Source organism: Phyllostomus discolor, chromosome 3, assembly GCF_004126475.2.
Source record: "Phyllostomus discolor isolate MPI-MPIP mPhyDis1 chromosome 3, mPhyDis1.pri.v3, whole genome shotgun sequence".
Classification (NCBI taxonomy): domain Eukaryota; kingdom Metazoa; phylum Chordata; class Mammalia; order Chiroptera; family Phyllostomidae; genus Phyllostomus; species Phyllostomus discolor.
The window spans coordinates 124,132,603-124,349,016 of NC_040905.2; the positions used below are offsets into that span (position 1 = coordinate 124,132,603).

Genomic DNA, 216,414 nt, shown 5'->3' on the forward strand with positions numbered 1-216,414 from the left:
AAAAAAGGTAACTATATGAGGAGATGGATGTGTTGATTAGCTTGGTTATGGTAGCCATTTCACAATATATTCCTATATCAAATCACCACATTGTACACCTTAAATATAGTGGAACCTCGCTTCTCAAACTTAATTTGTTCCAGAAGACTGTTCAAGAAGCACTTTGTTTGAAAATCAAATCATTTTTTCCTATTAGAAATACAGGTATTAGCATGAAAGGGTTGTTGGATGGAGAACTGAAGTGGTTTTTTCTTTAAGGTTTTATTTATTTATTTATTTCTTAGAGAGGGAAGGGAGGGAGAGAAACATCAATGTGCGGTTGGTGGGGGTCATGGCCTGCAACCCAGGCATGTACCCTGACTGGGAATCGAACCTGTGACACTTTGGTTCACAGCCTGCGCTCAATCCACTGAGCTACGCCAGCCAGGGCTGAGAACTGAAGTTTTATTCAACAGCCAAGACGTTTTTTCCATCAACAACTTGGTCAAGAACCAAATTGTTCGAAGTGAGAGATGTTTGAGAACCAAGGTTTGACTGTATACAATTTTAATTTGTCAGTTATACCTCAATAAAGCTGGTGAAAAACAAAACAAAAGAAACAATGCCCAAGACAGTAACAGAGACTCTGTGCTCTGTCACCACGTGGCTGGGTGGCTGGGTCTAAATTCCTGTCCATGTCTGGTGAACCTGTCCTGAAGAGCAGATGTAGAGAGGCTGGCTGTGACCTCCCCCAGCCACTGGCACTGAGCAGGGATCAACAGGTGCTAATCAAATACATCTCCGGGCTGTATTTTATTTACTTACTGGAGGGGGATGTAACACTGGGAATCACTAAATCAAGCACCAAGCTAGGAGTTCATGTCAGTGTCTTATTTATATCTGTGCTCCAGCATGTGGTGGGTACTCACACATAAAACTTATTTAAGCTATTGTGAGAAATAATAGTTTATATCGCACATAGTTTAAATTAGTTCTCAAATGCCTTGGTTCTCAAACAATTGGTTCTTGAACAAGTTGTTCACAGAAAAAAGGTGCCTTGATTTTTTAATAAAACTTCAGGTCTCGATTCTCTACCCAACAACCCTTTCATGCTGATACCTGTATGATCAGTCACATGTCTCTCAGGTAACAAACCAAGTTTGGTTTTCAAACAAATCACTTCTCAAACAGTTTTCTGGAACAAATTAAGGTCAAGAACCAAGGTTCTACTGTAGTTTATGTCAGAATAAAAGGACTTATTTACAGATGTCCACACCCACCTGCCTTCTCTCTGCTATGTCATCTCCCCCACTTGCCCCAACCAAGAACCAACTGCCATTCACAACCACACTCACCTCCCTTCCCTTACACCCAATAGACCCTCTTCCTAGAATGCCTAACTTACTTGCTGCCAAACCCCTTTGTTCCCTTTTAGATCCAGCTTGAAAATGTATCTCCTCCAGAAAGGCTTCCCTGGGTGGTCTCCTCCTCTGTACGATGGGGGCAGAACCTACACCAGGAGTTGTTTTGAGGAGTCAGTGAGATCAGGCATATGATGTCTGGCAGAGAATTGTTCAAAAGTACCAGCTGCTATTATGCCCTAACCATCCCCATTCTCCCACCCTCTAAGTCACTTGCCTCCTCTCAGGCCCTCCATGAGCATTTCCATTACACCCAAAAACCAACAGTCTATGTGGTAGGCAGCATAATGGCCCCAACCATACCCCAATCCCTAGAACCTGTGAATATGTTCCCTGGTACGGAAAGGCAACTTGGCAGGTGTGATTAAATTACGGGTCTTGAAATGGGGAGATTATCCTGGATTATCTGGTGAGCCCAGTACAATCACAGGGTATAAAGGACCCTTTTATAAGGGTCCTTATAAAAGCAGGCAGGAGGGGTAGAGTTAGAGGAAGAGAAATGGCAACGGAAGCAGGAGTCATATGTTGGTGTTTTGAAGTTGGAGGAAGAGGCCACAAGCCAAGGAATGCACAGCCTCTAAAAGTGGAAAAAGTAAAGAAATCGATCTCCCTGGAGCCTCTAGAGGGAACACAGCTCTGCTGACACCTTGACTTTTGAACTTCTGACCTCCTGAACAATTCAGAGAAGAAATTTGTATTGTTTTAAGCCACTAAGTTTGTGACTTGTCACATTAGCAATAGGAAACAAATACAGCTCAGAACAGTGGTCCTCAACGTGGGGCAATTTTGTCAACAAGAGGACACTTGGCGATGCCTGGAGACATTTTTGGTGTCACAACTTGGGAAGTGAAACTGGCATCTAGTGGATAGAGACCAGGGATGCTGCTAACCATTCTACAGCGCACAGAAAAGCCCCATAGCACAGAATTATGTACCAAACTGTAAACAGTGCCAAGGCCAAGAAACCTGTTCTAGAATGATTCTGGTAGAATTCCAACAAGCCTTCCCCTACCTGCTCTCCTTTCTTTCCTAAAAACAAACCTCCATACATACCAGAAAGAGGAGAAATGTGCTTACTCACTGATGAAATAAGCAATCCAAAACTGAGCCAAGGAGCCAAGTCAATATTTGTGCTGCTAAAGGCTCATAAAATAATCACTGTGCTTTGTTCACAGAAAACTGTTATAGAAGACTTCTGGTCAAGATGGAGGCATAGGTAGATATACTGTGCCTCCTTGCACAACCAAAAGAAGGACAACAACAAGTTTAAAAACAAAAGACAACCACAACTGCCAGAAAATTGAACTGTATGGAAGTCTAGCAACAAAGGAGTTAAAGAAGTAGTCATTCAGACAGGTAGGAGGGGTAGAGATGGGCAGCCAGGGCAGAGAGGACATGCAGCAAGGCAGTGGCTGGAGGACAGGGTGGTCCCATATTTGCATGTGGATAAACTGAGAGGAACAACTGGGGAGTGAGACAGACCATGCAACCCAGGGTACCAGCACAGGGAAATACAGCCTCAAACCTCTGGCTGTAAAAACCTGTGGGAATTGTGGCAGTGGGAGAAACTCACAGTCTCACAGGAGAGTTCACTGGAGAGACCCACAGGGTCCTAAAATGTACACAAGCCCACACACCTGGAAATCAGCACCAGAAGGGCCCAATTTGCTTGTGAGTAGTGGAGGAAGTGACTGAAACTGGCCAAGAGCTAGGCAAGTGGCATTGTTCCTTCTCTGACCCCACCTCCACATACAGTGTCACAACACAGCTAAGGGGGCTGCCCCACTCTGGCAAAAACCTAAGGCTCCACCCTTTAGAATGTAACAGGTATACTGAGTAAAAAAATATATATATAGCCCAAATGAAAGGACAGATCAAAAATCCAGAAAAAAATTGAACTAAGCAATGAAGAGAGAGCCAACCTATCAGATGCAGAGTCCTAACTACTGGTAATCAGGATGCTCACAGAAAAGGTTGAGTATGGTCGCAAAATAGAGGAAGAAGTGAAGGCTATGCAAAGTGAAATAAAGCAAAATATACAGGGAACCAACAGTGAAGGGAAGGAAACTGGGACTCAAATCAATGATTTGGAGCAGAAGGAAGAAATAAACATTCCACCAGAACAGAATGAAGAAACAAGAATTCAGAAAAATGAGGAGAGGCTTAGGAACCTCTGGGACAACTTTAAACATTCTAACATCTGAATCATAGGAGTACCAGAAGAAGAGGAAGAGCAAGAAATGGAAATTTATTCAAAATAATAATGGAGAACTTCCTCAATCTGGTGAAGGAAATAGACCTCCAGGAAGTCCAGGAAGCTCAGACAGTCCCAAAGAAGTTGAATTCAAGGACGCACACACCAAGACACATCATAATTACATTACCCAAGATTAAAATGAAGGAGAGAATCTGAAAAGCAGCAAGAGAAAGGGAGACAGTTACCTACAAAGGAGTTCCCATAAGACTATCAGCTGATTTCTCAAAAGAAACCTTGCTGGCAAGAAGGGACTGGAAAGAAGTATTCAAAGTCATGAAAAGCAAGGACCTACATCCAAAATTGCTCTATCCAGCAAAGCTATCATTTAGAATACAGGGCAGATAAAGTGCTTTCCAGACAAGGTAAAGGTAAAGGAGTTCATCATCACTAAGCCCTTATTATATGAAATGTTGAAGGGACTTATATGAGAAAAAGATGATCAAAAATATGAATAGTAAAATGACAACAAACTCACAACCATCAACAACTGAACCGAACAAAGAAGAAACAAACTAAGCAAACAACTGGAACAGGAACAGAATTACAGAAATGGAGATCACATAAAGGGTTATTAGCAGGGAGGGATGGGGAGAAAATGGGGGGAAAGGTACAGGGAATAAGAAGCAGAAATGGTAGGTACAAAATAGAGAGGGGGAGGTTAAGAACAGTATAGGAAATGGAGAAGTCAAAGAACTTACATGTATGATCCATTTACATAAACTAAAGTAGGGGGAATGCTGGTGGGAGGGGGGTGCAGGGTAGAGGGGAATAAAGGGGAGAAAAAAATGGAACAACTGTAATAGTATAACCAATAAAATATATTTTTAAAAAACTGTTATTGTACAAAGATTATACTATACTTTTAAAAATCAGAAAAACACATTTTATAATACAAAGTACAAATTATTGTCATTATAGCTTCAGTTAACAAAATGCACAGGGGGGCTAGGATTTTAAGTTTTGATGACTTCTTAGGCACCCTTCTCATGTACCAAGGACACCCTGTATTCCAGGGAAAGAGTATGTCTCACTTCTCAGAGGGAGCTCTTGTTTACATGGCCTCTCCGTGGCCGGACCACATGAATGCCTGGATCAAAAGGGGCCATGTCTCATTCCTCTCTATCTCTCAGCCAAGATCATGATGCCTGGCACACATTAGGTCCTTTGTAAATGTATGATGTATGAATTGACAAGTAGCTGGAGAAAAATGGCAATTTTGTGGATATAATGGGACTGCAGCCCTGGACGAATGGAAGGACTATGGGGCAATCATGACAAGTTGTCTGAGGTTGGTTAGCCTGAAAACATGGCTGAGATCTTTAGTGGAAAATCCTGGATCATGGGGAAGTCCTCAAAAAGCACTCCTGACCAGTCTCTGGCCTGATAAGACTTTTGGGACAAACATATTTGGATTCAAGTCCCGACTATGCTACTACTAGCTGAGTGACGCTGGGCAAATTACTTAATCTCACTGAACCTCAGCTTCCTCATCTGTAAAATTCACTCCCTCAAAAAAGTGGAGCACAGTGAGCAAGGTGAAGAAGAATTGAGAGAGGTGGCCAGGGGCGAGAAAAGGCCAGTGTGGCACAGATAGCTGGCTCTTGCCACGAACCTGTGCTCCCCTGCTCAGACAGGGACTACATCTCCTAGCACCTTTTATATCTCGGTGGGGCCATGTGACTGCACAGGAGCAATGGAATATGGGCAGAAATAGTCTGTGCTGCTTCCACACCCCCCCCCAATGGCACATTTTCCCCACCTTGGTCCCCTCCACTATGATCCTGCCCTGAGACATCCTGGAACAGATTTATAGCATTTCGGTACCACTTACAAAGCCCCTGCTTTGTCACTCTGCTCAGCTCCCTAGAGGACATGGGTTCCACCATCCCTGGGCTTTGCTCATCCTGTGCCTTCTGTTTGGCACACATCACTGCCTACCCTCCCTACCCATCCCCTGACGAACTCCTCTACTAACCCTCAAGCCTCAGCTTAGATGTCATCTCTTCCAGGAAGCTTCCCCCAAATCCCAGTGATAGGCATAATAGCTTCATCCTACAGATAAGGAAATGAAGGAACAGAGAGGTTACATAACTTGCTGAAAATCACATGGCTAGAAAATGGAGCCAGGTGGGTTTGAGCCCAGTGGAGGCTGAACCTGGGCTTTCACTCAGTCATCACTGGCTAACCCAGTCCTGAAAACACAGACCTGGGGCCACCAGCAGCAGAAGCAGCTCCACTTGGGCATGCAAATTCTCTGGCCCCAGTCTAGCCCTACTAAACTAAACTCTGGGTGTGCGCCTAGCAATGTGTGTTTAAACAAGCCCCTTAGCTGCTTCTCATGTGCCCTTAATTTCAAGAACCACTGGCCCAGAAAAATTTTCTGCAGTTGAATCACTTGCCTCTCAGTACTTGCTCCCTGTGGACTTCTTGCTAGGTCTAGAAAGTGCCACACTGGAATAACTGAATATTGTCCACCCTCTGACTTTCCAAATATTTAAAATGCTTCTCTGGGGCTTTGGGGACCTGGGGACTGTCATCTTCTCCCTTGTCATTAGTGTATCTGTGACTCGTTCCTTCCTCTGTTTGAAGCTTCTTTCTTGTGCCCATCAGCCTTCGTTAAAAGGGTTTAATCAAGAAACACTTTAAGGCCCAAGTCACTTGCATCTCATGGTGGTCACTATAACCACCTCCTAGAAAATTCTCCTTTTAAAAAAATTATATTTTATTGATTGTGCTATTATAGTTATCCCATTTTTTTCTCCTGTTGCCCCTCTGCACCCAGCACCCCTCACTCCCTCAGACAACCTCCACACTATTGTTCATGTCCATGGTCATGTGTATAAGTTCTTTGGCTACTCTATTTCCTATACTGTATTTTACATCCACATGGCTCTTCTGTACTTCTTAATCCCCTCACCTGTTCACCCATTCCGCCAAACTGCAAAATGGCAACCATCAAGATGTTCTCCGTATCCACGATTCTGTCTCTGTTGTTTTGTTGGCTTAGTTTGTTTTTTAGGTTCAACTGTTGATAGATATGTATTTACTGCCATTTTACTGTTCATAGTTTTGATCACTTTCTTTTTCTTAAGTAAGTCCCTTTAACATGTCATACAATGATTTTTTGGTGATGATGAACTTTAGTTTTTTGTCAGGGAAGCTCTTTATCTGCCACATGATTCTAAATGATATCTTTGCTGGGTAGAGCAATCTTGGCTATAGGTCCCTGTTTTTCATGACTTTGAATATTTCTTGCCAATCCCTTCTAGCCTGCAAAGTTTCTTCTGAGAAATCAGCTTGCAATCTTATGGGAAATCCCCCATAGGTACCTAACTGCTTTTCTCTTTCTGCTTTTAAGATTCCCTCTTTATCTTTAACCTTCGGTATTTTAATTATGATGTGTCTTGGAGTGGACCTCTTTGCATCCATCTTGTTTGGTACTCTCTGTGCTTCCTGAACTTGTATGTCTATGTTCTTCACCAAATTAGGGAAGTTTTCTTTCATTATTTTTTCAAATAGATTTCCAATTCTTGCTCTTTCTCTTCTCCTTCTGGCACCCTTATGAAGTAAATGTTGTACCTCTTGAAGTTGTCCCAGAGGCTGCTTATACTATCCTCACTTTTTGGATTCATTTTTCTTCTTATTGTTCTGATTGATTGTTTTACTTCTGTATGTTCCAGATCATTGATTTGATTCTCAGCTTCATCCACTCTACTGTTGTTCTCCTGTAAATTGTTCTTCATTTCAATTAGTATATCCTTCATTTCTACCAGATCATGTTTATGCTGTTGAGGTCCTCACTAAGTTCCTTGAGCATCCTTTTAACCAGTGTTTTGAGGTTTGCATCTGATAGATTGTTTATTTCCATTTTGTTTAGTTCTTTTTCTGGAGTTTTGACCTATTTTTCATTTGGGCCATGTTTTTTGTTTTGTTTTATCTCCTCATTGTGGCAGCTTCCCTGTGTTTGTTTCTATGTATTAGGTAGAGCTGCTATGACACCCTGTCTTAGTAGCATGGCCTAATGTAGTGGGTGTCCTATAGAATACAGGAACACAGCCAATCCCTATTACCCAAGCTGGGTACTTGAAGTACACCCTTAGTATGAGCTTAGTAGACCCCTCTTTTGTAGTTGAGCCTGGACTGCTGTTGGCAGGACAATGGGAGGGATTTCCCCAGGTCAGTCAGTTGTAAAGACTGGCTGTGACCACTGGATCTGCTCTCTATGGAGGATCAGCTGTGCAGGGGCAGGGTGATGGTGCTCCAACGTGGTCTGTAGTTGTCCACTAGGTGCACAGGCTCTGTGGTTTCCCAGCTGGTACAGACCAAGATCTGTTCCCACCTGTGTTTTGCCTGGGTCCATCCTGCCTGAGCTATAAAGTAACCTGAGATGGCTGCTACTTGTGCTGGCCTTGAAGATTCCCAGGCAAAGCCAAGCTGTGAATCTAGGCTGATTGCTGCTAGTGCCAGGCCTGGGGCCAGTACCTCTTAATAAGAGGTATGAGGGCTGGGGTTCTAACTGAGACTGGCTGTAGCTTGTTTGAGAGGATTTAGGAAGTTGTGAAACCGGAGCCAAGACCAGCCATTCATATGGACAAGCCACTGTTAATAGACTGCATAGGCCCATAAGTTGGGTGGGATGGAGCCTCAGGGGATCTACTGGGTGGGGTAAACAGTGTTGGCCAGGTTGATGGAATCTCAGATATGGCAACCCCTGCTGGCTCTATGGTTCTGTGAGGGGAGAGTTCAGAAAAGGGAAAATTGCCTCTGCCCACCTTTCTGTCTGGGAGAAAGCTGTTCCCCATCTCTTGCCTTGATGCCAGACACTTCAGTTCCTTCCTGTATGCCACTGGTTCCTTCCAAGCTGCAACCCTAGTGCTAGAGCTCAGATGGAGTAAGTCTGAGTAAGTCTGTATGTGGGCTCTTTTAATAGGAATTCTTGAGACTCCAGAAGTTTCTTCCACTGACTCAATCCCTGCTGATTTCTGCAGACAGAAGTTATGGGGACTTATCTTCCTGGCACTGGCACCCTGTGTGGGGGGGAGGGGGGGCGGGGGGCTGGGACTCCTCACTCCCGAGATATCCCTCCTGAATTTTAATCCACCACATGTGGATATGGGACTAGCCTGTTCCGTGTCTTCATGCCCCCACCCCACCAGTTTGGATGGATGTGGTTTCTTCAATTCTATAGTTGTCAGACTTCCACTCAACTCGATTTCTGGCAATTTTGAGTGATGGTTGTTCTATATTTTAGTTGTAACTTTGATATGTTTGTGCAAGGAGGTGAGCTGTGTTTACCTATGATATCATCTTGACTGCTAGAAAATTCTCAGTTCACAGAGGTAACAGTCTGCAGCTTCTTGGTCAGTGTAACTGATCTGCCCAACACAAAAAGTCTTGTTTTTTAATCAGTTCACCAGCTGCTATTACTCTGAATGTAGTCCTGATCATCAATTTTTTCTGCTTCAGCTTCATGATTGAATCAGAAAGAATGAACGCTAGAGAATGAGCTGGAGCAAATCCAAGTTTGCTGTTGACCTTCCGCCTCCTTCCATACTCCTCTGAGTGTCCTGGCAACCAGACACAATCCTACTAAAAATGCAAAACTTCTTTGGGGAATCAATCAGACCAGTGTCAGAAAAAAATAGGCATAACACCCTTTCCCAGTGTAACAGCTCAGCCAGAACATCCCAAGAGGAAGGCCACAGCCAACAAGCCCCACTCACACCTCTAGACGTTGCAAAGAACTTACTGGATCCCTTCCCTTCAGCAGATAGCCCCAAAGCAATGGGATGGGGACAGAAAGGAGATGCTCTGTCCACAGTCACTCAGGGGCCCTGGATCCCCCAGACTGGTGACTCTGTCCTCCTACAGGCCCAGAGAGTCCTCTCAACTCAGCTGGTGAAAGGGGACAGTGGGGCAGGTTTTTAGGATCCAGGTGTGAAAGGGACACACACTATTTCTGCTCACATACCATCAGCCAAACTCAGTAACAATGGCCCACCTAACTGTAAGGGAGCTTGGGAAATTCATCTGAGTGACACCCCAGGAAAAAAACATAGGTGCTGGTGACCAATAGCTGTCTCTGCCAGATAATACACTCAAAATGTTTAAAAATCAAATCAGTGATTTATTCTTAATCAGCCAAAAGGTACTGTCCCAGCACACACAGCACAAAAGAAAAAAATGATAAATCATATAGACTGCATACAATTGATTAGACATATATAGAGATCATTTCGATGATTAGCAGGACTGACTTTCTGCCTCCCCCACTTCCTGAGGATAAGAACTTGGGACCTCAGCCTACTCATCCCCTTTGAGAAGGGGACTGAGAGGAATGGGGGATGGCAATCCTAACCATGTTACACCTGTATTCATATCATCAAGAAATTTTACTGTATATGTTAAATTCATACATGAACACAAGAATGAATGCCAGGTGCCGTGGAGTCTACAGAGAAGGACACCTGCATAACTCTATCTCTAAAGCCCTACCTTCTTCCACTGACAGGCATCCTTTCCAACTCAGTTGATACATCACCTCTTCCAGAAAGCCGTCTCCACCAACCCTACCCTGCAACAGCCCCCCCCCCACACACACACCACATCAGGCATGATCAGGTTCCACTTGCTTGCTCTGTATTCTCTCCTTTACTTTGTCCATCTTGCTAATTAGAGTCTGCTGTTAGACCACCAGGACCTTGGTTTCCTCCTATGTAATATCAGGAGTGCACTGTGTTACTCCACTTCCTGGCTGAGTTGGCCCTAAGGCCATCAGCGCCCAAGGCCCCAGAAGTCAGGCTCCCATCCCAGGCAAGCTCCTGTCACAGTAGGGGCGTAGACCAAACTAGGCCAGGATTTACCAGGGAGGCCCGGCCCCCGTTGCCTCCACTCACATATTTATGCCCGGCCCATTGGCTCACCCGCCAGCCAAGCCTGCCAACACTCGACTCCCGCAGCCAACAATGCAGCAAAGGCAACTCTACACAGTCCTCCAAGCTCCCCGAGTTCTGGCCTCTCGTTCAGGGCTGGGGTGGGGCATGTAGCTCCGGACCCTGCAGGGACAGAACAGCAATGTTGTCCCTGTCCTCTACGGGCCCTGAGGCGCCCCGGGCAAAGGCCCCAAGCTTCTCACAGCTGCTCGCGTGCCAAATGTTTTCCCAATAGACAACGCTGTTAACCTGAGCAACTCGCCCGTTTTACAGAAGCCAACACTGAGCCCGAGATTTTAACTAGGACAGAAACACCTCCAACACTCTTCTTTTGCGACGCCTGGGCCCCACTTCCAAGCCCCAGACCCTGCGGGCTCCGGGTGCCGGCTGCACCGGGGCGCACACTCCTGCAGCGCCCAAACCCGCACCCATCTGCCCAACCGACCGCTGCTGCACCTACCTCCCTCAGGCGGACTGGAGAAGTGGCCGCTAATCAGGGCCGCAAGAATCCAGAGGAGGTGGCAGAGCCTTGTAGCCCGGTGCTCCAGGGTGCAGGGCGGGCAGGCCCCTGAGAGAGCCGGGAAGCAAAGAACCGGGCACAAAGGCCGGCGCTCCGGGGAGGCAGAGAGGGCCGCTCTGAGCGGATGGGGCGATCCAGGGGCACGGGAACCTCTGAAATGATCCTGGGGCACGAGGAGCTCACAGAGATGCTGGAAGAATCCGGGGCATTGGGGAGTGTGTCAGGAGCACGAACGCAGGGGACAATCCACCTAGCTGGAGGAGTTACGGAGCAGGCCTTGGGGGCACTGGTCTGGGAATAGCAGAGCTCTGGCTGGGGCGGGGTTGTAGCGAGGCAGGCGTTGGCGCCGCACAGCGTCGCTGCCGCTCCTCGGCGGTCAGTGCGCCAGCAACTAATGCGCATGTCTCCAAGCTTCAGGAAGAAAACTGTCACTGAGTTCTTCGCTCATCAGCCTACCGAACGTGCCACCTTCAGATCAAACTTGCCACCTTCAGATCAAGCTGAGAGGGGGCAGATGCGGGGGTGGGGGGTAGGGGTGCCCTTCCAGGGGCTAGTTCTAGAAGAGGCAGCCTCGTGACCTTCCCATTCTCTGTTGCCTACCTACTTCCTGTATTCAAGTCCTTCCCAAAATCATTAGTAATCCCATCTTGCAGGGGTGTCCAACCTGCAGCCTAACACCAAATTGTAAATTTACTTAAAACATTATTGGATTTTTTTTTTGCAATGTATTTAATGTGTGGCCCAAGACAACTCTTCTTCCAGTGTCACACACAAACGCCAGAAGGTTGGACACCCCTGCATCTCAGTGTTTGTAGAAATTTCTATACATAACCTTAGAATATTTTTAGTATAAGAAATTGCTTGTTTTTTTTTTTCTGATTTCCACTTTGTGGAAACTTAGTCACTTATAACAGCTGCAATTATTTGTGCCATTATTTGATTAATATCCCCTCTAGGTGTTCCTTACCTGTCTAGGACATTTCCTGTATTCCTAACCTCTTAGCACAGGCCTGGCATAATACAATAAATGCCTGTGGAATGAATGGATAAATATGGAAAGCTATCAAGAAGAAAAGGAAATACAGCTAATGGTAACTACTGTGAGCATTTTGATATTATATCCTTCCAGATAGTTTTCTAGTGAACTTTCACCAATTTCACAAATCTTATAGTAATAATAATGGGGATATTTATTGAGCAATTTATTTCATTTCATTGTCACACCAGCCCCGAGGTAGGTTTTATTAACTCTGTTTTACGTATCATAAAACTGAGCTTATAGAGATAGCTTTGCCCAAAAGATTTCTAAGGTGGCTCCACGTGGCAGAGTGCATGTGCACTTCAGGGCTGTGTTACTCTGTGCTGTAAAAGGCGAGAGGAATTTGAAGGATCACACAGGTGAGAGGGAGGAGGGAGAAAGGCAAAGGCTTCCAGTAGAGCAGCAATTTTCAACCAGTGTGCTGCAAGAATTTTTAAAACAGGCAATATCTGACTATTTAGTCAGGGGCACTGACCTCTTTTCCCTTAGATTGTCAAATAAAAAAATGACAGCAGCCACCACAGCTCTCTGGTGGGAATGCCCTGTCTGGAACCATAAATATATAGGCCATATAATAGATTTGCATTTTACTGGTCACGGACATGATAAGGTTAATTATGTGTCTGGTTAATTCTTGGTACCAGAAACCCTTATATACAAGTATAGGCATCTGATTTTTTGAAAAGTCACTTTGGAGATAAAAGGGTAGGTGATTACTATTATTATTATTATTATTACTTGCAAATCAATCAAATATACACCTTTTTTTGGTCAGATCAGCAAAAAATATTTTTTTTGATGTGCTACAGAATTTTAGTATTATGTGTGCCATGAAAAGAAAAAGGTTGAAAAATCACTGCTGAACAGCAACGTCTAGTGGGGGAAATAGTTTGCCAACCACACTCCCTATGCTCTACAGAGTTTTAGTCAAAGCCTCCTTGGGCTGGAATGCTGTATGACCAAATTCTCCTATAGAACAAGAGGAAGTGCTTTGTGAAGGTAAGCCCCAGGCAAACACAGAGACCACCAGTGCAGCAGACCAGAGACAGAGGGACACAGACATTTGGGTATTGCATGTGGATATACAGTTGACCTTTAACACGGGTTTGAACCTGAACTATTTTTGAGCTGTGGTTGGAAATTTGTGGATGTAGAGAGCCATTTGTATGCACTGAGCCATACCATTTTACATAGGGGACTTGAGCATCTGTGGATTTGGTGTCAGTGGGGGTCTTGGAACTGTAGATACTGAGGAACAACTTAAATTTGGGGGGAAGTCAAAAGCTATTATGTGGCTTTTAAAAAAAATTCTCACCTGATATGTTGTTTATTGATTTTAGAGAGGAAAGGAGAGAGAGAAGGGGAGGGGTGGAGGTGGGGGGCGAGAGAGAGAGAAGAAATATCAATGTGAGAGAGAAACATCTATCAGTTGCCTCCTGTATGCACCCTGACTGGAGATCAAACCCTCAACCATTTTAGTGCATGAGAATGACACTCCAACCAGCTGAGCCACTGGGCCAGGGAAGCTCTACATGGATCTTAACCATGTTGTAGTCAATTGTATTTACATTTTTCTTAACAAGAGTTAAGAAATGTATCTATTGCTCATTGTCCTCTTCACCACTAGGTTGTGAACACATTTCTCTGGTCAAGGGTCGCCTGTCATTTGCAATGCCTGCTCTGACATGCTTTTTGGGGGATGCAGCAAGAGTTGATATTTACAGAGCATTCAGTCTGTGCCAGGCACTGTGGTAATTTATTCATGGTCAATTATCTCTTTTAATTTTCATCACATCCCTCTTATTGTCCCCACTTCATACACAGGGAGACCAAGGCAGGTTAAGTGACTTTCCCAAGGTTACACAGTAAGTGGCAGAGCCAGGATTTGACCCAGGTCTGGGTGTATACTGGCCCCTCCACTGTCCTGTCCTTAAGTGTAGACTCTAGTTGTGAGGCCCCTAAAAATTCAGATTCCTTTGGGAGAGCAAAGTCCTTCAAGTCCTTGCCAGCTGCTATGCTCTTTGTAAGAAGTAGGTTCAAGTTTATGAGGTGTAGCGTACGGGTCAATTATACAGGCATCATCTTAGGAAGTGGTGGGAGGAATGGGAAAAAAAAATGTTCCTGAAAACCATCATTGAGTGTTTTATCCTTTGGTCTCTGTGTTATAAGTTTTGAAAAATGTAAGATCTAGAAGATATTTTTGTTTGACATGTTGACTCCTTCAGTCACCTCAAGAAAACTCCTCTGGTTTTTGGAAAAAGACAGAATTGCACCTGTAATTCTGACCATAGAAAAGTCAGGGAGAAACAAAGAGTATGAGTTAGTCTGTCCAAGCCCAAAGTGAAACCAAACAAAACCCCAAAATGTAAACAGACTGAACAACTTACAGCTCTGTGGCTGTACGCAACTTGTCTGACTGAGCCTCTGTAATTTTTGTCTGCCCAGCAAGTGTCCCCTTCTTTGCACAAGCATCTTCATTTGTCTTCAAGGAACTAGTCCACACCCCTATTCTCAATTTATGGGAATAGCCCTCCCCACTTCCCTGGCTTCAAGGGTGGACCCATGACCAGACCTGGTCGATCAGCATATTTCATCCCTTTACCCCACTGATTGGTTCTGAGATGAGCATGTGACCCAGTCCAGGCCAATGAGACACTAAACTGGGTCTTTTATAGCAGCCATATAAAAAGGAATCTTTTCCAGAGAGTTGCTGAGCTGGTAGGATGGAAGCCCAGGGTTTCTGGGCATTCATTCTTATGGCAAATATTTATTAAGCTCCTACTATGTGCCAAGTATGTGCTAGAAGTTGGGGGAAAGAGAAAATGAAATCTTAGACAGTCATTATTCCATAATATTATAAGCTGAGAAGTGTGCTATGAGTGAAAAGCATAGGCAGTGATGAGGGATCATAAAGCCAAACCTGGTTAGGAAAGCTACTCTGAATAAATGACATTTGAGTTGAGCTCCGAAGGGAGGAATAGGCATCATTTCCAGTAGCTTTAGGAGCACAGGTACCCTGGGTGGCCTCGGCAAGGAGGTGTGGATCAGATCATTCTTGGTTTATGCTTGGTCCTTCCTTAATCACCTCCTTTAACCATCATACAAAGCTGTTTACTGAAGAGTTTGGGGGTAACAAAAGAGAATTAAATACAAGAGAAAAACACACTGTCTCCTCAATGTTACAGTATCCAAGAGGAAAAATAAACCTCTCAAGGGGGACCTTTTTGTTGGCATACTCCAGTTACAAGCCTTGCTTCCCTGTCCTGAAGCCTGCCCTTCCTTCTCTCACATGCACAAACATCGCCTCTTCAAGCTATACTAGAAAAATTCCTCTCCCTGCCCACATGGATTTGGGTTTCCCCCCTTTCCCATCCCCAGAGTAATCCACAGAACTCAACCCATAGGATGCAAAGGATATCATCAAGAAAGTGAAAAGACAACTCAGAGAATGGGAGAAACTATTCAAAAATCATATATCTGATTAGGGAATGTAACCAGAATATATAAAGAGCTCTTACAACTCAATAAATAAAAATGGGCAAACCATTTGGACAGTTCTCCAAAGAAGACATACAAATGACCAATAAGCACATGAAAAGATACTCAACAACACTAGCCATCAGAAAATGAAAACCAAAATCACACCCACTAGAATGGCTATAATAAAAAGTCAGATAATAAGTGTTGACAAGAATGTGAGGAAACTAGGACCCCCATACCCTTCAAGCAGGAGTGGAATATGGGCAATGGTTTGGCAGTTCCTTAAAATATTAAACATAGGTCTGCTACATGCTCCAGCAATTCCAGTCACAGGTATATACCCAAGAGAAATGGAAACATATTTCCACACAAAAACTGAGTGTTTAAAGCAGCATTATTGACAATGGCCAAAAAGTGGACACAACCCAAATGTCCATCAACTGATGAATGGATAATGAAAATGTGGTATATCCATACAATGGAATATTGGTAATAAAAAGGAATGAAATACTGATACATGCTACAACACAGATGTACCTTAAAAACATTATGCTAAATGAAAGAAGCTATATACAAAAGACAACATATTGTATGATTTCATTTATATAAAATGTCCAGAGGTCGATTAGAGAGGCAAGGTCACCACCATCTTGATGGTTTCCCCTTCACAATGGTGGTGGGGTCGTGTGTGTAAGATTTTGTTTTAAGATACCAATAGTTGTTTGGGGAAATGCAAGCCAGAAAACATTCTCTGGAGCACTGGTACCCATGCAACGGCTTTGTTGCCTCTCTTTACTGCCCTGTCCCCTGTGAAGAGGACATGGAAACACAGGAATTCTGGCAAAGACTGAGGTGTAGGTAGAAACCCTTAGCTTCCTTGTATAACCAAAAGGAGGATAACAACCAATCTAAAATCAATAAACAACCAGAAGTGCCTGCATGGAGCTCCAACAACCAAGGAACTAAAGAAACAGTCAACCAGAACAACCAGACCAGCAGCGCTGCAGCACAACAAGGAGGGTTGCTCCACCCAGGTGAACACCTAAGGCGTAACAGGCATGCCAAGACAAAGAAATGTGGCCCGAATGAAAGAACAGGGCATAGCTTCAGAAAGAGAGCTAAGCGATGAGGAGATAACCAACCTATCTGATGGAGAATTTAAAGTCCTGGTAATCAAAATGCTCACAGAACTCAATGAGCTTGGTCGAAAAATGAAAAAACAAATGAAACATACCCAAAATGAAATAAAGCAAAAAATTCAGGGAACCAGCAGTGACAGGAAGGAATTCAGGACTCAAAGCAACAATTTGGAAAAAAGGGGAAAATAAAAATATCCAACTGGAACAGAATGAGGAAACAAGAATTCAAAAAAAGTGAAGAGAGGCTGAGGAATCTCTGGGACAACCTGAAGCGTTCCAATATCTGAATTATAGGGGTGCCAGAAGGAGAACAATAGCAAGAAACGGAAAACTTATTTGAACAAATAATGAAGGAAAACTTGCCCAATCTGGTAAAGGAAATAGATTTCCAGGAAGTCCAGGAAGCCCAGAGAGTCCCAAAGAAGTTGGACCCAAAGAGGAACACACCAAGGCACATCATCAAGTTACCCAAGATTAAAGACAAAGAGAGAATCTTAAAAGCAAGAGGAAAGGAGAGAGTTGCCTACAAAGGAGTGCCCATAAGGCTATCAGCTGATTTCTCAAAAGAAACCTTGCAGGAAAGAAGGGGCTGGAAAGAAGTATTCTAAGTCATGAAAGGCAAGAATCTACATCCAAGATTACTCTATCCAGCAAAGCTTTCATTTAGAATGGAAGGGCAGATAAAGTGCTTCCTGGTTAAGGTCAAGTTAAAGAAGTTGATCATCACCAAGCCATTATTATATGAAATGTTAAAGGGACTTATATGAGAAAAAGAAGATAATCAAACCCATGAACAGTAAAATGACAGCAAACTCACAACTATCAACAAATGACCCTAAAAGAAAAGACAAATAATGAAAACAAAAACTAAGCAAACAACTAGAACAGGAACAGAATCAGAGAAATGGACATCACATGGAGAGATTTCAGTGGGGAGGCAGAAGGGAAGAATAGGGGAGAAAAGGTACAGGGAAGAAGAAGCATAATTAGTAGGCATTAAATATATAGGAAGAGATCAAAAATGGTATAAGAAACAGAGAACTCAAAGAACTTATATGTACAACCCATGGACATGAAGGACACTAAGGAGGGGGAATGCTGGAGGGTTGGGAGGTACAGGGCAGAGGGGGGATAAAGGAGGAAAAATTGGGGAAACTGTAATATTATAATCAATAAAATATACTTAAAAAATAAAAAAATGTCCAGAGGTACAGGAGACACTGTTCACTGTTCACTGTCTGTCCCATGCACTGGACCCATGGCAGAATGGTGATTTCCTCCCACAACTCTCATCTTTGAGGTTTATCTAATGGAAATCAATGTTCATTCTGACATAAATCAGCACCCCTCCCCTGCCTCCTGCTTTCTGGCATAGGCCATTGTCCTGACCTGGTGAAGCACGTAATTTCCCATATGTGTAGCATTTACATACTACTCCTTGGATCCGAAGGTCCTGGGGCTTTCTAGGTATGAGAAATTTTCCTAGGCCAAGAGACTAATGAGGCTGACAACTCCATCATTACATTAAGAGTTTATTAAGAGGACTTACATAGGAGGTGTGTCTTGGGCAACAGCAAAATGATGTGGCTATGCTCTGTACCACGTGGCAGGCGCTAAGGAGTTATATAGGGCAAGGCAGGATAGATGGGGGTACTGGTGTGTGACCCGCCCCAGATAAGGGAGAACACCTTACGTGCCCGCCTGGGTAAAGACAATGGCCTGTTCCAGGAACCAGCATAAGACAGCATGATATGGGGCACAGAGGAAGAGTCTACCAGGCAGCCTCCAAGGGGACCTAGGGGAAGCAGTCTCTATTCTGCCCTGGATCTGGTTGGATCTAACATGAGAGTTGGACAGCAGTCAGGTCTTGGAACAGTCTGTCCTCCATATCTGGGTAGTGTGTTTCTCCCTTTGTGCAAGGCAAACACCGGGATTAGAATGGGACCTGTTGGAGCCTCTAGTTTCATTTGCCCAAATATCTGCATAGGAAAATATTTTTTTCCACAGTAGTTACGTTACAGAACAAACAAGGGGGGCCTGGGACGATATACTATTATTGAAAGAAGGCCCCGGGTCCGTTATGTCCACTGCCTGAGGAAAAACGTCTCTCAATGCCAGAGATTTGTGAAAAGGAAAGGAAATGTTTATTTAATGCTATACAAACTTAAAGTAGTGACCTAATGTCTTCACCAAAATCCCAAAGTCCCTTAAAACACCCACAAACACATACAGTCCTTCCTTCCTTCCCCCTTTGCCCAGTCCAGAGTACCGTATCTCAGGAAAGGAAATAGAACTCAATGGCTCAGGCAGTCCTCTGGTTCTTCCCAGTTAGACCTCCATCTCAACTGGGAGACCTCCCTGGGTTCCCGGCACCCTCCGCTGAGTTACCGGGATCTCTGCTAAAACCAGGTGGTGGTTCCCCCTTCTAAAGCTGCGGGGGGTGGGGGGTGGTCCCCACTCTGGCAAAGGCACGTGGTCCTCTCTCCCAGGGCCACGGGAAGGAAGAGTCCCCACTCTGTCAAGGCCGCGTGGTTCTCCCCCAATGGCTGCCGTGTCTGGGTTTAAATCCCCCACGCCAATCTTCTTCTGCAGCCCCATTTCTGACTCCTCCTACACTTGGGCACACTTGCCCTCAATCTGCTGTCTTCTCCAGCTTTTCTGGTCGCCATTGTGGGTCTGGGCAGGTGTCACCCCATGTCATGGAGCCAATCTTTTCCCAGCTCCCATGCAGGCACTGTAACTCAGGGGACCTGCCTCCCAGGTCCCATCTTGGGGGGGAGGTCCCTTTCCATCCCCCTGGCCTTGAGCATGGCCATAGCTATTTAGCATATCTAAGTGACCAGCCAAAGGCTATAGGTATGTTAAATGACCATGCCATGGATTAGCTGCAAAGCTGCCCTGCATGCTCTTGCTCTGTGTGCCCCTTCCCCCAACTCACACCTGTGGGGGAAGGGGTGAAGACACCTTAAAATCTCCTGGACACCTTGAGTTCTGGACCCCATTTCAAATGCCTATTTGGGATCCTCCCTCTTGGCTGCACCCTGTAACAGTTACTTTGGATTTGGTTATGAAGGAGAGCTGTAGTGAGGAAGAGAATTTGCCTTTAACTTCATAAATATCATTAGACATTTGAAAAATTTCACAATGAGCATGTATTACATTTCAAATTTAAAATGTCAAAAAATGCCTTCCTCTACCAAAGCATTGATTGTTTCACTGCGTGAAGAAAATTAAAGGTAATTTTATTTTCTTATTTGTACTTTTTCTTTGCTCAGATTTCAATAAGGTACATGGATTACTTTTACAAAGTTATTTTTAAATGTCACTTAAAAAAACCCCAAAACTAAACAGAGCCCAGTTGCTTTGTTTCTGTGGCCTCCCCACCCTTTGGTGGCTGAGTAGCCTCACCCTTAAAGGCAAAAACCATGAAAAGCTGAGTCAGCACCAGGGTTGCATGTGGAAACACTGGGGGGGGTGGGGGAACCAGTGAGTTAGCTCATGCCCTTGCTCCACTGGACTTTGGTTCTGTTGCAGAAGCCTCTGCCATGAGGGTTTTGAGAATTCTGAAAATAGTTGTCCTTCTCCCAGAAGACTGTTTTTCTGCCTGCTCAAGCTGAGCAGGGAAAAATCAATGTTCGTTCAAATTCAATTATCAAAGACAGAAAGGGAGAGAGAGAGATGGTAGGGGTAGGGTGATTGCTAGCAAATAGTCTGACTAATGGAGAATGCTTTGAGTCACTGTGGGGGATTACCTGGAGATATGTATCTGAATCCTTCTTGTGGCCACAGTGGGTGATCATCCTGAAGATCAGACCACAGCCTGGCCATGTCCAGATTAAATTTCTGCAACTTTTCCTGCTGGGCAGCTCCACAGAATAAATTTACCTCAGACTTCATCTAAGTCCACATTGTAAGAGTGTGTGATTTTAACCAAGATACAAAACCACTGGTTCAAGGGATAGTCTTGCTGCCAACAGTGTACTAGGTCCTGTGGATATAGCATTGGGTGAACAAGACACCATCACCTACCCTTCTAGTGTTGGCATTGTAGCAGGGCCAAGTATCATCCTGGGAGAGACTCATGCTTGAGGCAAGGGGTAGGGGAGATATATGTGGAATGCCACCCAGTGATCAATGCTCCTGTTCAAATACTTGCACAATGAATGAATTTAATTCTCACAGCAAATTCTGTGAGGTGGGTACTATTATTGCCACCCCATTATAGGGATGAGTGTTTGAGGACCAGAGAGATAGCTTTCCTAAGGCCACACAGCTAGTTAAGGCTCAAGCTGTGTGATTTCAGAGTGGGTAGGTTTACCCACTATATTGGTTTCCTATTGCTGCTGTATCAGATCACCAAAAATTTAGTGGCTTAAAACAACACAATTGCCTTACAGTTCTGGAGGTTAGCAGTCCTAAAATCAAGCTGTCAGGCACCTTGTGTTCCTTTACAGGAGCTCTAGGGAAGGATCATATCCTTTACCTTTTCCAGCTTCTAGAGGCTGCCCACATTCCTTGACTTGTGGCTACACCATTCCGACCTCTGTTTCTGTCTTCCTTCACGCCTCGTTCTCTAATTCCTGCCTCTCTCTCATAAGGACCCTTGTGATTACACTGGGCCTACCTGGAAAATTCAGGATAATCTCCTCATCTCAAGATCCTTAATTTAATCATATCTGCAAAGTCTCTTTTGTCACCTAAAGTAACATAGTCACAGGTTCTGGGGACTTGGATGTGGACATCTTGGAGGGGGGCATTATTCAGCCAGCTACACCCACTTACCTATCTTTACTATACTGGATGTCTGTTTGTGATTTTTCCTTAAATAGGCACAGAAATGGATAAGCCTATGTGTAGGTATAATTAGTAAATAAGTGGACTAAAAGGAATTGCAACTCCTGGGGCAGGAGGAAGGGGCGTAGAACTTGGGGATGTCAAAGGAGACGTGACTCATCTACAGTGTTCATTTGATTTATTAGAAAATATTTGAAGCAAATATACAAAATGTGAACACATCTTGGTGGCGGGAAATAGATGTTTGCTGTGTGTTTATTGTATTTGCTCTGTATTTACGGCATTTAAAAAAACCACACTGAAACAGCCTGCCTAGGAGAGAGCTAGCTCTGCCTGGGCAGCTGAGACGAGTTACTGACTTCTCTGGGCGTGTTTCTCCCTCTGAGATGATGGAGGACCAATAATCTACAACCTTCAGCAATTTTCCTCCCTGGACACGTGGTTCTTACATTGTAGGGGCAGGGGCCAGACCACCTGGCTATGCAGGACCGCAGAGGTGCCAGGAAATAGGGGTTGGGAGCCTGCGGAATGGAGAGCACCCAGGGTCGGCCGGGAAGCGCGGCGACGCTGCACCGCCCCCAGGTGGCCAGAGACAGTATATACCACGTTCAAGGAAGATAAAACACACACATACCTGAGGATTGAACCTTACGTTTAATGTTGAGTAACTCCTCTTTCCTTTGTAACCCTGTGTTGTAATAATAGTAACTCCTGAGGATCTAGAGAGCACTATCACTCCGAGACCCAGGGGGAAGACCAGCGTTTGTCGTAAGAATGGGAAAGGCTGGCGATATCGGACATGCGCACATCCGCAGGGGCGGATCAGTAGACCACATACTGCTGCGTCATTCAACTAATATAGTCTCTATGGGGAACCTGATGAGCGGGAGGTAGCGTGGCCGAGTGGTCTAAGGCGCTGGATTTAGGCTCCAGTCATTTCGATGGCGTGGGTTCGAATCCCACCGCTGCCATACCGTTGTAGGTCTCAATTTTTCCATCCTTCAGAAACCTGTTCATTTACTGATTTCTCTTCCCCGATATTCTAACGTTATCGTATTTTTATTTTTTTGGTTTTAATGGAATTAGCAGCGGGTAGAGGGAAACGAAGAAACTGCAGGACAGGCCACAGGCCCTCTCACTCCGTAACCTAGTACACAAACCCACCAAACCTGCTATCTAAAAAACAAGAAAGAAAACACTATTTCCAGGAGAAAGCATCCGAAATACTTTGGAAAGTTCCCAAGTTATTTAATCCTCCGAGGCCTGAGGCCACAGGGAGTGGGTCTGTTAACTCCACAAGTACAAAAGTTAGGTGGGGGTGATTTTAATCATGACCTAAGTTAAGGAGGGTCCCTTTCTGGCCGGCTCTGTGTACTTTGGAGAGCCCCAGCTGACTCCAGAAACCTCTTTGGCAAAAACCTGTCAGGTGTCCCTGGGGTAGGGCTAAGGTATCAGGGGGTCTGTCCCACATGGGGATTATCAATTTTAAGGTCCCAGCTTCATAGATCCACCTCCTATTTGGTCTTCAGTCTTGATTTAGGGTCCCTCGTTTATTTATTCATTCAACAACTACTTATGAAGGATCCACTATGGGCCAGAAACCAAGCTTGTCATGAGGCTATAGAACAAACAAGGCAGATGTATCTTCACACTCATACAGTTTATAGACATTGTAATCTCATTAATTACACCTCTGAGGGGTGTTATGCAGTGCATTATGCTAATGCTAACCTTGCCCAGGGTCACTGGAACAAGTGACACTTAGTTGGGACTTGAAACTGAAAAATTAGCCAAGTGAAGGGGAGAGGGTGGGGCTCCTGGTAAGTCTGAGATTCTGTGAAAGCAACTCAGGGAACTGGACAGAGACCAGCAGTGGACAAATAGCAAAAGATGAGGCAGAAGTGTAAGGCAAGGAGGGCCATGAATGCCAAGGTAAGGCTTTGAACCTGATCCTGAACTCATTGAAAGGTTTCAAGCCAGAGACTGCCATGTTCCAATTTTGGGTTTAGAAAGTTCCCTCTGGCAGCAAGAACAAGAGGTTTCCTTTAAAACCCATAGCAGTTGTCTAGGAAAAAGGAAAGCAGCTTGTACCATGGTTGTGGCAGTGTGTTGGGCTGAAGGGATGGGGCACAGAGACATTTTGGAGATGGATATGACAGAACTCACTGATGAAGACATGAAGAAGAGGAACGTGTTAAAAGTGATGCTGGGTTTTGAGTTTGGGCCACCAGGTGGCTGGTGGTACCTATTCTCCCCATAGGAGGGAACACAGGAGGAGGAGGTGGTTTGTAAGATAGATGATTTCTGTTTGATTTATACTGATTCTCATTTTGAGATGCCTGTGGGACAAGGGGTTGAGTAGGAGGATAGACATAAAAGTCTGGAGGTTTAGAGAACACTCCACACAAATGATACAGATTTAGGGGGCACTGGGTACAGAGGCCATGGGAATGGATGAAGTTACCCAAAGAGTGCACACAGGAAGCAGAGTGGCCAAGACAGAGTCCTGACAAACATAATCTTAAAGGAAGGACAATGGGAGAGAAGCCAGTGAAGATGGAGGACTGGCCAGAGACATAGATAGAAAACATATGTGGTGTCATATAGACCAAGCACAGTATTTCAAGAAGGAGGGAGTAGCCAACTATGTTGAATTCTCCTAATAGGCTTGGCAAAATATAGACTGAAAAATATCCATTGGATTTATGATTTATGGGCAAGTTCATCAATGACCTTGATTAAAATCATTTTGGAATGGGTTTAAGAGAAGAAATGAAAATATTAGTGTAGACAACTGAGCACAAAATTTAGTTTTGGGAACGGGTAGAGTGGGAGGGGGAATGAGGAGCCAAGGGACAAGGCTGGAGGATGTTAAAACAGTAGAGAAGAACTTCAGCACACACAGTGATTGGCTATGTCACCTTGGGCTGTCCATGCTGACAACTCTCTTTTCTGTATTCATGTTTCTGCATAGTGTCTACAAGTAAGCTTGGACCTCCTACTTGCCCTCTTAGAACCTCCTGGAAGGCTAGTTTTCTGGGAAGCCTCTAAAATGCTCATTTGGACTCAGTTTGTTGGTTAAAGGTGTTGCCTTCTTTTCTTCTGGGTAAAGACACTCGAGAGAAAGGAAGCTTCCTTGGCACAATGACCCACACTGTTTCCATGACCAGGTTTTAGACATCATACCTTCAGAGTATCAAGGAAGAGGTGACTTAGAGAAACAAAAAAAAAACAACCCAAGAAATTGATTTTGCTTTTGGGTTTCAGAAGCTGAGGTTTGCCAGTAGACAAAAGACCCAGACGGTCATGTGAACAGGAAAAGTCTGTTTTCTCTGTGCTAAGAACCTATTTCTCAGGGTTGGTAGAGAGAAGAAGGTGAGAGCAGGTGAGTTTAGATGCAAGTGTGTTTAAAGAAGAAGGGAGCCCAAGGACTTCCAGCCCCAATTGGAGTTGAGAAAGAGGTAGATCCTAGAGCTCTACCCAAGCCTGGCATGGCCCAGGTGCAGAACAGCAAAACTGACCATGTATCTTGTTTAAGCCAGTGGGCCTGGGGCCGCTCCTCCAAATTGCCCCAGCTGCAGAGATGTAATCCCCACCACTTTTTTGATGTTAGACACAACCCCAGTTTCCTCCTCACCTGCAAAAAGAGAATAATAGACTCCACTGTAAGGGTAGCCCTAGGAATTAAATGAAAGTATATAGATGAAAGCCCTTTCAAATTGTCAAGCATTAAACAGACATAAAAGATTATTATTGAGCTTTTAAAAATTATATACACACATACAGTTCAACCTAGCAATGAAGAGATACACTTTGTAGCTACTTCACAAACTTTCTTCATTGTTCAGCCGAGAGAGAACACAAGTTGTAGATGTCCAGCCCCCATGATGGCCACATTGGTTCTGATTAACACTTTTCCTCCCCTCCACCACAAGCTTTTCAGGTTCATGATTTTCATCTTTACCAGGGTCGACAGTTTGACGGGCCAGTTCCACATGTGTATTTTATGATACATGCATGGATGTATTTACATCCTGATCTTGGTATCCATAATCACCAAAATAATAGGGAGGCACTGCTTCTGTGGAAAGTAGGGCTGGATTAAGAAATTTTGCGGGTTTAAACATCAAAGATTATGGTGATCACCACTGCCCCCTCATTAACAAATAAAAGCAACACTAAATTATAAAATAAGGCCAACTAAGTTCAAATTCTTTCTAAGGTAACTATATTGGTATTTTTTTGAGAAGTTTAATTCTTTTAAATAAAAGTTTTGTTGTTTTACGTCGCTGCTGGTGCTGTGCTTACTAGGTTGAGTGACCCAGAGGTTGGGGCAGCGAGGAGGGTCCAGTGTCCGTAAGGTAGCTGCAGCAGACAAGAAAACTGGGCAACTGCCCCACCCACTAGAGCCGACCGAGGCCAGGCCCGGGAGCTCCCTTAGGTCTTTTGCCCGCAGGAGCGGAAGCAGAGCGGAAGGGGCGGGGGCCAGGATGGGGCACGTAGCAGAAGGGAGATACCGCACCCAGAGGGAGGAGCAATGAAGGGTGGGCTTGGGCGCAGGCCCAGGAAAAGGAGGAATCCGAGCCGGGGAGAAGCGGGGTGATCCAGGACTGGGCAGAGATGGGGAGAAGGACCGTTAGAGGGAGCAGGCCTAAGGCTAGGATCTCTTCGCTAACCTGGCCGGGCCGGAGGGAGAAGTAGGACCGAGACCCAGAAGGGGGGAAGGGGCGTGGCCATGGTTCCTGTGACGAGGGAGGGACTTGCCTAAACCCTGAGGGCCGCCTGGGTGGGTCCACGGCGGGGCTCACCCCGGTAGACGGTCAGACTTTGGGCCGCTGCCCGCCTAGGAAGCACAGGACAAGGGCGAGCAGGCTCAGGAGCAGCAGCAGCCCGAGCAGTAGCCGCAGGAGTGACCGCGCTGTGGAGCCACGGGGCCGCCCCGCCGCCGTGGACTGTACATATCGTTCCACGGCATCCGCGAAGTTGAACTTGTCTGGCGCATAGCCGAGCTGCGCACGGGCCTTAGCGATCTGGAAGGTGTGCGTTACGGCCACACTGTGCACCTGCGAAGAGAGGCCCGGCAGTTGAGGGGCGGGATTAGTCCAGGTGGGAAGTAACCTCCGCGGCTATAAAAGGACACAGCCCTCCTCAGGGAGGACCTCCTTTCTCCTATTTCCCTCCAGGACTCCGCCTTCAGGATGCTTTTTTCTGCATTTCCCCACCCTACTACTGAGCACAGTCCCCCAAAAGCAAAGGTGGCCTAGTACAATCCTGTGACATAGGAGGCCCTTGATTACTACGTGACCTGGGTGTGGCTATCCGGAAAAATGCCTCCAGGAAACGCTCCTGTCTTCCTGGTCCTCAGTCTTAGACTGAGGCAGGGCCCAGGGTGCAGCTTTCAACCCTCACTGATTAAGCTTCCCCAAAAGAGGAGTTCAATTATGTAGGGGTGATTGTTCTTGAGCTTTGTTTCTCTGTGGCCAGGTGGCCTGAAGGTTATAAGCTTCAAGCAGTTATCAATAAAGTAGTTATCAGTTTCAGAGTTCACACTCTGTACTTGACCTGGGCTAAATCTCATTTAATCTTCTAAGGTGGTACTGTGGTACTATCCCCACCTCAACATATTTGAAAATTGAAGATCAGAGAGATTAAGTGGCTTGCCCAGGGTCACACAAAGAACCAGTTTCCAGCTCCTGCTTCTCTGTGCTATGCTGGGACTGAGAGGATGCCAGCCTCTGTGGACCCCGGGAAGGGCCTGCCAGCTGCTTGATTCTCGTGTGGTACTGAAACAGCCAGTGTGGTCAAGCCCAGGGTCTTAGACGCTTGTGGGAGGAGAGAGGCAGAGAAGTCAGTTCTTGTCCCTTTTTGCCCCAGCTAGTTAAGTTCAGGCTTTGGGGTGATGGATACAGCTATGAACTAGATAAACAGGGTTCTGGAACACAGTATTCTCAGATATCAGGCTTAGATCTCAATTCCAATGGGAAGCCTCCCTAACTTCCTCAGAACTGGCTTAGGTGCACCTTGTGTATGACCTGAAGTTCTTCCTAACTTCCCCCTTATCACAATGTGTTGAGCTGCTTGTTTACTGGATGCTCTTCCCCTCTGGACTGTGAGGTCCTTGAGCTAAGGACTATGTCTTGAAAGGACAAAGTCGGTGCCATTTGCTGTCATGGTGCCATTTGCCGAGTAGGCCTATGACGTTGTTAAACATGACTGCCATTTTACTCTTCTGAGCATCTGTGTCCAGGACTGGAGATTACTAGGAAGTGAGAACAGAACGTGACCAACCACCCAGAGCTGCCAGCAAAAGATAACACTGGAGCAAACTGCAGCTTATGCAAAACCAATTGAAACCTCGTGTGCTGCAACACCCCTAACACAACAGCAAACCGTGCCCTCCACCCTTTTACAATCCAATAAAAACTCAACTTGCCTACATCTCATTGCTAGTGTATCTCTCCACACTTAAGCACTTTTCCTCCCTTGGAAAGTTAATAATATTTTCTCTCTGCATTTTCTTTTTGTGAATTTTTTTTCACAACCTGCATCACTGGCTACCTTCACATGTCCTGCTTCCATTGCTCAGCACAGTGCCTGGCACACAATATATTTTAAATGAATGAACGCCTATCAAGTCAAACTAGAGGGCTCGTTGGTGTGTCACAGACTGACCAGCAGAGGGCGCCAGAGCCACATTGTCCAGAAACTTGCCCCTGATCTGTGCACAAGTGAAAGGAGGAAGGGAGCCAGACCCCTGGCCTACCATTCAGCAGCATCTTGACAGCTATTTTACATGGATGTGATTCCTGACTAATTTCACAAGCTAGTGGTTAAGCTTGAAATCATTTAGATCTGGTTCTGGTTCGGATATCAGTTCCACAACTTTAATGAGTGATCTTGGGCTGGTTATTTCACCAATGTGTCTCATTTCCTTCCCTGTAAATGGAGATGATAATATAATATATTGTATACATCTAGAGTAGAAGTGATGATTAAATGGGATAAACACAGCCTGACATATCATTGCCACTCAAAAGATGGTCACTATTTTCATTTTTCTCTTTCCTCTGCTAGTTTGGATGGTTCAAAGGAGAAACAGTAGGAAATTGATTATTTCTGTTGCCCAGTCTCCATTCCCCAAATCAGAAAGAACTAAGCAGAGTGTGAAGCCAATTCCAGAATGGTGCGACTTTGGACAAGTCAGTAAATTTCTAGTCCTCAGTTTCTCATCAGAAAAGGACATCATATTCATAACTTTTTTGGCCTTCCTAATTTACTAGGGTATCAGAGAAAATCAAGTGAGAGTGTAGACTGGAAGGACTTTGTGAATAACACCAAACACCTATAAAGTTTATAATCTGTAATAAAACATCCTCTTTAAGTACAAATAGATACTACATCATCATTTGAAAACAGTATTCTGTACAGAGTGGGTACTTAATACACATTTATTATTCAGTGAGCATGGATGGTGAAGCTAGAACCACAAGGCTGTGTGTGTGCATTGAGAGCTGGCACGAGTTGGTGAGGACTGGTGGCATTTTAAACAGTAAATGTCATGGAGCCTGGTTTTTGGAGCCGCCAGTTTGACTGGGAAGATAAGCCTGATGAAATGCAGTGATGAGGAATGAGCTTGGAGCTGTCACATTTCAGATCAAGAGAGCACAGCCTAAGCAGAAGCCCAGAGGCTGGATGATTATGAAGGAAGCCAGCACTAGATTTGGGCCCACATGGAAAGTTCTAAGACCTTAGACAAGCATCCAGCTATGATGTCAGAGGGGTGAGTGGAGTGTGGACAAGGGGCAGGAAGGGAAGTGAGGATTCCCAGAGGACACAAGGGCTCCCCCAGCAGCACCCAGCTTACCTCACTCCGGGTGAGCAGTGGTGGGATGCTGCAGATGGGCCTCAGGGCCAGATGCAGGTACTCCATCACCGTGGCTGTGTGGGGAGAGAGGGACCAATGACCAGGCTGCCAGGTTCTAGGCAACGTCCAGGGGGGCCCTCAGGAACATATCAGTTGGGGGCATTATTTGCCTTGCTAGACATTTTGCAAAGTCTTCACTTTGCAAAAATTTTCTGCCCTCGGACCTTTAAGTCAGCAGTTCTCAGCACATGCTGGGTGCTTTATTTGGCTGAGAAATGTGTCACAAGTAGTTGTTATTACATTTTAAGGACAGACTGAGGAGATTCAAAGCAACCTCACAGTAATGTCTGCCTCACTCACTTCTGTTCCAATCTGCTTTCTTGGGTAGGAGAGAAGGAAGCTAGGGTAATAGTTCTCACTGGGTTGCACTCTGGACCACTTTAAAAAATACTGATGCTAAGGAGCTGGAAAGAAGTATTCCAAGTCATGAAAGGCAAGAACCTACATCCAAGATTGCTCTATCCAGCAAAGCTTTCATTTAGAATGGAAGGGCAGACAAAGTGCTTCTCAGATAAGGTCAAGTTAAAGGAGTTCATCATCACCAAGCCCTTATGTTATGAAATGTTAAAGGGACTTATCTAAGAAAAAGAAGATAAAAAATATGAACAGTAAAACAGCAGCAAATTCACAGTTATTAACAACCACACCTAAAACAAAAACTAGAACAGGAACAGAAGCACGGAAATGGAGATCACATGGAGGGTTAGCAACAGGGGTGTGGGAGGAGGAGAGAGGGGAAAAAGGTACAGAGAATAAGTAGCATAGATGGTAGGCAGAAAATAGACATGGGGAGGGCAAAAATAGTATGGGAAATGTAGAAGCTAAAGAACTTATGACACATGGACATGAACTAAAGGAGAGGATGTGGGTGGGAGAGGGTGTACAGGATGGAGGGGAATGAAGGGGGGAAATGGGACAACTGTAATACCGTAATCAATAAAATATATATTTTAAAAATACTGATGTTTCCTCTGTCCCCTTGCTTCGCACTAATGCTGTCATTGTTCTGGAGTGTGACTAAGGCATTTTTATATTTTAAAAGCTCCCAGGTGATTCTCCCCAGGAACTATGGATTTCTATACAGCCCTCTAAAACTGCCAGGACCCGTGGCTCATCTTTTCTTAGCTAGGTAAAGGAGTGTCAGTCACTGTGGTGATGCTGTGCTTGAGAAGCCATCCCACCTGTGTGCCCAGTGGATAAAAGTGTGCAAGCATCCAGTGCAATTAAAGTACAAGTCTAGTCAAGTTTTTTCAGGAGTACAGCCACTTGTGTCTTGAGGGCCATCTGTCCTCTGGGCAGAACACTTCCTGCCTGACACCTGCTCTACATTCTAGCTGGAGGGAGGCCAGTAGAGGGGTGCTGGGGTTATGAGTAGAGACTGATCTTCAGGGTAAGGAGAAGAATTGAGGGTCAAAACAGGACCTCCACATGTCTAAAAACAGCCTTAACTTCAGGGTGACCTTGGGGAACAGGACAGTCGCAGGGCCCCCTTTCCTCCTGACTTGCAATGCCTTTTAGCACAGGCCACAGGGCTGTGGAGTCAGCCGCTCAGGTGTGAATTCTGCCTCTCCTGCTTTTCACTGTGGCATGGTGGGAAGGCCTATCAGAGCCTAGTTGCCTCACCTTTACAATGGACCCAACGCCAAGTAGAATAGGGTCCTGGTGTTTTTTGTTGTTGTTGTTGTTGTTGTTGTTGTTGGGGGTTTGTTGTTTTTTTTTTTTGTATTTTTTTTTTTTTAGAGAGAGAGAGAGAGAGAGGAGGGAGAAAAAGATGCAGAGAAACATCAACGTGTGGTTGCCTCTCATGTACCCCCTACTGGGGACCTGCCGAGCAACCCAGGCAGGTGCCGTAGATAGGGAAATCGAACCAGGGACCCTTTGGTTTGAAGGCCGGCACTCAATCCACTAAACCACACCAGCCAGGGCATGGAATAGGGTTTAAACATGGTCAGGACTAGAGTGAAGGGAATGATGTGTTGGGGTCAGTCAAGTGCAGATCAGGCTTGGGGCAATTGGATGCTGAGAATGAGGGTCTCCTTAAACTCTGTGCCTTCAGGCACTCACTCACCTCCACCTAGTCCTGGACCTGGGTTTAAAATGTGATAATGCATGTTTACCTGATACATGGAGGTCTTTTGATACACATATTCTTTTCTTACCTGTCAGGTAAACCCAGGAAGTAGGCACCTGGATCCATGGCTGGCTGTACCCCAGCTTCTCAAACTGCAAGGAAACATGGTCTGAGATGAAAACAGTCCTCCAGGTGCTACTGTGGAAAGGACACATGTTCCCTTTACCCTAGGCCAACAGAATTACCTCCTGGCCCCTTGCCCACCCACCCTGCTCCAGTCCCAAGCCAGTCTTGAAATGATATCCACACCTTGACTTGGAAAAGTCAAGTAGGAATTGAATGCATGGCAGCAGAAGAGGGGTGTTAACTTGGGATCATTCAAATCATTTTTTTGAAATCCTCACCTGAGGACATGTTCATTGATTTTAGAGTGAGAGGAAGGAAGAAAGGGGGTAGGGAACAGAGAGAAGAGAAAAGAGAAGAGGAGAGAGGAAAGAGAGAGAGGAGAGGGAGAGGGAGACATCGATGTGAGAGAAACATCCATCAGCTGCCTCCTGCAAGCACCATGACTGGGGATCAAACTCTCAACCTAGGTATGTGCACTGACTGGGAATTGAACCTGCAAACTTTGGTGCATGGGATGACACTCCAACCAACTTAGCCACCCAGCCAGGGCTCATATTGTTTTTATTTACATCTACCTACACCCAAAGACATTCCAAGTCACTTGTGTAGAACCTGATTTTTCTAAAATTGCTATTAAAGGGTGAAAAAACAGTCTATGTGTGGAGGGTGGTAGAAGATGCATGAAGAAAGGGGCTGGCACAGCATAAATTATATATAGGTCTTCACTTGTACAAAACTAATAGTAACAAATGTTGCCAAGGATGTGGAGAAACTGGAAACTCTTACTCTGCTGGTGGGAATGTAAAATGGTACAGCCACTTTGAAAAACAGTCTAGCTAGCAGTTTCTCAAACGATTAAATACAGAGATACCATATGACCCAGCAATTCTACTCCTATATATTCTATGGGGACATAACCAAGAAAAATGAAAACATGTACACACAAAAACTTCTACATGAATGTTCATAGAAGTATTATGATAATAGCCCCAAACTGACACCCAAAATTGTATCAACTGATGAATAGATAAACAAAAGGTATGATATCTATAGAATGGAATATTTCTGGCAATAAAGAATAATTATTAATATGATCCATGCTATAACACGGATGAGTCTTGAAAACTATGCTAGATAAAAGAAGGCAGTCACAAAAGACCACATACTGAATGATTCTGTTTATATGAAATGCCCAGAACAGGCAAATCTATACAGACAGAAAGTAGATTAGCAGTAGCCTAGGGCAGGGGGAAAAATGACCACTAAAAGACACAGTTTTGGGGGGGGTTCCTTTTTTGGAGGGTAATGAAATGTTCTAAAATGTACTATGGTTGCGTAATTCTGAGTATGCTAAAAACCATTGAATTGTGTGCTTTAAGTGGGTGAATTATATGGCATATGAGTTATATCTCAATAAAGTTGTTAAAAATTGACGTGCCAGGGCCTGAGTGCCCTGAGGGTGTATCTTTCAGCACAGGCATCTGTAGCCCCTTTGTCTGGGCCCCAGAAGGAGTCTGTGGGCTTCTGGGACAGGTGGCCAGGGTTCTGGAAGGGGCTGTCATCAGGAGGCCCCAGGACCAACACTTTCCTTCGTGTTTCAGGCCACTTTCTACTTACCACTTTGAGAGTTTCACCACACAGTATTATGGATCACAAGGAAAACTCCACAGGGTGAGCAGTCAGCATCAATCAGGAAGCAGTCTGGGAGGGACTATTGCAAATCGAGGGAGCACAAAGCCTCCCAAAGGGGAAGCCACAGCTCAGCTCCAGTCAGTGACAATGTCATCCAGTGGACACTGTTTCCAGAACTGGTTTGGAATGTGAAATCTTCTGATTTTTAAGAAGTAGGAAAGGATGACAGGGAGGGAAGAGGTGGGGAATCCCTGAATTCTCACTTGAGGTGGGGGTGAGGCATATGAGCACCTACCAGTGGGGCCATCCACTCAAAGAGGTTGACGCTCTCCCCGTCGTTGATGTAGTATGCCTGACCGCTCTGAGGGTGGGGGGGTGGCAGCAAAGGGGAATAGTCAGGCAGATAGATGCTGGACACCTGACTCTGCCTCTCAGATGGCTCCCAGCATCTGCCCAACACCCGAGTTCTCCTAAGCAGCCACCGAGGAGAAAAAGTCAGTCCTCATTCCTGGACAGACCTGCGCAATTCCCTTTCAGTTCTGGAACTGACTAGCAGTGTGACCTGGATAGAGTCACTTAACCTCTCTGTACCTTAGTTTCTTAATCTGAAAAATGGAAGCATAGTAATGGGATCTCTTGAGCTGTTACAAAGATTAAATAAGACAGTGTATGTTAAATGCTTAGCATTTGGTGACCAACATCTGGGGTCAACAACACCTACCTCACAGGCTCACTGCTAGAAACTAATGATGCTCTATAAAGACCCCCTTCCCTGCTGCCCCCCACCCCTCCCCAAGCGTCCCTGGACAACAGTCCCACTAGCCATCTTGAGATGGGGAGAAAGGTATGTGAGCCAGGAATCCCTTAGGGATGGGCACTTGCCTGCAGCCCTTGGTGGGGGGAGGAGGAGTAGGGAGCATTGCAGGGGACTCACGGCTACATAGCCTTTGGCTGCGGTGAGGGCCTCAGCTGCCAGCACGTGTGCTTGCACCAGATTGTGCACATGCACCCAGTTCATTCTTGTCCTTCGGTCCCCAAATCGGAACATGAACAGTCTTTTCTTGATATGGCTCTGGGTGGGTGGGGGGGAGACTGTTTGAGGAGCAGTGAACACTGACCCAAGCCTAGGTGGCTTTAAATTTCATCTCTTTGCTGATGGGTCCTGAATTTCTAGCTCCAGACCAGAGCCCTCTGCTCCAACCCCATGTACCAGGAGCCTTCAGTTGTCTGGCAGACAATGCAAACTTGGCTGTCCCAGAGCGAGCACCTGACCTTTCCTCTCCCTCAATTCACTTCTCCCTCCCATCTGAACTGACAGTGCTCCAGGCTCAGGTTAAAGTCCTAGAGCCACCTTGCTCTCCCTTCTCTCACACCCCCATCCAGCTCACCTGCAATTCCAGCTGGCTCAACTGTTACACTCTGTTTAGAATTGACCGATTCTCATCACCCTGCCTGCCACTCTCTTCTCTCACCTGGATCCCCAAAAAGCCTCCTAATGAGTCCCCTGCTGCTGGTCTCCATGAGGCCAGGGGTTCCTTTTAAACCCTAAGTCAGAGGACATGTCTTCCTGCTCAGCACTTCCTGGTATGCCCATCTCACCAGGCTGAAGGCCTCAATTCTTACAATGCCCCTTCTGATCTGGCACCAGCTTTTCTCGGACTACAAACCCTCTTTGCTTGTCAGGCTCCAGCCCTGCCTCCTTCTGGGAACCTGCTGGCAGGTTCCCATCTCAGGGCTTTGAGCTTGCTGTTCCCTCTGCCTGGAGGTCTCTTCCTCCAGATTCCTGTGTGATGCACTCTCATCCCCTTAAATTGATGCTCAGATGTCCCTGCTTGATGACACTCCTGACTGCCAGCCCTCCCAGTTTCCTCATCCTTTAACATCTTTCATTTTTCTCTGTAGTACCTGGTACCTTTGAACACTCCTCATTATTTACCATGTTTATTATATATCACCTTGTGTGAGAATGTAAGCCCTACAAGGAAAGGAACTGTGGTCTGTTTTGTTTATTGATCTGTCCCCAAACCTAGAACACTAATCTTTCTCATGTCCAGGTTTGTGCCCAAGCCCCCTCTTCTGCTTACATCACCTTCTCTCTACCACCTCATTTCCTTGGTTAGTTTCTGCTTCTCTTTACAAACAGCTCGGGCATCACTTCCTCCAGGAAGTCCTCCTGGACTTTCCCTCTCTAATGTACTCCCATCTTCTTGTTCTTCCCTCTATACAGCCCTTACCACACTGAATCTGAGACCATAGCAACTGTCTCCCTGACCAGGCTGTGAGAAATCTGAGGACAGGACCTACTAAAGCCACCTTGTTCCCAGCCTTGGATCCATAGCTCTGTGCCTGCCACCCATGCCTAGGCCTGGCTGGCAGACAATGAGAACTGTTCCTGGTGGGTCTGATGGGGTCTGGGCACCTTCTAGAACTAAGGGCCCCAGGCTAGGGACACTGTCCCAAGACTGATGCAGTGACCATGGGCTGGGATGACCCTACCCACAAGAACGACCCAGGCTCCTCTTGTGTCTCAGACCCAAGGCTGGAAGGACATACCGCCACACGGGGCAGGTGCCTCTGCTCTTCAGGGCCGTAGATCCCTGGGGGCCGGAGCACACACGTCCGCAGAGTGCCTCCTCCTAGGACACAGGGGAAGGCATTCAGGGGAAAGACAGACTAGCAGGGAGAGGGACAGAATGACTGTCCATATCTCCTGGTCATGGACAGGTTAACAGGGAACGCAGGCCCTTGGGACTTCCTCATTCAATTAATTATTCTCTCAGTCAACAGTTAGTCATTTAGCAAACACTGTTCAGAGATTTTCCCCTTCTCCCCTTGCTTTCTGCACTGGGCATTGGGATGTATGTATGCTGTGGAGAATCTAAAGGTGATCAAGAATGGTTCCTGCCCTTACGTTGCTCATGGGCCAGTAATGGATAAGAGCTGGAGCAGGTGTATGAATGCCCCTTGAGAGTCATGACCTCCTTTAACTCCCTACTGTACCCATTTGCAGATGTGCACAGGCCCATACTCCCTTGTGCCAAGAGCTATAGTTGTTTCCTTTTTCTGATCATCAGTTACATAAGGGCTATGATGACTTTTAGGGGAGCTCTACCTTGTGCCTAGTCTTCTGGTAAGCCTCAATTTTTCTCCCTCAAGGCAACTCTTTGAGTCCATGCTCAGAGGAGGGATGTGATTTGCTTAAGGGAACACAGTTTGGCCTAGTGGTGCTGAGATGGGGGGCTAAGGCCCAGGCTCTTCCCACTAATACCCCTGCCTCCTGGTGATATGACATAAAGAAAGGACAAGACTAGAGCCATCGTCACAAATGCCTGCCCCCCTAACTCTTACTGCTGCCCTGTGCCGGCAGGGTCCCCCAGACCAAGACAGAGAGCTGGGTCCAGGGCTTCTCAAATTCTCTGCCAGGGAGCCCCCACCAGGCAGGGTGGTGAGTGTTATCTCTCTCCCCTGGGGAAGCCTGGGGGTGTAGCCTGAAGAGCTGCCACAATATTTAGTTTTTTATTTATTGATTTTAGAGAGAGAGAAACATTGATTTGTCATTCCACTTCTTTATGGTTGCTGCTTGTCTGTGCTCTGACAGGGGATCAAACCTGCGACATTGGTAAGCTATCCAGCCAGGGCTATTTCTTTCAAGTATTAAGAAAGCCTACAAAATTTTCAATTTACTCATATACTCCATTTGTTTTTTAAGATTTACATACTGAAAAATTTCTTATTTGTAAATTATTCAACTGCCAACTCCAACTCCTAACTGAGATGGAGTCTCCTGTACCAAGTTCTGCTTGGGGATCCCAAGCAGCTACACCCTCAGTTTGGAAAACCCAGTATAGACTATCTTCTGAGACCAGAAGTCCACCTTCTTTTGGGGACACCCTCCCCCTCTGCATGAAGTCTAGGAGACTGTTAGTCTAGATGTGCCATTGTCTCCTGAGGTAACAGCCATGGCATCCAAGCTGGGCCAGTGACATGTTCTCATGCAGGAATGTGACTCCAACATCTCTGGCATTGGGACCTAAACTCCTAGGAGTAGGTTTACCCAAAAGATTGATCATCAGCTCCTGCTACCCAGGTCTCCCCAGGTTGCCCCAACCCTGTCCCTTTTAAGCCCTGGTGGTCATTTTTCTGGAAATATATTTTCCAGAAGCTATCACACATACTTCCAGTGTAAGTCCCCTTTTTCCCATAAATTAGCCAGGGCCAGTGTCTCCAGGTTGTAGTCAAACACCCTGACTGCTTCCCCATCCAACACCCTTACTTAGCAGTGTGGTCCAGTGTAGTGGATTGAGTGGTGGTCCAGAAAGATCTGTCCATGTCCCAGAATCTGAGGACATGGCCTGATTTGGAAAAAGAATCTTTGTACTTGTCATTAAAGACCTCAAAATGAGATCATCCTGGATTATCTGGGTGGGCCCTGATCCCATGCCAAGTATCTTTATGAGACTCAGGGAAGAGACAGAGGGAGAAGGGAAGGCCTTGTGAAGACAGAAGCAGAGACTGGAGCGATGCACCCACACACCAAGGAATGAATGGAAGAGAGAGAGAAGGGTTCTCCCCTAGGGCCTCAGAGGGTGTGCAGCCCAACTGACACGTTGAGCTCAGACATTTGGCTGTGACTCTGAGAGTGGTGAGAGCAGAAAGTACAGTTGTTTAAAGCCACCAGGCATGTAGCAATTTGTCCTGATGGCCCCAGGACACTAATGTACCCAGAGGCAGGAGGACATAGTCAGGTTCATGCTGAGCTGGGGTCTGCACATGTCTAGACTCTGTCTCAGGGACCAGCGCCCTCCATGCTCAGTTAGAGGCAGAGTCTCAGAGACCAGCTTGTGTAGTAAAGACTGGAAATCATCCAGGGTGATGGTGGCTAGACTCCTGGAAGGTAGGTATCAGGTAAGCTTTTCTGTAAACAGCCCGCAGCTAATTTTAAACTCTGGGTCACCTGGACATGGAGGGAGGAGGTCAGGTTGCAGTGCCATTGGCCATTAGGGCACTGGGCAGCCACATCACAGAGGTGCTGGGCCCAGGGTATCCATGACTCTTTTGATCATGGGAAGCTGGGAATGCTCATATAAATAATTATTGGCCAGAGGATTAGGTGTCTGGCTTATATGCTGCTGGTCCAGTAGGGTATGCCCTAGGTAGAGAAGAGAATTCAACTGCACAGGGACAAACCTCTAGGAGAACACAGCTGGAAGTTCCTGATAGGCCCAGGATGATAGGGTAAGGTGGAGAGGATTTGGGGGGAAAGAGCTCATTCTCAGAGAGACTACGTCAACTGTGGCTATAGTGTAGCATGATGGTTAGTCCCTAGGCTCTGGTATTAGATTCCTGGGGTAGAGAAGGGGTCCATATCCCATCTCTGCCACCTAATAGCTGTGTGACTTTAGTTAAGTCAGGTAACCTCTCAGCTTCAGTTTTCTTCTCTGAATTTCAGGGATTTATAATTGCAAGCATCCCTCGCTTTCCCAATCCAATTGGCCCCTGAGTTTAGGTAGTAAGGGTAACTGAGTTCTCTGATTTGTTTTAGTTTCTGAATTTTGGAAAGCAAATAATGAATGTATCTGGTTCCTGAGTTTGGAAAGCAAGAGAGATCTACAGATGCTGTGAAGAGTTATTATGACTTTTGCCTATAAAATTGTCATGTGAAGTAAGCACTTGATAAACACAGACTGTCCACATTCTACCTTTTAATAGTGCCCATCATTATTTTATCCTCATGTTAAGAATCTTTGAGGTAGATTTCACTAACATCTACATTTCCCTATAGATGAAGAAACTGAGGCAGGGGATAAATACATTGCCTAGAGCACATAGCTAAGAATTGGTGGAGCTTGGATTTGAACTCAGTTCAGCTGGATGTCAGTTTGTGGTCATACTGCCACCTCTCCACATTCTATTACCACTTCTCTATAGCCGAAAAAGGTGATGCTGTAAGGCACAAGGCCAGTTTTTCTGGGAGTTATTGATGGTTAAGCTTTAGGGCCCTTCACTTGCATACCACCCTTCCAAAGTGTTTTACCTCATTCCATATTCATAATTGTGCGCTCTTTTACCTACAGAGGGCCTTAAACTGGAACCACTCTGATCTGGTCTTTTCCCCATCAGACCATGAGCACTGTGAGGGCAGAGACTGGAGCCTGACTTTTTCTGGGCTGTATCCTTGGTAGGGGGTGGGCGCATAGCAAGTGCTCAGATCTGTTGAATGATGAATGACCAACGCCCTGGGGAAGTGTCCTTTGGAAGAAAATGGACCTCAGAAACATGTTGGCTAAAAGCTAGAACCACATATGTCTTTCAGGGAAGGCAGCAGGGGGCACACACACTTGCTGTGAGCAGGGCCCCACTAGACTTACCTGGGAGAGGCATTCCATTGGCCATGAGGGTCAACTGGTCGGCGATGGCTTTGGTTCGGGAGTAGTGGTCCATGTGCTGGCAGAGGGCAGGCAGAACAGCCAATGACATTGCAGGCAAGGCCTACACAGCCTAGCCGGTCCCAGCCCAGCCCCAGGGCTGACCTTGGCTTTAGCCCACATAAGGGTTGGATTCTGGGGACTTGTAGTGGGAAATGGCCAAGCCCTAAGCCCCACTACCCCTCTTCTCCCTCTGGCTGGAAGCCACAGGAGCAATTCGGGGAGAGGAGCTGAGTTCAGGGCAATAACATGACCAAGGGCTCCTCAACTCGGGGAGGCTCCTGCCAGCCCCAGATGCCTCCTCTGGGGCACTGATGCTAGAGGTGTCACACATAGCTCTTCAGGGTTCACATGGTCTTTTTGCATACACCACCTCACTTCCTGCTCTCCACAACCTCACAGGGTATGCATAATGCCAAGAAGAAGAAAAGACAGGCTCAGAATAAAGTGACTTGCCCGGGGTCAGGGAAAGTGGCTTAAGGCCAGGTCTATCTGATTTCAAAGTTGCTGTTAGCATGACCAGGTAAAATAGAAGAGGGCTTGTGCCACCCAGTGTTGGGACCCCTTCTTCCTGGGATCACACTACATTGTGGAATGACTCTGGCTCCGCCCATCCCTTCCTGTGGGCTGTTGTCCCAGGCCCACTGGCCCAGCTCACTTCTCCTAGAAGCTAGGTACCTTCTCCAGAGGGAAGTATGGCACAGAGTCCTCATCGCCCTCTTCTATGGGCTTCCCACCAAAAGCAACATTGACGGTGCTGGTATAGATGAGCCTTGGAACCCGCTGGCGGACACAAACTATGGCGACAGATGCAGAAAGTCAGACACACAAAGATAATGTGTTCAGGCAATTGGCTGAGTAGCTGCTGGACCCTGGAGCCCTCCCTGAATGTACAGCTGCTCAGGAGGGAAGGACATCCTTTGTTTAATTTGGGATATGGGTCTAGTCTCTGCTCTGTGGGATCCTTGATGGCATGTCAGCTCACTCTTCCTCCTCAGTGTGGCTGTGGTCCCTAATCTACCTTGCTAAGGACAGCTCAGAAGAAAGTCTCACTCAGTGGGGTCACACAAAAATACACACTCTAGAATCAGATAGAAAAGTGAGATGCAGAACATGCCCAGAGAGCCCAGATGGGGATCTTCTATTTTGGTTCTTCAGTGACTTTGCTTACTCCTGACCCCTATGCCCTGAGGGCAAACTCTGCTCCCCGTGTCCCCAGACATGTAATACCACACTGACTCACCCCATGCAGGATTCTGGGCAAGTCTGCAGCACAGGGAGGACATGCTGCCCACAGGCCCTCTAGGGCCCTGTGGGGTGGGGATAGGTGGGGGGCAGGAGAGGCAGCAAACGCATGGCAGGCCACACTCAGCTCCAAGTGCCTACCATCAATCACCAGTTTGGTGCCACCGACATTTATAGACTCAATCTGCTGTTTTTGAAGCTAAAAGACAAGATGAGGTGGGAAAGTCGCAGAGCTGCCTCCCTCCCTGTCACCAAGGCTGTGAGGGTGGGGACTGTAGAATGTCCAGCTCAGAGGCAGGGCTCTCAGAGGGCCAAGAGCAGAGCCCTGGGCTCTGGGCCCATCCCTGCCACTGTCTTCCTAGGCAGTCGGGGAGGCTCTGTCCCCCTCTGGTTGTCAGCTTCTTCATCTGGAAGGTGAGGGCAAACCTCTTTCTGTGGTCGGCAGGATGAAATAAGCCCCATGGGAGGAGGTGGGACAGTGCTTGGCACAGAAAAGGGACTCAAAATGTGTTGGATTGTTTCCTCACCCTAGGAGTCTGTTTCCTTATCTGTATGATGGACACAGCAACACTATTCATGCCCTTGCAAAGGGGCTGAAGAGTGAAATATAAAAACAGCTGGTTTTCAGTGAGAGCAGCTTGTGTGCCACAGACAGGACAAAGCTTTACATGTCATCTAATCCTTACATCCATACCAGGAGTTGGGTCCTACATTGACTTTCAAACTATATTTATTCTTGCTACGGTTTTCTTTGTTTAACAGGTAATTCAGTCATAAGGTTAAAAATCATTCAGTTAAAAGGGTTTACAGTGAAAAGGAAACTGACTTCCTTCCCACTCCTGTTTCCATCTCCCTTTGCCCTCCCCAGAGGCAACCACATTTCCAGTCTTGTCTATTTCCAGAGGTTATCTACACTTATTAATATTGGCACATATGGATGTGTGAGTGTATAAATCTTGACCCTAATTAGGTTTTTTTTGAGCAAACAGGAAGATATCAAGCACTGTTTCTACAACTTGGAAATTGTTCAATATCAGCACATATTGAGTTACCTCATTCTTTTGGACTTCATGTGTGGATATAGCATAATTTATATAAATAGTCCCCCACTGAAGGGCATTTTTTTATTATTTCCTTGCTTTGTTATCAAAAACAGTGCTAAAAATATGCAAATAAGGATAACTTCTGAGTCAGAGAGTATGAGTATGTTTTGATAGGTACTGTTGATATAAGTACTAGTTAACATCTTCACTTTACAGATGAAGAAAGGGAAGCTCAGAGAGGTTATGTTAACTTGCTCTAGGTCACACATATAGCTAGAAGCAGCAGAACTGGCATTTGGTCCTATGTTGCAAAATGCAGGCTGGGTATAAGCCAAACCCTTCCTGGGGTAGGTGAGAAGTATTAATGAACACACGGGCCCAAAGGTAAGGCCAGGGGACAGAGCCAGGATCTGACCCCAGTCTGTTAACTCCAGGTACTGCATGTGAGGTACTCACCTTCTCAGCACCAGACATTCCATGGGAGGCCACATGGAAGACACAGTCCACTCCTTTGAAGGCATGCAGCAGGGCTTCCTCATCTCGGATGTCAGCCTGAAACACAGAAAAAAGAGATGGAGTAGGAGGTTTGAAGACCAAGGCAGAAATACCAACTGTGTACCTTGCTGGGTCCTAGACCTGGCTCTTTGACCCCACCCAGGCTAAGCACATGTAGGACCAGGACGGCTGGGGGCAGGATTTATGATTCCACAGGATGTCATCACCACCCTCAGCCCCATTTGTCAAGCTGAGTCACAGGGGCTGTGTTCGATGTGTCCTGTGCACTCTTATCAAGCCCCCATGAGACCCTTGTGAGGCAGATATTGTAGTGTTCCCTTTCTCTGGATGATGACAGGAGGCTCAGAGATGTGGAGCCTTGTGGCCATGGCTGTCCAGCTGGGAAGTACCGGGGCAAGAGCTGGAGCTTAAACAGCCTGTGCTCTTCTTTAATGCCATGCCACTGGTTTCATATTGGATACTGTCTCTGGACCTCCACCACCAGCCAGGGCCCCCACATGTTCCCAAAGACCCTCATCGCTGCACCTGGATGAACTCAGTCCCTGGGGACAGCTCCCACTGGGGTCTGCGGAGGTCAAGCAGGATGACAGAAGTGCCACTTTTGGCCAGGCTGGAACCCAGACTAAAGCCCAGGTAGCCTCCTCCTCCAGTTACCAGAACCTTCTGCCTGGGAGCCTCCATAGGTATGGCTTGAATCTTCTGCTGTGATGCTGGTGGTGGGGCTGTCATTGGCTCATTGGATTTGGGACAAGTCCCAGACCCATGTCTGAGCCCAGACCCTACCCCTGGTCCAGGTAATGATGCAGCTCCTGGCCCAGGGCCCAGACCTGAAGCAGCCGCAGGTACAGGTCCCCACCCACAGCCCAGAACAGCACCAGGCCCAGGCGCAGGTCCCGAAGCAGCACCAGGTCCCGGCCCAGGTCCCGAAGCAGCACCAGGTCCCGGCCCAGGTCCCGAAGCAGCACCAGGTCCCGGCCCAGGTCCCGAAGCAGCACCAGGTCCCGGCCCAGGTCCCGAAGCAGCACCAGACGGGGGCCCAGGCTCTGACTCAGGCCCTGGGCCTGAGACCCCTCCCCACGCCTGGCAGACAGGGCAGTTCTTCTCCCTTTGGCCTGCAGCTTTACAGGCCTCTGGAGAGGATCCTGCTGGGTTGGGCTTCATCCTCTACTGAGCCATGTGGACCCAGGATCTGTCCACCTGTAGGGAAAAATAGAAGGTATGTTCTATAGTTGTTCAAGTCACATGGATGATCAGACCCCTAGGGGTCAAGGGAAATTCCTAGGTTCAAAGAAAACTTGTCTCTTTCAGAATCTTTAGAACTTCCAAGGCGGCTGTTGCCTTACTCAGAGAGAATCAGAGACAAGGCAGTCAAGTCTTAAATCTTACAGCTGGGGAAACTAAGGCCCAAAGTCACACTGTATGGATGAGGTTTACACCAAGTATTTGTGACTTCTCTATTAGTTCTTTAAAATCCCAGTTTTCATGTAATACCAGAGAAAGACAGATCCAATCACATCAAACCTCACCAGATTGGGGGGGTGGCTGCTTTCTGACTGGGGAGCTATAGAGGGATTCCTGAAGGAGGAGGAGGAAAAGACGAGGGGGAGAAAAGACGAAAGGGGAGAAGGACGACGAGGGAGGAATCTACATGGGATCCAAAAGGGCTCTCTGCCCTGGAACTTTGCACATGCTTCCAAATGCTGCAGCCAGCCCCATTCTGGTAACTGTTGCCTCTGGTTCTCCCAGATCCTCTAGCAATACAAGTGGCTAGCACTACAAGGTCTGCCCAGGCCCACCCCAGGCTTCAGAGTTAGGTCTGTGGGCCTCAGGGGCTAGCGCTTGAGGAGCCTGTCCTCCTCACTCTAGACTTGAAGCAAGCTAGGCTGTCAGTCACTGTCACCATCATCGTCCCACCTCTTGCTGCACCTGAGGATGAGGCTGGATCAGGGGCCAGACACCATCATCATCGCTAATGACAGCAGGAACATGTACTGTGGGCCCACTGTGTGCCAGGCCCAGTAGATACAGAAATAGGTAAGTCTCTGCTCTAAGTGGAAGATAGTGACTGTAAAAAAAGAACAGGTGTGACTGAGTGACTGAATGATGAACCCCATGGTTGTTGCTGGTGGTCAGTGGCCATGGGACAGGGGCCCTGACAGCTGTAGGGACTAGATCTTTTTGTTACCTCTGTCACTGCCCTGTTCTCCAAAGCTCTGAGTGAGGACTAAAGTCATGCCCTGTACAAGCCGTGGCAGACATGGTTTTCACAGGGGGAAGACACGCCAAGATCTATCCTATGAGATGATTTTAGTGGCATAGCCTGGGCACAGCCTTTGCGTACCTTTTTTCTGGGTGCACCCTTGGGCAAGATGCTTAAAGACCTAACAGCACATACGTATCTACAGCTGTAAATGGACCCAAATAACCCTGGCTGCACGGTGAACCTCACAGGGAGGTCCTGAGAGGGCGGATGGCAATGCCCGGGCAAACCATTAGATCACCGTCCAGGAGGACCCTGTCGGCGGGTGTTCCCAGCACCTAGAACTGCATCGGGCACCAAGCCAGCCTTCAGTAACAGCCTCGGAGCAGGGGAAGTCCCTTAGGGCTGCATCTGGGAGTGAGTGCTGTGGCTACTGACAGCGGACACTGCTGCATTTTTGGTTCTGGGGAGTAGAGGTTGCTGTTCCCAGCATGCAGAGATGGAAACTGAGGCTCAGAGAACATTTGTAAACTTCGATGGAGTCACAGATGGTGACTTCAAAGCAGGGTTTGGTGAAAGGGGGTTGGGACCCACCCCGGGCCGGTAGTCCTCTCCGGGCGGCAAAAGCGGGTGCCCCTCAACACCGAGACTGTCCTAGTGCCCGAAGCTCAGGCCCGGTTCTCCTTCCCACCTCCCGCAGCCCCCAGCTTGCCAGCAGCGCTCACCTAGCCCTGCTCCCCGTGATTGGGCTCCCGGCGCTAGTGCTAGCGAGCTGCAACTGCCGCGCGTCTCTCGCTGGTCTCACCCGCGCCAGCGACACTGGAAAGCCTGGCGCTGCAGCGGCTCCACCTCCTGGGGAGGTGTGGCGGGGGTAGGGGGGTAGGGAACCGGAATGCGGGGCGGGCCGGGCTCCCTGACTGCCTAGCGCCTCCTCCCGCCGGTTCTCGACAGACGGCGGAGATCCACAGGCTCTCACTGAGGGGATATTGAAGGTAGTCGACCGGTGAGAAAACGTGCAAAGTCACTGCATGCCCGGCCTTGTCCTGCTCACAGTCACCCATCTAGTCTCTAGCACGTTCCTTTGTTCATCCTGCCAGCCCTCACTCCTCAGCTATCCATCATCCTACTCATTGTTCCGTCCATCTCTATTCATCCATCCTTCCCTATTAAAAAAAATTCTTTTGTCCATTCATTCATTCATCTATCCATTTGTCTTTCCATCGAGCATCTATAATTCACTCCCTATGTCTTCCTTTGCTCCCTCCCACCCATCCACCCTTCCTTTCCTGCATTCTTCCATCCAGTTTCTGGATTCACCCATTCTCCAGTGCCTTCATTTCATGCTTAAGGAATGCTTCTTCAGCGCTGGCCTTTCTCTTCCTTGCAGGAGGACGCAGATGGATCACACCATCGCTAAAAAACTCATTTGTAAGCGGCAGTAAACTGAGCGAGGGGCAGGCATGTGCAGACAGCTTGCACAGCTGCTCTGATAGAACTGAGGGACCTGTGCCCAGAAGGCCAACTCAGCAGGAGGGCTGGTTACTTTGATTTGATGAGGGCCACAGGAAAGGCTTCACCCATAAGAATGGCCTATGGGCACAGCTGAGTGTGGGAGAGAAAAAACTAAATCTTAGCCAGCACATGCTATGTGCAGGGGGTAAGATATCTTGCTTATCCCTCATAACTCTGTTTTAGCTCAATTTTAGAGGCAGGGAAACCATTTCAGAGAGATGAAAGGGGCTCAGAGTATAGTGGGCAAGGTGTGGGGTCAGCCTTGGGTTTAAATCTTGGCTCTGCCACTTTCTTGTTCTGCTTTTGGTCAGCTACAAGGCTCAGTTTCCTCATCCATAAAGTAGAACTGGTGTGTACTTTACAGCTGTGACATTGTGAGGCTTGTGGCTAATGAGGTATATGCAGAATGCTGAGTGCAGTGCCTGCCCAGTCAGTGCTCAACCAGTGGTAGCTGCTATCACTACATGAGAGATTAGAATTCAAACCCCGGTCCTATGCTTTACCACTTCACAAACCATGTCTCTGGTTCATCCTTTCATTCACAAATATCAGCCCCCCTCTCCCATCAGCAGGGCCAGAGAACTCATATTCCCTTGTGCAGCTGGTTGGTGGTGTCCTGCCAAGAAGTGTAGTTTATAACACAGTGTCTATGGGTTGTTTTGTGCCCCATCTCCAATTCATACATTGAATTCCTAACTCCCAGTACCACACAATAAGACCTTAGTTGGAAAGAAACTTTACAGATGTAACTATAGGTGAAGTACACTAGAGTAGGGCCCTAATCAGTATGAGTGGTGCCCTCATAATGGGAAATTTGGACACAGGCATGCACACAGGGAGCCCACCACGTGAAGACTGCAGTGAGGCTGCCACAAGTCAAGGAACTACCAGAAGCTGGGAGAGCCCAGAACAGACCCATCCCAGTGACTTCAGAGGGAGGACAATCCTGCTGGTACCTTGTCCTGGAACTTCCAGACTCCAGAACTGGAGGCACTAAATTTCTGTTGTTTCAGTCACTTGGTCTGTGGTATTTTGTTATCACAGCTCTAGAAAAGTTACAACTACCACTAGCCATCTTCTCTGTGTGGAGGTGATTCAGAAGGGCAGCTGTCCAAGACAGTGGCCAGACAAATCCACTGTGTCAGGGACCGTGGTCACTGCTGTCTCCCTTAGCCCCTCCTGGAGCTTGGGCAAAGCCAAGCCTTGTTAAGCCAATTGTTGTATTTTTAAACAACTTGATGAAATTTTACCTACTTATACATTAATGTAACCACCACGCAGATCAAGAGAGAGCATCTCCAGCATACCAGCATACCAGATGGCCACTGTGTGAGCCTGGCGTGCCCTCCCCACACACCAGGTACCCACTATTCTGATTTAGATTACCAACAATAGTTTTGCCTGTTCTTGTCTTCATGTAAATGGAGTTATACAGTATGTGCTCTTTCATGTTCTTTTGCCGAATATTGCTCATAAGATTGATGCATCTTGTTGAATACAGATGTCAATTCATTTTTCTCAATTGACCAGTAGTATAGTATGCCATTGTACAAATGTGTCACATGGATGAACATTTATATTATTTGCAATATTTGCTTCTGTGAATAAAGTTGCTATGAAACATTCTGGAATGTGTCTTTTGTCGAACATATGCACTCATTTCTCTTGGAGTAGAATTGCCAGTGTAGAATATGCATATTTTTTACTTTAGTGGAAACTGCCACACAGTTTCCAAAGTGGTTAAACCAATTTACATGTCCCCCTGCCCTGCCCCAGCTATGTATGAGATTTCCAATAGCCCTGTATCTTCATATTGTCAGTTTTTTAGTTTTAGCTACACTGGTGGGTGTGTAGTGGTATCTCATTGTGGTTTTAATTTGCATTTCACTGACAGGTAAGTTTGTTGAATACCTTTTCCTATTGTCCTATACCTATTGCCCATTTAAGTCTTTTGTCAATTTAAAAAGGCTGAAATGTTTATCTTTTTCTTATTGATTTGGAGTTCTTCATACATTCTGAATGAGTCTTTTAATAAAATTTTATCTCACCAAAAATTTATTCACACACGTGTAAATAATCACTTCAGTTTAAAAGTAATTTTGATCCTATTAAATAGAAGGAATTTTTCTGTCTTAAAAAATGACCCCAGATCACATACTACATGACACATTCATTTCATATGTACATGGTGGAACTGGGCCAGCAGACCCCATCCAATTCCCACATGCTTGAGTAGAGCACTCTCTCTGGACTGGATTCCAGAGCTGACTCAATTCAGTTTGGTTGAGCCAGGAGTGAGGGAGGTTGGTGATGAGGCTCACATGTTTCTTCTTCCTCCAGGATGGGCTGATGGTGGATATGCACAGCCCCTTGGACCAGGATGGTGGGATGCACAGAGTGAGGGGACCAGGATCTGGCCTCTGGTTTCCAGAGCTGGGCTCTTACAACTAAGCTGCATGCTCCATGTTTACTACATATCTACCCATAGCAGGTTATGGGGACCCAGAGATGATTAAGACACCAGCCTCTTGCTAAGAGAATGCATGGTTAAGCAGAAGAATTGATGAAGGGAGCAAGGAAGCATGACATGGAGTGCTAAGTGTAGTAAGTGGTGTCACATCTGTAAAGACAGATGTTTGTTCAGGATGCTATGGGAGGAAGGCTAGAGGCTCCCAGCTCTTGATGGGTCCCAGAGACATCTTCAGAGTGGAGCTGATGTCATTTGATTTGTGCCTTGATGAATGAGCAGGAGTCACCAGGCAGAGGATGGCAAGAAGGATATTCCAGGGAAAGAGCTTGGTGCAGGGCTTCCCAGCAAGAGACAATCTTGTGACTAGAATGTAGGGCGTGAATGTTAGGGTAGATCCTGGGATGGCAGAGCCTTTCCTCCCTCAGCTTCCAGGGAGCCCTGGTGCAGGAACAGTATCTCCTGGCATGTGGGCCACAGCTTGCCAGGTCACTTTGCCCTCAAGGTCAAAATGTGCTTAGTAGGTGGTTCTTTGTAGGATGGTCTTTCTGTTTAGAGGAATCATTATTTTTGATCCCTTCTAATAGTTACTACTATCCACAAAACAGAGCATGTTTCCTGGACCTTAGTGAACACTCAAAGGATGGGGAGTCCATCCCCTTACCTGAGATGACTTCTCTACAAAATAATCACATGACCTTTGTTATGTATTGTTTTTCTTCTGGAACTGGGACCTAGTAGACAGGAATGAAAGAATATGGTCCCCTCAGTGCTCAGATTTCTGGGCCCAGGGGAAAAGAGCATGGCAGGAGGAACCCTTGGAACAAGGGTACATGACCAGGGCAGTAGGACTGGAGCCATGTGGCAGGTGGGAGGGACTGCTTGGAGGGCATACCTGAATGACTGGGCCTGCCAGAGGAAGGTTCTGGCTTTAGTGATCTCCTGGGCCAATCTCTTTAAATCATCTCCTTCAAATGATGGCAACATGGAGTCCTTAAGAAAGAGAAATAAGTGTTATGTTAGACCCAGTAAGTGACTAGATGGGACCTGAAAGAATTTTAGAGCTAATTAAATGCAGCCTCTTCCCAGTGCAGGAAATCTTGTGGACCTCAGCTCTCATGATTTCAGGGACAGGGAGCTCATTACTTGCTAAGGGAGTCATTCTGCAAACAGGATACTTTGAAAGAAGATGTCTAAACGTCAGTGTAGGAAGTGGGTAGTAAAAAACAAAGATGGTCTCTTGTCTTCACTGAAGTCAGTGGGGCAAGTGGTATATGCTCCTAATCTCATTGTTACTCAGTAAAATCTATTCAGCCCTTTCTCTATTTCTTTTAATAAAACAGAGCTTTGCAGACATGCTTTTATCTTCTGTCACCCAATGAAATTCCAGAGCCTAACCTTAAAAGGAAAGTTCTCACACCCTGCAAAAGAATCTAAGAAAGAGATGAACTGTCCCTTCTCCCTGGCAGCATTGTAGGGATGATCCCATTCTGCATCCAGAAACTATTCAGTCTGATTTCATAAGGCACTAAACTGAGAATCTTCACAATAAATTCCTTTTCCTGTGTCATAAGGACATCCATTACTTTTACTGGTTCTGGTTCTATCCTCTGTATTATTTGTAATATTTGGCCCCAATCAGTTATTTGAACAAAGAAATCATGCAAAGCACTTGACTTCAAAAATTATGCCATGTGTTGAGACATATTTAACCTCCAAAAAGAAATCTGGAATTCTGGTTGACTGTGTTACTTGATAATTTGTGCTGAAAATCTAATTGACAACAGAACATTCTAAAAGGTAGAAATATGTGCATAATTTTTCTAATAGGTCAGAAGAAGATCGCTTGATACCTTCCTTTTGTCCCACATGTGTGACAGAACCCATGGTATTACCAAATTTATTACTTAACAGGTCATTTGAATATCTGTTTCAACAGATTTAACACAGGGAGACAGAAATATGCAGGAATTAAAACAGAGAGCTTAGGAGCATGGGTCTCTGAGTTCCGGCTTTATCATTTACTCTGACTTCAGGTATATTCCCAAGTCTGGCTAAGCCTGTTTCTTCATCTGCTAAATGGTAGAAGAATAGCTGGGAGGATTAACATCTATATAAAGCAACGAAACTACACATAGTAAGTGCTCAATAATGCAAACTGTTGTATCATTAAATAACACCTGAGCCTCTACTTCTTTCCCAACCTTGTGGAGAGTCAGCCTAAGAGGAGAGGGCAGGGAAGCACAAGCCTTTTAGGCAATCCTTTGACAAGAGGACAAGGACCTTTTAGAAGGAAAAAAACATGTCTGTTGACATGTTAATGAGCCATTTTAGTGGCTCTACAACCTACCCTTTCATCCATGAAGCCCTTGGTCAGCAGGCGGAGAATTTGGAAGAGCAGGTCATCATCAACAAGGCAGTGATAGCGCCCCCCAGTGAGGGAGGCCAGATTTCTCAGGAAATTAGCTTCCACCCTGCAGCGGGGGACAGAGAGGGCTGGGGCCAGGATGACTGACCCACCTGGCCAGTTCCCTGGGATCCCAGCCTATGGGGACCTCCTGAGGAAGTCTGTGGGGCAATGAGCCTTAGACTCTGGGGCTCTGTGCCATTGAGGCCCTGTCAGCATCACCAAGCCCACTCTCCCAGCCAGACTATGGGTAGTGGCAACTGCTGCCACTTCATAAGGTGGATTTGCCCTGCTGGTATCACCACTTAGACTGGACTCCTCAAAGCACATGGCCAGCATACTCCAGCCCCTTCCCTAATTAGAACTCCATCCAGTGCCTACTATGTGTTAGGCCTACTAATGACATATTGTGACCTTTATGGGTGACCTTCATGATTTAGACACAGAAATAAAATACGCACCTAAGTAATCACTTATTAGATAATCACATTATTTGCCAATAACTGTATTACTTGCCAATAATGTTAACTGTTTTCTGAAGCACTTAAATCTTCCTTGCTTTACACATGTTCTTCTTAGGTGATTGTTTATAAAAATAACCATAACAAGGCTTTAAACCTCTTCCCCTATTCATAACTGTACTCCCAGGAAAGATGGAGGGAAAGCACAACACGTGACTGTGGGAATAGGTTCAAATCTGTTTCCATGCTGCAGAGTCAGGAGAACAGGCCCTACTGCTGGGTAAAAGTACAGAGAGGGGCCTTAGCTGGTGTGGCTCAGTGGATTGAGGGCTGGACTGTGAAGCAAAGGGTCACTGGTTCGACTCCCTGTCAGGGTACATGCCTGGGTTGCGGGCCAGGTCCCCAGTTGGGGGTACACAAGAGGCAACCACACACTGATGTTTCTGTCCCTCTCTTCCTCCCTTTCCCCCTCTCTAAAAACAAAAAAAAAATCTTAAAACTTAAAAATACAGAGAGGGGCTTTCATGCTGTGTTCCTTTAGGCCCTCCCAATTCCTGACTCACAGGACTGGTCCTTCCTGGGACCAGTGTCTGATGGGAGTCCCTGGGTTAGGTAAGCTGCTTAGCCCGACTTCCTGTGGCTCACCTGCCCGTGCAGCTCAGGGAAATAGTATGTATTTTCACATTGCGCTCCTCCTTGAGTCTTTGCACTTCACTTAGAATAAAGCTGCAGCTTGTGTCTGGCTTCCCATCAGTCAGGAGGTATAATCCTTCCACATCACGGAAACTGAAAGCTTTCTGAAAAAGCATGCAGTTTGTCTGGTTCAGGGGTGGGTGCTCACCAGGAAGAGAAAAACCAATGCCCTGCTGTTCCCAAGGACAACATGTCTGACTGGATCCCACTGACTTGTCCATTAAGACTGAGAGGCTCTCCCTTTCAGCCCACCACTGACAAGAAAGCCACTCACGTTTAGGAGAAAGATCATGGTTCACTTCTAGGCTGGTTGACCCCACACAAGTCACTTAACCTTTGTGAGAACAATGAGCATCTCTTTCTCATGGGTTGTTGAGAAGATGAAATGATTTAACACTGAGTACATTCTAAAGCATTATACAATATCCATATATGAGATGATGCTATTTCTTTTTTGCTACAAGGTCAGGCTCAGGGCTGGAACTTGCCAGTAATGCTTGTAAGACTGAGGTGCTTCCCTGAGCACGGAGGTGGGTCACCCACTGCATGGCCTGGTGACATGCTGTGTCTGAGGTCTCCACCAGAGTGTCCTGCCACAGTTGTGGGTCCTCAGAAAAGCTGATCAGGTTAAAACTGAGGGTGGGAGGGTAGAGAGGGGGGAAGAGATTGGTTAGAACATGTCAGTCTATGTTGAATTCTGGCAAAGTAACCTCTGTGAGGACCATTCATGCCTTTTAGTGAAGACCCTCACAAGGAGCCCCAGGTACCCTCAGGGAGAGGGTACCTGAGAATAAGTAGGTACACAGTCAAGATTCTGGGTGCAGACAGAAGTAAATAAATACCCCTTATCTACCTGTAGGTTATGTGATCTCAGACAAATTATTTAACCTAAGACCTAGTTTCTTTTTCTGAAAAATAGGGATGATAATAACCCTTGGGGTCTTTGTGAGAATTGAGCAAAACCATGCATGTAGGTACTTAATAAATGTTTGCTCTTTTCAATGTTAAGACAAGAATGAGTCCTGGCCTAGGACCAGTCTCCTGCTATCCCCTTAGGGTCAAACCTTTTGAGTAGAGAGAACAAACAACCCACTGCCTCCACTCCTTAAAAATCAAGTACTGCTGAATTCACAATTCAAGGTGATTCATTTCCTCTGTAATTGACCTTGGGCCTGAGTAGGATTTCTAAAATCCACTTTACTTCTACAGGAGAATTCAGTGTTCTTTTGTGCTCAAATAAGCTGTTTATTAGAACATTTCAGAAATGTCCTGGCACTATGCAACAGTGAGGAGGGAGTGTCTTTGGCCAGAGAAGCCCCAGGAACTACTCCTTTGATCTTCTTCCACTCCTACACCGCTGCCTCTTACCTGTCACAGTGCTTCCTCAGCTGCTCCCAAATCAGTAGAATCAGCTCTGTCTTCACCTTTTGCAGGTAGGGGCCCATGGACCCTGAGGTGTCCAGCAGGATGCACACTCTTTTCTCCAAAATGGTGCCAAACAGTCGGCGGCTCCCTGCTCAAGGTGGGTGGGGCCAAAGGCAGGGAAGGAGTGAGGGGTTCCCCTTCCTGCCTGCTTCTCTTCTCTGTTGCTGTTAAATACATGGTCTTGCAACACCAGTTGCCCGATTGACCATTGATCAGCTGTCAACCCACAGGGATATGGCCTTTGTAGTGTTGTTAGAGGGGTCTATTGTCCTAGGGTAGATCTGGTTGTGGGTCTGGGCTTTGAGAGATGAAGATTTCAGCTGTGGCTTTGCCTGTGACCATTTGTACAAGTGGTTGTAAATGCTCTGGGCTTGAGCTTCCTCATTCCTCAAGTTAAGTAATTGAACTAAATAATATCTCAGTATTTTGGGGGGCTGGAAAGATAGAGCACAAATTGTCGACTGACCAAGAGAAATCAACTGAGCATCTGCTAAGTGCCTGGTACTGTGTGAAGTGCATTGGTGAGTGACAGAACTTGCAATTGGGCAAGGAAGACAGATGTTAGAGCTATGCCGTGGACTCTGACAGCATTAATGAGGCACATAATGGGGAAAATCTGAGTTTAAGAGTTGTGGATGGGAAGCAGATAGGCAACAATTGCAGGATGCACAGCTGTTAGCTGAGGGAAGAGTTGGGGTGTGGAGAGAACAGCCTGTGAAAGGCTGGTGGAAGGACAGAAGAACATGGCCTGTTTGACAGACAGAGAGAAGGTCAGTGTGAGGAGTAACAAAGGCTGAGAAGAGAGACCCACAGGGAAGGGGCAAGAGAGAAAGCTAGAAAGGTTGTTAATAGATTAGGGATTTATCTCAATAGGAAACAGAGAGGGCCAGTGACTTGCCCAGGGTCACCCAGACTGGCAGTGACAGCTGAGATTCATACCCAGATCCTTTGGTCTATACTTTAAAGCAACTGCTAACCACTGCCCTTCTAGAAGCTTCGACAAGTGGCAGTCATCACCTTGACCCACTGCCCATGGACTGTGACTACCAGAGGATTGGGCCAGATGAATTTACATAGGACCCTAAGTGGCCCACACAGGACTCTCTATAATAAAGGCTCCTGCTCTACTTCCTCTTATTGTCCCAAGGCCCCACCTGGTCCCAGAGCCTAAACTCCCTCCCATTTAGTTCTAGCTGTTTGCATGGCCTCTTGGGCTTGATGCTGAGCCCACCTCCTACTCTCCAGCACACCTTCCTCTGGGATGTGAGCTGGGCTCTCCTCAGCCAGCCTATCCATTCACCTCTCCCAGAGGGGCCTCGATGCTCATTGTAAAGAATAATGGGGGACTTCTCTCTGTCAAGACACCTTCATTTCTACCTTCATGGGCAGTTCAAGGGGACCTAATCAAGACTAAATTGAGCCTCTCTAGGGTTAGCCCCTCAGTCACACCCAGAGAGCCAAGGTGTGGAAGATGGCCCTGCAGAACATACCTGGATGACCTCGGTCCCCTCTGGTGCCTTTTGGCCCATGCTCTATCTCCCTGTCATCCAGCACCTTGCCTGACCTCCAAACCCAGAAGTCATGCTGTATCTGGATGACCCTCCTGGCCAAATCCCAGACCTGACAGTTTGTGAGTGCCTGGCCTGGGAAGGACTGACCCTGGTGTCCCTGAGGTTGAGACCTTCCTCTTCCCCTGAGGCCCCTCCATCCTCCAAGAAAGCAAGCAGGCTCACCAGACAGCAGCCACTGCAGCCTCTGGACATAGCATCTCATCACCTTCTTTAGGCATGTGATGTACACTTCAATTTCCCTAGGTGTCCACTGAATGTGTCTCACCAGCCCCTGGATTAATGCAAGCAAAGGCAAATTTCCCCCATCACTATTTCTTCATGTCCCCATCACTCCCTACAAGGGTTTAGTCCATTGTGGCTCATAATTTCCCAAGCATTGTTTAACATACATTTTTGTTTGTTTGTTTTAAAGCTTTTCTTTTATTATATTACTAGGTGTATGGTTTTAGGATGGAATGAGGAATTGGGATGATGGTTTTGTGGCAAATGTGGCCACAGTATTAATGAAAAATAAAGTATCTCTAATTTTAAAACAGAAAAGCCCTTATGGTAGGATGGGAGTCCACACATTTCAAACCAAAGGGTGACCTTGGATAGAGATGGGGACAGCATGATTGAACTCTCTTAAAATTTTTCTGGTAGATAATTTTGAATTTGGTGGATATTTTTTAGCTTTATAGTTTTCCCTCATCTTGGTAATATTGCATAAAAAGGCAAGGAGAAAAATGGAGTCTTTACAAAAAGCATGGCTAGATTTTCATTTTGTGCTAAACATACCCGGTCCAGTGTCAAAGCAATAAGAAAACAGGAGTCCAAAAGTAGGAAATAAGAGATGAGAACCCTCTCACCTCCTGTGATAAGCCCTGTTCTCGCCATCCTACCAAGACCATCATCAGTATTGGGGGACAGAGTCCTTGTCAGTGAGTATGTCAGCTGCTGCCCTGTGTTCTCAGCCACTGTCTTTGACCCTCACTCCAGTGAGCCCATTTAACCTGAGTATGGCCCCAGGCTCCCTGAGGAGCTCCTTTTTATTCAGCAGGATTCTGCATAACCTGTTCCCCAAGAGCAACCCCATTCTGGGGGAAGGGGTTTTGCAGGAAGAACAGAAGCCACTGTGTGTATATTCACAGGAAGTTCTCCCCAACACACACTGCCACTCATGGCTGAGAAGAGGTGAGAGCTGGGAGAGAATAACACCAACAACAAAATCCCAACTTACATTGACCTCTATGCTGGGGAAGATGCTGCAGTATTTGACTGCTGCCAGCCTCTGTACTGACTTTTGATGAGCGCATTTAGGACCGATGAGGCTGGAGATCCCCATCTTCAGTTTTTTTAGTCCGTAATTTGCTACCCACTTTAGAATAAAGAAAAGAACTATTATCTTGGGTAATTCAGGCTGAATTATTGTCTGACCCATCTGTTAAAACCTCTTTGAAAACTGTCTCATGTTTGAAATGTGGGGTTTTTTGGTCTTCACTGAGAGCATCCATTGTATGTAGATTCCATTCCCAGAGCTGGGGAGAGCTGCACGAGAAATAGGGGCAACAGGGAACAAAATTTACTGAGTATCTGCTACTCCCTAGTCTGGTAGACATTGTTCTTCCCTAACATCATTTCAACTTCCCCCAGCAAAATTTGGGTGGAATCCCTCACTGGTCTAAATCTCACACTGTAATCCAGTGAGGATGATTTCAGTCTACTTGTCACAAGAGTTACAAGAATGAGTAGGCTCCATGCAGTTAGAGCACAGCTTCCAGGATTGACCAGTCAGAACCAAGCTCAGACTTCATTGAATGACTGGAGGAAGAAAGGTGTTCTATCTTTCGGATGAACACGAAGGAGCATTTCCGTTGCTTGCAACAGATACGATCTAACACCACTAAGAACTTTACACAAACCCCTGGCTGGTGTGGCTCAGTGGGTTGAGCACTGGCCTAAGAACCAAAGGGTCGCCAGTTTGATTTGATTCATGGTCAGAGCACATGCCTGGGTTGTGGGCCAGGTCCCTAGTTGGGGGCACATGAGAGGCAGCCAAATGATGTTTCTCTCACACATTGATGTTTCTCTCCCTTTCTCTCTCTCTCCCAAAATAAATAAATAAAATTTAAAAAAGAACTTTACATAAAATATACTTCAATTAGTCATCAATCTTAAATGATAGGTACAATTGTCTTCATTTTACAAATGAGGACATTGAGCCCCAGCCAGTGTGGCTCAGTTGGTTGGATGTCATAGTGCAGACCAAGGGGTTGCTGGTTTGATTCACTGTCAGGGCACAGGCCTGGGTTGCAGGTTTGGTCCTTGGTCGGGGCATGTAGCAAGGGCATCCCATCACTGTTTCTCTCTTACAATGATGCTTCTCTCCCTCCCTTTCTCCCTCCCTTTCCCCCTTTCTAAAATAAAAAATAAAAATAAAATAAAATGAAGACATTGAGATTGAATGTAGCTAAGGGACTTGCCCAAGGTCACCCAGATAGGAGATGGTAGAATCAGATTTCAAACCTTGGTGTATTTAATCCTTAGCAAGTCATTCTAAGCAGGTTTCTTCTCACTTCCACTTATGCCCACCCTCCTAGAAGTAATGGCTGGTAGGAGGAATTATTGCTTAGGGAGATATGTGCTGGTGCAGACAACTTAATACCTCTTCACTTGAGCAGACTGTATCCTTTCTGGGCAGCTCAATCGAAGAGCTAACCCTTCTTAGGCTTCTTCCTCGAGGGTACTTCCTGTACACTGAGCCTGGGAGAAACAGAGTAAGGTTACCTTGTGCGCCTTTCTTCCCTTCCCTCTGTTCCTCACACCACTCCTTTTTTACGTCAATTTCTCTATCAGTTGAGTCAGATGTAAAATCCCTTAGGTGCAATTTGCTGAGAGGGCAAAAGGGAGGCTGTGAGGTGGATCAGGGCAAGCCTGTTGGGACCTCTCTTCTCCACACCTCAGCGAGTGGTTCCTGGGATCTGTGCCATTTCTCAGCAACGAGGCTGGTCTGGAGACTCATCTCTATGCCCTCCTCTGTCAGTCTAGGAGCTGAGGACACTGTCCCTTGTGGGTGGAATGGGAGTGCTGCACTCGGGGGGCCTCTGGAGACTTTCAGCATTAATTTGTCTCATTCTCCTCCAGTGTCAAAACTGCATGTCCATCTTTCTGGTCTTGGAGACCTGACTGGTTTGAAGATAGGCCTGGTCCAGAAGCACTGCTGCCCATGTCCTGGGACCATGAGAGTGTCTCCTCCCATGGGGCCTGCTGAACTTATAGTTCCCACAGGACAAGAGGGCTGTCCAGACACCTGTATCCTTCAACTTACCCACGTTATTCCCAGTCTCTGTATAAAACAGTGAGAGAGACATTTCTGCTTCCCTCGCCTGGGTCTTCCTCTTCCACTCTGCAGTGTCCTCTCTGGCCGACTGAGCTGCAGCTGGAGGGCATGTGGCCTGTGGGCTAGAGTGAGTGCTTCCCATACCCCATTTCATTTCATCCTCTCTCTTCCCCAGTTTACAGGTGAGACAAGCGGGACTCCATGTCAGTAAGACATAGAGCAAATATTCTACCCAGGTTCTATGGATTCCAGGGCTCTGTTCTGAGCCACTCTGCTGTCTTTGATGTTGAAAGTAAGATACATGCCCTTAGATTTTAGGAGCTGAGCCTTTTCATGAAAATACCCATGCCTGTCACAACCAGCTGGTACTGGTCATTATTCTTATCCCCTCTGAGCCTGAATTTCTTCATCAGTAAAATGGGGAGCTAATAGATTACCTGTCACATAGAATTGATTGTTACAAGCTTTAAATGGGAGTCTTAGTGGAAGGGCTGGCACATGATCAAAACTCATCATCATTGGTCATTTTGGCTACTATCATTATTAATGAGTCTCAGCCATGCCCGTGCGCCCACCCCAAAGCCAGCCTCACCTGGTGGGGTGCTCACTTTGCCACTGAGTGGCCGCCATACCAGAGCTTTCAATATGGGACTTCTCTCTCCATCAGGGTCATCTCTAGTGCTCTAGAAAACAGGCAGTCTTTCCCATCAGTGGCCTATTTTCTATGGCAGACATACCCCACTCATCTCAGCTTCAATCTGTCGATTAAGAACCTTTGCAGGAAGCCCTGGCTGGTGTAGCTCAGTGGACTGAGCACGGGCTGTGAACCAAAGCATCGCAGGTTCCATTCCCAGTCAGGGCACATGCCTGGGTTCCAGGCCACAGCCCCCAGCAACCACACATTGATGTTTCTCTCTCTCTCTCTCCTTCTCCCTCCCTTCCCTCTCTAAAAATAAATAAATAAAATCTTAAAAAAAAAAAAAAAGAACCTTTGCAGGGAGGGGCCTAAAGGACTAGGTTCCTCAGACATTTTTGCCTCATCTCCTGCTGCAGATTCAGAGGAGACTCTGGCTTTTTTTTTGTAGTATAGTGTACTTGATTCCTTTTTATAGTTTTTTTAAATTTCTTTCCATTACCATATTCCCTTTATACTCTTTTTCACCTTCCCCTCCCCCCTCCCCACCAAGACTCTGGCTTTTGAGGTAAAAAAGAAAAAAAAAAAGGTGTGTGTATTTGCCAGAATTTTCTTCACCAATTACCCACTCCTCTTCCAACTGGACTAGGACTTGTGGGCCTCCAGCATGATAGGAAGCCATTCAGGTAACTGTGCCCTATTGGGTACCTCAGTTTTAAGGGAGGGGTCCCTTGATCACTGGGCACAGCTGGAATGTGGTGATAGTTAAACAAAATTACCCAGGGCCCTGGACCAGCTGAGGCCTCTGGCTGAGCTGCTGTGAAAATAGCTTGGAGATTCCACTCCAGGGGCCCCCTGCCCTGGTTTCAGGACACCCAATAAAGTCCTCATTGAGGCCTAAGCTCCTCACACTGAGTCAGCTCAGGCAGTACTATAGGCCCAAGAGACAGACCCTGGAATTATGGGGTTTCACCTCAGAATTTGGGGAGGCTCCTGAAACCTGGTGGGGTTTCTTGAAGGAAGACAGTGCCTGTGTGAACAGCATCTTCCAGAAACACAACTGCCCTGGGACAGCAGTAAGCCACACACTCTCTGGGATGAATGTCCTCACTCTGAAACATGCTGGTTCCTGAGGTCTGCCAGTTAGTGAAATGCTGAGGAGCTGATGTATTTCTTTGCTCCTTCTGTTTACAAGTACCATAGAGTCTGGAATCTCCCCCAGTCATAGCTCTATAGGCCCTTCTGGTTGCTGAGGTGGTTATTTTATGCTGGACCTATCTGACAGGCTGTGGCTAGATATAAATATCCCAGGGCCACCCTCAGGCTCCTTTCAGGCCCTGGCTAAGCCTAGGGCAGCTGCAGCCAGAGCCTGTTAGATGCCCTAACATCATCATTTCTTTGCCCCTGAGAGACCCTCCAGGGTAAGCCTTCCTGCCTTATAGTCATGGTGGGTTTCAGTTCCATGGGGTCCTTAGGACCCAGATAGGGGTCAAACCTGGGATATCCAGGCAGAATCAAAGGTGGTGGTGGATGGGGGCATGGAGGCAGAGGTGATCCCAGAGCTGAGAAGCAGATCCCCCAGTGAAGTTCCTCCCTCTAGAGGTCAGGGCTGGAGGCAGCCACAGGACACTCACCACTGAGGACACTGCCCTGATCCCCCTGGCCCTGGGGTCAGGGTTTCTGGTCCAGACCACTTCAAGATTTAGGCAAGACCAGGAGACAAGGTAGAAACAAAATCCTGTGTGTTATTAGGGAGGGGGAGTCAAACCATTCTGACCGCCGAGGGGGCTGTGGTCTTGCAGAGTTTCTTGGGCTGACTTCTTTGCTTGAACATCTTTGGCTTTTCTTTTGGGAGGGATGCACTTTCGAGGTCTTTCCTGGACTGGTTCTTCAGGGAGGACACTAGTAAGGCACACTGAAACAAGGACTGGGAGGGTTAGCTACACCCCAGCCACAGTGCACAGTCTTGAAGCAAGGCACACACACACATTCACACTGGAGAGAAACTGGGTCTGCTAGGATCGTTGGACTCCTCTTTCTGTCCCTGGAATGTCTCCTGGGGCAGAGAGCCCTGTGCATCAATCCTATCAGTAATAAGTACCTTGTATGCAGGTCCTGAGATGCACCAATCACTGGGCCCATTGAAGGCTGGGCAACTCAAACCCAGGTAGGCAAGTGCTATCTCATCTCCATTTCACAGATGAGAAAAGCCAAGCTCCATGAGTGTAAGGGACTTTCACAGGGCCACAATACTAGTATATAGAGGGCCTTCAACCCAAACCCAGGTGGGTATGGTTCCAAAGCCAGTGCTCTTTCCACATGTGACCCAGCATCCACTGTTGGTCAGCCTACCATGTGCCTGGAGCTAACTTTGGATGTTGGCAGAACAGTGTGTGATACTAGGTTCCTTTGCCCACACATTTCTCAACTGCTGAAAGTTTCTCTAGTAATTATTCTCCACCAAAGCACTAGAAGACATTAGAATGTAAATAACATCCTAGCGAAAGACAGATTAAACTATTATTGCCCAAATACCTTGTGAATGAGTTTATCAGATGAGGGAAGTGGACTGACGTACATCTGAGGAGAAGGGGTTAAAAAAACAGCAACAAAGAGGGGCCCTTTCAGGGAGGACAGTTAAGACACATTTAGGGGAGCAGATACAATGGACAGGGAGGAAAAGAATGTGAAGAGGTGGCCCTGCCTTTCCAGGAGCTCACAATATGTTGTTCTGCAAATGGCAGTCATTAAAGTGAAAGTCAGGCTGAGTCTCCTCCTCAGGCTCCTCTACCTCCCTACCTTGGCCATGGCCACCAACCTGCTCTCTGTCTACCCCCATGGTTTGAACTGCCCCAGCCCTGGTCTGTTCTCACCTGTCTGAAGGATACCCCCACTTGTTGCCTCGCAAACTCACCTTTGTCCCAGGCCTACCCTCTCAGCATCTATCACAATTCCGTTCTCTCTGTCTTGGTCAATCATGTGCCCCAGTGAGGAACTTGGGAGTTACTCTGGGATTTTTTCCTCTCCTTCACCCTGTACAGTCAGTCAGCCACAAGTTTGGTCAATTTCTCCCTAAATGTTCTCATGTCCATTCCCTTATTTCTATTCTCACTGCTGCTGACAAGATCTGGCCTCTTACTATCTCTCTAATCTTATCTTCAACTGCTCAAAGGGATTCTCTGAAAAAGTTACATTTTGGTAAGTCTTGAATAACAAAGACAAATCCATGGACGATCTGGGAGGGGAATGACAGGCTAAGGACATAGCAGGTGCAAAGATCCTAAGTTTAGGAATGAGCTCAATGTGTTCAAGGAACTCAAAAGAGGTCACAATGTATAACTCACAGACTTAAAACCAATGACTTATAGGAACTCCTTGTTTTATCTGAAGCCTTGAGGGTCAGTGGATCAGGACATGAGGAGGGAAACTGATGTAGGATGAGTCATGTCACCAGAAAGATATGTTCAAGTCTGAACCCCTGGTACCTGTGACTGTGACCTTACTTGGAAATAGGGTCTTTGTAGATGTAAGTAAGATGTTAGTTAATGAGGTTATACTAGTGAAGAGTAGGTCTTTAATATAATGTTACTGGTATTACTACCAGAGGAGAAGGGACACAGACATACAGAGAGGGAGGAGAGCCATGTGAAGACGGAGACAGAGATGGAGTTGTGCTGCCATAAGCTAAGGACACAACCCACCAGTGATGAGGACGCCCCCCTTGACCAAACTTCAGTCAGGCTCCTCTGAGCCCTCTTCTCAGCTAGGCTTCAACTATGGCTGCTAAATCCAGTTTTGGCAAAGAATCTTGCTAAGTCAGTTTAGAGAACCCCCACCCTTGATATTTGATCAAGTTCTTCATCCCCTATACTGGTATCTAAGTCCTTGACCTGCCTTCAGCAAGAATCCTGCTAAGTCCATTTAGCAAGAATCCCCCTATCCTTGAAAGCTAACTAAGTTTCTCTTAATAATTTCCCATCCATGATTTGTCACTCTGCTTATTGGCTATAAATATCCAGCTGTCTTTGCTGTGTTTGGAGTTGAGTCAATCTCTCTTATTGCAGTAATCTTGCATAAAGTCTTCCTTGCCATTTTTTAACAAGCATCTAGTGCAGTATTTTTTCTTTAATATCAGCTGCCATGGAGGGACTGTACCCAGAATTTTCAGAGGGAGCATGGCCCTTCTGACACTGTGATTTCAGACTTTTATCCTCTGAAATTGTGAGAGAACACATGTCTGCTGTTTTAACCCTACTAGTTCAAGGTGCTTTGTATGGCAGTCCCAGAAATAATACAGAAGCCAGCCCAGTCATTTGCCCTGCCCCTAAAGCATACCTTTTGAGAATAGTTGAGGGCTTTTTCCAGCTCAGACATGATGGTGTTGATGTCATCACTTTCGTAAATGCCTGGAAACCAAACACATTGTGAGTGTGGGAAGGGATGTAGATACCGCAAGCGTCTGTATCTGTACACAGAAGGGTTGTGTGGAGGTGACCTGAGTTGGAGAGGCAAGGTGGGATCTTAATGGGCTGAGCTTACCAGCCCCCACCCCAGCACAATCCAGAGGTGGTCACAGTGAGGTTACCAACAGTGAAGCTGGCCTTGGGACACAGCACCCTGGCATCCAGTCAAGAGCTTGCACCCATAGGAACAGCAGGTTGGGAGCAAAGGTTCTGCTATTCCAGTGAACAAAATCACCCACTTTGGGATTATGTAAAGTGGGTAATGTCCATAGTGAATATTGATGACAAGGCCAACAGGAACTAAAGAATAATGACTAAGAAGACAGACTCTGAAGTTGATTTGTCTGGGTTCAACTCCTGGCTCTACCACTTACTACCTGTGTCCTACTTTTAGACCATGTGGAGTGGGGTGGAGAAGAAAGCTCCTTGGCATCTGCTGTCTTTCAAATGTCTTCAGCTCACAATAACTGTTATGCCCAAGTGGCATATTTTGACCCCCTACAACTATCACAAAATTTTTTTGCTCTGTGCTCCATGTACAACTGTGTCACCCACCTGTTATGAACATTCCCCCACTGGGCAACACTAAGCTAAGGAAGCTTTAGGGCCCCTTCCAGCTCTGACATTCTAAAGTATTTTAAAAATAGTTTTCCTTTTCTTTTTTTACTTAAAAATTGTGGTAAAATATGCAGAACATAAAATTTACCATTTTAACCATTTTTTAAGTGCACAGTCAGTGGCATTTTCACATTTTTGTGCAGCCATCACCACCATCCATATGTGAGTGTATACTGACTATGTGAACAGCAGTTTTCCATTTTGAATGTGATTTTCACATGCTGCTTTTCTGGAATACATCTATGGCACAGGGAGTGATGTTGGTAGTGAGATACAGAAAGAAAAGAGGTGGAAGAGCGAGCCAACATTTATACACCTGTGTCTCCAAACCAATGGAAGCGGCCACCAGCAGCCTGGGTGAGCTCTCGGTAGGCAGTGGCTGTGTCGGTGCGGCTGGCATAGCAGGCAGGGGGAGTGGTGTCCATCTGTGGCTCACCCACATAGAAGAGACACACATTCAGCTGGACGTCACAGCCCCCACAGGCCTCGGTCATGTAGGCGCTGAGCATGGGCTGTAGGGGAGAGAGGGCAGAGGGCTCTTGCAGGTGCTGGCTCAGCCTGATTATCTTTCTTGAGGGCTTACTGTGTGCCAGGTCTAGTACTTGGCACCAAGGATAAAAAGACAAGTGAGCTGGGTCATAATTTCTTTATCTTTCTAGGGTAAAGCTAGGAAGCTGGACCAGAGAGCCTAGCAATACCAAGTGTTGCAACCTGGTTACAGCCTGGGAACTTGTTAGAAATGCAGACTCTCAGGCCCTAGGCCAGACCTTTGGAACCAGGATCTGTAATTGAACAACATCCCCACATGATTCTCTTGCACACTAAAGTCAAGGAAACATTTGCTAGGCTTCCACCTAGGAGAGTTGTGGAGTTGTGAAGAATGGGGACACCCAGGACAGGAAGTACCCACCATATCCTGATCCGGAATGCCCCCTGTGAAAAGGTAGATGCCCTGAGATTGCTGTTTGTCTCTGTCCTTGAAATCCACTTCCACAGCCTTCCGCAAGGCGCTGAGGATGTTCCTGCTGCCCTGACACTTCAGGGTCAGGGCCCACCTAGAGGCAGGAAAGGCTGTGCTGAAGGAGGTCAGGGGTGAGACCAGGAGCAGAAGGCAGACATTTTCAGATTCATGCCCATGTCTGTCAGAGGGAAGGTATTCTATTCCCAGTGGAGAGGGGGACAGAAAATAGCACCACCCAGGCTGCCCTCAGACATAGTAGGTGCAGCCTCTGCCCATCACCTACTGCCAAGCGCTTTGTAAATTGTCGTGGCTCATGGAAACCATCTCGGGCCTCCAGCTTTCGATTGAGCTTCCAAACCTTGGGGGAAGGAAAGAAGGCTTGTTCTTAGGGAGAAGACTGCTCCACTGTGTGCCCCAACTCTCTGGGCTCCCCAGGGTCTAAAGAGGTCAAAATCCTAATTATACCCCCCAAACGTTAAGGTGTCACTGGCCTGGGTCAGCCAAGAGATTGCCTTGCTGGTCATGACCTGTTCCAGTACATTCACAGCAAGGCAGAGCTGAGGCTCTCAGTGAAGACACAGAGACAGGACCAGCTCTGGCCATCTGGACAGACTTCCTTCCTGATGTGTTTCGGTAACTCGTGTTGTGTGAATTTCCTCATCCCCTAAGAAGGGAGTCCTTCCTCCCTTTTTAATCTCCCCTAGGACACTGGTTCATGCTTACAACACATTTTCACTCTCTATCTGTACTATAGTTTTTTTTTTTAATTGCATCACTTCATCTTTCCTATGAGACACATTTAAATCCTTGAGAAGAAAATGTATCCCCCATTCATTGAAGAAAAAGCAACTCCTTTCTGGTTCAAGATGGATCCCTCCTCCTGGACTCGACTCATCATGGTCAATCTCTTCAGAGACCTTGCACATGCCTGTCTCAACATGCCTGGCTCCCACTACAAGGCCTTATGTTCTTTGAGGACAAGTTTTGTGTTTTAACTTCCACATGCCTAATGCCCACCACAGTGGCTGGTGCATGGCAGGCTTTCCAGAAAGCTGTTCAACAAATGAATGAATAGATGAATAAATGAATGAAAACACTGTCTAACATGTTTGCACAAGCACTTTTTCTATAGAATTTATTAGGAAAAGATTAGGCCCTGGTGCAGAATAATATACAACATTACCTGCTGACTTAATAGGTTTAGAACACTCCCTATTAAGTGTGAAGTTATATAAAAATGTATAGGTCAAGTGGGTTCCTTTTCTCTTTCTCCCCTAGTGGCATGCAAGTAAAAATATGTATAAAATGATGTATATATTGAAATGATATATAATGGTAGATATTTAAACTATATGTAAATTATATAATTTTAATGCTGATATATGATAGTTACATGTAATTTAAATATATAGTTATATATAATTAAAAGTTAAATATGTATAAAATATTTAAAATTTAATTTATATTTTAAATTCAGATATAAAATCATTATGTATAAAATATATAATTTACACATTTATATAATTTGTATAATTTAATTATATAGAGCTACATATAAAATTAAAATTTAGAATTGAAACTCTAAATGAAATATTTATTGTACCTTATTAGATCCACACTGGGAACTAAGACGGGAATATGCCTGGGGGCCCTTCTTTTTCTTTCTTGTGTTTATCAGCTTGGAGGCCAAATGGGGCAATGGGCGGAGTTACTTTATCCTTGTTGATCAAGCAGTGTGTTTTGGGGCTGCTTTTTACCTTCACCCTAGTGAGACTGTTCTGCAACCATTTAATTATTCAATGCCCCAATCAAGATCACTTGAATCAGATAAACTGATGGCTGTCCCAGGAGGGTGGGTGCTCAGAACCTGTCGTCCACTCCCTTTCAGAAGCCTCAGCCCAGTGGTGAAAACATGCACACCAACCTCCCCCACCAGGAACTGGGAGCTTACGCAATGACATTGAAAGCGTCCTTGTTGGACAGTTGCTCCTCTAGCAGAAGTCGCAGGGAATGCTGGATATGAATAATGTACATGGAATTGGTCGCAGAGATATCGAGCAGTATAACCACCCTAAACAGAAACACAAGCTTTAAGAGGAGAATCGAATCTCTCAGATAGTGTTCATTTTGTTCCATTTTACTATTTAAAGTGTTTTCCAGGGGCACTTTAAGTGCCAGATTCACAGCTGGCCAAAATCTTCTTTGAGGTCAACAGATGTGGGTTTACAACAGTAAACTTCAGGGGTCACAGAAACTTCTCTCTCTGGAGGTCCTATCACGGAATCAAGTCTCACAGTAGAGAAGGTTTAAGGGGCAGAGGCTGCATATAAAGATTTGTATACATTTCCTTGTTTAAAGTGCGAGGATTCAATATTATGATAAGTTGGGGTCTTTGAAGGAAAAACAGAAACAAGGTAAACAAGTTAGATGTAGAACTGTGTGTATCTGACCCTCTGGGGAAATGTTTGTATTTCTTGTTTCCTTTTTCTGCTTTAAGATCCCCAGCCCCATTCAGCCTTCTCCTTTTATTATTTCAAATCTTATAGTCTCATCTCTTCCCTCTGTTCTCATTTTGAGACTCCTATGGATAGCAAAAGAAAATCCACTGGATTTAGAATCAGAAGACCTTGGTTTGAGTCCTACTTGCTGTGTGGCCTTAGGCAAGTCACAAAACCTCTCTGATCCTTGGTATATTTACCATAAAGTACTTATAATACGACTCCTCATAGGGTTGTGTTAAGAATCAAAGGATATAATAGATGTATAGCATTATAAAGGATACTATTTTGTAAGAGTAACACATCAAAAAAGGTATGGAATGATAATAAAGGTCCTAATGGACACCCATTGTTTCTTCCTACTCAGTGTCCATTACCTCTTCTGACAATAGCTTCCTGATTTTCATTTGGAAAACACCTCTGCCTCTGTCAGTCCATTTGTTGTGGGTAGAGCTGACCCTAGCCTAAACTCTGAGAGTGGGCATTTGACCCTCAGCAATGTTCCATCATGCTACCCTAGCCAGGATGAAGAGCTCATGGATGGGCCCATGCCCCAAGCTCCAGAAGTGCTAAAATTGGTAGAAAGTAAGTTGGGATGGCTGTCCCAGGAGGACACCCTGGCTACCTTGCCACCTGGAGGGGAAGTCTGCCAGAAAACAAAGCGATAAGAGAAGAAAACAGAGCTGAGAAATGGAGATAGATTCCTGACATGTATGAACCTCTGGATCAAGCCATGCCTGAAGACAGCTATCAAATCTATTATGGAATTTTCAGTTACCTTAACCAGACTTCACTGTTTTGTTTCAGCCAATTTTCACTTAGTTTCTGTTGCTTCTTAACTAAAAGAATCCTGAATAACACAATGAATGATGTTATTGATGTTGATGATGATGGTGGTGACTTTTCCCCCAGGAGTTCTGTTGAGTGATTTGCTGACTCTTAGTGTAAGTAAGCAATGGCTTTTGGTGTTACTAATAGGGAATCCATGAGTTGGATAAGTGCTATGTTACACACAATATCCATGAAGGACAAGAATACTACTTAGGGGAAGGTACCTTTTTTCACAGACGGTGCCCCAGATTCTTCTGCTGGCCAATGAGAGCCATTCAATACGCCTCTTGTACATCCGCATAACTCTGCTGAGCTGTTTCTGTAAACCCATGGGCCAGAGTGAGCAATTGCACAAAGGGTGGCTGATTAAAGGGTCTGTGAGGACAGGGGTATATATCCCAGTTAGCTTTTGGGAATAGTGTGTCAAGGCCATGGGTATCCAGGGAGTATGAACATTCCACTAAATCATGGACAAGTCTGCTGCAAGACCATGAAGAGAAGAGTCAAAGTATTTTATTACTCCTTATGGGGAGGAGGTAGATCTTGTCCCAAAGGATTAGAGCCTTTTTTTTTTTTTTTTTTTTTTTTGGCTTTTGTTAGATGCATCCAGATCTCTGCCTGGGGATGGAGTGGAGAAAGCTCCAGAGGTGCCTGTTGGGGAGCACAGTCTCTGTTTACAAGAGAATTCAGTCAATGGCTTGGTGTCTCCATGTTACTTGGCACCTTCCTCCCATTCCCCTTTCTCACACCCCATATGCTGACTGATTGGACCCATCACTGACCTGGTACTCATAGAGGAAGGGCAGGTCCACATGAACATTCTTCACTGTCCCATCATGCCATTGAAATTGTACCATTGCCTTCTGCACTCAGGTGTGGCCAGGAGGTGGTGCACACAGTGAGGAAGAATTTTAAGTTTAATTTGGGTACTGGGACTCTGACCGCATGTGGGGTCAGATTATGCTCCCCACCCCCACCCCACAGGTCACTACTGCCTTGTCTGGAGCTGGAAAAGAGAACCATCAGGACAGTGGCCCTTGAATGAACATGCTGACAGTAGGCAGACTGCCATCTCGGGAGGCTCCTCTGAACACTGGAGTCTTGATTACAGGATATGGCTGGAAGTTTAGGTAATAACAGTGAGACACCTTTAAAACACACTGGCCATGGGTTCTTAGGTTTGGGAACTCAGGCCTTTATGAACACTATGAAAATCAAGTTTGTTCATCTTATTCTTTCATCCTCCACCAAGTTGTCATATACATATCTTGAAGTATCACTCCATCCACCTAGTCATTCATCCATCCCCTGCTTGAATTGTCCATCACTCTTCCCTTCCATTCTTCCATCTTTATATTTGCCTTTCCACTCATCTTTCCATTCATTATTCCTTCCATTTCTCCACTTTTCGATCCTTAAATTTTTACTTTCATTCTTTTATCTTTTTTATTCTATCTTGTCACTCATCCTTTCATTTTTCCCCTCCATCTGATCACATTTACATACATACATACATACATCTGCCTATGTTTGCATGTATTCACCAACATTTTCATCCATCTAACCATTCATCCTTTGTTTTCTTCTTTCCAACCACTCAGTCATCCAGTAAACATTCATTGACTGCCTTACTTGTACTACATATTGGGGATAGACAGTTTTTTCTTTTAAAGAGCTCACACTCTGGTAAGATTTAAATATGTAACAAATACACATATTAACACAGTGTAGGAGCTAAAGTAGAAGTCTGTACAAGGTAGAGTGAGATGTTCTGAGTGGGAGAGAGGAAAATCTTTGTACTGGAGGTTAATTGTGGTACCCAATTTACTCCCTCTGGCCCATCTCCCAAGTTTTATTTTCAGATGGGTGGAAAGCCTGCCTATGATCCTCAGGCTCTGCCTTATGACTCTATTTTCTAAACTCTCAAGAAGGGAAATGTCACAAAGGAGCTCCCCTGCAGAGGATGGAGAGAACTCTGGATCTGAGTCACCTCATGGACAGTTGATGATACCATTTTCTGGAGAACAGGCACAAATTCCTCAATGGGAGAGAATGCGTTGGGTGCCAGAACCTGATAAAGGCTTAGCTTCTTCGCTGTAAAAATAAATGGTAGAGTTTAAGGTACGACTCATGAAGACCCAGAGAGTTAATGGCTTTTAGTCAGTGACCTGAGTTCTGGGTTCCGTCGTTTTTGAGGACTTACCTTTTAGGCCATTGTCCTTTAGCCATTCTGCAGAAGTCTTGTCCAAGTTTGGGAACTCAATTGTGAGGGGGGCTTCATGCTTTGGGGGTTTAGGCAAGAGACTTCTGAGGGGTCCTTGTGCAATTTCTGTAGAAATCTAAATTAAAATAAAAAATCCTCATTACACAATCATAATTTAGAGTTGCAAAGTCCTCAGTCTCCCCCACCAACCCAGTTCACCCAAGGGGAGAATCTTAAAACATTACCTGGTAAATTAAAGGCAGTGTTGCCTCCTTGTCTCACCAACCCCATCCCCTTTTCTGGAATTTCCAGGGAAAGAGGGAGATGTTTCCAGAAACTTTCTTTATTTACTCATCCTCCTGGCCCCCTCCCCACCCTTAGTGTTAATATCAGCACCTTGGCCTCCTGATGACAGGTGGCCCCTCAGTGGACTCAAAACACAAGGCTTCAGGGAACTGAAAAGTAACTCTACACTAAAATCATGTAGGGAGCTCTCATCTAGCCCAGCCTCCCTTGTCCACATTTATAAACTGAAAACCTGAGGGTCTGAGAGGTTAAATCACACATAACCCATGTAGAAGTAAAATACAGAACAGCCATTCCCAAACTTTGAACACCATTTTCATAAATTTTGCTATATCTGAATACCATTGTACTGTTATGTACTCAGTTTATTTTTAAATCAATTATATGACATTAAAGATTTTTAATATTTAATTTGATTTACTTTAAAAAATAGACTTTTTTATTTTTTTAATTTTATTTTAATTATTGTTCAAGTACAATTTTCTATGTTTTACTCCTATCCCAGCCCACCCACCCAGCCCTCCCCACCTCCCTCCCATTTCCACCCACCCAAATAGACTCCTTTTTTGTATTAAATAATTTTAGAAAGATCTATTACTATCATAATGAGCTAGTTTTAAATATATAACATTAAAAATATTAATCTATTCTGGCTGGTGTGGATCAGTGGATTGAGTGCTGGCCTGCAAGCCAGAAAGTCGCTGGTATGATTCCCAGTTAGGACACACATCTGGGTCGTGGCCCAGGTCCTCAGTTGGGAGCATGCAAGATGCAACTGGTTGATGTATCTCCTGCACATCAACATTATTCTCCCTCTCTTTCCCATCTTTCTAAAAATAAATAAATAAAATCTTTAAAAAATACTAATCCATACAACCTTACAATCTTGCAAACCACATGTAGCACATGCATTTCATTTTGGGAAACTCCTAACAATGATTTGGCCATCTGACAGACCTGGATTCAATTACACTGAATTGCTTTCTATCTCAGTGATCCCAAGCACATTATTTAACCTGTTAACTTTGGTTTGCTAATCTGTAAACTGGGGGTAATAATCTACTTGCAGCAGACTGCTGTTGCAAAGATAAAATAAGGCATTTAGAGAATTAAGCACTGTGCCTGTTTTATGGGTGCTGTGCTCAGCAAATGAGAACTTTTATAATTATAATACTAACATCATCGTGATTGTGTGTAATTGGTAGAAGAGCTGGAGCTAAAGTTCAAGACCCCAGTGTAGGTGCTATGTTTCTCTCACTCTGTCCAGCCAGTATAAATACACCTCAGTGCTCTTCTGTCCACAGCTAAGTTTGCCGCGCCCTTCTAAATGTATAGCTTTTATGGAGCTTGTGCTGTTGTGCCCATGTTAAATCTGTCCCAGAGCAGAGACTGCCCCTGAATGAAGGTCTGGGGTAAAAGCCAACTTCTAGACAGCCTACACTGTGTGGTTGAAGTTTTCATTATTCTCCAAAGTGGAAGAAGGGGAAGGTGGAAGGGGTGGCAGGAGCCTGGTTACCTTTCCCTGAGATACAGTTTTTAATTAGAAGATCCACCAGGACCTTTTCTGACATAGTGGAAGACTCACCTGACCCATCTGCTCAGAGCTCCAAGGCTCTGCCTTGTTTCATTTTTAGGAGATGGTGGGGCAACAGACACGTGAAGGAAGAAAATGAAGTGAGATCTGCTGAGTGCCTCAGGGAGAAGGTCCTGGAATCTTCACTGATACTTACCTCCTTCATGATGCCTGTCAGCTCCTCACTGGGGGCACCGTAGCACAGAGCTTGGATGTGGCCCAGGAGGTTCTGGGCCTTCTGGATTTCCACCAGTAGCTGGTCAATGTCTGGGCTGGTGCAGATCTAGGGATGGTAGGAGCAAGAGGCCATCCAGAAGTCATTTAGCTACCAGTAGTAGCCAAGGTGAGAGGGCAAGGAGGGATGTCAGTTCCTAGAGCTGAGTGGCAGACTGTTTAAATCTGACATTATAAACTGGGGTCCGTGTATATGGGACAGAACTTGCAAACACACTGTGTTCCACTTGTGCAGCCCTGGCCTGCAGTGTTAACCAACTGAAGGGTTATTTAACCTTAAAAGTGTGAAGAAATACTTTATACCCTTTAGTAGGCTGTGATAATAATAATTTTACAAGGACTATGACACTGCTGGTGGGAATGTAAAAGGGTATAGCTTTTATAGAAAACAGTTAAGTGGCTCCCTAAAAACTTAAACAGAATGACTCTATAACCAAGCATTGAGACTCCTAGGTATGTACCCCAAAACTTGAAAGCAGGGACTCAGACCAATAGTCACAGCAGTTCCCAATCACCAAAAGGTGGAAATAACCCAAATGTCCAGAGACTAATGAATGGATAAACCAAATGTTAGAATATCCAGAAAATGGAATGCTATCACCATAAAACAGAATGAACTACTAATACCTGCTACAATATAGATGAACCTTGAAAACATTATGCTAACTGAAAGAAGCCAGACACAAAAGGTGTATGATTCCATTTAAATGAAATATCCAAACTAAGTAAATCCATAGAGACAGAAAGCAGATTAGTGGATGCCAGGAGCTACGAGTAGGGGCAGTGGGTTGTGATGCTTAATGATATGGGATTTCCTTTTGGAGAGATGAAAATGTTTTGAAAGTAGATAGAGGTTGTGGTTGCATGACATTGTGATAGTATAAATACCACTAATTATACACTTTAGAATAGTTAACTTCATGTTAGATGAATTTCACCTCATTTTAAAAAACAAATGTAAATAAATCACACACTTAAATTAATCCATATTTCTGGTTCTTCTTGAAAATTTGAGAATCTGGCAACACTGGGGTCATGTTGCTACAGAGGTGACTGGCAGGGGCTGAGCAGGGGCACCTCTTCAGGTGGGGCAGGTGCTATCTAATTCACCACAGTCCTCACCGCCCTCTGTTGCCTCCCAGCAGAGACAGTTGTCACCCCTGCACTGTTGTTTTGCTCATATTAAAGAAGACAATAAAATTTGTTGTACCCATATTTCCATCTATATTGGAAAAACAACAGATAAGATGGTCACAGATTTTAAGATAAAATGTTTCTTAAAACAGCCAGTTTTATTTATTTACTGGACCTTTCTAGCCCCTGTGGTCTGTGACCCCTACAAACAGAATCTGGGCAGTGAGGTAACAAGAGGGGGTGCTGCTGAGAAAGGCAAGTCCTAACTCAGGCTCCTGTGAAATGCTACACTTTGTAACACCTGAACATACTTGTGAGATGCAGCTATTCATTTACTTATGGCTATTAACAGTCAGCAGGCAAGACACAACCTGTTAGCTGAAAGGATAGTTGGATTCTCAATCTGCCAAATGGATTTACACACACATTTGCTAACTGTTCCCTCCATGGTGGACACATGGTATGTGATGTCATTATTAACTGGGACAAGGACACTAATGGATGGATTTGTGTAGAATCTATTGCACATTCAGAATTGACTACTGTGGGTCCCCTGCAAGAGCAGAGGTCTACCTAGGAGGAAGAACTGAGGCAGCCAATTCAGACTCAGAGCTTTGATGGGAGCAGAGGTGGGGTGGAGCCCATGTTGATGGCAACTGGATAGATTCAGGATTCTACCCACCAGGCTTTAAAAAGCCTCTAGCCTCACAGGTGTGTAATTAGCTCATCATACATATTGACCAAAGGATCTCTTGTGACTTCATGTCCCAGTTCTTCCCACATATTGACTTTAACCTGATTATACCTTTGTAAGCCCATTGAGCTTGGGGGAGGGAGGGGAAGCAAGCATACAGCATGGTCTGTCCTGGCCCAGATCCCTAGACACAGTGGGACAGGCAGGAAGGAGAGCAGGGGCAGCGAGCGTACCTCCGTCCCTAGGGTGTAGCAGTGATAGTGGCCCCCAACAGCTTCCGCAAAGTTCTTCAGGACAGCCTGTGGGATGGCAGCAGGGTCAGCTCTCACTAGGGTGATGCCAGTGCTGCAAAACACTTTCTCCTTGACCAAACCTCCCAACTCTCCAGACTTCCCATCTTACCAAATGGAGAACTGGGTACAAGAGAGTTGTTCTCTGGTCCACAGCTTGGGGCCTGTCCACATACAGAGCCTCACAGGCTGGCACTGCTCACTATGACCAATCCAAGAGAACACTTGGGAAGTCTCAGGTACTTACAAGGGGCACCTGATCATCGCATTTGTAGGTGATGATGTGGGTGTGGAGGTCCCTTCCCATGGTGGACTGTTGGATATAGTCAGACAGGATTTCAGCAGGCTGATCTGGGCTGAGGAAAAGACAGAACAAGAGAAGGGAGCACCCCAGCATGAGGTCATACCAGAGCAAAATGATAATTTCTAGGGAACATCTACAGAGTCGAATCTACCACTTGTATGCCAGGTAACTTGTATAAGACGCAGGGCAGAGTAAAAGCACAGGCCTGGCCTGCTCTGGTGGCCCTGTGCACAGATGACCCATGAACACAATCCTTCCATCAAGCATGTGTCAGGAGTCATGCTTGTTGATCTTTCTTCGAACACTGGTTTGGTTCTCTGGCCCCCTTCATGTACTCTGTTGTCTGCTTAGGAAAGGAGACCTACCAGCTTCCTAATATGGTCACTAGGGAATCCAGCCCCTTTAGAGCAAAGGTTTTCTTCAGGGCTTGCAGCAGATTGCTGCCTCCATCAGGCTGCAGGTGCTTTACCCAGAGCTTGAATTCCTGTAGGCTGAGGAGACAAGAATGGAGACAAAAGCAGCCTAATCACAGCATTCTTCAGGGCTCCAGGTCTAGGACAAATTGAACTCATTTCAGCCTAATGATACCTCTTTGAGGTGGACATGTTTATTCCCATTTTATAGATGAGAAGAATGAGGTTCAGATTTAGGAATTGCCAAAATTATACTGTTAGCAACTGGCAACGCTGAGGATTCAAATGAGGTCTGACTCTAGGACCAGAGCTTTGTAGAGGATGGGTTTGATTTGGTCTGGCAAATGTGATTCAGCTCTGTATGGAAAACCTACAGGAGCAATGCAGTGGGCAGAAGCCAGACCTTCAAACGGGTTTTCCCGTGGGAATCAGGCCTAGAAAATGCACACAGACTGTTATGGCTTGCTCTTGCTAAAACTCCTTCACTGGTCTAAAAGAGTGGATGTTTATTGCCTATCTTCAATGTAATTTCCAAAGCCTGTGTAAATTTTCCCAAGGATGGAGCTAATCAGCTCGCCACCTTCCCCTTCTGCATTTGTTATTTTCAGTTCCTCAATTGTACCTAAAATGTGGACAACAATATTCTATGTAATAGATAAATCCTTCTTTGATGTAAGACTGGAGAAAAAAAATAAAAGCCTGTCTAGGCAAGGGTTGGGGTGCTCTCCCCTTGAGAGAGTGGCCGTGCTGTCCCCCTTTTCTCCACAGGATTGCTGTAGCCTGTGCATTTGTCCTAGCCTTCAGTCACAATAAGTAGACTCTGATGACCAGAGTGTGCCACAGAGCTTCTAGTGACTGCTGTCAGTTGGTCCAGGGATAAGACCCTTCTTCCACCCACCCTGACTCTGCTGGGAGGCAGACTTCAGCCTGAAGCATGGAGTCAATGCTCTAACACTCAGAAGGGACTAAGAGAAAACTGTGGCTGTGTGGCCATATCTCATGTGGATTGGGGTACACACTTCTGGTAACAGGGAAAATGACTTAACACAGTACTGTCTTGGTTAAATATTGAATACCTCACATGGTACTAGTGAGAGAGTTCTGCTCTTTCCATTTCTTTTTCAGTCTGACCAACACCCCCAGCCCCCAAATCTCAGCCTGTTGCTAGAAGTCTGTCTCTCATTATTACAACTATTGAGTCTCCCTTTTAAACAGAGAAAGAAAAAATTCAGGCCTAGAGTCTTCTCAAGCCAATAGGTTTCAAGCTGGAATTTAATATCATCAGTTTGTTTGCTATCCTTGTATTTATTTTTTGACTACTTTCTAATTATGGCAAGGATTCTGGGCTTCTCAATTATGGTACTGAGAGAGAGTTTCCTTCAACAATAAACAGAGTTGGTCTAAAAAAATCAATAACAGTGCAAGTGGTACAGAGTAAATAATAGTTCACAAGACAGAGATATGCTGAAATCATTTAAGTCCAGGAATGACTGGAGTTGAGAAACTCCTGGCTAGATGATCTCAAGGTCATTCCAGGTTGGACAATGGAGATCAGGGGTCTAACAAAGGTGGAAATCAAAGTAAAAAAAAATGCTCTCATTCTCTGACTATCTGCCACATGCCAGTTACTTATTTTTAATTTCATCCTCACAACAGCTCAGTGAGGAGCAAGTATCCTCAGCCTCATTCTGCTCATGAGAGAGGTGAAGGACTGGTCAGCATTACCCAGTAACTGCTAGAGCTGGGATTCAAAGCCAGCACTGCTGGAATTGAGTACTTCTCTACCTGGACAGGTTCTTCTTTATAGCCAGTGCTTGGCAAGGGGACCTCCATCCCAGAAATCTAAGCTTGTGGATTTTCCAGGACTCTGCTCTGGAATCTAATCCCGGCTCTGCCACTTTGGGCATGTTTCCTAACCTGAGACCAGTTTCTTCATCTACAAAATGGGGATAATAATCCTATTCAATGTGCTAGATACAAATATTAAATAAGATAGTACATGCTAAGTGGCTACTGTGGTACTTAACACATGGTGGGTGATCAAAGATGCTCCCTTCATGGTATAAGTGGAAACTCTTACATACCTTCCCTCTCTCTGCTCCCCTAGACCAGAAGCTCTCAAATAAAGGACTAGCTAAATTGTAGTATATAGTGGAATACTATACAGCCATTAAAAAGAAGGAGTTCCTGTATGCCCAGAGAGTAATGTCCAAGGTTAGGTGCAAAGCCAGTTACAGGCCAGTATGACATGCTTCTGCTTGTGTTTATTTTTAAAAAATTTTTTAAAGGTTTTATTTTATTCATTTTAGAGAGACTGGGAGGGAGAGAGAAAGAGAAGTGTTTATGTGCAAGAGATGCATGGAATGGTTGCCACTCACATGCCCCCAACTGTGGGCCTGGCCTACAACCCAGGCATGTGCCCCAACCAGGAATCAAACTGGCAAATTTTTGGTTCGCAGGCCATCACTCAATCCACTGAGACTCACCAGCCAGGGCTTCTGTTTGTGTTTAAATAAAAGAGGATGGCCCTGGCTGGTGTGGCTCAGTGGACTCAGTGCTGGCCTATGAACCAAAGAGTCACCTTAAAAAAAAGAGGATGAACACACAGGTGCATGTGTGGCAGACTGTCCATAGAAGTAAACAGAAGAAACTGTTACTGGGAGAAGAGAGGAGGACTTGGGTGAGGGAGACTCATTTGCTATTATTTACCCTCTCATACTGTTTGAGTTTTTGAACATGAACATGTATTATTTTCACAATAATAAAACTACCTGCTACTTTGCCGGATAAAATGGTATCTTGTGGTTGTCTTGTCTTTTCATTTGATGAATTACTTGTGAGGGTAACTCTTTTTCCAGAAGTTACTGGCTCCTGGTGTTTCTACTTTTGTGAATTGTCCCTTTGCATTTACTTATCCAATGGGGTCTTGGGTTTGTACTTCAATCACACAATGAAGACAGTAACACTTGGGGAGGAAAATGACCACATAAACATCCTGGGCAGGGCTGGATGGCTACTCACATGGAGGTGCTGACGTCCATGGGGTCTGGCCAGAGGGCTCTGGTGGTGATGCCAAAGGACAGGACGTACAGCTTCTCCTTGCGACTCAGCTGCTCATCAATGAGGCTCTGGTGGACAGAAGTGTCAGGTAGGGAGTTAGTTATTAGCAAAAGAGAAGGGGGCCAGACATCTGGTTTGACCTGATTAAGTCAGGAAATAGCAGTTTCGCAGTCACACCAGGGAGTAATGGCATCATTTGGACAACACCCGCCTAATCAACGAGGCAGGAAAGACAGCCTTACAGCCTCCCCAGGGTTAACAGGCATCATTCTTCTGGACTAACAGAGAAGGAAGAAAATGGTGAGGAGGATTCCTTTTACTGAGGCTGCGCAGTAGAAGCCAGATGAGAAAGCAGAACTTTGAGGCTTGTGCAGTAGGAGCCAACATGGCCACCATAAAGGGGCGGAGTCTAGGTGGAAAAGGATCAGATTGGAGGAGGGCACATGAAAATGATTGAATAGCGTGAGGCACCAGCACAGGCCAAAAAATCCAGGAGAGACCGGGTAGTTTGAAATAAAGGCTGCTCTCAAGCCCAAGAAAATACAGGGAAGACAAAGAACCCAGCCTGTGCCCTCCTTGGAGCATGTCCACTCCAGTATCCTTTTTGAGAATACTTTTGCCTTTTTTCCTAAACTCTAAGGGTCCACAGGAGACTTACAAATAGGGGAGCAGCAAGTGACAGCAGAGGGCTCTCCTTTTGACTCTCACTTATTTTCATGAGTCTACACAGCTGCTACTATAGCCTGCTTGCTCCATAGGTCTCCGAGAATATACTTGTCAACTTTTTGCTTTAATGAATCTTGCCTTTCACACACCTCCTCCTAAGCGAGTGTCCCCAAATTTCTTTCCCCTGTGACACTGTACAAGAGCCCATTACCAGACTGTGCAGGGCCTATCTGCCTAGACCCTGGTGTTTCCAGTAATAGGTCACCACTGGCTCTCAAAGCAACCGGCCATGTGCCTGGCTTTACCTCTCATGCTGCGGGTGGTCACCGGGGCTAGGGTATGAGCAGTGTTAAAGAAGGGTCACTTGAGGTTCAGCTTAGTGGACTCACACTGACCTTTGCTTCCCACCCACTGGGGATGTGGGATAAGAGCTATAGCTGCCTAACCCATACTGTCCCATGGTCCTCTGTGGTGGAGGTAGAACATGGGCCTTCAGCTTGTGGATTGTGTGCCCCCCTCCCCAACCCACAATGGCAGACTGCTGTTCTCTTTCAGAGCAGCTCCTTAGGGTTGCTGTACACCAGGGTCAGAAATGTGGGTGGGATGTGTGTCTTGGCTTCCCATCTCAAATGTGTGCTATGGTTGGTTGAACTCTTAACTGTGGCACCCAGGAGGGAGAACAGAGGAAGGGGGCAGTAGTTTCTCTCCAAGGCATGTGAGTTGGAGATGGAGCAATGAGCACAACACCAGCCTGTTTGACTGATGTTTTTAAGCTGTAGTGGGTGAATATACAACAGTCTTGAGACATAGTCAAGTTACTAGGGACTGCTGTGAAGAGAATACTAGAAGCTCACACTCCAAGGGAAAATGACTCTGAGGTTTGGGTTCTTTAACTGAAGATGCTAATTAACTGTGAGCTGCTCTTTGTAAAATACATCATTTTGCATTTGCTGTAAACAAAGACAGCTAGGCAGGCACAAATGGGAGGGAGGGGTGGTGGAAGTGGTTCCAGGTCCTTCTCTGTGCCCCAAGACTTACCATGAGGTCATTTTGAAATTCTTCATTCCTAGGGCTACTGCTGATGGCTGACACATCAATGAGAACGCCGACTCTGGCCCCCTTGATGAGGCCAAATGCCTAAAACCAAAAAGGGCACCCAGAAATAACCAGCACAACTGTGTTGCTCTGAAGACTTTCATGGAGCAGCTCCGCAATGGGAACTTCTAACCCTCCCAGACCTCAACAAAGAGCAGCCAAGGAAGGCCCATTTTACAGAGGAAGAAGCAAAACCTAGGTCTAGGCTGCTGCTCCTGTTTTGTGGCAACCTATTCTTTAAGTTGTTGTCATTAATATTTACCGTCTACTCTTATGAAGTAATACATGCTTACTGTAGAAAATTTGGAGCCTGTAGAAAAACATCTTTTTTAAGAGATAAAATTTGATACTTCACTACTATGGATGAAAATATGGCCACATGCTAAATCTAACAAGCTCAGGGGAGGCCTGCATGGTGGGACTTACAAACTCAGACCAAAGTAACCACATGGGATGGACTGAAATTAAAACATTCTAGCTAAAGGCAGTTAATGGCTGGTAATCTTGTCCTAGTCTAATGGGGTGCAAAGTGAGGGGTGCCAAAAAATAGGAGAAAAAAACCCACAGATCTTGACTGGGGGATGGGGGAAGTGGATGATATGGCTTAAGATAATTGCATAGCAAAAAGGCAAGCTAATAGTTGTGCTACTGCCCAGGGTGAAAGGTGTCTAGTGACCCTGAGAGCATTCAGGAACTCGTGACAAGCCAGGGGAGGTGAATGCCCTCCCCGGAAGCCCCTGTGTCACGGGAATTCTTGACCTAACTAAAGATGGCAGCTGAGAGAATGTAAATATGGGGAGACTGGCAAATGTAGCACATTGTGGGAGGAGCTGGATAGGATGTCATGTAGGAAGCTCTGGGTCAGGATTTAAACTAAGGACAAGCAGAGAGAGGGAGGTTGGTTGGCTATGAGGGCTGAGAGAGTAGGTAGCAGTGGTGCCAGTCTGTAGTGAAGAGGGCAGCTATGTGCAAGAGGTTCAGCCATGGTGCTTATAGTGAGGGAGGAACTATGTCTGTTCCTCTGAGGATTCGGCCATGCAGCCTAGGCTAGTAAGAAAGGGGAGTAGTTATGAAGAAGGAGCCATAAGCCAGAAGGGATTTGGCAGCAGCAGCAAAGAGAGAGAGAATGGCAGGCTGCTGCTCTGATTGTGCCCACTCTAGCTGACTCCAAAGCCACTCAGGACTCTGCCTTGCAAGATGCTGACCTGCTGCCTCAGGCCTGTACTATGTCTGTACTCTTGGGACTCTAGATGTACAGAGAAGTCACTTTCTTGGGACTTGTACCTGTCCTGGACTTCACCATGATCCAGTGCAACATGGCACATTTTCCTGGACTATTACATGGAGGCTGAGGACAACATATCCCAGATCCTGAAGGAGAGAGCTGCTGTGAGAGGATGGCAACTCTGAAACCCATGGGTGTACCTTCCAGAGGGGATGGAGACCTGTTTGTGCAGCTGGCTTAAGAACAGATAAGAATATGGGGAACTATTGGGCTTGGTTTTGGCTTATACCCTGGTGGGGAGCAAGGAAAGTGCTGGGTCTCGTGGGAGAACAGAGCTCTGAGCAGAAGTGCTCTCAGCCCCACTGAGGTTCTACCCTTGTAAATAAAAAGCTGTTTCCTCCAACACTAATTGTCGGGTCATGCATCAAGGCACCACAAGCGCAAGCCCCACTTTGCTCAGTTACACTAGGGCAGTATTTTTCTCTAACAAAGGTCGGTCTTCACGTTAAGTGAGCCTGTCCTCTTTTCTTTCTTTTGGCATCTATGATAACATACCTGATAATATACCTTTGGAATATCAGAGTAATTTCCTTTTGTCCAGGCCCCTCAAAGCACAACCACCAAACCAGAGCACAGACCACACATCCTCTCACTGTTACTATTATCATGCTAATTGTTGACTGTTACCTATCCTATACCCACCAATGTAAAAGAAATACAAGGGGGGACTCCCAAAAACCCCAGAATTATCTTCTAGAGGTGGGCCCCCTTGTAGTACAGGCTTCCCCTGCTACGTGAGTGTTCTATGAACCCATCTGTATCATTGTATCAGCTGGCACTGTTGTGAGAGGTGTGCTTAGCTTCAGTGAATTTTTTTTTTTGAAGATTCTTTCAGTGTGTTTGACCATTTCATGATGGGTGATTTAAGAGCACACCTGCCCACACTGCACTGAGTGCTCAGCAGTTTTGAACGCAGAAACGGCACGGCCCTGTGCCCCATACTCCCTATTCACCTGATCTCAACCCAGTGACTTTCTTTTGTTTCCCCAGATGAAATAAAGTCCTCAAAGGGAAACATTTTGCCAATGTGAAAGAGGTGAAACAAACAAACAAAAAAGCAGTTGCACTAGAAGGCATCAAAATTGATGAGTTCAAAAACTGTTTTGAGCAGTGGAAAAAAATGCCTTGATAGCTGTATTACATCAAATGGAGAGTACTTTGAAGGTGGCTGAAGTTTACACATGTATGAATACACACTTTTTTTACAAATAAATTCCAGGGTTTTTTGGGGGGACCTCCTTTGTATGTGTCTATTCCTTTTACTTTTTATTTAACCCCAGAGATTTGCCTGCTTTGCTCTCTTCCATCTCCCCAATTTACCACCAGTGAATTTTATGTAACCCCCTTATGCCTCCTCCTTTGATTGTAATGTATAAAATAAGGTGCAAAACTGCCATTCTCTGGAGCATTTTCTCAATCCATTGAGATTTTGCTTCCCAGCAGTTGCCATCAGTTTGGCTCAAAGAAACTCATAAATATTCTTACAGGCTTGGAGGTTTCTTACATTAACATTTACTTGGAATAGTGTGGCAGGATTCCAAAGAAGCCCACCCAGGACCACCTTATAGACCCTGACCTGTGCTTGGTACCAGAAGGGGCCCACTGTGCCTCACCAGCTCTTTGTTTTACATTGGGTGAACTTGGGATTCTGGATCTCACTGTTTTGAGGTAAGAGGCTCTGATTTTATTTGAGCCAATTTTTAAAATCCTCAAGGTTAAGGGTTGAGAGAACCCAGGCTAAGGTGGGACAGTAAGAAAAGTGGGTGGCTGGGTTTTAGCTTTGACTTTTCAATTGAAATTGTTTTCTGAGAGTCTGAACAAAAAAACCCTTTGCTGGATAAATGGGAGCCTGAACTCATTGGGCTCCAAAGATAAGGTGCACACCCTTCAGCCTGAATCTTGGGGTATTCTTAGGAGATGAATCTTTGTGGAGGTGTCAAAAGCCATCCTTTATGATATACAGGAAGGAGCCCCTTAGAGAGTTCCAATTCTACTGTAATTAAACAACTGACTCATCTGGAGACACACACCTAAAGGTTGGGTACTTAGTGCTCCAAGTCCACACAGTTGTATTAGGCAGGCAGCCAGGGAGAGAAACCAAGACACATAAGGGTTGACTATAACCCAGGAAGGAGATGACAGTCTCTTGGAATTCAGTCCATACACAGCATATTTCAACTCACCACACAATATCCCTAGAAATTTGTTCAGACTCTGAAGATAATTTAAAGAAAACTAAAATTAACATGGGAAATTGTGCCTCCAGGGCTAGAAACTCCCAGCTCCCAACCCCCATTAATATTCACGGAGATACACAATAAATAGGAAGCTTGTTCTTGCATGTACTTTACAGAAATGGGAAGACTTAACTGGAAATGATACCAACTTAAGATGGCCAAAATTCAGATTTCTTTGGGTGCCTAAATTATTTTTTGCATGCAAACTTAGAAAAATGCTGGCTCTAAAATTAAACTGAATGAATGGGAAGCATATCTTGATTGGAAATTAGAAACTTCTAAGAAGGGCACAGGTAAATTTTTTTTACATATTAATAAGAAATTTTACAAACTTTCTTTGAACTAAAGAAGGCTTCTGAGGTTAACAAATGCCAACACCCCATTCCTCTCCTTGGCTGTCTAATAACAGCCATGAGCTCCTCCACTATATTCTTTGCTTTCCGAGCTTCCTTGTGTAGATTTGCCCTCCCCCTCTATCTACTCCATATTCCCCTTTTATCTACTCTATATTTCCTCCACTACCACTCCCTACTGACTTAGGGGAAAATGAGAATAGGAATTCAAACAAGGGTAATTCAGGAATTCTAGCAGCTGCCTTTGGAGAAATGCTGGTCTCAAGCAGACAGGAACAAACAATTGTATACATCCTTGGACTGAAACAGAAGTAAGGTATCTGCCTAAAGATTTCCCCAATTTTTGCCTTGGCTAGGTAGCTTAGTTGGTTAGAGCTTTGTCCCAAAACACCAAGGTTGTGGGTTTGATCCCAGTCAGGACATATATAAGAATTAGACAATGAATACATAAATAAGTGGAATAACAAATGGTGATATTCTCTCTCTTCTTTGTTAAAAAAAAATTTAACTGTTGAGAACATGTGATGCTGGCTATCCTGATCTGTTCCAGTTAATATACCTACTGGTTTCTGGGAGCAAAGTAACAGAATGACTAAATAGAGTTTGCTAGGAAATTCTTGTAGAGGAGTCTGTTTTTATTGTAGAAAGCTAGGTCACCTAGAAAAAGAGAAGAAACAGAGCGAGCATAGGGCTGCTGCAAGGATGATGAAAGGGCATTTCCCCTTCTCCTTACTAATCATTTAGGAGAAATACCATGAAAAAGTATGTGGGGGTGGTGGATTACTAAGGTTCTTATAAATACTGGGGTTGCTTTATCTGTTCTTAAATTACACCTAAGTTGCCTCCACTCTCACAGTAAAACTTCTGTGTAGATGGTAGGGATATTTAATCAACCAATGTCTGCTTTTAAATCAGAAACTGTCCCCTTCCAACTAGGGGATGTTAAAGGGCAATATATATATTTTGATAATCAAATCTGTCCCAACTCACCTGATAGGGTGAGATTTTCTTGAAACTAATGATGCCCAAATAACCTTTTGTCAGAAGGGTGAAATGTATTTAGAAATGAGTAAATCAGATATTGAACTAACTTGAAAAATAATAATTTGAAGGGAACCTCCACAAGAGGAAAAGAATCTTGAGACTCAACATTTGTTGTAGGATAGTTCACTGCAACCTTGGGCCTTTTTCAGTATAGATATTGGCAAGATCAAGTCAGCCACTCCTATAAAAATAACTATTGATATTCCAAAAAGTCCAAAATGATGAAAGACTCCCAAATTCTTTTTTTGAAGCCAGCATCATCATAATCCCAAAACCAGATAAAGACACAACAAAGAAAGAAAACTAGAGGCCCATATCACTGATGAAGATAGATGCTAAAATCCTCAACAAAATATTGGCAAACCACATCCAACAACACATTAAAACAATCATACACCATGACCAAGTGGGATTCATCCCAGGGATGCAAGGATGGTACAATATTTGCAAATCAATAAACATAATACATCACATAAACAAAAACAAAGATAAAAACCACATGATCATATCAATAGATGCAGAAAAAGCATTTGATAAGGTACAGCAGCCATTTATGGTAAAAACACTCAGCAAAGTGGGAATAGAGGTAGCATTCCTCAACATAATAAAGGCCATATATGAGAGACCTACAGCCAACATCATACTCAATGGGCAAAAACTTAGAGTTCCCACCAAGATCAGGAACAAGACAAGGATGTCTGCTTTCACTACTCAACATAGTACTAGAAGTCCTAGTCACAGCAATCAGACAAGAAAAAGTAATAAAAGGCATCCAAATCAGAGAGGAGGAAAAAAAGCTGTCATTGTTTGCAGATGACATGATAGTGTACATAGAAAATCCTATAGACTCCATCAAAAAACTACTCGACCTAATAAATGAATTTGGCAAAACAGTGGGAGACAAAGTCAATACTCAGAAATCAAAGGCATTTTTGCATACCAACAATGAAACATCAGAAGCAGAAATCAAGAAAAAAATCCCATTTGATAGAGCAACAAGAAAAATAAAATACCTAGGAATAAACTTAACCAAGGAGGTAAAAGACCTGTACTCAGAAAACTACTCAACACTGAAGAAAGAAATTAAGGGAGACACAAACAAATGGAAGTATGTACCATGCTCATGGATTGGAAGAATTAACACATCAAAATGTCCATACTATCCAAAGCAATTTATAGATTCAATGCAATCCCTATTAAAGTACCGATGACATATTTCAGATATACAACAAACATTTCAGAAATTTATATGGAACCACAATCGATAGAGTTATGTAGTGCCTTTTTCAGCATTTCTGAAAGAAAGAAAGAAAGAAAGAAAGAAAGAAAGAAAGAAAGAAAGAAAGAAAGAAAGAAAGAAAGAAAGAAAGAAAGAAAAAGGAAGGAAGGAAGGAAGGAAGGAAGGAAGAAAAGAGAAGGAAGGAAGGAAGGAAGGAAGGAAGGAAGGAAGGAAGGGAGGGAGGGAGGGAGGGAGGGAGGGAGGGAGGGAGGGAGGAAGGAAGGGAGGAAGAAAAGAAAGAGAGAGACAAATATCTCTTTGCTTTCATCTGGGAAGATTACAAATTTACTTGGACAGTTATGTCCCAGGGATATACGAAGAGTCTCACCTATTTCTCTTAGATACTAAAAGCTGACTTAAATGATGTTAAATTTCCTAGAGATTCCACTCTAATTCAATACGTGGATAATTTACTTTTATGCTCTAGACAGGGGTCTCCAACCCCCTGGGCTACAGATGGGTATAAGTCAGTGGCCTGTTAGGAACCAGGCTTCAAGGGAAGGTCGTCAGAGCTCCGCCACCTGACCCCCACCCAAGCCTGAGTTCCACCTCCTGTTCCCTAACACTACTCCAACCACCACCCGGGGAAAATGCTGTCCCTGGTGCCACAAAGGTTGGTGACAACCTCTCTAGAACATTACTAGACTCCCAAAGGACACAATTTACCTATTACAACAGCTAGCTAGCTAGCTATAAAAGGACATCAGGTCTCAAAGGATAAGCTTCAATTTTGCTTACCTCAAGTAGAGTACCTTGGCTATCTCATATCTAACCCTGAAAGACTCAGAGGAATGATATCCTTTCCTCTTCTAAAAACAAACAAGGCCCTGGCCAGGTACTTCAGTTGGTTAGAACATTGCCCCAATACACCAAAGTTGTGGGTTTGATCCCCAGTCAGAGCACATGTAAGAGGCAACCAATGAATACATGAATACATGAATAAGTGAAACAAATCAATGTTTGTCTCTCTTTCTCTCTCTCAAATCAATAAAAAAATTTTTTTAAATAAAAACAAAAACAGCTTAGAGGGTTCCTAGGTCTGCCTGAATGCTGTCACAATTGTATTCTATTTTTTTTATTATTATTAATGGCTCAGCCTCTATTTGTCCTATTAAAGTCAAAATGATCTAATCCAATTCAGTGGAACCCAGAAGGGAAACAAACTGTAAAATCTCTAAAGAATTATCTAAATCTGCTCTGGGTCATCTTAATTATACACTTCCCTTCTTTCTTGTCACACATGAAAATAAATGAGATGCCTTTGGAGTCCTAACTCAGAAAAATAAAGGTTATCAGAGACCTAAGTATATTAGAGTCAGTAACCAGACTCTGCTACAGTCATGCTAAGTAAACAGAGAAGAAGAGAGAAAGGCTCTCCTTCAACTAATTACGTCCTTCGTTCTGTTGAATCTCCACTGTATTCTCGTCACACTCAACACTTCTGTCAGTAGTCTGGCTCTTGCTTTCTACACCTAGTATTACTTGAACTCGATGTAAGAGTCTTAATCCAGCAACTTTGCTACTTTCTTTGCAAGATGAAGATATCCATGACCTGGGGTGTGTTTTTTTTTTTCCTTACTAACTACCTTCTTGTTCCTAGGAATAGTTTACAGGAAATTCCTATTGATAATGCTGACTTAATCTGGCTTACAGCTAGATCTTTGAAAGATAAACACAAATGTTACTGAGCTGGGTATGCAATAACTTCCATGGTGGACATAATTGAAGGTTCTTATTTACCTGCATAGGATCTGCCCAAGAAACATAATTAATTGTTCTAACTTGGGTTTGTCAATTGGCCAAAGATCAACTATCCAATATTTACACTGGTAGTGTGTAAATATTGCCATGCCCTGGGTGTAGCTCACAACTCTAGAATGTTGTTGAAGTGGCAGGGCTTCTTAATTTTCTCAGGGAAGCCCATAAAAAATGGAAAGGAGGCTGCAGAATTATTAGATGTCCTACAAAATTCAAACAATTGGCAATTATTAAAATTCCAGGGCATTCTAAAGTTGCCACCATGGAAGCAAAAGAAAATCACTTAGCTGATGCTACAGCTAGACAGGCAGTATTAAACAATCAAATTATCTATACCCAAGAATGCTCCTTGCTTCCTATTAAATCAATAAAAGACTTTTTTATTATTGTTAATTTAATTTATTGTTGTTCAAGTACAGTTGTCTCCATTTCCCCCCCAACTCCCCACCCCAACCATCCCTATCAATAAAAGACTCTTTTAATGGTTCCAATGGACAGCTACCGAAGAAAAGAGGATATGACAACAAATGGAGAAAATTTTGTCCCAGGCAAACAGATAGGGCTTGGGACCAGTCAGAAACCAATCTTACCTATAGGGGCTTAATTACCTGTACTTTAACATGAACTAAAGCATTAGAGTCTGAAAAGATGATTTCACTACTGCTGTAATGTTACTACTACTATAGCTCATAAAGTATATGTAGATCAGATATTCTATCTGTCCAAATATAACCCTGAAAAATCATTCCACAGGTCCTAAGGACATTTCCCACTCTTCTCAGATTCATTTGATGTATGGTTATTGGATTTTACCCAAATGTAACCACCTCAAGAATACAAATATGTGTTATGATTTGTATGGGTTGAGGCATTCTCTTGCAGGAGAGCAATAGCCTTAATGGTAGGTGAATTATTATTGGAAAAAATTAACTTCCAAATGAGAAATTCCCTCTAAGTTACAGTGACTGAGGGACTCATTTCACTGGGCAAATAATGCAATTCACTTGTAGTATTTGGCCTATTCTACAGTATTTTTGTTGAGCTTATCACCTCAGTCCTTTGGATTGGTGGAACACACAAATGGTACAATTAAAACTCAACTAGGTAAATTTTCAGAAGCTTTTAATCTCCCTTGGCCAAAAGGTCTTCCTACAGTGCTCCTCAACCTAAAATCTACTTTTGGTAAACATAGACTTTTTCCTTATGAAACAGTCACCAGCCATTCTATGAATCTGGATAAAGGGACATATGAATCAACCTTACTAAAAGGAGACATTCTCCATTATGATCAAGGGCTCATTAACCAGATTACAGGGACAGATAAATTAGTGACATTCATTTCACAGTACACTCCTGAAAATGAAAACTTCAATGACTATGACTTACAACCAGGAGATTTTTGTCTATTGGAAAAGACAAAAATTAAAGACTCTCTCTAGTTAATTGAAGACTCTCTCCACTTTGTTGGGAGAGACCTTATCAGGTGCCAAGCAGGTGTTACTTCTGCTGAAATAAGTAAATATATATATTAATATATATATATTAATTTGTTATTAATATATTATGTATTATATGTATATTGTGTCCACAATATATATATATATATATATATATATATATATATATATATTGTGGACACACACACATATGTCTGTCCAGAAAGCATGCAGTCACATAATGTGAAAAACAGACACGTATTGAAGAAAATACAAGATACAAGAAACATTGTATATAGGATAATGATGCCTCAGCCCCTTTCAAAGTAGGCACTTTGGGACCTCACACAGTTCTCCTAATCGCCATCTGCTTCCCCATTGTATTTTCCTGAATCTCACTGATGGTCTGAAATATCTTCCTTTTCAAAGGTGGTTTTAGTTTTGGGAAAAGCCAGAAGTTGCAGGGCACCAAATCTAGCCTGTAGGCAGGCTGAGTCACCTAGGTGATTTGATGTTTTACCAAAAAACTCTGCATGAACGCGTGATGCATGAAAGGGCGTGTTGTTGTGATGAAGCTGCCAATCACCAGTTTCCCATAGCTGCGACTGTTTTTGTCATATCTCTCAACTGATAAAGAATACTGAGGTAGTACTCCTTATTAATTGGCCTGGAGGGGCATACTTGTGATGAATAACACATGTGCAATAGAAAACAGAGTTAACGTGGTCTTGATCTTTATGTGACTTTGCCATGCCTACTTTGGGTGTGGAGAACCAGGTGACTTCCATTGGGATGACTGGGCCTTAGTTTCTGGATCATAGTCTTGGACCCACAATTCATCTCCGATTATGACCTTCTTGAGGAAATCGGGTTTATTGGTAGCAGTTTGAATCAAGTCATTAGCAACTGCAGCACATTGTTCCTTCTGCTCTAATAGCAGAAGCTGTGCAATGAATTTTGCCACAACACATTTCATGCCAAGATCCTGTGTCAAAGTCTCAGACAGAGTGGTTTTTGGAATCCCCAGAACAGCTTCTAGTTCTCACACTGTCAGTCACGGATCTTTGTTGATTGCAGCCTGTAATCATTCAACATGCTCAGGTGTTCTGCTTGTTGCAGGTCTTTCAGAACGTGGATCACTTTCAACAGATTGTCAACCAACTTTGAAGCATTTGTGCCACACCTTTATTTGCACTCATTGCATTGTTCCCAAAAGCCTTTTGAATCATCTGAATAGTTTCCACAGAGGAATGTTCAAGCTTAATGCAAAATTTGATGCAGAATTGTTGCTTTACTCACTTAGTCATTTTGAATGTGATGGTCACACAGTACACATGTTCACTCAATGGTATTTACCACCCCCTTACTAGTACAGTGAAGTTGTCATTGTTGACACATGTGCATTCAGTCCACTGTCCTTGGATGCCAGGTTACACTGATGTTGTGCAAAGTGTTCTCATTATATTAACAATGGCTGAACTTTTTCTGGACTATCTGTGTGTGTGTGTATGTGCACACATTTATATTTATCCTCACCTGAGGACATGTTTAATTTTAGAGGGAGGCAGAGAGAGAAGGAGGAAAACATCAGTCAGTTGCATCTCCTATGACTGAACCCACAACCCAGGCCTGTGCTATAACTGGGGGTTGAACCCCTAACTTTTTTTATTGTTGTTCAATTACAGTTGTCCCATAGAAACCCCAAATTTTTGGTTTGAGACAATGCTCCAATCAACTGAGCCACACTGGCCAGGGTGGGATGTGTGTATTTTCAAGAGAAGTTAAAAGGAAGTAGTTTGTCTTAATAAGTTAGTTATTTCTGAGTGAGTAGAGACCAACTAAGAAGAACAAGGGAAGTTGTAGAACATTAGTGGAAAAGGAATACTGATAAAGGAATTTTATGTATAAACACTAGAACCCAATTATGAGAATGTCCTTACTCCCTAACCCAACAAGGACAACTAACTATATTAATTCAGATTGAAGCTGAAATGGCTATAAAAACCTGGCCCTTTACAACTGCTGCTGAGACACGGGAAATTTACTTATGAGACTCTTACTGTTTTCTGGGCCTCTATAATTTTAGATGGTAATTGTAATTTACAGCATTGTGTTCTTACAGCCATGGCCCCAAATAAACCTTAGGGTTACAGCTTCCAATTACACAACTAGCAGGAATTAGATGAATAATGAACAGCATTTGCGTGCTTCTAATGGGAAGTAGATGAGCCATAGTAAATGGGTACTCATCTTATGGTCAGATTGTGAAAGCTGAAGAGGTGTATGGTGTGCCCTCAAATTATAAGTAAATGTTATACTAGATGCAAATTACAGAGATGTGATACAGCAAAACCTGGGTCATAACAGCTTATAGGTTAGAAAATATCCAGAGTGTTTTTCTTAGCAAAGGCCCATAATATTTGACTGTCTCCTTCCCCTTACCTGCCTTTCAGTTTGGAGAAAAAATTCGGCCTGGACTTCCATCCAAGGTTATGGTCTTGCCCCATCCCCACAGGTCCATCGTTCAGCAAGACAAATGCTGACACTGAGACTTCCTAGGAATGAGCCTTCCTAGCACATGGGACCTCATTATCCAACAAAAAGTTTAGTCATCTGTGCATCCTTCAGATTGATTTAGGACCAAAAGGGGTACATGTAGACAAAAAGAGAACCACATACTAAACCTGACAAGCTCAGGGGAGGCCTGTGTGGCAGGCTTACAGATCAGAGACCTAAAGTAATCCCAAGGGATGGTTTGAAAAGAAAACTTCCTAACAAGAGAAAGTTTGTGGCTGGTGGTCATGTTCTAGGAGAGTAACTTCCCTGACCAAGTCCAATCTTCGCTTCAACTGAGCCTATCTATTGTTTTTTTCCATGTACTGTAACATATCTGGATAACAAACCTTTGGAATATCAAAGTAATTTCCTTTTGTCCAGACCCCTCAAAGCATAACCACCACACCAGAGCAGAGACCACACATCCTCTCACTGTTATTATTATGATGTTAATTGTTAAATGTTAACTATCCTATACCCACCAATGTATGTGTCTGTTCCTTTTACTTTTTATGCAATCTCAGAGATTTCCCCACTTTGCTTTCTCCTGCCTCCCTAGTCTACCACCAATGAATTTCATGTAACCTCCTTACATCTTCTTCTTTGATTCTTATGTATAATAAGGTGCAAAACTGCCATTCTCTGGAGCATTTTCTCAATCCATTGAGATTTTACTTCCCAGCAAGAGTCACAATTTGGCTCAAATACACTCACAAAAATCATTACAGATCTGGACGTTTCTTATGTTGACATTACATCAGCATATTTAATTTCATTTCTCTGGATCCTCATTTATTTTCTCCTTCTCCACCATCACAGGCAGATTTGTGAAGCTTGCTGGCTGCCCTGGTATTTCTGTGAGTTTCTAATTATGTTTCTAACCACTATTGCCACCTACCTGTTGATGCTGTTGGATTCTGCATGTAACTACTCATCCTGTTATAGCTGCACTGTGAATTAGAATTTTCATTCATATGAAAATGATAGTTTTTCAGGTGTGGTGGATTCCATTTCATGCTTTTTGCCTTAAATCCTGCATGACTGGATACCTAGTTTTCTGTTTAATTCCATTTCCTGCTCACAGAGGTGTTTTGTACCTCTCATACCTTCAATATTTCCTTTCTGCATTCTTTTAGCAAGTGATTTTGTCTCCGATTTCACTGAGAAAACAGAAACAAACTGAAGAGTAGTAGCAGTTGTTTTTTTTATTAATCTTTCCAGCAGAATCTACCAGCATGCCTGACCCTGTGCCCACACATTTTGCCTTTTTCCTGTTACTATGGATCTAAAGCTAACTCTCCAAGCCCTGCAATCAACCCTCTGGCTTGTCAAATAGGTACTTTGCTCCTATAATCGACCTTCTCTTAGACTACCAGGTTCCTCCCTCTCTACTGCCCATCACACAAGGAAATACACATTTCAGGACCCCATCTCTCCTGCTACTACTCCATTTCTCTGCTTTCCATTTCAGCAATGCTTCCTTACCTATAGTTTCTCTGTGTCCATTCATTAGACTTTCCCCTCATCATTCCTTTAAAGCCATATTTATGAAGGTGACCAATGACCTTGCTCTTGTCAAATCCAAGTTCTCAACTCTCTGGAACTCTGAATAACTAGCATAGGACACAATTTGAAACAGACTGAAACACTTAATAGTACACTGGTCTTTCAGGACACCACATTTTCCTGCTTACCTTTCCACTCACTGGCCAGTCCTCATTCTCCTTTACCAAATTCTCCTCCTCTTCCTGAAGACTAAATATTGGGATGCCCCCAGGGAGCTTGTTCCTACAGGTGTTGGACATGGGCTGACAGTATTACCATCGCTTGAGAGCTTGTGAGATGAGACATCTTAGGTCCCACCCCAGACTTACCTAATTAGAGTCTGCATTTTAATAAGATCCCCCCACCCCCAGGGGATTTGGCTGCACAACAGTGTTTGAGAAGCCCTGACTGGTGTGGCTCCATTAGTTGGCATCATCCCACAAAGTGAAGGGTCACCAGTTTGATTTCTGGTCAGGGCACATGCCTGGGTTGCAGGTTCAGTCCTTGGCTGGGGTGCGTACAAGAGGCAACCGATCAGTGTTTCTTTCTCACATAGATGTTTCTCTCCCTTTCTCCTTTCCTTCCCCTCCCTCTAAAAATAAATAAATAAAATCCTTTAAAAAATAACATTTGAGAAGCACTGGGTGAGTGCTCAGTTCTTTCTCTACTGTGCCTATACCAGGGTTTCTAGTTGCCGCACTGTTGGCAGTTTGTGCCAGATGATTCCCCTTCACAGGGAGATGGACTGTGCACTGGGGGGGTATTTAGAAGTTTCCCTGTCACCCTCCCTTACCAGTTGTGACAATGAAAAATTCTGCAGAAAATGCCTAAGGTGAAAGAAAATGGTGAACCAGAAAAGCATCCATTGGAGAAAAATAGGCTAAAACAAATATAAGAGCAAATCAAAGATTAATTGGCCTATAATCACTCTTCTACACTCCAGGGCTGAGAAAGACATTTAATCAAAGGTTCAGTAGAAGTTACGTGCAGATTATCAGCCTTAGTCTTATAAATCTCATTAATGGTCTGTGGTTAAATGGTCCAGGGCACATCTATTCTCATCCATCCAAGAACTGTTTGTCTTCTGGTAACAGCACTCTGGCTTTCTGCATACAACCATCCACCTCCCTTTGAGGTCTGGTGAGCGGGGGAGAGTTACCCAAACTCCCCTTCTTCCCCCACCCCCTGGTTTTCCCCAGGAATAAGCTAGTTCCAGTCCTAGCTAGTTAGTATATCTTGCCTCGTTGGTGATGATGATTGGTCTAATTGGCCTAGTGAGAGTTGATCCTAGGACCTGGGAAGGTGTACTGAGAAAGGTAGATGGGGTGTCTATTGCTATGTCACTCTAGCTGGTGACATGTAAGCTTAGAGCTGTTGAAGACCATCTTCCCAAGCCTGGGAACAGCCTTTCTGAGAATAAAACCAACCCAAGGAAAGCAGAGCCCAGAGACAAAGAGGTGACATCATTCGAGCCCCTGGATACAGCTGTGTCTGGGTTTCTCACTTATGTAGGTTAAGAAATTTCTTCTTTATCTGAAGTAAAATTAAATGGGGGGGTCTATAATTTATACCTGAAAGGGTTCTAACAAATACAGAAGAAGTGAGTGAAAGGAGGTAAAGAATGAAATCCATATTTGTTACCTTTTTGCTGTTTTCTGTAAGCCACTGAATTCTCTGTTGATAAAGTCCTATAGCTCTGTCAAAACACCAGAAAAACTTATTACACAAGAACAGCTCCATTACTGAGCAACAGCCACTTACATGGGAGGAAAGTGTGGATGAAATTATTTTTAATGTGTCTCAGTTTTGGGGAGAATATAAGGCAGATTTAACAGAGAAAACTGAAGGTACTTGTTTGCTAGAGATACACACTGGAGGGGCTGTGAGAAGAGCTCTGTGTGGGTGCAGTTCCTTGGTGGTGCCATGTACATTACAGGCAGCTGTGGTTTGGTGGGATGAGAGTCAGGGATGAGAGTGAGCACCGAGTGCAGGCAAGGCAGTGGAGGGCGAGGGTGTTCTCATGAAGAAGGTAGAAGAATACTCTTGCTTTTCACAAATTGGTCCTTTCGGGGGAGGATGATCATCAAGGCACATGCGAGACAGTTCAGCAGCACTTTCTCAGTGTATTGATGAACAAATGAAGCTTAGTTTCCAAAAAATTAGTCGCAAACAATTCCAATGGCTGTTTGGAGACCAGCATGTAACAGGTGCTGAACCTAAAGACTCAGTCACTGGAATGTAAGTGACTTGCCCTCACTGAGAGCTGTTGAGATTTGGGATCTTAGGGAAGGGCAAGGAAGGCCTTTGGATATGAAATCATGGGGCAGGGGGTGGTGTATAGTTTTCAGGCACACACGCATATAAAAGGGCTACAAGTATGAGCTTCATAATGAGACAGGTATATCCTGGAGACCCAGGCCTGCCATTTACTAGCTGGGTGACCTTGAACAGGTGTGGTGACCTCTCTGAGACCCAATTTCATCATCTCCAACAAGAAGACAATAATGGGACTTTATCCAAGTCAATTTACTTGAGAATCAATTTGCCAAATGACCAATTAACTGAATGGACTTGAACATTCCTTAAAATGCTGGGTTCACAATTAAACCAATCAACCAAAATATTGCAGAATTCTTTAAAAACTCTTTAAACCTTCCAACTTTAAATTACTATAAAATTTATAGTCAAAGAGTTTTGATAAATTTGGCAAATTAGTCATTTAGCAGTTGAGATTTAGTTAACTTTAGAATAATACTATATTTCAAATTGTTCTGAGGATTGAATAAAATAATGCATGCAGCCCTTAGTAGAATCCCTGACACATTAACAAATGTTAGGTATTAGTTATTACTATAGCTTTGTAGGTAAACTCAGGCAAACAGTAATCACGGGTCACAGACTGCATAGCCGGGATGGAATGTAGACATGTGCAACCAAAATCTGGCTTGGGAGTGGGGAGCCTGCATATTTTGACATTTATAAAAGCATGAACCCAATCCATTGGTTACTGAAAGTGGTCGTGCTTAACAATTACACTTCAAATGAGGCTGTGAGTTTTTATGTGTTTATCCAAAGAAATTATCAATTTTAGAAAGCTGAGAAAAACTGATATGATCCAACTTCTTTATGTCAGAAAAAATGAAATTGGGTCTAGGAGAGGGAAAAGACCTTCCTAAAGTCCCACAGAGATTGTCATCTGAACAAAGTGACTTTCAAGCTGTTGAAAGGTGGTAATTCTTGAGTTCTAGGGCTGCTGGGAACACATTAAAAACATACTTACTCAGAAAGCTTTGCTTCGAACTGGTGGATGATCTGGGGTGAGAACTGCATTTTCTTCACAGCACTGCTGTCCTCCCTGAAGAAGCAACGCCTAAGAAGGGGTCTCTCAGGCCCAGGGAGCCAGGTATGTCACTGCAGGCTTAGGGTGAGGGGGTGGCTTCAGACTTACAGCACAGCTGTGCCCTGACAGATCAGGTCAGCCAAGGTGAGCTTCTCAAACTTTAAACTGTGAGTTGAAAGCCAGTCATGTGCATCATCCCATGCTGAGGGCTGGATCTCCCATTCTTGTAGCCTCTGTGAGATGGAGCCAGAGTCAAACAAATAGCCATGGAAAGAGAGAGTGAGGCTGAGGACATTCTAGGTGCCAGGCTCTTTCCACACAGGTGCCCAAGAGCCACCAACTCTGATGGTCTTACCTGAAAGCAGCCTGGTTAAGATCTCACCTTGCTGAAGGAGCAGAGGAACATGGAGACCTGTGCTCTGGGCCAGCTGTCCTGGAAGTCTAGTTCCCTTCTTCCATCTCATGTCTAACAAGCAGCTGGACAACTCAAGGGCCACTCAGCATGGCCTGCCTGTGAGAGACTGAGTCTGCACGCATAGAGCAGCCAGACCATACTTGACAATGAAACTCCAACTGGCAACCTCTGCAGCAACTGGCCTGCAAGGGTCAAGACTCGGTCAAAGATGCCAGCTTTCCTATTTTTATACCTCTACTTTCATCTCAGGACCAACCAAAGAAAGTCATACATGCCTGCAAACCAATCACATGAAATGCCTGGCTTCTAGTTAGGTGCCTCCAGCTTGCCTCTGCTGACAGCTTCCTCCAGAGCACACCTGGAGCCTCCCTTTCTTCACTATGAAGCTTTCTCACTCCTCTGACAGCCTTTGAGTCTCTGCCAAACACAAGTGATGGTGGCTGACTGTTGCTAGAGAAAACTCTGAATAAATTCCCTGTTTGTTTTCATTTGGGTGGTCTCTGTTTATTTCCACCTTGCCTTCTCTATGTCATTTCAGGTAGATAAGTTCTGCCTCCCTATCAGTCTGATGGTCCCCAACAAATATTCGCTGACTAATGGAAGAGGGAATGGGTTTATCCTGTCCATTCCAGAGGCTGGAAGCAGTAGCAGCAGGTGACAGTTTTAGAGGAAGAATTTTCTAGCCACCACAGAAGTCTGTCCATGAAATGGACTTAGTGACACCTGCATCACTTACATAGTGCTAAGCTTGAAATGTGGGAATATGGGTGAAGTTGAAGTCATTCACAGTGAGCATTCAACATTGGTGATGCTTTCTGGGGACCAGAAGGTAGGGAAAGCTGACCTGAGGCTCTGAGTTCACTTTGGCTGTTCAAGTCTTCTGGAGGCTGGCATTTCTTTCATTCTCCAGTGAGTGTTTCTGAGCCCTACTCTGAACTAGGCACTGCTCCTGGTGCTAGAGCTACAAGATGTTAGAACAAGATGGAAATGTTCTTGCCTTCTTGGAGCTTACATTCTAGTGTAGATGAATGGACAGTAAGGAAGAAAATGAAATCAATGTACATAATTCCAGAAAGAAACAGTTCCATTAAGATCAAACAGGGAAGTGTGATAGAAAATGGCTGGGGAGGAGATGGAGAGATCGCTTTATCCTCTCTGGGCCAAGACCTATAAGTTAAAAAGAAGTCAGCCCTGTGCATAGCTTTGAACGCATATTCCAGTCAGAGGAATGGGGTTTGGGGTGTGTGTGTGTCAGAGGGTTTGAAGAACAGAAAGGTGCCCACAGTTGTTGGAGTGCAGAAAATACAGGGTACTGTGACATGTGAAGAGGCTGGAAAGGTGTGCAAGGCCTGGATCAGGCAGGGATTTTACAAGAGTTTCCAGCACAACCACTGCTGTCCATGTGATACAATTGACCTTAAATGTTGCCAAAGTTGGCCATAACTCAGGGTGCAGAGTTATGGCATCGTAATAGGAGTCTGGCTCAGTACCACAGTGAGAGAAACCACCCTCTAGCATCTGATGAGTGTGGAATGGGCCTGGAGCACCATTTAACCCATTGGGACTGTAGTCTAGATACCAGGATGGCTTCAGCTGCTCTTGGGCAACTGCTTGAACCCTAAGTGGGTTCTGCTTGGGCTTGCATTTGTCAGCACTTTTGTTGCAGTGGGTGAGGTGGCGGACAAGAGGTTGGAACTATCCACTGTAGCTGACTGAGCTACACAGGATAGGACAGAGAATACAGAGAGAGGAAGAGTAATAGGATGAACGAAGAGTAGGAGGGAAGAAAGGAGTGTGGTACTGTTTGGTGATTTCAAGTCCACTTGTTTATGAATCATATGAAGTTGTTTTGATCTACGAGTGAAGTTGTTTACATTGCAGAACAAGATGCTGACAAAATGTCATCATACGTGCTGTTATTGGTCAACAGTAGCTCAGTGGATGATGGGCACTGCTGGGGGTTTAGCAGTGGAAAAGTAGCTACAGTGATGGGACATTTAGCACTTAAATTCACGAGTCTGTGAGGACTCACTGAGAGTGCTCAGTCTGGGCAAGGGTACTCTATTGACCTACCCAGCCCTTTGATGACCTTGGGCATTAGCTCCTGCCTTGGTGAGACGACTCTTCACAAGGGATGGTAAAAACCATGCAGCAGCCCCAGGGGAGAGATTATCTTGCCACCCATGTAGTGCTATCATTCCCTAAAAATGTGCTCTAACAACAAGAAACTTTCCCTTTGCCCTGGTGGCAGCTCTTGGTTAGCTAAGCTGACTCTTCTGAGAATCAGCTTACCAACTTGCCAAAAGGTACACGTCCACTGAATTTGGACTTTATTTCCCTTAAATTGTTTGCCTGAAATAAATGTAATTTCATTCGAAGGGTGTTATTTCTTTATTGGTTTATTAAGAGACATTATCCTGTTGCTATTGGCTTGTGAAATTATTATAATTCCCACAGTTAACTTGTGTTAAATAAATTACTGGCAATGACAACCTGTTTCTGAGCATAAATTTGCCGCCCAAACCAATGGAGTTCTCCATTTACTAGCTTCGTGATGCTGAGCAACTCTTCCTTTGCCTGTAAGATGGGTGTCTAAAGCTTTGGTCCAGAATAGGGCCTTGAATGTTTCTGCATAAATAGTTCTCAACAATAGTGGAAGGTAACCACAAAACAAAGACAACAATAATAAAATGCTGCTATTATGTTCCAGTAAGAGAGTATTGCACCTTAAGTTTTGTGCCCCAGGCCTACTTTCTTCATTTCAAAAGGAAATTGCAGATATTAAAGAACTGTGAAAAATACTAGTAATTAAAGCAAACATTTAAATAGCACTTATTATGTGTCGAGAACTTTTCATAAATTAACTCATTTAATTCTAAAACATAGGTTCTATCATTAACCCCATTTTACTGACAAGGAAACTGAGGTATAGAAAGTTTAAGTAATTTGCCCAAAGTTACACAGCTAGTAAGTGGTGAAGCTGGGATTCAAACCCAAACAGAAAAGCTCAAGTCATGTTTGTGATCACAATACATACAGTCTTTAAATTAGCACCACATTGTGACTATCTTGACTAGGAACTGTGAGAGAAGGGACTGAAAAGATCACTTTCTCATTATGTGATTCTCCGCTAATCAGTGTCCTGCCTTTGAACTGCCTAAAGCCATCGTCCTGTCTCACACTTACGGAAACACATGAAACATTGTTAACATATGAACGCTAGATGTCACCCTTCTCATCTTTCAGGACTCACACTGGTCAGTGATAACACTGAGCAGGGCAGATGCAACCCAACTTTCTTCCAGTTTACTGGCATTTGAAATGATCCATCAGGTTTTGGAAAGTTGATTTTGTATTATTACTATTTGAAGATTCACTATTAAATACATTCTGGATTTTGCGTGTAGAGCATAGTGATTGCATTCTAAAGGTTAAACTTTTCAAAGAGAATAGTTAAGATCTTTGTGTTGGGGTGCTCCCTTCCCTCTTTCTCACTGCCACTCACTTATAAGGGAAAGAAGGCCCTGACTATGGCTGATAAATGTAGGGCTGGTCCTTGTACACCTGGGAAGTCACATATTTATATTATATTCGATGAAATAAAGATATATCATCCCTGGCTAGCGTAGCTCAGTGGATTGAGTGCGGGCTGGGAACCAAAGTGTCCCAGGTTCGATTCCCAGCCAGGGTACATTCCTGGGTCGCATGCCATAACCCCCAGCAACCGCACATTGATGTCTCTCTCTCTCTCTCTCTCTCTCTTCCCCTCCCTCCCTCCCTTCCCTCTCTAAAAATAAATTTTAAAAATCTTTATATATAAAAAAAGATATATCATCAACATCTGAGGTCATTGAAAGAATCCCTCAGAATCTCAACTCTATTGATATTTCCTCATTTTCTCTTAATTAAACTTGCTTTTCCATAAGTGCCCATGCTCAGGAAAAGTAAGACATGACTATTTTCCTGATTGTTTAATTGCCAGCATTAAAACTGTATTGTTTTGCACTGATATCATTTCATAGGTGTGATACTTAAACTCCAACATAAATTAGATGATTATGGGACAGGCCAGCAAGACAATCGTTTCTATGGTAAAAAGAATTCTGAGTTTTAGACAATCCACTCACCATCTTGGGAAGATGGCTTACATATTGGGAAGATGGCTTACACATTGAGAGTCAGCCTAAAACATAGTACTGGTTATTCTAGAGGTTAATTCTTCCATAACTCTCTTGCTCCAGCAGCAATTAGTGAAACTGATTTTTAGATTTAGATTTTAGGGAATCCTAAAAAAAACCCAACAAATCTCAGGTAGGGGAATTTTAGAAATCAATTTCTTAGACTTCAGGCTTTGAGAGTGTGGACAGTCTTCTTTACATGCTCCTGAACATTTCATGATATGCCTCAGAGAACTACAAAATTTCTATAAACAGCATAGACGTTCTTCGGTCATTTCTAAAGGTGAGGGATTAGATATAAATGCTTAACTAATCTTTTTCAGTCCTGGGATCCTATGTGAAGAGAATACCCAGAGTTGGACACACTCTGTATTCCCTCACTATGATCTATAAACACCGTGACTCAGTTAAAGCACAGAAGTTTTTACCAGTAAGTCTTGTGTCTGATTAATATGTGTAACTAGCAGTCCATCATCTGGATTTTGGCCAAGTTCACTGACATCCTTCTGGATCAATTGCTTCTTTGCATCTCTGTTTCTCTTTGTGCTACAAAACAAAGTGATCTGATCAATGTCCCAGCACTGGATATTGATTCCACACTGACAGTGACTCTAAAAAAAAATTTATTTCCATGCGGTAAGTGGGGAGGGTTCCTGTAGAGTCCTAATAAAATGTGATCTCTGGGTTCATGAGAAATTTTACTCTACTGTTCTGGTGGATCATTGAAGCCTTCAGATAGGAGATAATGCAATGACGAGTTACCTGCCTCACTATATGGCAGGTGTTCATTCCCACTTCAACTCCCCAGGGCAAAATATTATTGTCATTGTATTTATCTGCAAAATCAGAGAGAAGCTTACCAGCGATTTTCTAGATACTTATTATCTTGATCGTGGGAGACATGACTAGTTTGTGTTGCCATTATAAAGGCACTCAGTCCTTGTTCTCCTAGGGAGGAAAAGAATTCCAGGGAAGAGAAGGGTAAGTGCAACACTGAGACAACAGTCTTGGAGTTCTCTATATTCAACTCAACTCTCCTCTAATCCATCCAATAAGTACTTACCAAACACCTATGAGGTATCAGACTTTGTGTTAGGTGCTGAGGATATAATGGTGATCAAGATAATGAGGATTTCTTATTCTTGGTCCTTTTGACATTCTTGGTTGTGAGGCTGTCCTGTGCATTGTAGGATGCTTAGCAGCACCCCTGGACTGTACCTATTAGATGCCAGTAGCACCCCTGCCCCCAAGTTGTGATAACCTGCACTGTCTCTAGATATGGCCTGATGTCTCCTGGGAGCACAATCATCCCCAGTTGAGAACCACTAAGCTAATGTTGTTCTTGTCCTTTGCAGAGCTTGATTCTAGAGGGGGAGACTGATGTTTAAAAAATTAAATATATTAATTACAAATTGTAGAAAGTGCTATAAAGAAAGTAAACAGGATGGCATTGTAGTGATCAGGAAAGGGCTCTACTTTGCATAGGTAAGGTGGGCAGTGAAGGTGTCTTCTGAGCTTTGACCTTCTTGAAATATGAAAAGGAGGTGGCTGAGTTAACAGTATAACGAAGGCTGCATGAGGCACAGAGGACAGCAAATGACCACAGCAATTCTGAGAAGGAGGGGAGAGGGAAAATATTGAGATTTTTTCTCTGAGAACCACATCTGCACTTAAAGGGCTAAGTCCTACAGCCTGCTCCTTACAGCTTACTGAATCAGTGGTAGACACACATCCAAGATGGATCACATTCTCTGGGAACTGGAATTCAGTTGTGGGGCCACCATGTCCATTCAGAAGCCAGAAGAGACTGTCCTCAGAGAAAAGTAGAGTTAGTGGTCATTGTTGGCTTTGGTTCCTGGGGCCACTCTCAGGCTTTCTTTTCACTGCCTGCACCTTCTCAGTCTCCTATGCAGGCTCCTCCTCTTCTCCTGAGCATTTCAAGTCAGTGTTCCTCGAGGCTAAATTGTGAACCTTTTCCTTTTTCTAGGGGATCTTATCCTTGCCATGACTTGAACTACCACCTATATACAACAACAACTCTCAACTATGTGTCAAAAGCCCAGATCTCTGACTCCAGAAGTGGGTGTTCATCAACACTGGACATTTCCATCATGAGTACCTCAAATTCAACTCGGCAAGACCGAATTCATATTCTCTACAAACCTACAGTCTTTTTATTCTCTAGTTTAGGGAAAAGAATCACCATCCATTTACTCATGAGTCAGAAACCTAGGAATTACTCCTGATGCCTCATTCTCCATATCCAATCCATCACCTGATCTTGTCTCTCCACTTGCCTATTTCCATTGCCATTTCTCTTTTCCAGACAAGTCATTTCTGCCATAGACATTACTAGACCCTAAGTGGCCTCCCTATATGCTGAGTCCTCTCATCCAATCTGTTCTCCTTACAGCCCAAATGATCTTGTAAAGAGAGAAATCCAATGCCATGTCTCTTCTCCCTCCCGCTTAACACTATTCAGAGACTTCCCTTCATTTCTAGGATGAAGAGTAAGATCCTTGTGATGGCATCTGAGGCCTCATGTGGTCTGGCTGCTGCGACCTACCCTCCAGCCCTCCCCTTTCACCACTGTGACCCTCTTTGAGTTCACAACACCCTCCCCTTCACAGGAATGCTGCACTTCCCTCAACCACAGACTTTTTCATGTACTGCCTTTTCTCTGGAACATTCTTCTCCCCACCCCTGCTCCTTGAAACTGCAGCCCAAATGTCACTTCTTTGGGACATCTTCTCCAGCATCCCACTTTATTCAGATTCCTTTGTGCTATGTAAACTTTCAGAGAACTATGTTCCTTTCCTTCAATGCACTTTAGAATGATACACTCATTAACGCAATTTTTAAAATTGGTGTCTCTCTCCCATTAGGTTGTAATTGACATGAGAGCAGGGACTGGCAGATGATAAATATTTTGAGGTGGGAGGTGAAGGGAGAGAAGGAGGTTGAGAAATTGCCTTGTGTCTTGAATTTCTAATTACTGATCCCAGGCACTTGTGAGAACTGACTTCACTTCCTGCTGTCAAGATAGCTCACTAAGGTTTTTATTATTTGCAACCAAAAAAATACTGGCAAGATATGGCAGGTGAGGAACTCCAAATGAAGATACAGCTTGAACATGAGTGTGCATTCTTATGAAATCATTAAATAGCCTAATGATGTGGCAACTGGCTTTTCTCTTTTGGGTCTTTAATCTTTTATCTGGATGATGCTTTGTTTTGGGGGAAAGCACCAAGATAATGTGGCAATGTCTTAAAAAAAACAAACTGGCTTTACATCAGTAATCTTTGCTGGGAGACTCTAGTGGCAAAAACTGTTAGAAACACCCCATAAATAGTGGACACCCCACAGTGTCTCAGTTCCATTTTCAGTGAGGGATTAACACTTAAGGAAGTCAGAGGCCTGTGGCCCATGGAGGAACATTATAGAACAAACATAGTGTGCTTAGAAAGAGCACTGACCCTTTGGTTTGTTTCTTCATCTGTAGAAATATAGCATACCGGTATTCTACAAGTGTTGCCTCTTCAAGCACTTTAGATGATACTTAAGCAATCCTTCATTCTGTGAACATTTATAGAGTGCCTACTAGGTGCTAGACAGAGCAGGCACTGGGGGAGGCTGAGGTGAAGGGAACAAAGTCCTTAAGCTCAAGCTTTGGTGCAGATAAAATCTTATCAGGGAGGTCTTCTTTGAGCACCCCATCTCAGTAGCCCCTCCACCCTGCTTTCTTTTTTTCCTCCTTGCCATGTTTCATCATCTGATGTTATTTATTTACTGATTATCTGTTTCTCCCTGCTCCTGGCCCCATAAATCCACTAGAAGACAGACCCATGATGGAAGGAACTTAGTTATGTTCCCTACTAAAATGCTTTTGCATAAAACAGTGCCTAGAACATAGTAACTCCCCTGAAAATATTTGTTGAATAAATGTACTCAGGACAAGTCCAGGGTTTTGACAAAGGTGGGTCAGCTTACCCTGGGGTAGTGGTCACAGGAAGGGAGCATGCAAAATTGTCTTTGGTCAAGGGGAGAGAGGTAGCCCTGATTAGTGGATAAAAGAAATTCTTCAGCTAACTTCCTGTTTTGCTAACAGCTGGATCTCAGATTTTCCTAAATGTTTATCCAGGATAAAGCCATCCCAGGGTTTGTATGTTTTAATTGCCAAATAACCTCTAGTCTTGACCCACCCAATCCATTTTACATTCTGCAGCTATAATGACTTTTCCTGTATGTGGAGTTGTTTATTTTGCTACCTATTTAGACGCAGACGTGGATCCTCAGAGCCATAGATAATCACCTGGGACCTTCTTTGCAAGGCTCAGCACTGCTTCAGGATCTGTTCCCTGCTCACCTTTCTATCTTACCTTAAATCCTTCTACAGTCCCTGGCAACACTTACACATACCTTGCTATTTCATGCCTTTCTTTGCTCAAGTTGGACCTACTTCTAGAAATGTCATTTGCCCTTTTTGTTTGACAAGAAAACTCAGAAGGTCTCCCCTGAACCCAATTTGCTGATCTCCAAGTCCCAAAGAAAATAGTGTTCTCCAATTGTCCCTTCTTTCCCCTCCCCCACATCACACCAAGTTGTCACAGTGGGGACTGGCCCTATTACTTGTCTACTGTTGTACCCCCAACACCTGACACAGTGCCTGGCATGGAGGAAACAGATGCTTAAGACCCCAGCCTCCCTAAATTTTTTCTCTCTGTCCAGAGCTTAGTGTCTCCCACACCCTTTTTTGTACCACCTCTGTCAACCTTGTGATACTCACCCTCACCTGCATTTCTCATTTCCCCATCTTTGGGAGAAGGGCTCCTGGTCATCCCAGGACTCTGCTTTTCCCGGTTCCCACTTCCAGTTCTAAGCAACTAAGCAGTGAAGCAGACCCCGCTGGGAAGTGTTAGCTGGTCTCCAAGGCAACAGACTGCACCACTGCAAATGTGAGGCAGTGACAGGGAAAAACCTTCCTCCTGGAGGGGGATGAAATGGCCACTTTGTTAACACACTGCCCCTGCCCCTCCCCCAGCACTCTGCCTTTATCCACCCCCATGAAAACCTGGAAGCAGGATTGGGACCTCCTTCCAAGTTTTAGAGCCTCTGGGACAACAGAGAACTATGGTTTAGACCAGTAGAGCAGCGGCACCTGCTGCCTTCCTGTGGTAGGAACTGAAGAGACAGCAGAGAACACGTTAAAGGCATTAGAGGCAGTAACCTTCTTTCCCTCCTCAGATTCCCTGGGGTCCCTGGGAGGGGTCATGCAGTCTCCCTCCCCCACCCAAACCTGGTTAATACAACAGCAGGCTTAGTGACCTGTTAGCATCAGAAGAGAGCATCTACTGCAATGGTTCCCAAACTCAGGTGCCCTTCAGAGTCACCTGGGTTGCTGGTGAGAAAACACACACACAGTCACATCTGGGAGACTGACACAGAACTGTGGTAAATTGTGGGAACATGAATCTTTGACAGTGGCCTCAGGTGATTATGATGTAACCAGCCCTAGCCCATAGTTGAGGATTTCTTCAACTCCTTTTATGGACGTCAAAAGAGACAAAGTAATGTACCCATGTCAACCAGTCTGTGTGGCCTATATGTGGCTGAGGAATCTGCACTTAGTTTTCCTCATCCAGGTCATTTCTCAAATCACTGACTGCACTTTCTGAACCTTGGATTTTGAAATTCAGAACATATGCAGCTGGTGGTAGTCCTCATACGGTAGAGACTCCCTCAGACGCTGAGCCCAGCAATGGCTTCTGTAAGTCCAGGTCAGAAACAAAGGCCTCACAACAGAAACTGCTGATCTCCCATCAGTCACTCTGGGCAGAAGTCATGGATACAGAGCAACATGTGTCAATATATCACCAAGGCAGGAGATGAGGGAGATCAGAAAGAGGTAAGAAAGTCAGGAGAGGTGAGAATCACAAGAGGCTGAGAGCAACCAACCATCAATGGCTACTCTGTGAACAAGAAGTGAGGTCCCTAAGAGGCAAGGGGGAGGTGAAGACAGGTTGAAAGAGAGTGAAGGGATTAGACAAAGAACATATATGTAATACCCATGGACACAAACAGTGCTGTGGAGATTGACTATAGGAATTGGGGGCAGGCTTGGGGTGGGAGAAAAACTGGGACAACTGTAATACCATAAAAAAAAGAGGTGAGGTCCTTGCACACACCTTCCTGAAAATCCTGGGTAGAAGGGGCTGAGTAGCTTTGAAACCATTTTTGGAGACATGGGGGCCCAAGGCACATAGTTCACCACTCTCACAACTTCCCCTGCTCTTGGATACATAGGTTTTTAACATTTTACTTAAGAAGTAAAGTAAAGTTATTAAGAAGTAAAACCCAGCATTGCAAAGTCATTACTACTGGTTTTTGTTGGTTTTTTTCTGCTTGAGATTACATGATACATATTCTGAATGTGACTAGACAGATGATAAAAGAGGGTAAGTTTTTTAGGCTGTACGACCAGCCAAAAGGAAAGCTATGTGCAGATACTGTCTTGCTCAGTAAACCTTAGACCATATGTGGCTCATAATGGGCCCCATGTAAGGGATTGAAGCACAGTAGGAATTTCTTTTGCCTTGATCAGGTACCTTGATCAGGTTCTTAGTACCTGATCAAGATCAAAATCTCTGATCTTTATTTAGGAACACTAATCTGGTCCCATTACACAAAATATAATTGCTATGGTCTGAATGTTTGTGTCCCAACAAAGTTCCTATGTTGTAAAACTAACCCATAAGGTAATGGAATTAGGAGATGGGGACTTATCATTAGGCCCTCATGATTAATGCCCCCTGAGTGGGATTAGTGCCTTTACAAAAAAAGAAGGAAAAAAAGTCAGACAGAGCTCTGTAGCCCCCTTCCACCATGTGAGGATATGAGACATCTGCAACCCAGAGAAGGGAGGGCCCTCACTCCCGATTATGCTGGCAATCTGGTCTTAGACTTTCAGCTTCCAGAACTGTGAGAAATAAAGTTTTTAAAGTGATGTTGCAATGAACATAGTTTTACATCTTTGTGTATTGAGATTTTATTTCTGTAAGATAAAGACACAAAAGTAAAATGTATGAATCTAGGGATTTTATTTTAAAAATAAAAGACCCTAGAACTGAAAGTTTTAAGTTCACAGCAGGTTCACTTGTAGTGGCAAAATGTGTTGAAATGGAACGAGGTAACTCAGTCTATTCTATTTAATGTGAATTTTTAGACATTTTGTAATTATGTCATGTTGCCTCAGTCTCTGGTGGGGATGTGACAAAATACATAATAAGCATCACTGATTTTTTTTTAATCTGAAAAACCCCAAAGCTCTTTAACTTTTTGATAAATGCTATTGTGTAACAGTGAGTCCCTATAATCCTCATGTATTGGAATGAGCAGATAGTGATGACTTTGATAACTTTGTTTTTAGCAATTAAAATTCCCTTTTGATTTTTAAAAATTGAGATTTAATTGGCATATAGCATTTTATTAGTTTCAGGTATACAATGATTTCATGTCTGTATATATTGTAAAATGATTACAATTTAGTTAACATGTAGTAAAACTTGCTTTTTACCTAAGATAATGTCATTATGTTGTAACAGGGGACACACCCATAGAAATAGGGAAGGGGTCCAAGCTGCACATGACTGGAGACTTTGCCCCTTTGCTGAATGTGTGGCTGGAAGAGGGGGAGAGTAATGGCAAACATGGCCAACACTGGCCCACATTGTTAGAAAACTGGACACCCCCACTAACTTTTGGCATGCATGGGATTCTGGGAGAGGACTTTTGAAATGGAGCATGCCAGGAAGGGAAGTCAGTCAGTTCTTTCCCCTCCCCCAGTGGGGGGGCATGTCGATGGTCTCCAGCAGGTCTGCCAATGTTGGCCAGTGTGGGTCTATGAGTGGAGGCCTGGGGCAGACTTCAAAAGGTGCCTGAAGCTGGACAGTGACTGGAGACCAGCTAAGCCACCTACGTTTACAATGCTTTTGGGTGAGAGAAGAGGTTCCTGGCATAACCTTGAACTGAGTTGGCAGAGGATGACAGGGTGATTTTTCTTTGGTTGTCCTAGAGGAAACAGGCTTTGAGGCAGAAACTTGCCATTATTTCCAAACACCTTGGTGATAATTCAGCATTGTGAATAGATTTTTTGTTCTTGTGTTATTTTCACAAATGACAAATATTGTCATTTATAGTTGTAATGACAAATATTTAAATAGCTATTTTTGATGTCATACTCTTGACTTTTCCTTTCCCTTTACTTTTGTTACCCAGACATTTTAGGCAGAAACTTGCCATTAAATAAGACTCCTTTCTTTTCCACCAAAATGTGTCTTTGGAGATTTGCCTGGTAGGGAGCAAGCAGTAGGACCTGCCCCTGCACCCCCTCCCCGCCCCCACTGACTGGGTTTGGAAACAATGTGGTATATATTTTAGACATTAATTTGTATTTTGCTCTATTTCTTACCTCTATTTCAAGCCAGTAGCAGGTGCTTTTTGTTGGGTTGAGAAGTAGTAGCCTGAAGTGAACAGTTTCCTCAGTCTTTTGTAAAAGCCTAATAAGTGATTTGAAATATTAAAGTAACATGTTAAAGCACAGTAAGGGGTGTGTGTGTGTCAAGAGGAAAGTGGAAGTGCATCAAGAGTCCTTCCATTAGAAGAGACAGAAGCCCAACTCAAGCTGGCTTAAGGCAAAAAAGACAATTTGCTCAAATGACAGAAAAACCCAGGTCTAGTTCTGACCCAAAGGCTAACATAATGTTAACAGAAATTTGCCTCCAATTTTCATCTTCCTTTCTTCTGTGATGGGTTTATTCTCAGGCAGGCTCTTCATGAGTGGCTGACTTGGATCCCCGCAGCACTCTTTCCCCACACAACTCAGAAACCCTAAACGAAGAATGCCTCTTTTCCAGAGTTTCAGCAAAGTCCCAGTCTTGGCTTTGGTTACATGATGTGTCTGTTCTTGAATCTGGCCAGGCTGGTCTCTGTGTCCAGCCCTGAAGCCAGAGAAACCACACAGCCTAAATGTACGAAAGGGGCTGTTTTCCAAACAAAAGAGTTGAGTTTTGTGTCTTTAAAAAAAAGACTTTCATTTATTTTTAGAAGAGGGGAATGGAGGAAGAGTGAGGGAGAAACATCAACATGTGGTTGTCTTTCACATGCCCCTACTGGGGACCTAGCCCACAACCCAGGCATGTACCCTGACTAAGAATAGAACTGGTGACCCTTTGGTTCACAGGCTGGCACTCAATCTACTGAGCCACCTCAGCCAGGGCTCTTTGTGTCTTTTTACCAAAGGAGACATAGGTATTAGGGGGACATACCTCTGAGGGAAGCCAAAGGAGTGGGGGAGGATAATTCCCAGACAGAGGTCAAGAAATCAGAGATCTGAAAATCAGAGAGAGCAGGGCCCTGTTCAGTGTTTGGTTACAATGCTTCAGTGAGATGGCAAAATGTTAGAGGAAATAGGTCCTTGGTGTACCCAGGGGGAAAGTCCACAGGCATAGGGATTCAAGCTCACCAAAAGTGACCACAGCCCAAGTGTGGGCTAGACATAGCCTGGGACAGTTATGTCTCAGCAGTAATTAGTGCAGACAGATGACAAACTACTGGAAGGGCCTTCCTAATGTTTGAATCATGGACTTCTGCATAAGTCCGGTGTAATCCGATAACCAACAGATTTTCCATCAACAAGAGAGAAGGGCCTAGCTGATGGCCACTTTGGTAAATTTCCCTGGATGCTCAATTCCCAAAAGGACCCGATAAAATCAACAGATAGTATCAGGTAGCTCACCAACCAAGGAAGTTGGCACTGCAAAATACCACTTAGTGACAACTCCAGAGATACAGCTTGACGCTAAGAGGGAAATGATGAAAGATTAAACACAAACAACTTAATAACTTACACACTGTTTTCCCCCCAATAAAATGTAACATTCACAGAGCATTTCTAAGGAGAACTACCTTTTACGGTTGGTTGCATTCCACAGCCAAAAGAGGCAAACTATTGATTTAGCTGCTCATGCCTGAGAAAAGGAAATGTAACTGGGACAAGCTATTTTTACTTCTTTCAACAAGCCAAACTGATAATATGGGACAGCAGCAGTAGTCCCAGATATGAAGTCAGGGAACCTAGGTGTGAAGCCAATTCACCAATTACAAGTTATAAGGCTTTGGGTAAATTGTTTACCCTTTTTTTTAATTGTTAGAATTTTATTAAATATTGGTAAGCAAACAGGAGTGGTGCACACTTTGGTTGAAGAGTCCAATTGTTCATCTTTTTGATCCTTAGTTTTTGTAGTCTATAAAATACTTCCTCCTATTCCATAGGCAGGAAGGATACATCAAGATGACATGGAAAAGCACATAACATGAATTTAATGTTCATTTTTCTCCCATTTTTTTATTGAATGCCACTATTTCTTTACCACAGTGCTTAAAAAACATGAACTGCTTTAAAGAGTAGTTGATATACTTTTAGTTAATGTCAAGTTACTATGGTACTTGGAAAGTTTCTGTCATCTAAGGTCTAAGTTCAGCAGCATTATTTGCCATAACAAAAACTTGGAAAAAACCTAAATATACATCAGCGAAGGAAGAGATTAGTATACACACACACACACACACACAACTCTGCAGCCATTTAAAACGAGGAAGACCTATATTTACTGGCACAGAAAAACATAAATGAAAAAGAAAGTAATGGTAGATATGTATAATGATCTTGCTTTTATTAAAATTGAACAGGATATATATATATATATATATATGAAATAACTGTTAAAAATAGTAAAGTCTGGAAAGTGGGTTGAGGGGGGAAAAATTTAATTTCCTATATTCATTAAAATAACTACAGATGCGTTAACTGTTAAAAAAAAATCCTTTTGTCCTGTTTAGGGTCATGGTAATGTCCTTCTCCACAACAGCACTTAGGACAAGAAACAGTTTTTGATGATCCTGAAAGCAGAAATGAAGTATGTGAGTCGGGGTGAGGCTGCAATGCAAGTCCATTTTGCTGCACACTCATTTCATTAGTAAAATATGTAGAAGACAAGGCTTTCATAGATAAGTGGATTATTTTTTCCCCTAGAGCAATGTATTATAGATAATGGAAAGGAGGGTTTTTCAACTGCATTTGTATTTTGCCATCAAGAAGGCAATGTAAATGAGTGAGTTTTTACTTTTCAATTTAGGAAAATACTAGAATTGCTTTAGCCAACTAAATCAAATATTTAGACAACACAAAGAATGCTAGAGTCAAATCACAGAATTTTACTGACTTATCCTGACAAATAATAAATGGGGATTGACTTATTAGTAACCCAATACATTGGCAATATTTACTAAAGTGCCAAAAATGGCCAGTTGGAGATAACCACATCTAAAATGAGATCAAATTTTGAGTCCATCCCTTTTAGCAGAAATAATTAAGATCACTTGGGTAGAACCAAGGTTTTTTTTATTGTTCAATTACAGTTGTCCCCATCTCCCCCCTATTACTCTCCTCTACCCTGTCTTTATCCATGTGTCCCTTATACAGGTTCCTTGAAAACCCTTCCCCTTCTTTCCCTGTTATCCCTCTCCCTCCTCTCCTCTGGTCACTGTTGGTTTGTTCTTTATTTCCATGTCTCATGAAACATATCAAATGTATGGCTTCAAGAAAATGGGGAAGACATAACTCAAAAGCCTCCAGAGTGCTCTCAGGATCAACAGAGTGCTTGCATCATTCTGGTCCTTTGTGTATCAATATTAGAACACTGTGAGCTCAGTAGAAGTGTCTCCAGTCTACAGAAATATCCCAAGGAGGTTAATGAAACTGGCATATAGCCAAATACTTACCAACAAAATAACCATACTTGCTGATCTAGGCAAGCTTCTGTTTTCAGAAGTTCACCAAAGCAATCCTGGGAGATAGGTGACTGGGTCTTTCAAATCTCCAGGAAATAGTTTCATAACTTTCCTTTATACCCAGCCCCAAATATAGTTATGATAATTCATGAGTAAAGCACTAGGGCAGGTCCTTGGAGAACATGAGAAAGCCACATTTCTTGCATGATCACTAAGTTTATAATCTAGTTATAAAGAAGTATTTAATAATGATGACCCTGTCATTTGAATGCTTACTATATACCAAGAACTTTCCATGCATTACCTCATTTAAACCAACAATAACCTTATGATGTAGGTACTATTAGCTCCATTCTACAGCTGAGCAAACCAAGGCTCACAGAGGCTAAGTGATTTATTAAGGGTCACACAGCTAGAATAGTGGAACAGAAATTTGAATCCTGGCAGTTTACTTCCCTGTAGTAAGTTCTGTTAGAGAGGTATAAGCAAAAGAAAAACAAAGCACAGAGAGTTAAATATATTTCAAATAAAGGAGGAATTAGAGGACAATGCAAGGAGTAAAAGGTATAGACACAACCAAGACAGACAGCAGGTGTAGTGAAAAAATGAACATGCTGGTCTGTCAGTGAAGAGAATGGTGGGAAATAAGACTGAAGAGACAGCTTGAAGGCAAACCATGGAGGGTTTTCCATGCTATGCTAAGAAGTGTGGGTTTCATCCTGTAGCCAGGGGAAATAACAGGAACTTGAATAAGGAAATATGTTTCAATTTGTTAAGATTATTTTGGCATAAATGATTTAGATGGATTAAAACAGATAATTAATTAAAGACTGGTTCTATCCTGTGTTGGTGCTTGGCTGAGACCTAGCTGTGTGACTTTGACAAAGTCAATAGGCCTGTGTCCCTGACGTCTTCATCTGGACAGCAGACATACTTAACACACCCTTGCAGATTTCATCCAGCTCTGAAATTTTTTCAAGTTTCATGAAAAAAATTCCATCTTGAAATTCAATCTTGACTGGTCTTAGTCTTTGGACCTGGGGCTGATTTGTAGAAACCTTGAATGTGCTTGAAATTATCATCTCAGTATTTTCATTTGCTGGGAAAATAACCAAAATTCTAAAAATGTATACAGCATTATGCTTTCTATCTTTAATACCACTTATAAATAACTACTTATAGTTTATTGTTGGGTAACTGTGACCCAGAAGAGTTTACTTTGCCTAAAGTCCTCTAGTCTTGGTGTTTTTTCTATAACCTTCTCATATAGTGGTTAGAACAGAATTGGTGGAAGACTAAGTAACAATAAGGTATTTTTGAATCCATGTTGTTTTTAGAGACAGTCTGTTGCCTTTTTATACAGTATTAGCAAAGTGGAAAATGTGCTTCCCCCAATTTAGTTCAGTTGAAGTCTACCATTACAATTTCCAGTTGATCTATTCCTTAATAGGTTTATAAAAAAGAACTCTTCAAATATCTCTATAATCTATGTTATAAACCAGGACAAGGTTCAGATGGTGCAAAGACAGTCAACAAATCAACCCCATTTACTTGGAACTTTCTCAGTTACAGCATTCAAAGTCTCATGTCCCAGGAAACCCCTCAGTCTTAGGCAAACTGGGACAGTTGGTTATCCTAAGAAAACACCCATAAGCTCCAGAACTCAAGAATGTCCAAACCCTACATTGTCTTTATCTCCTAGTTCCCCATGAGGTTCCCGAAGAGGCCAGGAAACAGCAGCAAAGGGTAAATACAATGTTTTATTTGATCCTTAGTTATTATTAGACTGGGCTCATCTCAATACCTCCAGAGCTCAAAGAGAGCTGTTTGTGATGAAGCACATGGACGAATCTAGACACCAAGGGTCTCTATTACCATTTCAACCCAAATTTCAAATCTTAGAAACTAAGATCCTTTGGTCTGCAGTAAAGCAGAAATAGAAGACTGAAGCAAAGATGAATGGGCTTATTAGGACTTTGTGCAAGGAAGAAAAGAAAAGATGGTTAGTTTTCTTTCTCCTACTTCAGGAAACATGATACAAAAGAGAGAGCAACATTTGTATGGTTTATTCTTGCTAAGTGACTCTTCTTATTGGTAAACATGGCCTAGTCCATATTCTGGACTTTTATTAATAGCATCTCTTCCCTAGCAGGGGAGGTAGGAGTGGGAAAGGAAGGAGAGGGGAGACCTTTTCTCCCACATGATGCTAACAAAACCAAAGTAAAAGGCAAGGAAGTGTCACTGTGTGAATATGTGAAAACTCTTTAAGGAATCAATTTTGAAATAAATTTTTAAAATCAAAGCTTATTTCAAAGTAATAGAAGCCTTTTTAGTTTCTTTAGTAGACAATTTATTTTGATAAACTTGCTCCATAACAAAAATACAAGTGAAGAAAATTATGTTCATTTTATACAGTTCATATTAACAATTTGTTTTGAAACTATTAATTGAAAAATGTTATAACCAATTAGAAAACAACTCTTAAAAGTTTAGGGCAATATACAGACCTTGATCACAAACTTCAAAATCTCTTGAGGTGATACAACTACTAAATTCTGTGTAGGGAATCCAACCTACACAGGCCACTTTCTTCCTTCATATACTTTTATCCTTCAAAAATCAGCTCTAAAAGACAACTTACTGTTTTGTATTGTGAAAGTAATTTCAATTTTTAGAAGATTAAATGGGTTGATAAACAGTTACTACAATCAGAGTAACTGTGGCTAGTAGTCTTTTAATAAAGACAAAATAAATGTAACATGTTCTTCCTATGAAGCCCACGATGCAAAATAATAGCTAAGCATATATGCAGAGTTAGTTTCCAATACTTTTCAGGGCCTTTCCTCTAAATCAATAGATTGTATGTCACCAGGACTAATTATTATTATACTAAAGAGATTAAACAGTGAATTCACAGAACATCAAGTAGAAATACCAAAGCTTTAGGCAAAAGAGTAAAAATTAATGAAGTGTTTTGGTCATCTAGAACATTAAAAAAAAGAGCCATCCTTCAAAAACAAAACAAATGGAACAGAAAATAAGTTTATAAGAAGTAGAAGAGTCAGAAAAATTACATACACACATTAACAACATAGAACATGGATTACCTTTGGAAAGGATTATACTGAAAAATTTTAAAAATGAACTGAAGATTTTCCATGTTTACAGATGTTTAGGCATATGTAATTAGGAGCTTCCAAAATTTTCAAACTAAGTCCTGTGCAAATAAAATCTACAACTAGTTTTCAGCAGATTTTACAGTGATGTTCTTAGGTATGAGAATAATGCACACTCTAAAAACAATGTAACAGACAAAAGTTTGACAAATGATTGCACCGTAAAAGTGTTTTATATACAGATTACAAGCTACGATTTCCTGTTATAAATTAATACTGTACTATATAGTACTTACTATAGTGACCTTTTTAAAGCAACTGCTGATAGCTGTGTCTTTTCACTTACAGGATGTATAGAATTTTATATGAATAAGTCCATTTCAATGTTTGGTCTGGAAGAGTACAAAGATTTGACTTCATACACTACTTGATGGGACAGTTTTAACCCTGGGCTGACTGGTTAGAATTTCCCTCATCAGTCCTTTAATGTACTGGACCTCCAAGATGATGATGAAATTAAAGAAAATCTGATGGTTTGGATAATAGATACAAATAAAACCTTAAATTTTGTCATCTTGCAATACCACTGTAAGTGAAAGAAGTAAACAGTGGGGAAGTTCTTAGCAGCTGAGAAACTCTCTCTCCCCATGCTTATGATCCAGTTAAAAACATTTTGAGACTATTTACAATAAAATTCATCTTTTGGAAGAGAAAAGCTCTTGGTTATATAAATTAATTTGAAACATACTTTGCTAACACTTTATGTCTGGTATAATGATGACAATGATAGCTTTCCTTCAAAGTGATCCATTGTGACTGAGGACTAATCAGATTCCCCTGGGAATGGCAATCCCAAATGTCCAACTGACTAGACAACACTTAGGGGGAAAGAATCTACTTCAAGCATCTTCTAAGGTTTCTTTGATCCTGGAGGAAAATGTGTGACATTCACTGGTACCACTCAAGGAATGCATCACAGTGGTGGCCTACCTCTTATCCCCACTCCTGAGTGAGCTGCAACACTGGGTTTTCTTCCACAATAAAATACTGATGAATTAACAGTGAGATACATAAATATTAAACAAGCCAGCATGGAAAGAAAACATCAGGTTCCCCCATTTCATATTTTGAATAATTGAGGAGGTAGCCCCAACTCCGTTGCAATCATTCTCTAATGTATAATCTAGGTTTTTAAAAAACAAGGCATTCATTTGTTGGTGTGAAGCTGTACTATATAATAGATGGACTATCCAGGACTCTACTGACGGACATTTGGGGTGCCATTTCACTATACAGAAGAAAAACTTAGCTCCACTGCCATGAAAACTTACTTTCATTGCCATGAAAGACCTCTCCTGCCCCACATTTGAAACAGGAGATGATCTATAGTGTACACCTGGAAAAACTAAGCACTGAGACATGAAGGCATGGAAAGGTGGAGAAGAGAAATACTGTGTTTTAAAACTATCTGTGGATTCAAGGGTTAGCTATAGTGCTTCTTTTAGGAAAAAAAGATAAAGCTGTAGGTAGAGTACGGTCCTTTAAAGTAAATGCAAAAATGTTAGCTGCTCCCAGACAAAGGTGTATGGCATATAAAGAAAATACTGTATCACTCAGGTTTTCGGTAAAGGAGATGTATGAATAATGCTTATGGATAAAAATAACATAAATTTAACTTTAGAGCAGAGTGATATTGGTGTTGTAAATATTGTAAATTAATATTACTAGTGGACTTTGTATTTATGTAAAGTTGTATATTTGAACACAGAAGATGCATTATTAATGTAACAGAGTCAGCCAGTAAAAAAAGAACCTCTGTACAACAGACAACAGTTGCCAATAATTTAAATAGTGTCAAATTCCCCAAATTACATGATCTTACTTTCTACTATCATATACAAATAAATTAACCCTACAAAGAATTTTAGCTTAACTTAAAATTGCACCTAGAAAGATATGGGATTATTTGTACCTATTACAAAAACCTGTTAAAATCAAGGGCTGTTACAAAGAATGAGGTAAACTGAAGACTCTCTCCACTATACAGCCTTCAGATAAATGGCTTTTTTAAATTGAGTTCTAGGTTTGCACACCACAGTGTTTTGCTAGCAAAGCATTCAGAGTTCTCTTCCAGAAACTGTTTGCATGTGTGTATACAAATTTACACACACACACACACACACATATATACACACTGTATACTGCATCACAAAATATATATTATATATATTTATATAAATATAACGAACATTTCCCCCACCCACCCCAGCAACATGTTTCTTAGTGTTTGATTTTTTTTTGTACACAGAGAACAGGGAATTTCAGAATTTTTACATACATTTTAGCAAACAAGTTTTGATCTATTGGCTTCTTGGTGCAGTATCACAACAGCAATCCCTTCTGGTGCCTCATACTACTTACAAGGAAGCTGTGAATACTAGTTTCTTAGAAAGTGAGGCCAGCCCCACAGAAACTTCTCTTGCATCCCTCTGGTCCACTGTGATTCATAAATACTTAGAATTTTCCCCCCTCAAATGAATCATTAGACATTAACAACGGAACAAGAGTCATAAGGGCCCCGTGCTTTTCAGTAGAAAGTATTCTCCTTCACTAGGCTGCTATCACAGTGCAGATTTGACTGCCTGAATATGTGCTCAGGAGACTTAGTCAACATTGTCTGTATTTGGTTATGAAAAAGGCTCTCAATTTTTTTAAAATCCAAAGTGCATAGTGAGAACTAATCAAAGTATTTTCTTTTCAGCATCAGTTTCATCTAAGTATCTTCCTAAGTGAGGACTACTCAGATGCCTTGCCTTTGTCCTCCCCACCCTCCAAAAATAAAAAAATAAAATAAAATTTAAAATAATAAAAATAGTCAAGCAAATTAGACATTCATCAGCCTGGTAAACAAACTTTGCCAGCAAATAGAAGTCCTACTATTGTAAAGAAAATTGATAAGACAAAAAGTACATATGATGACCCAACTACTGTGTTGTTGGGTAATTTATAAGGTTGACCTCCGACTTCATTGATGTAAAATCCTATTGGAAATATTAGGGCAGCCATACAGAAAAGGATCACTGTAAAACAAACCAAAACACAACATTAGTAACATGGTTTGGTGATTAGAAAGACAAAGAAAATTGGTACAAAGAAGTTTATAAGAAGGGTCATGGATTGGTAACATGGTCAAACCTTTTAAAATGTGAACCACCTGTCCAAAGATTTGCATATACTGCAGATTATATAATATCCCCAAAGCCTAACAATTAAGTTCAGTAAAAGCTAGGTTAGCCTTTCAAATATCAGCATTAAGAAAGGTCCCCATGTCTACTAAGTACTTGCTTTTATTATTCTTGACCATTTCAAGTTGTGATGAGAGTTAAGTTCTGGCTGTACTACTTACTAACTGTGCAATCTTAGGCTCTGGTACCCTTCTGCAAATAGAATAAATGCGAGAAGTATTAGGTTGGCCAAAAAGTCCACTTAGTTTTTTTCTGTAAAATAAAAGACACACTTTTCATTTCACCAATAACTTTATTGATTTAGATATTATGAGTATGTCAGCTATCTCCTGCCACTGGCTTTTAGTGGGTAAAGGCCAGAGGTGCTGCTAAACATTTTCCAGTACATAAAACAGCTCCACAGCAAAGAATTATTTGGCCAAAATGTCAATGGTACCAAGAAACTTTGCAAACCACTTTTGATGTATTTGATCAATCAGAGTACCTTCTTCATATACTGCATAAATCTTTTTTGTGTGTTTCAGTTGCCTTTTTACATTTCTTGAAATAATAAAGCATAACAAGGCAAAAATGTGGATTTCCAGCTAAGATGGAGGAGTAGGTGGACACACTGTGCCTTCTTGCACAACCAAAAGAAGGACAACAACAAATTTAAAAACAAAAACCAAACAGAACTGACAGAAAATTGAACTGTATGGAAGTCTGACAACCAAGGAGTTAAAGAACAAACATTCATCCAGACCGGGCAGGAGGGGCAGAGACGGGAAGGACTCTCAGCAAGGTGGCAGCTAGAAGACCGGGGTGGGCAAGGCTGTGGTTGGTGGATCCAGTGAGGTGGTAGATTACGGACTGGGCAGTCCCACATTTGTGCGCAGGTAAACTGGAAGGAACAACTGGGGAGCGAGACCGACCATGCAACCCAGAGTTTCGGTGCAGGGAAATAAAGCCTCAAACCTCTGATTGAAAACACCTGGTGGTGGAGGTTGAGGCGGCACGAGGAGAAATTCCCAGCCTCACAGGAGAGTTTATTGGAGAGACCAACAGGGTCCTAGAACATACACAAACCCACCCACCCAGGAATCAGCACCAGAAGGGCCCAATTTGATTGTGGGTAGCGGGGGACATGACTGAAAACTGGCAGAGATGGGAACAAGTGACACTGTTCCTTCTCGGGCCTCTCCCCCATATACTACAATGTCACAACACAGCTACATGGGTTGCCCCGCCCTGGCGAACACCTAAGGCTCCACCCCTTACTACGTAACAGGCATGCCAAGACCAAAAAAAAAAAAAAGGCCCAAATGAAAGAAGAGATCAAAGCTCCAGAAAAAATACAAACTAAGCCATCAAAAGATAGCCAACCTATCAGACACACAGTTCAAAACACTGATAATCAGGATGCTCACAGAATTGGTTGAATATGGTTGCAAATTACATGAAAAAATGAAGGCTGTCCTGGCTGGTGTGGCTCAATGGATTGAGTGCTGTACTGTGAACCAAAAGGTGTCGCCAGTTCAATTCCCAGTCAGGATACATGCCTGGGTTGCAAGCCAGGTCCCCAGTTGGGGGCATAACAGAGGCAACCACACATTGATATTTCTCTCTCTCTCTAAAAATAAAATAAAATCTCTTTTAAAAAAATGAAGGCTATGCTAAGTGAAATAAAGAAAAATGAACAGGGAACCAAATAGTGACAGGAAGGAAGCCAGGACTCAAATTAAGGGTGTGGACCAGAAGTAAGAAAGAAACATTCAACCAGAACAGAATGAAGAAACATGAATTCCAAAAAATTAGGAGAGGCTTAGGAACCTCCAGGACATCTTGAAATGTTCCAACATCCAAATCATAGGAGGAAGATTCATCTGAATCAGAAGGAGAAGAGGAAGAGCAAGAAATTGAAAACTTACTTGAACAAATAATGAAGGAGAACTTCCCCAACCTGGCAAAGGAAACAGACTTCCAGGAAGTCCAGGAAGCTCAGAGAGTCCCAAAGAAGTTGGACCCAAGAAGGAATACACCAAGGCACATCATAATTACATTAGCCAAGGTAAAAATGAAGGAGAGAATCTTAAAAGCAGCAAGAGAAAAGGAGACAGTTACTTACAAAGGAGTTTCCATAAGACTACCAATTGATTTCTCAGAGACTTTACAGGCAACAACGCGCTGGAAAGAAGTATTCCAAGTCATGAAAGGCATGGACCTATATCCAAGATTAGTCTATCCAGCAAAGCTTTCATTTAGAATGGAAGGGCAGATAAAGTGTTTTCCAAATAAGGTCAAATTAAAGGAGTTCATCATCACCAAGTCCTTATTATATGAAATGTTAAAGGGACTTATCTAAGAAAAAGAAGATTAAAAATATGAACAGTAAAATGACAACGGACTCACAGTTGTTAACAACCACACCCAAAACAAAAAACAAAAACAAGCCCTGGCTGGCGTAGCTCAGTGGATTGAGTGCGGGCTGCAAACCAAAGTGTCGCAGGTTCGATTCCCAGTCAGGGTACATGCCTGGGTTGCAGGCCATGACCCCCAGCAACCGCACATTGATGTTTCTCTGTCTCTATCTCCCTCCTTCCCTCTCTAAACATAAATAAATAAAATCTTAAAAAAAAACAAAAACCAAAACAAACTAAGCAAACAACTGGAATAGGAACAGAATCACAGAAACAGAGATCACATGGAGGGTTATCAGCAGGGTAGTGGTGGGGGGAAGGTACAGAGAATAAGTAGTATAAATGGTAGGTAGAAAATAGACTGGGGGAGGTTAAGAATAGTATAGGAAATGTAGAAGCCAAAGAACTTATATGTATGACCCATGGACATGAACTAAAGGGGGGAAATGTGAGTGGAGGAGTGTGCAAGGTGGAGGGGAATGAAGGGGGGAAATGGGACAACTGTAATAGCATAATAAAGTGTATTAAAAATGTGACTTAAAAATGTTCTGTATCTTCACCTTCAATATCAAAATGGCCACACAAAAATTCACCAATTTTGATAAGTTTTTAAAAAATGCACCCTGATGTGACAGCTTTCACAATACAATCTAACAAAATTGTTTCTAATGAAGTTAAAGACACCTAAACACTACTAGAGCCATAGTAGGGGGAAAAAAAAAACCTAAATGAACTCTTCGGCCAACACAATATAAATAAAACATTATTGAGTCCCTGACACAGTGCCACATTGACAAGTGCTGAATAAATATTGCATATTATCATCTTAGTTATTATTTTGCCAGTTCTTTGCTCCTCTGAATTGATATTATTTAGAAGGAATTGGAGAAAAGGTACATGCAAGTACTGTTTACCTTACTCTGATACAAAGTCAGCTAGCAGAAAAAACCTGAGACTTCTGGGATGATTAGCAAATTGTCAGAGTGGTTAGCTCTTATCATGGACAACGTTTAAAAAACAAAACAAAACAAAAACAAGAATAACAACCCATCCCAATCTCTGTCAGGTTTCTGAATACAAAGAGGTTCAAGTGGGAGAGAATGGGAAAAACTCTGCGTTTTGTATACAAACACAATGAAATCTAATATTTGCTAAAATGTTTCTAGAAAAATATCAGAAAAAACACTGAGTGGGTAGGAGTAATTCCATAGGCCACTGTATTAGCAAACAGTGTGTTCCCCTGTGAGACCAAAGAAACATCCTTCTTAGTGAATGCAAGTTACCTACAGATAAGTTAGTTTTTCCAAGAAAATAGTTTATGCTTTTTGAAAGCACACTAGTTAAAAGTGCACAGTCATTCAAATTTCTCTGTAGGCAGAAACATTTCTTCAGGGTAATGTGAAGACAGATTACTATACTCACAGTACATGAAGAGTTGAAGCTTTCCATTATTATCTGAATGAGAAAAGTTTCCAAGTTAGACCTCTTCCCAGGAATACTGACAAGAGTCCTGGATAACATATTAGCTGACAATTTTCCTAAATTATTTTTGTGTTAGTCAACAAAGTTTAAAAGTCCTTAATAAGTCAACAGAAGTTTTTCTGGAATAGCTCTAGAAATGCATTAAAAAGTAACATTTTCTCAAGTAATGCACTAACTTAAGAAATACATCAGCACCCTTGTTTGCTTTGCACTATTTAGGTGGATTATTTTATATTATACACATAGTCTATTTTATTTTGGGCAAACAATCACACCAAATAATTTTACATAAGCAAATTTAGACTCTTTTGGTTGTTCTGTTGTATAGTCAGCAAATAAATAACTTTATGCCAATATCCACTTATCAGTATCATCTGCCACCAATTTCTAATAGTTTTTAATGCCTTAATGATTTGGTAAGTCCAAAGAAACCACAATATAAGTAGCTCTACCTAATTTATAAAAATAATGGGATACAATGAGTTTTAAAAACAATTTGTTTCTTAATGATTAAGTTAATCTCAAAAACTAAATAATTTAGAAATACAGATATTACATGTTACTCTGTTAACTGATCTGCTGACTTTATATCTATCCTTTCTTATTTTCCATCATAAAATAAAAATTTATCCATTATAATGGAGTAATTGTTTAGCATTTTACAAGACTTAATTAGTTTCCAAATTGGTTAGGAAAAGCTTAATCAAATTTAAAGGAAGCAATAAACTCTTATTCAATCTAATTTTGGTTTTTAATAAAAAAAATAGGTTCTCTATACTTCCTGAGGATATTTAATATGGGTAGATGATTTTTCTTTTATTTTTTAAAAGATTTTATTTTTAGATAGAGGAGAAGGGAGGGAGAAAGAGAGGGAGGGAAACATCAATGTGTGGCTGCCTCTCGAATGTCCCCTCCTGGGGACCTGGCCTGCAACCCAGGCATGTGCCCAGACTGGGAATTGAACCAGTGACCCTTTGGTTCGCAGGCCCACACTCAATCCACTGAGCCACACTCGCCAGAGCTGGTTGATGATTTTTCTTTTAAGCTACTTCTTTATGACCTGTAAAGTTACTTTAGATCTTAGAATATTATTTTTTTCTCTTTCTTTTTAAAATTGAATTTATTGGGGGTGACACTGGTTAATAAAACCATAAAAGTTTCAAATGTGCCCTGGCTGGCATAGCTCAGTGGATTGAGCGTGGGCTGCGAACCAGGCATCACAGGTTCGATTCCCAGTCAGGGCACATGCCTAGGTTGCAGGCCATAACCCCCAGCAACCGCACATTGATATCTCTCTCTTCCCACTCTTCCCTCTAAAAAATAAAAAAAAATAAAAAAATTAAAAATTAAAAAAAAAAAGTTTCAAATGTACAGCTCAGTAAAACATCATCTAATGCTGATAATATCTATCAAATTTTGGTAGTTAAGTTCTGGATTATAAATAAACCTATGAAGACATAACTTCATGTCCTCCACGGTAATTAGAGTCAGATTATCAGGTGTGTAGATGAGGTAGATGAGGGTGTAAATTACAGTGGCAAAGGAAAGGACACATCTTTGTTACTCTTTTCCCCCATATGCCAACTCTACCATGTGTGGCTCTCCTCTGAGAGATTTTTCCACTGTGTAAACCACACAGAAAATGTTACCCTCACATTCTTACCAAAATTACAGCTTAACTGGAATAGAAACCCATATCATAGAGTTGATGATGTACAATAGTGTAACACTAGGGGGAGCCCAATTCCTCTTGGAACTGTCAACCCAGTGGAATAGCTCTAGAACAAAAACCGATGTATTTAAGGAAGCTAAGAGTAAATACAGTTCTATGCTTACCTAGATGTCATTAACTTCAAGATATATTCTTGAACTAAAAACCAAGGTACAGAATAATATAAACAGAATAAATATATATTTATGGAACACTCAAATATATACAAACACGTTTTGATGCATGGAATACCTTTGGTAGGAAACCCTACAAACTAGTAACAATGGTTGCCTCAAGGAAAGGAGTATTGGATATATGGGTTACTGGGCCACAAATGAGACTTACTTTTCACTTGGTGACCCTTTCATAGACTTTGAATTATGTATTTTATGCATATTATTTTAAAAACTTAAATTATTTAAAAATAAAGGAAAAACACACAGCATACTGAGGTAACTACATATACTTAAATATTCTCTATTGAAGGGGAATGAAAAACAAGATAACCCATTTTTTCATTTATTGGGTCACAAAAACAATGGCTCAGTGAGTACCTTAATACTTTCACTTATACTATTTTGCTAAATTATATGAATTTTTTTTCATATTCATAGCATATGCATTCCCAAATTTCAACTAAATCCAGAAACTACATCCTTCCTTGATTTTACATAAAGAATGAATTTTATCTGGACAAGTACTATATCTTTAAGTAAAGATTCTCTTTAAATTTCTCACCAATACCTTTTAATTTAGCAGCACTGTCTCTGGACCCTACCATTTAGCAAAGAACTGTCTTGGGAGGTTTGTCTGAACTCAAACAAGATCATGACCTTGTTTACCCTTCAAGACAGCATGGATGGAGCTAGAGACTATTATGCTAAGTGAAATAACCCAGGCAATGAAATACAATTCCATATGATCTAACTCATAGCTGGAATCTAAGGAACAAAATAAAGTAATGAGCAAACAGAGGCACAGAAATAAGGAACAGACTGACAGCTGTAAGAGGGGATGGGGGAGGCTGGGACTAGTTAAAGGAAGTGAAGGAACTAGACAAAGAACATACATTCATTACCTATGGACATGAACAATGATGTGGGGATTGACTGTGGGAAGGGCAGTGACAAAGAGGAAAAATTGGGACAGCTGTAATAGCATAAACAATAAAAAAATAAAAAGATCACCTTGCCTCACATTTCTTAACAAGAATGGAGATTATTTTCTGTCAAAAGCAACTTGACCTAAATTTTAAAATTAAGGTAGACATAGAGACAAAAATAAAACAACAGAACCAGAAACATACATTAAGAGAATGATGCTCAGGAATGAATACTCCATCTTATGGTCTTTAAGGATACATTGAGTTTTACCATTAATAGGTATATGTAGGATTGTGCCTCACCCCTATCTTATGAGTTCTAAAGGAAAATATCAAGTGAAAGTAAACTATGATGTAATACTCATTGTTTAAAACTTATGCAAACCTGGGATGATTTTAAGGCAATGAAAAGTTAAATCCAGTAGTATCTGGTATAAGTCTCATCATTCTATATACCTCAGAGCAAGGTTTCTCAGCACAGCCCTATTGCCATTTTGGGCCAAAGAAGTCTTTGTTGTGGAACAATTATGTGCACTTGTAGCATGTTTACAGCCTCCTTGGCCCCTACTCACTAGGTGTCAGCAGCATCTTCCCATTTATGACAATCAAAATGTTTATAGACATTCATGAATGTCCCCTAGGGACAAACTGCTTTAGAGAGAAAGACACAAGAAAGCAGAATTACAGAGATAGCTTTTCTTTATGCATTTTTGTTTCCTTTAACTTGGGATCAACCTCTGATGTGTTTTGAAATTAAACCAATTCTGCAAAGTACAAGAGAATGTGCAATATATAAATATATCAAACCCTTGGGCACTTATTAATGGAGTAAGAAATGTTGAGAAACAATTATTAAATAACCAAATGTGCTGATTTTTCAATGGTCACATACAACTGACAGCAGAAACTAAAAATTAGTGTTATTAAAAAGCACATCAACGCCTTATCTAATTTACATTTGTTATATTTTTATCTAGATTTATCTTTATTTGACATAAGATACTAATACCTTTGAGAAGTGGAAAGACTCAAGTTAATGATAGCTCTGAGTCACAGACCTGGAACACTATGCCACAATGTGAGCAGAAAAAAAATTCATTAAAATAGCATTTCATACAAAGCGATTAAGGTTTTGGATGTCCTTGTCTTGTGGTGAGAATTCTGAAGAATCGATGGGACTGTGCAGTTTATCTGACGGCCATATACAAGTAGTGCTCTTTGATGATTATAGAGTCCTTATTACTGGTTCTTGATTATCTTCATAAAAATACCAGCGTGCATGCCTTTTAGACAAATTACTAGCACAGGTTACTTACTTCCAGTGAATGCTATCCATCGAGCATATTTTGTAGCTTCTCTTCGCCAGTGGGAAGCCACCAGCAAACCACATGTGACAGTCAATGAAATGATTCCCATGATGATAAAAAATAGTGTGGTGACCCACTCTGGGGGAAGCCGAGGTGGGATGCACGTTCGGTCTCGTCCATGGATTGTTTGACACTGTCGCACAAGGCCCACAGTGAGTGCTCCTGGGGAGATGCAAAAAGTGAAAATGCTTTAGTGGGTTTGGCATATCCAGGGGATATTCCCTACCAATACCCCTTTAGTTCTTAAATCATATTTCTCTCTATGTGGGTCATTCAAGCACTTAATTTCTACTGAGTCCCCCTGCCCAGCATTCTGCTATAACTTCTAAGGTAGTAATACTTGTTGTAATGTATGAAGTGAACTTAAAAACAAAAGACAGTTCATTTAATTATTCATTAAATACATACTTTTCTGAGTACTTGTGTCATGTACTGTTTCTAGGCTCCAGGAAAATAACAATAAATGAGCAATGAGGCTCCTGTTCTTACTAGCAAAAAGAACTGGAACTTTTGTATTCCCAGAACAAAGGCTCATTGTATATTATTTTATTTTGGCTGAGGAAAAAACCACTTTTCAGAAAATTGAAGGCAAACTTAAAATACGTTTAAGCATACTATTCAAGTAAAATTAAATAATGAATTAAATACTAGAACCAATAATATTTTATTAATAGTAGAAGGTCTATGATATTATAATACAAGTTCTTTTCCATCATATTCAAGAAAATGTTGGGAAAACTAGTAAATTCCCCCCATTTGGTAGTTCAACAATTTTTGTACAATGTACAAGTGTTCACAACTGCCAAACCATTACTGGCATGATTCAGCAAGAACGCATAAAGGCATTAGTGGCAGTTTTTAAACTGCCCCTTCTACAACTCATTATTACAAACATGTTCTCACGTAAAGCCGAAGGAACCCCTTTATCAAATATGAATTAACTTGTAGAAACTTAGATAAGGTGAAAGAGTAATTATTTTATCTTCTCCACTAATAACAATTAAAATGTTACTTTTGAGTAAAAGCTGCTTATTTCCCCCTCTAAAGGGCAAGTGTGAATGGGAAAATTTCTGTGAAAAGTCCAAGAAAAGACATTTGTGGAGCCACTGAAAACAAGAGATTTCTGCCTCTTTTTTGGATCTTCATTATTTTTTCTCAGTATGAACAACAACACAGCAATTGCCTCTAACAAGGGCCTTTGTAAGCAGTAAAACTCGTAAAGGCTTTCTGGGAGGTGGCCTTGGAGGAGAAGGCAAATGGGGGTGGGGGTGTGCCTACAGATGTGTATGGGAGTAGTGGGGCTGTAGGCAGGGGGCTTCTCTGCAACTTGCGTTTTGCCATTGATATAAAACAATGTTTTCCCAAAAAAATTAAGCACAAAAATCAGTTCTGCTCTCAAAACTTGAGTTGTACGTTTTTTCCCCTTCTAATCAACTCTAACTCTTTCAGGAGAATGAAAGGACATAACTCAAGTTGTACTTTTTTCTCTTAAATCACCTAACAATTAGGTCCATCTTGTGCTGTCCGGAGGTGTAGCAGACTGATAGTTATGGGATTATTTCTGGCAGATGCAGGGGTGGAGGAGCAGAAAGTGATCAAACTTCCACATTAATGCCACACACCATCCCTCCTTCTAACTGCTGCTTGGAGCTGAGTGACTTCATAGACCAAAGGGAAGTAAATCAGTTCAAAGTTTTTGATAATTGCTAAGCCTTCAAGTATCATGGTAATTGCCTGAAACCAGAAAAGGGTAAGCACCAGGGGGTTGCAAAATTGTTATTAAATCAAAACTAAAAAATTTCCTTAAGAAAACTTGGGGGAAAGGGAGTGTCTTATATGGTAAAGCATTTTACTGTAATTTTGGAAATAAAGGCTTTCACAGCAGTGCTTAAGAACTCCTAACAGGAAACCACTCCTGACCACTCAGTAAAGACCTCTAACAAATTACCCTCTGTAGTCACTAACTACCCCATTTACAAAGGCTCTGACTGCTTTAAGAGTAGACAACAGGCAACGAAAGACCCTCTGACAAAATGCAATATTGTGAATTTTGACGATAGTTGCAATTTTCTTCACAACTTAAAATACAAAGAAAATATCATTGGTAACTCAATACATTAGTGGACTTCAATTTACATTCGAGAATTATTTTTGCTGACAAATACTTAAAGTTGTAGTTAGTAAATTATAACTAAAATATCTAACCTTCAAAATATTTTTGAGAATCTCTATGTTGCTTTTCTAACTTCCTGTTAGGGCTCAAATTTAACTTAATCTTCTGGGTCTACGGATTGTGAAGCTTTCTGAGTAGGACTGCGTCTTCCTCCTCTCCTAACTGGTGTACCACACCATGTGAATACAAAAAGAACAAGTCTGAAAAATGAAAATTAGAGCTATGCCTTCTACAAACCAAGTGGAAATAATCTGACAGATGGTCAGCTTTATAAAAAGAGTTATGTTCTGTAGTCCTTATTACCACAAGTCAAGACCAAATGTTCAGCAGCTACATTCTGGGAGAAAAGAAAGCTAATGCTAACAACCAGAAGGTACACTGTATATGAGAAAATCAATTGACAAATATTTTTTAGTGTTTTTCATGTGCTCAAGATTGTTGTAGTGGTCAGGTATCCCAAAACTAATACTGTCATAATTACACCAAAAATAGACTTTCTTTAAATACATTATACAAGGGCTATTATAAAGTGTTTGGCCCATATTTTTGCTAAGACTCATTTTCTTGAGTAAGACTCTAGGTCAACACAATTTATATCATACTCACATATTTTCCATAAGCTGTCTGGGGAATGTGATCTGCAAAAACCAAACGTTCACCAGCTCTTTAAATTTCATCTTTTACCTCAAAGAATTATCTCCTGCTTGTATCTTCAAATCCATTTCCTATAATGATTTTTTTACATCCTCCAAATTCTCTGAACACATTCAGTTTGTATCACACAACTGTGCACCTGAATTTAAAATAGCTTCTTTTTGCCCCCCAAAACAGAAAATAAGCTTTTCAGGAGGGAACTGAACTTTCTACTTCATTGGAAACCCCCAGAAAGGCCTGAAGCAATAGGTGCAAAGCAGGAATAAGCATTTGGTGAACCTAGACAACAAACAAGCTAAATTTAAACTCACACTGTATTAACTACTTCTCTAAACTGTCTTGGTGTGATTTCCTGAGGCACACTAATTTTTGTTTTACCAAACAAGTCTTTTGCTTCTTGAAGAGCCAGTAATTCCATTCCCCAAACAACCAATCCATCTTTATCCTGCAGCTGTGTCCTAGGTAACCAATCCAACCAAATAAGATTTGCACGCAATAGAAAAAGGAAACCAAACTAGGAACTGTAGCATCCCTCATGTGTCTCAGTATCTCACCTGTGTATTATAATACATAATAGGTAGTCATAATGAGTCTTACCCTGTTATGTGGGGTATCTTAACTAAAGAGGCTTTTTGACAGTCATCTTCTATAGATCCAAACACTGTTGAAATGATTTAGCATGGTCAGTCTGAGCAGGTCTCTTGTCACAATGAGGATGATTATAAGGTATGTATGTCACCACTACATATAAAAGTAATGTCATAAGAAATCTAAAACACAGGGATTGTAAAGCAGAGAGGCAGACACACCCACCTGAGAGTGTCAGCAGATCATGTGTAGTAAGTGCTTGACAGCTAGCCATAGAACACAGCAGGATGACATGGTTTCTGATGAGCTGTCAATTTTTAATAGTATTGAGGATCCTTCATACATGAGAATTCATTTTTTCCTGCTGTTTTCAAGATTTTCTTTATGTCTTTGACTTTTGACTACATGACTATGACATGTCTAGGTGTGTGTTACTTTAAGTCTATCCTACTTGGAATTTATTGAGATTTTTCAATATGCAGATTAAAGTTTTCATCAAACCTGGAGAGATTTGGGGCATTATTTGTTTAAATATTATTTCTGCCCCTTTCTCTCTTTTCTCCTTCTGGGACTGAGTCCCAGAAGGAGAAAAGCATCATGTATCATGTATCCAGCATCCAGCATCATGTATCATGCTGGAATACCTGATAACATCTCATTGGTGTCTCACGCTGTTTGTTTTTAAACTTCTTTCTGTTCTTCAGATAGATCATTTCGATTGACCTGTATTCAAGTTTGCTGGTTCTGCCAATTTCCATTGTACTTTTCAACTCCACACTTCCTATTTTCTTTTTATAATTACACATGGTTGTCTTTACTTTTTTTGGAACATATTTCTCACAGCTGACTTTAATGCTGTGTCTAGCAAACCCAATGTCTGGATTTCCTCAGACGCAGTTTCTACTGACTGCTTTTATTGTTCTATCAGCCATACTTTCCTGTTTCTTTATGTGCACTGAAATCTTTAGTTGATAATTGGAAATTTTAAATAATATAATGTGACAATCATTGACATCATATTCCTCCCTTTCCCAGGATTTATTGTTGTTACTATTTGTTTACTGAATTTCCTAGAATTGCTTTGTAAAGTTGTATGCATTGATATGTGCAGCCTCTGAAGTCTCTGTTCCATTAAGTTAGTCACCAGCTAATGGCTGGAATAAGATTTCTTTGAATGCTTTGAATCAATATGTCTCTCAGCCTGTGCTGTCTGTGATTGCTGTGGTACATTTTCAATGGCCCAGCGGGCAATTTATTTACAGCTCTGCCTTAGCACTCACTTTCTGCTTGCTCAGAGCCGTAAGACCAGCTAGACGTTAGAGAGGAGGGCCTTCACAGATCTTTCCTGTTGATCTGACCATTTTTGCTAGTCTTTGTATTGCATTTATGGAGGAACAGATTTTCAGAAGTCCCTGCTCCACTATCCCAGAAGTTAAATCCATCAGGTCACAATTTAAATCTCATCTTTTCCACATTTGGGCAAGTAACTTAGTTTTCCCAAGCCTGCTTCAGCAGGAAAACAATGACTTACCATTCAGGTTTTTGTGAGAATGAAATAAGATAATAAGATAATACTTGTAAAGCAACTGGAACCTTAAGCACTGAATAACTATTACATGCTTTCAGGAAAGGAAATAATATATTTTTGTTTTAGTTAAAAATACATATATAAACCCAGTATGGTAGTAACAATAATTTAATGCAATAGTTTACTCATGAAATTCACATTCCAAAATGCACATTTGATGGCTGCTAATAAGGCTGTTAATCATAACAAATACTCATAACATTACTCCCATGCCCAACTGCTTTCTTTAGTATATCATTCAGATTGAACACCAATCACAAGACAAGTACACACCTTGCTGAAATAAAAGTTTTGGGAACAGATTTTATAGGAACAGCAACGCAGAAAACATTGAGATTGAAAGTGTTTTGCTAATAGAATGAAATCATAAAATGCTCTGCTAGATAGTAAATAAAAAATCATCATTAAACTTCTATTTATTTTTATTTTTTCAATTACAGTTTACATTCAACACTATTCAGTATTAGCTCCAGATGCACACAAAACAGCCAGAAAACTGTGTACCCTACAGAGTGGTCCACTTGCTGCCTCAAGTACCCACCCAGCCCCATACATAGTCTTTTTTCAGCTTGATTTTCTTTTCCCTTAAGCCCTGCTAGCTGTTTTATTCCTATTTCAAATACAAATACTACCAGCTATTTGTAAGTAGGACTGTAGTTCAGAGGTCATATCTCACTTTACTATTGATAAATTATATCCAACACTGCTCTCCTCTATTACACTTTATTATATTAGCCCTTACTCCACAGAATTGGCCTTGGGTCTAACCCTATAAAGACATGAAACATAAACTAACAGTAAATATTTATTTTAAAATCTGCTTTATTGACAAGTATAATATGGTATGAGAATCTGTCCTATCACTCTCCCAATCACTGAAGCTCTTAACCTACAATGCACAAGGAAGTCATTAAAGAAAAGCTCACCAAAACTTTTAAACTGTACACATAAAGTATGAAAAATATGTGGAAGGATATTTGTCATATTGTTAAGAGTGGGCTGTTCTGGTTCAGTAGGATTGCAGGGGGAGTGGGGCCAAGGACACTTGCACTCCTTCCTCTGTCTTATCTAAGTGTAGGTAAATTCATACAATTTTGTCTTTTATTTTTAAATGTTTAGAGTATCACACATTAAATTTAAATAAAATATACTAACTACATTTATATTACACACTGTGAAATCTTTCAACCATGCATGAATTTAACTGCATACTATCTAAAAGAAACTAGACAATGCCAAAGAAATTATAGTAAAGTGAATCAGTTAGAGAACTAATATCGAATTTAAATTACTATGTCTACATTTTCTTTTTTTCTCTCTTTTTTTTAAAGATTTCTTTTTAGAGAGGGGGAAGGGAAGAAGAAAGAGGGAGAGAAACATGGATATATGAAACATCAGTAGGTTGCCTCTCACATACTCCCAACCAGGGATGTGGTCTGCAATCCAGACACGTGCCCTGACTGGGAATCAAACTAGCAACCCTTCAGTCCACAGAATGATGCCCAACCCACTGAGCCACACTGGTCAGAGCAACTATGTCTACATTTTCTATTCCATTTCAATTAGTTTCTCATAAGAAAACCCTGCAGAGGAACTCAGTAGATCATACTGGAATACTTACTATTTCTTGATTGATTTGACAGAAGAAACCCAAAACAAGCTTAACTCTTATTTTACTTAAATGAATAGTTACTATCTTTGTATGTAGAAGTGGCTTAAGGTGAGTGATACTAGTGAAGAGAATATATCAAACAAATTTGATAGGTCAGATTGTTTCTGTGTACAGAAAAGTACTGTGGGATCATGTGCAGAAGTATTTTAACAAAAATGCTGAACATTAACTCCATAGCTTTCAACCAGATTCACCTATGGCAAGGGTGTCAAACTCTTTTCCACCAGGGCCACATCAGCCTTGTGTTTGCCTTCAAAGGCCAAATATAATTTTAGGACCGTATAAATGTAACTACTCCTTAACAGTTAAATGAGAGCTCAGTGCTGCTGCTGGTTAGAAACAAGGTGCTGGGCCAGATAAAACAAGGTGGAGAGCTGGATTCAGCCCGCTGGCCTTGGCAATGATCAAGAAACAAGCAACACAGCAGACAAAAATGGTTCTCAATCATGCAAAACTCCTGGCAAAAAGCAGTCCTAAAGTTAGGGCATTTAGAGATAGAAGGGATCTCAAAGATCATCTGTCCTAATCTCCCCAGTTAGGGCTGGGAGAATACTGAGGCCAAGAAAGGGTACATGGTAAGTCAAGAATACAAGGAAACTAACAGTGCTGGGATCAAAAACTCAGGTTTTCAATGAATCAGTCCTAAACTATTGCTACCACATACACTGACTTCCTAAACACCATTTACTGGGTAAGGAAAATGATTAGTATCCCTAAAAATACCTCTGGGAACATTCAGATTTATATCATAGCATACTAAATTACAACTTCCTAAGCACAGATCAGTAAGTCTAAGGGAAACTTGCATGGGAGATCAAAACATATACAAAGAGCCATGGCTGATGTGGCTCTGTTAGTAGGGCATCATTCTACAAACACAAGGGTTGTGGATTCAATTCTTGGTCAGAGCACATGCCTGGGTTCTGGGTTTGGTCCTTGATCGAGCTGCATGCAAGGGGCAGCTAATCAATGTTTCTTACCCTCTTTTTCTCCCTTCCTTCCCCTCAATAAATCAATAAAATTATTTAATTTTTTTTAAATATATTTTATTGATTATGCTATTACAGTTGTCCCATTTCCCCCCCTTCCACCCTGCACACCCTCTCCTACCCATACCCCCCGCCTTTAGTTCATGTCCATGGGTCATCATGTAAGTTCTTTGGCTTCTGTCTTTCCCATACTACTCTTACCCTCCCCCTGTCTATCTTCTACCTACCATCTATGCTACTTATTCTCTGTACCTTTCCCCCTCTCTCCCCCTCCCACTCCCCTGTTGATAGCCCTCCAGGTGATCTCCAATTCTGTGGTTCTGTTCCTATTCAAGTTGTTTGCTTAGTTTATTTTTGCTTTCATTTTAGGTGTAGTTATTAAAATAACTGTGAGTTTGCTTGTTTTACTGTTCATATTTTTTTTATTTTCTTTTTCTTAGATAAATCCCTTTAATGTTTCACATAATAAGGGCTTGGTGATGATCAATTCCTTTAACTTGACCTTGTCTGAGAAGCACTTTATCTGCCCTTCCATTCTAAATGAAAGCTTTGCTGAATAGAGTAATCTTGGATGTAGGTCCTTGCCTTTCATGACTTGGAATACTTCTTTCCAGCCCCTTCTTGCCTGCAAGGCCTCTTTTGAGAAATCAGCTGACAGTCTGATGGGAACTCCTTTATAGGTAACTGCCTCCTTTTCTCTTGCTGTTTCTAGGATTCTCTCCTTAATTTTAATCTTGGGTAATGTAATTATGATGTATGTACCTTGGTATGTTCCTCCTTGGGTCCAAGTTCTTTGGGAGCTTCTTGGACTTCCTGGAAGTTTATTTCCTTTGTCAGATTGGGGAAGTTCTTCATTATTTTTTCAAGTAAGTTTTCCACTTGTTGCTCTTCCTCTTATCCTTCTGGTGACCCTAAAATTCGGATGTTGGAACATTTCAAGATGTCCTGGAGGTTCCTAAACCTCTCCTCATTTTTTGGAATTTTTGTTTCCTCATTCTTTTCTGATTGGATGTTTCTTTCTTCCTTCTGGTCCACATCGTTGATTTAAGTCCCAGTTTCCTTCCCATCACTATTGGTTCCCTGTATGTTTTCCTTTATTTCACTTAGTGTAGCCTTCATTTTTCCATCTAATTTCTGACCAAATTCAACCAATTCTGTGAGCATCCTGATCACCAGTGTTTTGAACTGTGCATCTGATAGGTTGGCTATCTCTTTGTCCCTTAGTTGTATTTCTTCTGGACCTTTGATCTATTCTTTCGTTTGGGCCATTATTTTTTTCTTGATGCACCTGATACATATGAGGGGCAGAGCCTTAGGTACGGTGGGGAGGGTAACCCACATCCCTGGGTTGTGACGCTATGTGTGGGGGAGGGATCCAAAAGGGAACAATGGTGCTTGCTCCTCTCTCTGCTGGGTTCCAGTCACTTCTACCACTTCCCACAAGCAAATGGGGCCTTTCTGGTGCTAATTCCCAGGTGGGTCAGTTTGTGTATGTTCTAGGACCCTGTGGGTCTCTCCAATGAACTCTCCTGTGAGGCTGGCAGTCTCTCCCACTGCTGCCTCAGCCCCCACAGGTGTTTTCAATCAGTGGTTTGAGGCTTTATTTCATTGCACTGGGATCCTGGGTTTTGCAGTCCATCCCACTTACCAGTTTCGTCTGGTTTATCTGAATGGGAATGTGGGACTGTCTGGTTTGCCAGCCACCTTGTGTACCGCACCCTGTTCCACAATGCACCACCTTGCTGGGTCTGCGACACTTTGCTGTGAGTCCTCTCCACCACAGCTGCCTGTCTCTGCCCCTCTTACTGGTCTGGATGAATGTGTCTCTTTTAACTCCTTGGTTGTCAGACTTCCATACAGTTCAATTTTCTGTCAGTTCTGGTTGTTTTTTTTTGTTGGTGTTGTTGTTATTTATTTATTTATTTATTTATTTAAAGTCGATCATTTATTTATATTTAGAGAGAGGAAGGGAGGGAGAAAGAGAGGGAGACAAACATCAATGCATGGTTGCCCCTCACTGGGGGACCTGGCCTGCAACCCAGGCATGTGCCCTGACTGGGAATTGAACTGGTGATCCTTTGGTTTGTAGGCCAGCACTCAATCCCCTGAGCCACACCAGTGAGAGCTGTTTTTTGTTTTTAAATTGTTGTCCTTCTTTTGGTTGTGCGAGGAGGCACAGAGTGTCTACCTACACTTCCGTCTTGGCCGGAAGTAAAAGAAAAAATTTTAAATATGAGGTCTATCTGGAAAAAATCCAACCATTGTTAATATAATGAGAACTGGCAGCCAGGAGAGTGGACTGGAATGTGCACGTGTGAAATGATGACTTCACTATACTAGTCAATGCCGGTGGTAGATGACACTGAGTGAGCATGTGTAATGTGTGGCTGTCACATACAAAATGACTGAGTGAATACAGCAACAAATCTTCATCAAATTTTGTGTAAAGCTTGAACATTCCTTTGCAGAAACTATTCAGATGATTCAGAAGGCTACCACTATAGGCAACTGGTGTTGCAGCTTCATCACAACACCCCTCATGCATCACGTCTCACACAGAGTTTTTTGGCAAAACATCAAGTCATCCGGATGACTCAGCCCCACTACAGAACAGATTTGGTGCCCTGCAACTCCTGGCTTTTCCCAAAACTAAAATCACCTTTGAAAGGGAAGAGGTTTCTGACCATCGATGAGATTCAGGAAAATATGACAGGGCAATTGGGATAACTCAGTGAGGTTCCAAGCTGCCTACTTTGAAGAGGACTGAGGCGTCATTGTACTATGTACAATGTTTCTTGTAACTTCAATAAATGTCTCTATTTCTCATATTACATGACTGGACAGACCTTGCATGTATATACACAAAGAGGGAGACCATGGGGGGAAGGCAGTGGGTGGAGGTGGAAGAATTAAAGGAGGATAAATGGTAATGGAAAGTAACACCACAAAAAAACTAAAATTAAAAAAATAAATTGACTATTTAAAAAAAAAGAGAGAGAGACTTCCGGCAAGATGGAGACATAGGTGGACACACCGTACCTCCATGCACGACCAAGATTAGAACAACAACAATTTAGAGCCAGAATAACACCCAGAGCTGACAGAATATTTATCTGAATGGAAGTCGGACAACCTAGAAGTTGAAGTAGACCCGTTCATCCAGACTGGTAGGAGGAGCGGAGAGGAGGAGCCGGGCGGGCGCAGGTCGGAGGCACGCGGTGGTCGGGGAGAACTTGGCATGAACTCAGTGCATAAGCCATCCGGGGTGCGCAAGATCGCAGCGATGGACCCTGAGTATGCAAGCAGCGGCTGGCGGACCCAGTGAGGTGGCGATTGTGGACCAGGGCAGAGCTCACAACCCAGGATACCAGAGAAGGGACTGAGATCCCAGGAGAACGGAAATACTGCCATTGTTCCCTCCTGTCCCTATCCCCGCTCCCCCCCACCCCCACATATAACATCGCAATCTAGCAACTGGGGTGCCCAGCCCTGGTGAACACCTAAGGCTCTGCCCCTCACCGTAACAACAGCCAATCTATCAGATGCACAGTTCAAAACACTGGTGATCAGAAAGCTCATGGAATTGGTTGATTTTAGGTGCAAATTAGATGAAAAATGCAGGTTACCATAAAAGAGATGAAGGAAGATGCACGGAGAGCCAATAGTGAAAGGAAGGAAACTGGGTCTCACAACAATAGAGTGGACCAGAAGGAAGAAAGAAACAACCAAGCAGAAAAGCATGAAGAAATAAGAATTCAAAAAAACGAGGAGAAGCTTAGGAGCCTCCAGGACATCTTTAAACATTCCAACATCTGAATTATAGGGGTACCAGAAGGGGAAGGGAGAAAGCAACAGATTGAGTACATATTTGAACAAATGATAAAGGAGAACTTCCCCATTCTGGCAAAGGAAATAGTCTTCCAAGAAATCCTGGAGGCTCAGAGAGCCTCAAAGAAATTGGACCCAAGAAGAAACACACCAAAGCACATCAAAATTACATTAGCCAAGGTAAAAATGAAGGAGAGAATCCTAGAAGCAGCAAGAGATAAGGGGACAGTAACCTACAAAGGAGTTCCCATCAGACTATCAGCTGATTTCTCAAAAGAGACCTTACAGGCAAGAAGGGGCTGGAAAGAAATATTCCAAGTTATGAAAGACAAGGACCTACATCCCAGATTGCTCTATCCAGCAAAGCTCTCATTTAGAATGGAAGGGCAGATAAAGTGCTTCTCAGATAAGGTCAAGTTAAAGGAGTTCATCATCACCAAGCCCTTATTATATGAAATGTTAAACGGACTTATCTAAGAAAAAGAAGATAAAAAATATGAACAGTAAAACAACAGCAAACTCACAGTTATTAACAAACACACCTAAAACAAAAACAAAAACAAACTAAGCAAACTAGAACAGGAACAGAACCACAGAAATGGAGATCACATGGAGGGTTAGCAAAAGGGGGGTGGGAAGAGGAGAGAAGGGAAAAAGGTACAGAGAATAAGTAGCATAGAAGGTAGGTTGAAAATAGATAGGGGGAGGGTAAGAATAGTATGGGAAATGTAGAAGCTAAAGAACTTACAAGCATGACACATGGACATGAACTAAAGGGGAGGGAATGTGGGTGGGAGAGGGTGTGCAGGGTGGAGGGGAGTGAAGGGGGAAATGGGACAACTGTGATAGCATAATCAATAAAATATATTTTAAAAAAGAGAGAAACCACGTCTTTGGGTTTCTCTTGTCAGTTCATAGAAGTGACTCCTCTTGGTTCCACAGTCTAAAATATAGCCTCCTCCATCACCAGTCACTCTTTCTCATAAATGTTCAAGAAATAACCCTGGTCTAGCTCACCCACCTTAAAGAAATATCCCAATTTCTTTGTCTCAACAAAAGGATTCTGTACATTGAGATCTTATTCAATACCCAAGGAACCTTGCTTGTTCATGGTCTACTCTCAAATACCACAATGAGCACTCACATTTGTCTTATTTATTTGCATAGTCCAGAAAATGTGTACCACCACCTTCTCACAAAGGAAATGTGTAGGGAAAGTCACGATAAATAAACAATTTTCCTGAAGGTATAGCAAAGTTTTCACTGTATGACAGGCTCTTCAAGTCTGTCAAAATAACATCTTTTTTCAACTACTTGATATCTCAATGGTAAATAATTATAAATTATTTTTCTAATAAAATTTACCCCCTTAATTTATACAAGTATAGTAATATTCTGATAATCAAATTCTAAACTATTTAGTCACATGCCCATTGACCTAACTGGGTGACAACATATCATAGTGGTTAGAACTCAGGCTCTGAATGGAGATTCAGATTCCAGGTCCACCGCTTACTAGCAATGAATTTTTAGGCAAGTTATTTAACCTCTGCATGCCTTAGTTCCCTCAATTATAAATGAAGATAACAACAAAATGACCTCATAGTGTTGTGTGGATTAACAGAGTATCTGCAAAAGCACTTAGAACAAATGCCTGAGATAGACTAAGAACCTCATAAATGAAGTATGTACTTTTACTTTAAGGAAGGGAACAATCACCCCAGCTGTTGTGGCTCAGTGGAACGAGTGCTGGCCTGAGAACCAAAGGGTCACTGGTTGAATTCCCAGTCAGGGCGCATGCCTGGGTTGCAGGTTTGGTCCCTAGTTGAGGCCCTTACGAGAGGCAACTGATCAATATTTCTCTCTCACATCAATGTTTATTTCCCTCTCATTCTCCCTCCCTTCCCCTCTCTCTAAAAACAAATAAATCCTTTAAAAAAGAATCAGAACTTTAGAAGTTTAGGGTCCTGCAAATGTGAGGAAAACAAGTTTAACACTGAGACAAGTGTTTGTTTTGTGCCATTACCTTGGTCCATCAATTACAAAACAGGATGGACTTAACAGTGGAGAGCTTTGGAGAAAGATAAAAGTTTTTACTGACAGCTGCTATTCCACTTAATCTTTAACAAGAGCTGATGTTCTCACTGTAGCTATATTTGGCTTCAGATTGAAAATGTAAGGTGATAACTCCCTCAACTTTCAACATCAGAAAATACTACCTAGTCTTTCACAGAAATACATAATCTCAATTCCCCATTAATTTGCTTACATTTGTGGTATCTGTGATATCCTAAACAAAGGGAAGGTGATCTAGGGCCACAGTCCTCAACCTTTTTTTGGCACCAGGGACTGCCTTCGTGGAAGACAACTTTTCCACAGGCTGGATTGGGGTGGGGGATGGTTCAGGATGATTTTAAGCACATTACATTCAAGCTCACCTCTTGCTATGTGTCCCAGGTTCCTAACATGCCTGGACTGGTACTAGACCGTGGCCTAGAGGTCGGGGACCCATGGTCTAGGGAAACTACATTAGAGAAAGTCTCTGATGAGCTTGAGCAGCCTGGCACTATACCATAAGATATTCCTGATTTTTCTATCCAAGTCTAATAGGCACAATGTGCTATACCAAGCTTTCCTTCATTCAGCAAATACTAAGCACACACTCAGTGTAATACAAAATGTGGGGAGTATGAAGAAAAACACAGACATGATCCCTGTATTTCTAGAGCTCACAATATATACAAAGAGCCAAACCACACTTACAGAAAATTAAAAGCTCATTACATAGCAGATGTGATCTAATGCCAAAAGAACTGTGCAGCCTAGAGAGACTAAGAAGCTGGAGAGGTACACTAATTCAATGCACAGTATTCATATAATTTTGAGTAAGAAACTTTATTTTTTTAAGGTCCACTGCCCCATTTTATAAATAAAGTATTTCCTAAATTGTTCCTGATAGCTTCACAGATGTTTAATTAGCTTTACTGAGGCATAATTTAGATACAATAAAATTCACATTTTTTATGTATACAATTCAATGAGTTTTGACAAATGTATACAGCTATCTCAGTCATGATACAGAATCACTACCAAAAGTTCCCTTATATTTCTTTGCAATTAATCCCCTCCCCTAAGCTCCCAAGCAGATCTATTTCTATTACTATAGTTTTGCCTCTTGTAGAATTTCATATATATAGAATCATATACTGTTAGCCATTATGAATAAAGCTGCAGTACATGAATAAAACATTCATGTACTGCTCTTTGTGCAGACACACATGATGGTGTGAGCAGGCACCATCCACTCACAAAAAACAAATGAGGAATTTGCCCACTTTTTCCTGTCTTAGTGTGTGAACTGGACATCTCATCTCATTTTCCCCTGCTCTTTGGCTGGGATTTACACCATTAGCTCCTTGATTCCCAGACCTTTAGACCTGGACTTAATTATATCACTGGCTTTCCTGGTTCTCCAGCTTACAGGCTGGAGGACTTCTCAGCCTCCATGATCTAGAGAACCCTGACTAATCTATTTTTATTTTTTTTGTGTTCATGTCTATGAGTGAAAATGCTGGGTTGTATCTATAAGGATCTACTGAACTGTTTCCTAAAGTGGCTGTACCACTTTGTAGTTCCACCAGCAATATATGAAAATTCCAGCTGCTCTCCAGGCCTCTGAGTTTTAGCCAGACTGAACTCCGGAGGTAGGTATGTAGAGATGGTTTTATTTACTTTTTAAAATTGCTTTTCTATTTTAAACATATTTTATTCATTATGCTATTACAGTTATCTCAATTTTTCCCTTTGCCCCTGCTCCACTGGGTACCCTCATTCCCTCCAGCAATCCCTTCCCCCAACAACTTTCATGTCCATGGGTTGTGGGTATACACATTCTTTCTTTTCTCCTTTTCCTATACTATTCTTAACATCCCCCTGTCTATTTTATGCCTACCAATTATGTTTCTTATTCCCTGTACTTTCCCCCTATCCTCCCCCTTCCACCTCCCAGCTGATAATCCTCCAAATGATCTCCATATCTATGATTTTATTCCTGTTCTGGTTGTTTGCTTAGTTTGTCTTTTTAGATTTAGCTGTTGATAATTGTGAATCTGTTTCCATTTTAATGTTCATCATTCTGATCATCTTCTTTTTCTTAAGTCCCTTTAACATCTCATGTAATAATGGCTTATGGATGATGAACTCCTTTAATTTGACCTTATCTAGGAAGCACTTTATCTGCCCTTCAATTATAAATGATAGCTTTGCTGGACAGAGTAATTTTGGTTGTAGGTCCTTGCTTTTCATCACTTTGAACACTTCTTGCCAGTCCCCCTTCTTGCTTGCCAAGTTTCTTTTGAGAAATCAGCTGACAGTCTTATGGGAACTCCTTTGTAGGTAACTCTGCTTTTCTCTTGATGCCTTTAAGATTTTTCTTTATCTTTAACCTTTGGCATTTTAATTTTGGTGGATCTTGGTGTGGTCCTCTTTGGGTCCATCTTGTTTGGGACCCTCTGTGCTTTCTGGTCTTGTATATGTCTATTTCCTTTGCCAAATTATGGATGTTTTCTTTCATTATTTCTTCAAATAAGTTTTCATCTTCTTCCTCTTCTCCTGGCACCTCTACAATTCAGACGTTGGTATGTCTGGAGATGTCACAGAGGCTTCTTATGCTATCTTTGTTTTTTAAAAAATTCTTTTTTCTTCTTCCTTTTCTGGTTGAATGCTTATTTCTTCCTTATGTTCCAAATCATTGATTTGAATCCCAGCTCCCTGCCCATCTCTGTTAGTTCACTGTAGGTTTTTCTTTATTTCACTTTGTATAACCTTCATTTCTTCATTTTGTGGCTGTACTCAATCATTTCTCTGAGCATCCTCAATCAAGTGTTTTGAACTCTGGATATGATAGGTTGGCCATCTCCATTTTGTTTAGTTCTTTTACCATGGTTTTGTTCTATTCTTTCATTTGGGCCATATTTCTTTGTCTTCTCAATTTGGCAGCCTCCCTGTGTTTGTTTCTATGTATTAGGTAGAGTTGCTTTGACTCCCTGTCTTTGTAGCATGGCCTGTTGTACAAAAGGCACCTTTAAATTGGGTGGGGCGGAGCCTTAGGTAATCGTCAGGGTGGGGCAACCTGCTTCACCAATTTGTGGCTCTGTGTGGGGAAAAGGCTTCTCATCATTCTTCAGATGAAGACCAATAAAAGATCCCTAACATGGCCTACCAAGACCTCTAGGATCTGGACTCTGCATTTCTTCAGTTTACCTCTCACTGTGTTTCCCTTGTTTGATACATTGGCCCCACTGATTTTCTTTAGTTCTTAAATGCACTGGATTCTTCTCACTATAAGGACTTTTTTGTGCATGTTAACTCCTTTTGCATGCATGGTGTCTGCAGCACCATGTCCTGCTCATTTTCTTGCTAACCCCTACAACTGTGTTTATTTTCATGATTTTTTAATTCTTGTTTATTGTCCCTTTTACCTGCTAGATTCTAAACTCAGTGGGGGGTCTGTGTCCATCATATTTACCAATATATATCCAATGCTCAGTACAGTGCCTGACATACAATATGCCCTCAATAAATATATTTTTCTGACTTTGTTGAAGTATAATTGATAAATAACATTGTGCATTTTTAAGGGTACAATGTCATGATTTGATATATATTCTAAAATGATTAACACAGTCAAATTAACACTGATCACCTCACATAGTATGTATAAAATAGTATTTTTAAATACATGTATAAAATACAGTATTATAAACTACAGTCACCATGCTAAACATTAGATCCTCAGAACTTATTTACCTTATGATTGAAAATCCTTACACCCTTGATCAATATCTCCCTATTTCCCCACTCCCAAGCAATCACCATTCTGCTCTGTTTCCATAAGTTCAAGGTTCAAAATTGTTTTACAATATTTTTTGTTCCCACATGTGACACCATACAATATTTATCTTTCCCTGGCTGGCTTATTTCACTTAGCATAATGCCCTCCAGCTTTATTTGTGTTGTCCCAAATGCCAGGATTTCCTAACTATTTTTTTATGGCTAAATAACATTATAGTGTACATATCACCATGTTTTCTTTATATCCATTTATGTATCAACAGATGTAAAAAAGATGCTACTGAAAAAAGGGGGAGAGGGCAAAGTACCTCAACAAATATTTTTCCAGAAAAGATATACAAATGGCTAACTGGTACATGAAAAGGTGCTCCACATGAGAGATCATGAGAGAAATGCCCTCAATAAGTATTAATTGAATGAACAGTGAATTTGTTCTATTTAATTTTTGTGCCTGTTATTGGGTTGGCCAAAGTTTGTTTAGTTTTTATGTACGATAGCTCTAGTAGTGCTTAGTTTTCTTTAACTTCATTTGAAACAATTTTGTTAGATTGTATTGTGACAGCTGTCACATCAGCATGCACTTAAAAAAAAAAAAAAACGTATCTAGCCCTGGCTGGTGTGGTTCAGTGGATTGGACACCAGCCTCTGAACTGAGAGCTCGCTAGATTGATTCCCCATCAGGACACATGCCTAGGTTGCAGGCCAAGTTCCTGGTCAGGGACATAAAAGAGGCAACCAATCAATGTATCTCTCATACATTGATGTTTCTCTCCTTTTCTCCGTCCCTTCCCCTCTCTCTAAAAATAAATAATAAATTTTAAAAAACATAAAATTGGTGAATTTTTGAGCAGCCACTTCAATATTGAAGATGAAAGAACACATCAACATTTTCAGTGAATTACGCTTTATTTCAAGAAACACAAAAATGCAATTGAAACATTAAAAAAAACATTTGTGCAGTGTATGGAGAAGGTGCTGTGACTGATTGAACACGTCAAAGTGGTTTGGAAGTTTCTTGGGACTACCGATATCGTGGCCAAATAATTCTTAGTTGTGGGGCTGCTTTATGCATTGGAAGGTGTTTATCAGCACCCCTAACCTCTACCAATAGTGGGAGATAGGAAACATACTCAAAATATCCAAATCAATAAAGTTATTGATGAAAATGAAAAAAAAATGTGTCTTTTATTTTATGGGAAAACTAAACAGACTTTTTGGCCAACCCAATATTTAATAACCTATATTTTTATTACAGTTTTCTCTCCCTCTGAAATAAAAGATAAATGAGGCAGTAGTTAATTACTTGTTATTTGAAGCAGAGAGCATTTAAATACTAGTTTTCTTAGGCTGCTAACACTATCTAGTTAATTCTCTACCTTTTTGAGAGGAGGCAAATTAGGAAAATAAAGAGAAATTAGCATTTGTTTCAATATGCCAGCAAAACATATTACATTTTAGTGACATATCCCCATAATAATTAGCAATCCTGAATAAAATTGGACCCAGCAATGCATTAAAAAAATCATACACCGTGATTAAGTCAAATTTATTCTGGGGGTGCAAGGTTGGTACAATATCTGCAAATCAATTAACATGATTACCATGTAAACAAAATGAAGGATAAAAATTATATGATCATGTCAATAGATACAGAAATGGCATTTGATAAAATCAAGCACCCATTTATGATAAAAACTCTAAGCAAAGTGGGAATAGAGGGAACATATGTCAACATAATAAAGGCCACAGATGACAAACCCACAACCAACATCATACTCAATGAACAAAAACTAAAAGCATTTCCCTTAAAACCAAGAACAAGACAGGGGTATCTGCTTTCATCACTCTTATTCAACACAATACTGGAAATGTTAGCCACAGCAATTAGACAAGAAGAAGAAATAAAAGCCATCCAAATTGGAAAGGAAGAAGTAAAACTGTCACTATTTACAGGAGATATGATACTATATATAAAGAACTCTAAAGATTCCACCAAAAAGCTACTAGAACTGATAAACTGGTTGCATTTTTATACAATCATAATGAGCTACCAGAAAGGGAAATTAAGAAAACAATCTCATTTACAGCTGCATAAAAAAAACCCTTAGGAATAAATTTAACGAAGTAGTTAAAAGACCTATACTCAGAAAATTATAAGACAGTGAAGAAAGAAACTCAAGAAGATACAAATAAATAAAAGCATATACTGTGCTCATGAACAGAAAGAATTAACATCATTCAAATGTCCATAATACCCAAAGCAATTTATAGATTCGATGCAATCTCTATCAAATACCAATGGCATATTTCACAGAACTAGAACAAATATTTCAAAAATGTATATGGAACCACAAAAGATCCTAAATAGCAATGCAATCTTGAGAAAGAAGAAAAAAGTTAGAGGAATCACACTACCTGATATCAAACTATATCACAAGGTCATAGTAATCAAAACAGCATGGTATGGGCATAACATAGACACATAGGTCAATGAAACAGAATACAGTGCCCAGAAATGCACCCACACCTTGATGGTCAATTAATATTTGACAAAGGCAAGAACATACAATGGGGTAAAGACAGCCTAATCAACAAATGGTACTGGGAAAATGCGACAAAAATGTGTGGAAAAAAAAATGAAACCAGACCACCTTCTTATACCACATACAAGAATAAACTCAAAATTGATTAAAGAATTAAATGTAAGACTCAAAACCATAAAAATCCTAGAAGAAAACATAAATAGTTAAATCTTGAACACTGTTCATAGCAATATATTTTCTGATATATCTCCTTAGGCAAGGGAAGCAAAATAAAAAATAAGAAATTGGAAGTACATCAAACTAAAAAGTTTTTGCACAGCAAAGAAAACCACCAACAAAACAAAAAGACAACCCACTGAATGGGAGAACATATTCGTCAATGATACATCTGGTCAGGGGTTAATACCCAAAATTTATAAAGGACTTAGAAAACCCAACACCAAAATAACAAACAATCCAAGTAAAAAAATGGGCAAAGAACCTGAATAGACACTTCTCCAAAGAGGACACACAGCTGGCCAACAGACACGAAAAGATGCCTTATGTCACCAACCATCAGGGAAATGCAAATTAAAACCACAATGAGATACCACCTTACACATATCAGAATAGCTACCATCAATAAAGCAACAAACAACAAGTGACGGCAAGGATGTGGAAAAGGGGAAACCTGTGCACTGTTGGTGGGGTTGCAGACTGGTATAACCACTGTGGAAAACAGTATGGAATTTCCTCACAAGATTAGAAATGGAACTGCCTTATGAACTAGGAATTTCACTTCTGGGAACATACCAGAAGAAACCCAAAACACTGATTCAAAGGAGTATATGCACCCCTATGTTAATTGCAACGTTATTTACAACAGCCAAGATTTGGAAATAGCCCGAGTGCCCATCAGTAAGATGAGTGGATAAAAAAGCTTGGTAAATTTACACAATGATATACTACTCAGCTGTAAAAAAGAAGGAAATCTTTCTTACCTTTTGCAACAGCATGGATGGACCTGGGCAGTATTAAGCTAAGCGAAATAAGCTAGTCAGAGAATCACAAATTCATATGATTTCACTTATACATGTACTGTAATGAACAAAACAAGCAAGATAGAAACAGACTCATAGATACAGTAAACAAACTGACAGTTATCAGAGAGGAGGAGAGATGCGGAGCTGGTGAAAAAGGTGAAGGGATTAAGCAAAAAGGGCGGGGGGGACAAACCAACCCCCCCCCCCCAAAAAGCCCAACAACAAGCCTCATAGACACAGACAACAGCATGATGATTTCAAGAGAGACAGAGGGGTAGGGGAGGTAAAAGAGAGTAAAGGTGGGTAAATGGTTACAAAAAGAAACCTGACTTTGGATGGTGAACACACAATACAATATACAGGTAATGTATTATATAATAGAATTGTACACTTGAAACCAATATAATTTTATTAACTGTTATCCCAATAAATTCAATGAAAATTTAAAATATAAAGAAATCCTGTTTTCATTTACTTCATGGACTAAAGGCATCCCTAGAATAGAATCTGAAATCCATCTTTAGCATGTCCAGCTGTCAGCTGAGAGGTGTCTTGGGAAATATTCTGATTCCTGGGACATTTACAGTGAAATGTGAATACAGAGAAACCCCAAAATTCCTTCTGTCTGTCTAACTTAAAAGGAGAAGGAGAAGGTGGCTGCAATCGAAGACTTGAAAAAAATGAGAATCAACAGTGTCTCAACTCAGGGCCTCAGTGGCAGGTGCTAACGTAATATAGATAATGTACCCCCAAAATAGGTTACATTTGTGAGCCTGATGGCTTTAGAAATAAAACTAGACAAGCTTACTACTCAAGAGGAGTGAACTACTAAGCAAAGCTACAAGGTTCAGCGTGGGGTATACAACCTTACTTTTGTTACCTCTATAAAAGGAATACTATCCCTAATTCCCAAACTAGTTCTTTTAGGTTTACTGCTCTTTTTGTACTACAGTGTGGAGAATATCAGCAAACATTAAGATTTTGGCATGATGCAACAACACACTTTATAATGTTCAATTCAATTTAATAAGGCAGCCTAACTCAGACTAAGATTAGTGAAAGATGCAGGCACATAAGAAAGTCATGAAAGAAAGTTATTTCTTTACCACCTTGAAGTGCTGGCTAAGTGTTAAGGTTTTAGAATTTTCAATTTCTGTTAGGTTCATTACCTATTGACTCATTTTCTGTTATAACACCTGATATAGGACAGAAATTTTGTGATTTCAGTTCCAAGGATCACTCTTCTTCAAAAAGCTTATTTGGAATAAAGACTGGATTATATCATCTGATTTTTCAAGATAAAACCACATTCTTCCCAAGCAGCCCCTGGTCAATAACTGAACTCAAGGGAGTTTTAGGATCTAGTTACTTCTGCCCAATATAATACTATTCTCCTAAGAGGCAATCTTTCCTCCAGGATGCCCTACTGAACTGGCTGAGCCTCTGACAGGTCTGTATCAGGATCTAACCACATTCCTGTCCTTTAGTTTCTGTCCCCTTGTCTTTCACAGGCACTAACTCTCAAACATCACTTGCAGTTCTAACAGGTAATCCAACTGACACAAATGCCTTTCTAACAAAATTTAAAGTACATATACCCTACTGCCCAGTAATGTCATTTTTATGTATGTAAACCAGAGAAAATCCTATATATACGGCTAAAAAACAGTACAAGGATCTTCACTATAGTATTACTTACAACAGTGAAAAAGCCTAAGTATCAATAGAAGAATGGTTAAGTAAATTATGGTATATATATATATATATATATATACTACAGAATACTAAAAAGAATGAGATAATTTTGTGCCTAATGATATAGAAAGATCTCCCAGACATTGTGAAGAAAAAGCAGACTGCAGAACAATGTATATCATGAGATTCATTTATTTAAAAATATACAGGACCTGGTAGAAGTAATGCCTGTTAGAGTGTGGTTGGTAGGATAATAATACGGGTGTAGTAATTTACAGTTTTAAACATTTCACCTAATATGTCATACAGTGTGCTTGAGTGTGATATTGTTTTGTTACAGAATCATGTGCTTATGATTTTGTAAAAACAAATTTTGTAATAAAAAAGGGGCATTATTTGTGCCAGACCTTATATATATTTATATAAATATACATGTATGTAAATGCACAGGAAACTAAGAGTAGGTACTTCTGGAAAGGATGAAGCGGGGGGTAGAAAAGGTAGAGATGGACAAGAAGTCCTATATTTTTACTTTTCACTTTAAAATTTAGAATGCATTCATATACAGTTGATTCTCATTATTTGCAGATTCCATACCTATAAATAGAACCAATCACTACAGATTATCTGTAACCCCCAAATCATTAGTTGGGGCACTTTGGTGGTCATTTGTGGACACAATGCATGTGAATGCAGAGTGACAAAAAACTGAGTATGACACACACATTTCTGGCTGAAGTCAAACCAGGTGATACTCTGTCTTGTTTCAACTCTCCTACAGTAAATAAGTATCCTTTCTGTGGTCTTATTCATGCATTACTTTTTGCATTTTTGTGCTTTTTGCTGGTGATGTCCCTGTTTCAAATGGCCTCCAAGTGTAGTGTTGAAGTGCTGTCTAGTGTCCTAACTGCAAGAAAGCTGTGATATGCCTTCCAGGGAAAGTATGTGTGGGAGACAAGCTTTGTTCAAGCAAGAGTTATAGTGCAATTGACACTATATTATCATGTTATTATTATTATATAATATTATGTATTAATATATCATTGATTCAGTGGTAATGAAACAACAATATATATTAAATAAGGTGTCTTTAAACAGAAATGCGTAAGACTAAGTTATGTATTGACTGGTTGACAAAATGTGAGCAGGGACTGGTGGAAACCTAAGCCACATATTTGCTCTTGGGGCAATGGTGTAATCAGTATTTACTAATCCAGCATTCATAAAGACTTTATAGAACTTAATTACCACATAAGAATTAAGTGTATTATTCCAAGTTTTTTAAAAAAAGAACAAGAGCTATGTTAGCCAGAGTCCTTTAAAAAATAGAGCAGTAAGCCCTAGCCAGTGTGCCTCAGTTGGATGGTGTGTCATTCCATGTACTGAAAGGTCATGGATTCCATCCCTGATCAGGGCACATGCTTAGGTTGTGGGTCTGGTCCCTGGTCAGGATACAAACGAGAGCCAACCAATCCATGTTTCTCTTTTATGGGTGTTTCTCTCTCTCTCTCCTCTCCTTTCCTCTCTCTAAAATCAATAAATGTATCCTTAGGCAAGGATTAAAAAAATTTTTTTGAAAACAGCAATAAAGTCATCAATAGGGGTTTAAAGTATCCTTTTAGCTCTCATGTGCATGTAAATCCTACATCCCTTAGCTGTCTTCACAAGTCTCCCTCCCCTAAAGGAATTAAAGAAGTCAAAATGAGTTACTACTAACACTCATGTTGATCCAAAAAGATTTAAGATTTCCATAAATGATCCATGGGGATGATAGCCACTAGCCATGTGTGGCTTATAGTGCTTGAAATAGATCTGTTATAAGAAAAAATATTTTCAGAAACACTAATTAAAGTCTTTTAAATTTACTGTCACTCTTTTATCATAGGAAATCTTTTAAACAAATGCACAGAGCAGAAACATTTTTATTTTCAGGATTAAGTAATTAATTAGTCATTTTTATCAGTTCCTGAATATTTTTACTACCCATCAGGGCCCACAGACAATACAATACATATTATTTATAAGCAATCTAGCCCAACTATTGCCCTTCTTATGCCTCTCTCACTCTGGGAAAGTGACAGCAGAAAACACATTGCATTTTTTCTAAAATACCCAAATTTCACACTATGAATTAACTACAAACATATTAGAAACTTTACTGTATATAACAGCCTTTAGAGACAAGCTAATTCTTTCCATTCACTCAGTTACATTACTGCTACTAAACATAAGCTCACAGATAATGCAGAATAACTCATGTTATCCTTAACATGAGGTTCAAAAGCAGCACAGAATAGTGGTTAAGAGCATAGTAAACTAGAGCAGGTCTGAATGGGGTTTTGTAACTTTGGGGAAGTGTGCCTCACTTCCTTCATCTGTAAAATGGGGATAATAAAGAAGACCTACCTCATAGGGTTGTTGGTAAGATTAAGTGAATTTAGTTTTGCAGAAAGTCTTGCCTGGCTTAAAAAGTTAGTTACTGTCACTATTAATATTGGGGAGGCATGACAACAATACAAACAAAATACACTGGCTATCTACCATGGAGCACAGGTAATTAAACTATCACATATTCTTTCAATGGGTTGTATTCTTTACAACTACTTTCTATACTATTTTAATACAACTGACATATCAGGAGTTTTCAAACTTACCTAAATTGACCTTACATTTGAAACAATTCCCCTTGTAAGTTCAACTATCAGTACATACAACCATCTAGACTTTTATCAGATTCTGTACCTAAGACCTAAAAACAACAAACAACCCAACTTTACTCTGTGGCAGGGAAGAAGAAACTGTTTGGTCTTGAATCAAGACATAATTATGAATTCTTCTAAACGGAATAGCAGGAGTAATGTATGCTGGTCCTGTTTGAATTTTTATTGATGAATTTTAATTTTTCAGAAAACATTAGGGTTTCCCAGGTAACTCCTGGGATATCTAGCATGATGGCTGGAATAAATGCTCAGTAAATATCAATTGATAAAGAATAGGAAGATGAAAGAAGTATTTGAAAACAGTCTGAAAAGAGGTAAGCATCCACGAGAGCAATGTAAAGATACATATTTAAGGAAAAACAATCCCTCTTATTTATGTCATATGATAGCAAAGCAGGAATGCAAATGTACTGCTGTAGCTATAAGACAAAGTCTGGGTACCAGTAAACACAAACAGAAAACTTTAAATTCCTACTATGCATAACTTATTTGTCGTCATAAAAAATGTGCACTTCTTTGTGTAATCCTAGGAATCTAAAAGCCTCAAGGTCTAAGAGAGTTAGAAGAAGAGGTCATAGGAACAAATGAAGAACTTCTCATTTAATAAATTCCCAAGGCCTCATTTCTTTAATTATTTATCTATACTGGGCAATACATTGTTTCCAATTAGATATTACTGAGTAACCAATAGTCCTACTCTTATTTTATTTTATACATAAGGAAGATAATTGGCTGGACCATACCCTACCCACGCAGCATGGTGTCATAAGGAACAGGAGTGTGAAATGAGGGAGGTGGGTTTGACTTCCAGCACTCCAGGTTCCTTGCACTATGACTTTGGCAATCAGGGCATATGAGGCATCTGAGCCTCTGTTTCCTCATTTGTAAACAAAGCTGTTCTATTATGTATCTTAGAGTTGAAAGTATTAAGATATGTATAAGATAAATAGCATAGTGTTAAGTATTCCTTCCCACTTAGTTCTGACTTCTACTTAACAAAACCTGGAGAAAACTAAACAGGTTGGCTTCCTCTACTCTAGTGCAGGGTCCTGAATCCACCTGGTGGTACCTTCTGGTGCTAGATGAAAGTAAATGCCCTCCACAGGGCTGGGCTTAGAAGCACCAATCTGTAAAACGATGGCAAACACCATGTGAATTGTGATGAAAATCCATAAGAACTTGAAAAGTATGAAGAGAACAAATGTAAATATCTTCTAGCAAATCACAGGAAGTATTCTTTTGAGTTGAAAGTTGGGTAGATCTTAAATATTTTATACAGGTATTCCATGAAGTAGGGCAGGCTAAAAACACCAAAAGGGGTTTCAAGTAAATGTATAGATGATAGAGCTATGATGAATCAACAAGAGAAGATACATGTTTTCAGGACTATTCCTCATGTTGAAAAATGTCCGGGAACTGCTCACTGGTCTGCCACCTAACTTAATACAAGCCCAATATGCTCAGCACTGTATCTGCAGCAATCCCCACAGCAACTGTTTCAGGACTTTTCACATTCTAAATTCTCTCGTGTCATCCTGGAGTAGATAATCTTTCTTCTCACTTCAAGGGAAAAATCAAGGTTTTGCAAATGAAGTGACCTCATCTGTACCTGAAAACCTCTCTAAGGCTCAGTTCATCATCTCAAAATCTCTCTGTACCATCCTTCCTATTTGTTTTTAAAAAGATCATCTCCTTCCAAAGCATAATCCTTACTCTTCACTTTAAAAAATCTAATTCCCTTTCCACCCATTTCTTCAATTACTCCCTGGACCAGTGTTGGGAGTGTGGTCTTATATTTACCATATTGCCATGTATAATGCATAGTTTTATACCTAAATTTTTGAGGGAAAAATAAGGGTGCACATTATACACAGCAAAATACGGCAACTACTATACATCAGATTCTCCTGGATGTGTGTATGTGATGGGAAAGGAGGGATTACTTCTTGAAAAATGCTGATATCTATGCCCTGGTCAGGTACCTGTTGGTTAAAGCATCACCCTCATTGCTGCTTTTCCATTGGCTCTTTATTTCATTACCCACTCATTCCTCACACCTCTGTCATCTGACTTTCCATCGCTCTATGTAAATTGTTCTTTCAAGATCATTCTTGTCCTCTCAGTCTTTAAACCCAAAGATCTTTTCAGTCCTCATTTCCTTCAGCTTTTCTGAAGTATGTAACATTGGTAGCCATTTCCTTCTTCCTGGAACGAGCTCTGTTTTTGGTATCCTGAAACCACACTCCTGCTCTGAGGCTGCCTCTTCCATTTAGTTGGTGCTTTCCCCTTAAATGTTATAAGTCTGAAGGCTCTTTATTTTTTCCAGAATTTTAACCTCATCCTCCACCTGCCTGGGGTCCTATTGCTACTTTAAATACACAATATTGATAAAATATTGTGTATACTGGCAATATTGATAAAAAGGAAACAAACTTGCTTAAGGGCACTCAGCCAATAACTGACAGGATTGGGTCACAAATAATAATAGAAGCTGCTATTTATAAACATTTATTAGGTGCCAAACTATGTGTTAAGGGACTCACTTGTCTGTCTCATTTAATCCTCATCACTGAAAGAGATGGGTATGTCAAAACAGGATAAAAACAGATCTGTCTGACTTCAAAATCTGTTAGACCACTGTTTAGTTCAATCATGGCTCTTTCATCTATGTCACATGAGGCAAATTCTAGTCCTGGATCAGCACAATGGTCTCCTTTTCCTACATCTCCATCCAGGCTACTGAACTGAGCTAGAAAAAATACATACACATAGACTGGGATTATTTTTTAAAAATGTATGCCTAACAACCAAACTAGGTCCTCATTACAAGCTAGAAATTTTTTATTTTCCTATCCAGCTCTCTCTACCAATCTCTATAGCAGCTATGTCAACTTTCCCAGTCTCCTCAAACTTCCTATCTTATCACCCCATTTTTGACTCCTAACAAATGACTCCATCTGTTATCTCAAGAAGAAAATATAAGCCATTAGAAGTAAGCTGGCGTAGCTCAGTGGATTGAGCGCGGGCTGTGAACCAAAGTATTGCCGTTCGATTCCCAGTCAGGGTACATGCCTGGATTGCAGGCCATGACCCCCAGCAATCGCACATTGATGTTTCTCTCTCTCTCTTTCTCTCTCACTTCCCTCTCTAAAAATAAATAAAATCTTAAAAAAAAGAGAAATAAGTTCTCTCAGCTTTCTTCCACCATATCTATAAACCAACTTGACCTGCTTCATCTGTAATTCCTTTCTTGTTACAAAGGAAAATGGATCTTGTCTCTTGAAGTCTATCCCTTTGCTGTTCTGTCTACCACTGTTTGGTATCACCAGGGTCCATGCTGAGTCAAGAATTCCTTCTCTTGGTGCACTATAAACCCTCCATTTCTACTGACTCATTACCAACTCTTTTCTATCTATTGTAAAAATTACCCACCCTAGATCCCACATTCTTCTCTAGTTAACTAACCACCCTCTACCTTCCACAGTCAAAATTCTATCTCTACTGCTGTTATTTCACCTACTAGTCATTTCTAAGCCCACTTCGAATGAGGCTCCTACCCACATACTCCACTAAATCTTCTCTCACTGAGATGACTAACAATCTCTTTAAAACCAATGTACTTTTCAATTTCATCTTACTTCCTCTTTGATAACACTGCTGACCACGTTTTCCTTCTTGAAGACATTTTCTCCTCATGGCTTCCTCAGTATCAAGTTTTCTTTTGGTTTCTTAAGTTCTAGCTCCTTCTTAGCCTCCTAAAAATGTTGATATTCAAGATTCTGCCTCAGGTTCCACTATTTCTGTCCCCCTCACTCCTTGTACACTTCCTGGGATATGCTGATGACTAGTCTGTATCTTCAGTCCCAGTCTGATTTATGAGTTTCAGATTTATAAATTTACCTGCCTAGTAGGCATGGTCTCTGGTTTGACAATTTCTTCAAATAAAAAAATATTAAGAGTGGGATTAATATTAAAATAGCCCCCTAATGAATGCTCTCACAATCAAATCCAAGGTATTCACATACCTTAAAAAGGTTCTTCAGAACAGTTTGGCAGTTTAAAAAAATTTTTTTTAAATTCATTGACTATTCATCCAAATAGTTTTGGTAGAGGAACCTTCAAGCTTAATGCATAATTTGATGTAGATTCATTGCTCTACTTGCTCAGTCATTTTGAATGAAATGGCCAAACAGTACATAGGTTCACTCAACAGCATCTACCACTCCCCCCACCACTGATAAGTACAGTGAAGCCTTCCTTGTTTATGCATGTGCATTCCAGTCTACTCTCCGTGGCTGCCAAGTTATATCAGTGTCATGCAAACCATTCTCGTTATATTAACAATGGCTGGACTTTTTCCGAACAGACTACACACACACACACACGTGCGTGCGCGTACATATATACATATATATATATATATATATACACAAATACACACTAAAAAGATAAAAATACAGTTTAAAAAGAGAACAAACATTAGAAGCAGACTCTGATATAGCAGAGACACTGGAGTTGTTAGACTGGGAATTTAAAACAACTATAATTAATATGCTAAGGGCTCTAATGAAAAAAGTGGACAATATGCAAAAACAGGAGCAATATAACCAGAGAGATGGAAACACTAAGAACCAAAGGAAATGCTAGAAATCAAAGACATTTTAACAGAAATGAAGAATGTCTTCAATTGGCTCATCAACACACTAGGCACAGCTGAAGGAAGAATCAGTGCACTTGAAGAAATGTCAACAGAAACTTCCAAAACTGAAATGTAAGAGAAAAAAGAATGAGAAAGACAGAACAGAATATCCAAAGACTGGAGGACAATTGCAATACCAAAAGGGGAAGAAAAAGAAAAAGAAACAGAAGACCTATTTGAGGCAGTAATGACTGATAACTCTGAAATTAATGACAGGCATCAACCACAGATCCAGGAAGTTCAGGACACCAAGTAGGGTAAGTACCCAAAAAATGCATGTAGGAATATCATATCACATTCAAACTTAAGAAAATCAAAGAGAAAAAAAAATCTTTTAAAAAAGCCAGAGTGGGGTGGGTGGAGAAAGAAAGAAAGGAAGAGAGAAAGAAAAAGAAAAACCTTATCTACAGAGGAGGCAAGGATAAGAATCACATCAGATACCATACAAAAAGTGAATGGAGTGAAATATTTAAAGTGTTGAAAGAAAAAACTACACCAGGTAGAAATCTGTTTCCAGTAAAATTACTCTTCAAAGGTGAAGAGAAAAAATAAAGACTTTCTCAGAAAAAAGAAAATTGAGAGAATTTTTCACCAGTAGAGTTGCCTTGTAAGAACTATTAAAAGAATTTCTTCAGAAAGAAGGAAATTATGTAAGTCAGAAAATTGGATATACATAAAGAAAGGAAGAGCATTAGAGAGGGAATACACGAAGATAAAATATAATCTTTTGTTTTTCTTACTGATAATCCAATAGACAATAACTGAAAATAGCAACAATGTATTCAGTGATTACAGTTTATGCAGCAGCACTGTTATAAGGAATGACTGGGAAGAACTGGGAATTAAACAATCACTGCAATAAGGCAGCTGCACACTACCTATGAAGTGGCATAGTGTAATTTGAATGAGGACTTTGATTAATTGTAAAGGTATACTGCAAAGTCAATATCAACCACTAAAAATGTTTTTTAAAGTACAATACATAAACATTGAACATTAACAAATGCTGAAATTAATGACGATTTAACTGAATGGTAAGACTTTCCATACTCATGGATTGGAAGACTTAGACAGTACTTCCCAAATTGATCTACAGATTGTTTGTGATCCTATCAAAAACCTCTGGTGGTTTTGTTGCAGAAATTGACAAGCCGATCCTGAAGTTCACATGGGAATACAAGAACTCAAATAGCCACAAAAACCTTGAAACAGAACAAAGCTGGAGGACTTCTGCTTCTTGACTTCAAAACCTACTATAAAGCTACAGCAATCAAGATGGTATAGCAATAGCAAAGGACAGGCATATAGTTCAATAAACCCTCACATTTATGATTAGTTTACTTTCAATAAGGGTGCCAAGACTATTCATTTGGAAAAGAATAGTGTTTTCCAACAAACAGTGGTAGGACAATCGGATATTCACATGTGAGAGAATGAATTTGGACCCTTACTTCACAGATTATACAAAAATTACCTCAAAAATGGGCAAGAGGTCTAAATTGTAAGAGCTAAAACTCCTAAAAGAAAACGTAGTTGATCTGAAGATGGCAGCAAGATAGGTGGGAGTAGAGCCCAGTCCTCTTTGTGCCCAACTGGAACATGTAGCCAATCTTCTGAGGAACAGAGTGAACAGACAATGGAGTCCCAGTTTATATGAAGTTTGGAGGCCAAAAATTGTAGAGGACATTGAAAAACAGATGGTGAGGAGATTGCACTGGGATGGTAAGGTCCCTGCAATCTGCAGAGAGACCAAGGCTGCTGTGGCCCCAGGCCCTTCATCTGCTGCAGGATATGGAGAGGAGGGTTAGATCACCAGTTCACTCCCCTACCAGAGCAGGGAGTGCACCTGGTAACAGGAGGGACCTGGATGCTGGAAGTCACTGGGAGGAATAGAGATGAAGTGGGAGACACACAGAGGTGGTGGTGCACTCGCTCGTAATGTGGATGCTGGCTAGGTCATTATCAGAGAAACTGGGGAGCTGGGCAACACCTGGAGAAGGAAGAAGAGTTGGGCCGTGTTGGACCCCGACTCAGATAGTCTACAGTCTGGTTAGAAAGTTGGACTGTGTGAAAAGCCGGGTGCTTCTTAAGAATGGTGGGCTTAAACCAGAGGCTTTTACTCAAGAAAAAGTCTCTCAGCCACTTTTTAAGGAACTCTGTGCAGTGGCTGGCAGGACTGCACTTCTAACCCAGCAGCTGATTCACCCAAAGGTTGATCTGAGCCACTTCCCTGTGCTTGACTCCAGCTGGCTGCCAGATTGGCAGCTGAGTCGTACCACTTGCCAGGAGGCTGACTAGTGCCACACACCCTGCAGCTGACTGGCACTGCTTGCCCAGCAGTGGGCTCCAGCCATGGTGGGCTCGTAAAGAGCAAGGAGGAGGCACACTGCACGGATCTTGGCACAACTGGTGGATTAAAGGTGCAAGCTGGCACAAATGGACAGTGGGGCCCAACAGCTCACAGAGCACCTGGGCTGGAGGCTGGGAAACTACTAACATTGCTGTCCAGACCTGGCCCCCATCCTCACAAAACCACAGGAAAGAATAAAACCAAAGCCCAGCCCCCCTCTTCCTGTGACATCCAGGAGGACCAGCAGAACTTGCTCAACTGGTTTAAAGTCAGCAGGAGGCTTACTTTTTCTTTCTTCTCTTATTTTTTCTCCCCCAAAGTAGGACAATCAGACCTGGAGTTGGGAAAGGGCCAGAGGCAGATCCAAAGAGGGAGCACAAGGCTAACCCCAACAACTGAGAAACAGACAAATTTCACTTTGCTGTCCCATAGAATTGGCATTTTATTGTTTATTTCTATTATTACTATTTTTTCATTATTTTTACTTTTATTACTATTTTTTATTTCTCTTCTTTCTGCTTCACTTTCTTCCTTTTAGTTCTCTGTTTAATTGCATTGTTTGACTGGTTTCCTTTATTCTCTCTTTCATAGAGTATTTTTAATTTTTGGTCTTTAACTTCACTTGTGTTCCACCAGCACACTACTCTAGGTCCTGTACTTTCTATTCTTGTTAATCAGATCACATAGATTCTGTCATATGACTGTTGCTCCATTACTACTGTAAATAATTGCTGTTCCATACAATTGTAAATACCACATAGGAACCCTCCTGGATGTTAGCTTACTTCACTATTTCCTGAACTTTATTACTGCTGTGCTTAACTTTATTCCCTCATATACTACACTTATTTTCTATCCTTCACTCTCACTTTATGTCATAATCTGACCTCCCACAAGCTCACTGCTTTCTAGATCCAATTCACAATCCTTCCCCCTTCAACAAGAGTCTTATCTTTTTTTCCACCCTTTCTAAAAAGTGGCTACTTGAATGAAATATCATGGTTAACAATATACTATCTCAAAGATCTGCTATCTCTTCTCTATGGGTTGGTACTTTAAATACCATAGAATATACTCCCACTGTCTTAAACCATTTTGCCTCCCCCCTCCAACTGATCACAAAAGAGTAGGGGGAAGCTGTGAACACCAGTATACCTGCTAGAAGAAGAAATATACCAACAAAGGAACCACCAACAGACAACAACAGAAGAAGGTGAAAGAAGGAGTCAAAGCCTCACTAACCTCCAACCAGTACCGATCTGGAAATGCAACTAAATGGTGGAGAAATTACCCAGAACAAACAACTGAACAGCAGTGAAAGAGAAGACTCAAAACCTTCTATGCACAGAAGAACCAGCTTCAACACAACCTGTCCACACCTGCACAACAGAATACAAGACGTGGTAGACAGAGCAACCCTCAGTTAACCAACTGGAGGAAAGGACCCATGAAAGAAAGACCCAACAACAATCAAAACCCAAATACATACAGAGAGCCAACATAAACGACAGCCCAAGACCAGTGAGCTCATGAGATTAGGGAGAATGCACCAATGAATCTCACAGGTCTTCTACCATAGAAGTTCACACCATAAACCAATGGAGTCCAAACAAATCAACTTAAGAAGCAGAGACTAACAAGAACAGTCTCACAAACAATGCGAAGCCAAAGAAACAATCCCCAAATGAAAGGAAAGGGGGAAGCCTCAGAAAAAATGCTAAATGAAATAGAGGCAACTCAACTATCAGATATTGAGTTCAAAGCAATGATTGTCAGGAAGCTCAATGAGCTCACAATGAGCTACCAGAAACTACAGGGAACTTACAATGAACTCACTGCAAACTATATCAACATTAATCACAATTCACAACATGAAAAAGGAAACAAACTATCAATGAGGGCCAAGAGGAAATAAAGAATGCAATTTGTGAACTGAAAACACAGTACAAGGAATCAAAAGCAGGTTCAATGAAGCAGAGGATCGGATCAGGAGCTGGAGAACAAGGTAGAAAAAAACAACGAGAAAGAGCAAGAAAAAGAAAAGAGGCTTGGAAAGAACTAATAGGGGTTAAGGGAAATGAAGGACAACATGAAACATAAAAATATCCATATAATAGGGATACCAGATGGAGAAGAGGAGGTGCAAGGGATAGAAAACCTGTTTGAAAAAGTAATGATGGAAAACTTCCCTAATTTGATGAGAAAAAAAGTCACACAAATCCAGGAAACACAGAGAGTCCCACTGAAGAGGAACCCAAAGAGGCCCACTTCAAGGTATGTAATTAAAATGGCAAAATTCCAACATAAAGAGAGAATCTTAAAGGCAGCAAGGGAAAAACAGGAAGTAACATACAAGGCAGTGCTGATAAGGCTAGCACCTGACTTCTCAATGGAAATACTCCAAGCCAGAAGAGAATGGCAAGAAATATTCCAAGTAATGAGAACCAGAGGCCTGCAACCAAGGCTACTTTACCCAGAAAGGCTCTCAATCAAGAATCAAGATAGAAGGCTAAATAAGGAGCTTCCCACACAAAAGAAGTCTGAAAGAATACATCTCCACCAACCAGCTTTGTAAGAGATGCTAAAGGGTCTGCTTTAAGAACAGGAAGAAAAACAGTGAAAGAGAGAAACACAGGAATGAAAAAATGACAATAAAAGGTACCTATCAATAATAACCTTAAATGTAAATGGATTAAATGCCCCAATCAAAAGACATAGAATAGCTGAATGGATAAGAAAGCAGGACCCACACATATGCCGCCTTCAAGAAACCCACCTCAGAACAAAAGACCTACACAGACTGAAAGTGAAGGGCTGGAAACAAATATTCCAAGCAAATGGACAGGAAAAAAAGCCGGGGTAGCAATACTCATATTGGACAAATAGACTTCAAAAAAAAAAGAGCCATAAAAAAAAGATCCAGAAGGTAACTTCATAATATTCAAGGGAAGAATCCATCAAGAAGACATAAACATAGTAAATATATATGCACCCAACACAGGAGCACCCAAATACATAAAGAAAATCTTGGAGAATTTCAAGAAAGATATTGACAGCAACATGCTAATAGTAGGGGATTTTAACACCCCACTGTCAAAAATGGACAGATCTTCTAAACAAAATATCAACGAAGACATTGTGGCATTGAACAATGCCCTAGATCAAATGGACTTAACTGATACATGTAGAGACTTTCATCCCAAAGAAGCAAAATACACATTCTCTTCAAATGCACATGGAACATATCATATGAAGCATTTTCTCTGACCACAAGGGACTGAAACTAGAAACCAACCTCAAGAAAAAAAACCCCAAACACTCAAAATCATGGAGATTTAATAGCATGCAATTAAACAACGAATGGGTCAAGAATGAGATTAGGGTTCAAAAAGTTTATGGAAACAGATGTAAATGAACTCATAACAGCCCAAAACTTACGGGACACAATGAAGGCAATCCTGAGAGGGAAGTTCATACTGATAGAGGCCTACCTAAAAAAAATCAAACTTTCAAATAAACAACTTAATCCTACATCTACAAGAATGAGAGGAACAACAACAAAGATAGCCTAGAGCAAGTAGAAGGAAGGAAATAATCAAGATCAGAGCAGAATTAAGTGACATAGAGACTAAAAGCAAACTCCAAGGATCAATGAATCCAGGAGCTGGTTCTCTGAAAGATAAACAAAATCGACAAGCCTTTAAGCAGACTCATGAAGAAAAAAAGAGAGAAGACCCAAATAAACACAATCAGAAATGAAAGAGAAGAGGTTACAACAGATACCACAGAAATACAAAGGATTGTAAGAAATTAATACAAAAACTGTATGCCAAGAAATTTGAAAACCTAGGTGAAATGGGCAAATTTCTACAAAAATATAATCTTCCAAAACTCAATGAAGAAGCAGCAGAAAGCCTGAACAGACCAATATCACCTGATGAAATTGAAGCAGTAATGAAAAAGCTTCCGACACACAAAATCCTTGAACTGGATGGTTTCACAGAAGAATATTACAAAGCATTTAAGGAACAGCTAACCTGCACCCTTCACAAATTATTCCAAAAAATCCAAGGAGATGGAAGACTGCCAAACTCTTTATGAGGCCAGCATCATCCTAACCCCAAAACCAGACAAAGACATAACAAAGAAAGAAAACTTTAGGCCAATATCACTGATGAACACAGACACTAAAATTCTCAACAAAATATTGGCAAACTGCATCCAGCAATACATTAAAAAGATCATACGCCATGATCAAGTGGAATTCTTATAGGGATGCAAGTATGGTACAATATACACAAATCAATGAACATAATACATCACATAAACAAAACTAAAGGCAAAAAGTACGTGATCATATCAATAGATACAGGAAAAGCATTTGATACGGTAGAGCACACTTATGATAAAAACACTTAGCAAAGTGGGAATAGGGGGAGAAGTCCTCAACATAGTAACAGCCATATATGAGATACCTGCACTCACCATCATACTCAGTGGGCAAAAATGTAGAGCTTTCCGAGATGGTGAGACTTCCGGCCAAGATGGAAGTGTAAGCAGACACACTGTGTCTCCTTGCACAACCAAAAGGACAGCAACAAATTTAAAAACAAAAACCAACCAGAACTGACAGAAAATCGAACTGAATGGAAGTCTGACAACCAAGGAGTTAAAGAACAAACATTCTTCCAGACCAGTAGGAAGGGAGGAGATAGGCAGCCAGGCAAAGAGGACTCATGACATGGTGGTGGTTGGAAGATCAGGGTGGGCAAGGCAGTGGCTGGCAGACCCAGTGAGGTGGTGGCTGGTGGACTGGGAGGTCCCACATTAGTGTGCAGATAAACCAGGAGGAACAAGTGGGGAGCAAGATAGACCACGCAACCCAGGCTTCCAGCTCAAGGAAATAAAGCCTCAAACCTCTGATTGAAAACACAGGTGGGGGTTGAGGCAGCAGTGGGAGGAACTATCAGCCTCACAGGATAGTTCGTTGGAGAGACCCACAGGATCCTAGAATGTACACAGACCCACCCACCCAGGAATCAGCATCAGAAAGACCCAATTTGATTGTGGGTAGTGGGGGAAGTGACTGAATATCAGCAGAGAGCTAAGGAAGGGGCATTGTTCCCTCTTGGACCCTGGCCCCACATACACGTCAGAACGCAGCGACGTGTGTTGCCCCACCCTGACAAATACCTAAGGCTAGGCCCCTTATTACATAACAGGCATGCTGAGGCAGGGAAAAAAAAAAAGGCCCAAATGAAAGAACGAATCAAAACTCCAGAAAAATATAACTAAGCCATCAAGAGATAGCCAACTTATTGGACACACAGTTCAAAACACTGGTAATCAGGATGCCCACAGAACTGGTTGAATATGGTCGCAAATTAGATGGAAAAATGAAGGCTACACTAAGTGAAATAAAACAAAACATACAGGGAACCAACAGTAGTCACGGGAAGGAAACCAGGATTCAAATCAATGGTGCGGACCAGAAGAAAGAAAGAAACATACAACCAGAAGAGAATCAGAAACAAGAATTCAAAATAATGAGGAGAGGCTTAGGAACCTCCAGGACATCTTTAAACATTCCAACATCCAAATTACAGGGGTGCCAGAAGGAGAAGAGAAACAGCAAGAAATTGAAAACTTATTTGAAAAAATAATGAAGAAGGACTTCCCCAATCTGGAAAAGGAAATAGACATCCAGGAAGTCCAGGAAGCTCAGAGTCCCAAAGAAGTTGGACCCAAGGAGGAACACACAAAGGCACATCAAAATTACATTAGCCAAGATTAAAGATAAGGAGAGAATCTTAAAAGCAGCAAGAGAAAAGGAGACAGCTACCTACAAAGGAGTGCCCTGAAGACTGTGAGCTGATTTCTCAAAGGAGACCTTACAGGCAAGAAGGGGCTGGAAAGAAGTATTCCAGGTCATGAAAGGCAAGGACCTACATCCAAGATTAGTCTATCCAGCAAAGCTTTCATTTAGAATGGAAGGGCAGATAAAGTGCTTCCCAGATAAGGTCAAGTTAAAGGAGTTCGACTTCCGGCAAGATGGAGGAATAGGTGGACGCACCGTACCTCCTCGTACAACCAAGATTAGAAAACCAATAATTTACAACAATAATTTACTATCAGAATAACACCCAGATCCGGCAGAGGATTTATTTGAATGGAAGTCGGGCAGCCAAGAAGTTGAAGTAGACGCGTTCATCCGAACTGGTAGGAGAAGACCAGCCGGGCGGGCGCGGGGCTGGCTCAGGTCGGCAGCGCACGGAGGTTGGGGGAAGGTTTGGCGCGAAATCGGCGCAAAAGCCATCCGGTGCGCAAGAAGGCAGCGGTGATCACTGAGTACGCAAGCTGCGGCTGGCAGACCCAGAGGGGTAGCGATTGTGGACCAGGGCAGAACTCGCGACCCAGAAGCCCAGACAAGGGTCTGAGTCCAGGGGAACAGAACTACCGCCATTGTTTGCTCCCGCTCCCGCCCTGCCCCCACTTATAACGTCACAATCTAGCGACTGGGGTGCCCAGCCCCGGTGAGCGCCTAAGGCTCCGCCCCCCACCGTAACAAGAGCAACCAGACCGAAAAAAAAAAAAAAAAGGAGAGACAGGGGGGAAAAAAAAAATGTTTTCAACAGAGCAGATCAGTCCCCCAGGACTCATCCTTTTGAGCGACCAAGAATTAGCCAATCTATCAGATGCGCAGTTCAAAACACTGGTGATCAGAAAGCTCACAGAACTGGTTGATTTTGGACGAAATTTAGATGAAAGAATGCAGATTACCATAAAACAGATGCAGGAAGACACGCGGAGGAGAGCCAATAGTGAAAGGAAGGAATCTGAGTCTCAAAACAATACAGTGGACCAGAAGGAAGATAGAATCAACCAAGCAGGAAAGCATGATGAAATAAGAATTCAAAAAATTGAGGAAAAGATTAAGAGCATCCAAGACACCTTTAAACGTTCCAATATCCGAATTATAGGGGTACCAGAATCGGAAGGGGAAAAGCAACAGATTGAGCACGTATTTGAACAAATAATAAAGGAGAACTTCCCCAATCTGGCAAAGGGAACAGTCTTCCAAGAAATCCAAGAAGCTCAGAGAGCCCCAAAGAAGTTGGACCCAAGAAGAAACACACCAAGGCACATCATAATTACATTAGCCAAGGTAAATATGAAGGAGAGAATCCTAGAAGCAGCAAGAGATAAGGGGACAGTAACCTACAAAGGAGTTCCCATCAGACTGTCAGCTGATTTCTCCAAAGAGACCTTACAGGCAAGAAGGGGCTGGAAAGAAATCTTCCAAGTCATGAAAGACAAGGACCTACATCCCAGATTGCTCTACCCAGCAAAGCTCTCATTTAGAATGGAAGGGCAGATAAAGTGCTTCTCAGATAAGGTCAAGTTAAAGGAGTTCATCATCACCAAGCCCTTATTTTATGAAATGCTAAAGGGACTTATCTAAGAAAAGAAGATAAAGAAAAGACATGTATAGTAAAAGGACAGCAAACTCACAAATATTAACAATCACACCTAAAGCAAAACCAAAAGAAACTAAGTAAACAATTAGAACAGGAACAGAACCACAGAAATGCAGGGCACATGGAGGGTTAGCAGCAGGGGGGTGGGAGGAGGAGAGAGGGGGAAAAGGTATAGAGAATAAGTAGCATAGAATGTAGGTTGAAAATAGATAGGGGGAGGGCAAGAATAGTACGGGAAATGTAGAAACTAAAGAACTCATAAGTATGACACATGGACATGAACTAAAGGGGGAAATGTGGGTGGGAGGGGGGTACAGGGTGGAGGGGAGAGAAGGGGGGAAATGGGACAACTGTAATAGCATAATCAATAAAATATATATTTTAAAAAAAATAAAAGTTAAAGGAGTTCATCATCACCAAGTCCTTATTATATGAAATGTTAAAAGGACTTATCTAAGAAAAAGAAGATAAAAATATGAACAGTAAAATGACAACAAACTCACAGTTATTAACAACCAAACCTAAAACAAACACAAACAAAAACAAACTAAGCGAACTAGTAGATTAGGAACAGAATCACAGTAATGAAGATCACATGGAGGGTTATTAGCTGGGGAGTGGGAGTACGAGACAGGGGGAAAAGGTACAGAGAATAAGTAGCATAAATGGTAGGTAGAAAATAGACAGGGGGGGTTAAGAGTAGTATAGGATATGTAGAAGCCAAAGAATTTATGTGTATGACCCACGGACATGAACTAAGGGCGGGGGGGGGGGAATGTGAGTGGGAGAGGGGTTAGAGGGGAATAAAGCAGGGGCAAATGGGACAGCTGCAAGGGCATAATCAATGAAATATATTTTTAAAAAGGAATGGAAGAAAAGTCCCTGATACAACACAGTTAGTAAAATAAAAAAGTAAAAAAAAACAAAAAACAACAAAAAAAACCCCTCCAAAACTTAGAGCTTTCCCACTAAGATCAGGAACAAGACAAGGATGCCCACTTTCACCACTCCTATTCAACATAGTACTGGAAGTCGTAGCCACAGCAATCAGACAACAAAAAACAAAAAGAAATAAAAGGCATCCAAATGGGAAAGTATGAAGTTTGCAGATAACATGATAGTGTACACAGAAAATCCTATAGACTCCACCAAAAAACTACTCGACCTAATAAAATGAATTTGGCAAAACAGCCAAAGTCAATACTCAGAAAAACGGACACAAAGTCAATATTCAGAAATCAAAGTCATTTCTGTATACTAGCAATGAAACATCAAAAACAGAAATCAGGAAAAATTCCATTTGCTACAATAACAAGAAAAATAAAGTACCTAGGAATAAACTTAACCAAGGAGATCAAAAACCTGTACTCAGAAAACTACACAACACTGAAGAAAGAAATTAAGGAAGACAGAAACAAATGGAAGCATGTACCATGCTCATGGATTGGAAGAATTAACATCACCAAAATGGCCATACTACCCAAAGCAATTTATAGATTCAGTGCAATCCTTATTAAAGTACCAATGACATATTTCACAGATATACAACAAACATTTCAGAAATTTACATGGAACCATAAACAACTCTGAATAGCTGCAGCAATTTCGAGAAAGAAGAGCAAAGCTGGAAGGATCACAATACCTGATATCAAACTGTATTACCAGGCCACTGTAATCAAAACAGCCTGGTACTGGCATAAAAACAGGCATATAGACCAATGGAACAGAACAGAGAGCCCAGAAATAAACCCAGGTCTCTGTGGTCAATTAATATTTGACAAGGAGGAAGAAGTATAAAATGGAGTAAAAATAGCCTCTTCAACAAATAGTGTTGGGATAGCTGGACAGCTACATGCAAAAAAATGAAACTCGATCACCAACTTACACCACACACAAAAATAAATTCAAGGCAGATAAAAGACTTAAATATAACTCATAACACCATAAAGAGCCCTAGAGGGAAACATCAGCAGGAAAATCTGAGACATTCCATGCAGCAACATCTTCACGGATATGGTCCTTAAAGCAAGGGACATAAGGGAAAGAATAAACAAATGGGACCTCATCAAATTAAAAAGCTTCCGCATGGCTAGAGAAAACAGCATTAAAATGAGAAGTAAACTAACCATATGGGAAAACACATTTACCAATGATACCTTGGACAAAGGTTTGATCTCCAAAATATATAAGGAACTTACACGACTCCACTCCAAGAAGACAAAAAACCCAATTAAAAAATGGGCAAAAGACTTAAACAGACATTCCTCCAAGGAAGACATACAGAGGGCCCAGAAACACATGAAAAGATGCTCAGTGTTACTAGCCATCAGAGAGATACAAATTAAAAACACAATAATAGCCCTGGCTGGCGTAGCTCAGTGGATTGAGCACGGGTTGGGAACCAAAGTGTCCCAGGTTCGATTCCCAGCCAGGGTACATGCCTGGGTTGCAGGCCATAACCCCCAGCAACCGCACATTGATGTTTCTCTCTCTCTCTATCTCCCTCTCTTCCCTCTCTAAAAATAAGTAAATAAAATCTTAAAAAAAAAAAAAAAAAAAAAAAACACAATAATATACCAGCTCACACCAGTCAGAATGGCCATCGTAAAGAAATCAACAAACAAGTGTTGGAGAGGTTGTAGAGAAAAGGGAACCCTGGTGCACTGTTGGTGGGAATGCAAACTGGTGCAGCCACTGTGGAAAACAGTATGGAATTTCCTCAGAAAATGAAAAATGGAACTGCCTTTTGACCCAGCAATTCTGCTGCTGGGATTATACCCTAAGAGCCCTGAAACACCAATCCAAAAGAACCTATGCACCCCAATGTTCATAGCAGCACAATTTACAAGAGCCAAGTGCTGGAAGCAACCTAAGTACCCATCAGCAAATAAGTGGGTCAAAAAACTATGGTGCATTTACACAATGAAATTCTATGCAGCAGAAAAAGAAGGAGCTTATACTCTTTGTGACAGCATGGATGGAACTGGAGAGCATTATGCTAAATGAAATAAGCCAGGTGGCGAGGGACAATACCATATGATCTCACCTGTAACTGGAACATAATTAACAAAAGAAAAAAGCAAGCAAAATATAACCAGAGACATTGAAATTAAGAAAAACCTAATAACAGCCAGAGGGGAGAGGGGAAAACAGGGAAGGGCTTTCAGGAACTACTATAAAGGACACATGGACAAAACCAAGGGGGAGGGTGGAAGTAAGGGAGGGGGTGGGTTTGGCTGGGGTTGGCGGGAGTGGTGGGGGAAAATACAGACAGCTGTAACTGAATAAGAATAAAATAATTTAAAAAAATTAAAATAGTAAATAAAAAAATAAAAAGAACAGGCAAGCCTGTTTCATATTATTGAGTCACAAATGTATCTAACAGCCTATAGAAAGAGTAGTTTCAAACTTAGATGTATTCAAAATGCCAAGAATGTGGACTTCTGGTCAAGATGGAGGTGTATGTAAACACGCCTCACTTCTGCGCACAAGACAGCAAAAAAATACAACTAAACCAACTGTCTGAAAACTGAGCTGTGTAGAAGTCTGACACCCAAGGATTTAAAGAAGTCACATTCATCGAGATGGGTAAGAGGGGTGAGATGCAGAGATGCACAGAGAGGTGTGGAGAGGCATGGAGATGGAGATGGAAACAGTCGGTCCCACATCCACATGAGGCAGATAAGAATCCGAAGGGATATCTCAGGAGCAAGGGATTCCGGCCCCAGACCGGAACACCCAACCCAGGGTTCCAGAGCCAGGAAGAAACTGAAGGATTCTCAAGAGACTCCTCTTAAAGAGCCCACAATGGACTTAGGACTTACACAGAGCCACCCCCTCTAAGATTCAGCACCAGGAAAAAGCTGGAAGGGCACCAGTGGCACATAGGAAACAAGTGAAGAGACTGGAAACAGGGTAAGTGCCAGGAATAGCTTCCTCCTGGGCAAAAATCCAGCAGGCAGGCAAAGGCATTGTCCCCTCTCCAAGCCTTCCCCCAGAGGGCAAAAAGTGACATGGGTTGCTGCACCCTGGAGATTTCAGAAGGCTCCACCCCATGCAAATTGACAGGTGCACTTCTCTACAATAGGCCACACTACTAGGGTAGGGAGTCAGAGCAGCTCTACCCAATACAGAGAAAGAAACACAGGGAGGCTGCCAAAATGAGAAGACAAAGAAATATATGCCAATGAAACAACAGAAAAAAACTCCAGAAAAAGAACTAAATGACATGGAAATATGCAACCTATCAGACGCACAGTTCAAAACACTAGTTATCAGGATACTCCAGGAAGTCATTGGGTATTTCAACAGCATAAAAACGACTCAGGCAGAAATGAAGATTATATTAAGTGAAATAAAGAAAAATCTACAGAAAACCAACAGGGAAAGGGATGAAGCCAGGATTGAAATAAACAATTACACCCTGGCTGGCGTAGCTCAGTGGACTGAGTGTGGGCTGGGAACCAAAGTGTCCCAGGTTCAATTCCCAGCCAGGGTACATTCCTGGGTTGCAGGCCATAGCCCCCAGCAACCGCACATTGATGTTTCTCTCTCTCTCTCTCTCTCTCTCTCTCTTCCTTTTCTAAAAATAAATAAATAAAGTCTTTTTAAAAAGTTAAAAAAAAAGAAATAAACAATTATAAAGACAAGTAAGGAAAAGCAATCAGAACAGCAGGAAGAAAAATAAGAATTCAAAAAAATGAGGAGAGGCTTAGGAACCTCTGGGACATCCTTAAACATTTCAACATCAGAATCACAGGGGTGCCAGAATTTCTTTGGTATATTATATAAAATTACATTTTACAGACACAACATTTAAAGATTTAGAGGGATTTTGCAAGACAGTGGTATAGGAAAATATGGCTCAACTCTTTGCACAATCATATCAAAATTACAACTAAAATATAGAAAAACCATGACTCAGAACCATCAGAAACTGAGTTGAATGGAAGTTTGACAACTACAGAATTAAAGAAACCATATCCATCCAGACTGGTGGGAGGAGCGCAGATGCAGAACAGGCTGGTCTCTCACCCATGTGTGGTGGATAGAAATACAGGAGGGATATATCTGGATCAAGGAGCTGCAGCCCCACACTAGGCCCCCAGCCAAGGATTCCAGTGACAAGAAGATAAGTCCTCACAAATGGCTGCAAAAACCAGCAGGGATTGAGCTGGTGGAAGAAACTGCTGGAGCCCCAAGCAGTTCCTCTTCAAGAACCTACACACAGGCTCACCTGCTCAGACTCACTGCCTCTAAGCTCCAGCACCAGGGTAGCAACTTGAAAGGCATTGGTGACATACAGGGAGATACTGGTGTCTGGCATCAAGGTGAGCAGAGGCCACTGTCCCTTTTCTAAACATTCCCCCCAAAGAGCCGGCAAGCTGGTGCCATGTCTGTGACTCCATCAACATGGCTAACACTGTTTGATCCTCCTGAGATATCCCCAGAGACTCCTCCCCACCCAACTTACGGACCCACTCAAGCTGCTTTTCTGTATGAATGACTGGTTTTGGCTCATGATTTACAACTTCCTAGTTCCTCTCCAACAAGCAACAGCTGACCTCAGTGAGCTCCAGGACTGCTACCAGCAGCAGCCCACCTAATCTCACAACTTGGCTTTGCCTGGCAATCTCCATGCCCAGCACAAGGAGCAGCCATCTCAGATTGCTTTATAGCTCAGGAAGAGTGGCCTGGGCAAAACACAGGTGGGGGCTGACCTTGGCCTCTACCACCCAAGAAACCTCAGGGACAGCACACCCAGCGAAAAGCTACAGACCATGCTGGAACACCACTACCCTTCCCTGAAGAGCTGATCCTCTACAGAGGGCGGAGGTTTGCGGTCAGCAGTCACAGTCAATCCTTGCAACTGACTGGCCTGGGTAAATCCCTCTCATTGATTTGCCAACAGTAACCAAGGCTCAACTACAAGAGAAGGGTGTACTCAATGCATACAAAGCGTGTACCTCAAGTACCCACCTTGAGTGATAGGGGAGGCTATGCAACTGGACCCTACAGGACACCTACTACATTAGGCCATACTACAAAGACACAGAGTCAAAGCAACTCTACCTAATACACAGAAAGAAACACAGGGAGGCTGCCAAATTGAGGAGGTAAAGAAATATGGCCCAAATGAAAGAACAGAACAAAACCTCAGTAAAAGAACTAAACAAAACAGAGATGGCCAACCTATCAGATGCAGAGTTCAAAATACTGTTGATCAGGATTCTCAGAGAAATGACTGAGTACAGTCACAAAATAAAGGAAGAAATGATGGCTACACAAAGTGAAATAAAGGAAAATATACAGGGAACCAACAGTGAAGGGAAGGAAACCAGAACTTAAATCAATGATTTGGAGCAGAAGGAAGAAGTACACATTCAACCAGAACACAATGAGAAACAAGAATGCCAAAAAGTGAGGAGAGGCTGAGGAACCTCTGGGACAACTTTAAGCGTTCCAACATCCAGATCATGGGGGTGTCAGAAGGAGAAGAGGAAGAGCATGAAATTGAAAACTTATTTGAAAACATAATGAAGGAGAACTTCCCCAATCTGGCAAAGGCAATAGACTTCCAGGAAGTCCGGAAAGCTCAGAGAGTCCCAAAGAAGCTGGACCCAAGGAAGCACACACCAAGCACACACATCATAATTAAGTTATCTAAGATTAAAGATAAGGAGAGAATCTTAAAAGCAGCAAGAGAAAAGAAGACGGCTACCTACAAAGGAGTTCCCATAAGACTGTCAGCTGATTTCTCAAAAGAAACCTTTTAGGAAAGAAGGGGCTGGAAAGAAGTATCCCAAGTCATGAAAGGCAAGGACCTACACCTAAGATTACTCTATCTAGCAAAGCTATCATTTAGAATGGAAGGGAAGATTAAGATAAAAAATACGAACAGTAAAATGACAACAAACTTGTAACTATCAACAACAGAATCTAAAAAAATACTAAAACAAACAAACAAACAAACAAATAAACCCTCAACTAAGCAAACAACTAGAACAGGAACAGATTCACAGAAATGAAGATCACATGGAGGGTTATCAGTGGCAAGAGGGAGGGAGAAGAATGGGGGAAAAGGTACAGGGAATAAGAAGCATAAATGGTAGGTATAAAATAGGGGGAGGTTAACAATAGCATAGGAAATGGAGAAGTCGAAGAACTTATATATATGACCCATGGACATAAACTAAGGTGCAGGAAGGGTACAGGAAAGATGGTGGGAGAAGGGTACAGGATGGAGGGAATAAAGTGGAGAAAAAAAAGGCACAGCTGTAATAGCATAACCAATAAAAAATATTTTTAAATTAAAAATGAAAACTACAGTTAAGTAACAAATTGTAATACAAGAATAAACCATTTCATGTACTTACAACTATAAGCTGACTTTTGCCCACCTCATATATATATTAAAAAATGTATTTTTAAAAAATGGAAAATGACAATGATTACCAACAACAAAGAATTATCAACAACAGCAGAATCACTAAAGAATTTCTGAAATGTGTAAAAGAGAGAAAACATTCATAAAAAAGGAGTAAGGGCTTCTGTAGCCTGTAACAATGCAAAGACAGTCCAAATCTTCTAAAAAGTTCAGTAAAACCCCAAGCTCAGAGAACTAGATGCTAAGCATAGTACAGGACTATGAGTGTTATCTATGAGCATACAAGAAAGTCAGTGGGAACTGGACCAGTGTCCCTGACTATCTGGAAGAGGTGATGACATTTACACCTCAGACTTTTTCATCTGGGTATAAACTGTCTAATGGTCAAGTTGAGGATGTGTCACAACAGGCTCCTAAAGAGGGAGGGCAGAGAGCAGCAAGAGGTGTTGTATAAGAGATACAATATTTTAGTTAACTTTGGGCTAACAAAGAGAGAATAAAAGAACTTGCCAACAACTTACAAAGGCAAAAATTAAAAAACAAAAGAAATAGCGTAGTAGGGAAAATCCATAATGTACCCAACTTCACTGATAACTATGAAGATATTCACAATAAAGTATGATTAAATCTTAAATACAGGATGATCCCCTTAAAGCAGACTTCTTACTAGCTACTGGTGTGATTCCAAATGGTTACTAGATAGCTACCTACTGGAGGTTAAGTAGGCAGAAACCAGAAATGGTTTTCAAAAGCTCCTAAGATTAGTCCTGTATCAGCAACGTTTCAACACACAAGAGTTTGTCTTCTGATCCTAACCCACTCAATCTTGTCTAGAGTAAAAGTTCTAAAGGTGATCTAACATGCTGACATACAACTGTCTACATCTGTTTTAAGATTCATTGCTATGTTTTTTTCAAGTGATTCAATTAATAATTTAAAAAGTTTTAACTCTCAAAGTATATTTGTCTACAAGATGACAAAATATAAAGAGTATCTCATTTTATGTTACACAATAAACAAAGAATAGAATCGTAATAAATTATCTTACAGGCTACTTATAGATCCCTTTATCTACACTTGGTTACTGACTTCAACTAATGAGGTCAGGATCATGGTTTATATAGTTAGCCAGTTTAGGAGGAATCTACCCTGAGGCCATAGAATACATTCATAATTCACTTAGCAAATGTTAGCTAGAGTAAAAGGATTGACAGAATGTTAATGGTTAAGTATAATCTGTCATCATTACTGGAAAATCCCCAGATACATGTTATCTTTGATACATAAAACAACACTTGCATATAAACAGTTGGATAGGATGCCCAGTAATCAATCTTTCTCTTAATGCACCAAGGTGGTGAAGTCCATTCAGTTAAGTATCAGGGGCACAGTCAAGTGTGTGTGTAAAAATGATATGGGAAACCAGGTCTAGCACAGTGACCCTCATTTTAAAAAATCAGATTGCTTTTGGTGACTACATGATGGGTAAGTAAGTAATCAATTGCAATATTATATGTATCCAATGTGGTAAGAGATTAATCCATTTAGTTGCATAATAACAACAGCTCCCCCAGACGTCTATACTATGTAGGTGTTTCAGATATACTAACTTTAATTCTCACAGCCACCTTGTAAGGTGCAAGGTGTTATCCCCATTTATAGATGAGGACATGTTCCAGGTAACATGTTGGAAGCCCCATAGCTGGTAAATGATAGAGCCATAATTTGAACTGACTTCTGACTTCAACCCCCATACTCTTTTCACTGTAACTTTCTTTTAATAAAACAATTTTCTAAGAATTCAATATATATCCACTTTTATTTTAAATCAAGAGATGGAATTTATGAGGATGAAGGAAGAACACACAACTATTTTCCAGTTGGGGAAAATAAAGAATGAGCATTCAGGTACTTTTTCAAGTACAAACAAAACATCTATAGCAAAGTCCGAATTAGAAACCAAGTTTCAATATAGGTACTCTTCAAGTTTAAAACACTTAATTTGCACAGTTTTACACCCTAACCAGCATGCAAAATACGGCTGTTCTCCTTACTCCATCCATCCACAGAGACACTTCAACAAACAGTAATAACCATACTAGTCAGGACTAATGGCCCCTACAGTGAGTTTGAATGAGAAGCACTGGATCCAAACTCTTCTGAACACCTTGGGAGTGATCTTTTATTCATTTACAAGTTCTCCATCTTGCCCATGCCCACTTCCCACTATAACACACCATACATACTGCATGCACATTCATGCACTCATACACCTTCCTCTATTAAGTTAACTCTAGCTCAGGTTATTTCACTTCAGGAAATCTCTTATTAAACATGTTTTCTGGCCCTGGCTGGCGTAGCTCAGTGGATTGAGCGCGGGCTGGGAACCAAAGTGTCCCAGGTTCGATTCCCAGCCAGGGTACATTCCTGGGTTGCAGGCCATAACCCCCAGCAACCGCACATTGATGATTCTCTCTCTCTCTCTCTCCCTCCCTTCCCTCTCTAAAAATAAATAAATAAAATATTTTTTAAAAAAAGATTAAAAAAAAAAAACCATGTTTTCTGTAAATTCTCGTTTCTTCCTCTGACAGGGCAAAATGTAAGTAAAAAATGACCCAAAATGACTGTTGACAAATATAAAAAGAATCTCAAGTGAAGCAGATATATCCATAGAAGGGAACTCATCAACTTTGAAGTCAAATTAAAGGATCAGAGAAATAAGCTACCCTTTCTAATTTCTCATCTTTCAAAATGCAGTTTAGTAATGCAACTGCACTGCTTTCTACTTTATTATTTGTTATCGTTGCAGAAGTAAATATTTCAGCTACAACATGGTCTTATGGGCTAGCCTAGGAATGTAACTTCTGTGTTGACCCAGAGAATCAACCAATCGATCTACAAATTAACTTTCATCTTATGTTTGCAAAGTTGGGAATGACTAGACGGTAATTGGACCTTACTTTCCAAAATGAAAACCAACTGATAATGTATCAAAAAAATTAAGACGGAATTCTGTGGATATACAGCTACTGAATCAACAGTTTGATATATGGAACAATCTAAATTTAACACCTGTGTAAATGAGATAAGAAGAGTATGAAAGCCAAATATTCCTCTCTTGAGTTCTGGTCACCTTCTGCTTGGATATTCTACTCACTTCAAATGTAACATGTGTAAAGCAAAAAATCATCTCACTCTCCAAAATTTCCAATTCTATTCTCTACTGCAGATTCAAAATTTCAGTGTCAACCAAAACATTGCCCCTTCCTGCCACATGCAAGCTTAGACTGAGGGCTACCTCAGGTATAGAGATTAATAAATCACATCCCTGTTCTTAAGATCTATGCTAGAAAATAGGGCAAGTAACACACAAATAACCATGATACAGATATGCTACCATTAAAAATGTGCAAGGTGTTACCAAGGGGGAAAATCACTTTAGGGAGCACATCAAAAAAAAGGTTTTTACAAAGATGGCAGTTGAAATATGCTTGAAAGATGGGTAGGGCACTAATAAGACATGCACCCAGGAGAGTAAGAGGTCATTTCAGGCTAAGAATAAACACATAAGCAAAGATTCAGAGGTGAGAATAAGATTGTACTTAGGAAACAGAGTAGTACAAAATAATAACAAAAGTAATATAGAAGGGCTAGAATGTAGACCCATGTAGGAAAAAAAGTAAGGTCTAAAGTTGGAAAGGTAAGCTGGAGTCACACTGATTCTTGAGTGCCTCTTTTTCTGTAAAAGATGAATTGTAGTTTCCGGTACTAGCACACACAGTGGTTAAGAGCCAGGACTCTGAATCTACTTACTGTCTGTGTAACCTTGGGCAAGTTACTTAACTTCTCCGCACCTCTGTGGGGCTAATAACAGCAACTTATAGGGATGTTGTGAAGATTAAATTAGTTAATACATGTAAAGTACCTAGGAAAGTATCATAAAAGCAAATGCTATGTAATTATTTGCTATTATTACTATATTTATCTTTTAGAAAGACAAATTCAACAGTAATCTATACATATAGACTGGAATGGAAACTTCCTTTCTTTCTATTTACCTTTACTTATGCCATTCCACCTTGTTCAAGCACAACATTTCCTATTTAAAACTCATTATTAAATGCAACAACTGTTAAGCTCAAATTCTACCATCTCCTCAACCACCTGAGCAGAAAGTAGTTTCACCACTTATTTGACACTTATATGTATATAATTTTACCTTCTCAAATACAGTACAGATTCTTTAGGGATAAAAACCGTTTTTCATTTGCTAAAATGCAATCCCTTAGAATATTTCATACAGTTCTTTAAAGGCCACATGTACTTCAATAATCATTTACTGTGAGAGAGTCTGGAATAATGTCCAGTAATAAAAGGAGTTCCTAAGGGTAGGTTTAAGGAATATTCACAGTAAATTAAAGACTTATTTTATCAAAATGAATAGTACTCCATAAATGAAGTGGTCATAAATGAAATGGCCTTCAAGATCTCTGACTTTGAAGTTAGTGATCTGATCAGCAGAACTAATCTGAACACACCCTACTTTATTTCCTTTTTTTTTCCTGAGAGTATATTTATTAAAGCTGGAGAAAGTGAAACAAGGAAGGGCCTAGGATAGAAGCAGCAACAGGAGAGAGCTTAGCTTAGGCAGGGCTGCTCTGACTCTCTAGAAATGTTACAGGAAAAAAAAATTAACCAAATTGCAGCTGCTATCAGCTCACTGGCAAGTCAGAGAAAAGTGAGCCTTTGGGACAGGCTCAGGGGGTTAGCCCAGGATAGGCTGTCACTACCTACTGCTCCCCTGGTTACAAGTCTTATAGGGTCCCGTAGAGTTTAGGAGATACATGCCTCAGAAGGAAGAAGATGGGGAAGGGAAAGGTTATAGGCATGTTCCCAAGAGGGAGAGTGCACCCACAGCCTATTTATTAAAATAATAAATAAAAAAATAAAACACTTCTATTTTTATAGCTGAAAGTAGACCCAACTGTTCCAGGTGAATAACTCACACCTCAAACGGAAAAGACTAGTGAAATTCTGCTCTCCCATTTTCTTACTTGACCCAAGCAACTGCATTTTTCTTTACTCTTGTTTAATCTCTAATGATACCAGTATATGGTCCATAGTTGAATAGATCAATATTAGTAGTCAACAGATGCCTTTTTGCTCAATATACACAACAGCAAATGTCAAAATGCCAAATGTGATCTTTTATATATAGCCAAGCTAGTATAAAGAGACACACACAAAAAGTGCAGCCTTTTCCCAATTTAAAAAAAGAGTAACCACTATGTTGTACACCTGAAACTAATACAAAGTAACAAATGTCAACTGTAATTAAATTTTTTAAAAAATAGAAGAAAAAAACAGTGATTCAAAGAAATTTGTTTCCTTCAAAACTGAATTGGAGTCAAATGTGGAAACTTTATGTAAGCAAACTATACATGCTGGATGGTACATACTCACAAACACATTTAAGTATCACTGATAGCAACCCCTAAATCCATATTTATTTCATTGACTCTAAAGCAATAAATCCCAAAGGAACATCATAGTCTACTTGCTCATTTGGCAAGTGTTCACTTCCCAGTAATTTGCAGCTAATGGGACCCAGTAAAGTTTACAGAAATATATTATTAAAAAGTGATTTTTATCTAGATACTTATTTTTAGGTACCTTGATATTCAAAGATCCTTAGTTTTCCTCATGGCTTTTAAATAGCCTCTCTAGTATTTCAATAATAGCTTTTCTCAATATTTCTTTTTCATCAGTCTGTGAATGAAATAATGTAGCCACTACACCCAATCCCTTGTTACCAAATGGATCAGCTTTTGTTAAGTATTATACGTTTTGGCAGTTAACCTTTAGTTGCTAGTTGGGCAGAGAATTCTAAGTATTGTACTTGGGGAGAAAATGTGTAGCTCCAGAGCTTGAAACTAAAACATTCCAACAACTAAAAAGATATGTCAAGTTTACATAAATTTTTATAAACATGTAAAGCTGTAAATATGAAATCTATACCTACATATTATCACTGCTGTCACAGCACAGCCTAATCTCCTGAGTTATTTAGAGAATATAAAACAAGGTCACTATTAAAATAATTATCCATTCAAATTGCATGATTAAGTTTATTTATAATTCAACAATAACAACTTCAAAAACAGTGATACTTCATTATGTGCCTAAACTTTCTCCATGATTGCGTAAGCACAAAAAAACCCACTCACAATTGCACTGCAGAAGCTAATGACAACGAGAAAAAATTTTATTCCATAAACAAAACTAAATTTAGTTGTACTGTCTGCCAGATTTCTGTGAAGAAATGACTCTTATGTATTTCAAACTTATTTTCAGTCTTTGAGGTGAGACTGACTAATTGACTCTTGATATTGTAAAGCTTTGCAGACCATTTGCTCTTAAGTGTATTCCTCTAAAAGTAATTTCTAAACTAAATGATTTTCACAATTCACCGAGGTTATTACTCTTTCACCTATAGGGGAACAGAAAGGCAGGGCCTGAACCTGCAGGACAATTGGAAGTATTGAAAGAGGTATTAATCAAGTCTGATTATGTAACCTTTATATTATTATTAATATTATTATAAATAATAAAAGTTATAATGTTTGTAAGTTATATTATAATATTATAATAAATAATAATAATAAACCTCAACTACAACTTGTCCAAGGTCAATTCATAGCTAGTAAACAGCGGAACTGGGATTTGACTACATGTTGGTTTTATCCCCAAACCTGGGTGCCCTTTCCAATACGCTAGGCTGCCTTTCATTTAGGAAACCTCTTCAATCTGTTCCAGAAACATAAACTCAATGCATCCCTGGGTTTTGGTACTTGTACGTGTCCCAGTAAGTTTATATTACCAATACAACTGACTTTTCAGTCTCTCTTCCCAGATTGAACCCAGATGGGTTTCAGAAGTATTCAAATACAGACACACCATGTTGCATCAAATCTCTTTTTAGAGTAAGGCAAGACATATGTAAGTAAATATAACAAATAATACAAAAGAAAAATATTTAAATTCAGATGTCTTGATCTTTTAGATATTGATCTTTTAAATAATAAATCACTATGTCTAACATTTGAGCACATACTATGTATCAGACCATGTGCTAATTCCTTACACAATCAAACCTTGGTTCTTGAATGTCTCCCATCTCAAAAAATTTGGTTCTTGACCAAGTCGTTCATGGAAAAAAGTCACAGTTGTTGAACAAAACTTTGGTTCTTGGCCAAATAGCCCTTCCATGCTGATATGTACAGCATTTCTAATGGGAAAAAAATGATTTGCTTTTCGAAAAAAAATTGCGTTTTGTTCCAGAACGAATTAAGTTTGAGAACCAAGGTTCCTTCCTCAGCATGCCATTTGTATTTCCCTCACAACCTTTTTTTTGAGACAAATCAAATTACATGCCCCAAATCATAAGCTCATAAAAAGGGAATTCGAGAAATCAAATCTAGATATGTCTGATTCCAAATCTTAGAGGAACATTTTACTGCATCGCAACTCCAACACAAACCCAGTGTTTATCAGGAGGAGTTAAACAACAACATTGTTTTAGGTCACACTAAGCTCAACAGTGGAGGGCTAATGTAATATATGGCTAGTACCATGACAGCTTTGAAAGGGGCACTGGGAGACAAGTGACAGAATTCAATAAGCCTCATTAGTCTAATGAATGCAACAGCAATCATCACTCGGTAATCTTTCTCTGCACTTCCTTCCTTTTAGTGATTTCCATTTATTCATGGCTTCTGTCCATGTTCTTGGTCTCAAATTCCTCTTCTCCAAAACTTTTAGGCCTATGGCTTATGCCCTTCATTGTGAAGTGGCTAATCTCTGTTGATAATGGTAAAAAGAGAGGCCTTCTGGAATTTAAGTTGCAAAGGAAAAAAATGTGTTTGTTGTTCAGGAAATCTAATCTATTGAAAAATCTGATCTACACTGTGAAATTCACAGTATCATAAATGATTTCAAGCTTTAAGTAAGTCCTATGAACATGGTAAGAAGACTGGTTTTGAATTTTTGGTCCAAATTCTTATTATTTGATATGCTGAAATATATAATACTAATAATGTCACTTAAAAAATAAACAAAATTAATTTTTGTACCACTTTACCATTATGGAGAAGAGTTACTCTTGCATGTAAAAGAAATTCTTAGCTCAATCAGTTGTTCATCAACTGATGACGGGATAAATAAAATGTAATATATCCTTACATACCACATTTATTTGGCAATATTTGGCAGTAAAAAGAAATGAAGTACTGATACCTGCTATAATAGGGATAGACCTTGAAAACATTGTGTGAATTGAATCAAGGCAGTCACAAAGGACCACATTTTGTATAACTCCATTTGTATGAAATGTCTAGAACAGGCAAATTCATGGAGACAGAAAGTAGATTGGTGGTTGACTAGGAGGTTGGAGGGATGGCTAAAGGGCATGGTGTTTCATTCTGGCATACTGAAATGTTCTAAATTGAGTGTGATGATGGTGGCACAACTCCATGAATATATTGAAAGTCACTGAATTGTACACTTTCATGGATTTTATGGTTATATGAATTATATCTCAATAAAGCTGTTTTGAAAAAAGAAAATTTAGTGAAAGAAGACTCACAAGGCCACCAAGGAAATTCTGTTAATGCTTTTTAAATTAAAGAACACAGTGTCAAGATTTTGCTCCCACAGGTAACCAAACTGTATCCTTTTCCACAAGTATGTCCAAAGTGATTAACAAAGCATAGCTCTAGATGGCCTGGTTTGTTTAACTGATGTTACATAGCTCCTTCATGCTAAAGCTCTTTTGTGATCATTAAAGTTGTCACAGTTCAGGGGAAAGAGAGTATTAATAATTTTCTAGTATTTAATAAATAGGTTTGCTTGGGCAGCTTGTAATTTTCATGTTTTGAACCAAGGACCTTCAATTTGTAGGCCAGGATCTACTTACAGATCTTGAACTCATGTGATAGATGTCAACCACCACAGTACACTATCTGAGGTTTTATCAGGATATCCTGTGGAGAAGGTAGTAGGTAACAAAATGGGAAATGACCTCCTCCCCAACTCTTTCATATTCCCAAGTACCCACCAGTCTTTATACCTGGGGAAAAAGAAAACACTTCCCCACAAAATGTCAACCATCTCCTGGTTTCAAAGAGGTAAAGCTTTCTCCCTGTTTATGATGTGTGTATGTGTGCATGCTATGTTTCCTCATTCAATCCTTTCCAGGTCAGCAGAAATGACTTTATATGACAGGCAGTTTAGAATTTAAAAAAAAAATGGGCATATGTGGTCCAACTTTTTGCCCTCGGGAGCAAGCTGCCCACAGGGAACACTTATCTCAGTTCATTTACGCTGAAAATCTTGCAGGACAGGTCCCCCAGTCCTGCCTGGGATTGGATGGTTAAGTTTGTTCACTTTTAAGGTCCAGTAAGAGGAAATTGCTTGTCCACAGATGTAAGCCACATTCCCCAATATCCCCTTTATCAGGAATAAAATAACATCTTAGCTCCTAATTATCTTATTCTTCCCCACCCCAAATTAGTTCAGAATGCAAGCAGGGAAGAGGTTTTGAGTTATTGAGACCTCTTTAACTCCATAACATCCAGTCTAAGCAATTTTGAAAATAACAAGAATATTTTCAAGAATAAATATACTAAGACAACAATGTGGATATGATAACCAATTCTAGAGAGAAAAATTTTGACAGGTATAAGAGAGATGTTCCTTCATGTACTGGACAAGACTTTGGGAAAACATTTGGAAATCATAAAGAACACTAAGCAAATCCATCTAAGTGGTCACTGAAATCCTTGCTGCAAAGGGATTATGCCTAAAAATAAAGGTCTCTCTAGATCACTTACATTATCAGAAGCAGCTTTGCTTGATCTTGTTAAAATTAATTCAATAAAACTAAAAATAATTCTTTTGCACAAAAGTTTCTCTCTCTAGCGATGGACTTACACAAGCAAAGGACATCATTTTACAACTGAAACCCAAATCTCCTCCTTTCTCAATTCTGTAATCTGGCAAAAATTTCAGCCAGATCACATAATTTTAACCTCATTTAAGTAAATAAAAGGTGTGCATAAATAAGATACAGGTCATACTTCGATGAAGAGTTGTTCTCAGACTTCCAGCCACAATGGAGGCATAGGTAGACACACTGTGCCTCCTCGCACAACCAAAGAACAACAACAATTTAAAAACAAAAAACAACCAGAACTGACAGAAAATTGAACTGTATGGAAGTCCAAAAGCCAAGAAGTTACAGAAGACATATTCCTCCAGACAAATAGGAGGGGAGGAGACAGGCAGCTGGGCAGAAAGAACTCCCGGCAAGGGGGCACTGGCAGACCCAGCGAGGCAGGGGGATTGTAGAGCCGGGAGCAGCTTGCAAGGTGGCTGGCTGACTGGGCAGTCCCACATTCGCACGCAGATAAACCAGGTGAAACTAGGAAGCAGGATGGACCGCAAACCTCAGGGTCCCAGCTCAGAGAAATAAAGCCTCAAATTGCCAATTGAAAGATTGAAAACACCTGTGGGGGTTGAGGCAGCAGCGGGAGAGACTGCCAGCCTCACAGGAGAGTTCACTGGAGAGACCCATAGGGTCCTAGAACTACACAAACCCACCTACACGGGAAGTAGCACCAGAAAGGCCCAATTTGCTTGTGGGTAGTGGGAGAAGTGATTGAAATCCGGCAGAGAGAGGAGCAAGCACCATTGTTCCCTCTTGGATCCCTCCCCCACCATACACCGTCACAACCTGGGGATGTGGGTTACTCTCCCTACCACACCTAAGGCTCTGCCCCTCATATGTAACAGGTGCATCAAGAAAAAAGAATGGCCTAAACAAATGAACAGATCAAAGGTCCAGAAAAAAATACAACTAAGGAACAAAGAGATAGCTAACCTATCAGATGCGCAGCTCAAAACACTGGTAATCAGGATGGTCACAGAATTGGTTGAATTTGGTTGCAAATTAGATGGAAAAATGAAGGCTACACTAAGTGAAATAAAGGAAAACATACAGGGAACCAATAGTGATGGGAAGGAAACTGGGACTCAAATCAACGATGTGGACCAGAAGGAAGAAACATCCAATCAGAAGAGAAGGAAGAAGTGAGAAGTCAAAAAAATGAGGAGAGGCTTAGGAACCTCCAGGATATCTTTAAACATTCTAACATCTGAATTATAGGGGTATCAGAAGGAGAAGAGGAAGAGCAACAAGTGGAAAAGTTATTTGAACAAATAATAAAAGAGAACTTCTCCAATCTAGCCAAGGAACTAGACTTCCAGGAAGTCCAGGAAGCTCAGAGAGTCCCAAAGAACTTGGACCCAAGGAGGAACATACCAAGGTACATCATAATTACATTACCCAAGATTAAAATTAAGGAGAGAATCCTAGAAACAGCAAGAGAAAAGGAGGCAGTTACCTACAAAGGAGTTCCCATCAGACTGTCAGCTGATTTCTCAAAAGAGGCCTTGCAGGCAAGAAGGGGCTGGAAAGAAGTATTCCAGGTCATGAAAGGCAAGGATCTACATCCAAGATTAGTCTATCCAGCAAAGCTTTCATTTAGAATGGAAGGGCAGATAAAGTGCTTCTCAGATAAGGTCAAGTTAAAGGAGTTCATCATCACCAAGCCCTTATTATATGAAATGTTAAAGGGACTTATCTAAGAAAAAGAAGATAAAAATATGAACAGTAAAACAACAGCAAACTCACAGTTATTAACAACCACACCTAAAACAAAAACAAAAACAAACTAAGCAAACTAGAACAGGAACAGAACCACAGAAATGGAGATCACATGGAGGGTTATCAGGAGAGGAGCAGGAGTGGGAGAGAGGGGGAAAAGGTACAGAGAATAAGTAGCATAGATGGTAGGTAGAAGATAGACGAGGGAGGGCAAGAATAGTATGGGAAATGTAGAAGCTAAAGAACTTATGACCCAAAGACATGAACTAAAGGGGGGGAATGTGGGTGGGAGAGGGTGTGCAGGGTGGAAGGGAGTGAAGGGGGGGAAATGGGACAACTGTAATAGCATAATTAACAAAATATATTTTTTTAAAAAGTTGTTCTGAATGGAGTTTTTGCAACACAAACTCAAACCTCACATGTAAAGTATTGATATGTGGGGAAAATGTAGAAATGACTTTTTTACAATAGCCAAAAATAATGGGCCTAAGGAATCAAGACAAATCATCAATGTAAAAGAGCTTCAAAAGCTATAAAGCAATGTATAAAATAAAAGACACTGCTATTGATGTCGAGGTCCAGCAACCAGAAGGAATTTGACCTAAACACGGTAGAATTATGTAATTGTCATTACATTCACTTATCCTTTTATAATTTTGATTACATTAATAGAAACTGTTAGGAGTCCTTATTAAAGTGGCCCTCACCATATACTTTCTTTCCCCAGACAGATACATAGTATCTATTTCTGTCTCATTATATCTTCAAAAGTTTGTGCTTAATCTTCAAACTATTAGAACAAGTTCTGGAAATGTTACCACATACACATGAAAATAAAAGGAATGTACTTTCTCTGTATCTGAAGCAATACAATAAAAACTCTGCCAGCAGAAGCATGGTCCATAATCTTATGGTAATATAGTTTATTAGTTGGGATTTTAGAAAGTTATTTTCAGTTTTGAGTATTTCATTCCCCACTGTAGTAGTTCAAGTAGAATCTGAGTAGAGAGAGTAGAATAAGAAGCTGAGAAACTGAAAGAGGAGGAAAAGTATGGGAGTGAAGTCCAAAGTCAAGAGAGAAGACAATTTATGTGATTTGTTTTAAGTCTAGCCATATATTCTTCTAACAAGTTCTCTCAGTAACAAGTCCTGAGCTTTAATTTCAAAACTGGGATTCTGACACCTGTCACTATAGACTGTAACAGCAATACAACAATACCTAACTTCTTTTGAGCACTTATGTGATATATCAGGCACCATTTTATTTATTTTTTTTCAGGCACCATTTTAAATGTTTTCCATTAACTCAATTAATCACCACAATAACCCAATGACAGGAGTACTATTATTATCCCTATTTTACAGAGGAGGAACTAGAAAGAGAGGCTAAATAACTTGCTCAAAGTCACAGAGAAAGTGATGAAGTTTGGCTCTGAATCCTGCAACTTTGCCTTAGAAGTTCACTGCAATGATTTTCCACCTACAAACTGCAGAACCTTTTGACTCCAGGAATCCTACTTTCAATATATTTTGTCCATTTAAAATTCACAGTAAAAACATCACAATCAAAACTTTTATTACAGCCCCGGCTGGTGTGGCTCAGTTTGTTGGGAGTCAAACTGCAAACACAAAGGTTGCTGGTTGGATTCCCAGTCAGTGCACCTTCCTGGGTTGCAGATTCACTCCTGGTCAGAAGGCAGCAGGATGTTTCTCTCCCTTTCTTTCTCCCTCCCCTCCCTTGCCCTCTCTCTAAAATCAAAACAAATAGCCCTGGCTGGTGTGGCTCAGTGGATAGAGCACTGGCCTGCAAACCAAAAGGTGGCCGGTTCCATTCCGTAACAGGGCACATGCCTGGGTTGCTGGCCAGGTCCCCAGTTGGGGGCTACACTGGTTGCCTCTTGCACATCAATGCTTCTCTCCCTCCTATCACCTCTCTCTAAAATTAAATAAATAAATTTAAAAATAAAATCAAAACAAACAAAAAATATAAAAGTTTATACTGTAAAGGAAGCCAACACAACTTTTTACTGCCAGGTTAAGTCACTTTTGTGCAGATCTTAGAATAAAGTTAGTTCTGTCACTTCTGAAGTCTTATTTGACCTTCTTGTAAGTGTTTCAATGATCTGGTAGGTGCAACTCTGCACCGACTTTTTTAAACTAAACAAGAGATCTATCTGCTTAGGTAAAAGGAGCACACAAGCTCAATCAAACACCAGGTAAAGTTCAGGTGCATCTTATCACAATGCAAGAGCAAAAGAGTGAGCAAAGGAACATAACTCATTCATTTTAAGTTCTGGGGCTTCTTGTCTGACATAGTTAAGGTAAGAAATACAGGTTAGTTATGATTTTGAAAATTTTCCTACTGTTCCTACTATCTCCTATTTATTCATTCCTTCTTCTAGCTACAGAACATTTAACTGAAAGGTATCCTGAGATGGCAAGGGAAACTGTTAAGAAAAAAAAATTATCTCCTTCACCCCACTTTAGCTATACATCCCCACTGTTGCACTCTGGACCTTGTGTCCACAATCCTCTGTACTCCCACTTTGCTGTATTGACCACTCCCAGTCAGGTCTTTGATTCTATTGGGTCCATTCTTCCATTGACCATCTACTGTCTGCTCTTCACTGACAAATCAATTGTTCTTTCCTTTATTCAGTTTTACTCTTTACCCAGCTGAGATTCCATGAACCATCATTATAATGATATTCCAACCAATATCTTTGCTCCACTGTCATTTTGTTCCATGTAGCTGGCAATCCCCAACCCTGAATGAAGCCTTCTATTGGCTTTCACCACACAGTGGTATCAAAGAAGCTGAGCACTCCTAGTAAAGGTCAACAAGCAGAGGGGTTATTATATTATACTGTGTATTCATGACCACCAACTTCTGTGAGGCTTGTACACTGCTAGACAATCCTACTATGCCACCAGTTAGCATGCTTCCTCTACGACTATTTATTTCAAACATTTTCAATGTACTTCAAACCTTGGACTTCTGTCCCTCCCATCTCTACAGCAACTCACAGCACAAGACTTAGCCTACTAATCTGAAGGAGATGTACTCATCCTATCCTTGCTTTCTTTCAAATATAACAGAGGAGCTACACACTTTCCCAGTGCTCTGAATACTGCCCTTTTCCATTTTCTCAGGAATGTTATACTATTACTTAGCTCTTTCTTCTGTACAGGTAACAGTTCCTGATCTCAAGTATAGCTTCCCAGGGATTAGTTTATTTTATACAATGGAATTCTACCTGAAACTTCTTTGCAGAAAGGATCTTTTCTGCTAAAACAGTAAAACCTTTTTGCCCTTAAGTATGCAAAGTCCCAAAGAAAGTCTCATAAAAGGAATCACTGCACATATAATTAGGATAAAAACAAGAACAGGTCATGACTTGCATGTCACACATACAACTATACAAAGTAGTAATGCTGATGTTGCCAACATTTTCAGAAATAAAGCCCACTGTTTCACCAAATTCTAAGCCATTGTGATACTTTATATGCTTTTCAATTTTACAAAATTGAGGTGTAATTGACATATAGCATTGTGTATGTTTAAGATGTACAATGGCTGACTTCATACACTTATCTACTACAATAGGATTGCTACCATAGCATCAGCTCATATGATATATACTATGCTTTACAATTAAAAGCTGTGCTAAAACTGTATAGGCAAAAAGAGGAGCAGAACTTTTAGAGTGTTATTTTAATAACCAGCAAATCTGACAATATGATTTTATGTTACTAGGTCTAGATGAGGGAGAGAAAGGAGAGAGGAGGACGCAACAAATGTCCTAGGTACCACTTTTTTTAAGGGCTAAAAATGTTGCAGGATACACAGAACCATGAGTAATACTTTAGAAGTAGTTTGACAACTTAATGATACATTTTTATAACAAATAATTCACGGACGGAGCTTGACATTCCCAACCCCCAATATTTCCTTCATCTGCACTGAACAAGCAGTTAAAAAACAAGCTCGGGCATTCACCTGCGATATCCTTTCTTCAGAAAAGATGCCACCTCTGGTCCACCAGCACCTCCTTGCCCTGCTGCTCACAGCTCCATGGTGTTACAGCAGACACTGCTACTGGGGCTGGGCTGCCTGCGACTCTGCTGTGTTATTAATTTTGTAACTACTATTAAGATCTTTAAAGTGTTTTGTTATGTTCTAGAATGAAAGATGCTCCATAAAATGAAGTTTATTATTAGTAGGCTTAGCGCTCCCAGGCCTACAATAAAGCCAAGTTATAAACACAGAGACTTCAAAGGGAAAACCCGGAAGCCACATTCTGCCAACGCTGCCGAGTAGGCAGGGGCTAGGCCGGGGCGCGGGGACAGGGGGTCCTACCCAGCGCCCAAGCCAGCTCTCACCCCAGCATCAGTGACCCTGCCCCTTCCACCACCTCTCCCCTCCACAGCTTCGCTGGGGTCGAGGTCAGCCCTGGCACCTCTGGGCCTTTCCTCGCCCACAGGCAACCTCGCTTCGGCCCCAGCCTCCACGCCAGCTTTCGGATTCCTTTACAGGCGCCTCAGTTTCCTCCAAATACTTTCTTCCCGTTTCCCTGAATTCTTTTTAAAAATTCGGCACGAAGCTGGTTCTCCCACGCTCCCTGAGGTCGGGGCGGCCGTCTCCTCTCATCCGGCTTCCTGGTCCGGGACTCGACTGCCCAGGCCAGGTCTCCTCTCCTCTCAGCCACTTTTCTCCGGATCCCCTACCTTCACCACCCTCTCCCGGCCCCCGCCGCTCACCCGCGGACTCCCCGGTGTTGATCCAGTCGGGGTTGGCGATGCTGGCGATTGCGAAGATATCGGCGGCGAGAAAGAGACATCCTGAGATGATGGTCAGTTTATCCATCTCCCCGCCCCGCTCCCCCCACCCCCCGAGCCCCGGGCAGGCCGCGGCCTCACGCCTTGCGCCCCATGGGCCACCGCCTTGAGCCCCCTCGGCCCCGAGCCGCTAGCGCCCTTCGCGCTCCAGAGACAGGCAGCCGCGGCGCGACCCGTAAAGCCAGCTCCGCAGCCCGCCCGGAAATGCTCGGCGTGCCCGCCCTTCACCCGGAAGTGAAGCCGCGGCGCTGGTTCTGTCTTTTTTCTCTGGGTTTCTGCGGCCCCCGAGTCTTTGCGGCATCGCACTGCTCCACCCCGACCTTATTTTGGTCCCCTAGCTCAGGCCCCTGCCCCGTCCCCGGTGTCTTACGGCAGGCCTTGTTCTCGTCGTTGACCGTTTGGTCACAAAATGCTCTTCACTCCTTAGCCTGAGACTGGATGGGTGCTGGGGAAGGGGGGCGCTGGTCTTCCAGTTAAAGGACCCAGACAGCCCCAGTCACCTTGTATAATTGCCTACTCAGTGCCCGTGAGCTCGGAACTGCCCCAGGTAGTACGTAACCATCGACGCCGTGCGCCAGGGCACTGGGGTGCACCTGTGAGACCAGGTCCCCGCTCTTTGAAGCTGACGTCTTGCTGGGGAAGACAGAAACACGCTAAACCTCCTCTTTAATGATAATTTCAGGTGTTGATCTATCAATTAGGTCAGCTGGGGATGGGACACGAAGGGTTACACAGACCACCGCCGTCCTAAGGCCCTGACCTACGAAGATCTGGGCAGGACTAAGGGAGAAGAAGCAAGTGCCCGAAGCACTGGGGAACGGAAGGAAGACGTCCGCCTGTCCTGAGTGCTGCGCGGGCGGGGCGGGGGTGGGGATGCTGTGGCTGGGGAACCCTGTGTGAGACAATGAGAGGTGGGCAGAGGACGGATGTTGTGCTTGGGGAGCCATGATGAAGTTTGGGATTTTATTTTAAGTGCAACACAAGGCACTGGCAGGACAGTGAGGAAATTTAATTTGTAGACAGTCGATATGAGGGGCAAGAATGAAAGCAGGGATACCAGTTAACAAGCCAAGTAGTCCAGGAGAGAAAAATGTTCTTTTGGCTGGTATGAGAGTAGTGAAGATGGAGAAAAATGGACAATCTGGGTGTTTCATAGGCAGAGGGAACGACTAGCTGAAATTGGAGTTGAAAGAGAGGACTCAGGAATGACTCCTAAATTGTGTTTGGTGATACTTTTTACTACATGGGGCCTAAGGAGAGACTTAGGTTGGATGGATAACCAGAAAAGAAAACAAGACATTGGCATATTTTGTTAGCAATACAATTAGTCTATCTATCTACAGTTTTGCCATCTAGTGGGGGTTTCCTTTCTTTCGTGGCTTGTGGACTAAATCACCATTAACCCCGACTTTGGATCCAGATAGTCCCTCATGCAGCACTCAGATGAGACACTCATTTTCTCCCTGAATGCCACCCAGCTTATCTCTAGAAAGACCTAGCACAGTGACACCTGTCTCTATTTTTTGAATGGCTACAAGTCCCCAAAACTCTGCAAATATCAAATTTAACCAAATCCAACAGCCTTGCAGAAATGTGCAGTTATCAATATCACCATGTAGATTGGGTAAGGAGCAGTTTGATTGCTAGTCTATAGACATTCCTGTTCAAACATTGGCCTCTTGGGGTGAAGGATTTTTAAAAAATATTATACCATTTATTTTTCCTCTGCCACAGAACTTGGCACAAGCTACTATATATTCCAGAAATTCACATAAGCATATCGCATTACTGCAGGAGGACTTTGCTTTTTTTTTTTTTTTTAAAGTACTGGAGAAGTTTGATGGAACTATGTCCTTGGCTGATTGACATTTCTATTGCCCAGGAATAGAAGCAACTCCAACTATACAGTTCTGAATTCTCAAAAAATGTCCACTGATGTGCACCACTGAGCAGTTGATGAGAATTCTAGGGTGAAATTTTGAAACAGTTTGCCTGTTTGAACTCAAACTGAGTGGAATGATGATGACTTGATTCTTGTGTTTAAAAATCCCAAATATAAATAACTCCTACTCAACAGCATTTTTCCAGTCCCTCCTGCCATTGTCCCACCACAAAAGTTTCTGGATTTAAGATTAAAACATAAAAACAACCAGTATGGAGTTAAAAAATTTAAAACATTTTTTATCAGATAAATGGTTGCACATCACTGCAGACAATGGGAGTAGGGGATAGAGGGATGATCGAGGTTTATGTTTACATAAATACCATGTTTACAGATTTCCCATTAATTCTATTTTCAGTCCCACATCTCTTTTCTTCCAGTACCTGGTGTTTCAAAGTCCCAAGTCTCTCTGAGGCCTATGGGACAGATCTGTTCCCTTCTCTATGTTTCAGTCTAGATTTTAGTAGTGGCAAACCCCCGGAGGTTTAGAGGCAGTACAACAGAGTAAAAAAGAATACAGAACTAGCCCTGACTGGTGTAGTTCAGTGGATTGAGTGCCAGCCTTCAAGCCAAAAGGTCACTGGTTCAATTCCCAATCAGGGCACATGCCTGGGTTGTGGCCCAGGTCCCCAGTAAGGGGTGCATGAGAGGCAACCACACATTGATGTTTCTCTCCCTCCCGTTCTTCCTCCCCTTTACTTCTGCCTAAAAATAAATAAATAAAATCTTAATTGAAAAAAGAATGCAGAACCATATTATAGTCCTACACCTGCTACTGACTTGAACTTCATGTCACTTGAACTTCATGTCACCTCTCTGGGTCTCTCTCCCATATAACCTAGCAGAGTCAAGCACTCTGCTTCGGTGATAGAACCTCCACATCTGATCACCGCTAAGCAGAGCAGCCAAGACTTTCCACAGAAAGGATGAGCTACACAGAGGCAGGAAGTCCTAAGGGACCCAGAAGAACATAGAATGCCTCAGGAGGGAGCTAGGCTGGCAGCCTGAAGTCATAAATAGCCATTCTGCACTGTTAAAGGGCTGTGAACAGATAGCACTTTACGATGATGGATTGTAGGTGATAGAGTGTAGGCCTCAGCCCAGCAGAAGCTGAATCCAGATGAGACCTCTGGGAAATCTGGGGATGGGACTGTGCAATCACTCTTTTCTTCAAGCAGTCTCTTTGGCCTGACAGGATAAAGAACGCACTGCCACCCTGGGCTTCAAGTTGACCATGAAGGCCAAGAGTATGCTGGATGCACCACATGTGTGCACCTGGGGTTTTCAGGATTAGATACAACAAAACAGCCAAATCCAGAAGTTAACAGCTTGTGCCTTGGGCTCAGATCTGTCAAATAGATTGGCTTTCATTGGAGCTGATTGTGAGATAAGACATTATCCATTAGTGTGCACGAGGTTTCTGAGGGAGTACTCTCAAGGTCAATTCCTGTGGGGGAAAGGAAGCAAATAGACTGAGCAGAGGAAGGAGTCTGAAGTCACAGGAGTCTCTGGCAGATCCCACAGGGAGCTCCGAAGCTGGATGGCATTGTGGAGTTGTTAGCTGGGGTAGAGACCAAGCCTTTGTATGCCTACATGGACCAGTTACTGGATGCTAGCTACCCCAGGAATGGGGCATGCATGATCTTGGGTAAGGTGGCTCTCAGCCAAGGACAGTTCCTTGAAGGGGTTGGCAGCTGTGATCTGTCAATCTACCTACTACCATCTCAGTATCTGTAGAATAAGTACTTCAGCTTCAGCTCTGAAGGGGGCCTAGGCAGCACACTAGCATTTGCAATAGTGCACCCATGGTGCAGCAGTTCTTTTCAGTTTGGAGAGCAGCACCTTCAGGACCCTGGTGGGCATCTTTTCCTGTGGAAAACTTATAAGAGGAAGATGAGCCCTGGCTGGTGTAGCTCAGTGGATTGAGTGCGGGCTGCGAACCAAAGTGTCGCAGGTTCGATTCCCAGTCAGGGTCCATGCCTGGGTTGCCGGCCATGACCCCTAGCAACCGTACATTGATGTTTCTCTCTCTCTCTCTCTCTCTCTCTCTCTCTCTCTCCTTCCCTTCCCTCTCTAAAAATAAATAAATAAAATCTTTAAAAAAATGTACACTTAAAAAAAAAAGAGGAAGATGAGTAGAACACCAACTGCAGCTGCAGAACCGATATTGATCTCATTTCCCTCCCCTCCTATCATCCTTGATTCTTCAAACCCTCTGCCAGCACATCTAATGGCCTAGGTGGCTTATGTGGTGGGAGGCCTAGGCCTCTATCCCTGAGGAATTTGAGCCCCTGGGTGCCATTTACTTCTCAGGTGGTGGCAGCTGTATTTGTCTATTTACTGTCAAAATAGGATGAGGGAGTGCTAAGAGACACCCACATAGATCTTGTGGGTGCCAAACCATTACATTTTACTACTGGTGAAAATCGAACAATCTAAGTGCTTCCCTATCTACTGTGGGTGGGGTCCTCATTGTTACCTGGGTAGTGAATCATCCAGCTCCCAAGTCCCATTGTAGCATCTACTCTTTCAGAGCACGTCAACTGCTGGTGCAGGTGGGTTCTCTAGGAAACACGTTCTGAGTTACAGAGAGTTTACTGGGGACTATTCTTGGGACCCACACCTGTGGGGGGAGGGAAGGAAGTAGCACCAGGCAGAATGAGAAGTGAAGTTGTAGTGCAGCCACAGGTGGACCTCGGTGGCCCCTGGAGGGACTTCTGAAGCTGGGATGGCCCTCCAGAGTTGTTTGAGTTGGACAGAGAACAGGTTTTTACCCTGCACTGATCAGTCACTGGGTACTGGCTTACTTGGGAAGCTGTGAACTTGGGCAAGAAGCTCTCTTTGGCTAGCAGCAGGGTTGAGATAGAGGCAGGAAGAAAAAGTCCATCAGTCTTGAAGGGGCATCTGAGTGGCACAGCACAGAATCCATGACAGTTTGTATCCTGCAGTTCCAATAATCAGTATGATCTTGGCATCTACTCAAAAGAGCATTTTCAGCCTGGGTTGGAGGAGAGGTGAGTGGAGTCCCTGTACCAGGCCCCAAGATGCTTCCCTCACAGAAACTCAAATGCTGCCATGCCTCATTCCTGCTAACTCTCACCATTCCCCTACTGATAGGAAAATAGAGGAAAAGGATATATTTTATGGCAGAATTAATTTGCTATCTGGACAGCTGCTTCACCAAATGATTTGGAAGAAGAAACAGGCCATCCATCACAAGAAGCCACCTGCAGGAGACTCCCTGATGTTGAGAATGGTAGGAAACAGGACGACTTTGTTCATTTCCCTTTGCACCAGCCTTTGCAACACAGGATTTATCCAACAAGAAATCTGCCCTGGATCTTACTGATGTAGCTCAGTTGGTTGGGCAGTGTCCCTCAAAGCAAAAGGTTTGATTCCCTGGTCAGGGCACATGCCTGGTTTGCAGTTTGGTTCCAGGTCTGGATGCATGCAGGAGGCAGCTGATCAATGTATCTCTCTCACATTGATGTTTCTCTCCTTCTCTTTCTCTCTCCCTTGCCCTGTCTCCAGAAACAAATAAATAAAATCTTAGGGGAAAAAAGATTTCCTTTAAAAAAAGATCTTTTAAGAGGAGATTTATGAGAGGGAAATCATGTCACCAAAATCAGTGTGATCTTTGGGTTTTAGAGGAACACTCACTTGCAACAAGAGAAGAGCAAATTTGTTGGAATAAGAAATATTTTGTAACATCTAGGTTGCTTAAACAGTTTCTGAAGTTAAAATTGATATGTGAGTTATTGAAGCCCAGAAAGTACAAAGAAGTGGAAAAAGAAAAAGAAATCTGTCCTGGTTTATTGTTTGGGTAGAGCCACAGAAACAGCTGAAGAAGCTGGGAGCTTCCCAGGTTTGGACATCTTTGCACAGTGCCTGACACCTAATAGGTGCTTGATTACTATTTGTTGAAGGCAGGAGTACAAGGTGCTTAGCTTCTCAGTCTAATCACAGTGGGAAGGGCAACAGGACCTACCTCATTCTCTTGTTTTCTATTTCTTCTAAAATTTATTTTTGATAATTTATATTTTCTTAAAACTGCCCACTCCATCTGTTTTTAAAGTCTCAGTTCCACGAGATAGAGCCCTTGTTTGTCTTGTCTTGTGCATCAGCACAGACGGTAGAGCAGGCTTCTGGTTTGAGTAAATGTGTGTAGGAGGAAGGGTTATTTTGGAAAAATGAGAAGAATTAATTCCTCTCTGAACCGTAACTCACTTTTTTTTTCAGGTCATCCTTGGCTATTTCTTATTCAAAATATCCGTGAAAAAAAGTGCAGTTCCAAAACAGTTGGATCGGCTGGTATAACAATATTTAGAAACTTTATTGGGGAGGTAGCAGGGGAGTCTGTGCTTGCTGTGATGGTCCCCTGTGGACCATTTCACATCTTCGAGACCCTCCCGTGTGCTTTCTCCACTACCTCCATTTCAGTAGTTTCCGAGGAATTGATGTGAACTCACTGTGAGCAGCGTTGTACTAGTACCCTCAGAAGTTTTGTTTTTCTCCACCGAAATATTTACACTCCATTTCCCAGGTCCACAGGCTTTGTGATGACGTCACTACCCAACTTCTGGGCATCACAGTGGCGCGGTCCCTGGGGGCAAATCATGGCGCTAGCCCTAGGTCTCTCGGAACGGCAATCGCAATCGGACCACGTGCAGCGCAGCACACTGGCTCCTCGCTCCTCCAGGATTCCAGACGGTTGGGAATTGGACCGACTTTGGCTCAGCTCCGGGATGTGCTCCTGACAGCCTGCCCTCCAGGGGCTATGGAGAAGGCCATCCACAAAAGCAGAAAAGGTGAGTGGAGAGAGAGTAGACAAGCCTTCCTTGCTTTTTTCCTGTGTAAAAATGGGAACAACACTCTCTTGGCCTCTTGCCATCATTTGTTTACCAGACTATAATTTACATACAGTAAGAGCCTCCCTTCTCAGGGCACAGGTCTGAGGTTTGAAGATCGCTTACCCACGTTTAACCACCGCCACAGTCAAAAGGCTGCATCTTGGCCACTAACCCTCTCCCCAACCTCATCTGTTTCTGTGGTTTTTCCCTTTCCACAGAGAATGTCACAAAAATGGGATCATATTGTATGGAGTCTTTGGAGTCTGGCTTCTTTCACTTAACCCTGCTGTCTTTTGAGACATAGTAGAGTGAAACCCTGCCTAAAAGGCCACTTTTCTATTAGGCTCAAGGAGAGGATGGGGACCACCTGCTCTAAGTTGCCCCTATAATCTTTTATTTTCTTCAGGATTTTATTTATTTATTCCTAGAGAGAGGGGAAGGGAGCAAGAAAGAGAGGAAGAGAAACATTGATCAGTTATTTCTTACATGTGCCCCCACCCGGGATTGAAACCCCAACCCAGGCATGTGCCCTGACCAGAAATCAGATGATACCCAACCAATTGAGTCACACTGCTCAGGGTATGCCCCTATAAGCTTGAAAAGCCTCTGAAGTTGGTTCCTCCTTCACCCAAGGTTTTTTTGCACACAGAGAGGATGAATATAGGCAAGGACACCTGTTGGGCAGAAATAGCAGTGAACCCTGCCAGCTGGGGTGGGGGAACAGGGGAAGCCCTCAATAGTGGGAGGTCGCCCAGGTCCCCCAAACACCAGTCACATCAATTTGGCAAAGGCTTAGTGAGTAGCAGTTTGTCACTTGTCCATAAGGAAAAGTGTTACGTGTGTGTGAAACATTGGAAAAATGTGCAGAAAACAAATTTCCCCAGAAGTTCCAGTGTACTGAAAGTGAGTTTCCCAAAAGCTTCCTGTTGGAAAGAATAACTTGTTTTAAATCACTCCTCAGTCTTTGAAACTTTTCTTATGAGGTTTAGTTCTATAGAAAATGTATTTCATTCCCTCCCACCACCCATTGTCCCAGGTTCTCCTCCCAAATGCTTTTTCACTACTGTGCATTTCCACTTTCATTGCCATGACATGCTTGGGCAATTGCAGTAACCCCTTTATTTCTCATATCTACTCTGGACTCCACAATCTAATCTCCACACAGCAACCAAAGAGTGAGCTTGCTTGCTTGCTTTCTAATCCCTCCCTCGCTCTCTCCTTTCTTTTTTCTCTTTTAAATGCAAATCTTGTCCTGTCCTGCATACCTCGCGTCTAGCTTTTCCTGTTGGGTAAACCTGCAGGTCTGCTTGGCCTTTGCTCCTCCTATCTGCCCCTACTGGTATCCTTTATGCTCTTTCCTGTCTCTGAATCTTGATCCAATTTGCTCCCTTTCATGCCCTTTGCCTAAATATTTCCTATTAGTTCTTCAGACCTCAATTCAGTTTTACCTCCTCTGTGAAGCCTGGCCTGCCTTCCCCACAGGAGACCTTGACCTCCTGTTGTTCACCCTGAGCCTTCTGTACTTTTCTTTCATAACATGTGTTACAGCTGTTATTCAACATATTTACATGACTAATGGATGTCTGTTTCCTCCACTAGGTTTGAAGACCCATGAGTACAAGAAACACTTCCTGAATCCATAAATATTTGTTAAGTGAATGGATAATAATAACTAATGTCAATTAAATATTCATAATGTGCTAAGCACTGTGCAAAAACCTTTCTTTCACTGTCTTATTTAATTCTCATAATAGCTCCCTCAGGTGGACACTTTACTGAGGAGGAAACTGAAGAGTGGAAAGGTTAACTGCCCTAGAGGTCTGGCTTTAGAGCCCCAGTGATGATTCTCGTGCTTCTGTCTCTGTGAAGATCTAAAACATATCCCCTTCTTTTTATTAGAAAAACAAATCAGCTTCCAGGTCAAGTCATCTGTGCACAACTTGAGCAAAACTCAGCAGACCAAACTCACTGTGGGCAGCCTGGGGTTAGGCTTGATCATCATCCAGCATGGACCCTACCTCCAGATCACACACCTCATCAAGAAGGGGGCTGCAGCCAGGGATGGAAAACTCCAGACAGGTGACTATGGTTCCCCATGCCTCCCACCACCCAACCCTGACTCCCTCCTCGCTGCCTTCAGGGATAATCAGGTTATTAGGTTTCAGTGTAACCATAATGATGATATTGTTTGAGAGTTTTCTATGGGTCAGCCAGTTGCTATCACTTATGTAATCCTCCCTCTTGTGCATTATTTATTCATTGAATTCTCATAATAACCCTCTAGGTAGAAAGTATTACCATTCCTCTTTTACAGGTAAGAAAACTGAGGCTCAGTAAGAATGAGTTCCTTTTCCAGTTTCACCCCCATCTAGCAAGTGGAATACAAACACAGGCAGTATCACTGTAGAGCTCATGGCTCTCTGTGGATAAAGATTTCCTCTCTGGTAGGCAGTATTAATCATTAACATTTAGATATGTGACCTCATTTTAGCCTCAGGGTTTTAGCCTGAAAAACCCTGAGGAAGACTCTGCTATTTTAAGGACCTTACAGAGCCCTGGATAGTGTGGTTCAGTTGGTTGTAGTGTCATCCCATAACTGAAAGTTTGCAGGTTCAGTTCCTGGGCCAGGTACATACGATCCCTGGTCTGGGTGTGTATGGGAGGCAATCAATTTGTTTCTCTCTCTCCCTTCCTCTCTCTCTAAAAGCAATGAAAAAAATGCCCTTGGGTGAGAATACAAAAAAAAAGGGACCTTACAAATAAGGAATCAGGTATTTTAGAAACCCGCCCGTGGTCACACCAAGGAGCAGGGATGTGAACTCTCTCTGTTAAACTCCCCAGTGCAAAGGCTGTATCAGTACCACCCCATTTCTCCTGTCTTTGGGTGAATGAATTTTTTATCCAATGTAAGATGTGTTTTCCCAGTGCCTGCTCTGGGCCTAGTGCTGTGCTCAGGAATCAGTGAGGCACAATGATATTATAATGTGTTGAGAAGAAAAACCATTCAGCATTAACTGGACTGTCACTTTCTAGTGCTATGACCTTGGACAAAGTCACTTAACTTTTCAGGCCTGAGTCACCTCATCCCTAAATTGAGATAATACCACTTTTTTCAGAGGTTGCTGAGATTTCATAATTTTAATGAAAGTGCTTTGAAAACTACAGTGCTATAGACATACTGGTAATAATTTATCTTAGGCTGGTCTTACTTCGACAGTGCCTAGACTTATATCTTTAATGTCTTTTTTTTTAATAAAAAATTATTGTGGCACAGGAGCCCCAGCGAATTAAACCACTGGTTTGCAACTCTGGTTACGTATTAGAATCACCTGAGGAACTCTTAAAACTAAGATGCCTGGGCCATATCTCCCCAGGGGTTCTGATTCAATTGGTTGGGGTTGGGGATAGGGCAGTTCAAGTTTTAAAGTCTCCTCTGGAGATTCTATTGTAATTGCAGTTTGGGTTAGAAGCAGTGGGTTAAAGAAGAAAGTAGATAAATGATCTTATTATGAAACAGTTCACTTCACCTTAAATCCAAAGCATTTTCTCTATGCATCACTACCTGGGGCCGGGGAACAAAGCGCCAAAGAGTTCTGGATTTTCCAGACCAAAGGAACTCCAGGACAGATCCCATGGGCTCTGCTTGTTCTCCTTGGCTTCTCTGGGGTGAAGTGTATGCTAGCTGCTGCTCGATAACTAGAGTGCACACTCCCTGGAGTGGGACTAGGAGTGTTTTCATGCACACAAAGTGGAATCTCATGTTGGGGGCTACAATTAGTAGGCTCCTTGAAGTCCTTGAAGTCAGAGGCAGTCTTTTTTTTTTTTTTTTTTTTTGAGGAAGAGAGCCCTAGCTGGTGTGGCTCAGTGGATTGAATGCTGACGTGCGAACCAAAGGGTCACCGGTTCGATTCCCAGTCAGGGCACATGCCTAGGTTGCAGGCCAGGTTCCCAGTAGGGGGCATGTAGGAAGCAACCACACATTGATGTTTCTCTCCATTTCTTTCTTCCTCCTATCCCCTCTCTAAAAATAAATAAATAAGATCTTAAAAAAAATAAAGAGGAAGAGAGTGAGAGAAAGAAAATTGATTTGTTGTTTCTCTTACTTATGCACTCACTGGATGATTCTTGTATGTGCCCTGACACTCGGGATGGAACTCACAACCTTGGTGTATCAGGACAACATACTGAACAACTGAGCAACACAGCCAGGGTCAGAGACAGTCTTGAATTCATCTTTGACATTCAGTACTTGCCTGTAGTACTGGCACATTTATTATGTCTGTGCTTAATAACTGAATAATAATTGAGTATTTGACCTAGGTATTGTGCATTGTGTTCCTATATTATCTCATGTAATTTTGCAACACTGCTGGAAGATAGATTATGAAATATAGAGGTTTAGTTAGGTAAAGGAGCTTAATACACAGAGCAGAGTGGTTGGAGCTGGGACTTGAACTATGTCTACCTAGAAAGTCTCTACCTTTGACTAGAAATGAATTTTTTCCTATTGATTTAGAGAGAGAGGAGGAAGAGAGAGAAAGAGAGAGAAATTTGTTGCTCCACTTGTTTATACATTCATTAGTTGTCTCTTCTCTGTAACCTGCAACCTTGGTGTATAGGGATAACACCCCACCCTACTGAGCTACCTGGCCAGGGCAGAAATGAGATTTTAATAAAGAGAAAGTCCAGAGTCCTAAATTTCTTCATGGCAAGTCAGCCACTCCTCTTCAGAGTCCAGGCTTCAAAGACTGTAATTCCTTCCTTTTGACAAGGGTTGAAATTTTGAGATGGCGATACTCCTTGAAACCTGCAATTTCTTTGACCTCATCATTTCCCAGCCCCATTCTCATCCATGTGCTTCAGATTTCTCTCCTTTGGTGTTTCACACATGTTTCATCTTGATTTCCTAATTTAGTGTTAACTTGTTCTAGCTAAACTTTATTTATTTATTTAAATATTTAATTTATTTATTTTTAGAGAGGGAAGGAAGGGAGATAGAGAGAGAGAAACATCAATGTGTGGTTGCTGGGGGTCATGGCCTGCAACCCAGGCATGTACCCTGACTGGGAATCGAACCTGCGACACTTTGGTTCACTGCCCTCGCTCAATCCACTGAGCTACGCCAGCCAGGGCTAAACTTTATTTTTTAAAAAATTTTATTTATTGGTTTTAGAGAGAGAGTAGAAGGGAGAGAGAAAAACATCGATTTGTTGTTCCACTTATTTGTGCATTCATTGGTTGATTCTTGTATGTGCCCTGACCCAGGGATTGGAACCATGGCCTTGGCATATTGGGATCATGCTCTAACCAATTGAGCTGCCTGGCCAGGACTTCTGGCTAAACTTTAAATACCTTTTGGCCAGTATATCTTTTTTTTTTTTTAATTTTATGTATTTATTTGTAGAGAGGGAAGGGAGGGAGGGGGAGAGAGAGAGAGAGAGGGAGAGAGAGAGAGAGAAACATCAGTGTGTGGTTGCTGGGGGTTCTAGCCTGCAACCCAGGAATGTACCCTGGCTGGGAATTGAACCTGGGACACTTTGGTTCCCAGCCCGCGCTCAGTCCACTGAGCTATGCCAGCCAGGGCTCAGTATATCTTTTTTTAAAATAATGTTTGAAGTTCTTTTTTAGAGATTTATTTATTTATTTATTTATTCTTTTTTTTTTTTTTCATTTTTTTTTTATTTCAATCATTGTTCAAGTACAGTTTTCTGCCCCCTACTCCCGTTTCAGCCCCTCCACCCAACCCTCCCCCCTTCCCCCCATTACCCCCCACCCTTAGTTTTTGTCCATGTGTCCTCCAAATTTGTTCCTGTAATCCCTACCCATTCCCCCCTGAAATTCCCTCTTCTCTCCCCTCTGGCCACTGTCAGACTATCCCCTATTTCAGTGTCTTTGGTTATATTTTGCTAGTTTTTGTTTTGTTTTGTTTTGTTGTTTAGATTCCTGTTAAAGGTGATATCATGTGGTATTTGTCTTTCACTGCCTGGCTTGTTTCACTTAGCATAATGCTTTCCAGCTCCATCCATGCTGTTGCAAAGGGTATGAGCTCCTTCTTTCTTTCTGCTGTATAGAATTCCATTGTGTAAATGTACCATAGTTTTTTGATCCATTCATTTACTGATGGGCATCTAGGTTGCTTCCAGCACCTAGCTATTGTAAATTGTGCTGCTATGAACATCGGGGTGCAAAGGTTCTTTTGTATTGGTGTTTTAGTGTTCTTAGGATATTTATTTATTTTTAAAGAGGGAAGGGAGGGAGAAAGAGAGACAGAGAGAAACATCAATGTGTGGTTGCTGGGGGCTGTGGCCTACAACCCAGGCATGTGCCATGGCTGGGAATCGAACCTGCAACACTTTGGTTCGCAGCTCCCGCTGGCCAGTATATCTTTAACAGACTCTGATACGTTAAGAAATTAAAAATTTTTTAGGATAAATTCAAGTCCTGTACTGGCTATCATTATTACCAAGACACATTAAGTATTTCCTGAATGCCAGCTGTGTGCAGGCTTCCTGCTCTGCACTGGGTCTCACACCACATGGAGCTTATGGAACTTAACCACCTAGTTGGGAGAAATGGAGAAAAATAAATAAATCTATTTTTTAGTAGTGGCTTGGCTGCTACAAAGTGGATTTAAGTAAGTATTGAAACAAAGTTTATGTGATGTAGTTCCTACAGCCTATTAAAACAAAACATGTGTAATGAGATTGGTGATTATAAATACTAGGTTGGTGTTTGTTTTTGAAGGGCCGTGTGAATATCCACTGCCACAGTAATCACATTCATACAATGACATGTTTGGTTTATAGCGTCAGGGTATCAAGCTGTTTATTTTCAGCCCTCTTTTTTTTTTAAAGATTTTATTTATTTTTAGAGAGGGAAGGGAGGGAGAAAGAGAGAGAGACAGACAGACAGACAGACACATCAGTGTGCGGTTGCTGGGGGCCATGGCCTGCAACCCAGGCATGTGCCCTGACTGGGAATCGAACCTGCGACACTTTGGTTTGCAGCCCGCGCTCAATCCACTGAGCTATGCCAGCCAGGGCTGTATTTTCAGCCCTCTTGATAAACCTCACCCTTTAACAACATAATTAAGCAGAATGCCAAGCCATAGCTTTCAGCTATAAACTTTCCTTTTAACATTAGGCAAGTGAGCTCACCCAGTGAGTTTTTGCCATTGTAATTAACCTCCGTTGGACCGCACAATCTGCAGGTAGCTAGGAGAAAGAAGCCTTGCATCATTCTGAAGCTGGCTTTGTTAGTTTTACTCTTAGCTACTTTTTAAGACCAAAGTAAAATTTTCTCTACCCTTCTAAACATTCTTTAATACTGGAAACTTTTTTTTTTACTCAGTTGTCAAGTGATCTTTAACTGAAATATTTTCCTTTGTAGTTCTTAACTAGTGAGGCATTCCACTGCACCACTGCTGATGTCATCTATGATGTCATGAAGGTGGTAGCCATCAACATTGCAGCCCACAGACTGGGAAATCCCCAGGATCTCTGTAATGGTTCCAGAGAGTTCTCTAGCTAAAGACCAGTGCCACGTCTCTCAGGCAGTATGGACAATCTCATCAAAAGTGGTCTTTCCATGGTGCTTAGTTGTTTTGTTTTGTTTTTTTGTTTCCTGGTGGTCCTTTGAGGGCTTTGATGATCAAGGAGGAGGAAGAAGGTACAGCCTCACTCTGGGCCTGTCTGTTCTAAATGTTCAGTTTCACTGTAATCCTCAGACCTTTTTAGTCTAGTCATGAGTTGCTTGCTTTGGTGATGTCATCATCAAACTTTTTTTTATCCTCACCCAAGGACATTTGTTCATTGCTTCTTAGCAGGGCGGCGGGGGGCGGGTAAGGAGGGAGCAATGCAAGAGAAAAACATCGACTTGTAGGTACCTTGACTAGGGAGGGTTTGAACCTATAACCTGGGTATGTGCCCTCACTGGGAATCAAACCCACAACCTTTCCATCTATGGGATGATAGTCCAGCCAGGACTGATCTCACACCAGCCAGGGCTCATCACCAACCTTTTTTGTAGACAGGGGGTCAACCTTGGGGGCCAGAACAGAGGTGGCACCAACTTCCCCACCAATGCACCTCAGGAATATATGACTTTGATTTCGTTGAGGTCAAACTTTGATGGCATGTTGTCAGATGAATCCAGATTCAGAAGGACTGAAGAAAGTTGCACCCAAGTCTCCTCTGAGCCAAAAGCCAAAAGAATACTGGGATTTTTTGTTTCTGATAGAATCTAAAAATAGCACTACGGAAATTTATCTTTGGCATTCCTTGGAGGCTTCCTTTGGGATCAGCATACTTCCTAATGAGCACATGTGGAATAAATAAAGAGAAGGTACTTCATCTTGAGTCTTGTTTTGGAAGGAGGGTGATTGAGGGTTTGCCAGCTTCCTGTACACAGAGAGGTAGACATATCCTTTGGGACTTCATTGGAGTCACTTCATCCGATGTTAGTTATAAAGTCTCCATTACCATTTGACAGAATGTTAATACTAGTTAGATCTAAAGACTAAGATTTTACCCAATGTGAGTCTTCCCTTAAAAAACAGTTCCTCTGTATTCTTTCTTCTCTTGCTGAATATCCTTGTAGCAGTCAGGGTTCTTCATTGCAAGCAAAAGAATAGTTCTGTTAACACACTGAATTTAGAATAGTAAGTCTGACAGAATTGCCAGAAAGGCTGGAGAACCAGGCTTGGAAAATGGTGAGGACATAGGACCATGTACAACTACCCCTGGAAACTGGGTGTGCTCCCCTCACTCCTCTGCACGTCCTGCTCCAGGTTCAGTGACCCTGGTGGGAGTGCCCAGTGGCTGAATCTAGGTTACATGTCCATGCCCTAGCTGCTGGGGGTAGGGAAGAGGGTGCAAATGAATAATTGGTCTTTTTTAGGATCCTATTTTGGGGTCCAGGAAGTTGCTGTCAAGATGTGGTTCTCTTCCCATCTACTGTGGGCTCAGAAGCCCTATACTTTACCATCACTTTTCCCTCCCTGTCCAGCATTGCCTAAGCTGTCAAATCCCTTTGAACCAACATATTTTCTGTATATACATCTTAAGCTTAATTAAAGCATGCCGATTGTCTGGTGTTTCATGCAAAACTATTTGCTCAACTAATACTCTACAAGGGTGGAGAATTAAACACCGATGTTTAATGTGGTCAACTTACTGTGGAGGGCACTGGAAAAAGCCAGGCAGCTATAATGGAAAGTAGGCCATTTATGCATCACTTAATGTAAGTGGCTTTTTCTTTAAGAGTAATAGCCATTCTTTTTACTTGAAACACACTTTTAGAATTCTAAAGGATGCTTCAATTATAAATAATATCATCTCTGTCACACCAAAAACTTCAGAAATGCTGTGAAAGTGTGATATAATACCTATCATTGCATTGCTATAAGAAACATCTTGCATGGATTCATTATGCAAAAGACACTGAAGTTACTGAAGTGGTCATTTTTTTTAAAAAAGATTTTGTTTGTATATTTTTAGAGAGAGGGGAAGAGAGGGAGAGATAACATTAATTGGTTGCCTCTTGCACACATCCCAACCAGGAAAGAACGTGCAACCCAGGGATGTGCCCCAATTGGGAATTGAACCAGTAACCTTTTGCTTGTGGGATGATGTTCAGCCAACTGAGCCACACCAGTCAGGGTGAGGTGATCGTTTTTATTAAATAAAGACTGACTCTTGGTTTTGGTTCAAGATGAACCAGCAATATGAACCCATAAAATGAAACACCTCCCAAGAAAACCCAAAAGGCTATGTTCCCTTTAAACCATTATCTTATTTTTCTGCTATGTTTTCCCCTCTTTAGGTGATGTTCTGATTAGTGTTGGCCAAACCAATGTGTTAGGATATACTCTTCGAGAATTTTTAAAGCTTTTGCAACATATCACTGTAGGAACAGTGCTGCAAATAAAGGTTTACCAAGATTTTATTGAGATACCCCAAGAATGGCAAGAAATATATGATTTAATACCGGAGACCAAATTCCCAGTAACATGGTAGGTAGTTCATTTTTGGAAATCTTTGTTATACTACAGAATTCTCCAGGGTCTATGAAGCCCAGCATCTTGGCTTAATGTGAAAATTATTAAATGGACCATGGTAGGAGGGATTGGTGACACTGCCAGAACAATGTCATGGTTTTCTTAATCCTTTTGAAAATAATCTGCAGGAAATAACATCAGGAAGAATGATAAAGGCAGGAGCCTTGAACCTGGAGTTAATAAAAAAGAATAAACTATCCCATGGGAACTCTGTCTGTGCAATGTGTCCCCCTTTACAAAGTCAGCCCTTAAACATGCTGGGAATCCCATTCCCTCATTTGTCTCCTGTGTATTAACTGCTTTCTCTGGATCCTCTCCAGTAACATTTAAGCCTTTTAAAGCTTGTATCTATCATCTTAGCAAAAACCACCTTAACGGCACTCTCCTTTCTTGGCCCCTCTGACCACGGCCCTGCCTTCTGACCTTGTTGGAAGGGCTGTGCACTTAGACACGGCCATTTCTCAGGCACTCCTCAGCCCACATTAATCTGGGCCTTGTTGTCATCACCTGGCTGAGGCCTTTCCCAGGTACTCCAGAACCTTCACAGTGCTGATTTTCTGGCTCCTATCATTTTTATTTTGACTTGGCTTCTGAGAACTAGATACTTTACAACCTCCCAACCTCACTGTTGTTGAAACAGCACCTTCCCCTGGCTTCTGTGATACCCATTCCCCTAATTTTACTATGACCTCTAGTCACTCCCTTTTGGTCTTTTACCCAGACTTGGAGTTTCTTAAGGTGTAAACTTTGGTTCTCTCCTCTCAATCTTCTGGGCAATCTCAGTGATGACTTTGGTCTCTCTTATTATCCATACATTAAAAATTTTCAAATTGTATTTTATCTCCTAACTTGTATATTTAAACACCTACTTGGTATCTCCCTTTGGATATACCATAAACTCTCAAACTCATTATGCCTAAAATCGAAAGCCAGCTCACCTCTAATCTTCTAGTGGCCCTATCTTCCTGGGGCAGTGTTTGCCTTGTTGAACAAGTTAGAAATTTAGGGGCTGAACTTGATTTTTGTTTTCCTCTCTTCCCCCTTCCTCCTTAGCCACTACAACTTGTTATTCACCTTCCAACCATCTCCCACATTTGTCCACCTCTCTAGCCACTTCCATCACTCCAGTCAAAGCCACCATTTTGGCTCACTGCGTCTACTCTTGTCCCCTATTCATTGTCTACACAGAATGATCATTTTACAATGCAAGTTGGATTGTAACATGCCTTAAAATCTGTAGGAACTTCTTTTGTTCTCAGGATAAATGCCCAAATTCTTACACTGGTTTGTGCTCCCAGGACTTGGCTGGTGTTTGTATATCACTCCAGTCTCATCTCACATGGCTCCCCTCCCCTGTGATCCACTTTGGCTTTCAGTTTTTACCTGATGTTGCTCTTTGCCTTGGGACTTTTTCGTGTGCTCTTCTGTCTGTAGTATGCTTAGGACCCTGTCATGAGTCTTCTTAGAAGGTTCTGAGTGCAGACTTTTCTAAGAGGCTTTCCTAAAGGACGTGTGAAAACACTGTCAGGTCCACCTGTCAAATGTTCTCATAGTATTCTGATTCTCTCCTCACAGCATTGATCAACTTTGAATTAAATAATCTGCATAGTCAATTGTTATACTGTGTTGCCCTGGGAGAACGGACACTTTGTGAAGGCAGGGGCAAGTCTATCTTGTTATGCTGGACCTATCACAGGACTTTTACTTGATTGAGGGCTCAGTTATTCAGTGAGTAAAATGTGAAATCCAGCTTTGAATCTCTGGCAAATCAATCTGAGAGCTTGTTTTCCTGTTAACACAGGAGTAGCAGGGACCCTTCTGAGGATCAGATAAGTAAGGAAATCCTGTTGAGCACTAACACATCTTTTCTTTCAGTGAGAAATTGAGTCCTCTGATGCAGGAATGGTCCTTATTAATTCTGACAGGTTTCCTGAGTCCTAGTTGCTGCAGCCCTGCATCTTTGCTCATTGGAATGAGCTCAAAGAAACCTGGCTGGAAACTTCGCTTACACTAAAATTGGTCCAGATAGTCGCATAGGAATTACTTCAGAGATCCCAATTTGTGACCCTAGGGATTGGTGTGGCCACAGATGTGCTCTGCTCTACCACGTGTTTTTGTTTGTTCATTTTTTCTCTCTACCATGTTTTAAGCAGCCAGAAGAGCAGTCACATGTAAAAAGTGAGGAGATACTTGGGACTTGTCTAGGGGCGAGTAGAACTCTATTTCTTGACCTGGGTGGTGACTATAAAGGCTTTTATAAATTTTTTCTTAAACTGTTTTTTTAAAAAAAATTTTCTGTTTATCTCACATTTAAAAAATGAAAAATATTTGAATTAGTTGCCAAATTTACAAGTCTAATATTTCATGGAAGGAATCTGGATTTGTGGTTTTTCCTGAAAAATCAGAAAATGGGCTTGCATCCTCTGTCCCTATCAAATTGGGCACAGACCAAGGGACAAATTTTTCCCCAATAACCAAATCGATTCTGATTTGATTAAAAATCATTCATGATAATAGCGAACACTTATTCACTGCTTACAATGTGATGGGTATTATTTACAAGATTATACAATTTAATCTTCATGCCAATTCTTTTTTTAAAATCCTCATTGAAGTTATATTAAAAATGATTTTAGAGAAAGAGAGAGGAAAGATGGGGAGGGAGAGAGAGAGAGAAACATCAATATAAGAGAAATTTGGATTGGTTGCCTCCTGTACATTCGCCAGCTGCAGATCAAACCGATAGCCTAAGTAGGTGCCCTGACCCAGAATCAAATCTGCAACCTTTTCGGTTTACAGGATGATGCTCCATTCAACTGAGCCACCTGGCTAGGGCCATGCCACTCCTTTTTGTTATCATTTTATAGATAAGAAAACTGAAGCCAAAAGAAATGTATGTAAATTTGCCAGAGATCACAGGGGTAAGTAGCAGTGGTCTGTCTCTAGAGCAGTCATGTCCAGTAAGAACTTTTTGTGGCAGTGGAAAATGTTCTATATTTGTGTTGTTCTCTATGGTAGCCACCAGCCACATATGGCTATTAAGCACTTGAAATATAAGGATTTGCAAAGGAAGAATTCAGGTTTAATCAGTTTAAATTTAGCTGTCAGAGTGCTGGTGGACCTCTGTACTGGGGGGTGTCACTCAAGCCTGAGCTCTTAACCACTTGCTTATACAAAACTATGTTCTAACTAAGCATTTTAATTACAGAGTTTGAGATTCAGAACATTAATATCTAAGGATGACAGATTTACTGTTCAAAAACAAAGAAAAAATAAACACAGAATAGCACAACTTAAGTATGAGGTTGAAACTCAAAAACTTAGGAACAATGCCAAGCATGTTCTGACTTCCTTTCTTAAGCAAAGGATTTATATCTAAGATGTCATATTAACTTATGTGAAGGGGCCAAGGAAAGGGCAGAAAAGGGGAGGAAAAGACTTCTTTCACAAAGATGGTATGACCTTCTTCAGGAGCATATGGCACTGTGTGGACATTGGAGAGAATATGCCATATAAAGATCTGGGCTGGCCTACTGGTGTAAAAACTGTTTCCAGCCAACCCAACCTCTGCAGGCTTGTGGTTTTATTATCTAATGCCAGTTTAAAAGGAGCCTGCCTCTACCACTTGTCCTTTATAATTACTTGATACAGAGTTACAAGGGATACCCTCTGCAGCCTGAAAAAAATAGTACTTTGTCGGCCCCCCCCCCCCCCCCCCCCCGCCCATGCATGTGCTGTTAGGGAAGCCCTGAATGTGATGAAGGCATATTATTCTAGTCATTAGATCTTTTAGATTTCCTTGCACAGCACTAAATCAAGGATCAAAGAAAATCACACAACTTAAGACCAGTGGCTCTCAGTAAAAATGACTCAGTATTAATTGTATATCACCAGGAGAGAGAAACTTTAGGGCACAGATAGAGCAGGATTAGAAAGTTCAAGAGGCCTGGCTCTGACTGGTATGGCTTAGTCGGTGGGGTGTCATTGTGCAGGACAAAGAAAGGGTCACCAGTTTGGTTCCTGGTCAGGGCACATGCCTTGATTGTGGGCTGGTGCTGGGCTAGGGTGTATGAGAGAGGCAACCAACCGATGTTTCTTTCACTCACCAATGTTTCTCTCCCTCTCTTTCTCCCTCTCCTTCTCTACCTAAAAATAAATAAAATCTTAAAAAAAAAAAAAGATGCCTGTAACTGCTAGCAGGCAAGCATCACCCAAGTTACAACAATAATGAAAGTTGAGGCAAGTCACAAAAAAATCTTAAAAATTTTTGGACAGCAATAAAGAGGTGCAATAGTGAATGATGAGATACATCTGGATAGAAGGATATTCTACAAATCCACATTTGTAAACCCCCCAAAAAGAATGATGGTCAGGAGAAAAAAGTAAGACTCACAGTTTCCCATGACTACTGTGTTAAAGGTTTTTGAGGCCCACTACTTCCTGGCTCCCCTTGAAATTGGTGACATTCTGTTATTGCCAACCCCTGGGGATCCATAAATACATTCTGGGTGGAGTGAAATTAACCCACCCTTTAAGGCCTGCTAACAAATCAGACTAGGCGTCAGGCTTAAGTTTGTGCAAAGCCAGGCAGTTTGATTTACATTTAGGAATAGAAACAAATTTAAAGATACTTTTAGAAAAGAGAAAAATGTCAACAATTCAAAAAGGCAGTGCTAAAGTTAAATTGTATCTTTTCTTCTATGTGCCAAAGCCAATGATAAGATATTAAGAATACTTTTCATTTGACTATTCTTTTATTTCCAGCACAAAAAAGAAAACTGAGCAGATAAAAGACTCTTTCACAAGCACTGAGGACAAGGAAGATGTAGTTTTAGATAAAAAACTTAAGTATTATAAATCCCCACATTCCACTGGGCATCATCCTGCAAGAAGACCCATGTCAATCTCCAGAGAATGGCACGAATATAAAAAGAAGAACCAGACTATCAGCGTAGGAACAGACATTAACTGTGATGTCATGATTCACAGAGATCACAAGAAAGAAATGAGAGCCCCTTCCCCATACTGGGCAATGGTGAAGCAAGACAAAGACAGCTCCTCCTCCTCCTCAGCCTCAGACATATTCTGGCTGGAAGACTATGCCCAAGTTGAAAAGGACAAGGGTCAACCTGCATCAAAAGTTGGTTACTAGTTTACAAATCTGTGATCATAGGAGCATTTCTCTGGAAAATACCCAATTTTTATAACTGCCACATACAGCTTTTCTGTACTTACAGGAATATGTACTGACTTAACCAATTATTTCACAGCTGTTGTAAAGCCTTTAGGCCTTCTCCAATGTGATATCCAAGACTTCCCTTGGTGGGCAAAGAGCCCTCAAAAATTTTATTCTTAAAACAGCACCATCACTCAGTCATTAAGACCCTCCTATCTCAGAAAAATGTCTCATCTTTTAGAAAATGTAGCTGAGCAGCTTAATATCAGAATGTGTGAACATAGTAGAGAATTTCACTTTTTAAGGTAAGTGCCATATTGTTATTTAGATATCTAGTTTTTCTTGTTTTGCAAACTTCAACTGCCCTACTTAAAAGAAGTAAAAGGTATTTTTGGCTAATTATTCAAGTTAGAAGTTGTTTTCCTTTTTTGCCCCACTTTTACTCTAAATGTTGGGTTCATTGGTAACTAGTGTATTTTGCTGTGTATAGTGCACTGCCATGTATAATGCACACCCATGTTTTTTGCCCAAACTGTCAGGAAAAAATCTTTTAATTTTTAAAATCCAATTATTTATTTATTGATACTTGTTTTTTTGTATTATAAAAGAATTTTAGCATTTATTTTTGAACATATGATGATATAAGAAATTTTATGTAACAAATTACAAAGCACAAGAATAAATATAAGGTATTTCAGGTACTGCCCATGTATAAGGTACATCCTTATTTTTCCCTCAAAAATTCGAGTAAGAAAAGTGTACATTATACACAGCAAAATACAGTACTTAAGAGACAGGATAGAAACAGATGAGGGAGAAGGAGATGATGAGAGAAGACAAAGCTCTGTCACAGGGAAGATAAAGCAGATATACAAAAGGAAGCAGTACAATTATAGGACACAACTGATAGGGAATTTATATTTTTCAGAAATAACTCTATTGCAAGAAGGGAATAAAATTCAGACCATTTAATTGTTCTTGCCCAAAATGAAATTTTAGCTGTTTTTATCTTTGTCATCACAAACAGTATTTTTTAAAATTACATTTTATCGATTATGCAATTACACTTGTCCCAATTTTTCCCCCTTTGACCCCCACCACCCAGCCACCTACTCCCTCAGGCAATCCTCACATCATTGTTCATGTCCATGGATCATGCATATAAGTTCTTTGGTTATCCCACTTCTTATACTATGCTGTATGCCCCCATGGCTATTCTGTAACTACCTAGTTATATACTTAATTCCCTCACCTCTTCACTGATTCCCCCAAACTCGTCCTCCCATCTGGCAATCATCAAAATGCTCTCTGTATCAGTGATTGTGTCCCTGTTCTTGTTTGCTTAGTTTGTGTTTTAGATTCAATTGTTGATAGATATATATTTATTGCCATTTTATTGTTCATAGTTTTGATCATGTTTTTCTTAAATAAATCCCTTTAACATTTTGTATAATGGTTTAGTGATGATGAACTCCTTTAGTTTTTTCTTGTCTGGGAAGCTCTTTATCTGCTCCATGGTTCTAAATGATATCTTTGCTGGGCAGGGCAATTTTGGCTGTAGGTCCCTGCTTTTCATGACTTTGACTATTTCTTGCCAATTCCTTCTAGCCTGTAAAGCTTCTTTTGAGGAATCAGCTGACAAATCTCATGGGAATTCCCCTGTATGTAACTAACTGCTTTTCTCTTGCTGCTTTTAAGATTCTCTTTATCTTTAACCATTGGCATTTTACTTAATTGTAAATTAAAAAAAATTCTTTTATTGATTATGCTATTTTAGTTGTCTTGATTTCCCTCCCTTAGCCCTTTTCCACTCAGCAATCCCCACAGCATGGTTCATGTCCATGGATCATATGTATAAGTGCTTTGGCTATTCCATTTCCTATACTGTACTTTATATCCCCATGGCTATTCTGTAACAATCTATTTGTACTTAATCTACTTACCTCTTCACCCATTCCCCCTCTCCCCACTTCCATCTGGCAACCATCTAGTAACTAACTTCTTTTCTCTTGCTTCTTTTAAGAGTCTCTCTTTATCTTTCACCTTTGGTCTTTTAATTACGATGTGCCTTGGAGTGGGCCTCTTTGCATCCACCATAATTGGGACTCTGTACTTCCAGGATTGTATTTCCTTCTGTATTTCCTTCTCCAAATTAGGGAAGTTTTCTTTCACTATTTTTTCAGATAGATTTCCAATTTCTTGCTCTTTCTCTTCTCCTTCTGGTCTGCCTAAAATGGGAATGTTGGAATGCTTGAAGTTGTCCCAGAGACTGCTTACACTATCATTTGTTTTGGACTCTTTTTTCTTCTTGTTCTGCAT

General features: G+C 42.0%; 4 protein-coding genes, 1 long non-coding RNA gene and 1 other non-coding gene across 8 annotated transcripts; 3 read left to right on the forward strand and 3 right to left on the reverse strand.

Annotated features, from left to right (window-relative positions):
• Positions 1-22,450: 22,450 nt before the first annotated feature.
• Positions 22,451-22,532, forward strand: TRNAL-UAG. Its single transcript has one exon. It is a non-coding gene; the product is annotated as a tRNA-Leu (tRNA).
• A 670-nt stretch (positions 22,533-23,202) lies between these two features.
• SDR42E2 (short chain dehydrogenase/reductase family 42E, member 2) lies at positions 23,203-45,539 on the reverse strand. The gene is made up of 12 exons (XM_036021395.1): positions 45,469-45,539; positions 43,069-43,740; positions 42,484-42,579; positions 41,126-41,183; positions 40,418-40,536; positions 39,683-39,758; positions 35,868-35,950; positions 34,249-34,386; positions 33,610-33,675; positions 31,645-31,708; positions 29,426-29,499; positions 23,203-26,624 (listed from the first exon to the last, which is right to left on the reverse strand). Exons 2-12 carry the CDS (start codon positions 43,702-43,704, stop codon positions 26,382-26,384), a joined length of 1,653 nt encoding a protein of 550 aa, XP_035877288.1. The 5' UTR covers positions 43,705-43,740; positions 45,469-45,539; the 3' UTR covers positions 23,203-26,381.
• Positions 26,449-31,948, forward strand: LOC118499626. Its single transcript, XR_004902131.1, has 2 exons — positions 26,449-26,598; positions 31,652-31,948. It is a non-coding gene; the product is annotated as an uncharacterized LOC118499626 (long non-coding RNA).
• Positions 45,540-48,287: 2,748 nt separating the features above from the next.
• On the reverse strand, positions 48,288-108,246 carry VWA3A (von Willebrand factor A domain containing 3A). 2 transcript variants are annotated; one of them, XM_036021392.1, is made up of 34 exons: positions 106,788-108,246; positions 102,862-102,949; positions 102,430-102,547; positions 97,517-97,641; positions 97,349-97,438; positions 95,710-95,764; positions 80,519-80,617; positions 78,776-78,882; positions 75,707-75,832; positions 75,285-75,393; positions 74,981-75,046; positions 72,843-72,968; positions 70,807-70,942; positions 70,594-70,697; positions 69,386-69,466; positions 68,828-68,922; positions 67,226-67,345; positions 65,558-65,632; positions 65,224-65,368; positions 64,630-64,825; positions 63,568-63,638; positions 61,001-61,147; positions 59,191-59,281; positions 58,587-58,697; positions 57,924-58,021; positions 56,499-56,636; positions 55,442-55,550; positions 53,652-53,796; positions 52,772-52,916; positions 52,236-52,387; positions 51,073-51,196; positions 49,618-49,715; positions 49,387-49,456; positions 48,288-49,270 (listed from the first exon to the last, which is right to left on the reverse strand). In XM_036021392.1, the coding sequence occupies exons 1-33, from the start codon at positions 106,837-106,839 to the stop codon at positions 49,426-49,428; spliced, it is 3,573 nt and encodes a 1,190-aa protein (XP_035877285.1). In that variant the 5' UTR covers positions 106,840-108,246; the 3' UTR covers positions 48,288-49,270; positions 49,387-49,425. The 2 variants fall into 2 exon arrangements, with proteins under 2 accessions (XP_035877285.1, XP_035877287.1); XM_036021394.1 differs by having other exon boundaries at positions 97,349-97,423; positions 106,788-108,245.
• Positions 108,247-116,174: 7,928 nt separating this feature from the next.
• Positions 116,175-192,278, reverse strand: MOSMO (modulator of smoothened). 2 transcript variants are annotated; one of them, XM_036021396.1, is made up of 4 exons: positions 191,993-192,153; positions 128,217-128,429; positions 124,028-124,060; positions 119,256-120,044 (listed from the first exon to the last, which is right to left on the reverse strand). In XM_036021396.1, exons 1-4 carry the CDS (start codon positions 192,096-192,098, stop codon positions 119,860-119,862), a joined length of 537 nt encoding a protein of 178 aa, XP_035877289.1. In that variant the 5' UTR covers positions 192,099-192,153; the 3' UTR covers positions 119,256-119,859. The 2 variants fall into 2 exon arrangements, with proteins under 2 accessions (XP_028366969.1, XP_035877289.1); XM_028511168.2 differs by lacking the exon at positions 124,028-124,060 and having other exon boundaries at positions 116,175-120,044; positions 191,993-192,278.
• Positions 192,164-214,613, forward strand: PDZD9 (PDZ domain containing 9). Its single transcript, XM_036020099.1, has 5 exons — positions 192,164-192,304; positions 198,556-198,820; positions 200,717-200,941; positions 208,685-208,874; positions 213,684-214,613. The coding sequence occupies exons 1-5, from the start codon at positions 192,164-192,166 to the stop codon at positions 214,069-214,071; spliced, it is 1,209 nt and encodes a 402-aa protein (XP_035875992.1). The 3' UTR covers positions 214,072-214,613.
• Positions 214,614-216,414: the final 1,801 nt, after the last annotated feature.

Excerpts from the sequence above, each read along its gene's own strand:
- SDR42E2 (XM_036021395.1), bottom strand. The coding sequence starts at position 43,704 with ATGAAGCCCAACCCAGCAGGATCCTCTCCAGAGGCCTGTAAAGCTGCA. Across the intron at positions 34,387-35,867 it reads GGCACCTGCCCCGTGTGGCG|AGCCATATCAAGAAAAGACT; the intron begins GTATGTCCTTCC and ends CCACCCACCCAG. Across the intron at positions 26,625-29,425 it reads CACTGCTCACCCGGAGTGAG|GTGCACAGTGTGGCCGTAAC; the intron begins GTAAGCTGGGTG and ends CTCTCTTCGCAG.
- VWA3A (XM_036021392.1), bottom strand. The coding sequence starts at position 106,839 with ATGACCAGGAGCCCTTCTCCCAAAGATGGGGAAATGAGAAATGCAGGT. Across the intron at positions 95,765-97,348 it reads TTCGAAGCAAAGCTTTCTGA|AGCTATAGGACTTTATCAAC; the intron begins GTAAGTATGTTT and ends GTGTTTTGACAG. Across the intron at positions 80,618-95,709 it reads TTACAGAAAACAGCAAAAAG|GCATTTGGCCTCATCAAGGG; the intron begins GTAACAAATATG and ends TTTTGGTTTTAG.
- MOSMO (XM_036021396.1), bottom strand. The coding sequence starts at position 192,098 with ATGGATAAACTGACCATCATCTCAGGATGTCTCTTTCTCGCCGCCGAT. Across the intron at positions 128,430-191,992 it reads CAACACCGGGGAGTCCGCGG|GAGCACTCACTGTGGGCCTT; the intron begins GTGAGCGGCGGG and ends GCATCTCCCCAG. Across the intron at positions 124,061-128,216 it reads ATGGATAGCATTCACTGGAA|ATAATAATGGAAAGCTTCAA; the intron begins GTAAGTAACCTG and ends TTTCTCATTCAG.
- PDZD9 (XM_036020099.1), top strand. The coding sequence starts at position 192,164 with ATGGGCCACCGCCTTGAGCCCCCTCGGCCCCGAGCCGCTAGCGCCCTT. Across the intron at positions 192,305-198,555 it reads TGCCCGCCCTTCACCCGGAA|GTCCACAGGCTTTGTGATGA; the intron begins GTGAAGCCGCGG and ends TCCATTTCCCAG. Across the intron at positions 200,942-208,684 it reads GGATGGAAAACTCCAGACAG|GTGATGTTCTGATTAGTGTT; the intron begins GTGACTATGGTT and ends TCCCCTCTTTAG.